Source organism: Apus apus, chromosome 4 (genome assembly GCF_020740795.1).
Source record: "Apus apus isolate bApuApu2 chromosome 4, bApuApu2.pri.cur, whole genome shotgun sequence".
Classification (NCBI taxonomy): domain Eukaryota; kingdom Metazoa; phylum Chordata; class Aves; order Apodiformes; family Apodidae; genus Apus; species Apus apus.
In genome coordinates, this window is record NC_067285.1 from 106,008,946 (window position 1) to 106,252,738 (window position 243,793).

The 243,793-nt window shown below is 39.5% G+C and overlaps 3 protein-coding genes across 11 annotated transcripts in view; 1 reads left to right on the forward strand and 2 right to left on the reverse strand.

Moving 5' to 3' along the window:
* RNF4 (ring finger protein 4) overlaps positions 1 to 652 on the reverse strand; it is a 9,618-nt gene extending 8,966 nt beyond the window's left edge. The window contains exon 1 of the mRNA XM_051618624.1: positions 570 to 652. Coding sequence (XP_051474584.1) covers positions 570 to 578 — 9 coding nt within the window. The 5' untranslated portion in view covers positions 579 to 652. The remainder of the gene's footprint in view (positions 1 to 569) is intronic.
* Positions 653 to 11,167: 10,515 nt separating this feature from the next.
* Positions 11,168 to 69,276, reverse strand: CFAP99 (cilia and flagella associated protein 99). 5 transcript variants are annotated; one of them, XM_051618713.1, is made up of 17 exons: positions 69,235 to 69,276; positions 68,843 to 68,949; positions 65,442 to 65,569; positions 53,032 to 53,176; positions 50,106 to 50,200; positions 43,057 to 43,169; positions 40,768 to 40,942; positions 36,780 to 36,860; positions 34,597 to 34,662; positions 33,566 to 33,628; positions 29,696 to 29,784; positions 27,294 to 27,498; positions 24,920 to 25,061; positions 23,615 to 23,766; positions 20,931 to 21,136; positions 13,676 to 13,975; positions 11,168 to 11,504 (listed from the first exon to the last, which is right to left on the reverse strand). In XM_051618713.1, the coding sequence occupies exons 3-17, from the start codon at positions 65,559 to 65,561 to the stop codon at positions 11,351 to 11,353; spliced, it is 2,106 nt and encodes a 701-aa protein (XP_051474673.1). In that variant the 5' UTR covers positions 65,562 to 65,569; positions 68,843 to 68,949; positions 69,235 to 69,276; the 3' UTR covers positions 11,168 to 11,350. The 5 variants fall into 5 exon arrangements, with proteins under 5 accessions (XP_051474673.1, XP_051474674.1, XP_051474672.1 ...); XM_051618714.1 differs by lacking the exon at positions 69,235 to 69,276 and having other exon boundaries at positions 13,813 to 13,975; positions 68,843 to 69,038; XM_051618712.1 differs by lacking the exon at positions 69,235 to 69,276 and having other exon boundaries at positions 68,843 to 69,038.
* A 542-nt stretch (positions 69,277 to 69,818) lies between these two features.
* Positions 69,819 to 221,326, forward strand: ZFYVE28 (zinc finger FYVE-type containing 28). Of its 5 annotated transcripts, none has more exons than XM_051619106.1 (14): positions 69,819 to 70,104; positions 142,399 to 142,539; positions 161,628 to 161,765; positions 164,559 to 164,761; positions 166,462 to 166,551; positions 167,930 to 168,019; positions 171,754 to 171,855; positions 179,158 to 180,519; positions 189,895 to 189,999; positions 204,815 to 204,969; positions 205,419 to 205,535; positions 207,126 to 207,230; positions 218,038 to 218,141; positions 219,030 to 221,326. In XM_051619106.1, the coding sequence occupies exons 1-14, from the start codon at positions 70,066 to 70,068 to the stop codon at positions 219,159 to 219,161; spliced, it is 2,883 nt and encodes a 960-aa protein (XP_051475066.1). In that variant the 5' UTR covers positions 69,819 to 70,065; the 3' UTR covers positions 219,162 to 221,326. The 5 variants fall into 5 exon arrangements, with proteins under 5 accessions (XP_051475066.1, XP_051475067.1, XP_051475069.1 ...); XM_051619107.1 differs by having other exon boundaries at positions 204,818 to 204,969; XM_051619111.1 differs by lacking the exon at positions 69,819 to 70,104 and adding an exon at positions 83,899 to 83,919.
* The last annotated feature ends 22,467 nt before the right edge of the window (positions 221,327 to 243,793 follow it).

The following is a 243,793-nucleotide window of genomic DNA, read 5'->3' on the forward strand; positions in this document are numbered from 1 at the left end:
TGGGGTCCAGTGACAAAACAAGGGGCAATGATCACAAACTTGTACACAGGAGGTTTAACCTAAATATATGAAAATATTTCTTTACTCTGAGGGTAACTGAGCACTGGAACAAGCTGCCCAGGGAGTCTGTGCAGTCTCCATCCCTGGAGACATTCAAAACCCATCTGAAGATGCTCCTGTGTAATTTGCTTTAGGGGACCCTGATCCCAGAGGTCCCTTCCAACTCCTACCATTCTGTGATCCTGTGAAAAGACATGACCCCAGATACATCTCACCAGTAGGGTCACAAAGGAAAAACATATCAGGGTGGTTTGCAAATGAGAAGACCAGCTCACAATTATGTCATATGCTTCCAGCCAACCAGTGGAGTCAGTCTGACCTACTTTTTTTTGTTCATATTCTAAACATTTCTGAACTACTGCTAGCACCTACAGAGATTAAAAAGCATGAGTATCACAGAACGTGAAGTTCTAATATGCTTATATTCCAGTGTAATTACTACAAACCCTTAAAACATTTACACAAGATGTTTTAAGAATCAGGGTTGCATTCAGTAGTAAAATACTTACGGTGCTCATGGTGTTTCTTGCTCTAGAACTACAGAAAAAGAGGTACAAATACCATAAAATTAATTGCAAGAAAGTGACAATTATCCACCCTTTATAATCCTTTAGGTAGTAAGCACTTTGTAAGTCCAGATTTCTCAGGCTCTGAGAACAATATTCTTCCAAGCCTATAAGAAAAAAAGAGAGAACATTACCCATCTGTGATGCCTCTTCTCTTAAATACATCTTCAAGATTCTCTTTCCTGAGTCACCAGTTTCTGTACAAAGCCAGAGGGGAAGCCTCAGAGTTTGAAAACAGAGCCTCAGCCACCTGCAGTTGGGCCTGAGGCCTTGGTTATTCTTACCCATTTCCTAAACTAAACACCAAAATACACTAATTTGTTAGTAAACTAGAAAAACACTAAGGAATCCCAAATAAGTGTAACTGAAAAACAACTGATTGGTATGGACAGGAACCACTGGAAATTGTATCATAAGCAGTCATCTTCAGAGAGCAAAACACTATGGTAAATACTTCCCTCCTCCAACCCATCTCCAGATTCAGAGAGGTGGGAGACAAACAGCTTGAGAGGAATATAAAACAAGTAGAGCAAAGAATTTTCTTTTTAGATATACTTGTGCATCTGTAAGAGAACACAAGTTTACAGCAGCTACTCTGTATTAGCTGGAGCTGTGCATGCCACTACTCGCCAGACAGCAAACTGCTAAGTGGGAAGAGGTGAAAAGCAAGCATAAAGGCAGTTCTGAGTAGCTGACATGGTATTGAAGTTGACATTTTAAAGCTTGCTCATGGTCCAATTATCCTGTGTTCAAAACACAATGAGGAGCTGAGGGAGAGATGGCAGAAGGACCAGGAAAAAAAACAAATACGTTAAACAAGAACTGCAGAACTGTCTTCCAGATTCTGACCTTAATCTACACTGCAAGACCAGCACACAGGCTATTGCCCTATTCTCAGGTTAAGAAACACCAAGACCATGCAGTGGATGGAATGGCACAGGTTGTCAGTCACAATTTTGAGTTAGAGGAAGCTGGACTGATTTTCCCCCCCCTTAAGCTTCCTCTAAACTTCTTCAATCACTTTCTTAAGAGATCCATTAACACTGAATTGTGACAATATTAAAACAAAACATGCTTGAGAAAAATCCTTATGCTAAAGCTGGTATTTTTACTAAGCCCACAGATCTATTTACGCATAGTTTTAAGCAATACAATACAGCAATCAATTCTCTCCCATCATTTAATTTTAAAACTGACACTGAATTGTCAAAGCTACAAAGGAAGTCAAGATGTTTGCTGGGTTTTTTGTTGTTGTTTTTTTTTTTTTTTCACTCAGACTCCCTGTTCTAAGCCAGACCTAGAGATCAGTGAGCCCACAGGCAGATTCTTGTCACAGTAAATTAAATTTTCAGAACTGTTATGCATAACTCCCTCCCCTAATAAGAATCTAATCAGTTTAGACTGCTGATTTTTTAAGATATTTCCTTTTAAGCTGCTTTTAAAAATCTAAACTTACATATATAATTTTTCAAGAGTTTCTTGCAAATGTGAGCGAATAGCCTTATGTTTTCAATAGGGATATTGAAGACTAAGGGTCACAGTATGCTCCCTATCAGAGAAGCCAGGAACTGACTTCGTCTTCTGCTTCCTCAATACAAGATTCACCTCTGCAGCCATTTTCATAACATTCTGTGTCCAGGTAATGCGAGTTCTCTTTGCACACTTCACCCCACTGCTCTTAAGGTTTAGATTTCATTTCACCCTTTAAGGAAGAAAGCTTTTCTGCCAGCTTTACCAACATTCTTGGAAAGATCCTGTTTTACTCACTTAGCTGAATTTTTTTAATAGGGGAAAAGGGAGAGAATCATCCCTAAACCTAGCACATCTGCACTTTCAGACTAGTTACTCAAATACAAGCTACCATCTTTATCTAACATCTACAACTGAAACTGAAAGTCACTTAGGCAAAGCAGGTTTTTGCACACAGCAGGAGAATGAACAAGACTAAGCAACATATGAGGTAGATTAAGAACTTAGGCCATTAGATTATCTCTAAGTTTATTTCATCAAGAAAGCCCAGAGACACTTTCCTTTGTTCCCTTCAGATACAAAATTGGAAAAAATACTTGGACTTTAAAAAGCTGCAAAATGTTGGTGAGGATTATAAAGACATAAATTTCCTATAAGCTTATTTTAAATTACAAATTGTTAGAATTGTTTTTAAATATAACCTCTTACCTGCACTGCTGAAAGCAAAAACCAAGTCTGGTGCATTCACTAGACAAGAGTTTTGGATGTAAAATGCTCAAAAAGGTTTCACAAGAATTGTTGCTTTTTGCATTTAACACTGAATACAACCAAGTGCAATGGCATGTTGACAAAGTATCTTTGGAAACTGTTAAAAAAACAGGGGGAGCAAGCAGCTGAAATTACTCCAAATATAAAATGTTGCAGATTCTCCTGGGCTACAAGTGGCGTAAGTGCTAAAGAGCAGCCGTCACAGAAGAAAAAACCCAACCAAACAGAAACAAATTAACAAAACCCATCCAGATTAAAAAAAACTTAAATTTGAATATTATGGTGAAAATAAAACCAAAGTAATACACATAAGACCACCTTACCCACATGAAACATTCACACACTTCTTTACCAAGATACCAAGGAACAGATTATTTATAGGATTACTACACTTCTTATAATCTAGTGTCAGACCTCAAAGGCAATACAAGACAGAGCGTCTGTCTCCGCACCCTTTCTATCGGAGAATTAAAAACTGTCCAATGGGGTGGAAATCTACCACTTCCCTTCAGAGACTATTCCAATGTTTGACTGACCTCATGGTGAAAAATCTCTCTTGTGTACAATTGGAATCTCCCCAGGAGCAACTTGTGCTCATTACCCCTTGTCTTTTCCATGTGACTCCTTGTAAATAGGGAGTCTCCATCTTCTTGGTAGCCACCCTTTAAGTACTGGAACATGATAACAAGGTTTCCCCAAAGCCTTCTTTTCTCAAGGCTGAACAAACCCAGTCTTCTCAGCCTTTCCTCATATGGCAGGTCCTCCAGCCCTCAAATCATCCTTATGGCCCTTCTCTGGACCCTCTCCAGCCTGTCCACATCCTTTTTGTAGAGCTGGGACCAAAACTGAATGCAGTACTCCAAGTATGGTGTGACAAGCACCAAGTAGAGTAAGATGATGACAACTTCTTTACCTCTGCTGGTGATGCCCCTGTTGATGCAGCCCAGCATCCTGGTGGCTTCTTTGCTGCTGCAGCACACTGTTCACTCACATTGTGCCTGTTATCTAGCAAGACCCTGGGTCCCTTTCAACAGGGCTGCTCTCCAGCCAGGTAGATCCCAGTCTGAACTGCGCTCTAGGGTTATGTGTTCCCAGGTGCAAGACCTTACACTTGTCTCTGCTGAACTTCATGAGGTTCCTGCTAGCCCACTCCTCCAGTCTGTCTAGGCCTATTTACATGGTTTAATTTTCAGAATCTTACAACATTGTCAGTAGGCTTTCTTTATACTTAATTCAGAGAGTATACATAAGGCACAAATGTTCTAGCTGCTAATGGCTCAAATCTTAACTTCTTCAGAAGCTTCTTCTGAAGAAGAAATTTGAGAATGGATACCCAAAGGGAAACTCACCACTGTAAAATCACCTTAAATCATTATAGATAGGTTCATCAGTATCAACACAGCCCAGCTCAGGAGAGTCGTGTTTACAAACAAAATCAGACAGCAGAAATTTATTAAAGCTATGGAAGTTTCATGATTTAGCAGCAACATTTTGTTTTTTTCTTTTAAGAACAAACCTCTTCTGTGAGGCTAGAGATTTCCACACTATTGGCTTACCGGGAAAACTTCATTGAGAGTTTACTTCCTGAACTGTAAGAATGGGTAGCAGAAACAGAGCAAAGCTTTCTTTCTTGAATACACCATAAATCACATTAGTGGTGCACAAGAATGGAGGTCAACAAAAGAGTTGTATGTTCTGCACATTCAGAGACACTCATCAATTACAATTCCTTAAAGATTTCCAAAACCTCAGGACAGCTCAATTTAATAATAAGATCTGTTATACAGGACTCGATAGCCCAAATTAGATTAGAAGGTCTATATGCTCCTCTTCCAGCAGTCACCATAAATCCAGTACCAAGACTTGCAAGACTGGATAATACAAATAGAGTTACTGTGCCAACCTCCCCCCTCAGCCATAAGCATCAAACAGCTCCAGCTGAAGCTGTTAATGAGCTGATCTATTACATCTGTAGCAGGACAGATTCAGACATCAATTTGAAATTCTAGAACGAAGATTTATTTATTTTTTTAAGACTACTTTTTTAAATGTGAAAATTTAGCAGATCAACTTAGCAAGCCAATAAACACTTTTAGCAACTTCTCACTGCATCACTGCAGGATGACACAGTACCAGAAAAAGCCACTCCCCCTTCCTCTCATACCCAGAGCTCTGCACAGGCAGTTATTGTTCCTGTCATTTAGCTCACCCAAGGGCTTTAAGTAGTGTTGTCCTTGTAGCAAAAAAAGTTCAAGGTTCATTCTAGTTAACTCACTAGCATTTTAAGGACCACATCCACCAACGTCTCTCTGTACAGGTAAATACTCTAAAAAAATAAAGGTAGTGCCATTTAAATTAGGAATGTGTACACTAGAAGTAAAAGAACACTGATTCTCATGTTCATCATTTAAGCCTGCTGTTGATTTTTTTCCTCTATTAAAACGCTAACAGTTTCACTGAGTTCAAGTTGACCTAATTTAACATTGTTTGAATTACAATTTTGAAAAATAATTGATTCTTGAGATAACACATATTGAAAACCTTTCCTAAACCATCCTGAAAACAAGTTTTGGTCTCCCACATGCATTGCATGAATTGAGGCAAATTAGCTTAAGAAAGAAGTAGCCATTTTTACCATGTCTAACTTAAAAAACCAAGACTTTACTTCATAATCATCCTAAACACTACAAACAACACTAAGGTAAGTACTTGAGAAAAGCAATAATGTCAGCCTCAATGCTTGGCACGTGCAAGGAACAGGTGACAAAACCAGCATACATTATATTTGCCAAAACACAATATGCTACACCTTTTAAGACTTTCATTCTCATTTTCAGTTATAAGACCTTTCTTTGCACTCCTAACAAAAGGAAATACAATATCAAAGATGCAGCATATATATAAAAAAAGGTATTTCTGTGGTCAGAAGATGCACCTACCAAGCACAATTTGCTAGTCTTAAAAACTTTTTATCACAGACAACAGTAATCTGCCATTTCACACTTTCAAAACCTTCTTATTACCTTCCTCCACCACCTTTAAAGATGTTCTCATTTTTTCAGGCACTCTGCACCAACTTTAGTGAAAACAGAAGCTGAGTCTATTACATTTTACCCAAATTAGGTCAAGCAGGCTCATACTACAAAAGCTTGGTGAGAAGCACTATAAAAAGAGTGAAAATGAGGGATGAACAGCTTACTATAAAAATATACTAGCCTCCTACTCTAAGCAGCTATATCTACAGGCAAATAAGTCGTGTTTATGAAAAGGCTAACAAACAAACAAAAAAACCCAATCCCACAAAACAACAACAAAACCCAAAATGAAACCAAAACAAAGAAGCTAAGAAAACACCCAGAGAACAAAAACACGCACAAAACTTACAGCTGGCCTGATGTCCTATTTCAGAAACCACAAAAAAATGATGAAGACTGGTCAGAAGAAAAGCTCCTCATTACTCTTATGTGCAGAATTTTCTCTAAGAGAGGCTACAGCTTACTTCCAAGAGACCCAAAACCAGACACAGAAAAAAAACATGAGAAGCTGAGTCGTTTCACGTCCTGTCATGGAGAGGCCGGCGACGCTGAGGCAGGAGAGAAGCATCCCCCCTGCTGTCACATGAAACGGGAGGCCAGACTCACAACTCCCCCCAGGTACACCTACTGCCACCAACCCTTCCCCCGGAGGACGGGGAAGGCCATCACCGCCTCCCGGCACTTGCTTCTCGCCGCCGCTGCGGGACACCCCCTGAACGGCCCTGGCAGCAAACGCAGCTTTAGAGCAGCGAGCACCGCAAGAGGCCGAGCAGCCTGTCTGCAAGGACCGGCTCGTCTCGCTTTCGAGGGGAGACTGGGCGGAAAAGGGCCGCAGGCCTCGCTGCCCCCGAGCCGAGCGCTGCCCGGCGCTGAGGGGAGCCAGGCGGGGGGCAAGGGCGGCCGGGACCGGCCCTGAAGGCCCCAGTGCCCCCCGGAGCCGCCGGGGGGGCCGCAGCACATCTCTGGGGGAAGCGGGACGGGCCACACAGCACCTGAGGCGAACTGCAGACAGGCCGGGGGGAGCCGAGGGGGAGCGCTCAGGGCGGCAGACCGGCTGCATCGCCGGGGGAAGGGGCCCGGGCCGCCCCCGCTCCCCTCAGCGCCGCCCGGCCCGGCCCTTCCCCGGCGCGGCCGCCTTCCCTCCCCTCACCTGTCACCCGGCGCCTCCGAAAGGCAGGGCGGGCCCGGGGACACCGCTCCCACCCCCACCGCGGGACCCCCGGCCTGCCGCACTCACCCTGTCCGCCCGGCCCGGCAGCGGGGTGAGGCAAGGCCCGCCCCCGCGCCCCGCCATTGGGGGCCCGCGGTCCCGGGAGCGCGGAATGGCGGCCGCGCGCGTCACTCGGGGCCGGGGGCGGGCGGGCCCGCCTCCCATCCGGCCCCGGGCGCTGCTGGGAGTTGCAGTTCGGACCCGGCGGCGGCTGCGCGGGGCGGGGATGCGCGGGGAGGGGCGGGGCTGCGCGGAGAGGGGCGGGGCTGCGCGGGGGCGGGGCTGCGCGGGGAGGGGCGGGGCTGCGCGGAGAGGGGCGGGGCTGCGCGGGGGCGGGGCGGGGCTGCGCGGGGCGGGGCTGCGCGGGGCGGGGCGGGGCTGCGCGGGCGGGGCGGCCCCTTGCGAACTGTCGGTCATCGAGTCCTAGAATGTCTCGGGTTGGAAGGGACCTCTCAAGGTCCTCTAGTGCAACCCCCCTGCCGCAAGCAGGGACAGCGCACACTGGAACAGGTTGCTCAGAGCCCCAGCGAGCCTGACCTGAAGGTCTCCAGCGATGGGGCCCCCACCACCTCTCTAGGCAACCTGTTCCAGTGATCCACCACCCTCAGATTGAAGAACTTTTTCCTGACGTCCAACCTAAATCTGTCCTTCTCTAACTTGAAACCACTACCCCCTGTCCTACAGTTCCTGCCCTAGTGAACAGGTCTTGCCCAGCCTTCTTACAGGCCCCCTTCAGGTACTGGAAGGCTGCTGTGAGGTCCCCCTGGAGCCTTCCCTTCTCCAGGCTGAACAGCCCCAACTCCCTCAGCCTGTCCTCATAAGAGAGCTGCTCCAGCCCTCGCATCATTTTCATGGCCCTTCTCTGGACACATTCCAACAGCTCCACATCCTTCTTGTGCTGGGGGCACCAGAGCTGGATGCAGCACTCCAGGTGAGGTGTCACCAGGGGAGAATAGAGGGGCTGAATCACCTCTCTCAGTCTGCTGGACACACTTCTTTTGATAAAGCCCAGGAGGGAGTTGGCCTTCTGGGCTGCAACTGCACATTGGTGGCTCATGTCCAGCTTTTGATCCACTGGTACCCCCAGGCCCTTTTCCACAGGGCTGCTCTCCAGCATGTCTTCCCCCAGCCTGTACTGGTATCTCTGGCTGCCCTGGCTCAGGTGCAGGACCCTGCACTTAGCCTTGTTGAACCTCATGAGATTCCCAGGGTCAGTGTGGCCCTGATGGACCCTGAAAGGGGCAGCTGAGGCAGAATTGTGCTTTTACTGTGCTTTTTAATGTTGTTGCACCAGAGACTGTGTGAATTACCTTCAAGGGTTCCCTTCTGCATCCCTCCCAGTCCTCTGGAAATGTTTCCAATGCACTGAGCAAAATTCACCAGCGCCATCAACTTGGGAGGTCTTTACCTGTTGCCTGTAGCATAAGTAGTCCAGATCCTCCGTGTAACTCGTTATACACAGTTGCAGAGGTGTTTCGCTGCCCTCACCTTGCTGTTGAAAAGGGTTTTTCCCAACTGTTTTGCCTTAACACAAGGATTGTCTGGGATTTCCTGGATCTTAGTGCCCAGTGCCCAGCCTCTGGACTGTTTGTAGATGAACTCGTAGCTTTCCTGGTGACTTTTCTTACCTTATCCCCTGGGTGAACTGTGCTTGAGATTTGTACCAGGTATTTGTTTTGCTTGGCAATCCAAGATAACCATCTCTGTGTCTTCAGTTTCGTTTAAATAATAAAATATACTCTCTAGGGCGGGTTGGATTACCTGGCCAAGCAGTCACGCAGCCCAGGCTTTGCTTTATTACCAGGGCTGATTTGGAAGAGGGAGCCAAGTGCCACCCAGCAGCAACTGTGTTACAGGAGGGTTGAGCACCCCATGCCTGATGTGCTGTGCAGGGCAGGGCTGAAACCTCTCCACCTTCCTCAGGTAGCCTGGGCCTCCTGACACCCTTAGTTGGACCTGAAGGCTTTTGTGGTCTGGCCATTTACACTGAAATGAGAGACCTCTGGAATGTGCAGCTTTCAGCACTAAAAGGGTTTCTTAATGAGTTTGTCACTAATATCAGCCAGGTGAAACCTCTGATTCTGTAAGACTGTTTTGTTCGATGATTTAAGAGTCAGCCTTGTTCACTTACACTCATCTTCTTGGCTGCAAATAGCATCACAAATGTGTAAATAAATGAATAATGAATTATTCATGCACCTGTGTTTCCATGGAGCGTGATGGGTGCAGAGGCATTGCTGACTCAATTATCTCTGTGGATTAAGCAGGTTGTGGACAGTCTGTGCCACAGATGCTGGCTGAGGCAGCAGGTGAATGCAGCTGTATTGCTTCAAAGCTCACCTAGCTCCAATGACATTACAGCAGCTTTTGTAATATAACCCTGACGAGTCCTACAAGGCCTTTGCTGGCTCTGCATCAGATCACCTCAGATTCCTGTGTACCACACTGCTGGAACAGGAACCCTGGAGAAGGTGTTCCAGGGGCAGAGTGGTCCTAGATAGGGTCTGCTGCCTCCAGTGTCAAGTTATTCACATTTGTCAGGAGGAATGTGGTATTTTTAATGATATTTTTTGTGTTTTGTTGCAAGACCTGCCATCACTGAAAAATGAATAGGCTATTTCAATATAAAAATACAGGAATATATTGAACAGGTTGCTAAGGGAAGTTGTGGAAGCCTCCGCCCTGGAATTGTTCAAGACCAGGTAGGAGGGGACTCTGAGCAACCTGATCTAGTGGGAGGTGTCCCTGTCCATGCAGGAGGGTTGGAACTAGATGATCTTTTAAGGTCCCTTCCAACGCAAAACATTCCATGATCATACTTCCTGCTTTTCCTTTGGGATGTTAGTACAGTTTTCAAAAATAGTCTTCAAAATCCTTGCTGAATTGCAATCAAGCTGATTCATGACAATCCCCTACTAGACATAGTGTCTGTGGCAATCAGAAGCTGATTAGTTCCTCTTAAACTTTTTGATGGGTCTTGCATTTTGAGAATAATTTTGAGAATTTTATTATTTTAAATAAAAATAATTTAACAAACAGGCAGATGTATTTAGGAAGGTAGTATGGAAATTTCCAAACCTCATCATACTTCCTCAGACTATGACTGTCAGCCCTGTTAATGGCTAGCTTCTGGAAGACAGGTGTTTCTGTCACCACCTGGTTTTGCTGTTCTGGAATACAATGCAACAGAGTGCTGAACAACCACAAAGGAAGATGAACTCCCTGCCACCAAGGGTTTGTCATTTTAAGCTATTACAATCCCCTACTAGACATAATGTATTAGTCTTCTCCTGCTGTCATTCCTTCTTTTCACACTCCTGTGTTCCTTAACTCTTCTTACTGAGCACGAGTCCTACGTTACTTCTGTGGACTACTGTAACATTTACTTTGTATGAGAAATAAAGGACATTTCGTCAGCTTGTGGAAGTGATCTTCACAGCTAGGTGGCAACAAAAGAATTTTATTAGGCTTCCTTCACTAAAAAGTGAGAAGTGTAATGTTGTGAGGGCATTAAAAGCAGCTGCCTGAATATAGTGTCAGCAACAGTCTCCTTCAATTTAAATATTTGCAATAGCCATAATTAAACACTTAGTAACTTCCATTGAGTTAAAATAGAAATACATTACACAGTCTTACTGTTGTGCAGATTTTAATTCTGATTAATATACTACTTGGCTTTGTGCCTAGAATAAGTCTGGTGATTTAAAGGCTGTTTTACACACTATAGGAATTGTCACAGAGGGCAAATTATCTTCTATGTGAGTAACAAAATTTTGACTTTTTCTGGAAGCAGCTCCCTAAAGTGATCAAGCAATCTTATGCTCTTCTTCCACTGTTGAAAGACTGGAGAGATTCTTATCTGCGAGTCTGGGTCACTGAATCTTGACTCTGGCTCCTGGAGGCTATAGTATCATCCACATCTTCTAAACAGTTTTTTCCTCATCCTCTAGAACTGGTGTTGAAGCTGGTGATCCTCTTACAGTTACTGTCATGTAGGAAGACATGTTAGGAACTTGGGCAGACCATATCCTCTGAAAAGATGCATATGTAAACAAATGTTGCTTGTTTTTTGCCCTCATTTTTATTGTTTTGGAAGATGAGCACAGCAAACCATGGCATAGCATACATACTAATCACACTGCAAAGGTGAAATCAAGATTAAAATTCAACCTGGTAGTAAATAGGCATGCTGGGAGTTTTCCAGCAGGCCTGAATTTGTTCCAGATGTATTTTATTTTACTTCAGAGCACAATATACAGACTGGCTCCATTTCTTGCTGCCTCAGGCAGCCATTTTCTGAGCTGTTTCTCTGGCCGTGAAGCCATGTTGAAGGATCTTGAACTGTCGTCCCCGACTCTCTTCCAGTTCTTTCCAGTGGTTCCATTGCAAAGAATCCTGCAGAAAAGACACACAGGTGGTGAGACTGCAGGGAATACAGCTGTTCTCTTTAGCGGATTACACTGAACTTCTAGTTGATAATCTGGCTGGCTGGCACCACAGTTTATTTGCTAATGTGATTGGGAAATTTGTCAACATCAAATTGGGCATGATGAACAGAAAGGTAACTTGATTGGGTTGCCCAGTTTAAGGTAAATTAAACACAGCTGCAACGCTCCACAAAATGTTAAGTCAAGATAAAACTACATCTGGACGGTGTGCTTCAATGCTGCTACCTTATGTTCTTTCTTTGCCAACAATTTATTCTTGAAACCATAAATGAGCAGTTGCAGAAATCCTATCAGATTCTACTGGTTTTCTAATTCAAAAGCTGGGCTCACAAGGGAGAGTTCCCAAAAAAAGCTCAGAACAAACAGAAAACTGCTACTTTTCCATCTGATTCTTTGCTTAATATGGTAGAAAAGTACTTTTTTCCCATTAATGGCAGTTTTTCTTAAGGTTGGTTTCCCAAAATGCAATACAAATTCTATTTTATTAAGAATGTAATAGTGATTTATAAACAAATTTTACCTTGACTTTTATCAACACAATCACATTGGGCTTAAAAGGCTGTCACAAATGTAACTGAAATCAGAATCTGGACTTGGAACTTTAATACAAGCTCTTAGTGTCACTTTTTTTCCTACTTATTGAGGAACCTAAAGGGTAGCAGTCAAAACTGAATGCCAGAAACCTACTGCATTATAACTATGGGTGGAATTTTCTCCTACAGTCACACTAACACTATTTTTAGCAATAGGCAGTTCAACTACAATACAGATGCTGCTGAGTATATCTGACCGGAATTGAGCCACTTCCCTCTGCTAACATTTGGATAGTGTCATGCAGAGCCAAACAGCACTGACAGAAGATACACCAAACCAGCTAAATAAAATGTATAGTAACCTTGCTTTTTTTCCTATTGTTTTTTTCTTATTTTTTTACAGGTATCTTAAGATTTGAGAGGTCACCACAGTGACCTCTTAAGAGACTTCCTGTGTAAAGCTAAGCTCAAGAAAAAGACAAAGTCCAACATGAAAACAGCTTTCAAACCCTGTCTTCTTGGCTCATTCTTATGATCCTGGAATACACATTCAGACTTACATCAGGTAGTAAAAAATTCTAGCTGTGAATTCATAATTTCTCTTTGTTTATTTTAAAAATGTCTCACATTTGTAATTATATGGCTGCTTTCCTTTGAAGTTTACATTTATTACTTCTATTTTATTCTGGACTCCATTCAGCAAAGTGTTTAAAAGCATGTGCTCAAAACCCCAGTTCAGAAAGCCATTCCAGTTTAGGAAATGCTTTATTCAAATAGGTCTTCCAAGTTTTCTTTGCTGAAAGGGATAGACCTCATTGTCCACATAAAAACTATTGCCTATATAAAACACCTACATGTTTTGCTTGCCTGAAATGAGGATTCTGAAGGAAGGAAAGAAACATCGATATTCTGAAAGATTGCACTATTTTGGTTTTTAAAATATAAACACTTGACAAATACAGTTTTCCTCTTCACTGAATTCAGCTTCATTTAACTTTTTCACAAAATAGGTAAAGAGCTGAGATCAAGTTGAGATAGGTAATGGAGTGGAAGATTTAGTTCTAATTTTACATTGGGCTAGTGCACCTTTTAAAGAGTGATCCCATCATGACTGTTCACTGCAGTGTTCCATATGCTGTGGTACATGTGCTGTTGCTGGTAAATGTACCACTTCTAAATGTTAGGCATGCATAGGGCAATGGCAGGGGCAGCAGCAGGAACCTTGGTTCCTCACCACTTGTCTTTAGACACTTGCCAAGGAAAAACCACCAGTGTGAATCAGCATAACGTTGTGGGGAACCAGGCTGAGGAAGGGTGAGGTAAACACCATGGGAATGATAAACTGGAACATGCCTTGGGTGCGAGGGGATGAGCATCCCAGTGAGGTGTAATGGGATGCATGTGACAGGAGGCTGAGAATGACATAAGTTAGACACAGGGGCTAAGATGCTGTTTCGAAGGGACGAGAGCACGCGGCAGTAAGAGCGTGCAGCTGGCTGTCGTATGGATGAGCCCTGCTCTGTGGTAGCAGAATGTGTGACAGGGAGGTGAGGTCAAGGCCATGGTTTGGGAAAATGATGCCTACGCAGGAAGCAGGGCACTGCTACTGCCAGTCCTGTGTGGCACCATCTGCCTCTGCCCCCTGCCAACGCTGGCAGTTGAGCAAAGGTCTGTGAACAGCAGGTCTATTGCAGAGCTTTTCTCCTTATGTAAGTCCCAGACCTTCCTTGATGGGATGCTGGTTTTCCAGGGGGTAATCTTTAGGAGTTCTGCTTGCTTTTTACGCTCCATTGTTTTTTCTACAATCTTCTTCTGCAGGTTTAAAATGCGTTCATCTTTCATAGGCCTTTCACCAAACTGGGACTTTCTTTTCTTTTCTTCTTGCCTGCAAAATAAAAAAGAAGCAGTAAGAAGGTAAAATAATACCAACCCACAGAATAAATCCATCTGAACATATTTTACCTTGAAAATAATACATTTTATCTTGCTTCTGGGAACAAGCTAGGCTCAAAACAGGTTTAAATCATATACCTCAATGAATATGGTATTCACAGCTGGCTTCTTTTTGTTTAAAGAACAGCATTACTAAACAGTATAGAATAATTTCTTCCCAAAGGATGCCATGATGACAGTATCTGAAGTATTTCAAGCTTGACATAACATTCTTAGAAAAAGCTTGCACAAAACCTGTGATAATACTGCAGCATTTTGCTTGTGAGAACTATGAACTTTCCTTATATGATCATTAGTATTCATCTCATTGCAAAATGAAAGATTATTTTCTGTGTAATCTCCGTGCCCAGATTCAGAATTTATGGAATGGTGCTGTATTAATTAAGGTTAGTGGGACTATGTGAGCATAAATTTGCTTGTGCAGCTTAAAAGTAAGGCATAAGAGAGAGGTTATCAGAGTCTTCCTTTCCCCCCCCCGCCTTTCTATTGTACCTAATTTTCTGTCCTCTGAAGTTTACATTTTATCTAGTTTTGCTTACTTCCACCCAACTGGCACAATTTACTCACAGCTTCTTAATGTAGGTTACACCACCTTGCACACTGACTCACTTAACATCCAACTTTCTCTTTCATTCAACATTGCCCTTGAATTTGGCTCAGTATGATCAAGTAGTATCAAAACTGTCAGGAGCAGCTGTGATTTTCTGGCCAAATTCAGAGCTAAAGTAGGTGTCAGATCTGCCAAAAAACATGCATAATTATAGAATTTGTAACCAGGTTAGATCTGATGCCACCTTTCAGCTGACAAGGATAACCAGATTAAGATCCTAAGTGACCAAGAACAGAATGCACTGTGCCATTGTTCAGCCAATCCTGTAACTGTTATTCTGTCAGTTGCAGGACTAATTTCACAGGCAGGTTGCCCCTTGGAAATTTTTTACAACAGAACTCTTCCCTTATCTCTTGGGTCTTACACCCCAGTGTTTTCAGTATAAGGCTCACTCAAGGAGCTGGAGGAAGGGGAAGAAGTTCCTTCTGATGCTAAAATCACCAATTTGCCTTAAAAAGTGTCTGTATCAAGACCCCAGGGATCTAAACACTTACTTCATCTTGGGAGAGATGGCTTTTGTTTGCCTCCATAACAGCAGATATTCTTCAGAGCAGTCATTCTGGACTACAGTTCCCAAAATCCTCAGGGACTGGATGAAGGAGAGATCTGACCCGTGTTACATTCTGAAATGTGACTGTCAGCTCTAAACAAGGGGCACAGTTTAGCTGGGCTTCTCATTTCCAGTTGCTTTCCTGAGGTGCTTCCTGAATGTCTCTGCTGTTTGTGTCATGCTATCTGGTTAGTATAACACTTCCTTATCCTTTTTAATACTATGACATGCTCTGCTACACTGAGATTATTTTTTAACTCTATTCTGTAAATCTAAAAAATTATGTACTATCATTTAATCTAATTGAGAACATGGATTATGTCTATCTGCATTATAACAAGGCATCACATTCCAAGGGACATGGGAGAAAATAACAAAAAAGGTTTTATGTAAACACTTGATTAAATATTGTCAGTGGGAATAAGCAACAAAACCTTTCATTACATGCAAATCCAGATTCTTGTAAATACAATTACAGGAAATACAGCAAGAAGTTTCACATCATGAAGAAGCAGCAGCTGCTTCTGCTGTGTGTACATTAACAGCAGAAAGATTTGGGCTCACAAACTTGTCATGGAGTTTGGCAGTCCACCATCTTGTTATTTACATACCCCTTGTATATTATTTAACTATCTGCCCTGCAATTTTAGCATCTGGCCAAATGGACTCTAGGCCCAGTAGGTCATCTGGCCTATAATTGAGGAAGCAGCAATTCAGCATTAAAAGTTTTCCTGTAGGAGATTTATACACTTGGAACAGTTGGATTAGGCCTTCTCAGATGTGTTTTAAAAATGTGGGATCTGAAGATTTGTACAGAGGATTCCTCCTGAAAACCACAGTTTGCTCTTCATTTACATTTTACATTACATCCTGTGCATCAAAAGTGTAAGAAGACAGAAGTATGACAGCTCTTCACTGACTCAGTGCTTGGAGGAGATGGAGTAAAAATGACGACCATTCTAGGCACCAAAATATCAACGTAAGCAGCTAGGACTGTATTTATAAATTCGCATTACAAAACAGAGTTTTGTGGAATAAACACAAATATATATTTTAGAAGCAGGAATAGGATTGCCTTATAGTGCAACTAACAATTTAAAAAAAATTTCCTCATCCTCTCACTCTCAGTGAGTTGTGCTGTCTGTACTTCAGTACCTTGCTTTTTTCCTGTCCTGCAGTATATAATTATTAGTTATTGCAGTGAGGAAAATGAAAGTATCTGTTAACAGTTCACTGTTAGGTGAGTAATTATTTTGACATTTAAAAATGCTACACTATTGGATTGATTACTGTTTTGTACTTATGTGAGGGATTTAAGCACTCAAAGTCTGACTCCCTTGCAAAACAATTAACTTATTAAGCACCTAATTTTAGGGGTGGAAGTGAGTGTTATTCATAACAGTGTTTTTCTCATTTGAAATATAGATTAGGAAGGTGTACAATCAAAGTCCATTCACAGAATCACAGAAAGTTGAGGTTGGAAAGGAGCTCTAGAGCTCATCTTGTCTTCCCCCACCTGCTCAAGCAGAGCCACCTCGAGCCAGTTGCCCAGGACTTTGTCCAGACAGCTTTTAAATATCTCCAAGGATAGAGACTGCAGAGCCTCCCTGGGCAACCAGTGCCAGTGTTCAGCCACTCTCACAGGAAAACAGTGTTTCCTGATACTCAGGCAGCCTCCTGTGCTGCCTGTTGTACCTGTTGTTCTCTCGTTGGTCACCACTGAGAAAAGCCTGGCTCTGTCTTCTTTACAGCCTTTCTTCACATACTTAAATTTCTGATCCATCATTGCTGGTAAATTTCTTCCTGTTTCAATGCTACTGAAGAACTAATTTCCAGCAGTAGGGACTGAGAAACTAAATCCTACTTCCTCATTGCAAACACATACAGAACTCCAAGTATTTATGAAATTTATGAAATTAATGAAATCACAAATATGAAGTACCAAACCAGAGTTCCTTTTCTTGCTAATTTTTGAGCTTTTTTTCCCATTATTTTAGGCTATGCTTTTGAAGATCTGAAGCAACAGTCACACAGAGGGATAGCATGGCACAAGTTCCCCTGTTAACACCTTTCCACGTCCATGTGCTGTCTGCCCCTTCCCTCATTTGTGTGCTGCCTCACAGGGTTGTGCTGGCTTTAGGGAGCTTGTTCTACTTGGAAAGGACTATCAGTCATTCATCCATAGCCCTCCGTTGATCTCTCCCTGCTTGATCTCTCTCTCCTCATAACCAGCCTTCCCCCTTGTCCTCTTGTCATGGCTGCCCTCACACTGTTTCCATCCACCTCAGTTCAGGCCAAGAGAGGTGTTACATTGGTGTGTGGCCAGTGGCCCTTGTCAAGGAGGAAAGGAGGGCTGGCAGTGGCAGGGTAAGAAAGGAGTGCTTTGCCATCTTGTCAAACAGACCAACGCTTGAAACCCAGTGCTGAGATCTCAGCATGCTGCACCATTACCAGTGTGAGATGGGGATGTGGTGAACTTTTGCACTGGTGGGAGTCTGTGCACCGTGTTCCTCAACCATTTTCTGATTCTTCTTCCTCATATACAAGTAAGTCAAGGAGGATTAGTGTCAGTTCAGAGTGTCATTCTGAAAAAGCAGCTGCTACCTTTATCTGGTTGTTGCCCTGACGTGGAGAGGGGAGGGGGCTGGGGCACCAGGCACAGTTGTGATACTTGAAAAGGAGCAAGAAAACAAACAAGGCAGGAACATGAGCAAGAACAGAATAAGGCTGGTTTCTGTGTGCCCTACATATATGCCACTGGGGGAGCATGGATGTGCTACTGTCATCTGTGAGAGACAAACAAAAGGATAGTGTGGTGTTCACTAGTCAGGCCTCAGAGGAGTCAAAAATTGAGAATGTGAAGTTTTGAGAGCATGCAGTCCCAAGATCAGACTAAATCCAAAACAAAATAAACCCCTCTAACAACAGATAGCATGGATGGAAGGAGCCTCAGCACCAACTGGTTTGATCTGTTGCTTGATTCTTAGTTCATTAAACTGCTTGCAATAATAGATGTTGCCTCAGTGGATTGAAAAGCAATTGTACCTCAAGCATACAGGCACATAACTTCAGTACTTTAGCACGTATTCAAACACTCATAAATCTTTTGGTTCTCATTTTAGAAAGCTGAGAACTCAATTGTTTGTCCCTTCACATGCCAGTCTGATTTTCAAACTGTGTGAAATTCTAGGAATTAAAGGGATGTCCTGCTTATATACAGAATTGATTCTGAAGTGTTCTGCATGCACTCACAAAGCTACTGCTGTGATGGATGTCACAGCTTGCAGTCTTTTCAAGGCTGATGTCTCTGTAATTTTTCATGTTCCATTTCCTATTTTGTTTAATATAGCTCATTATATGCTTGCTCAATGTGCTTCTTTTGTGTTGATGTATGTCTGTCTACAAATGATACTGAAAAGGACCTGCTTGGTAGGCACTGAATTAAACTCCAGCTGACACTAACTAAAGCACATTTGTTTAGCAAAGCTTAGCCACCATCCTTTAACTGATTGGCAGTAGCCTTCACCATAATGTATTTTAAGGTATAACATGTAATTTTATATTGATACATAAGGCTATCTTGTGAGGATCATTGGTAGGATTTGCCCTTCTATTCCTATAATTATTAATTCTGTAAACATAAAAATTTGCTTTTTACACCTCCTGTGCAGCATATAATAGGACCCAAGCAATTAATCACTCACACTGACTTGATAGACATTTCAGGATTTAGGATCTGTAAATCAGGTTTAACACACAAAGCCTATAGTTTGTTTAGAGATAAATAAAAGCTGCAGCATTTGTGTAGCATTTGTAAATAGGCCAGTATGTGATACTTCTATACTAACAGAAATAACACCATAGATTTGCATTCTAGATGAAAATGCATTAAATACACTCCCAAGGAACAACATTTCTGGTACACTTTGATGCTGTCTTTTTATAGCTCATGCTCCCAAGTCCTGTGCATGGATTGCCTGGGAGCCACAAAAAGAAATGTCTTTTAAAATCTATAATGAAACTTTGTAATTTCTTTATTTGGAGAGCAAACAGGGCTCCATTAAAATTACTGTATTGCTTATCATGGGTCTGACTAGAAGCTTGTAAATTCAGTGTTTAAGTTCATTTGGATTCTAACAACTTTTGCACGCTGGTCTGTTCAAAAAACATTTCAAATGTCGGGACAAAGAGTGAATCAAAGTTACCTTATCAATAAAAGCATATCTTATTTCAGGATCAGAACAGTTTTAGATCTCAATCAAGCCAAAAAGTCTGTGTTAAAGAAACCCAGCACTATTCAAAATTCACAGACTGTTATCCAGGATAACAAATGATTCTTTAAGTATTTACTAGCTAAACAGGTTTTATGCAGTATATATGCCTAGTCTGCATCTCTAATGGAAAGCACTGGCTTGAGTTGCTCCCATAGGCTTTCACAACTCTTAATGTTTAGCAATGAGAGTGTTTCCAGCTCCAAATCTATTTCAGGTTCTTTAGCCTTAAAATCTTTTCTCAATATATGCCATAGAAGACAGAGTCACTGATCCATGCAGTCAATCCACTGCAGCTGCAGTTATTGATTCATTAAACTCATTAAACTATCTTCTGAAGTACTAACATAGTAAAACTCTAGTCTTTGGAGATTAAGAGCTGGGACTAGTGAAAACTAGTCAAATGAATACATCAATACTGCCTTCTGTAATTGAGATTCAGAACTGGATGATAAATCAATAACACGCATTTAACTCTAAGAAGCCACCTTTGGTATCTGAGCAATAAACACAAATCCAAGCTATGTCTAAAGATGTGGGTTTAGCTTGATAGAAGGTCTTCAGAATGTCAGCTTGACTGTTTGCAAAATAAATACAGCAAGACAACGGCTAGCCTCTCAAACTCACAAAAGAGAAAAGGTGACAGACAACTTGCAAGGAAACAATGGTAAATAGTCAAGATGCAGTAAAAATGGCCTAAGTTCAGGAGGTGTTTTACACTTGTACACAGGCCTCCTTCCCACTCAGCTTTATTTGTAAATAGCTTTAACTGAGATTTTAATCTTTGTGGAAAGGACCTGTCTTCTGCATATGTGAGCATCTACGATGGTTATGGATCCTTTGTGATAATGAATAATAAATATTATAATGAATAATAAATATGAATAATGAATACAAAATTGGATCAGCGAGCCTGTAAGCTAAGATTTTTCTGCTATAATTTATTTAATTTATAACTTATTATTGTTATCAGAAAATCTTCCTAGAATATTTTCAGCTTCTAAAATAGGGCCTGCCTTTTAACAGAACAAATGAAGTTCAAGGGAGAAAAGTGTAGCTCTAATGTATTGGTTTAGATGAAAATGAGAAACCTCTTCAAGTGGCAAGCTAGAATGACCCTAATAACATCAACTTAGTTCTGATTAGCTGCAAAGGAAAAGAAAAAAGGCAGAATTTCTTTCTTAATATATAACATTGGCTCTGCATCCTGGGGCAATACTGTCAACAGTAGCCTACAGAGTGTCTTCAACCATAAATTGAAAATTATGAAAAAGATTTGTTAAAGCTGATGCACATTATTTTCAAGAATAAAAAGGAAATTCTAGCCCCAGTGTAATCCTTGACAAAAGTCATATTAAAGGGCAGTATTTTGCTCTCTACTTGTTTTTCTCCTAAAGGGGCTAGCAAAATATTAACAATGCAATGTCTTAAATGTCACATGCTGTTTTATACTGACTTTAAAGCAGCTGCTCGTCCAAGTTCTGCTCTGAACACAGAAATCTGGTCCAGTTTGTCTAGAAGAAGTTGTTCCTTAGCTTGTTTTTCATGAATTATCTGGTCTCTCTTCTCTTCCTCTGCTGCCTTCTGTGCTTCTCTGAGCAGAGCAAGGCGTTCACGTAGTTCTACTATCGACATTTCACAAATTAAACCATGGCCACCAGTCTGGAGAACATGAAATAAAGGTTTAAATAACACTGTAAATACCAAGGGGAGAACAAGAGTAAAACCAGGACATTTGATTGTGTTCCAAATAATGCTGAATATATTTTGATGGCCCTAGCCTATTATTTACAAGCTGTTTTTAAGGGGTAGGGCTTACCTTTCATACATGTAAAACCACAAAGCTAACAAAACATTTAATGAAAAAGCATTGAAATATACAGTAGAATAATTATAAATATGATGTATGTACTGTCCAGAAAAATTCTAGTTGACTTATATTTTAGTTTTAATAAGCCTTTTGCAGTTTCTAAATGTGTGAAATAATGTTTTTTAGTTTGTGAAACCAGAACAGACTTTAAACTAAAAAATATGCATATATTTAGTTATCTATTTCCAAATTATGGATTTGATCTATGAAGGCATTTACTGTTTTTCTCCAAAAAGACTAGGAATAAACATGCTTTGTACCCAGAAAATTCAGATCTTAGTGCCCAAAGTTAAAATATTAAAATATGAATGTTTAATGAAGGCTTTTTAAAAGCCACTTGGCAATGAGAGTGATAAAGAGCCTGATTCTGAGATGTAACGAGTCTTCTGCACCTTAGTTTCCATACAAAGACAGATAATTCCTAAACAGTTCTGTGAACCTTACTCTTGCATATACTCTTCCTTTCTCTCTGTCTGCACATATATCCTTTGCATATATGGAAAACTTGCATAACCACACAGAAAGCTTCTGTGTAGCTTTCTTTTCAAATTTAATCCATTTCACACTCATATTCTTTTATCTTAAGGCAGGGTGGGAGAGGGGGATGCAGGGGTAATAAAGCAACAAAACAGAGCAAAACAAATAATCAGGCTTGGCTCTCTGCTGCTACAACATTGGTACTTAAGAGGGATTATTATTGAGTTAGTCTGAATAATCTAATAATACAAGCTTGTCAGTAAAGGAGAATGTGTCTTGGGTGGCCATCCCTGGGACTCCTCCAAGATCTCCAAGAGTCTCTCCTGCAGTTTTGGCCCCCATAGCTTCTCTTTCTAAAACTTCAAAAGTTGAGTCAGTAAAAAGAGATCCTAACTTTTTTTCACCTGATGTTTCACTCTTCAGTTTTGACTCTGTGATTTCTGTTTCCACACCCTGCATGTGCACCAAACATGACCTAAACAAGGGTCACCAGTAGCGTCAGTAGACTGACAAAAGAAGCAGTGAAGGACCTATAGATTGGAGTATCATTTGGCGTTTTGCATACACCGTGTGGTGTACAATAATCGTTTGTGCTCTTCACCTTTTTTTCTCTGCTGTTTCCTTTGTGGTTCAGTACTATTTCTCCACAAATGGGTGAAGAGAGTCTGGCTTTTAAAAAAGAGAATTGTCTTCTTTGGCTAGAAAAGAAGTGGAGAAGTGATGGCAGCAGCCATAAAGGCAACCAAAGAGAGTAAGGGAGGATGAGACATCTGGGGCTCTGAATTTATTCTTGTTCACTTATTTCACACTTCAAGATTAAATCTATTATAAAATTTGATAAATGGGGTGGGGGGTTTATCTAGTGGTTGCAAAGATGGTAGGTAGCTATTCAAGGAATAGCTCACTTCAGAGGAGCAGGAGATAAAAACAAAGCATTGTATTGACTTTTCCAACAGCCCAGTGGATAGAAGACCTGCTCCTTCTCTATGGTTTCTGCAGACTAGCCATGGATTTATTTTTTTAATTTGTGATTTTCATTTGAATACTCATGAAAGGAAAGAAAAACCCCAAAGTCTGATAGTGCAATTTTATATCATGTTGTTATTCTTTCAGTGTGGATAAGAAAAAGGGAAGAGTATTTTCAGATACTCTGCTGAGTACCACTAGGTTTAGTGGTAAGCTAACATTTCCAGATGCTGCCTAAGTCTGGAAATTCTGCAGAAGTGGGAATTGCAAAGCCCAATATCAGATCATCTCAGTTTTGTGCATCATAATAAGCCAAAGAAGTCTGTGATACATTTACTGCAGACTTAACCACACACACACAAGTTATTTGCACAGTACATGCATAACAGCTCAGCAGGCTTTGAGTTCTCTTGACAATCTCTTTCACACTTGAATGTTAACAGTTTTGAAAGCACAGGAGATTAATTTTACTGCTTACCACTGTACATCAGTCCAAACTTTGTGTTCATTCAGTCCTTACTCAGGACTGACAAATCTGTGCATTTTTGAAGGCAGGTAGAACATTTGTCAGTCTTTTTTTGAAATATATCAGGAAACCCAGATCCTTTTGGCAAAATTCAGTGAAAGTTCAAGGAGTTTAAGATTTAACTTACCATCAGACTGTTCTTCCTGGGAAAGTTTTCATTTTATAAACATTGTGAAAGTTCCAGTTCGGATCTAACCTTTGTGTCCTGGGGTCACTGTACTTAATGGTAATTCCTCTGAATGTGTGAAATACGCACAACATACATTTATGTTAAACCAGCAGTTTTTACTTTTGAGCTTACCTCAGTTAAATCAACAAACTTGTGTCTGAGGCTTGGTAAAGACTCAATAGCTCTTATTTGTTGAATTAGTTCATATCTTTTTCTAAGCTTCTCCTCCTCTTCTTCTAAAGCTTGCCGAAGAAGTTCTCGATTTTCTTCAGCAACCTCCTGAACTGAAAGAAAAGAACTAATCTCTGTTAGCTGGCTGCATATTTTAACAAGTAGTCCATCTGGAGGAGAATTCATATGCATTTGTGAATAATGGTAATCATACTGATCTTGAGGGAACAGTCTGGCATTGGTGGGAGGAATGATTAGAGAAACAAATGAGTGCTTGCCACCTCCACTATCTTTCATTCTATTCAACACACAAACATGCTGTATACATAGATAAAGTAGACACTTTGAATTGCTGCCTTGTAATTTCTGTTCTAACTAGTGCATACTGTTCCATTATGCAATAAAAGGATATTATACAATAGCTAATATTCATAGTTTTTCAAGCTATATATGACAGAAATAATTGAGCTGCAAAGGCTGGTAGGCTTTGTTTGGCCATTTCAGAGTGGCTAACACCCTCTGCCTGCCTCACCCCTTACTGGTACTAGTATGAAGATACTTGGTCTGCTCACCAAAATATGCACAACTGCAGGTAACCTGTTCATACAGCAGATGTTAACATGGCATTGCATTGGAATATGTATAACCATGCTAGTCAGAACATCCTTCTCCCTGGACTTCATTAGTTAATGCATTAACTGAAGAATTTTCTTTAAGAATAATGAAGGATGAGTAGTATCATTTCCCTGCATCCTGATGACTGGTGTGTCTTGGAGGTGCTACATCCTTCCTCCTTCTCATACTGTCCTTCTAGGAGATATCTTTTCTGTTTTTAATGACAATCTTCTCTGGATTGTCTTCTTCGGATAAGACAATCATTTTGAGCCATGATTCTTTCCCAGTGGTTGCTAGGCAAATCCTCTCTTCATGGCATGAATCACAAGAATCTGAGCATCATACCTTGGTTTGACAAAAAGTACATTCATTCACACATGCTACTTTTAGATGGAAGTTGCAGAACATTAGTCCTGTATCTCTTCCTTCTAAGCAAAGAGGTATTCCCATGACCAGTAGCTTAGAATTTCTGAGCAATCCATTACCACTTGATTCCTGGAAATCATATTTAGGCATTCATGGAAATGTATAGGGTAGATCTTTCCCTCAACTTGCCTTTCTTTTCAGTAGAAAGTGTAATCAACCCACCAAAATAAATTAATTTGGGGACATATGGCACAATCTCTTATTTTTCTCACAATATGTAAATACCTATCTGCTGTTTGTATTTCTTGAGCTTTATTTTTGCTTGCTTTGCACTCTTGTGTCCTTCCACGACCTGCTCCACCAGCTCTCTCATTTCTTTCTGTTCTTGTAGACGTTTCTCTGCATACTGGTGCATCAGATCTGCTTTCTAAATCCCAAAACAACAGGTGAATAAAATTTCTCATAACTGGTGATATGAGTGCCTCAAATAACTGATATAGTGCAAGGACAAATGGATTACAAGTATGACATCGATCATTCAAAAAAGTAGCAAAGCACATTGGCTGGGGACAATATATAGACCAGTTTCTATATTTTATTTACCCACAACAGCCCTCCATAACATTTGCACTGTTATTTTCCATTATTCCCTCCCACATGTTTCTAAAGGCAGACAAAAAAGCCATCTCTGGATCTGCTTGTGAGATACCAAGAAGAGGAGCAATCTAATACACAGCTAGTTCTGTGCCTACAGGATCTTCTTGGGCCTAGTTTGTATCTCTGTAACCTACAGAAAGTCCACTTTTGGCTATCGTGTTCCTTTCTATGTCAGAGGAAACGAATAGGAGCAGGAAACTGGATTTTCCCAGACTAGGTTCCTTACTGTACTTTTTGTTTTGGATGGAAGACATTGGGCAATGAAAATGATCAGAGGGCTGGAGCAGCTCTCTTATGAAGACAGGCTGAGGAAGTTGGGGTTGTTCAGCCTGAAGAAGAGAAGACTCCAGGGGGACCTTATATCGGCCTTCCAAAACCTGAAAGGAGCTTGTAAGAAGGCTGGGGAAGACCTATTCACTAGAGCATGTAACAATAGGACAATGGGTAATGGTTTCAGGTTAGAGAAGGGTAGATTTAGGTTGGACATTAGGAAAACGTTTTGTCATCTGAGGGTGGTGGATCACTGGAGCAGCTTGCCTAGAGAGGTGGTGGGGGCCCCATCCCTGGAGACATTCAAGGTCAGGCTTGATGGGGCTCTGAGCAATCTGGTCTAGTGTGAGCTGTCCCTGCTAATTGTAGGGGGTTTGAACTAGATGACCTTTAGAGGTCCCTTCCAACCCAAGACATTATAGGATTCTATGATTCTATGAAGGCTAGAGTTTTAGAAGAATGAAGGTCAGTATGACAGTTGGTGAATGGAGAATTGGTGCTTAGTGCTTCTGGAGATCTCCGTATGGATGAAGTGCCCTGCTGGCATCTGTTGGCAAGCAGAGGCAACTGCCTGGAATTGGTCAGGTTAGAGCCTGAAATGCACATCCCCAAATCTATACATATTGGGTCATTTCTGTTTACAAATAAAACATCCTCTGAAAATCAGGTGAATATAGTAATTACAATAATTTTTAAACTAGTGTGTGCAATCACACTATGCTCAGTTGTAAACAGTTAAGGTTCACTTTAAGTTCTTGCTACAGTCTGTCTCAACAGACTTGAAGACTCAATGCCAAAAAAGGTTGAAAGATTTTTTTTTAAAGGACAGAGAAGGAACTCATTAAGCAAGTTCCCCTTTTGCAGCATGGTCTTTATGAAAATCTTGTACATTTGTGGTCCCATCTTAAGTTGCTGACACACTGTAGAGATATTTGTGAGAGGCGGCCAAAATAAAAGTACTGTCTGGCCTACAGGGCATAATGGAAAACAGAAGATACAAAATAGAATAGACTAATAGAAAAGCCTGTGACAGTGAGTATTAAAAAATTTAGATCTATAGTATAAGCAATTTCCTGATTGCTTATTTAGTTTATAGAAAAAGCACTGGAAAAATGTAATGCGAGTTTGGGAAAAAAATTAAAAGGTCTAGCAATGTTTTTGAGAAACTGATTTGCCAGATTGGAAACTGTGTGAGAATACTTCTTGGCAGACATATATATATATATATATATATATATACTTAGATCCAAAGAGAATTCTCTGCCTGAATTTTCCCCTAAGAGAGATATAGGCATGTCAGATAATATGAAGTAAATTGAATTATATCAGTGTAAGAAAAAAAATTTGTTCATATTTGTGGTTCACATTTTAACAAGATAATTAAATTAGTAATATATTGGGGATTTCATTGCAAATGGTGCTTAGTATCTCAGTATCTGTTCAGAAAGGATATGCACAATGACATGAATATATTGGAGAATGCTTGAAAGTTCTGTTTGATTCAATTTACTTTGTAAGTGTCATCAATCAAACAAAACACTTGTAAAAAGTACTTAAACGTATAAGCTTTGCTTTGTCTTGAAGTTACACCATTATTTTTCTATCGTTTGCAGACTCCAGTGAGCAAAGACACTCTATAGAACTTTTACACCTTCTTATAGTAGGTATCATCTGTGGTATGTTTTGCACTGGTTGAGCGTAAGCAAAATTTGAGCAGTTTTGTATGTATTACCTCTTCTCTCATTAGATCAGCTTTCCTCTTATTTTCTTGAATTACGTTCTGATGGGCTAGAAGTGCCTCTTCATAACTCAGTTTCCCTTGAAGCCTCCTACACTCTATTTCAGCCAGCTGCTCTTCCAAATCTTTTCCGCGCATCTGTTTTTGCCATTCCAAGAATTCAGATGGGTCTTTAGCCCCTTGTAGCAAACTTTCAACTCTGCAAGAGATGAGAAAGAGTATAGTATTCTAGGGGGTCTGGCTCTGCAGCACTGCCTTGATTCATAGAACATTTCTAGTAGTTTGTGTGATACAAGGTGTTTGATCTCTGCAGAGAAAAAAGGCAGTCATCACAAAGTCACTTGATAAATGTTATTTTAACTCCAGTCCAAGAGGTGTTCCTATTGTGTGGAAAGCCTGGGACAGCCAGGCTGGAAAAAGTGCATGAGGGCATGGATCTGAAAGTTTTCAGTAAAACAAAGCCCCAAGAGAGGGCAAGCTTTAGCAACATACGGATTCTCCTAAGGAGCACAGAGAATCAGATTGAAAGCATATACATTTTTTCAGAGGATTACTTTACTTAGAGCTAGAAAGAACAAACAACTTTTCACCTTGGCAAAGTTCTTGACCACTTTAACACAGAGAATGAAAAACTGTTCTTCTTCACTCTCTTTCTGTTTCAGATTTTGTCAACTAAATAATATTGCTGTAATGAGGCAAAGAAATAGCTGTTAAAGCAAAACCACATTCTTATTTTTTGTGCTCAGCTGAGAGAGAAAAGCATAGAAAAGCACTGGGGCAGACCCATCAAAATCCTGGAGCAGAGGAATTAGGGCAGAGACACAAAAATACAGTAAATTGTGCCATACTGCTGCTCCCCAATACATATAGATATGTATCTGTTGTGTGTCAAATGCAGCTGAAGATTAAAACTTATAAATAAAAAAATAGTGTAAAGTTACAGGGAAAATCTAATCCTTTGCTGAGTGGAACAAAATTCTGCCAAAGTGAACAGTATCATATATGATAAAAAGAACCTTAATATCCATACATAGCTGATAACAGAAGCTGAGTGATGCATAATACCTTACTGCTAAAATCCTGATCCATATACCAAAAGTTGCTACGTCCAAAGACCAAACCCAACCTTAGGCCATCATTCTGGGACTTAAAACACTAAAAACATTTAGGGTTAGAAATAATACTAAATCAAGATGCCATGGTATAGGCTTTATCTTTGTTAAAATTATTAGTGAAAATGTTCTGTAATCCTAGTTACAGAATGCAACCTGCAGTGGCCATTCAGGCATCACCCTCTCCCTAGTTAATGTCAGCTGAAAACCTATGCTGCTGAATAAGGATTCCTTATGCCAGAGGAATCCCTATGTCAGGATTTCTTAGAGCCCTAAGTGCACCAAAAGGACCTGCAATCTCTTATTCCCCACCCCCGCCTACGATTTAATTGCTTGTGTTCAAAGATAGCTTTGTTGCAGTGGAACCTTGTAACATTGGATCAGACTGGAGTGAGGAGAGCTGGGTGAGGGAGAGGTGTGAAAAGTCCTGTGTGTGTAGTTTCTTCCTGGGAGCCACATTAAAGCTGACATTAACAGCCTTTGCCCTGGGCTACGCTGCAGGTGTGCCTCACCCAGCCGAGCAGCTGACCCTGCCTTGCTGATGTGGCTTCCTGGCTTGACCTCAGCCCTGTCTCATCACCACGCACCATCCAGCAGTCACTGGAATGGTTGTCTGAAGGAGCTGCCTCTCACTGGGTCTGCTCTGCTGCCTTGCCAGGGCGCTGTGGAACTGAGCTGCTGTCAGTGAGGACACTGTCCCTGCTTGCCTTGCTGTCACCTTTACCTCCTGGTTCATCTTGCCTTGTGGAGCCTCACACTCTTAGTCCTCCATATCTTACTGTGATAGAAATGGACAATATTTTTATATACATATAACCAAGTTTTATATATATATAACCAATTTCAAATATCGAATTCACCATGTAGTTAACCACAAACAATTGAAGAAAACTGAGGTATATTAAATGGTTTGGATTAATCTATATGCATCTTTTCTAATGGGCACAGAAATAGATGTGGATTTGGGTCATTATTTATTCTGGAGAATTGGAATAAACATATCAAGTGATCCTTACTGGACTCTGCAAGTGGGCACTAGTCAGAGTGCTAAATCAGAACACAGGCACACACTGTGTAGTGGCCACAGTAAAACAATGACTTGAACATAGACTTTCATTTCAGTCCACTTTTCTCTTTATTTGTTAGCCATCTTCATAGAATGGCTTCCTAATGCCTTAAAACAGATCCATTTAATTTACTTGGAGTTTACTTAATTATTTTTAATGGCGTTAGTTATTCTATATCCACGGATGTTAGAAGTAATTGGAGAAACAAGCGTGATACCTCTTGAGCTCCTGTTCCATTTTCCGCTGATAGAGGGCACCCTCTCTCAAAATAGCTGCAGCGTTTAATTTAATGGGTATATTGTCAATCTGTCAGGAAAGGGAATGTATATACCATAGTTAGTAATGTAAACCATAAAACAGAGTATAAAAACATTTCAATGGGTTAAATAAATCGACCTAAGACAGCATAAATTTTGTTTAAAGCATTCATCTAGCATTAATCTGACATTCACAATGAAACTGCATGCTGCTCATAAACCACTCAAGCTGCTTAAGAAATCAGCCAAGTTCCCCAAGTGGATTATAAATTGTAATCACTCTTGGACCATGTCAAATCCCATAGAATGTGTTCACTTTCATTTTTTCATTGCTCACATACATAGTGTGCAGGGATCCCATCTGCTTTGGACAAAGGAAATAAACTGCTTCTCCCAAATATGGTAAGTGAGCCAAAACCAGACAAGTAAAACATAAGCAGTAGCTTTCATAGGAAGGTCTCAGTAGTGTTTTACAAATAATCATGACTTTAACTTCAAAATATTTCTAAGACAACTGGCATCACCAATTGCCATATCTATTTTCTAGACAGTAGAAGTGAAGTACATTCTCAGTGACTTTCAGGCCTCGTGGTGTAACTTGGACTACTCTATGGCTGCTTTGCAGTTCTTCCAAGTATTGCCTTAGGACTAACTCCTAGACAACCTCTAAATACTGAGGGAGGAAGGGAACAACCTCTGCCAGTTAAAAATGTTCCCTGCACAAATAGGCTATTCAGAAAAAAATTATCACTTTTGCAGACACATATAATAGAGCTGACCTGAACCAAGGCAATGAGTGCTGATGGGATAAGAACTGGGATAATTCCTGCACAAAATAAAGCTTAGTCATGACACATTTTGCCTAAATCCAGACAAGTGTTCAGAATCCAAACATGTATTTAAATTCCAAATTAACAACTTCATGAGTGGCTGAGAAATGGATGCAGGGAATCTGTCAAGACATACACTGCAAATATTGTGTGCACAACTGTGTACTGCAGTCTGCTGAAACACATAAGCTAACTGGGAAAAGGATGTTTTGTAATACATATTAATTAGGTAGGTTGAGGATAACAAACATGTGCTATCACCTAGAAATTCACTAAGTATAATTACACTGTTTTGCACACAGATGGCACATTTTAATGGACAAAAATTAATTACCTCTCTGTTTCTTGACAAAATGATAACTTGAAGAATTCAGGAAGAGAGCCCAAAACAATGCATTTTATTTATTTTGTTTGATTTGCTCTACTTAGTCTTCTTAATGCCCAGTGATGTCTCTCCATCCTTTTGTTCTACTTCTCAACTCTTCTCAAAGTTGTCTGCATTATGTGAATAATCCCTCCCCAGCCTGTATTTCATACCCTGTACTGGCTTAGAATTGACATTTTCTCTGACACATGTAGGTATTTTCATATTATTGGCAATTAACTGTGTATACAGATTGTATGTTCTGCATTTGCTAACTATAATTTGGATAGAGAACTAAACTAAGAAAAATGGAAATACCTTTAACTTCAGTTTTCCAGTTTATTAAACAGAAATATGACTGAAGCCATCATAGTCAAAATAACAGGGACCCCCAAGATAAATGCAGACAGGTGCTAAGTAAGATAACTGAATAGATTCTTCTATGTCGTGTGATATTGAGGAAGTTTTAAATTTTACTCATGCCTTTTCTCTTCTGAGGTATCTTCCCTTTTTTCAAGATGAGAAAATGGAAATAATTGGGAAAATTGCTGAACACTGTAATTCTTATGGAAAAAATTGAATTCACTATTTCCACCTAATGAACACACACTAGCTTACCTAAACCAGTAAATATGTTAAGAGCAAGGCCTGATATGAGCAAGAGGCAGACTGAGACAGAATGATGATGCATGTGTACTGTCTAATTCTTCCAGTGAAAAGGATGAGTAGATATTTTCTAACAGCAATGAGAAATAATTGCTGCTGCACATAACAAATGTGTTTGAAATGAAAAAAAAAAAAACATATTCTGTGGGTGTTCTAAAAAGAGGGAAGGAAAATACTAGTTTTTAACAACTTTATATCACTTCATTAATTTGATGATATTATAATCTTATTTTACATCTTGGATAAACCTTTCTCTTAGGATTTGGCTACTCACAGAGTTGCACAGGCAGGAAGGCAAGAGGAATAGAAAATATTTTAAAAGTCAGTAACAATTTGCCTATTTCAGCTTGAAAGTTATAGCAGCATTTTGAATATCACCTAACTAACCTTAAAGGAAAATGTGTTTTGACAAGATAAAACTGATGATATGCCTAGAGGGGATGCTAGCAGGTGTTAGAAGTGGCCTCGATCAATGCCACAAGATGCCAGATCCATATTTTTCTTAACACAATTTAGGCAGATGGTTTGACTCTCACTAGTCTGCACTATGGTGTTGGTATTTTAAATTATCAGAATAGGAAGCAGAATATACATAGGCTTGAACTGAGCCCACATAACTACATGTCCTGCATCTTTGGCTTAACTATGTAAATGTTTCCTGTTTTGGGCGTTTATCTCCCTCTTTTGAGTGTAGAAGGAACTGGGATTTTCCTACTTTGCTCTAAACTCGATGCTGCTGGATTGTAAGCAAGCAGACTGAGCAGGTGATACTGTTATTATAGATACCTTCGGTGTGTGATAAATGCCAGATATGCTTTAGAAATAGTTGCCAGATCCTCAGTTACCCAGTGTGGAATCAGTTTTTCCAAATGTATATGAGTGGTACGTAAATACATAGTTTAAAAGCGTAGGTACCTGCCTACAAGGTATTTGAGGTCACAATACAAGCAGAGCTTCCACATTAAATTATTCTGCATATGAACTTGAAACAAATGAAAGGTGACAGATTGAATGATGTAAGACTGAAGATTATTTGCAGCACAGTTATTGCAGAAATAACAATGTGAGTTTTCATGCATTATACTATTAAGGCTGAACAGCCCATTTTCCATGTTTACAGTTCTCTGACCCTTGGAAATCCTAGCAGAGAAGCAATCAGTACAGTGGATTTTATGACCTCAGTGTGTGCCTAAAGGAACAAGATAAACATCCAGCCTGTATCAGACAGTCATCAGCTGGAATGACTCCTCAGCCTTCTTTAGGATCTCACTTTGAAACAGTGATTTACAGATGGAAGAATTTGGAAATACTGTTAAGGCAATATGGTTACTTTGTTTACTGAATACAACTGACCTGTCAGGACCCTGAGAGAGCCAGAAGGTGTTAATTGCCCTGAGCAGCCTCACCTAGGACCTCCATGCACATTCTTCACCCACTGGGCTTAGGAGCCCCACTTAAGCTCAGCTTCAGTCCTTTCCCATTACCCTCAGGGTAATTCTGCTCCTGGTTGTCTCCCTAGTTCTGTCTCCTGATTCCGTGCGCCTGAGTTGCTGTTGTAGCCCTGTCTCCTGACTGGACCTCCTGGGTGGACCCCAAACCTGACTGGTTACCTTGCTTTGTCTAAGGACAACTATCAGCAAAACCTGTCACTACCAGCAACCTTGTCATGTTGAGATCCTGTGGTGTGGTTGTTGAGGGCACTGCCTGTGCTTCAATTACCTTTGTCTCCTGGTTTCTCTTCCCTCCTGGAGTAGCCACACTCTTGTTCTCCCTGACCACTTCTTAGTGGACTGTTAATGGTGCATAAATTTATGAGCCATAGACCAAATCCATCCCATTCTCCTGGCCACAGAACTGGGTGTAAAAACATGGATTCCAGGACAGTTTGCATCATCGCAGAATTTGCGTATGTGTTTCTCATTCCGAAGTTTTCAAGTACATCTGACAACAGCACTTTAAAGGTTACTCACCTTGCTTTGGATCTTTTGAACCTGGAATGCTGGTTTACTCTTCATACTGTCCTCTGTGTTCTGCTGTTAAAGCCAAAACCACATTCTTTCACTTCAGAGACAGATTTTCAAGTACTCAGAAAAAAATATTAGATATTTACCAAAAATCACACTTGAATATTCATCTAGAGTAAAAAAGTTATCATAGAGGATGTATTTTAGAATTGTTATAGCCACAAAAACTTGCTGTGCACACCCAACTTAGTGGGAATATTTAATATCAAATGACCATATAAAGGTAGGTGCAGATATTGGCTAAAATTTATTAACTAAAATAATGCTAAAAAAAGTAACAGTGTTGTTCTGACTTTGAAATATTGCCTATATATATATATGAATAAACCCATCTCTTAACTGAAATAGATATGGGAAAGACAAAATAGGATGCCAAAAGATACTTAATGAAGTTATTAAATAGTGCTATAATTCTAGTGATGTTTATTAATTTAATTTTATGGGGTTAGCTATAAATACTGATGTGAAACTGTCTGGTATCATGGAGGTGAACACAGGGACTAGAATATGCAGATGTGATGCTGAAATGAATATATTACATACATAGCTTGGTGACATAGTTGTGAACTGGGAATCAACCAAAGCAAGAATTCTCTATGAATGGGACCATTATTCCCTCAGCTTGGCTGCTCTGTGTCATAAAAGTTAATGGAAAAATAATATGTGGGTTTAGAGGGATATTGCCAGTGTGTAGACTTGATGGAGAAGTATCACAGGAGAGCTGCTTGTCTCAAAATTGGCAGAATAATAAAGCAGCACCAGAAGTATAAGAAAAGGGAGTTGTATCTCATGGGTGCAAAAAGGCAAATGTTAGCATATGGATGTGAAATGTCAGCACAGATATAAATGATAGCACATAATACTTAACCCCAAATAAACAAGAAATTTCAAATACTTTGAGATATTTTGAAATACTCCAGTCATTTTTCATCTTCACACTGGAGGATTTTTAGGTAATAAAATATTTTGTAGCATACCTCTCTCCTTTCAGGCTTCATGCTTGCACACCTGAACTTGTCAGTATTTGCTTTCAGGAGAAGATCCTAAAATTAAAGCAATTAGTTTAAATTCTTTAATTTTTCTTGAAAAGCCTTGCAGCCCAGCCCAGTATAAACTTACTTCCAATTAATTAAACTTTGACTTAGTATTTACATAAATGTTCATTCCTGATTAGACTTCAAGTAGAAGAGTCTTGATTTTCTATATAGTTCTCTCTGCTTGTATCCTTCAAATAGGGCATCAGGCCTTCAACAGATGTGCCCATAGGAAACGTGTTGCTCATCCAGAATTCAACTGAAAGCCTCATAATCATCTATGGCACATAGATAGTAACTGTTTCCATACAACTAACAGACAATGTCTTTGTTTTTGAGTTAAATTAGAAGACTGTGAGCAGGAGATACGAGCACCAAGGGCTGCTCCAATAGGCACACACCTACCAGTAATTCCACCTGTCATTTGAAAGAAGGAAGTAGAGGCAGCCACATTGCTAGTTTTTGGAGATTACTTTTGGTTTTAACTAGTAATCTCTATTCAAAGCTGTGAAACACAGACTAAATTTTCTGATGGCTTTCTGTACAGCAGGTGTCCATAACATCAATGCTTCCATGACTGGAGTTTGGCATCCAGATTTCTCGCTCCTTCTTACAGATGCTCAGACATGGTAGTTAATCATGACAGCTAAAGCTTCTGCAAAACCACTATCAAACAAATGGCATTTTTAATGCAGATTTCTTTTTAGGACCCAACATTTCAGCTTGTTTAGCAAACAGTCTAAGGAACTGACCTTTGTGAATACTTTGGATGCCTTTTATGACATTCCAGAGGCGACAAAAACTGCTGTTATTGCAGCTATAATTTCTGTGGTGGTTTTCCTTTGTTCTTTGTATTCTTATATTTTCTCCACTGAAGAATGTGGCTGGTAGTTAAGTGATTTTATACTTGTCATAGATTTTTTACATTATAGGCACTATGATATCTTGCTTTACCTCCCCAGTTATTCTAGGAAGATTGTACATACCAAATAAGCCAACAGACAAATAGGTGTGTGCCTTCTCCACAATATGGAAATAATTGAAGGATAAAAACACAACATTGTGCATTTCATTATAATGAAATACCAAGCAGAGGTAATGTGATGGGCCAGCAAAAGAATGAAAATTTTATCCCCCTAGAATCTATCACACATTGAAGCACTTATTCTAGAAACAGAATCCTATGTCCCTTTTGCAAGGACATGAGAGCCCAGAACAGTGATAAATGGACTTGTACTGGCTAGTGAAAGCTGGAGTAAGGCATTTTCAGAATGGGAGTGGGAGAGTGCAGATAAAAAGGAGTCAAATAACGTGCCTTTTATCAAGCTTATACTGTTATTTGACTGGGTGGGGTGACTGCAGTTGGGAGGAAGAAAGAAAGTGGAAACTGACATTTAATTAATTCCCTTCCAGGGAAGAGACGACAGCAATCTGCTTTAACTAGACAGGAGCTAACTAATCGAACAGGATTCATATCAAAGTTTGGATCAAATAACTAGATCTGTTTCTTTGTTTTTCCAGAACTCCCTCCTCCTGCTCTCTTAACACACAGATCATGTACTCTGCTTCTTTGCAAATCATGATGATTTCCCAGCCTCTCAGCATGCTGAAGAACAGTATGGAGTCTGCACAAGAAAGAAGTCAGAATCTGCTGGTATTTTAAAACTATGAGTGGTGACGTGGTTATTTATCAGTTACTACAGAAAACAAACAAAAATATCAAACATACTTTGTATTTTGAAGCCTTAATTATTAAGTGAATACTTTAAATAAATGTCTTGTAGGAGTATGAGAGACATCAAACTATTTCAGGCTTGTGAAGAGAAGAAAGTCATGTTTCTGCCACCTCACATGGCTACTTGCACATTTTTTCACTTAGTATTTGTATAGTGAATAAAAGGTGGACCTTGTCTCTGACAATGAATAATAAAATAAGGAAGACGGAAAAAGGGTGATAGGACAGAACAGAGGATACAAACTCTAGACTCTAGAGAAAAAGCTAATAGCTATGAGGTGCAAAAGCAAGTATGTTTCATGTAAAGTTCTAAGACTTGTGAAAACAGAACATTACATAAGAAAGAGTTTAGAAGAAAGGAAAAACTAGAAAAAAGAACATATACACTTACTTCTGCTTTTTGGCGATTTTTTGTTTTAATTTCCTCTAGTTGCTTTTTTTCCTTTGGAGGTTTGTAGGTGCTTGGAGGAACCTAAATGAAAAGGCAATAATCTCCACAATAGGGGGTATAAAACATTCAAAGTGACACATTCTTGCAGAAAAAAAAACCAAACACATTCCCTTTTACTGTAGAAGAGCTGCAGTTATTTTTTAAATATTGATTCTTTTCTATTACTTCCAGTCCAGAAGGTGAAGACAGATTCCAATTAGCTGGGACTACCCAGGCTTTTCAGTCCTGTCCAGTGTAATACAATCCCTGGTCAAAAGACCAGAAAGAAAGAAAAATGTAAAACTAGTACAAGAGATGCTAAAGAAATAATAAATCCTATAGGCCCTCTCAAAGGGAAAAAGAAGTTGCCAGTTTACTGGACATTTGCTTAAATATTTTTCTTGCTAAAAATGTTCTACAGTTACAGAATTAATTCAAGAATTCATGGGAAAAATCTATAATCTGTATTGTACTGGAAGTCAGTTTAGGGAACATGAGCATCCCATCTAGTTTTATTGGACTACATGAAGAGCTATGTGTTGAAGAACTCACGAATATGATGTACTTTCCACTCTTTTCTATTTGACATAATTATCTACAGGCAAAACAAATGCACAGGCAAAAGCAGCGAGTAATTCAATGCACTGCTGAGACTGCTCAAGTATTCCTGTGAGCTTTTTAACTACAGTAGACCTGAAAGTATTTCCCAGCAGTATCTAAGAATTTTTATTATACTTTTACGGATGGAGAAATTAAACCCCAGAGGATTTGCAAAGGGTTGCACAGGCAGTGAGTATCAGTTTGTGTTCTTCTTAGTCATGTGCTTTACCTGCAAAACTGTCTGCCACAGTAAGCTGAAAATCTCTCCTCAGAAACTGCTATGCTTATTCCAAGTAATTTAAGGAGGAGACTGTTCAATCAGCTCTGTTTCAAAAATGATCTTAGCTTTGTAATTTAGCCCTCAGATACCATGGTGATGAGTATCAATCAGACAGACAGACAGTACAGCAATTACCCAGTTGCCAGAAGAAGATGAATAAGTCACTGTAAGTAAATTGTAAATTCCAGCAGCAGAGTGATCAAAAAGGCCAAACTGTACCTACTTAATCCTAATGTGAAGAAAAGGGGGCTGGGAGTAAAAGACAACCTTGCTTTTCCTCTCCAGCTTTCTGGATATCCTTTTACCAGAGGTTTATTTAGAGAGTAGGTACCACATGAATAATCACATTGAGCTTTGGGACTCATCACTCTTCTATTTTTTTTTTAAAGTTACAGTTGTAAGATGGACAAAGGCAAGGTAATGCAAGGCTTTTGTATTAAGAGCTTCTATTTTTATACATAACAAGATCATAAAGAGGAATATATTGTTGAGTCTATATATTTGCAAACAAAATCCTCTGTATTGGCCAAATGAATTCACCCATGTAATTATTTTAAATAATCAAGCAATTCCACTCATAAAGCACAGCTGAAATAATAAGGAAAATATATAAATTAGATTTGGCCAAATGTTATCACAATAACACCTCAGTGTAGTCTTCTATTTTTTAAACTGTTGGTTTACAGAAAATCTAGAAATAAAATAATTGTATAATCTTACTGTTCTAGTGCAGTGGAGATATTAAAATAATGGATTTTATTTGTAGCTCAAGGCTAAGATATCCAAGGAAGTTAAGAGTCCAAATAATCGTTCATGTTATCAGTTTTAAGCACCTGTCTCCATTTGTTTCCTTTTCAAACTTTAAGCTAAAGAACTCATTTTTCTTTGTAGAGCTGTATTTATTAACGTGTGCATGCACATGTGCATGCTTGTGTGCAAAGGACAGTCGAGAGAAGAATTTACCATCTTTAGACCAAATATTTAGAGTGAAAAGTTTCCTTAGTAACTTTCAAAATGGAAGTGTTTTTCCTTTTCCCTTAGTGTCCTCCATTTCTGATGAATGTTTCTGATGATGACTGTATATCCTATCCTTCCAGGCCTATGTTATTCCCATAAAACTTTGCAAGGTCATTATAGATCATAGAATCATAAAACCATTCAGGTTGGAAAAGACCCTTGGGATCACCGAGTCCAACCATCATCCCTGCTCTACAAAGTTCTCCCCTAAACCATATCTACCAACACCACATCCAAATGACCCTTAAACACATCCAGGAATGGTGACTCAATCACCTCCCTGGGCAGCCTATTCCAGTCTCTGACCACTTTTTCTGTGAATTTTTTTCCTCATGTCCAGTCTAAACCTCCCCTGTTGCAGCTTGAAGCCATTCCCTCTTGTGTTGTCGCTAATTACCAGACGCCTCCGTATGGATTCATGCAGCTATTTCCAAGCTGAGCAGTAACTACCCCTGGAGTTACTGTGACTGCAACTGTCCCTGCTAATATGGCACATGACAAGTTCTTTGACAGACGCATGAGAGCGGTGAGAAATCATGCGTATCTCACAGAACTAACAACTTTGTGAGAAAACAGATGAGATTTCTGCAGCAGACTATGGGATGTAATCTGAAAGAGCTTTATTTCTGTGCATTCCTCTCAATTATACACAACTCTCCACCACACAGTAACCAAAACTAAGCCTTGCTCCCATTTTACTAACTCTTTCTTGCCACCTGGGCTGTCTTTTCAGTTTCTGTTCATTTCAGGATCTAAATGGTGATACAGGCAACAATATGGCAAATTAAATGAAGCTTAATTTGCTGAGATAGGTACAGAAATGAGCACAACATATGTCACTACTACACTAATGGTTTTAGGTTCACATAAGCTTTTAAATTTGCAGATTTTGCCAAATGTAACCCAAATTTAGTATAATCCTAACAACACTAATGAACTTCAGTGAATGCATCCACATTAAAGCAAATTTATTCTAAGGGGGGCTGCACAGCATTAAGGTACTAAAATGACAGCAATATGACTCATTCGTATACTGATTAAGTAGTTATTAAATGCAGTTTTTCAGAGCCTGATATTAAGCTGTTTCAATGTAAAATCCCATTAACTGTGTAACACACTACCATTAAATTGCGCTGCCATCCTACGATGAAAATGGTTTCTAAGAGCATTCAACACATGTATTATTTAAAACCTGAAGTGCTAATACAAGGTGGCAGATAATGCTCAGAACTATGACTTCCAAGTTCATTCCCTCTGCATTTAAATAGAGATTATTTGGGAGTCTTTATTAAGTTAGTCATAGCAGCTTGATCCCAAATCCTATTTGCCTTACCCCAGTGATCTAACTTAAAACCAATCCTGTGTCTCCAATTTGTAACTGAATCACAATCTTAGACAATGGATAAAATAAAAGCATAGCATTTCAAAGATAAATCTAGTCTCATTTATATGCTAGCAGTAAATTTAAAATGAAAAACCTTAAGTTTAAGATTCAACATTAGTATAAATAGAATGGAATAAAATTCCACCCTCAAGGAGGAGCTGCAAACCTAGAGTCCACCTCAGCTCCAGTGAAATTGCTTTGTCATTTCTTTTAGTGTGAGTTCATGTACAAAAAATTGAAGTTTATTAAAAAATTTTATTTGAATGCTCTTTTATTACCTGTTTCAGTGCATTATCCAAAGCAAACATTTTACAAATGCAAGGTCTACTGGAAACACTTGCATCATGGCTGTCATCAATTCATAACTATTGCATATTTTTACCTCCAAAAGTCACAAAACAGCTACAAGAATCAATCTCTTCCCTTTCCTTTGTTTGGCTTACTGTTTGCTTACACAACATTCACTGAAATGAAAATAATTGGTTTGTGGTATTTTAAAAATGTGACCTTCAATAACACAGAATATTAGAAAAATCCTCATTGATCTGTCAAATGTAGATTTTCTACAGTGATTTTGAAAGAGACTATTAACTATTAACTCCCCTACCCTGATTTTGTGCACAAGCATATATAAAACTTAGTATCTCTCAAAGAATAAAAAAACTCACAGGTAGTCTTTTTTCCAGTACTGGTATTGGCAGAGGTATGGGAGTGGCACGTGGCTTGGGTACAGTCAAATTAAATTCCTTTGGCTGAGTAACCTTCGAAGTCTTGACAGTGGGAGTACGATAATTTAATTTATCTGTGAGCTGTTGGATCAGTTGCTGTACTTTTGGCTGCCATCTTCAAATAAAAACACATTTTTCAGTTTTCTTTCATGTTTTTTTTTCCACAGAAACTTACACACAGTATGTGGGGTTGGCATCAGTGCAAATTCTGTAATGCTTTCAGCCGTTCAATTTTAATAAAATTGACCTGTGAATCTGCACTCATGATTGAGCAGGATTGGGTTACTTCACCTGTTGACAGCTGCCAGTCCATTCAGACCTACTAGTGCTGAAATAGCCACTGTTTTTACTGAATAAGCAACTATATCACCAGTTTGTTTTGCAGCAGGATCAGACTACGAATCAGAAAAGCAGCTTCCATAAGCTAAGTACACACTTTATATACTTAGATGAAGGGACTGTGAGCAGTGGTCTGACTTTTGTCACCTTTACTGAGTGACAAAGCTCATATGAACCAACCTCATAGCACAGGCAGTTCTGATAAAAAATATAAAGATGTAAGGAGTTTGCTGAATTAGCAAACAAACCCTCAGTGGACCTGTGGGGCAGTCAAGATGATTTTGGTTTCTCTATGAAGGCTCAGACTTCTTCCAAGGAGTAACAGGAAGGTGCAGAATTCAAGGTAAGACCCAAAGAAGTTAACACAGGGCTAATTACAGTGACAGCTTCATGTCAGCTACTCCTCCTCTTATATATTTTATCTCCTTAAGTATTTCACATGCAATAGAGCTTTCCAAGAACTTAAAAAGCAGCTGACATGCAGTACAGGACCTTGTTTATGTGACTGTTACCTTAACTGGTACTATCGCTGTGGGATGAGGCTTGCGAGTACCTTCTGCAAGTAATGCAGTTCCATTAAAATAAATAGGACTCTTTATATTAAACTCACTGACATTAGGAAGAGGAACACTTAAATAATTTAAACTCCTGAACCGATTAAACTGATCAATGTTTAAACTGATCAAACTGATGCATCCTCAGCCCCCTGAAGGAAGTTTCAAACCCAGTATCGTCTTTTACATTCTCGTCCAACTTACATTTACTTCTTCTAGGCAAAACCTGTGTTGGTTACATTGAATGTAACTGACTGTGAGGGACAGCTCCAATAAGCTCAGTGTTAATGAAACAAGCAATAGATTAAGTGGCTGCCTGCATGCATATGTACATATAAAAGTGTGTGGAGATGTGTGTATATATCTATGCATCTCTATCTGTCTTTTTATACTACCAGAAGCAAATGTCATTATTAGAATTACTACAGTAGAATAGATTGAGTCAAATTATCCCTGCAGTTCCTGTAGAACTGAGTGGAACATGCAGTATTGCAAGCTAAAGCTATATTATGCACTTGCTAATCTGGCAAAATCTAAACAGTATTAAAAAATGCATTCTACTGACTTTGATATGACAGAACTAGGTGCAAACACTTTTTTGCTGACATTGTTTGTAGCACATCTTTGTCAAACAGTTTTTGCCACCATATGGGTTAACCTGTACTGCAGTGAGGAGAATGTCTGATTGCAGCCATACAGGTGTACCAATGTTATCTGTTTTGGGTAAAAATGGGAGTGGAGAAGCAATACAGCAGGCTGTAGACCTACTGTTTCTCCAGTCTGGCAAGGGTAGTCATGCTACTGTATCACCCCCTAACTGGTGTGTGAACACACTTGGGAACTCAGAGAATTTAAACAGTTAAATGATGCGGCAATTGTGTAAATAAATTATTATTTTAAAAAACTTGTTTACATGCTTATCTGATTTGCTCAGAACAGATTTTATGACCATCAGCATCAACAAGTCTGTGCATAAAGCCAAACTTAGGGAAGTCAAAGACCTTTTTTCATATGCTTATTATCATACAGATGTTTAATTGACTTACGAATTTGTAAGATAATTTTGAACCTTCTATTTTTTTTTTCAGAGTATGATGTTTGGTCTGCTCAGGGGCACTGAGAAACAAATGTACAACAGGTATGAAGTGACTTCTCTAACAGAGAACCTTGCCTCTGGCTAAGTAAAAAGGATTACCATAGTTCCACAGAGACAAGGAGTGTTCTGAGTGACTTCAACAGGAGAAACACTTTAATAACAGCAAACAGATCTTTCAGGGAAACGTTTCCTCAGCTTTTAAACTTCAAGGAGGCAACAGGCTACTGAAGTACTGCTTACCTTAGCAGTGGATCAATCCAGTTCTCTTTTACATACACTGAATCGTAGAAATGACTCCATTCATCTTTTATCCATGTGTTCAAATACAAGGCATTGAAGAAGAATCTAAGAAACTAACAATAAGTGATTTCTATTAAAGACGAACACTGAAGGTATGGTATAGCTATATACAAGTACAAAAAGATAGTTGCTTTTACTACAAACACTGCAGAAGAACTTCCTTGTGTTTTATACTCTATCATCACAGGTGCTCAGTATTTCTAGGTTCTTCTTAGCTCTGTTAGGACAACCTCATGTCTTTCAGCCCTACTTTGTAAATCACAAATAGATACTAAAATATTTTTATCAGCATAAAAAATATGTAGGGGCTGCAACAGGGGGGTGTTAATGCCATCTTTAACTTGCTTTAAACAGTCTGACACAAAAGGTTGTATTAAAAATTAATTACTACTGCAATACATGGATTTTGGTATAATTATACAACAGAGTTTCAAAGTCTAATATACTCACAATCAACTTCTGATTATTTATAGCTAGATGAACTGCAGTGCCCAGAAAAAACTCAGGCCTGGTGCTGCACCCGAGTTACTTAAGTTCCTTTCAGCTCCCTGGGAAATGGGCAGGAAGGACAGCTGACAGCTATAGAAACAGCTGTACAATATGGTTTCTTCTTTTATTGAAATATAATAAATCAGCATATTCCCATTAAACTAGAAGACTGAAATTTGGCACACTTACACACTGTAGGGCTCTATATGCTGGAGAAACAGCAATGAGCATTTGAACTTTTTTCCCCCTCTGGAGTTCACCAGAAGGTCAAGAGCCTTTCTTTAAAACTTGAACTGCTCAAATGGCTTTTTGAAAGAGACTCTTGAAAAATGGCACTCAGTGTGTATCATTTACAGCAATATAAATTCCAAATTTGAATCTGACCTTTTTCATTAAAATTCTGGGAAATGAAAGTACATGCTGAAATAATCCAAATAATAGAAATAAGCTACACTAAATAATATGGACTTCATGAGCCATACTGGAAAGCAGTGTGCAGTCACTTGAGAAGCTTCAAATGGAGACTGCAGAGCTTATTATTTCACACTTGGCCCTGTCTTGGGTTGGTTTCCACAAAGCCATATAGGTCTTTGTACTGAGTTTTTAGCTCTGGAGGACTACCAAGGAGCTTCTCAATTCACCTGTGCTGCCAGACCCAAGGTGGCTCAAAACTTTGTGAACAATTCAGCTCAAAACAATTCAAATTTGACTCAAGGTGCTTGCTGCAGATGTTCAACAGGTGCAGAAAGCCTGCTACTTGAAATCTGTCGTCTTGATGTGACCATTTTCAAGGAATTCACCGGTAAAATTAGTCTTATTTTAATCTGTTGTAGTCTTGGTAGAGTCAAAAGACTGATCAACAGCTGAGGGACTGAGTATTACCCCCTCGGATTCTCATTCTTGTTTAGAAACTACTGCTCTTCCACAAAACTGCAGATGCTGGCATATCAAGACACCATCCAATAGAAGATATTTTATTCCTCAAAGCATGACTATAAACTAAGCTTTGTATTATGAAGAAGTTGGACTTTTTGGTGCTTCCAGAGTCTGGAGTTTGCTAAGTATATGCTAAAGGATGTACTTCATGCCATTGGTCTAGAAACTCACTCATTCTACTTATGGAGTCAAAAGTGCATGCACGTTGGATTACGTTTTTCACCTAACAAAGTAGTTCGTACTATACAATGTATGAATAAAATGCTAGAAGTCTAGACAGAGTTCATACTCTTCAACAGAGCTGATGCACTCTATTTGCACTGCTTCCACCAATTATTGTGAGAAAATTAGACATCCAGGTATCCCAGCTGGATATATGATTACAGGCCCAGGAAATATGTTCCCTGCCAAAGTACTCTTCTTACCTTACAAAAGGCCCTGAGTATACTTAGTATACTTAAAGTTTATTTAAAAAGTGGTTTCAAGCCCATGTAAGCAAGTGTGCATACAGGGGTAGATTGAACATAAGCTGATGTACTTAAAATGAGGCAGACCCTGAAGGGTCAAGCCAGTTTCAATTTCTAGGTGTTCAGAGAACTCCTGCAAGTTGATGTAAAAACACTGCACATGGTGATAGTAAATCCTCTAGTTATCTTTCACTAGCTTTCATTAAGCTGAACTTATCCTCCCACTCTATGTTCCCAGTATTCCCCTTTCATAGCCTAGTCCATCCTCAGAGGCTTCAATCAGTTGTCTACTACATTGCCATGTGAACCAAGCCTCTGAACTGACCTTCTCCATCTAGATCTTTTAAATATTTGTTGTAACTATCTTTTACAAAGTACTTGCCACTCAACTACCTCTTCAAGGCAGATGAAACTACAATAAAGGCACACAGTTACTGATTTCTAGCTGTTGTATTTAACTGGCTATTACTCCTCAAGGCCTTCAACTGCAATACCAGTTATGCACCGGTTGTTAACATTTCACTTTATTAAGACAAATGGGTAATTATGTCATTGATAAATGCTATGATGTGTTCCTACAAGGTACAGAGAATGGTTAACTGTGTTATCAGACATCAATACTGTGATGTATTTTTTAGTACTGTTTTAGTCACAGTCCCCAGAGAAATGCTATGACAAGGATATGCCCCAATATGCATCATGCTAGACAAGGCTTTGAATGCAGCCCTGGAACCATTATCCAAGCAAGGCAGGGATTGCAAATGGCAATGCAGGATTACCAGACATCACTTCTGACCAGAGTCTGCCTGGTCAAAAATCCACAGTCTTGGTTTAGATAATCCATATCACAGATGACAAATGTGGGCAGAATAAGACCCATGAAGTCACAGCACAATTTCTTAACAATAGAAACATTTGTGTTTTGTGAACTGAATTAGTAGGGAAAATCCCCTATATTTCTATATTCTATTTGGCCACATGTGACACAGGTGGCAACCCCAATATTAGCAGTCACTGCTTTACAGCAGCAAAATGCAGCTTGAAGTTCACACAGGTTTTTCTTTGGATGTTACCAACACCTCTGTCCTTAGAGAAGTCACTGGACAGTCACTTTGGTAACAGCCTTATTCTGCTTACTTCTGTCTTGAATGTTCCAAGAATTTCATTACTCACAGAGCATGATAACCAAGATTCATTTTGCTTCTACAAGTGGTGGAATGACACCAGAAATGAAATGTACCCATTTTTACTATATTAATGTATTCTGGCTGCAGTAGGACAAGTGTGTGTAATTAAAAACTGTTTTGTAATGCATTTTTACAGATTGAATTAATACCTTGCTTTTGAGAATTTGAACATGCCTGCTAATATTCTTAGCATATTTTTACACAGTGTGATTGTACAGATTTCTAAAAAGCAAATTAAAAAATGGGAACTTTCCTCATCTGGTACTGTCTTGACATTCACATAGTCATCTGCAGAGCTGAAATCCTTATATTCACAACATCAGCTTTTGACTCTTGAGTTAAGTAAGTCACAAAGAACAGCAGGTTCTGTTTCTCCATACAGATCAGCCACTACCTGAGGATGATATTTTATTTGAACACAACCACAGGTATGGCTGTAGTAGCAAAGGCAATCAAGGGGGTTCCTGTCCACTCCTCCCTTAATTTGCTGATTCTTTCCCTCTTATTGTAGTTTAATTCTCCAGCTATGCCACCTCAGCCACCTGTAGGATTGTACCTTTCAACTGCAACAGAAAAATGAAGAGGAAGGCAAGAAGCTGTTAAGAAGGTTTTTCTATGAAGAAATTGTAATGGGTAACTCTATTTTTTAGGGGAAAATGTCCTAACATGGTTTCGGGTCATTCTGCCATTGTCTGACTCAACTTGGACTTTTTTTGCCCCCATGTCCACCATGCGACTGATCTTGTCCTGCTATCCCCACCTCATCATAATAGCAATTACAGGTCTCAGAAGTTCTTTATAGAGGACTATACTGCTGTTAGAAGCAATCAGAACAGAAACAGAACCAAACAGGTTCTTGAATGCTAGAAAGAAAACACTAATTATTTTGCATTTTTTACAAGGCCATTATCAAATGATAAAGCTGTTTACTTCAACTTTTTATTTCAGTTGTGTGTTCTCTATCATATAAATCCTTAAATTTTACAAAAAAAATAAAAGAAAAACATGTATGAATAACAGATCAGAAAAACAGACTTGAGCTAGTAAAGCATAGTTAAGTTCTTAGAAGAACAATCACACTAAAGTTACCAATTTGGGGTTTATCCTATGGTTCTGTAATTATACAACCATAAGGAATTGTTGCATGTATTGTTAACATTACAGAAGGAGACCTTAAGGTTTTCTGTTCATGCATTATTATTCTGCCTGTGTATTCTGCCTAAATGAAAATATTTGAACATGCATCAATCATAGGGAAACACTGTGACTTGGATTTGAATGGATTCTGTCATCCAGTCCTTTAAGAGAAAGGTCTTATCACATAAATTGATCTTATTCAACTGAATAGTCCATTTAATTTTATGAACAGTACTCATTGAGTAAGGTTTATGTGCATGATTAAGAACATTCCATTCAGCCTGTGATGTGCAGAAAAAATACTTTCAATTAAAGTAAATCTTATCTAAGTAAATACGTGTGAATAATTTTTACACATCTCAGCTGAACTCAGACAAAGTAGTCATCAGGCAAAATCTACAGGTCAGTATCCTGAAGGAGAATCCCCAGTTTCTGACAACTTCTGTTGCTAAGGCTGCAGATTTGCCTTCTGCTGTTTTTGTCTCTGTTGCTGGGGGACAAAATGATGCTTCTAAATCCTCTGCTGCAGGTGCATTAATATAATCTAGCATCACTTTGAAGACAAAGAACCTCTTCTAATGCAAGAGAAGTAAAGCTAGGTATCATGGTGATGAGGATCTGACATGACAGTCAAGCAAACAAAGTTAGGTCTACAGGAAAAAAAGTAGCAGGTGCACACCATTGCATAATGCAGCATGTCTCTATCAGAAGAGTTATCCCAGACAAGGAAGCAGAAATAATCTGAAATAGAACATCAGGGCAGTGATGTTTAAGCCATATAAAGTGGGGTGAAAGGAATCAACAAGAGATATCTGGCATGAAGTGGGAATATTGTGTTGCTAGCTAAATGAGATGGAGATGCATCCAATCCAGTTGCTTGTGTCTAAAATGTTTACCAAAGGAGGGGCTGGGAGAGCATTTTAGACAGAGTGATTTGTCTGTCTACCAGATTATGATAATTCTTCCAGCTACTTCTCTTTTCTCTCTAACAATTAATGAAAGATATAATTTTTGTCTCTGAATGGAATTAATAAAAACATTCCATAGTAAGCCCATCAAAACAAAGTGAATGGAGTGCTTCTAAAAACATTGTGCAGATAACCTAACCTACTCCCTACATATGACAAAGCAACTGTTCTTATTAAAGAGACACTGGCAACCATGTGAACATTCAAAGTAATCATCAGTATAAGGATAAACCTTAGCCTTTTGAGTATTAATTACTAAATTACTCTTGAATTCCCCATTTGTTATTCAAAAGCTGGGTTTGAACTATGCTTTGAAACATCTGCACGATCAAAGTTTACATATGCTGTGTCACCAGTAATTTATTTTTTAGCCTATTAACCTAAGAAAACAGGGCTTAGGAGAAAGCATTGCCTCTCAGTTTATCTCTCTACCCCTCTTTACAACACAGCTTTTAAGATAATCAGCACTTTCAACTCTTTGGAAAGAGAACTAGAAAACATTTGTATTTCTACAAGTTTTATGAAAATTCACAAACAAGTAGTGGAGCAAAACCCACCTTTACGACCCCAGAGAGGAAAAGGCAGGCAGAACTTTGTTGTCATGTTTTCTGTTTGGTAGCAATGGTTCAGTGAATTGCACATAGGTTGTGGGGTAATTGGTACATGGTTAGCTCCAAATCAGCGATTGTTTTTTGGGAAGCAGACAAAACAATGGAAGGACAATATGCTTGATAATCAAAGTGGTAGTAGGTCATTCAAGGAAAAAAAGAACACTAATCAGAAGGAACTGCAAGTTTCAGTAGGTGAATTGAGTATGGAATCATAGAATCATAGAATCATAGAATCCTAGGGGTTGGAAGGGACCTCGAAAGATCATCTAGTCCAACTCCCCCCCCAGAGCAGGGTCACCCAGAGCACATCACACAGGAAGGCGTCCAGGCGGGTTTTGAATGTCTCCAGTGAAGGAGAATCCACAACCTCTCTGGGCAGCCTGTTCCAGTGCTCTGTCACTCTCACAGTAAAAAAAAAATTTCTGATATTCACCTTAAACCTCCTATGCTCCAATTTGTATCCATTACTCCTTGTCCTATCACTGGTCATCACTGAAAAAAGCTTAACTCCATCTACTTGACACTCACCCTTTACGTATTTGTAAACATTGATGAGGTCACCCCTCAGTCTCCTTTTCTCCAAACTAAAGAGACCCAGCTCTCTCAGCTTTTCCTCAGAAGGGAGATGTTCCACTCCCTTAATCATCTTTGTGGCTCTGCGCTGGACTCTTTCCAGGAGTTCCCTGTCCTTCCTGAACTGAGGGGCCCAGAACTGGGCACAATACTCCAGATGTGGCCTCACCAATGCAGAATAGAGGGGGAGGAGAACCTCTCTTGACCTACTAACCACACCCTTTCTAATGCACCCCAGGATGCCATTGGCCTTCTTAGCCACAAGGGCACACTGATGGCTCATGGTCATCCTCCTGCCTAAAGTAAATTAAAGAGTGAGTATGCAAGTTAGAGGGGCAACTGTAAATCACATGAAATGTATATCATGTGATTATTCTATCTTATTATATAAAATACATTTTAACTTGCTCTTTAACTGAATATGAAATAGTTGCTGTGTCAGCATAGAAATTGAAGAATTTGGTGGTAACAAAATATTAATTTAATTTCTGAATTTAAACAGAAAGTAACACTAATTCTCAATTTAAATTACCCTGAAAGTTGAGAAAAGGAATCTGATTAAACAAACACAATGAAGATATCATAAATTATTTTTTAAAAAAAGTTTTGTACTTTCATTACCTTTTGCATTTTTGCAGTGTCCAGAGATCTCACAATTCTGCTGAAGTGCTGAAAACCGAGCTCTTCTAGTTGAAAAGTAGCCAGATAACAAATAACTATCAAAAGATACATACATTTAAAATGCAGCAGGAAAGTCTAGGAAACCTATATCCTATACTTAGCATACTTTAGGATTTAGACTGTTATTTGATTCTAAATAATCTTCAAGATTGTTTATCTAACTGACCAATATAACACTTGACAATGACAAATTGTTTTATGAAGTTATAACTTTAACCCTATGTTCATTATTCGCATTGTGACTCTGTGCTATGGTTCATAGAAACTAGTTGTTGCTTTTGTGACTTGGATACAAGCTAGTGCAAATCTACAATTTTATTTATGGAAGTTCTAGTAGCTGAAAATCTGTCCACTTTCACAACAAATGTAAAACAATTGTAGCTATCTGAATTCACTCTTAGAAATAATACAACAAATATCTGCATATACCATCCATGAGATTCTGTGTTAGCCTGGCAACAAGGCAGGGAGAACAGGAGTCAGATGGCTCCTGAGAGACAGGACTGAAAAGTTTCTGACAGCATTATATTATTGGAAACAGCTCTCTTTTAGTGTAACTAAAACTTCCACTGTAAGCAAGCTTACTACGAGAAGATTTACTGTGAAGAGGTGGCACAAAAGAAAGTTTCAACGGTGAATTTTTCAACATAATATTTTAAAAATGTTTTCACAGAAACTAGCTCTTATTCTTTAGTTCCAATATCATAGTTTGTTATACATAACAGTAATGCAGATAACAAAACATTTAAACAGAAAAGATCAGGGGTTTTTTTTCTTTTTTTTTATTCTTTCTTTCTTTTTTTTCTTTTTAGGATAAAACCAAGTTTTTAAGTAATGAAATTATCTGGGAAATCCAAATCTGATTCTTGCATCCGCCTCTAGCAAGTATGCAATTCAATACAGGAAGAGACACAGTCAGTACTGTGGGATTTTTTGCCGACCTGTAAAGTTCATGAGCTCCTCTATTAGCTTTCATTTCACCATATTCACTTTGATCAATCAAGCTTCACTTGCACTGCAGTATTTTAGCTGCCACCAAACAGTAATGATAAAATCAGTAAATTCTGATCAATGTGCTGCAGGCAGCTCAGTGTATTGTTAGACTTCAGTCTTGTGCTTTAGCATAGCAACATATTTAAGCAGTCTTAGTGGAATACACATTTATCTCCTACAAGCTTTATTAAATTCAAATCTGCTCACACATAGCAACAGCCTTTATAAGCAGCTTTGATCATTTAAGTGTCATTGCAGCTTGGCAAAGGGAATCACAAGCAGCTTAAAAAAATGTAAGCCAATGACCTTAGACTCTCAACTTGTTGATAAAGGAACATTTACTGGGGCCTACTCTCTGCCTATGATTAATGGAGGCTTTTGCGTGGACCAGTTCTGACAATCCAATTATAGCAACACTCAGCTTAAAGGTATAATTTATGTGTTCCAGACACTGAAAAACATGGCTTTGGAGAAAGGGAGACAATGAAGCATTATCATTTAGAACAAACTCAATATACTATTAATTTCATCATTGACAGTTTAGGTTTCCTTTTGTTTGTGATTTCATTTCATACCTTTCCAGATTGTGACAGAAGCCATCAGAATTGCCACAAAAATTTAATAGCTTTAAAAACAGAAAATGTAGGTGTACTTACATTAGGTATGGGTTTTTTTTATTTTTCAACCACTTTGAATTAAATTGACTGGACTTTTCAAAGTACCCACAAACCTTCAGAACATACCTGACCTAGAGAACCAATGCCAGTGCATTTTGTGATTCCAGCTTATTTAGGGACTTTATAAACAAACTTCAGTATATGTGTGTTAAATACATAGCATAAAGACATTTTAAAATTACTTTTTATTGTATTTCTCAATTCCTGAAATAACTTTGGGAGCAGTAACTACTCTGATTAACTAGCTCACACTATCGGATATAGTTGTATTGTAACTGATTCCAACAAAGTAACTACTAAAAAGAAAATAATGGACCTCACTCTGGGAGACAGATGGAAGTCTATTTATGCCATTGTGATGGTCAGTAATGAAGAAATCCATGTATGGGTAGAGACAATTGTATTTCCATTCTGTGAGACATGCTGTGTACCTCAGCAGACAGAGCTTTATCATACAATTTAATATCTGAATGTCAAAGGTATTAGGTATTAGAAGAGAATAAAGGGAAATGACTGAAGAACATTTTTTAAGTGATTGTTAAACTTCCAAGATACTTCTTCAAGTCACAGATGCTCTTTCCCATCTGAATGTTACCTCATCTGCAGACATATTCTGCAGAATTTTCTTAAGGTAAACTTCCAGTTAACACCCGTGAGAGTCCAAACCTGAGGTTTAACTTGTGCTCATCACTTTTCATCACTCAGATGGATCACCAGAGAGGGTAGTGATAGGACAAGGGGTAATGGTTTTAAACTGAAAGAGGGGAGATTTAGGTTAGACATCGGCAAGAAATTCTTCACCATGAGGGCAGTAAGATACTGGAACAGGTTGCCTAGACAGGTTGTGGATGACCCTTCCCTGGAGGTGTTCAAGGCCAGGTTGGATGAGGCTTTGTGCAGCCTGGTCTAGTGTGAGGTGTCCCTGCTCATAGCAAGGAGGTTGGAACCTGATGATCTTTAAGGTACCTTCCAGCCCCAACTGGGCTTCTATGATTCCATGATGCAGGTTTTACATCATAAAGCCATTGGGAAAGGTTCTGAATTTCATACTGCATCGGGCACAATGACAATGCTTATAACATGACGTGACATGATGTAACGTAACATAATGTAACATAACATCATTAATTAAATTAGTAAAATAATAATATTGAAGTTTTGTGATAAACGTATTTGGTGCTTTAAAGAAAACTTACCTACATAGAGATTACGCTCAGAAATCAGACAGTATCTCCCATCCCGAACAAAAAAGGCATTGACTACTACATCCAATAAAGATTTATATTCTATGCATCCAGCAAGTGTATCCAACACAAATTTTGCTTCTGTCACATTAAGTGTCTACAGAGATACAAAATTAATAATGATCAGTGTATTCTGGAAAGAATAGGAAAAGAAGTACAAAAATAAGTAAAATAATTTTGAAGTAATTGGAAAACATGAATAACAAACAGCGGTGCCTTTGGTAGGGCTGAGGCTCTTCTAACGCTATCAAATCCGGGCAGTTCTAACAAATTAATGGCCTTTGTTAAGTAAAATGTAACTTTTCCCAGTGTTAAACTTCCAGTGTATCTGCTGACATATGCATTTAGTTAGAATGGAAAATGTTATTATAAAGTAAGCCTGTGCATGCCTTGATTCTTGTTAATGCAGACAGTGTTTCTTATCCGGCTGTGCTCTTGGTCGATCACAATGTTCATGCAACACCATAGAAGAGCGAAAAAGGGGGGTCAGATGCCCACTGCATGCCATTTGGATCCTACCTCATAACCCCTTTAAAAAGTCTGAATGCTCCTGAACTTAAGAGAATGTTTCATGCATAATAAATAACCTATGGAATAATCTAGTGCCAACCGCCTTTAAAACATCACAATAAAATCTGAGGCCCAGAACAGTTTCTTATTACACAAACTAAAAAAGAGCGGCCACACTATGACAAAATGACCAACAATAACGATTCTTTGACTTCAGGTTAGCCAAGAAAAAGGCTAAGTGCAAACCTCTGAAAACATATAGTCTGCATTTAATATATGATCACTCCCACAGCTCTGAGGTGTGGGAACAATTGAACTACAGAAATATATGAGAACAGAGGTTCATCTTGCCTAGCAGACTATCTGCTAGTATGTCGATCACTTAATTTCTCTAATGTGATTGTGTTCTAGTTTAAAAGTATTATTAGAGGCTGCTGGAAGGAACTATTGATTCTTCTGATGTATGACATTATAGGGCTTTGAGACTTAGCAAGCACAAGGCAAAACTTTAAAATTACAGTTCTTACTTTTAAATAGAAAAAATTATGCAGAAGCATTCCAGGTGTATTTTCTCAGGTTGTCATTCAGAATAAGCATAATTCATTTCTATTTACTCCTGCTCAAAAGCCAGATTTTGCTTTTTCCAATTTATGGATCATCACTAGGAAAAAATAGTGCCTCTGTATAATTTTCTTCATATACATACATATTTATATATGCACATGCACACACGTATGCAGGCAAAATTACACCTACATACATCCTTGTAATTTCTTTAGTGCCATTGGGATTACACTGATATATCTGACTACCTCTCTTGCAGAACTATATTACTTACAGTTAACTGTAAATAGTAACTGTATTAGACTATAGTACTAATGATTCATATACAGAAAAATAATAAAGCTCAGTTTTTCTTATTTAGGTCCTTAGGCTAGTAATAATTAAAATGATAGAATAGCTTTATTTCTATAACTAATCAGGTATGATTCTGAATATATTATGTGACCCCGATATATTATGTAAGAAGAAACAAAGTGCAACCAAACTAATAATTACATGGAAGCTTCACAAAGTCTGCTGGGCAGCACTAGAGACTGAGTGTGAATAAGCAGGATATCACCTACATTCTTACTCAAAACTCTGGAGAAAGAACCACCAGGCTGGTTTTGGGGTGGAAGAAAATGAAAGGGGAATGCATTTGGAAAAATGGAGCCAACTAGAGTGAGGTGGCAAAGAAGGGGCACAGAAAAAGGAGTGAAAAGGAAGGTAAGGGAAAACAGGAGATAAAGAAGGGCTTAGATGGAGGACGGACACAAATGGAAGAGTAGAGGGAAGAGACTGAACACATCAGAAAATATTAGAAAAATATTAATTTGCTGGGAAGCATGGACTTCATCTTGTTAAGCACTGTGAATACTTGTGAGGCACACTGGCTATTCCCAATATACCTTCTGAATATTTATGCAAGTTCTTTCATAAAACTCACAAATAAAATTCAGAAATCTAGCCCCTCACCAAATGTTCAAATACATATCCCATATTTGATATGAGATATCTGAGAATTCACCACAAAAGGCAAAAGGAAACCTAAATACCCGAAGAGCAAAGTGAGTTCTAATAAAAGTAGGATTGTGACATTTTGAATCTAAAACAGCTGCACCCCTCGAACAAATTCATTTACATATGTGAACATATGTTCATTGTTCCTGAACATACCAATCTGCAGAAAACAGTAGCTCTGATGATCAACAGAAAGTCCATAGTAAAACAAGATGAGGCTTGTGGAAACAAGTCCAACAAAAAGCTTTCACAACTACCTCTGCTAGAAAGCTAGAATATCAATTGTTTCCAAGATCTTTATTTGATAAGAATCTTAACATTCACCTTATGGGTACTTTGCTGTATCATACCTGTATAAAGTGCTACAACAAACAAGTATTTTTCAAATGTACTTTGGAGAGATGACCAAAAGTAGACAAGCAGATAACAACAAGATGACACCAGTGCCCAAATAATATTTCCTTTACAGTTCAGACAACAGTATAAAAACATAATTGCATATTTATGTTTACTTCTCTTACTATCCTGAGTTAACAAGTCAGTCAGAAGTTAGCTAGGACAAATACAGAAATAAATGCTTACTCTTGCTTATTGCTTGAACAAGAAAGTACATAAACACTTACATGGCCTCCAGCCAAGCAACAAGGTGACAGGAGGTGCAGCCTGGAGACAATTGTGCACAAGAACATTTTAACTGATTGGCAATTTTGTGGACCACAGGCCAGAAAGTCTTGTCATGAAATACTATCAATTGAATCTGCTTTAAATTGCAAATGGTACTAAGTGTTCTGTTTCTATATACGAAAATTGAGAATATTTAAGCAGCCTGCAGCTGTGACATTTGAGGAGGTGATCTTATCAGAACTCATACAAGCTTAACTAGACTGGGCAGGATCAGTATGTGGGTAAGATATCTCCAAGGTGAGGCAGTTGCTGGTTAAGCCCTGCTGATAATCTAGTAAATAAAAAACTGAGCCAGTGCTTTAAAACATAAAGGATATTCTCTCCATATAAAGTACATTATGTCCTCAACAAATGTCATCAAGGATATTTACAGTTTATCTGTAAACCAGAAATCAGAATTGCTTTGGGAAAGCAATTTGTTGGGTAGGTGTAACTTCTACCACTAACTCCCAAGTGCATTTTTTTCTGTGGGGCTTTATGTTGCATTTTATGTCAGCGGTATTTACTTCAGAAGTGGGTCAAATGATCCTGAAATAGTACAATATGATGACAGATTGCACATTTATAGAACCTTTTGTATGAGGTTCTCAGAACACTTCACTAGTATTAATTGTGCTAATGAGATTCCTTTTGGCTAATACTATTTTGCAAATGCAGGAACAACAGTAAGGAGCAGCTAAGAGGCAACATGTTAAGTTATTGGTGGCAACAAGAAAAGAATTAATAAATGCTAATTTGTGAGCCTTTGTTCTGACCCTCAGGCCATCTTCCTGCCTTTTCAAGTATAGTTTTCAAGTATACCACATGTATTTCTCTGAAAAAAACTAGCAGTTTTGTTTGCAAGTATGTTGTGTGAGTCCTTCAGCATGAGGAAGGCCAAATAATTTACAGGTGAAAGGCACACATATCATCTGCTGTTGCACCAAATTGCACTGAAATTTATCAGAAGACAAAATAGATCTTGAACAATAAGCCTACTCTATGCTCAGGAATCAATCTTTCTATGTCTAATTGTACAGCCTATTATTTTTTGTTTTGTAGTAGGAGGACACTCCATCTCCTGTTTGGGACAGTTGTGTAAAGCCTAGGAAGTTTATGGTAGATGAATCCTAGATGGACCAATATTTTTTATGTTTGGAAGCCTATACATTACTGTGTTAGCCAATGGCTTTACTGGATATAAGTAAAACACAATATATATGTATTCAGAATGTCATTCCCATACAAATATCTCAAAGTGCTCTCTCTATGGCATTGAATTTCAGTTTTTTCTGATTCCCAGGTGTTTAAGTTGTGAAAGAATGATCCTGTCTGAAATTATGCTGAATGATCCTGTGAAAAAAATGCAGCTCTTCTCTGAATATATATGCTAATTTGCATTATTTCCTCCTTTTGAGAAATCCCTTGCGCCCTCAGCCTGCTTGCACCCCTATGCCTTCATAGAATCACAGCATCGTAAAATCATAAGGGTTGGAAGGGACCTCTGAAGATCATCAAGTCCAACCCCCCTGCTGCAGCAGGAACACCTGGGGCAGATCATACAGGAACGTGTCCAGACGGGTCCTGAAAGTCTCCAGGGAAGGAGATTCCACAACCTCTCTGGGCAGCCTGTCCCAGGGCTCCATCACCCTAATCACCCTCACAGTAAAGATGTCTTGCCTCATGTTGAGGTGGAACTTCCCGTGTTGCAACTTGGTGCTGTTTCCCCTCGTCCTATCACAGGGCACCACTGAAAAGAGACTGGCCCATTCCTGATATCCACCGTTCAGATATTTATAGACATTAATAAGGTCCCCTCTTAGTCTTCTCAAGACTAAACAGCCCCAGCCTTTCCTTGCACGACAGATGTTCCAGTCCCTTAATCATCCTGGTAGCTCTCAGTTTGACTCTCTCCAGTATATCCCTGTCCCTCTTGAACTGGGAACCCAGAACTGGGCACAATACTCCAGATGTGGTCTTCTGAGGGCAGAGCAGAGGGGTAGGAGAACCTTCCTTGACCTGCTGTACACACTCTTCTTAATATATCCCAAGATACTACTGGCTCTCTTGGCCACAAGGGCACATTTCTGTCCCATGGATAACTTGCTGTCCACCAAGGTCCTTCTCCATGGGGCTGCTTTCCAGCAGGTCAACCCCTAATCTATATCGGTGCGTGGTGTTTTTTCTCCCCCAGTGCAGGACTCTACACTGATTCTTGTTGAACACCATTTTCCTTGCTCCCTGACACTTATATGTACCTGGGAACCAGTCAAGTTTCTTCAAGGAGAGAAGTGAGGTTAAAAAAAAAAAAAGAAAAAGAAAGTTTAAGCATAGGACTTTGTATGCAAAGAACTTTCACTGTGTGTTAATACAAGAAATAGCATTAATTATATGGGGAAGTATCTGCAAAAAACAAGCTTTGCCACAGTGGGTGTATGGTAATAAGGATGGCCACAGTGGTATCAGAGAGATCAGAAAAGGATGGGTAACAAGAAAAAGGAAAGCTCTTGTTTCTGGAGAAAATGAAGTCAAGGAACACCAGACATGTCCTATTTGAGACTTCTCAGGGTAAGAGATGTTCTACAAATATTGTAAAAAGAAGATAATATTTGATGAAAAGATAAAACAGCTTTCACCTCCTGAGAGAACTGTGTAATAGTGTATGCACTGAACTTGTCTGCTTCTAGGCAGAGTATGGACATTTTGCAGATGCACTCTGATTAATTGATAGTTCTTCAGATATCAGTGCTAGTCCTCTCCAAGGGTCTAATCAAAATGCTGTGGAAATGGAAGTATTTCTATTTACTTCACTGCGTTTTTAATCAGTCACCAGAACCCAGCCCTCTTTCCCTATGAAGTCAGCAAAAATGCTTCCAGTCATTTCAATGGGGTAAAAAACCCTGGGATCTTAGAGTATGAGCAGGAGAATGTCCTGATTCTACTAATTACAGTCTCTGTTGCTACCAGAAGCTAGTATTTTTGTCTTCATTTGATAATCCTGACTATCATGGAGATGTACAGTTAACATTTTTTCCCTTGTACTTAATATTAAATCACATGAGCAGGACATTGCAGAAAAAAAATAAATTCTATCCTTTCCTTAGAAAGATTCTAATCTGCATTAAGGTCAGTAACTAATAACACAAATTAAACTTGGACATTTTAGTAAGATATTTTTCACCACACGTATCAAAATAATCTTGCATCACCTTATTTCAATATTTAAAACTACATCTATGACTTTTGACATTTGGGGGTTTTTCTCTCAGTTGAGTGGGCATGTATGAGACACAGAGCTGAACCAACACAAATGAGAACACTGAAGAGTTATGCCAATTTACAGCATGTTCTTGTGAAATGGAAAGCTTATAAACAGGTTCATCTTGCTATCAACATGAGAAGAATAAAGGAGTAAAACAGTGAATTTGGGGTGGCAGTTCTGATTTTACAGAAGTAAGATTTCCAGTAGATAGGATTTATAAAGGTGAATGGGTCTGATCCTGCAACTTTAATTGAAGCAAACAATTCCACTGAAAATAAAATGAGCTGTTTGCATAGAGAAAGGCACAAACATTGCATGGTAACTTCTGTGTTAAAATCTGTCTGTTGTTATCATAGCAAAGCTTGATTCTCAGAGTCAAATGGAAGAAAAAAATGCCTGGGATGCTTCAGCTAGGTACAGAACTTAATCCTTTTTCAACATTAACAGAAGTAGTCCGTTTATACAAATGGCCTGATGAAATAAGACCCTTATATACAATATAAACAGGAGGAAGGATCACTCTGGATACGGATAAATTTTGATAGATTTAATTGAAGAATATTTAATTTAAGAATATGTAATAAAAATAAGGGAGTTCAGTACACAAGAATTAAGATATTATCTGGAGGCCATTGGCCTGAGGAAAGGCATATTAAAAAGCATTTAGGAAGATCAACAAGAAGTAATCTGGGCATTCAAAAGAAGAAGAATAGAAACAGAGTTGTAAATCTGTGAATAATAAGAATTTAAAGAACCGATATAGACTTAAAGAATTAAGATAATATGTTATTTAGGATAATAGAAATTGAATTCTCTTTTAATAGCAACCAGGTCACAACATTGAAGCAAAAACATTTATTTGCACTCACTACTTGTTTATATAAGGACATTTGAGGGGCATAACAGGATTCTTCATTATTGAAGGTGAAGGCTTGTTTGTTGCTATGTGGAATCACCCATCATGTTGCTAATGCACCTATGTTCTTATTGAAAATGTTTGCAGCGAAAAACAAGTTCAGTATTATGTTATAAATATCATAACTTACAATAAACATGAAGATTGTAAATAACTGAATTACCAGTCAAAGTGTAGATTTCTTCCTGGGAAAAAAATCTAGTTTGATCATTCACTGAGAACAACACATATAAATTATTTTTATTATGTAAAATTGACATGTTGCAGAAATAAAAGGTATGGAGTTTAACACAGAATAAGGTGTAGGCTAATTTGGATTATAACATTCTAATGAGAGGAAACAATGCTAGTTATTGCCCACTACTCAAGAATTAAAAATCTTTACTATATTTCCTTTGTTTTTTCTCTAAAAACAGGAGGCTGACAATCAGTGAGTTTCCTTAACTCCACTTATAGTGAAGTGTGAACTAGGAGTTTGAAGACAGGAACTGAATGTGGAACATGTCTTCCTGAATGTCCCTGTAGAAATTATGTTCTCTCTCGATATTCTGGTTTTAAACACTATTTACTACCTGAAACTCAGGAATTTATTTATATGTTTCCATCACAGCAAAAGAAGATTTCATCTTTATACATACAGTGGTTCAGGCAGACCTGAACTACTGTCAAAGTAATGGTTTACCTCTGTTCTTTAAAATTCCTTTTCTATTCCTTTAGTACTAATTTTCTGATTCTCTGTCTCCTGAAATACTGAGTGGTTGTAAAGTGCAGTAAGTGAAAAAGAAGAATGTATCCCAATGGTTATTGCATATGTTATCTGCCTGATCCACCTCATTTGCAAAAATGCAGGAAAAGATGGGTGCTTTTCCAAAGCTGTGTGCAGGGGCTAGATGTGAGGCTGCCATTACTGTAAATGGACTGGGTAAAGTAAGCCCCTCATGCAGCTCGAAAAACATAACTCTTGCTAATGCCACCATTTCTATATAAATAAAGATGGACAACTACTTATCTCACACTAATATATGAATAGAGTAATGGCTCTGGCTTTGGGCAGTCACTCTGGAGTATACTTGGAAGCAGATTGTACACCCAAACGTTTTCCAAACAAATTTCTATCTGAAAGCTTGAGAGAAGATTTCCTAAAATGAGAGAATATGTTCAGATGAGAACATTGGCATTGAAACAAAATGATAAAGATGCATTAAGAAATAAAACAAATTATAATCAAGGGATTGCTTCTGCTCCTGTTGAAGTTAATGGATACCTTCCCGTGCTATTCAAGAGGAAGAATATGAGAGTGACTAGCATGGTCCTGTACAAGGAACTGATATTTGACTGAAAGGTGTCAAATATTCAGGTTTTTAAATAGCTATTTGGAAATAATAAGTTATAACTCAAATGCAGGAAAACTGGTAGAGATGTATTTTACAAGTGACACACAGGGGCCAAGGGGTGCTGTACAAATTTGTCCTTTTGGTTTTCTTATCAAAGTCCCAGCACATTTTGCCAACTGAAAAAAACCTAATTTGCCCGTGTTTTGTGTGAATTCATCCTGTAGCACTAAGGTTCCCTGAAGATTCTGTGCACCCTTACTATGCCCAACCCAGGGCAAGCAGAGCTTTTGTACTATACAAGTTAAGCTGGGTCAGTCTGGGAACTCAAACTGATAGAAGAGGGTTTGCCTTGCCTGTCTTCTTTGTGACACCTCCCACTTGTGGGCTTCAGTACAAAGAGACAGAGATATTTCTGATCAATTTAAGTACAGCAGAGATTTGAACTGAATGTGTAAGAACCTTGAAGTGAGCAGAACAAAACCAAAGAGGGGAGCAGGACTAGCTGAACAGTGACAATAACATCGAATCAACAACTTGATGGATGGAACTGGGACAAGTTAAATGAAGAAACCTGGGCAAGTAAGTTTGAGAGTGAGTAAGAGAAACTACAGGGATAGAAAGACGATGGAGCTTAGAACAGAAACAAGTTTATTTTTCTCTTACATCTGCCCTGTGTTTAGTTAGCAGAGTATGCCAAACCTCTACAGTACAGACATTTCCCAACAATTGCGAACTGCCAAAATGTAAAAAATTTCTACACAGTCTTTATGAAAGAGTAAAATATATTTTTGCACACAACCATGTATTTTGAGGTTTGTTTACATTGTTTATCTACCTTTGCACAAAATCTTCTCAAGGGTTATTCCACAAGTCTCTGGCCTATGTCACCTTTGCAGCAGCACAGTGAAACCAATGGAAAGGTTGTGTTGGATTTTGAGCCCAACAACCAACAAAGATTGGTCCTATATTTAGTAAAAGATCTAATATGGAAATCTACTAGTTACTTTTCACTATCATTTGCAAAGCAAGTTATTCACAGTGGCTGGTATATTTTCACCCTATAGCTTTGATGCTTTGGATTCTATGCCTCTTTTTCTTATACACTCATATTGCAAAGTCCTTAATTTTAACATACATTTGCTTGCCTGCTTTCACTTCTTTTCCTGTGCCTTCTTCACCAGACATTCTTAGTGCTTTAATTTGCAAGGATTCCCACACAAATAGTCTTATGCCCCTGGTAGACAGTTGACAGGGGTATTTTGATCAAGACAGATTGTGCCTTCCAGACTTAATCCCTTAGGACTGAATCCAACTTCCTTTCATAACGTTCACATTTATCATGTACACAAATAAGAATCCTAAACTACAGTCTAAGATGCTGGCCTGTCTCTGTGACATTGCCTTGCTGTCAGCTTAATTTCAACAATGCTAAAGCAAAACTTCAGCTCTCTCATGCTACTCCTATCCCCAATTATTGGTACCCTGCTTGTCAGTCAAGTCTGTAACTTCAGAGGTCATTTTTCACGTAGATTGCTCCCCAGAATATCATAACCAGTCTATGTGCACATCTTCTTCACTCTTTTTGAACAGTAAGTTTCAAATTACTCCATCTAGCATCTCACAGTTGATTCCAGCACATCAAACAAAAGCTGCCCATCTTGGCTATCAAGATGCTTCACAGCTCAGTTCCACTCTGCTTGTTATCTTTTATTCTTTATTGATGTCATCCCCCACTTCTGATCAGCCAAGGATGCCCATCTCCTAATTTCATCTGTTGGATTTCCAAGCAAGTAATTTTAGTTACTTTCCTTCATTTCCTACAAACATTTATATTGGTCCTTGAAACCTTCTTCATTCTGACAGAGATTCTGCTCTGCAAAATGTGGCTTGCTATCTGCTCCTTGCAGTTCAGGTGAGAATGCGTGGCTGTCAGAGGTATTCATCTCCAGGATCTGGCACTAGGCAATACTGGCATCTGTAGCAGCTCCTGCAGCCTGGCAGAGATGCTACTGGGGTGCTGAACTCCCCTGAACCTATTCTGGAATGGCCTGTACATGCTATCTTTTTGTTTTGAGAGAAATAATCTAGCTTAAAATTCTTGGTTTCATCAGAAACAACCCCAAACAGCTGGACAAGCTAACAAGGATTTTATGCAGGTCATCAACAGGTTATTGAAGAACTAAACAAGACACCTCAGGCATCATTTATTATATGGACATAAAAACTATAAAACATGCAAATACAATAAAGATGTATAATGTGAATGAAACATACAGTGTTCCTAATGACTGGAATCTGATAGTACTTTCAGGGGATGGAAAACTATTTAACAAATTAGACAGTTCTAATAGAAAAACAGATAGTAACTTGTAGAAAAGCCAAGTCTGATATACTGCATAACTAAGTAAGTAAATAAAGAGAGCTATATCTTGCAATTATTTAGATTTGTGCGCCTGGAATCTGATCCTTCTGATTTTTGTCTGGTCAGTAGCACACAACAGTAGGTTTGCTATTTGTCATGCTACTAGCATGAAATGTACAGGCTTGAATCAAGACTGTGATTTAAAGTAATGGCATTAATCAGGATACAAACTGGAAGTTTCTGCATGGGTCAGTTAATATTGGCCAATGGGTAAGTGGCCAAGCCTGGAAATCACATGTATAAAAATACTACAATATTTTTAGGGTCAAATGTCTATTATGAAACACAAAAGCAAACTGAATTTTCCATGATGAATTACAGTCACCCATTTGGTAATGAAAGCTGAATTTTATATAAACACAGATCTTCCTTTTTACTTTCTTGGATAAAGTCATAGCAAAATATTATTTATTAAGTGGGCTGAAACTATCCCAGATAAAGACTTCTGCCTTACCTTTGGTGCCAGCTATTCTCCCTGTTCTTTCCCCTTTGAAAGGGTTTATCATGCAACTTAAGATTAATGTTTCTCTAATGGAGTTACTGCTCCTTTTGTCTTTGCATCACCTTTCCTGGGCTGAGACGACCAATGATCTGAATATTAATTTTTACAAGTATTTATTCTGGCAGCAGTGGTTGCTGAATTTACCTGTTCTCTGCCCAGTGAAAAAGTATTATTTTGAAACTGGATCAGCTCCCTGATTTAATTCAGTATATGAATGCACAAAGAGTTATGCCCATGCTACAAGGCAGGAGGGAAGTGACAGGAACTATGTGGCCTGAGTGGAAACTGTTTAAGAAAGCAAACATCCAAGAAATGTGTATGGATCCACTATCACACCTCCACAGTCTTGTATTCCTGTAGTCATTTGTGTTTCTGCAAAATCAATGTAGAAGACATTCTAATTGGAATAGCAGTTGTTTAGGCCTTATTGTCAGAAGTGAAAATGAGCAGTGGAGCTACGTGGCAGTGTAGAATCAGGCTCTGACAATGATAGCACATGCCACGCACAGACAATAGCAGTCTAAGCAATGTTACTGTCTTCCCTTACTGATTTTCTAAAGTTGGTTCAATCCAGTAGCTGCATCAGCACAAGTCAGGGTGGCACTGACGACAAAGAGATGGGAAGCAGTGACAGACTGGTCAGGAAAGGATGGGAACTGCTTCTGCCAGAATCACTACATATTGGCAAATCTTGGTCTGGTTACTTGCAGTATTAGATTAAAATTAGGTAGTTATTTTACTGTTACTTGCTTTCTATCCCACTGCTCCAATGATTACTTATGTCCTCAAAGCAAGAATAACTGATCCTGAAGTCAGCTTCTGAACTGCATTTGTATATATGATATGGGTGCTGCTGACAGAAACTTCCATTTGGAGGGAGGAAAGGAAATAGGAAACCAGAAAACAGCTTAGTCAGGAGTGGAAGAGAAGCTTTCCCTATCATTGTCATATCCATTTTAGGAAGCCATTGCTTTCCCCATCTTTTGTTTATACCCAAGCAGTTACTCAACACCCCTGATTTTTACTTCCTTGTTTTCTGGTGACAACCATAAGAAATTTGAACTTTAGTCCTGAATGAACGTTATCACTGTGAGAAAAATCTCTGAAAGTTACAATATCATGTTAGAAAACAGATAATATTTAAAATCACATGGTAAAACACACTAAGCTTTGTAAGAAACTTAATATACCTGCAACATCTTCTCTGATTCATCCAAGAAATCCTCCACGCTCTGATTTTCAGGGTTAAATTTTTTAAGCTGTTCGACTATTATTGCAATATGTTTTCCATGGCTGACCATCTTCACCATGGAGAATCCTATAAATACAGTAAATCATTAATTTTTCATGCCTTCTTCAGTTGTAGCATAATGTATGTTGATAGGCTCACAGAAGATATACTGCAGTAATGTAGAAGAGAACATTTAGGTCAAGCTTTCAAAATTACAGTGATTCAGAACAGCTGACAGGAGAAATGAGAATACAGTACAAACATAAATAAAATAGAAGGCAAAATTACATATTTCTTATTCTGCAAATGTCTCTACATTGAGATTGCATGGCAAAGTTTTGGTGGTGGGGGGCTAGAAGTTTCTCCCTATGTCCAACAGAGGCAATGCCAGCTGGCTCCAAGACAAACCAGCTGTTGGCCAAGGTCAAGCCCATCAGTAATAGTGGTGGCACCTCTGGGATAACATATTTAAGAAGGGGAAAAAAACAAAACACCTGCACAACACCAAGAGCAATTGCAGCCCGAGAGAGGAGTGACAAATCATGAGAGAAGCAACTCTGCAGACACCAGGATCAGTGAAGAAGGAAGGGGAGGGGAGATGCTCCAGGCACCAGAGCATATTTCCCTGCAGCCTGTGGTGAAGACCGTGGTGAGCCAGGCTGTTCCCCTTGCAGCCGTGATGGTTAATGGTGGAGCAGATATCCACCTACAGCCTGTGAAGGATCCCACACTGCAAAAGGTAGATGCCCAAAGGAGGCTGTGACTCCATGGGAAGCCCGTGCTGGCAGGACTTCTGGTCCCGTGGAGAGAGGAGCTCACACTGGAGCAGGTTTGCTGACAGGACTTGTGACCCTGTGGAGAAGCCAGGCTGGAGCAATCTGCTCCTGAAGGACTCTGCCCTTTGGAAGGAGCACAGGCTGGAGCAATTATAAAGAACATAGCCCATGGGAAGGGCTGACATTGGACCCAGGCTGGAGCAGGGGAAGAGTGTGAGAAGTCCTCCCCCTGATGAGGAAGGAGCAGCTGAGACAGTGTGTGATGACCTGACCTCAACCCCCTGCCGGAAAGGAGGTAGAGAAATCGGGAACGAAGTTAAACCTGGGAAGAAGGGGGGAAGGTGTTTTAAGCTTTAATTTTTATTTTTCTATTATCCTACTCTGATTTTGCTGGGTAACTAATAAATTTATTTCCCAAGCCAAATCTGTTTTGCCCATGATGGTAACTGATCAGTGATCTCTCCCTGTCCTTATCTTGACCCACAAGTTTTCCGTCTGTTTTCCCTGCCCTGTCCAGCTGAGGAGAGGAGTGACAGAGCAGCTTTGGGCACCTGGCATCCAGCCTGGGTCAACACACCACAGTCTCAAAAGAGTCTTAGGATGGTATCTCAAATGGTTTCTGTATCAGGTTATTTGATGAAATCAAAGATAAACCAAGAGAAAAACATGAATTTTTGCATGTGTGCTATGCAGGTCCTATTTAACACATTATTCTTCCTGGTGACATGCAACTGAAAGCAAAATTTTAGTCTTGCATCTTATCATATATTGTTAATAACAGCTGATTTTTGGAAACAACAGAAGAATAGGAACAGAGATGGGGAATATAAGGAAGCAATGAGACTGTTTGTTGGCAAAGTGAGCAGCAATAACAACACATCAGTAGTCCGGGCCACCATCAAGGTTTCTGAAGGCACAGCAGTAGGGTACTTCTTATGCTTCATGCTTTGTTTGTGAAATGACTGAATTATATTTATCTCCAGTATGTCTTACTCATATGCATGAGAGCTTGCAGAACTGGATACCTAGATTTTAATGTTCCCATGACAAGAACTGTTATTAATTTTTCTATACACATGCACATGTTGCTGTGTATGAAAAGCCAGTAATAGTCAGGGCTGAAGGTTATTAATGTGGTTTAGCAATGGGAAAAAATGAGCACAGAAGTGATTTTCCATGGTGAAAATCAGAATATATTTTTGAAAATCACTCTTCTATTTTATATATCATATTTTGATGTTAGAAATTAATGCTTGATCAAGATGATTCATTCCCACTGTGGTAAAGATAATTAATTTCTTGTTTTAAAAGGATATTGTAACATTTCTAAATACAGTGCTTTTGTACTCTGCCTTTCAGCACTATCATATGCAATAATAATTGCCTAGACAACACTTTTTATTACTGATCTCAAACTGCTGAAAAAAAATTAGTCTGTGATTATGTTCAATATAGGCATTTAGTTACCCAGTACAACTAAATGTCCAATTAAAACAAAAGAAATCCAGCAAAACTGGGCTGGATCATGACAAGGCAAATAAAAAAAGAGATGCTATGTCTCTGCCACAAGGGGATTGGACTGGATTGGATTCAGATTGGATATTAGGAAAAATTTCTTCACAGAAGGTCTTTTCCAACCTTGATGATCCTATGATTAGAAATAAGTTTGAGCTCCCATGCTCTGTACATGCTGATATTCACCCATCCCCTCCAAATAACAATAATTAAACCCAAGCACTGGAATATGAAAACTAAGACATACAGTATTGCCTTGAGAACTCTGGACACACGGGGGTTCTTAACAGAAAGAAATTCACCTGTAGTTGTATTTAAACAAGCTGCTATTGTTATCATCAATGCTTTAAAACATACACATCAGGAATAAAATGCTTTGTCTTATGCCATGCACCATATTTCTACACAGCCATTTAGGAGAATATTCTAATTGTTATGTATACAAATTATATAAATGTATAACACGTACAGAATGCTAGAGATCTTATTCCATTATTAGGTATAGAATTGCAGTTAACAGAGGTAAGAAGGAGCCTGTCTTAGCCTTACTTGACAATGGAGCTTGGAGATATTTTGACAGCAACTCCACAGTGTAAGACTGGCCCCAGCTGTAGAGGCTGGCTTCATTGACTTGAAAGATTCCTTCAGGTTTTATGTTTGCTCCTATGTTCCCAGCCTAGAAAGACTGTGACTGCATTTCCTCTGACGAAAGCTGTCCTTCTTAAAAAGAAGGCTGAACAAAGCCTCCCTGAAAAATTCAGCCAGATCAAGTAGCTACTGCTCAAAAAGGAACAGGTGTTTCCCTCAGCTCTGTGCCAGAAGAGCCACTGAATACAGGGCACAACTGCCCCAGGGGTTACATCCTCCCATTTTAGTTTGCTCTCAACTTTTCTGCATCGGTGACTGTTACCTGGGGGTAGCAGAGAGCAGTTCCAGGCACAGGTCCTTCTTTCAGCAGATTCCTCTCTTAGGGCAGCCAAGCATCCGGTGGAAAACACTCACCCTGAGCAGCTGCACGCTGAACCTGATGTCCACTTTTAATTGGCATATATTTCAATGCTTTGCTTACCTGACTTACTTACGCTTGGCCCAGTGCTGTGTTCGGTGGGTTGGTCGGTGTTGCTTTTCTGATCTCTTGTGGAACTTGACAACTACAGATGAATCGCACAAACCCGCCTGCCAACAAGTTGCGTGATGTTTACGAGGCAGCGAAGTCAGAGGCCCGCCCGCCTGGCGGCTCGCCCGGAACCGCAGCGGCTCAGGGAAGCTCGGGGAGCGAAGCCCACGCACCCACCCACCCACGCACCCACCCGCCCTGCCCCGGCCGCTCTCCCACGGCCAGCGCCTCACCCGGCGCCGCTGGCGGAAGGGTCACGCACGGCCGGCCCGCAGCCCCTCAGGTGAGCGCGGGGCCGCAGCGACCCCCGGCCCCGCACCCGCCCCCGCAGCCCGGGCGCTCACCCCGCTCCCCGCGCAGCCCTCGCGCCCGCCGCCGCGCGGGGGCTGCTGGGAGCTGGAGTCCTGCCGCTCGCCCGCCTCCGCCTTGCAGGGCGGCCCGGCCGGGATCAGAGAACTACCCCAACCGGGGACAAAGATGGCGGCGATTGTTTGCCGCCGTTGCCGAGCAACTGATGTCGCCCCTCCTCGCTTGTTGTGCTCCCGGGCAGCAGAAGACACCGACCGCCCGATCACCGCGCTCTCGGGCCGGGCTGCCGCCAGCAGCGGCTTGTCTTCCCCAAGCGGACACGCTCCGCACGGCCAGCGGAGAAGACTACAAATCCCGGCATGCACCGGGCCAAGGCGCTCGGCACCGCTCCTGCGGCTGCAGGGCCTGGCATGCTGGGACACGTAGTCTCCCCGCCCCCTTCCTCCCGTACGCAAATGAGCAGCCGAGTGGGCGGGGCGAGGCTCGGCGGGGCTGCCATCCGATTGGTTGGCAGGCGCTGGAGCCCGCGGGGAGGGGGCGGGTAGGCCAGCCCTGCGCATGCGCCGTGCCGGCTGGGGGCGGGGCGCTGCTGGCGGCCGCGCGATGGTTCGGGGGCTGTCAGCGCCGCGCCGAGCCCGCGCTCGCGCTGCCGCCCGCCCGGCCCTGCGCTGAGGGAGCGCGCCCCGCGGCTGCTGCCCGGGCTGCGGGGGAGGAGGAGGAGGAGGAGAGGGAGGAGGAGCCCTGCGGCCAGCGGAGCCTCTCGGCCAGGGGCAGGGCTCAGCCCGGTCCCCCGAGCGGCGGAGCCGGCAGCCCGGGTGGCAGCGTCAGGCGGCGGCGGCGGCGGCGGGGTGGCAGCGGCCGCGGGGATGATGAACAGGTTCCGAAAGTGGCTCTACAAACCCAAGGTGAGCGGTGAGGAGGCGCCGCGGGAGGCTTGTGGGGGGCTGGCGCTGCCCGGCGGCGTCTCGGCTGGCCTCGCCGCCGGGGTCACCCTCACCCCGCCGCGGGGAAGTTGGTGCGGGACGCGGAGCCGGACGCGCTGCCGCGGGGTCGGTTCGCGCTGGTGGCTCAGCCGGGGCCGGGGAGGCGGCAGGTCCGCCTGGCTCCGGACGGGTCCCGCCGGACGCGCTCGGTGGCGGCAGGAGGCGGGAGCGGCGGCGGAGCGGGCGGGCGGCGTGTGCGGGGCGGCGATCCCGGCGCGGGGGAGAGATGACGAAGCAGAGGCTGTGCCGCGGTGCTGCTTGGACCTGAGGAGAGCACGGCCCGGGGGGCTCTCCCCGGCTCCGGCGGGGCTCCCTGGGGGGGCTGCGGAGCGGCCGCTCGGAGGCGGCTCTGCCGAACCTCGGCGCTGCCGGGCTGGGCTCCCGGCTCTGCCGAACCTCGGTGCTGCCGGGCTGGGCTCCCGGCTCTGCCGAACCTCGGTGCTGCCGGGCTGGGCTCCCGGTGCTGCCGAACCTCGGTGCTGCCGAACCTCGGTGCTGCCGAACCTCGGTGCTGCCGGGCTGTGCTCCCGGCTCTGCCGAACCTCGGTGCTGCCGAACCTGCGCGCCCCGGTCCGCGCGTCGCCGGAACCCGTGGACAGACCGCGCGGGTGTCTGTCCTGCTGTCCGCGCTCTCTGCGTCCGCCCGAGAACTTTTTAAGTGCAAAAAAAAAAAAAAAAAAAGCTCTGTAGACGTATATTTTTCTGGCCCTTTTCACTTTCGAATTCTTGGAAGGAATCCAAGAATCATAGCTTGCTTTGTAATGAAATTATCTTCTGGCACGAGTAAAACAACTGCCTGGAGAGCGATCGTGTCTCGCGTGTGAGGTTCAGATCGTGTATGAAGGACATTACCGGCTTTGAACATCTGCAGCATCCTTTTCTTTTTGTCTAGGCATTACAGCTGTCAGGATAGCTACTCACTTTACCAAGTACTTCAGTTAATTTTTGTCTCTGTCTGTCACTACCGCCCCTTGGGTTGTTGTTTTTTTCCTTATGTTTTAATGTCAGTAATAGCGTTAAGCCTCATTTTGGTAATATTCCATGTACACAGTTCTTCTGAATTACAGCCGGTAGGCTGGGGCTTAGGGGGGGAAAAAAAAAGTCGAGATGATACTGCAAAATAAAAGTTCAGATTATCCTGGCTTTCTGGATTTTGTATGTAGTCGTGACCCTGGTGAGCACTGTTGAAGAGCACAAGCTCGTCTGATGTTGCTGCTAGTAACTGAAAGGAAGATAATTTATAGATTAAGTAACAAAATATAGTAAGAAATTGCAGGTAGCTCTCATTAAACTTTGTTATTTGCTTGTTTTATAGCAAGGGAAAACGAAGAAAAAAATTAATAAACAAAAAAAAATGTTGGTAATCTTAAATGCAGAATACGTAATTGTAAATAACAGCTTTCATCACTATTTTGTCTCAAAACTAACTAGATTTCTCGTTAATTTTCTTTCTAATGGCGATTTCATCTTTTTATGATTAAACGTAGTTGTTAATATGCTGCTCCTTTGCTATATGCTCTGTGTTCAGCATACAAAGTCTGTGGCAAGCAGCATATGCTTATGTTTCTGTGAGACTTTTTCTTCTGGTAAAGGAGTTTTCCAAGCCTGTTTAAAACCAGCATCATATCCGTTTTGTTGTATGTTTATACTTCCTCTGAGAATAGTTTTTGTTGTTTTGGTAGCTCACTACATAATTTTTGTCCTTTTATTCGGAATGGGCTACCTGCAAGTTGTTGGATCACGTGTTCCTTCAGAAACAGGCATTTTTTCTGACGTGCTTATTGAATTGATGTGCATAATGTAATTAAATACACGCAAGTTTGGGTAACACTTTCTGGGTAGAAGGTAAGGTGGAGGAGCTCACAATTAGCAACTGTAGCTTTCCTCCTTATACTGCTTGCTTTTGTATTTTGTCAAGGAATCCTTAGATTCCTTCACATAAGGTTATTGGCTTCCACAGTCTATCTTGAAATGGTTTTGAATGTAATATATTTTGAAGATTAATTTTTTGAATATTTTCTGGTGGGGGGTGTGACTGCTAGTGACTTAGGTTATTTAGTTGTAATCCTCTGTTAGGTACTTTGGATGCCAGGTTCATTTTATCAGTTAGATTTTGCTAGTACCACTGATCAGGAATGCTTCTTCTGAAGTATTCCAGCTCCTACTGCAGGACTTCTGCAGATTTTGATGGTACTGGGCATTTGGCCTATGTCTTTGATTGGCATTCAGAGATACTTCTGAAGGCAAGGGGGGATGACATCAGAATGCAGCAAATTCACAGTACATCCTGTTTAGCAACTTGAATGTATGGTTTAGCTTAATCCTGGGGTTCCCATTTCATAATCCTTCCTAAAAGAGACCCAGCCCCCAAATATGTAAATTAATTCAGCTTAAACTTGGTAAATAGGGGAGAGGAGGAAATGGAACAGAACAGATATTGCTTAACAAGATGGAATTACAAAACTATCAGGATAATCATCAAGTTACTGTAAGATACAGGAACCTGCATCTAGGCAGAGATATTTACTTGGCAACTCCTACATCTCTGAGCATACCAGGGATGGGAGAGAAAATGTGGGTCTAGGAAGTGGAGAGTCTTGACTAATGTCGTGAGCATGTCACGAGAACTGCACCCCTTTCCGAGATTCCTGTGAAGTCAGTACTCTTCCTGTCCAGCCCTATTCTTCAGGTATGCTGATATACCAGATTTTAATAACCCCGATAAATGCCAGTGGTAGAGGTAACCAGAGAATGAAATAAATAGCAACGATGTGATCTGTATGGCTGGTAGGAGGCAGAGTTTTAACTGTTGTATTAGAGACAGAGCAGGGATGAGATCTTGTTTCCAGCCTCAGTGCCACATTGGTTATTATTTAATTTGTCTGTAAGACGCATTTTCTTTTTGGGACTGCAGATTCAATGCGTTAAGTTTTTGGAAGGGTGCTGGTGTTTGCTTTTGATCCGGGAGAAAATTCAGAGGGGTGATTTGAAGCATTAGCGTTGTTGAATTGCAGCACACTGGTGGAGCAGCAGTTACTCTGTCTGACCTCCTCAGGTCACTGCAGGCTTTCCAGGCACTGTCACCTCTCTGAGACAAAGGATAATCCCTTCTAAAACAAACAATTTGTCTCTATGCCAGATATAATAGAAATATTTTCTGTTACTTCAGGGAATTTCTTATCTTGTACCTTCTGATGCTGGAGCATTCCACAGGTGTCAGGTCAGAACCTGCTCCCAGGCAGATCTGATATCGAAAGCATTCAAAATAGTTGGTATTAGTCTTGCTGTTTGAATCCAGAGACTAGCTTGAAAAAAAGCCTGGGTAACTAGCTCACCAGGCTAGCTCCTCTGAATTAAGCTCAAGTTGACTGATATTTTGAAAGAACCCTGTAGTGTTTGACAGGGATGAAGCCTCCCTAATGACAACTTCAAGATGACCTTAGTCTCTTTTGCATAGCAGATGGGAATGTCTTCAGTGGATGTTTTTCTTTTGTTTTTCCTTTTTTCTTTTGTTTTTCCTTTTTTCTTTTGTTTTTCCTTTTTTCTTTTGTTTTTCCTTTTTTCTTTTGTTTTTCCTTTTTTCTTTTGTTTTTCCTTTTTTCTTTTGTTTTTCCTCTTTTGTTTTTCCTCTTTTGTTTTTCCTCTTTTGTTTTTCCTCTTTTGTTTTTCCTCTTTTGTTTTTCCTCTTTTGTTTTTCCTCTTTTGTTTTTCCTCTTTTGTTTTTCCTCTTTTGTTTTTCCTCTTTTGTTTTTCCTCTTTTGTTTTTCCTCTTTTGTTTTTCCTCTTTTGTTTTTCCTCTTTTGTTTTTCCTCTTTTGTTTTTCCTCTTTTGTTTTTCCTCTTTTGTTTTTCCTCTTTTGTTTTTCCTCTTTTGTTTTTCCTCTTTTGTTTTTCCTCTTTTGTTTTTCCTCTTTTGTTTTTCCTCTTTTGTTTTTCCTCTTTTGTTTTTCCTCTTTTGTTTTTCCTCTTTTGTTTTTCCTCTTTTGTTTTTCCTCTTTTGTTTTTCCTCTTTTGTTTTTCCTCTTTTGTTTTTCCTCTTTTGTTTTTCCTCTTTTGTTTTTCCTCTTTTGTTTTTCCTCTTTTGTTTTTCCTCTTTTGTTTTTCCTCTTTTGTTTTTCCTCTTTTGTTTTTCCTCTTTTGTTTTTCCTCTTTTGTTTTTCCTCTTTTGTTTTTCCTCTTTTGTTTTTCCTCTTTTGTTTTTCCTCTTTTGTTTTTCCTCTTTTGTTTTTCCTCTTTTGTTTTTCCTCTTTTGTTTTTCCTCTTTTGTTTTTCCTCTTTTGTTTTTCCTCTTTTGTTTTTCCTCTTTTGTTTTTCCTCTTTTGTTTTTCCTCTTTTGTTTTTCCTCTTTTGTTTTTCCTCTTTTGTTTTTCCTCTTTTGTTTTTCCTCTTTTGTTTTTCCTCTTTTGTTTTTCCTCTTTTGTTTTTCCTCTTTTGTTTTTCCTCTTTTGTTTTTCCTCTTTTGTTTTTCCTCTTTTGTTTTTCCTCTTTTGTTTTTCCTCTTTTGTTTTTCCTCTTTTGTTTTTCCTCTTTTGTTTTTCCTCTTTTCTTTTGTTTTTCCTCTTTTCTTTTGTTTTTCCTCTTTTCTTTTGTTTTTCCTCTTTTCTTTTGTTTTTCCTCTTTTTCCCCCTCCTTTTTTTCCCTTTTTGTAGTCATTGGTAGTAAAGAATGCTTTTTGTGAATGCTTTCTTATAGTTAAATGATGCTCACAAGGCTGGCATAAGCATGAGGTTTTGTATGGTGGTGGTGGTTTGTTTTTTTTTTAAAACCCCTCTCCTTTTAAGGTCAACCAAGGTGCAGCTGTGCCATCAGTGTCTGTTTTAAACAAAGAACTGCAGAACTCCCAGAGGTTTATGGAAATGGCTCCAACTTTTAGCTGGGAGTGAACAGTTACCATCAAGTAGGTACACAGCAGACCTCTTTCACATGCTTCAGACATTATGCATCTTCTCCCCTTGGAGTGCTTGGAGAGCTGTTCTTCCTGTTTGGAAATACTCTTAATTGGAAGGGCTTGCTCCTCATGGAAGAGCACTAGAGCAAGTTCAGTGTTGGGGAAAAAATGTCTACTTGAATGAAGAGTGAAAGGTGAACGCTATTTGTAGCATAAAGCTTCTTTTTCACTGGTGCCACCCAGTACTTACAGTCTGGGGACAGCAGTTTATGAACAAGACTTGTTATTTAATGCAGTATTTATATTAACATTTAATGACTTTCAAAGACAGAAGAACGAGGAGTTTTTCTTAGTTGGGGAAATGGCAGTTACTGGATTTTTGGAAATCTTCATGATTTTTATGGTCAGCTCTTTGATCTCAGTTATTTGCTTAATTATTCTTGTTGCTACTGTCTGATCAGAGGCTGCAGCTATTGAACTACATGAATTATTGCTATTGATAGCAGCCCTGAGGGAGCCAACTTCTAAATCAGCATACATTATTCAATTTTAGAGTTGTGCATACTGAATTGCTTCATTTTAGAAGCACCATCTAGTGGTTTAAACACAGGAGTCAAACCACAATTTTTTGCTGTTTTATTCTAGGTCTGCAGCTGACCAAAGATAATTACGTGCAGTCATACTGTTTTTTAGCCTTGATTTTTACCTGTATCTGAAAAAGGGAAGTAGGTAACTATTGCAGTTGTCTATTAAATAATTGTTTGGCTGTTCTTAATTACTGTGATGTAAGAGAAGTACATAAACCTTGCGAAATTATTTCTGATGTGGATTGCTGTGAACATAGTCATAGTATATCAGATCAAAGGTTCATCTTGCCTTGTGTGATGCCTGGTGGTTATCTCTTTCTCCATGTCTTGTATCAGATGCCGTGGGGAAAAAAAAGATAAGATTAATAGAAACTGGTATTTCTCCATGGCTTTTTAAAAAAAAACTTAGGGTAGTCTGCAGATAGGAGTTTGCTGAGCTGCAGATTGTACCCTTAAAATTCAATACCTTGTGAACATTTTTCCTTAAAATATCTAATAATTTTTCAATTCATTTGTACTTCTGGTCTCTACAATGACTACTGGCTTTTGTGTGCTTCATGATAAATTTGATTCTAGTGAGGTAAGCATTTCCTTTACTGACTTTTTCAAGCAGCCTTTGGTATGACCTTATGTGTCCCTTGTCCTGCTTGTTTTCTGCTCTTTCTGTTCAAAACTTCCATTTGGATGTTTAGTTTCTGTTCATCTCTTCCCCCCACATGGTGGTACTTGTCAGAATTTAGAAAAAAAAACTTTTTGAAGATCACTATATATTCTTCCCAGCTTATTTAGAAGAAAGACAAAATAAAAAAAAACACCTCCCAAAAATACTCTCTAATTTGGGCTACACAATATTTTCTTACTGGAGTAACTGAAAAATAACCAGTGCAAATACTTGTGTTTCATTCAACTGCATTAATAGTTATGATGGTCTCCTTCCCTGGCAGTTGTGCTAGCAACATGCATTAAAATTAATTCAGTAAAACTATTTTTAAATAATGATGTTAAAAATAAATTAATTGAAGGCTGAGCATGTTTGTGTGGTTCATGTTTGAAGACTGACTAACCTTCATTAGTACATGTGAAAAAAGCAAGTTTCTCCAGCTTGGTCGTTTTACTGGGGGATGCTGCTAAATTGAAGTCTGACTTGTTCTCAGCTGAGTCTTTGTTTTTATCTTGAAAGTACAAAATATTCCAAGTCCTTAATGTATCTGAAATTACAAGCTGGGGATTGTTGGTTTAATGGCCATATGCCCCTGGCTTGCATTTGGGAAGTCAACTGCTGCATGCCATGCTAGCTGAAGCTGTTGAATCCCATATGGAAACTTGGCTATCCCTAAGTCAGCCAAAGCAGAGCACTTAAACTGTCTGATGGATAGCTCAGTGTAATAGAACATGCTTGTCCTTTGAGGCACTGTCAGCTGCCTACTGTTTGAAAACAGGTGAGTGACGAAAGTTGTAATGCATTTTGTAGAGGTTGTAGGAAGGAGGTCTTGGGGAGATACAATGTTTGGACAGCCTAAAGATATGGCCTTCCTTTCTCAGTATTACCTTGCTGCTATAACCGGGAGGTCTTGCTCTTACTTATGTTGATGATGTGGGTCAGACTTAAAACATCCTGTGTGCATTTCTGTTCTACCCTGGAGGCTGTCAGGTTTTTTGCCTTGTCTCCTCAGCAATCAGTGACTTACTCACGTTACTTCCTCAGGCCTCTAGCCTGGCAATTCTTCTTGATCTTTCTGATCACTGCAACAGTAGTTCTTACTCCAGTTCCTCTAAGCTCACCACCCTCTCTGCCCTTTAGTATTAATGCTTTTGATCCTGTTTAGGAATAAAATTACTTGAAAAGCTGATGAACAGGAAATAAGATTCTGCAGTAAGGCTATGGAAGTGTGTTAGCAATCTACAGCTGGGACAACTGACCTCAGACCGTCATGTAGGGGCTGCCTCTACTTTGCTCTGTCTGTGTAGGCCATAAGCTCATTGTCATTTTCTCTTGGAGGGCCTTTATTCGTACTTGGTATCTGTTCAGAATGAATCATGTGAGGGTGAGCAACATGTACACCACACTGAGTGAATTGAATGAATGAAAGAAAAGCAAATGGAGATAAAGGATGCTTAAGGGGAGCCAGGTGAAGATTGGGTGGAAGAAAATGCTTCACCTAATAATATAAGAAAAAGCAGTTTGAGGAAGGAAAAAGTGAGGATCTCCTACTCTTCTGAAATGCTTGCTCTTTATTTTCAAATGGGACACAGGTTAATTTAAATGGAGTTAGTGTTTATACTGGAATGTGTTAATTCCTGCTTTTGATGGACACTTTGATCTCTGGGAATTATAGGTGGTTGAAGCTAAACTAACCGGATGCTCAGGGTGTTCTGCATTTCTGCTTTGCATTCTTTCAATTCTCACCTTCATTTGTAAACCTTTTAATGTAGGAAATGTTTCCTGACATTCTGAAGTTCATCAGGTGTTAAAAAATCCAGTGTATTGAGGTCATTATTTCCTCCCATTAAGGGAGCTGAGCTTGAAAGGAGTCCTGCATGTTTGTCTGAAAGTGGCTTTTGGATCTGTGTTACTTAGGTATCTCCTTTAGGCCTGGTATGGGCTCTAATATCAGTGCCTCTTAATTATCTTTCTGTAAACACCTGGTGAAAATTTCACCTTTTTTTCTTAATCCAAGTTGCTGAAGTTTGTGTGCTTTTACCATAGGAATGAGAAGATATCAGCATGCTTCCTATGAAGCTCTCCAGATCCTCCCAAAGCACTGTCTGCTTTTAGTTTGTTTTGAAGATTCATATATGTAAGTGCCTGCAGTGTTGAGCATCTCATGGTTTTTGCAAGTATTTTTGATAAAACTGGACCGGTATACCTGATCCAGTAGACAGCATTACAAAAATACTTTGATGCAACTGAAGTGATAGGTGGAAGCCCTTGAGGAATAACAGAGAGTTAGCATCATGTAAGGAATAGAGAAAAATGTGAAGTGCCATCAAACACATCTCATCTTGAACACGTGACTTGTTTTGCTTTGTATTGTAAAGAATCGTGCAGGTCCTCAGTCAGGTGTAAGAGATCAGTGGAAACAGCTGGGTTTTTGTGTCCTATGATGATGACTGGTTTGTTTTCATCCTTGAACGTGGTGGTTGTGTGGTGCAGATCACTTAAGAACATGTGGTGCCATGGGTGAAGCATATTACATTCTTCCAGGTGCATGCACAGGCTCCACTGGGTGGTTGTAGAGAGATAGTAGAAAACTTTGCATGGATATTTCTGAAAGTTTGTTTTGGTTTGATATCTATGCTTCTGGTGGTGAGTTTCGCCAGTTCTGGAGGTCTGTTTTGAAGTCTGTATGAAGCAGTGGGCTCTTTCAAGGAATGAGCTTCCTGTGCACCTCATAACTGTCTTAAAATTTTTTGTATTAAAATGCGCATAAGAATGTAATGTCATGATCAGCAGCAAATAATTGGAAGAGAGCAGGTTATTTGATGTGCCTTATGTTAAAAAGTGCATATAGTTTACTGACAGGTGTTCACTAGTGTAATTGTTCATTTGACTAGTATTTTCTTTGTAGTGAAGTGATTATTGAACATTTTCTTCAAAACTGATGTGTTAATGTTGGAGAATTTGCTTCAGATATCACGGGGCTGGTCTGGAGGTGTGTTATGGAAGGGTATTGCTTATAGTTTTACTGTGTTTTAATAATTTTTTTCACAAATTGCTTTGTCTGAGCAGTTGATGGAGTATATTTGGGAAGATGTCCTCTACTTTCAATAAGACTGGTTTTGGATTTTGTAGTGTTTTGCTTGTGGTGTTTTTTTTTTTAAATTGTTACTTGTTTGGGGTGGGTTGTTTTTTCCCTCTCCCCCCCCCCCCCTTTTTTTTTGTTAGTTTTATTGTTGTTTTTTGTTTTGCTTAGCCAAACTGTGACCAAAAGTTATGTTCAATGTTTGTAATGGCTTCTGTTTCCCTAACAAAGACATTACTCTCCCCTATAATTTTTGGGGGGGTTTCATACATAATTGCAGACTTTTTTTTTTTGCCTTCCTGATTTCAGTCAGGATACTTGAGAGATACTATACCTGATAGTGGTGGTGACAGTAGAAAGACAGGTGCTGAAGTAGAAAGGCAGTAGGCTTTTTTTCTCTGCTAGTCTCACTGGAAGAGGCAAGGAAGCAAGGCTTGTTATTGAGCATTTATCTTTATCTCAGAGCATATATTCCTTTGAAACTTGAAAATTTTTGTCTAGTTATTTTTAAAGGTATGTTTTCTCAGTCAGCCACAGTATTTCCTTTGATGGTTTCTTTAAGAAAGCCTTAGGTTGTATCTATTTTTCTGTTGATTTCCTTTTCCTTTTGAACTTTGAGAGTTACTATTTGGCACTTTTGTAGTAGAAAGTGCTGTGTACAGTTGATAACAAGAAACTAGTAAGTTAGTGTTAAATAACCCATACCTCTGGATTTTAAAGTTTTTTTTACATGGGCAATTGGGATGCAACTTTTTTTAAAAAAAAGAATGCATCTTCAAAATACCCTGGCATGATTTTCAGTATTAAAAATGTAAATATTTTTTTTGCTCTGCATTAGAAATATTTTGAAATAAATCAAGAAATGTTCTTGATATAATATGTATATCAATCTATAAATATATATACACACTGATACCATGTTCTGTTGTTAATAAATAAATGTAGGTGAATTGAAGTTGCCTAGTTGCTTTTGTTTCCCACATGAAATAAAGAGAAAATCTGTGGTTTGAATTCAGCTGACTTGATCAATGCTTAATAAGCTTTTTCATTAGTTTAGAAAAAATGTGTCTGATAGATATGAATTCATGCTTGTGGAAAAAAGATAAATTATGTAAGACTGTCATAAGTAATACTTCATTAATGCTTCTGAAGAGTTAATAGGTTGCAGCCTTTCTCCTGGAAACATTAGTTTTAATGTAGGGAAGCTAAGTACAACTTTTTTTTAAGCCCAGAGTTATTTGTTATCAGGCAGGTCAAGCAATGAAATGCTGTGAGATTGATTCCAGCTCTTTGTATAGTTCTCTCTCTCATTGTATCTACATATATATTTGTGTATGCCTGCACATTGGGTGTGGTCCAGAACTAGTGTATCATCTGTGCACCTTTCAAATGTGAGAAGTCATTCCTCCGAGCTTTCAAATGGCAGAGTGAGGCATGAGAGTGAGATCAGGTTATTCAGTGCCCTAAAATGTAAGCCAATAGCCAAAGTAGCCAGATAAGCTTAATTTGGGGGGTTTCTTAACCATTTTATACCTCACTTGCCGTTTCTCCCTGCCCACTACTTTACATGAGATTATTTTTCATTTTAGGTTACCCTGCAATGACATCTTACAGCTGAAGCAGTGGACTGGATTGTATGTACTTTGCTGTTCAAAGATTGGCATGCAAGTTACTGTTGCCATATGTTAAGATTCATTGTCCAACTGTTGCTTACAAATGAGAACATATGGGAGATAGGTAATGGTGATTTTCAACTGTTAATTAGTCATGTTTAAACCAATGCCTCACTAACCATGTCTCCAGTCAGTTCTGTCTGTCTTGATCTTATCTCCCTCTTGTGGTAAAATCACTGGTGCATGTTGATATGCAAAGCTTCTGGGGTGGGGGAAAAGGTTTCCTTCTACTGAAATGCTTCTGTGATTTGGAGGGTGAAGTGTGTCTTCCAAGTCAATAGCTGTCCATGAAACCTCAGTGCAAAGTACAGAAAATCCCTTTCATTTAGATGTTGTGGGGGTTTTTTGTGTGTGTGTGGTTGTTTTTTTTTTTCTGCTTACAGGTGCTACATTTTGGTTTGTGTAGGATTAAGTTGATTATGTGATAAATGCCACATAATAAAATAAGAATCCAAAGTGCCTCTTAAATGCTGGCACCTGTGATGTACATAGATTTTAGTGTTGGAGAAGTTTTATCAGTAATGATTAAACTTAACCTTTAAACCTGTTTGCTGCTCTTCTAATAGAATATGAGTCTGTTCTATAGTTATTCCATATCACAACTCTGGTTACTTTGTTACTATATACTGCTTATAACTTCCTTGTTCTACTGCTTATAAGACAGTTTTTCTATCATAATGACCTAAATCTTCTGTAAAGTACTGTGAGATATGGTCACATGTATTATCAGAGCAAAGGGAGAAATAATAACTTTTCTCCTGTGTTCACACTGACTCACAAGAATCTTTGTGCATTGTCCTTGTGAATTTTGAGTCAACCAGAAGACAGTTACAGAAAGTGCAGAAATGCTGCTAGTGCACTGCTGGTGCTTCAGCTTATTATGGCCATGTGCTCCTGTCTTAACTCCCTGCTTTTAGTATTAGAAAATATGTGGCTGTGTTTTGCATTGGATCAGCTTTCTACCAGAGGTGGAAACTTACTTTCTGTGTTTATATAATTTTGTGGAGTTAGCTGACAGCTTAACTGGGGAGAGTGGTGGCACGAACTCCTCTTTTGATGGCAGCATCATCTTTATGTTACTTTGTACCAGCTAGGGTTACTAGTTACTTTTAGATGGCATTAAGGTGCAGACCCTGTATAAAAGGTTAGTGCAAGTAATCTTGCACTGACAAAGGCAGACACAGCATTTGCTGGAAGCAAAATTGCAGAAGTGGTGAGGCAAGACTGTAAGCTATATAAATGGCAGGGTTTTCATTCTTCAACTACTTGATGCTTTGAGCTAGCTGTTCTTTTTGTGAGGAGTTCTAAAGGTATTTGGTTAATGCTCTGTTGTGCATTTGGCTTATCTGTTCTCTGTTTGAAGTTCAAGATATGAATTGTCAGACATAGAGCTTGTTAATTTGAAACTTGAAGCCAGTAAAGTGAAGGATCAGATAATTACTCTATTTCAACATAAAAAAAAAAAAAAAATTCAAAGCCTTTAAAAGCCTTTTATTTTATTTAATTTTCACCAGCTGGCTCAGAATTAATATCTAAATGGCAGTATTGTCAGATAATGTAACATTTTTCACTGTGCAGTTACTGGAATGAGATTGAAAAAACTGTAAGAAAGGGAAGAGGTACAATTTCATATTAAATTTAACTTTAGCTAAAAGAAGATGGGATTTTTAACTGCACTTGGCTTACTTGAGAGCTAGTAAATTGAACTTCTGCAGTGCTAAACACAAAAGTAGTATCTGGGATACACAAGTACACAAGTAGAGGTACTCTTCTTTTGTGGATTCCTGCCCCCAAGAATAAAGCAGTATCTACATTAGCCTGCACTGACAGACCTTTATAGGGGTGATGAGTGGTTGCAAAAAGATCTAAAAGCTTTGCTGTTTTTGAGGAGCTACTCTAGGGAGGTTATTTGCTTGAGCAGTTTAGGAGCTTGATGAATATTACAGTATTTGTTTCTATATCTATGTGCCTTCTTTCCCCACTGCAAAGTCTACTAGATCCACATGGAGCAATTGGATATTTCATATCTTAAATGCGGGGAAAAAGACAACATTATGGAGAAGTTCTGCCCTCCTCCGTGTTATTTCTAATCAGAACAGATTGGGTAGGGGAAAAATAATTTTTTTTTGCTTTGTATCACATTTCTCTCTTGTTAAAACAAAGTGTTAGGGGAATCTTCACCTGCCTCCAATTTTTTTTTCCAAATTCTAATTACTTCTGAAAAATCAATGAGCAAAAATGCTGAAGAATGTGGGAGTTGAAGAGAAACTGTCTATAAGCAGTGTTGGAGCACCCTCTGCAGCCTCATAGTAATATTTAAATGAGCTTTGTACATTACTGGTGATGGATTAGCAACATGAATATCTAAAAAGGAAAATGAAGTATCTATGGTGCTTTAGACTGCTCTACAGGCCCATCAAAGTACAACGATAGGTCCTTAGGGAAACCAGTTAGTTAGCATGTGGTAGACCTTTTGTGTCTATTATTCTACTGTACCTCTTCTCAAAAGAAAACTCAGCAGTTGCTGTAGGTTCACAGCAGTTCAGGCTGAAAAGTAAAGAACAGCATGTCTAGTGGGAATCGCATGAGAATTAGTTCTGTTTGATAGGCAAATTATAATGCTATTTCATAAACTGGGGAGAAAACCTTACAAGTATTACCCTGTTGAATTGCCAGTTTGCTGCTTTATGATTACAGGTTTCCATGACTTGGTCACCTATGAGTCACTGGAGAACTCCATGTTCAGCAAGAGACTAATCACTGGTGTCGTGCTGGGACAGTGGTTCAGGTCAGGTTGGGAAAGCATGTGGTCAAGTATGTTTCCAGTGCTATGGACTTTTTGCAAACGTGAGTTTCTTCTAATCTGCTGTTGAACTGCTTGACCTTCCTTAATTTATGAGCCACACTAGGTAGGTTGCAGAATAATGTGTTTTAAGGCATTCAAGGCTGTGCAACTGAGCCATGAACAACTAGTGATTTGTTTTCATAGGTGAATGCTCTTCTTAACATACAACAGTAATTTAAATTTTATCTATAATGTCTTATTAAATCCATGACACTGTGTATCTACTGGGATCATTTCAAGCCTTCTATGTGTTGCTTCAATATTTTTAAATTATTTGCTCAGAATATTGCAATTATGACAAAAGACAAATGATGAAGCATATGGGAATTTTCTTTGATGTGTCTGTGTAGAATTGCCTGGCTTTGGGTGATGCTGTTATATCAGAGTTTTCTGCACATCATAGGTGGATTTGCAGCTGTGCAGAACATTCACAAAGTTATAGAAAGGGTGAGAGTGGAAGGGACCTGTGGAGACTGTCTGTTTCATCCCTATTGTTTTTTGAATAGCGTCTGTTAAGACAGTGAACTTGATGTGCTGATGTGATGCAGTTGACCCAATCTTGGTGTGCTGTGACCATTTCTCACCTTCTGCCTTGGGTCCCACTGCTTCCCCAGCTTTGACTTCGGCATTTGTTGGAGCCCTTGCTGAGCTGATTCAGACAAGAGGAAGAGTTCAGTGATGTGTAAGGAGACCTGAACTGCTCTCTTCCACCCTTCAAGGAGTAGGCTTTTGGGGTGTCTTTTGTTTATTTTCCCCCTCCAAATTCCTTGATTTAATCAGTTTGACAATGAAAGGCCAGATGAGCTGTAGTCTCATGCAAGAACTAAATAATAGCCAGCTAGATATGCAGGAATGGGGGAGGAGCATTCAGAGAAAGGGGATTACCTTTTGGCAACAGCAAGTCCTTAAAGTTCATTAGTGAAACTCAGTCAGTTTATTCAAATGTAAATTCTTTTCCTGCTTTCCAAAGCATTTTTCATGCTGCAATTCACCTATAAGTGGACTATATCCCACACTGTAGAAGTTGTATAGAACTGAGCCCATGGTAGCCCTTGAAAAATGCTCAGATTTTAACAGCAAATAGTGTATACTTTGAAGTTACACAAGAAGTTAAACAGTCTTTATCAAGACAATTTTATCTAGATTGTGTTGCTTTAGTTTGTCAATAAGAATGTCACATGGGTCAGCATGAAGAGTTTTGGTGAGGTGGAGATGATTTTTTGGTACTACTGATATGAATAGTATTTAGTTTTTACCATTCTATTTGATAGATGTGTTTATTTAAGTACCAGAGATACACCTTTTCCAGGGCTTCAGGTTTCTCAGTAAAAGTAACTTGTTAGTACTCTTCCACTGAAATATTGGAGAAATGAATATTTCCAAGCCTGTGTGTTAATGAACTTCTTATAAAGCACAATTAAAACCTTTGCATTCTTCCATATTGAATGAGTTTACCTCTGGCCAAAAGCAGAAGACATATGAAGATCTGAGAGATACCCTAATACACGTGAAGTAACCAAAGCTGCTCAATGAGGCAGTAAAATTAATGTAAAATTAATGTATTTTCTTTTTTCATTTAAAAAATGTTATAAAATGAAAAGATCTATTTTTTTTAAGCGTCCTTTATTGAGGAAGGACAGCTGTGGATTAATAATTTTTCATATTCAGTGACTGATACTTGATTATCGGAGCACAGTCTTCCTACCAGGTTTATGTGTGGGTGCATGGTGTGGGTTTGTGGTTTCTTTTTTTCTTTTTTTTTTTTTTTTGTGGTGAACATACGGAATCATCGACTTCGGTGGGGAAAATTCTAGGAAAAGAGCTGTTTTACTCGGCAACTTTGACTCTGGATACTTTGAATATAGGTGCAATTGCTGATTTAGTTTGTGGTCTGGTTTGGCTTCTGAAGTATCTATTTGTAGCATTCTGAAGAGTTTGCTTTTCATGAGAAGCTGCATAGGCTTTAGGCTATTTTTAGAAAAGTTTCTGAAGAGAAAGTTTTCCCTGAGGAGAAATTTATGCTTTCTACAATGAAAGTAGCCAAAGTCCAGAGTGGAGCTGTTTGTTCTTATGAATTATTGCAGTACAGTTTTTCAGAAGCTACCTGTAAGTTTACAAAGAAGGGATACAGGCATTCAGCCTTTTTGTAGGTAGGTCCTGTAGAGGTGTTTGCGTGCAAGTGTTGTCCGTGGTGTGCAAGAAGCTAATCCACACACAGAGTCGAGATACTAGCTTTAATATCCAGTTCTGCTCAGTAAAGGAGGCAGGGTGGTATTCCACAAAGAAAGCTCAGTTTCCTGAAATGCAAGTGCTATTTTTATTCCCAAAACATGAGAGAGAATTGTATCTCTAACATTGTTTGATCATTCTCACACATGATTGGTCAACTAATTCCTCACTTCCAGGTAAAGTGGTAATGCTCAAAGAGTAAGGGGCTTGTTGTTAGTAGGGGTCTCTCTAATGTATGGGTGGGTATTTTAGTATGCTAATAGCTGATTAATATGCTAACATAGTGATTTAAATTACTCAGTGTTGGGTTTTGTTTTGTTTTTTTTACCCAGTGCTGAAGGCTGTAACCGAGAGGGAGTTGTTGGGAGTGCTGCTTTTCATCCCTTTCATCTGTCTTGCAGGTGTCTTGCAGACCTGTCTCTAGGCTGGACTGTTGACTACTTGGGATGTTTTTTTCTTTAATTGCAATCTGGTTTTGTCTACTTCTTATTAAACAAAACTGTTGTCTGCTTTTATTCTGCAAATCCCTTTTTGTTCTCTTTTATGTGATATCTCCTCAAATGTGATATTTACCCCAAAATTTGTTTCAATTAATAACTGACATCACAAGGTGAGCCTGAGGTAGGGTTGCTGCTGTCTCTACCTGTGTGTTGCTGTCATAGAGCACACCTTGAACAGCCTTACTTTCTAAAAATTTAAAGCTTTAGAACAAAACTATATTGATGTTTTTCTGTCTTTTCCATTTGCAAGCAGTCTAAGAGCATTTGCAATTATGTAGGCTTTGCAAGAGTTGCAAGGAGGGAGGATATTGCCTTTTCCTAGAGGATGAGGTATTGCAAAAATATTCAAAGGCTAACTTTAGCCCAGTGAAGCTAGTCTGCTTCCCACCTCGAGGAAGTGAAAGACACTTCTGCAGGAGATAGTCTATAGCATCTGTAGTTATTTTGCAGTGTAACTTGCCACCTAGAAGATATCTTCTCTGCTGTTCTCCCTGCTGACTCCTAAGCAGGGTAGGTTACTTGCTTGCAAGTCTAGCTTCTGCGAATATGCCTCCTGGAGTTGCTGAAATGAGCTGAGAAATCTGCTCTCAGCATTTTGAAGTAGTATTATTTTCTCCAGAGGAGGTACTTTTGGGGTTGTGCACATAAAAAAATTATTAAATAAAAAAATTTAGAGACTTTGGATAGTAGAAATGCATCTTAGCAACCAGCAAGAGTTTGTATATGCTACATAGGATTCCTCCACTACACTCTTTTTTAAAGCTGTGTTCTTCTATAAGGAAAAATTCAAATAAGCCAGAAAGACACTAGAGGATATTCACAACCTGATATTATTTTAGTCTTTTGTTCTCTTCTCACTCTGTCATTTTATCTCATGAGAACAGCATCAACTACCCTGACTCTTTGTTTTAAAGGTATTATGGCTTCCAAGAGTAAAAAGAAAAGATTTGTTAGAAGAGCTTTTTAGTAAGATTTGCCACAACATGGTTTATGTTTGAGTACTTTCATGAAGCTTTTGTAAATGGAATTTTTATTGGTGCCAGAATGCTGCTAGTGCTAGGAACTGCCTCAAGGTGAAATCCAATTACTGTCTTAGCAAATTCACACTTTTTATGGCTTTTTTTTTTTGTTTGCGGAGAGAAAATTATTGGATTTAAAGTAACTTTTTGGTATAGTTGGAAGAAAATAACTTTCCAGGATTGGAGTATCATATTTTAAACATAAGAATTACTATGTATTTTGGAATTTAATTTTGCAGGTATTAGTTAATAGGTAGAATTTCGTTGGTAATTTTGTTATGTAAGCAGAGAAAGTTTGAGAAAGGATCATTATCTTCATTTTCTGTCTCAGTGTGTTGTTCCTCAAATGAACTACAGAATCACAGAATAGTTGAGGTTGGAAGGAACCTCTGGAGAGCATCTAATCCAATCCCTCTGCTCAAACAGGACCATGTTGAGCCAGTTGCCTGGGACCATGTCCAGATGGCATTTGAGTGTCTCCAAGGATGGAGACTCAACAGCCTGTCTGAGCAACTTGTGCTAATGCTTAAGAGTAAAAATTGTTTACTGAGGGAACTGTTCAGAGGGAACCTCCTGTGTTTCAGTTTGTGCCTGTTGCCTCTGATCCTGTCACTGGGCAGCACTTGGAAGAGCCTGGCTCTGTCTGCACCCTCCATTCAGGTATTCATATACATTGGTAAATCCAGGCTGAATAGTTTCAGCTCTCTCAGCCTTCTCTCATAGGAGAGATGCTCTAGTCCTTCGTGTTTGTGGCCCTTTGCTGGACTCTTCTGTTTTCTGTCCACGTGTGTCTGGAGAGCCCAGAACTGAATGCAGGACTCCAGAGGTGGCCTCACCAGTGCTGAGTAGAGGGGAGACAGGACCTTTCCTTGACCTTCTAGCAACATTTTGTCTAATGCAGCCCTGGCCTTTCCTGCAAGTGCACGTTGCTGTCTTATGTTATCTCATTCACCAGGGACCTCCAGGTCCTCTTCTGTGGACAGCACAACCTCCTGGTATCAGCCACTCCTTGCAGTTTTGTGTCAACAGCAAACTTCTGAGGGTAAGCTCTGCCTCACTATCCAGGTCATTGTTTAACAGGACTGGAAGCAATGTTGACTCCTGGGGTACACAGCTAGCTACTGGCTGCTCAGCCTGTTTTCAATCCATCTTTGCTCATCCAGGCTGTACATTGATAGCTTGTTTATGAGGATCCACTGGGAGACAGTGTCAAAGGCCTTACTCAAGTCTAGGTAAACAATATCCACTGTTCTCCCCTTGTCTTTCCTTGTCAATCTGGCCATTCATTTTCTTGCAGAACTTCATGAAGTTGGTCAAGCATGAGTTCCCCTTGGTGAATCTATGCTGACTACTCTTGGTGATTTTCTTGGTGTTCATTTGCCTGGAAATGGTTTTCAGGATTAGCTGCTCCTTCATTAAATTAAAAAGATGTGTGGCAGATTTTTCTTAATACTGGGAATTAAACAAAATAATTTTCTTTTCATTTTGCAGAGCTGTCGGCACAGGAAGGGAATCATTATAGTATAGTTTACATAATAGCATGAATGTTGAGTTAATGTGGATTAAAATGGTCATCAGGATTTTGCTGGGCTTCTCCTGGGATTTCTAGTCCTCGGTATCTTAATTTCTATTGCCTGTGCCAGCTAGCAAGGGTCTGCCAATCTATTGCATTTATCCTTTGATCATCTGTGCAAATAAATGTCACATAAAAGGCACCTTTTGACATGGCTAGCTCAAGACTCCTGCACAACTTAGACCTTTTCTTAAAAAACAAAGTGACCTGAAATTTTCTTAACTTCATTATTTTACAGTAGTTTGCACTCATACATTTAACTTGCATACCTTGAAAGGAACCACTCTGGGGGAACAGCTGAAATTATGCAAAGTGTCTGGATTAGCCCCTGTTGTATTAACACTGTCTTGCTCTTCTGAACATCAGCAAGGTTTAACTGATGTTTCTAGCAGCTTTTTCTAAAGAATCGGTGAGCCCAAGCCAAAAGTCATTTTAGAGTGGGACACAAAGTTTGTGTTACAGCTGGAGTTAACAGTATGGTAAGGCAGAGCCCTTAATTTGTCACATGAAAATTGCAGAAGTTTGTCTCTTAGATCTCAAACTGATTATAGAGTGCTAATCCCGAATTTCCATACCTGTGGGTGCTGCTTCGCTTTTGTTTTTCCCTTCAACAAATCCAGGGTAAAATGCAGTTTGATTTTTTGCTTTAGGTATGCCTTTTATCTACCTTGTTCACAACTTGAGATTTCTCCTGAACTGCTTTAAGATGTTCAGATCAGCCCTTTTTAATACATTCAGTTTCTTTAGGAATCATCACCTGTTCCTTTATTCCAACAAGTTTAGATTTGAAAAAATACCTATTTATTCAGAGTGATGTCCTGGTCCACTTGAAAGTCAGAGGGAACTCTGTCATTCATTTCACTGGAGGTAAAACTTCATACCTGGCTCTTGTAAGGTATTACCTGGGCTAAGACTTTGAGACACAGATTTTTAGTTCATTGGGGTTTTTTTGTTTTGTTTTCTTGTGGGTTGTTTTTTTTTTTAAATTTTATTATTATTTCCTGACCAAATTTTCTCCAATGCGACTAGGAAAAGATCAGTAATGGAACATAATATCTGGAAATGTAATAAAAGCAGTAACTTACCTTTTCCTACATTTGGGCAGGGGCAGAGGTATGCCTAGTTCATGTTTTCCTTCCTTAAAAAAAAAAAAAAAAAGTGAGCTACCTGCCCTGTGACTGAGCTTTTGGTAGCTCTTCTGTCCCTTACGTGACAGCTGGTAGGAGATTTGATGCAGCCAATCAAAGCATTTAGCAATTTATAGCATCAGCTAGGTTTCCTGTGGTGTGCAGAAAACAGGTTCTTGAAACTGTGTCAGTGAGATCGAACACCTTCACTTATTCTCAGAGGTGTTTTCTGGTAATTGCCCATGTAAATCCCCTTAGGTAATGAGTCTCTGATAGAGCAATTAATTTATAAAATCACTTAGTATGCAAACTGAATGCAAATTTTAAGTGGAGGTGACTATGTGTTGAGTACTCGACATAAAATAATTCTGAAGTATTTTAGGAAGGAAAAACACTGTTAATCAAATATTCTAATTATTTACTTACCTGTAGTATGTAGTTACTAGCTGAAAAGCACTGTTGCTCATCACCAGTTGTCTGAAAAAAATTCTCTACAAAAAAACTTTCATAACTTGTAAAACTAGAACACTTGAATGTCTAACAAGTTTATTTATATGATTGGCATGTTCTGTTTCTTAATATATAAATTGCAAAAATGCTTTCTGGTTGCAACATGTCAGTTTTAAAATGGATTTACATTTATTAGAATTATTGAAATAAATTAGATATATGCAAACATGCATTTTAGTGCAAGGGAACCAGATACCTTTTGGGAACATATCTGAAAGTGTAATCTTAATATACATCTTCCAATATTAAGATGTAGCATTTTAAGTGCAGATTTTAGTAGGCTTTAGGAATGTATTTTAATGCAAGTATAATACAACTGGAACTGGAATGTTGTGTTAGTGTTTTAGCAGGAGCCGTCTGTTACTAGGCATTTTAAATCAACATAAAAGTTTTAAAACAATAACCTCACTGAAAGTCAGTTAAATGTGTTGGGGGGGGTGTTTGTTGTGTTTGTTTTCTTTGAAATGTTTTCCAGCAACTTGATAAGTGAATCTCTGCATGAAGTTACTTTTGCAGGGAATTAGTTCAGGTAACAAGGACTGCAGGGAATTAGATAAAAGTTTCTTTTGCTGCCTTTGAGGCAGCAGGTTTACCTATTTGCCAGGTTTATTGTGTTTATCTTTGTATGTTTTAATAATCTTCATCCCCAGGCATAGAGATGGTTGTGGTGAGAACTGAATAAGCAGTGTAACCTAGCACATTATAATCTGTATACTGCATTGCTTAAACAATGCACACAAGAATTGGGTAAATTAAGATTTGTAAATGTCTAAGTTTATAACAAAATTGATTTCTACTGATCTTTCCTTGAATTCTTTCTCTCTGAACTGTTAAGCTGAGCAGCAGATGGAGGTAAAGAGTACTATTGAAGACAAATTGTATCTTCTAGTATTTTTCTGTCTGCATAAATAAACAGCACATTTTTTATAGCTGGTTATGATCGAAAACCTGCTACGTGAGCAGTGGTAAAGGCCAGCTGTTGACAAGGTCAGGCTGGGTACAATGTGGTTTTGTGTAAAATGTGTTTTGAGATATATGGGCACACATTTTTTTCATCCTTTATGACTTGGTTCTTTTTGATATTCTCTGTCCTTTCTAAATTAGTTAATTAATTAGATGGTTGATGTACAAAAAAACCCAACAATCTTTATTGCTAAATTAGAACCCCTGAAAATGTTCACAGCATTATCAAAGCCATTTTTCTTTGAGTTGGTTGAATTTCAGGTTAGGCATTTGTTTTGGTGGGCCAAAACCACTTGCAGTCTATTCAAAGGCATGTCTACTTCCAGTAGTAAAGAAAATAATTATTATATTCTCATTCTTTCTTCCATGTTCCTCTGGATTTAAGGTCAGATTATCCTTCTGTGCTTTGTGGAGTACATTCAGATGATGATAATTAGTTGTAACTTAGTAATGGACTATGTTTTTGGCACAGTATACCGAAGCTGTGTAGGCCACATGAAACAGCTTGTTGCAATTTGCATTTCAAAGCACCTAATGGAGCTCCTGTTTGAGCCTGTGCTTAGCAGAACTGCTTCATATGTGATTGACCAACATTTCTAGAAGAGTTTCAGATGTGTTAAAGACTTACCAGATCATTACTTAGGATATATCCAAGTGAATATTTTAGTTAAAATGCACATTTTCCTTCTTAACTTTGATTTTAATCTGGAAAGTTGCTTTTTACTTTAAAATAGGAAAGTTTTTGAGAGGGGGATAAATGTAGAAATTATATTGGCAAAAGAATGAGAAATGTGAAAGTTTTTTTCTATATTTACTAAGTTATTGTATGCTTTCAAAGGAGGGATTATCCCAATGAAATTGAGGGGAGGAGTAAAATAAAGCAATCAGGCAAATTCAGACTATTATAGCTATTTGGGAAGTGGAAGCAAGTAGCTATGAAACGTGTATTTTTTTTTTTTTTCTAGTGTTATGAACGATTTTCTTCTTAAATCCTGAAGGGTGCTGGATATTGCATTTTTTGAAACATTTGAATTTTTTTAATTTATAGTAAAATGCTAGAGCTTTTTGATGCAACTTAAATTCTTTACTGTTCTAGTTTGTGTCTCCTTGATGAAACTACTATGGTTAAATCATGGACCATCTAGTACAAAGTTACAAAGGACCAGAGTGCAAAGTGCTTTACAAAGTAAGCCATGGGCTAATTTGGATCTTAGATTTCTATGAACAGTTTCAAATATTACATTTAATATGGACTCTAATGTAATTAATCAAAGACTTTGTAACGTCTTACATGACAACTTTTTCAATGTGTTGGCATGTTTTCCTGTCCAGAAATAGGCAAATGGATTTAGTTGCTACACTGTATAATTCAGCTTTGCATAATCATCTTTAGTTTTTCAGAAGGAATTTTTTGTATGTTAAGTGTGATATTTTAATGGCAAGAAATCTACGTTTGAATTGTACTAGTAGAAATAACACTGTTGGATACAGTGTCTGAAACTACAGGGAGGAATTCAGTATGAAAATTCTAATTTACCTTTTCTTGCCCATCTTATACTCTTCTGGCATACTTTGTAAAACCTTAATTATATTTCAGTTGCCTTGCAGTGATACTTTCAGTGTGGAAGAGGTGAAAGAACAAATACTGTCTTTGATCAGGAGAAGACCAAATCCTCTGTGATGTAAGGGGGTACTGATCTGTAACAGGGTCTGCTTTTTTCTTGAAGTCTTAAATATGCCTTTTAATCTGTTTGTGGAGGAACAGAAACTGGGCTATGTTTCAAAACAAGAAAGAGTAAGATTTGTAGTGATTATGAGATAAATGGTTCTCTTGGTTATTTAAAAAACAAAATAACTTTGTTAAAATATAAACCTGACTGCTGTCATGCTTTGTGGCTCAAAGGTGCGTTTTGTAAATTCTGTTTTAGGTGAAGCTTTTGAAATGGGCTAAATAGGAAGGTTGTCATAACTAGTACAGTTACGTTTGTGTGAATAATGTTATCTTGCTTGCGCATAGTTTCTTGTATTTACAGTGTATCAATTAAACAAACAAACAACCATGGGTGAGCTTTTGTCTTATTGTCTGTGGTAGAATGTAGTTGCTAACTATTTATAGTCTAACCACAGTTGAAAAGAAAGCCTCAATGTGGAGTTTGTGCCTCATTTGACACTGGCAAATAGTATCATGAAAGTAAGTGAGGAAATTAAACTGGATCGAGCTCTGTGTGCCGTTCACACGTCAAGGTGTGCGGGTGCTGCACAGCCCTCTCTTGGAGGGTTCCCAGTCCTGCAGGTCAGTCGGTTCATAAAACTGAATCAACGAAGGATTCTTTAAATGAACAGTATTTGCAAAAGATTACTTGAACTAACTGCTGGGAATCTGCATTCTGTGTGGACAACACTAGTCCTAATTTTCTGCTGTTGTCAGTGGCACTGCAAACCAGCACATAATGCAACCGAAAGATTAAACCCAACCTTGTGGGAAGAGACAGTAATTCCTTTACAACAACTATTACCTACCTTTTTCACATTGTGAAGATAATATTTTGCTTTGTTCAGAAGTAGCTTAAAGGCTTTAAGTAATTTCTTTTTAGTTCTGAAATGTCACTATGTTAGATGTTTTCTTGCAAAGGTTTTGAACCTTCTGTTTTTTTTTTCTACTACTGTATGTTCTGTGCTTTCAGTATTTGACAAATTTGACAGACTTGCTCTGAAACAGAAGCCTTGGAATGAGCAGAACAGGAATAGACCCATTATATGCCTGGTGAAAGGTAACATATATAATGACGTTTTCAAGGGTAGCTTAAGAGAATTCTGCCATTCTGAGTTTTGCATGCAGAGATCACATAAGAGAGCAAGGAGTAGCATGAGATTGGTATATTTTTTCTTTACAGATAGACTAGGTAACTAATAAATACTTTATTTCTCATTTTTGTCCTTAAAAATGTCATCACTGAATTAACTTTGTTAAACTTCATTTGTTCTTGTTTATTAAAGCATGTGGCTAATGTACCAGCTGATTCTGTGTGATTTGAAGTACCCCAAAGCATAAGACAAAATAACTGCAGTGCTGCCTGCAACTTATTGGTATCTATTATTTGAAGTTCACTCAGCTCTGTACTTCAAATGTTGGGATAACAAGCACCTCAGTGTACCTTCATTTGATTGTTTTCCGTCAGCTGTATTAGAATTTTAATTTCTTAAAAATGTGTGATATGTTTCAAATATATGAAGGGATGGGTGTGACATCTCGCTGCAATTATGTTCTCTGCTTAAAGATGGTGTAGAACTGTCAGGGATACACTTATTTTGAAACCACTGAGAGTTGGCTTATTAAGGCTGAGAGTGCCAAGAAACCATGTTATCCTTAGGCAAGCTGTAGTTTTGATGTATTAATACTGAATCAAGTAGTCTAGGAGATGATAAGCCTTCTGTACTAGTTAAAGAAAAATATCATAATTCTGCTGCCCAAAGGGAAATAAATGAGTCTAGGTAGTTTTATAAAATTTAAACCTATGAATACTCAGAGGCCGTGTTTAAACTTGTTTTTAAATCTTTTTTTTTTGTTAGAAATGTATATCATATGGTGCACTGAAACATTGTCTTTTATCAGTTGTTCATCTGCATTTTTGCACTGTTGGAAAGGGTGTGGGGTGGAGGCTTCTAGAATGAAAGCTGTAATTCTTGAATAATGTGTAACAAAAGCCAGCATCATGCTTGCAGGTGTTTGAGGAGGATGATGCCTTATACCTTACAGAAGTATTAATGCTGTTTTCCTTGAAGGAAACAAGTTCTGAAGCTTTTGCTCTCTCAGATCTTGTATTTTTGTATCTTCTACAGTTTTGCCAATTATTAGGATGTTTTTTGAGACGTTGGTGCTCACATTATTCTTTTATGGTATGTCAAAGGGATTGCCCATCCAGTCACATTGAGAAGAGTTGGTACAGTTAAGAGAAATTAGTGCCCGTACATTTTAACACATTATGCCCATTTGCAGAGGAGAAGATGGCCTTTGTTTGATTTTCCAGGTTGATCTTTCTGAAGGGAATGTCCTTGCAAGAGTTTAATGTGCTTTAGTTTGTGTGCTGATGTAATGCCTTTGGCTAACTTGTTGTCTTTCTCTTCACTCTCCCTGATCAGGTGATCTGTTAGACATGTTCTCTCAAGGCCAAACTCAGAAAAATAACTCTTGTCACTAGCCAAGAAGGAATTATCATTTCCTGAGCAAGAATAGCTTTGGAGTTTTTTTCTGTTCAAGTAAGGCATTTACCCTTCTGATTTTTTCAGAGCCAAGTAATACCAACATGATCAGATGTTTAGTAATTCTGGCAACAGTCAATAGCGAAACTGTCTTCTATTGAATGAATTCTTACGTCTAATTGCCCAGCATTTGCTGCTGGTGAGGAGCATGTACAGCAGTCACCATAAGCCAGGTGACAGTTACTGACTTGTGTTCCTAAAGTTTCAGATGGTCAAACTCTCTCCTTCACCTACACGCCCCCCCGCCCCGTGCCTTCTGATACAGATCATGGAACTATGCCACAAATTCACTGTAAAAAACCATGAAAAACAAATTAAGTTAAAATATTAGCATTTCAGTGGTAACTTTTTCTCTAGCCTTTTTTTAAAAAAACAACAACTTAAAAAATAACAAGTCTGGGAAATAATTGCATTTTGAGTTAAAAAGGATATATGTATTCTTTAGAGGCTTTCATTTCTGCTTATAGAGCTTATTTTCTCCTGATAGACAAAGTTACAATTTGCTGTTAAGAACACAGGATTTTTTCTTAGAAGCAAGACAAGAGAAACCACTTTGGGGTTTATTCACGACTTAAAAGACTGTGGCCTGTGTGGTATGTTGGAGGCTTTGAATGGTGACTCATATTATGCATCACCAGTATCAGGGAAGAGTGCTTTATATAACATTGATTTTTGTATCTTGGCTGAAAATTTCAGACAAGCAGACTACATTTAGAAACAGTGAATTTGATGTTTGAAGAAGCACCAAGTTGCAAGCTTGAATGATGCACATTACAAAGAACTTTAGCAAGCAGCTTTGCAGCAAGAGGAATGGGAATTTCATGTACTTATTCCAGCTTTGATATTCTAAGTAACATGTACTTTCATTATTGCTACCTCTTTGGAATGGCTGAAGTGCAAAACAGTGGTCTACAAGATTATTTGTTATGTCAGATTCTGTATTGGATTTATCATGATTATTACAGTGACCATCACTAGCTTAACTTTCTCTTTAGCCTGAATAGCATAAAGCTTCATCAGCTGGAGGTGTTTTCAGAAAAACATGCTCTGCAAGACAGACAGAAGATAAAATGTTTTAATTGTGGAGTCGCCTCCAGTGAAACTCTGACATAGCCCCTAGTATACTGTACATTTGGTTATCATCAGAAAATTTTTTCTTTCATTCTCACTTTTGCTCTTAATATGCTTTGTGTTTTAAACATTAAGAAACAACATAGCTATGACAAAAAAAACCCCACAAAACGGAAGCAGCCAACCCCAAACAAAACAAAAAACCCAAACAAAACAAAAAACCCAAGCAAAAATCTTCCCTGGAAAAATTTACGAAGTTGGCTAATGCATTAGTGCTGCAAAAAAGTGCAACACAACAGATTGAATAAAAATAACATTTTAGAATCCTGAAGCTGTATGTGTTCAGCAAGTTCATAAAGAAACTTGTCCAGTCTCAAGCAGTGTAGGAGGGTAGTGCAGGAGTTGTATAGCCTGAAAGGGAATCCACATGCAGTGGTGTAGTGTTTATATCTGTACTTTTTGTTTCATTCATGTGCAGTTAATTTAATTGTTAGTAAAGACGTCCAGGAACAGCTTCTAAAATAAAAATGACTTGCATTATAGTTGTAACAGTATTTAAACTTTGATCAAAAATCACGTTCTTTGTGAGTATTTCCTGTGGTTTGAGTATTTTTCTGACCTTTCACCATTACTCTCTTATGAGAATTTAAACTCTTGATACTCAGGAGAAGATCGTGCAAGGTATCATCTTATGTTTTTCCTTGCATTTTAGATCTTGGGACAGTCAGGAGTGGTTCAGTGCCAGTTACACCTTCCTCTGGGTCTTGTTCTGGTTTTGTGTTAAGGATTCAGAGAATTTAAAAATTCTGATTATTGTTATAAGCTCTTAATAATCTTTTTTTTTTAAAGGAAAAGCTCTCTTTTTCCAGAGGATATATAAAACTCCCAGTTTTGAAGATGAACCTGTGGTAGAAGTAAGCAGGTATATAAGCTACATGAAGTTGATTTGGTTTTTTCAGGATTGATGTTAGCGTACTGACTTAATTGGTTTTATGCATGCTTGAAGTAACAATGAAGTAGTTCTTTATTCTTCTCTTTCTCTAGTGGTCTGATTTAGTAGGTCTGCTTGTTAGGTGAGAAATCAGCAGTCTTTTATAAAATTCTATTTTGTGTATTGAGACTTGAGTTTGGAGTACAAATGCATGCAATTAGATTTCAAGAACTGAATCCTCTTTCTTGTGCTTTCCTAATGTACTTTGGAGGAATTAGGTTTTAAATTGCATCTTATTTATTAAAACCTATGCAGTATGTCTCCTCTCAAAAGCTTTCATATCTATAGGTGAAGATAAACCTAATCTCCAGTGGAAAATTGAAATGGAGGGTAAAAGACTTGGAGGTTGTGGGGTCTCCTTCGCTGGAGACATTCAAAACCCACCTGGACACGTTCCTGTGTGATGTGCTCTGGGTGACCCTGCTATGGCAGGAGGGTTGGACTAGATGATCTTTTGAGGTCCCTTCCAACCCCTAAGATTCTGTGATTCTGTGTGTAAAGGTTCAGCTGAGACTGTAACCTGCTCCTCTTAACTCAGTCTTGCTCAGTAGTTACTCTTCTAAATTGACTAGCAATCTGGACTCTTCCTCTGTGGGCTGACTGATGGAAGAACTTTCTCTGGCTAAAGTTTTGTGTGTTGCTTGATAAGAAGCAGCTCTTTGGTAAGAAAAGCTCTTTGCCTTGGAATTAAATGTTTGTGTCTTGCAATGAATTCTATGAGCAACGTTAAGGAATATAACAACATTTGTGGAATATAGATATTGAAATTAGTTGGAGCAATCTCTTTACAATACCATTGCACTGTATGATATTTTTCTTTACATCTGAGACTGTTTTTAATGTGTGCAGTGTTTTGAGGTAAGCACAAAAAATTGTCCCTTATTTTATCAAGCAAGCTAGTAAAAGTTGGCAGACTCAAAGTATTTTAAAAGTCCCTGACATTACTATGATCTCAGGAAAAGAAGACAGAATTATTATTCCATTGTGAGTCTTTAATAAAGTAGTATTTAGAATAATTCTAAGACAATATACTGAATAACTTGAGAGTCTTTTTTTATCTCTTGTCCTTTGAAAACTGGCTATGGTAACTTATATCAGGAAATGAGAAAATTTTTGAATGTTTGGTTTTATTTTTGCTTTTGTTTTAAGTAGCTGTGTGAGTGTCTGGTAAATGAAACATTCAGTGCAGTGAATAAAGAGGGAGATTACAAAGGACTTTGAAAACTTGGGTATACATGTATTACATGTCTGACTTTCTCTTAAAAATATTCTGTTCTCTAGATGTAAGTGTTCATCTAGATTTGAAATAAAATCCTATTAAAGACAACAAAAGTCGACCATCCAAAAATATAGGTTTTCCAATTCCCCTCTTCTGAAAACATTCGCTCAATATGATAAGGCTTCCACTTTTCATTCCATCATCAATTAGAAGTAGTTCTGTACAGAATTCAGGAGTTCATTCTCATTCTGATATATATTGATTTTTGTTATGTGACAAAATAACCTGTGCTAGTTATTGCTTAAAGCGTTTGAATTTCATAGAAATATATGTGTAAGGAAGCAGGAAACTGTAATCTTTAACAGCAACAATATCCTAGATGTAAATCTTGAAATGTGGTGGTTTTGGTGAAGTCCAAATGCCAGACAGGTTTTCCCTTGGCAGGTGCAATGTTACTATGAAAGTTGCAAAATACGATAAATACTACTGTAAAATCAAGCTCAGCTTCACAGTGGCTCTGCTTTGTGCTTTATAAAAGCATACAGTTACAGTAAGTTGTCATAAGAATCATCATAGCTAGCAATAAGCTAGAGATGTTTGTGGAGCAATTTACTTGTCTTTTGGCTTTCCCAGAGGTGGATATTAACGTGCCAGACTTCATCTCTGATTTCAGAATTATTACTTCTGGAACTGCTTGTAATTGTTTTACATTTCAAGAATTATTTTTCTTTGTGAGAAAAGGTTCTTTTTTTCTTTCTTACTGGAATTAACATAACTAAACTCCTTCTGTTTTAAACATTTTATTTTTGGAGGAAGGGCAAGATTGCTGACTGTGAGAGATGCTGTGTGAAAAATATTGATTTGCAGGCTTGCTCTGGAGAGTTGTGATAAATTGAAAACATTGGTATTGTAATGGAATATTCCTGAAATTCCCTTATTACTAGTAAATAGTGTGGTAGGAACTCTCTAGTGTATGGTAGGGTCAGTCTTTTTTGAACAGTCAATTTCTCTACCAATATAAAATAATTTTATCTTTTGTGATTTTCCATGTGTGGCTCCCAATATTATGTAGCTGCTTATATGCACCTTTAAGGAAACTAGTGGTATTGTCACCTGCAAATCTCTATTTTCTGAAGTTTAGCCCTGAAGGCATTTAAAAAATAAGCTTGGCATACTACTCCTAGCTATAAGGAGGAAACTGCACTGTATTAAAAAAAAAAAACAACAAACCAACAAACTCTTGTCTTACAGCTTTTTTTTTTTCCTTTTTACCCGTGTATTTATTTAACAGCTCAGTTCACTGAAAAATGCAGTCAAATTGCATCATACTTGATCGTAGGCAAAATGCTGAGGAGAGCCTGTTCAGAATGAGAACTTGATGCACGTGTGCCTGCCCCCATGCCTGCCCCCTGAGCTCTGAGCTGCTGGGAGAGGTGGCAGAGGAGGCAGCCAGCCCCTTCCTATTCCAGACCTTTGGCTGGCCCAGGGAGGTTGATGGAACATCCCCCCCTGCTGTCTCCTGGTAGTTTTTTTGCAGGTGTTAACAGTTAATGAAGAGGTGACATAGGCAGCTGTGCCACTTTGGGAATGATCCAGAGCTCAGATTAAGGAGATGTGTCTGGAAGCCATTGCGTTGTGTAGCTGCAAGAAGGTGATAACATGCAGAATGTGAATGCTAGAAATGACCTAGAAATAAAGAGGATGTCCTTGCTCTAGTTGTCTGTAGGTTTTTCTGTCCTGGAAAGAGGATAAGGGAGCAAACTCGCTGTGCTGAAAAAAGTTTCTTTAGCATTTCAGTTCAAGATTTGTTCTGTACCTCAGTGTTTTTCTGAAAGTAGCTCTTGCTTACCATGTTTCTTGGTATTTTTTGGGTAGTTCCACCATGCTGACTTCTTCCCTTGATTCTCTCTGCTGTGCCATTTCAGACTCTTGAGCAGACTTCATCTGTAGTCTGTCTCTTCCTTGCAGATGCTTTTGGCATTGCATCAGCATGACACAGCCTTCATCTACATCCATGTATATAACATTGTGAGCAGACTCCTGTCACATTTTTCTCTTAAATTAGTACTTTCATTGACTGTACCAAATAAATTATTTTCCCTTTGCATTTAGACTCATATGGTCACACAAGGCAATCAGTAATTGTTTTACTGTGACCATGCATACTTACTGAGCACTGTTTTCCACTACCTCCCTCTTCCCTGTTGTAACAGACATGTAAGTTATTTCCTTAATTTTCATTGTTTTCCTGCCTGAACCACATAGCTCACCTAACTCCAGCATACGTGGAAGGTTTTATTTAATATTGAAAGGTCAGCTCTCTGCAGTTGGACAGTAATAATATCCAGCTTGTGTTGTTTGCTGTCTTCTCTGCTGCTCCCTGATGGGAACTCCTGGTTGTTTTTTTTTCTCCTGCTAGGTAATAATAAATTTGGCGGTTGCTAACCTGCTCATAGGCTTAATTAGCATGGTAGGCATATCTTGTTTCCTTATTTATGAGTGAAAATCCTAAAGCTCTTTCTCTCTTCAAATATTCAGGAACTTCAGAGCAATGTACAGCGGCTCTGAGGTGGACAGTAGGTTGGGAGAGAAAAGGACATCCTGGAGAGGTGAAAGATGAGCACAAGCAGTGAGATGAGACAAATACTCTTAGCTGGGAGAGGGAATTCTTTCTGTTTTCATGACCTGAGAAAAGAAACATCACCTGAGTGATGTCCAGGGCAAAGGGGATGCTGCAGTTGCTGGCACATGTTTTATGTAAAAGAGGCCTTGCTTGTTTTATTTCTTTTTTCCTTAAATAAACACAAAACTCTTGTGAAACTCGTGTGTCTCTGTAGGAACTCAGAATCATAGAATCATTTAGGTTGGAAAAGACCTTGTGCATCAAAGTCCAACTGTTAACCCAGCACTGCCAATTCCACCACTAAACTGTATCCTGCAGCACCACATTACGTGTGTCTTAAATATTTCCAGGGATGGTGACTCAACCACTTCCTTGGGCAGCCTGTTCCAATGCTTGATAACCCTTTCAGTGAAGAAATATTTCCTAATATCCTATCCAGACCTCCCCTGGCACAACTTGAGGCCATTTCCTCTTGTTGTATCTCTTGTACCTTGGAGAAGAGACCAACAACCACCTTGCTACAGCCTCCTTTCAGGTAATTGTAGAGAGCAATAAGGTCTCCACTCAACCTCCTTTTCTCCAGGCTAAACAACCCCATTTCCCACAGCTGCTCCCCATAATACTGGTTTTCTTGATTTTTCACCAGCTCCATTCTCTGCTTTGGACATGCTCCAGCACCTCATTGTCCTTCTCGTAGTGAGTGAGGGACCCAAATCTGAGCACAGTACTTGAGGTGCAGCCTCAGCAGTGCCAAATACATGGTGGTGATCACTTCTGTAATCCTGCTGGCCACACTATTTCTCATAAAATCCAGGATGCCATTGGTCATCTTGGCCACCTGGGCACACTGCTGGCTCATGTTCATCAGGCTGTCAACCAGCACCTCCCCCCCGATCCTTTTCTGCTGGGCAGCTTTCCAGCTACTCTTCCCCAAGCCTGTAGCATTCCAAGTGGCTGTTGTGTCTTTGGACTAGATGATCTTTCGAGGTCCTTTCCAACCCCTAAGATTCTGTGTCCTGAGTGCAGGACCTGCCCCTTGGCCTTATTGAGTCTCATACAGCTGGCCTTGGCTCATCAACCCAGCATTTCCAGGTCCTGCTGTAGTGTTCTCCTGCCCTCAGGCAGATCAACACTCCTGCCCAGCTTGGTGACATCTGCAAACTTACTGAGGGTGCACTGGATCCTCTCCTCCAGATCACTGATAAAGGTATTAAACAGAACTGGCCCCAACACTGAGTGCTGGGGAACACCATCTGTGATGGGCTGCCAACTGGATTTAAGTCTTTGCCACAATTCTCTGGGCCTGGCCAGACAGCCAGTACCCAGCAAGGAGTACACCTGTCCAAGCCATGAGCAGCCAGTGCCTCCAGGAGGATGCTGTGGGAAGCAGTATCAAAGGCTTCATCTGAGCCCATCTCATCTCCCCTAGTCTACCTACAAATATTTGTGAAGTTTTGAGCTTTGGTTTCTTTCTCTTTGAAACAGTAAGATTCTGTAGCATCTTGTAATGTGCTAGTAATACTGATATTAAGATATTACCATTATGGTAGTTCCTAGAAGCCATACACACTGTCCAAGTCATTTTGTTTAATGCCTTTTAAGAAAACAACAAGCAAACTCCTTTGCATAATTACCAATGTTTATTGATTTGTACCAGGTTTTGGAGGCTGGGAGGTGATTATATTTGGTGATAGTTGTGATTCATAATGTTTTATATAAATATAAGAATTTAGGTCTTGCAATGGGTAAATCCACAAGTCTTAATCTCATCAGCTTTTTGCTCATCATGTCTAAACATACAAAAAGGTAGCAGAAAAGGTGTCTGTGCCTAAGCTCTTTGTGTACATTGCAGATTGTTTCTTCTGAATATACTTATCCCTAATTATTCTGTGTGGCACACCTGTATGTTTTTAACTGAAAAAAATTGTCTTCCAAATATTCTACTTGCACCTCAGCCACTCCTAGCACCAGTCCCTCTAACCTAATATATAATTTCTAAAATAAGCAACATTATGGTTTGTAGGAAGTGAGTCCCCTTTTCTAATCTTGGATGAGTTGCTATTTGTGGTAGTTACTAGTTTAGTGGAGTTTAATACTCTAGTTAGTTGATGTTGTTGCTTTTTAACCCTCCCTATCAACTTCTAAAGATATATTTAACTTACAAAGATTTATTTTAGTCAGATGTGGAACAGAAATAAAGCCATGACTTTATTCATTACACATTCAGGTGAAGTATCATATTACAGGTGGCTGTCATTATGGTATATTTTTTCCATTTAAATCTTATTTTGTCAAAAGAAGCTTGTGGTATGAATTCTGGTTTCTTGTCATTCTGTCTTTAAGATGATGATAACTTGCATTTTCTCTGGCTTAAATGATGTTTCTCAGTGTCAGTATAGGCTAGTTGTCTTAGACCAAAGAAAGATACAAAATAGAATCAGTGCAAACCTGTGAAGATTAATGGACAAAATTACTTTGTCAGTATCTGCTATATTAGGGCAAAAGCTCTGGATGCTATTTTTATTTTTACCGTGGCATTCCAAGGCTGTATTGTTTCCAATGGCATTCCAGCTGAAATGATTTGTCTTGAAGGTAAATAACATTCAAGAGAATATTGTGCAGTTCCTTGCATGGCAGCCACTATTAAATTAGATGATCCTTATTTTTATTGTGAAATCACCAATTCTCTCCCATCACTCCTGTGTATCTCTGGTAAACTAGCAGTTCTGCTTTCTTCCAAGCAGTAATCATCTTAGATAAACCTTTCCTTTTATACTTTAAATTGACACTATCTAAATTTTATTTATACCATTTACTTGCTAATATAGTCCAGCTGCAAACACCAAGGGTGAGTCCAGATTCTGCTTAACATCTGGAAATCCTGGAATAGTTTAGCTCCAGCTTTGCCTCTTCCACCTTCATTGCCACTACCTACACCTGTCAAATGGTCCAAGTAGTACTGGTAGAGTTTGCAGTGAAGAGGTGTCATTCGAACTTCTAGAACGTACTCATATTTTGGCGGGAGGAACTTTGTTAATGCTGTGTAATCTTTCCTCTGAACACATCCAGCTAACATCTCATAGAGAATATGTGCACGCTTCTTCATCACTCTGACATCTACCAGAGTGGAGTCTGCACACTGACCGTTCTGAATTGGGTTTATAAATCTATTTCAGAATTCCTTAATTGAACCAAGCAAATTCTTCTTAATAAAGTTAACCATGCAGTGATATTCTATAAGATTATTCTGCAGTGGTGTTCCTGTGAGAATTATTCTTCTCCTAGATCGAATAGAATTCATTGCCTTAGAAACAGCAGATGCTTCATTTTTCAGTATGTGCCCTTCATCACAAACAACAAAGTCAGGGCCTGGATCAACTAAAGCTTTATTAAATATTTCCTTAAGTTTCCTACTCTTCACATTCCTGCCTTGCGCCAGGTTACGATACATCTCGTAGCCTATTATCATCACACCTCCTTCGTCCTGCCAGCACTGGAGCATGTAGCTTCTCTCTTGAGGACGTTTCACAGTTGCTAGTTCATAGACTTCTAGCCTCTCCTCATCTTCTAAACCTTCTTGCCATTTTTCAAACTCATTCAACCAGTTCAGGTCCTCATGGGAGATTTTAACTGCCCCGATATCTGCTGGAAGACTTACACAGCCAGCCTTTCACAGTCTAGGAGGTTCCTCCAGTGCATTGATGACAACTTCTTAATGCAAATGGTGGACAAGCCGACTACAAGAGGAGCGCTGCTGGATCTTGTGCTCACCAACAAGGAGGGCCTTGTTGAAGCAGTGGTGGTCAATGGCAGCCTTGGCTGCAGTGACCACGAGATGGTGGAGTTCAGGATCCTGTGTGGGAGGAACAGAATAACCAGCAGGACCAGAACCCTGGACTTCCACAGAGCAAACTTCGGCCTCCTCAATCAATTGTTAAGGGAAGTCCCATGGGACAGAGTGCTAGAAGGTAAAGGGGCTCAAGATAGCTGGTCAACATTCAAGGACCACTTCTTGCAAGCACAGGATCAGTGTGTCCCAATGGGTAGAAAATCTAGTAAGGGAGCTAGGAGACAAGCGTGGTTAAAAAAGAAACTGCTGGGCAAACTCAAGTGGAAAAGGAAAATCTATAGATCATGGAAGGAGGGGCTGGTCACTTGGGAGGAATATAGGAATGTTGTCAGAGAATGTAGGGAGGCAACTAGGAAAGCTAAGGCCTCCTTGGAACTTAACCTTGCAAGTCAGGTTAAGGACAATAGAAAGGGCTTTTTCAAATACATAGCCAACAAAACTAATGCCAGAGGCAATATAGGCCCACTGCTGAATGAGGCGGGTGCCCTGGTGACAGAGGATTTAAAGAAGGCAGAGGTGCTGAATGCCTTCTTTGCCTCTGTCTTTACTCCTGCAGGCTTCCCCCATGAGCACCAGTTTCATATAGCCCCAGAAGAAGTCAAGATAAAGGAGTAGTTTGCCCAGGTAGATGAGGATTGGGTTAGGGATCAGTTGCGTAATCTGGACATCCATAAATCGATGGGTCCGGATGAAATGCACCCAAGGGTGCTGAGGGAGCTGGTGGAGGTCATTGCTAGGCCACTCTCCATCATCTTTGGTAAGTCATGGGTAACAGGAGAGGTGCCTGAGGACTGGAGGATAGCAAATGGTCACTCCAGTCTACAAGAAGGGCGAGAAGGAGGACCCGGGTAACTATAGACCGGTCAGCCTCACCTCCATCCCTGGAAAGATGATGGAACAACATGTCCTTGGCACTATCTCTAGACATATCAAGGAGATAGGGGTCATCAAGAGCAGTCAACATGGTTTTACCAAGGGTAAGTCATGTTTGACTAACCTCATAGCCTTCTATGAGAAAATTAGTAGGTGGATAGATGATGGTAGAGCGGTGGATGTGGTCTATCTTCATTTCAGTAAAGCATTTGACACCGTTTCCCACAGCATCCTTGTAGATAAGTTGATCAAGTATGGGTTTGATGATCAGGCAGTGAGGTGGATCAAGAACTGGTTGAAAGGAAGAAGTCAGAGAGTTGTAGTCAATGGGGCAGAATCTAGTTGGAGGCCTGTGACTAGTGGAGTCCCTCAGGAGTCGGTACTGGGACCGGTGTTGTTCAACATCTTCATCAACGACCTGGATGAGGGTACAGAATGTACACCAAGCTGGGAGGAGTGGCTGACACACCAGAAGGCTGTGCTGCCATTCAGAGAGACCTAGACAGGCTGGAGAGTTGGGTGGGGAAAAACCTGATGAAATTCAACAAGGGCGAGTGTAGAGTTTTGCATTTGGGGAAGAACAACCCCATGTACCAGTACAGGTTGGGGGCTGACCTGCTGGAGAGCAGTGTAGGAGAGAGGGACCTGGGGGTCCTGGTGGACAGGAGGATGACCATGAGCCAGCAGTGTGCCCTTGTGGCTAAGAAGGCCAATGGCATCCTGGGGTGTATTAGAAAGGGTGTGGTTAGTAGGTCAAGAGAGGTTCTCCTCCCGCTCTGTTCTGCCTTGGTGAGGCTGCATCTGGAGTATTGTGTCCAGTTCTGGGCCCCTCAGTTCAGGAAGGACAGGGAACTGCTGGAAAGAGTCCAGCGCAGAGCCACAAAGATGATTAAGGGAGTGGAACATCTCCCTTCTGAGGAAAGGCTGAGGGAGCTGGGTCTCTTTAGTTTGGAGAAAAGGAGACTGAGGGGTGACCTCATCAATGTTTACAAATACGTAAAGGGTGAGTGTCAAGAAGATGGAGTTAAGCTTTTTTCAGTGATGACCAGTGATAGGACAAGGAGTAATGGATACAAATTGGAGCATAGGAGGTTTAAGGTGAATATCAGAAAAATTTTTTTTACTGTGAGAGTGACAGAGCACTGGAACAGGCTGCCCAGAGAGGTTGTGGAGTCTCCTTCTCTGGAGACATTCAAAACCCGCCTGGACGCCTTCCTGTGTGATGTGCTCTAGGTGACCCTGCTCTGGCGGGGGGGTTGGACTAGATGATCTTTCGAGGTCCCTTCCAACCCCTAGGATTCTATGATTCTATGATTCTATGATACTTAGTACCAAGACAAGTATATATGATATTTTGAATAACAAACTGTCCTTTTCATGACCAAAATAAACCAAGAAAGGGTATTCAAAACAACAGATACCTTAAATACCACCCGTTCTTAAAAAATAAAATATAACAGTGTCAAAAAAGAATAAAAAAAAAAAAAGTTTGTGCGCTTGTACAGTTTTTGCAAGATTATGCTTGACTTGTTTTAGATTGACAGGGAAGATAATTACTGTGTGCAGGTTCCTTCTGAGCATGTTGCCTGTCACTAGGTATTTGTATTTTGGAAGTTCCAATTTGAACACCTCACTTCACCCTGTTACTGTAGCATGATGCAAGAGCAGTAGCAGCCTCCTGCAGTGATGGGTCAGGGCTCTGCCAGTGCTTTGAAAGCATCAGGCAATAAATAGGAAGTCAGGATGCCTAAATGAAAACTACCTTATTACATGGTTCTTATAATTAATTTTGCCAGACCTGTTCAACTGCACTTACCCACAGCCCCGCCTTGCAAGGTTCTTCAGTTCCACCATCAGCTCTTACCATTTATCTCATGGCTCTGAGCTTCTTCCACAGTCAGGTTTGTATGCTTTTCAGACTTCCTGTGTCACAGAATCCTAGATGGTTAGGAGTTGGAAGGCACCTTAAAGATCACCTAGTTCCAACCCCTCTGCATGGGCAGGGACACCTCCCATTAGATCAGGCTGCTTAGAGCCCCATCCAACCTGCCCTTGAACACTTCCAGGGACGGGGCCTCCACAGCTTCCCTGGGCAGCCTGTTCCAGTGTCTCACCAACCTCACATTGAAGAATTTCCTCCTGATCTCTATGTCATGTGCTTTGAATGTCAGGTTCACATAAATGGCTTCAGCACTGCACTCCCATTTGGCTGGGCTGCAGTATCTGTTCCTCCTCCAAACCTTGTATGATGCCAAGCAATGCATCTGACAGTGCAGGGGAGAGTCAGTTGCACTGTGGCACCTCCCCAGGTAGCCCAGAGGTTTACTTGGGATCTTTCCCATGTATCCTCCTTTGACTGTCGTGCAGCCTGATGTATGACATCACACATTAAAAGGGAAGGCAATAGTGTGATTTCCCCCCTCCCCCCCCCCCCCCACACCCTGACTTTGATCTTGCGTGATTTGGCAGCATTCTGGCAGAAGCCAGAAAGAAAAATGGTAAAAATATATATATATAATGTTTATATATATTAAAATGTTAAAAATATATAGAAGATCAAGTCTGATGAAGACTGGAAATACTGAAAACATGGGCTGTGCATGTTTAGGTAAAATTCTGCTCAAGGTTTATTTCATAGCTTAAGAATTCATGCTTTGAGACTTATTTTTTAATGCAACATGTTCAAAACCACTTTATTTGTCCTCCTTATTGCTAAGAAAAGCCTTCTGAGTTTTTTTTCTTTATATTGAAAGAGGTGATACTTTCATTCCCTTCTTGAAACACTGTTGCTTTTTTAAGTAATAAAACTTGGTTATTTTTATTCTTTGTTCATTTTTTTTCTTCTGCTTTCACCAAGAGATTAATTCTAAAAGGAAATTCTTAAATATTTCACTTCCATAATTCCTTTACCTTTCACATCCCTGCCCCTCTGCTTATCTTGGTTTGACCTTGTAAGCCTCTTTCACTCTGTTCTGTACTTTTCATTGTTGTAATACAATTTTTATTCTGGTTTCTTTAGAGTCAAATAAACCTCAAAAGACAGTTGAAATCTCTGGGAAGGCTCTAGATGTGAACCTAATGGATAAAAGCCTCCTGAAATCTAACTTGTGTTGCCTTTTTTTTCTTCTACCAGTTTGCTATCTAGTTTTTCTCCTATCAATTTGCATAGTAAAATCCTCAGAGGAGGATCAGTTTAGTTTTGCAGAGTGATGAAGCCCTCCCCATATTTTAAATCTAATGTAATTTTAAAAGATACAAATATATCTTAACCAATAAAATAGTAATTAGCTATAATATGTTGGTATGGACTAGCTAAGTTGTGCCTCTCATTCCTTTGGTGAACTTCAAGGAGCATCTGCTATATGCTTATCAGAAGCTTTTCTATTTCTTTGATTTAACATTTAAAGCAGTTCTTGCTTTATTGTTTACAGCTGTTAAGGATCGTCTTTTTTTGCTGGGCTGGAACTTTGGGGAGTGCTTGGCTTGCTGCCTGGCTTTCAGCAGCTTGTCATGGACAGATGTTGGGCTGTCTCCTTCTGAGTATTTTAAAGCTGCTCAAGTGAATTCTTCAGACAGCACTTATAAATCCACATGCAAGCTTTTGAAGGCTAATAATTTAAATTGTAAGGCTAAAAATTCAAAATCTCAAATGGCATACTTGACATGCTGTTGTTCAGTGAGAGCACACACCGAAAAATCAGTGTCATTCTTTGTTAGCTTAAAAATATACTTAGAAAAAAAAATTCTAATGAACTCTACTATATAAGTTTATGAAACGAGAATATATAACTCTTTAGTGAGAGGGGCATATTGCTCTACTTTGCAATGTGTCCGTAAGATGTTTAATATTCACATTTACAACGTGCAAGTGATTGTCACAGATACACTATGCCTAGTTCATGTCATTCCAGATTCATGTATATAACTGAAAAAGCAGAATGCCTTGTATGTCTGTAACTACTAGGAGAAATTTGGAATATAAATCAAGTCTGATTGCCATGTTAATCATAAAAGCTGTCAGCATTTAATGTCATGATAACTTTGGAAATACAAGTCTAGAGTGTGTATTTTTAAAAATTGCTCAAATCTACTGTTTTAAACCATACACATAAGGATAATTTCAAGCCAGTAGTAAGAACTCTTGTTACTACTGGGCTAAAAGAAATTCCAAATAGGACCAACAAACGTTGTTCATTAGTTTTTAATTTTATATCTAAAACTTTCTGAAGACATTAAGTTGAGCACAGATACGCATGCTACTCAGTTTTTTCTTAACCTGTGTATTCTGCTCATCTAGAGGAATTGTGTGAGAGAAGGGGTAAGATGTATAAGGTCACTTAGGGAATGGAAAATTTCACTTAGCCAATTTTGGTACTAAATTGTTTAGAAATATTTTCCTCTTCCATCTCTTTTACCCTGCTATTTTACTTTAAAGGCATTTACTACCTTGATATGTTTGTTTCATTCTGGAGGTGTTTTGCAGCTGCATGTCAGCTACTAAAAGAATGTTCTTGTCAAGCTGTAGATTGAAAAGTCTGGACCGTTTAAATCTGTGTAAGTGCAAAGGCTCCAAGAGAACAGAAAATACTTTCATTAGAAGTTACAGCTTCTTTTATTTTTCTTCCCTCAGTATGCTACTTGGATGCATCTTATTTTCTGTAGTTGCCTTATATTTTTTTCCATTATAGGAGTTACAGGGATATTCTGTAAGTGTCCAGTGCAGGCCACAGGAAAAGAAGACGGAAGTGATCCCTGCCACCCTTTATTTAGCTTTTTCCCTATGAATAGACATTAAGGATGATCCTCAAGCTGAACTAAGCTGTGTAATAAGCATTTGTATTGTGTGTGGTCCCTTAAGGTGTTTTGTTTTCTAAAGTGCATTTATCCTCACAGCAGTCTTGTTAGTGGGCTTGTATTGCTAGTAAAAGCACCACAGTGTTTCAGCTTGCCTCTTTGCAGGTTTTACCTCAGCCTGTTTAATTGCAAGGTTAATCTTTGTGCGTTTGGAAAAGGGCGGATCCAGAAGTTCAGCAACAACTTCAGCAGAGACCACAGTGTACAGTAACCTGCAAATGAAACAAGCTATTAGTCACATATTTACAATGAATTAGTGCTTGTTTCATTCTGCCTAAGACTTAGGTCAGTATTCTCAAGTACTGAATACTTGATGGCTTAGAAATGACATATAGATGCTTTATTATTGAAAATGGGTAACAAGTGCTGTTGATGCATGAAGTGGAAGAACGTCCTGCTTCTTATCCATAACTATTGTTTTCCAATTTCTATAACAGCAAAGAATAACTTTTCAGTTGACGTGTTCCTTGCAGATATGTCTGTGTCCTTGTAGATAAGCTGATAAAGTATGGGCTTGGTGATCAGGTAGTGAGGTGGATAAACTGGTTGAAGGGAAGAAGTCAGAGAGTTGTAGTCAATGGGACAGAATCTAGTTGGGAGGTCTGTGACTTGTGGAGTCCCTCAGGGGTCGGTACTGGGACCGGTGTTGTTCAACATCTTCATCAATGACCTGGGTGAGGGAACAGAGTGTGCCCTCAGCAAGTTTGCTGATGACACCAAGCTGGGAGGAGTGGCTGACACACCAGAAGGCTGTGCTGCCATTCAGAGAGACCTAGACAGGCTGGAGAGTTGGGCAGGGAGAAATTTGATGAAATTTAACAAGGGCGAGTGTAGAGTTTTGCATTTGGGGAAGAACAACCCCATGTACCAGTACAGGTTGAGGGCTGACCTGCTGGAGAGCAGTGTAGGAGAGAGGGACCTGGGGGTCCTGGTGGACAGGAGGATGACCATGAGCCAGCAGTGTGCCCTTGTGGCTAAGAAGGCCAATGGCATCCTGGGGTGTATTAGAAAGGGTGTGGTTAGTAGGTCAAGAGAGGTTCTCCTCCCGCTCTGTTCTGCCTTGGTGAGGCCGCATCTGGAGTATTGTGTCCAGTTCTGGGCCCCTCAGTTCAGGAAGGACAGGGAACTGCTGGAAAGAGTCCAGCGCAGAGCCACAAAGATGATTAAGGGAGTGGAACATCTCCCTTCTGAGGAAAGGCTGAGGGAGCTGGGTCTCTTTAGTCTGGAGAAAAGGAGACTGAGGGGTGACCTCATCCATGTTTACAAATACATAAAGGGTGAGTGTCAGGACGATGGAGCCAGGCTTTTTTCAGTGGTGTCCAGTGACAGGACAAGGGGCATTGGATGCAAACTGGAACATAGGAGGTTCCATGTGAATATCAGGAAGAACTTCTTTCCTGTGAGAGTGACAGAGCACTGGAACAAGCTGCCCAGAGAGGTTGTGGAGTCTTCTTCACTGGAGACGTTCAAAACCTGCCTGGTCACGTTCCTGTGTGGTGTGCTCTGGGTGATCCTGCTCTGGCAGGGGGTTGGACTAGATGATTTTTCCAGGTCCTTTCCAACCCCTAAGATTCTGTGATTCTGTGATTTGCCCATAAATCTATACATGGAGCTGAGGAGGGAGACATGACATTTTTCATCAGTTTGGTTGGTTTTTTTGTTTGTTTAAATGTACACAATATGCTTGAAAGGAGTCGCAGGATATGGAGGGGGGATGAAGGGAAGCGTAATGTTGCTTCTGCCCCAGAGCTGGATGAAATTGGATGGAGGGAACTCAGCCTTCTATGGTGATGATAGGACAATATGTTCAAGAAATCTACCTTGTTCGCTTAATACTTTCTTTGTTTTTTTCTATAGTACTTGTTTTGGAATTTACAGAGCTTTTGTCTTCCAATATACAAACTTGGTTCTGGGGCTGTGCTATTGGTTATGCAAAGATTTGTTTCTTCTATACAGCTTGTAACCCTAACAGTACTTCTTGAGTTTGTAAATAGGCACTGTTAGCTAGGATAGGGACCTGTTGTTACAGTCTAAATGTGTATCTTGGTATCTTAAACATTTTTGAGCAGATAAATTACATTTTAATTCTCTGTTTTAATATATACACAACAAAAAAATGTACAAAACTGAGTTCAGCAGTTTGAGTCATCCTCTACTAATTTCCTGATTTCCCCTAAGAAATCCCTTTCCCTTACATACTTCTTTCTGCCTTCAAACTTGTACAATTCCAAATGACATTTGACACTCAATGAGGTGTATTAATGCAGCAGTGCATTCTCCTTTGAAAGTGTAATCCAGGTAGAATAATGAAAAGCACAGCCTGATCTCATTTGTGATATGTGGTGTTAGCAAGAGATCATTCCTTTTCCTGTCCTTGATGAAAATTAGGCTGTCAAAGATATTAGCGGTCCATGTGTTAGCAGATGGGCTTCCTTGGCTCTAAATGTCACCAAATTTCATTATGGTAATGGCTGAAAGAAGAGATTGTGGAGAATAGGTTGTTATTAGCTAAGAAGAATTTAACAATGAAAAAGTGTCCTGACAAAGTTTATTTAAAAAGATGTCCTGTCATCTTATAGTTTGTCATCTTTAGGGTTTCACGGTTCTGTGAAAGAAAACAAAAGGTACAAAGATGCATTTCAAAAAGTAAAAGCTCCCCCTTATACTTAGTCTTTGAAGTCCATTATATTATAAGGAAAGTTGCCTGAAGCTGGTTAGTTTTAGCAGATAATTGATAGTTTTGATTAAAGAATTCTCTTCCAGGTCATTTAATTAAAAATCCTGGGAATTAGCAAAATTGTTAATAGAATTGTTGTGGTTTAACTTGAATACTGGCAATAAACAGTGTGGTTCACCTTGAATATGTGACAGATTCAAATTTAGAGTTAAATGTTCATTAATTCTGATCGCAGATGGTTCATGAAGCCTCCCAAGTTTTGTGGGTGTTGCATTAACTTAGGAAAATAGTCACAATAAGGCGACTCTTTAAAATGTTTGCAGAACTCTGTAACTGAATGTTACAGGTGGTTGAGTATCTCCACAGTCTTCCAATCATGGAGTATGCATGAATACATGACTTTAGTATTCAATACAAGTTTTTAGTATCTTCTTCTGAGCAAGTTGTTGGAGACAGAGACTGCACACAGAGGAAATGAATGTGAGTAACAAGATGTTTTGAGAACAACCTGTGCTTTAACCAAGTAAGACAGAATGTGTGCATTGGACACTGTGGGATGTACACCTCCTCCAGCTCATGAATGCCTCTGCAGACATTGTTCAGCATTTTGGAAGCAGCATTGATGAGCACCTTAACTGGCAAGGAGAGTGATACACATGTGCTAGCCAGAGAAGGAGCATTAACATTAAAAAAGTGTCTCCAACTTCGTAACTGTAGAAAATAATGGGACAGTAGTATGAAATACAAACTGTATCTTTAAAGTTGTCTGAACTGACTTGCACGAATGTGGTAGGACTGGAAAGAAATGAACAATGAAAACTTCAGTTAGAGCATCTTGCATTCCTGTTACTTTCTGCCTAAGTATCTTGTGATGGATTTGCTTTGTAGGGTTTTTTAACCAGACAACAATTTCTATGTGAAACATACACATTGCAAATTGTATGTTACTGCTCTGAGCCTCCTTTTTCTCTCAAGCTTTCCTCTGCCATTCATGGTCCTGTGGACATGAAGTGACTTCAAGAAACTTCACTGACTTTTAGCTAAGGAAGTTATGCACAATTAATGTGTTAAATTTCTGAAAATGCCTGTTTAAAGATGGAGAGACCCTTTTAAAGGTTCTCATCCCCAGCTTCCGTTTTTCAGGATGCCCGTGCAAAGTAAAGTTGTAGTCTGGATCCTGGGACTGAAGAAACAAGTCTTACACTGTTTTTTGGGACCTTGGAGTCATCTTGTAATAACTATACTGGGTCTGGCTGGGATGCAGTTAAGTTAATTTTTTGGATGGCAGCCCACGTGGTGCTGTGCTTTGCATAGGTGGCTAAAACACTGCTGGCAGCATAGCAAAAAAAGCAAGTAGTCTGGGGGTGGGCAAGAAGCTGGGAAGGGGCCAAAGGGTGGAGATTTACCAAGAGAACTGCAAGGTCAAGGATGCTTAAGCATCTTTAAGGGGTTTGTTTGGCTAGTTAGGATGCTAATGATAGAAAACAGTGTGTGTGATAGCTTGTTCTGTGCTCTCCAGCCACAAGTCCTGATCAGGCTGGTGGTGCTAATAGCACAGAATGGGCTTTTAAACTAAGTTCAGGACTTCTCTGGAAAAAAACAACAACAAAGAAAACAAGCACCATGGACAGACTGAGGTTGTGGGTATTTATTTTAGAGCAACTTTGGAAATGGACTGCTGATTCTAGTGGTATCTACTGTTGCTTTTTAGAAAGGGTTTGTGTAATGAGCTGGTACCACTCTTTGACTGTCAGACTGTTCTTGTACTCATCTGAATGGATAAGCTATTGGAGAGATTGTTTGAGGATTTGGAAATTTGTGTCTTTGGCATATTGTATCTGTGTCACCTGTACTTACAGCATGAGAGTTACAGAATTAAATAATTCTGTATTAGTATTATTAATTACAGAGTATCTGTCATGAGCAAAATGTGTGTAACTGTGTGTAACAAAAAATCTGTGTAACTTTTTCTGCATGGGTAAGCAAATGCATTAAACTGAACAGAGATGAATCAGGGCTTCTACTTGAAAACAGGAAAAATTAAAAGTTAAAGTTGGTGAGCAGGTTCAACATAAAGTTAGCAGACGACCGGATAAATGTTTATTTCAGAATGCACATCAGCTTCATCACTCAGTATCTTAACACCTCCTGAGATAAATGGTATGCTTGATGCATTTTAGTGCTCTGTTCATATTCCCTTTAAAATGAACCAGATGTGGCTTTATCAGTTTTTGCTTGAGAGAGTTGTGGTACCATATTGCTACGTATCTGCATAATTAGAGATGTACAGTCATTGAAGTTAAATTTGTACATTTACAGACGTAGATATGCAGTTCTATAGTTGTGAAGTCCAGGAATTAAACAGCTGAATTAATCTGGCTGAAGAGAGTCAAGAGCCAGAAAAGGAAGCCTGTAGTATGTTTTCTTTATTGCTTTAGTTTTATGCTGTCTTGGCAAACAGAGTGAAAGGCTCTGATTAGCCATTGGCAGTGCTGAGAGTTACAGTGAACAGATTTGCTCAACAAATGAGTCCATAATAGCTAAACAATAGCATAAACCTTTTTCTTGCATTTCTGCAGTTTGCTGTCAATACCTTTTATGTATTGATGAAGAAAGTCACTTTGCAATCTGTAATCTCTGGTAGGTTTATAACACTGTAATTTTCTTTTTTTAAGGTGTGTGTAGTGAGAGCACCTTAGGATCCTGGGTTGAATGTTAATAGTCAGCCCTGACAAAATATCCACTGTCAAGTGCACTGTTCAAAATACAATGCATATTTTATGGACACGAATGATGAGTTGACATTTTTTAGTCACAATTAACTCATGTAGCTAAGAAAAAAAATCTTACTTAGATGCTGCGGTAAAAGGACTTCAGCATAGTCCCAAATGAATCTTGTGACATGTTTACTCAGACTTGGACTGTTTTGGCTATCCTACTAGTCCACAGAATTTAGATGTATACTGTGAATTAGGAAGATTGTCTCACCTGTTCTTGATCCTTCTCTTTCCACATGTTATTTATTCCGTCAGTCAGCATTAGTTCTCTCTCTCTCAAAGGGTTCTGCATGGTGACCTGCTTGAGAGACTGTCTTCAGATTTATATTTCAGTTCAGAACTAGTTTTGAGAAATGTTGTGTCATTGGGCTTGGATGCTTTATTCTAAGTTAAAAGCCTTTGAAATGCACAGTAAATACCTAAACCCTGTTTGACACCTTAGGAAGATACTAACAGCAAGAATCATCAACTGACATAAAGAAGATTTAGTTTGCTTGTATAATTACAGTGGGAGAAAAATCACAGAAGGTATAAGAATTAAGGTGATGTGGAAAGCACTTGCAAAAGTGTCTGAAACTTTTTAGCCTTAAAACAGTCCATCCCAACAAGGGGTAAGGAAAGCTCTACATTTAGTGATGGATGTGTGCACAGGGCTCCTCTTCTTGAAATGCAGCAGTTGGATTTCTCCTCTTCCTGCTTTTTCTTCTTCTCTCAGAAGTATTATTTCAGCTTATTGGGAAAAGAGTATTTCTGTAAACTTCATGCCTTTTGTCTTAAAAATGCTTTATTAGTTTTTATGGTTTATTATAAACAGGTCAAAGTAATAAGATGCTTTTTGTGGCATGTTTGTGAAGGTTTTAAAAGGTGGCGTGTGTGTGCCATACGGCCGAATTCCTAGTTACGTAATGGGTTCTAGTTTCTAATTATAGACTGGTTTTATAGATGCTTTGCAAAGATACAAGACGATAGCAAGAAGGCACTGGTCTTGACAGTGCAGTTTGAGACTTGGAGCTACATTTTATCTTATATTCACCTTTGTTTTACACAACTCCCAGAAGCTTCAGATGCATTGTGAGCTCTCAGTATTCCCCTGTTGTACCTAATAATTGGGCTGTTTGACCATGAGCAGGATGCCAAGTGTTTCTGTGCTGTTATTTGTCTGAAGTTGATAGCTCTGTTTTTTCTTTAAATTGAGACCTGTAGATAAAGAATGCAAAATGTTTTTTTTTTCAAGCTTGCATTATTCAGATGCTCTTCATTTTCTCAGTTGTTTGTTTTTTTTTGTTGTTTTTTTTTTTTTTTTTTAGAACCTTAAAGTCATTAACCAATTACAACAGAGTTTGTTACAGCTTGGCTCATTTTCCATGTTCCCAAGGAAAAAAAAAAAAAAGCAGATGGCTGCTCATGCATTCAGCTGTAGTTGAGTGTGCATTAAACTCTACCTCACCCCCTGGATGCTATTCCCAGCTTCTGTGTGCAAACTCAAGCTGAGCTCAGCCAGGTGTACCAGCAATGCCATCCTGTCCCAGGGATGCTGGCTGCAGTGGGATGAAATCATGCACCTTGCTATTTTAACAAACATCAGAAAAAAACTTCTGAAGAGTCTGGGGAGAGTTTCAGGGGGAGAGTTGTGCTGGCACAGACAGCATATAGCCTTCAGTCTGGCTAATAGAAACACGGCAAAGAACATTTTGGCCAATATAACTTGCATTTTTATTACAGGAATTAGCAAAGGCTGAAATACAAACTTTGTGTTGGAGTTACTGTTTGTGAATCACTTCTGACTCCACTTCAAGCCAAGAGCCCTACTGGCAGGTGTTGTGATGCCACAGCCACAATTTAGGAGCTTTCTTCTACAAGGGTGGCAGAGACTGGTGGTTGAACTGTGCTATTTAGTTGGCTTCAGTCTTGCAGCAATTGAGCAAGATGTGCTCATAGACACAGGAAAGCCCACTTCGAATGTTAAATTAATTATTTGAATCTAGGGATACGAGTTCATTACAGAATGGTTTCCCAGTTTTCTGGAATACTCTGATGGTGGCTGTAGGTTTGTATGACTTGAATATGAGGTTTTGTTCTTAACAGCATTTGGCTGAAGTTCTTTAGCTGGGAATTGTTTTTATTTGCTGAGCGTTTCATCTATGAGCTTTCAGAAATAATACACCATTTGATTTACTGAATTATCTTCAACTCAGGTATTTAGATCAAATACTTTCTAGTACTCCATTTATCTGTTTATGACTATATAGTATTTATAGGTAAAAGAAAGCAACAAGTGATTAGTCATGTCATAGGAGCCAAATAAATGTATTTCCACAGCATGTTCTGTTATAAATGTATTTTGTTGTTCAGCGTCTAATAAAATTAATTTGTTTTTCTAGAAGTTCTCAATTGTATACCTAGTTGTTAGCATTCTGTACATGTGTTCTATTTCCATGTTTCTAAATATATGTAGCACTTAAATGTGTAAATATTCTGAGTTTAAGGCAGTTTGACACTAGTTAAAGCTAAACTAGTGAGTTGGTCTTTAAGATATAATACAATTAAACATTTTTAGCAAGTCTGGTGCTTTTCTGAAAAGTACAATGAGACACTAATATTTGAAAAACATACTTGAATCATGACTGAAGGGGTAACATTAATTAATATGACACCCAAATAGATGCCATTTGGGGTAGATAATCATGTACTGTGCATCCTTTGTTACAGCATTATGTAGTTCAGATATTGTAAATCCTGTTTGTACTTGAGAAAAAGATATTTTAAGAGTAAATGCAAACAAAAAAATTGTAAATTCCTTGTTCTTTAGCCAGGATTCCTCTCGAGCAGGGGTAGCTTGGGGAGGGGAAACTAATGCTCTGTGATTTTAGTGAGGCCCAGTGAATGTCCAGCTGAAGTGATAAACAGTAAAAAACAAGAGGGAAACGAGCCTTTTGATTTGCTGCACAAGGAATATATGTTCTGACTAGTTGAGATTGTAGCACTGAAAAGCTGGTGTCTCTTTACCATCACTGTGGGTGTGTTTCAGGAAAATGCAAAACTGCAAGTTGCTGCCAGCAGTTTAAGTGCATTGGGATTGTGTCATGTTTCTGACAAAAGCTTTGCTGTGCAACCACATGACTGCAGCATCCAGAAATAATCACATAATCTCGCTGCAAGAGGGCCTGCATTAGACTCACAGCAGAACTCTGTATTTAGAGCCTAGCTGATCTTTTCTTTTATGTATTTTTTTTTTAGCTGAAGAAGTTAGGAACTTTCTTAATGCACCAGGTCTCTTTTATTACTTGTCTGGTTTTATCTGCCAGAGACTGTAGAAAGTGAGTTTGTCGTACATGTACACATAATTGTAATTGTAAAAAATGCATAATAATTCTTAAGTGGATTTTTGCTTTAGAGGGAGCATCTTAAATTTAACATAATTGCAGGTTATTGCTTGTGAAAAATAAGGTATCTGGGAAAAGTTGCAGATAATTGAATTTGCATTTTGTTCCTACGGCTGTTTTTACTTCTGGTGGCTTTTGTGAAAATCTCAGTAATTCTCTTATGCAACCACTGGCAGCAATAATATGCTCTGAAAAAGCCCAGTCAAGGCTAGGACAGAATTTAATGCTTTAAATAGGAAAATCTATTGCGCACCCTGATCTAGCGAGAGATGCCCCTGCCCACAGTGGAGGGTTGGACAAGATGTCCTTTAAAGTTCCTTTCCAACCCAACCTATTCTCTGATTCTGTGTAACGTTAATATGTTTGAGATTTTACCTTTTTTTTTAGAACAATTGCTTTACTACTTGTCTTTCCTATTTAGATGGCAAAAAGGTGATGTTATTTGTAAGATCTACAATAGTTTTACCTGAGGTATTTTACTGGTTTGGGTTTTTTTCAGCATCTAAATGTTAGGTTATGTAATTGTAACAGACTTTTATGTTGGTTTGGTTTATTTCGTTGTTTTATTTTAGTTCTGTGTTCTGCATGCCAACTTAATTTCCCTGTTGTATGCAACCTTCAGAAGATTATTGGGAAGGGATGCTTTGGCTTTTTTCAGGGTTGATTTCTCTTGTCAAGACAGATTATAAAGGCAGACATTTCTCTTGTTTTGGGTAACCAAAAAAAGGAGGCAGGGACTGTGGCTGCCCAGAGCTTGGCTGTGTAAAAGCTGAAGGTTGCTCTGCAAGTCTTGCATGTTCAGCTGGGGGAGGGAAGTAGTTAAAGTGCAAAGCTGGTTAGAATTCCTGTAGTTTTATGTGTTCTGGTCCTACTAGCTGACTTATGTAAGTAAGTGTCTTCTGTCTTGGGTGGATTTTCCAATTTTTGCCTTGCCCATGTCAAACATATTTATGAACACTTGGAACCACCCAGCCACTCCTGAAGGATGCTTCACAACCTATTATCCAATGCTGTTTACTGTACCTGGGGTGACGTGTAGCCCATCGCTCCCTAGGTATTGTATTATAATTTTGCCAGCTTGTTGCTCTGGCTTTGATCTTGCAGGGGAAGTGTGGAAGATCATCTTACTTCCCTGTTCATTTCTGGAGTTGTCTGTAATGTCTTCACCAAACTGATTGCTGAAGCTTTTCTATTTCAGACATCTCTTTTGATGATAGAGGCAACTTAGGGGTTTGATGCTATCTAAGTATGCAATAGCTGATGTGTGTGACTCTCACTGTTAAGATTATCACTGCCCTCCCCATATTCAGTAATACCAAAGGTCTCATTTTAAACAGAGTTGTAGTCTTTTTAGGAGAAAAGTTAATATATATATGGATAATTGCACAATAAATTCTTAACGTCAGTGCATTCTTATAGCCATTCTTCTTTCAGTATGGAGACTATTAGAGTATGTTTGTAGAGTCTCAGATGTAGTGGGCTTTAAAATGTGAAATACAGCTCTTCTGTTGTGTGAAATGATTGCTGTGTACATTACCATTTATTTTAGCAAAGCTTGCTGGACTTTTTTAACTTGGCTGACAAGTAATAAATAAACAGATGATAAAAATCTTGTGAACAAGTGTTCAGAATTTTTTAATTGAATGTCTCAGCAGCCTTTCTTAGTGCTTAGTCATGATAATTTTTACTGCAAATATTGATTGTTTAAAATTATAAAAAGTTATAGTAGCAATACTTTTTCAGCTCACTGAAGGGTTGCTCTATTGATTCCTGACCTAAGTGAGGCTGAAAGTTTCAGATTTAGTGTTTCTCAGCCTTAGTTAAATAAGAAAGTTGAATTTGTTTAGCTGCAGTGGTTTCAGATTTGTACCTTCAGGCAGGTACCCATGAAAGTGGAGAGTGTTGTTGCGGTGGTGCTGAGTGTGGGGTAACGAGCTCTGTTAGGGAAGGATGCAAAAGGCCTCCCACTACTTTAGAGTAATTTAATTTTTAATAAAAACACTTTATCCAAGAATCTCCAAGTGTTTTTGTAAGTACTCATGGCTTCATTCTCACAATATTCTTCCATATTGCGATGCTTTGCAATCAGGGAGTGCTAAGAGATTGAAATGTTACCTTAATTTTCCACATGTGAGATGGGTGTATTATGGGTCTAGTGCAACAAATGTTCCTGATGACTTCTCATGTGAGTCACAGGGTACACCACAGTTTAATAAAACTTAATCATACAGTTGCAGGCTAAAATTAAAGGCCGTAATCATATTGTAAAGGCTTAGAACTGTACCATGGTCACAGAAGGATTTAGTGCTAATGTCAGTAGCAGATATTCATACAGCAGTTAGCAGGGTTGCCAGGCCCAAAGCTGATAGTTTTCTCGTAAAATGATGAGACATGCAAGACATGAAAGTTAAAATAGAATTAAGATCAGAAAGGTCCATTCCTTATTGAATTTATTTGTTGTCTCATTCCACTTTCTTGTCTTGTTTTGATTTTTTTATACTATTTTGTACCGTTTTCAAGTAATGAAAAAGTTTGCAAAATAGCTTTTCAAGAGCTACACTGCTCAATCACTTGAAGAGAAATTAGAAAACTGAACAGAACACAGTAGGAGGAAAAACACTAATTCAATAAGGCTACAAATCTCAGCTACAAGAGTTAAGAGGATGCAAGTTCTGCTTGGGGGCCTCGTCATTTGTCTTTCTATTTTCTTTTTTTTTTTTTTTTTTTCCCTCCCACATCTTATTTAATTAATACAGTTTTTTAGATTAGTGCTTCTTCATATCATGGTTCCTTATCAAAATGTCACCAGCCTAGCAGTGCTTCAGGTTACAGTCTGTATCACAGCAGCCGCCTAAAACCGTAGCTCAGAGTTATTTGGTTTTGCTCATACCTCCATTTAGTAACAGATTTGTGAAAAGCAGACAAGTTAATATGGCAACATTTAATGTGTTTTAATGATCCCTCCCCCTAAAACTGGATAAGCTTTGATGCAAAGACAATTTTATTTAAATAAAAAAATCATTATGAGTAAGTTTCTTGGAGACAGTTTCAGCAAATGGGAGGTCATGTGTAGTAAAGCTGACAACTGTGAACTGCAGTAATTTAAAAGCAAGCTGTTATGAAAGAGATAAAGAATAAGTAAGCTTCCTATCAGGTATTCTTGATTGGAAAGTTCTGCTTTTCCTTAGAGTGCACATGAACACTTTGATACAAACGGGGAAAGCCAATACAAATGCAAGGTTTCTTGTTTGGATATCTTATTTGTTGTGTTGCTGGTGTTTTCTCTAGTCTCCATGCTGCATCAAGTTGTGTGAAGATCTGTAAAGGTGGTGCTAGGGAAGAATTTGGGAAAGGGAAAGGACATGCCAAACCTGCCAGACGTCACACATTTTTGAGGATCCAGTGGAGGTTCCATGTGGTCTTAAGTAGCCTGGGTTATTATCACTTTATAAATAGGAAAAAGTTACTTGTGAAATTGGAGTTTATCTATGTTGCCAGTATAGTTGGTATACCAGGGTTTTTTTACTTTTTATGAGTAAATTTTATGTAGCATGTTGTAAAGACAAATTGTGACTTTCATTGGTTCCACGCTTACGCTTTGGCTGGATAGTTACAACTTTAGATGAATGTTAAAAAAAAGTTTCATAACATGGCAAAAAACAGCTTAATAAAAAGTTCAGCAAAACCATGTCTGGGTTATAACTTCCTTTTCCAGGTCTGGAATTTGGCTTTTCTTCTGCCTTTAAACCTTATTTTTCACCTGTGTATGCAGACTTCTCTTACTCTTTATTCTCAAAGCATTTTCTTGTTCTTAATTCCTCATGTATAGTCACATTCCTCAAACAAGTTAAAGCTATTTTTTATTTTATTTTATTTTTGCCTAAGGTGAGGAAAATAGCGTTTTCCAATTCACAGTTCCATTGGTTTCTGTGCAAAAAAAGCAAATTTATTAGAATATTGGTTGTCTTGAAGATTCATTTAAATTCAGGTATGTGATTATGAACCAAGATTACTGTGCATTAAATTACCATACATTAACTGTAAGTCCACTTCTTACCTTGTTTTCCTGAGTCATAGTTTTTATTTTGTGCTTTGATGCATATAACAAAGGCTACTGCAAGGCACTCAGTGGGATTGCTAATAAATTGTGTGTTACTCAACTCCAGGGGTAAAATAACCAAGGTGCTAGGTTTACAGTGGTGCTTTCTGGTGGTTCATGCAGGCCTTGCCAGGCCTTTCTATGGGATAGCAGTCCAGCTGTGCCTGCTCTGATGGCTCCAGTGAAGTCAGGCTGAATGAGCACTATTTCTTTGCTAAGGTGCTCAGACTTGTCCCTGCTTAAACAAGGTTTGTGCATTGTGTGCCTTTGACACGATGCATGTGATGGTCCTTTGAGTCATGAAGTTTGTCTTATATGTAGGTAAAAAATTCTTAATGGGTTCTATAGTTTGTGTAGTACAGTCTGTTGTCTTGATTCCTTGTTTTTCTTAGTCTGCAAGGAAAAACGATGCTTGCCAGATTCCAGCTGTCCACAAGGTCTTTGGGTATCTGCTATGCTCCACAGCTGAAAATGGGACCCTGGACTAGATAGACACTTGTTCCATCATTGGTCCTTGTGGAATTGAGGCTTGTCCATAGTATTTGGAATTGGAACACACTTTGGTTTTCATTTACAATGAAAATTGTAATATTTTTTTTTTAACTTACAAGTATGAGTGAATCTGTAAGAAGATGCTCAGTTTCTCTGCAGAGTTCTTCTGGTGAAAATTCTCAGCTGTTAGTTGCAGTTGATGGTACTTCATGGGTATAAAGGGGTACTGTAGAGGCAGCCTGTTAGTGGATATTTTCTACTCTTGCTGAATGAGTTATGTGGTTGTGCTGTAACTTGCTTATTGTTGTTGAACCTCTGAAGCCCACATCAAACATGCTAAAAGCAACAGGAATACAATACTATGTTTTTTTGTTTGTTTTCTGGAGAAGTCTGAGTAAAAGCAGAAGTGATTAACTCTATATTGCCTTTTTTTTTGCTTGTTCTGCTTTGCTGTTGAATGTTGAAAGAACAATATGCGTATAGCCACTTAACATGAAAGTCAAATGCAAATAATTACTTGTTGCTCTGCAACAAATTGTTGTGAAGAGTAAATACGCAAGTGGAAGCCAGCTCCTGAAAATAACCTCTTATTAGCTCTCAAAGTATGCTCTCACACCTTACATTTATGTCATACAGGAAAAAAAGGTATTTCTGAAAAGGAGATGAATAAGAACAGAACTGAACAGCTGAGCAAGTAGAGGACTTCAACCAGTGTAACAGAGAGGCCCAAGAAGAAAAGCAGTGTAGGGCTGATGCCCCGTGCTTGCCTTCTGGTTGCTGAGATTCTTCCTGCTGTTTTTTTCTTTAAATGTTGCTGTGAAGTTCAAGTGTTGAGTCTGAAGGTGGCTTCTCGGGACGATTTGGGAACACTGCAGCATAACTGGATCATGATGAGTGAGTTTAGAACTATGGCAATATAAATATTAAGGTTTGTTATTTAACTTTAGAAAGGGACGCAGCAGGTTTTTGAAAACTGTAATTACTTAAGCTATTGCCAAGCTAAAATTAAGCGAGTTCTTTTGCTAATAACCAAAAGATGAAAGAATGGAACTATGAAAGGTGGCATCAAACCTGTGAACACCCACTTCTTTGCTATTAAGAATTTGTTGGCATGTCCACCTTAAAAACAATTCTCTCAACACATTTATTGTTGCCAGTAACTCTTTGTCATTCAAGATGCCACTGGAAAACTAGATGTTGCAAAGCAATTGTTTTATGTGTATGAGATAAACAGGGTAAGCAAAATCTCAGAAAAAGTTTTATTTCTACTTCATAAGAAGATGCATTCTGTTTTATCAGTTCATTATCAGCAACCAGTTCAATCTGTCAGCTTGGTGCTTTGTGTGAACTTTTCCAATAGCAACCAGCAAAGATTTTTTTCCCCCCTTTGTATATAAATCTTTAAATCTGTCAAAGTCTGCCTTCAGTCTGACTGTTCATCCATATGCTGCAGAATGCTGAAAGAACAGGAATGCAGCTATTTCTTACAGACAGAAGTGTTTTATTGTGCTCTGGAATGCTGCATATGGAAGCTAATTAGCTTATTTTTCTCTGTAGTTTATTATTACTCAGTGCAAAATTTCATCTGACTATATGAAAACAAGTTGATATTTGTCTTAGCAAGGTAATGTGATGTCTGAATGGCAATGGCTAACAATAAAAAAAGTGAGATGCAAACCCAAGATTTTCTAGCATCTTGCAGAAAGTTTCTCTAAGCAGTTTTGACTTCTTCTGTTGTCCCAGACAGGATGGATGACAGACAATGTGTATATGCAGTGATCAAGATTTATTCCATACAACATTGGGGGTTTTAATAATTCTGGATGAGAGGCATGAGCACAGTAAAAATGTGGGGAAATTGGGAGATAAGAACAGAAGTGCAGTTAGGATGCAAAGGGTGTATTAGCAGTGAATTTTAGGGAATTTTACTACTTATAATTTAATCAAACAATGAAGATTAATCACTAAAATGCTGGCAACTTACTTGTTATAACTAAAACATTATAAAAGGGAACTGAGGGAGGTATATTGAGAGATGGAGCACCCTGCTACATCTGTAAAGTGAACAGTCACTGGGGAACCTGATGTATAATTCTACATTATAATAGGTTGTTACATATAAACCAACTTAAACATTTTTTTTTTTTTAGTTTGCTGCAGTAATTCAATAGTTTGTTTTTGAACTGAGCCAAAATAACCATATCAGCTCTTCTTGTGTGTGTGTGTATGAAAAACCCAGATGTCAAAATGCTCAGAAAGGTATAGATGCGCTAATACTAGTATTTGAAATTCTACCGGTGCAGATGTGAACTGTGTAGAAAAAGAGGGTCATCTACTTTTCTAAAATTATTTTGCAGCTATCATATTAGAAATCAATATGTTCAAATATTTCTGCTTTTTATGGCCATGTATATTGTGATAAGAATCTACTAAGATACTGGTTTTAAAGACAAAAACTTTTGACCGTCAAAAAGACTGATCCTCATGTTATGTGAAAACTTTCTTCCCTGTTAAACAGAACTTGTGCATTTTTCCTTCTTTGCAGTGCTCTGAATTTGCTGCAGTGTAACTTCTGCCATCATGCCCAGGAGTCTTGGTGATTTGAAGACATGATGAAAAATAAATCCATTAGTGTATACACTCAAATGAACACATCCTGCAATGTGTTACCACTAAAGCTACTTGCGCTTAGTACAAATAATTAGTCTACTGACTAGATTATTTTCTCTTCTGGATGGAAAGTGTCCCTTTCAATTTTCTCTTCTGACTTTCTGGTATTCAAAGCAACAGATGTTTGTAATTGCTGTTTTTTTGATGAAGCCATAGTAATAATCATGACCTGTGTTCTTGAATGAGAGATATCTCAAACACACAGGGAAGGATTAGGTTTTTGGAAATGCATTTAGTATATTCAATGGATCTGTATTACAGGTAGAATGGAGATTGAATCCAAGGTTTTCCCATCAATCATAAAAAGAAAGATAATTCTTGCCTCACCCTGTTTTCAAGCTTAAAACCACTACCCCTTGTCTTGTCATTACATGCCCTTGTGGACAGCCTTCTTATAAGCCCCCTTCAGTTATTAGAAGGTCCCTTTAAGGTTCCCTCAGTGTCTTCTCTTCTTCAGGCTAAACAACTCCATCTCCCTCAGCCTGTCTTCACAAGAGAGGGTCTCCTCTCCTATCCCTTCTGAACAGCTTTTAACCATCAACAGCCACACTCCAGGCACAGGATTAAGCCCACCAAGTTTTTGTAGTTGCCTCTATGTCGTAGCTTTCCTGTAGCTTGGTAGCTTCCAGCTCCTTCTGTTTGTTGCCTATGCTGTGTGCATTGGTGTAGAGGCACTTCAGCTGGGCTGCTGGCTGTGTCACCTTCTTAGAGGGACACCCCTTTGTTCCCCCAAGGTGTTTCATGGATGCTACCCTGCTGTCTCCTGTTACCTCAGGAGCCCCTTTTTAAAGTCTCGGGATATGACACTTTAAAACTAGACCAGATCCCTAATACTCGGTTCTCAGAGGAATGTGGCATGATTTGACCATATCAAACTTAGTTTTCCTTTGGACTGCTTGGTGTTAATGCTTTTTCATCTCTATTCCTTGGGGCGCTGTGACTGTTTATGCCTTAGTGAGACTTTTCTTGGCACAAGCTGACAGATGAACCTAAAAAAATCGTATGAAAAAACTGCCTCTTCTGAATCTCTTCCCAGCTAGGAAGGAACTGCACTGGTTTTATGAATGGGGGCAGAAATCCTCAGAGCACGTTGTCCCAGTCTAGGTGACATTTTTGGTTCAGCTGGGTAAGGTTCTAGAAGCCTTTGTGTGAACTCAGTAAGGCAGGTGGGAATGTGAAGCAATAAATTACCAGCTTAGTCAGGAGACTCAGATTTAATTTCTCACTACTGAGTATGTATATTCATATCTCTTCAAAGGATATAGAAGTATATTAATAACTGGAATGGTAAATTTTTGATTATTTGTGATCATGAACTAGAACACTGAATCCAGACTTTCTTTTGGCTTAAGGAAAAGGGGCACCCATGTTCTTTACAACCAAAGTATTGATACTAAAATTTTAACATTACACTGCCCACTGTTCTCTGTATGTCAGTGATGCTTTGACACTTGGAATATCTCTCCCAACGAACATTTATTATTTTGTGTACAAGACATGTACTCAGTAAAAGGCCACTTTTTTGACTATGTAACTTTCTGATTATTTTATGGGATTGTGCAAGCTGCTGTCTCTGTTTAAGGTTGTGTCTCCCTTGAGTATCAGTTCCTATCTTGTTTGCTTGCTTGCTTCTTTTGAGCCTTTCTAGTAATTTTGAGATAACTGTAGGGAATAATATGAAGCCAGATAAAACCATATGTAGTGATGTGATGAAAAATGAAGAGAACTATACTGATTTTTTGGGGGGCAAACTACTGAGTTTCATCCAGCTAAAATGCTGCTGGGGCCTTAGGCAATGTCTTGCAGCTGTGATCTTACTATGATACCAGACTTGGATGTCTTTGCTGAATAAGAGATTTGAACTTGGTGCATGCGTTTGCTGTAGGATTTCCAGCTCCCAGCTGTGGGCTGGCAAGGAGATTATCCTTAATATGGAAATACCTTATGCATGAAGACATTTCTTAGTCGGATACAGCGAATACATAGCACGTTTCATTATGGTTTAATTCCTTAACTTTTCCTTCAGATAAATATAACTTATTTATTTCTAGGCTAGACATGCTAGCAACAAAACAGCCTTCGGGATAGTAGCAGGCTTTGGGGTGAATATCCTAAACTTGGCTAGATTACCATGCATACAGAACATCAGTCTTGAGTACCGTTCTGGGTTTGGCCTGATTTTACAAATAGATGCAGAGAAAGTACATGTTTGAAATTAATACTGGTGTAAAGTGCTTTAACTGTTTGGTTTGTTTTATTCCCTCTGAAAGAAATATCATGTTCTGGGTCCCATTCTCAGTTGGCATGTTGCTTTTCATGAACTGTGGCTCTCAATTTAAGTACTGTTTTTCAGGAAGTAATTTTAAATAGCTTACCTCCAACTAAAAATCTCACTGGAATATCCATCTGTATACCACTTTGTCAATTCCTTTCTGCCACAGATGTCTTGGCCCTTTGATGAGGAGCAACGTGCTTTGTATTGGCAGGGTGAAGAAGGTGGGAAAATGGAAGAGTGACATAAAAAGACTTGGAGGTGCAATGCAGGCAGATGTGCTTTGTACATGTAAAGAGAGATGGATCAGTGAGTGAGGAAGACCAGTCTGCCAAAACAAATTCATATGCTGCAGCTGCATATAGTCTAGTTGCATCTGGCTTGTAGCAGCCTGGGGGAGACTTTGGCTGTTCCAGAGAATGAGTGAAAAGCTTTGTATAGTTTCACCTGTTTTGCTCTAGTGTTACTGTTAAGCAGTAAGTTTTTACAATTACCATGTTCTGGCTCCAGTATTTTTTTTTGAAGCTGACATGATTGAATGGGTTTGGTAAGAATGTATTTTTCCAAATTTTAATCTCCTATATTGAGTGATGCTTGTAGTGAGGTACTCTGAGGCAAGACTTCATGGCAGCATCATCCATTGCAAGTCAGAATGAATTCCTCAGTATGCAAAATGAAATATATGAGAAACTTCTACAGTTCATTGCTGAAGTGTGTGATGCTGAGCTGCTGGAGAGTTATTCCATTTCTTGAAGAGGATGATGTGTGAGTGGGAATCAGAGCCGGCCTGGGCAGAATGAAGAAAAAAACCACAAACTTTTCTCTTTAAAGTCTGTTTTTTCTTTTTCAAATTTCTTCATGCAGTGTATCTTGCTCTCTGTGCTGTAGGACAAGTTTTTGTGTAACAGTATGTCCAGAGAGAAAGTAAGTGTATAAGAGGAGGTTCTCCCATTTGTTCTCTCTTGGCTTTGTTGAGCCACCTGGAATAATTGGCTGAGGGCTGGGCAGTAATATAGAGCTACACATATACTACACAAGAACAATTGACTCCCTGATAATGGTGGGGTGGCAGACCATGGCCTCGTTAGGTTCCTGTGTAGAAATTTGGGTGTGTAAGACAGGTTCTATATGTACACATTTGTGTTTCACAAGTGGTAACAGCTTTGTGGTAAGAAACATATATAATCGTTAGGAGGTTTAGCAACCTCCTCTAGCAGTCTAGCCTGTTTTTTCATGTTGTGTTAAATTATTCCCTGGGAAATGAGTATGTTTGTAATGGCTCTTCTGGTAATTTGGCAAGTCGCACTTCACAGGTAATGTAGTTTTTACTATATAAAATAAAATAACTTGCATAGCTTTCTTGAAATCGTCTTTTACAAAGACAACTATACATACACACACACACAAAGAGCTGTTAATGTAATTTTTATAATCAAGTTGCTTTATTTACTTTAGGATTTATCTTGTTAGGAGGTCTGCATTTGTCATAGCTTTAGAAGTTAGGTTTGGGATTTGATGTTCACGAGTTACCACTGAAGAGAAGGGCTGGGTTTTCTATGTAAGATACTGAAGATGCTTTTCAGATAGGTGAGGTTTGTGTTGGGCTTATAAATCCATCTTTTCAATTACAGCTATGTTTCCTATATCAGTTCTGTTCTCAACACTAGTACTGGGTCTTTAAGTCTGTTTTAGTCTGGGTGCTTTTGTTTGTGCTTTCCTGTATCCTGTACTTCAGATTTTTATTGCCTCCCTTGTTGCAGTCCTTAAGCATTCAGTGACATGCTAAACAATTACTACTATATTTCATATGTGGGTCTGTGTAATTTAAATGCAGATATTGCTTGTCTCAGACTTTTTTTCTGAAATTATCTGCATTCATATAGCTCCTGGAAATTATTTTTTGCCATATTTTTATCATATTTTTTGCTATATATGGAATAAATGTATAAATGTATATCCTTTGAAATAAGTAATTGTGTTCTAATCAGTCAGTAATTTTACTGTCTTGCTACAGTTTCACAGACACCCTCCCCTGTGGTTAATGCCCTTCCCTTTTTCTTGGATTGTATTGGGACCTGACTAGTCCTTAGGCTGTTGTAGGTAATAACATGAACAATCGAGCTGTAGCTACTTGGAGAGCAGAAGTATAATGCCAGCTTGATTTACATTGCTATGGTATCAGTCCATTTCAAAAACATAATTGTGTTTTACTGAATATAAATAATATTTGATACACCTCCAAAATTCCATGCATATCCTCAAACTTAATCAGATCCAGCCTATATTATTCTGCCTGTTAACTCTAGTTGGGAAATTCTGGATTTGCTTTTTCTCACAAATAAACAAAAAAGTAAATGAATAAAAATTGTTTCTCAACACATACTGTAATTATGGATGTTAGTCATGATCTTGAATGGTGTTTGTGTTCACAGCTCAATTTTGGGATGCAACAGCATCGTTCTCTTAATGTGTCCTTCTCAACAGAGCCTTTAATTTGGTATATTCTATGTTAATCTAACTTGTAATTATTTTCTCAGTATATTGTTGATAATTACAAATAATATAAAAATCTTATAAAGGAAAGCAAATAGCAGGTACAAGAAATTAGTTACATTATATCATTATGTGTATTTGGAGTTTTAAAAAATCCTCATCAGTCTCCGAAATGTTTAAAAGGGAATGCTTTTATTTCACCTGCATTTTTATAAGGAAAAGCAGTGTAGCTTTAGAAGTTGTAAAATATTCAGTACATCAGGAAACTGTTGCCTGACTAGATAAGCTAACTGCTTGGAGGAATAACCTAAAGCATTTTACTAGGAGACTTTTTAATTAATTGCTTAGCAAACCAAGTGCAAAATATGATTCTCCTTTACGTAATTTTCTGCAGTTGCTTAGGTCTTATATATTAAAAGCAAGTTTTTTGTTCAGTAATGCCTTGAGATTTTTTTAGATCACCAGTAGCCACTGATGTTCTGCAGGCATTTGCAGCCTACAGACTTGTCCACTTTGTATATACTGAGTGCTGAAAATTAAAGCAGAGCTGTGGTTCAGATCTGGTGCAACAGTAAGTGCTACTGGAAGGAGCAAAACTGCAAAGGCTGTGGGTACTAGAGCTAAGTTCAGCTGTAGGTAAGCTTGTCTTTAAGGTAGTAAGTAAGGGCAAAAGAAGAGGTTTTTAGTTCAATAGGTTTGAGCAGCTATGGTCAGAAGGAAATTATACCACCATGATTGTGGCAAATCTGGAAGGGTTGTTCTGCAGCTCTCATCCTTGAACCTCAGAATGGGATAACAAAGTTTTGATTGGGCTGGAAGGAAACTTGTCTGGTTCAAGCAAAGACCACAGTGGGAAAGTACTTCCAAGTTCTGACCTCCACTTTGCATGTTACACAAAACAGAAAAGCTTGAGCCAGAAAAAACTGAGGAGTAGGAGATGACAACTGTTATTTTTGCCTGTGTTGCAGCAAATGCCTATGTTTAAGGCAAGTAGTGTGTGACTGTAGGCTGGACAGCTGTTGTGTAAGTCAGGCTGGATGCAGCAATTACAGTGTATTTTCAGAGTAGTCTTGAAGTTACTGGGAAGAATTAAGAACTTTGATTACAGAAATGTCAGGAAACTTTTGACACTTTGGTTTTTAAGTTGATTATTTTCTTCTTAGAAAAATATTCACTGTTTCTCAGCTGAAAAGCAATGAATAGCTTTGATCCAGGAGTGCATGTACACTGAACCTTTTGAGAAATGCAGTGTGCATAGTAAAAACAATTGAACTTTTTAACCTGTTATGCCACTGAAATGTAAGCTGTAGCTACTCTTACAGGTGTTCTTCCTTAAGGCTTTGGAAGCACTGGAATTCTTTGCCCCATTATATGCAAGAAAGGTCATTTGTCTGCCTCTGATTTTGGTATGGACCCTTCTTAACATTCATTTTGGAGTCTGCCTGGGGTGTGGAGCCTGTGTGGAGCAGTGGTGGTAGAAAAGGGAAGTTCAGCTATGGTGGAAGATAAAGGTTACTACTGTCTTCTGATAAAGGCCTTCAGTAGGTGCCTACGTTGAAATTGAAGCAAATTGTACACGTATGAGTTAATACTTTTTGTATTACTTAAGCATGCTTCAGTTTTCAAATATGAGATTTCTCTTTCTTTTTTTCAGTGTCTCCAATGTAGCATTGTTTTTTGGTGCTATTATGAAATACAAAGGAAAACTAGTTTGAATCATATTCTAGCCAAAGCATTGCAATTATTGTAGTAAGCACTACTGGTCATGCATTTCCTTGCTTTTAACAGCAGTTCTGCAATTAATGCCTGTGTCTCTTCTGTCATTGAGCATACTGGAGAAAATACTGGGCAAACAAGTTTGCAGAATGCATTTGGGGAGAACCTGGATGTGTATAACTGTGAAAATGATGTGGTTGATCAATAAAGAGAAACAGGCAATAGGCTGCATGTATTACAGCTTTTCTGACAGCTGTTTTGGGGAATGTGGAAAAAGAAGAATCTCTTTATTAAATGGGTAGTACCATAATTTTGTTGGTTTTTTACATTTATCTAAACAGGCAGCAAACAGGTCTGAGAAACTGAATATTGCCACAAGAGACAGTATGTAATATTTAAATCTTTGTATGACTCACTAATATTTAGTGACTAGAGGGTTTGGGGTTTTGTTTTGTTTAGTATTTCCTCTCAATAAATGAATATAGAACTGTGCATCTTAGGAAAACATGTAACAAGAAACCATTCTGGTTTGTATTTCACTTCTGCTTAGTTTTTGTGCATTCCATGTCTTGATTTAAAAGGAACGGGGCTTGGGGGGATGGAGAGAATAGCTGAAGACTGATACAGCTTATCCGACATACATGCTGATGAGAAATAGAAATGGTCAAACTGAAACTGTATGCTGAGCTAGCACAGAAAACAGGGTAGCTGTACAAACCCATTCGTTTCCTGGGAGAGATTTTCTGCATGACCAGGAGACCAAGGACAGACCTTGAGGATGTTGTCTGAAAAAACTCAGGAGTGCCTAATTGAGCAAAAAGATTCAGTTCTGCAGTGTGTGGGAGCAGGGACCCAGGTGGGCCTTCTCCCTTGCACTGTCATCCAGTTAATTTACTGTCTTCCAGCAAATACGTGCTTCTTTGTGTACTTGAGTATTTGTTGTTGTTGATTACAGACTGTTTCAAAAGTTGTTAGTGTGGTTTAAAGTCCTCTGTGGTCCTGCTAATGGTCTGGTCTGTCTGATGCTTTTCTCATCTGTCTCTTCTTGCCCAGCTTCTGGTAATTTTCAAACCCACTATTTGTGTTTAAGCGTGCTTGGGAAAAGGCTACAAATCTCAGTATCAAGTCCTTAAAAGCAGTGAAGTTCCTAAAAGTTCCCTAAAACTTTATGTAGGTTTCTAAAGCCTCTATCTAAAAGGCAGTGGGGACTTTTCTGCAAAGTGTGATGGTGATAAATGCTCCAGCTGAACGGCTGTGTCTTGAGTGCATTCACTATTAGACATGGATAAATCTCCACAGATAGGTGCTCTAGGTGAGCACAGGACAAACATCAACTGAATCTTGCTGTTCTCTTGAAAACAGAATATGAGACCCAGTTTGACTGATGATGGCACTCAGAAAGCTACTTGTTTATAAGATTTAGCTGAAACAGTGGAAACAAGATCAAAACGCAGACATTCATTTGAAGTTATTGTCAGATGGCAGAAGCTGGGAAAAGTTTCTGTGCTGAGGACTGTAGGAGCAGTTTCTTTCATCATTGAGCAGATGCATTTTGGAACAAAGTTCTGATGAAATCTTTTTTTGCAGTGATTGATTGTGCTAGTGATATGGTGCCAAGGTAGTTAACTCCTGAATATCTGGCAGGGTTTTCAACCTGAGGTTGTTGAAAGACTCCTACAACGCAAATGAGGTTATGTATGAGCAACTTTACACAGATGACTGTGCTTTTATTAAAATATGTTATGGAGCACCTCAGTCTCATCATAAGCAAGTTTGCTGAGGCAAAGAAAAATTAAGATGCATTTTCAATATCAAGAAAACTAAGGAATGTGCTATGCTGGTTCCTACTTGAGGAAGACTATGAAGTGTTTTATAGTCAGCAGGCTTGAACTCATTGCTGGGTCAGACTTCCCTCTCCCATCGAGGGTCGTCTATGCCCTGATTAAGACATTTATTTCATGATCCAGAACTAAAATGCTTTGTATGGCAGATTGTTCAGAACAGGTTGGTACTGAACAGCAAGGCAAAACTGGCATTTTACCAGATCTGCTAAGTGTGAGCCAAATGCTGGAACTCTACAGACCTGGGAGGAAGACAAAATCCTATTAGGATATGTGCATGCTAAAACAAGATGGAGCTGAAAAGATGCTGCAAAGCAATCCTTCAAAGGCACAAAGTGGTTTTCTGAGGTTTTTGTTAGTTTTTTTTTCTTGTTGTTGGTTGCATCTGGTTTTTATTTTGGAATAAAAGTCTGATTCTGAAAGGAAAAAAGAGTATAACAAACTAATAATTAGGAAGACATTGAGGACATGTCCAAGAAGAGAGCATTGTCTGCTTCAATGTTTAGGAATTGTTATAAATATCTAGACACATCCAGAAAACATGTTATAACTTATAGCAGGTTAAAAAGTTCTCTAATGCAGAAAATTGTGAAGATGTGCAGAATAGCAAAGTAGAGGGTTTGCATTATTGGAGGAAAAATAGTTGGGTGCTTCATCCAAGTGTCACACCACTCCTTTGTGTGAAGGAGGGCTGTAGATCTGGAATTGAATATCATCACTCAACAAGCACAGGGAGCTAAATTGGTTATTTTCCTCTTGATAGGTAACAAATCACTAAAAAGACTACAGAATGTATTTTGTTTGAAGAGCTACTTAGTGTAATCTTTGAGTTTAAATACAAAAATCTAGACAAATGTAAAGCAAGCTGTATAAAACATTTAAAGAGTGATTTGTTAATTTCAAAATATGTCAACAAGCTGAATTTGCAGTTTCTAATCAAATATTTGTATTTAAACTTGATGTTGTTGAAGCAGCTGAGAATGAAATGTGATTGTCTTAAGGTCAAACTCGGGGAGATTAGCTGCTGGAGGAGGCTTTTGTCAGTGTTTTACAAGTTCAGTGTGGTGGGTTGACCTTGGCTGGTCACCAGGTACTCACCCAGCCACACTCTCTTTCTTAACAGGCCAGTCCCCACCTGACTACAACCTCCCTTCAGGTAGTTGAAGAGAGTGATAAGGTCCCCCCCCCCCCGAGTCTCCTCTTCTCCAGGCTAAACAACTCCAGCTCCCTCAGCCTAAAGCCTCAGTCTTTGTACTGACTGGAGTGACAGTCCATGTATTACCACACAAATCTGTGCAATAAGCTGTGATCCACGTATGAAGTGATTATTCCAAAACTGTGGAGGATGTGCTCCAGGGGTGTGGTAAATTATCCACTGTCAATATAGCTATGCAAAATAACCTGGACCATTTGGTGGATGGAATCCTTCCAAATGTAAGGAAAGGTAAGCAGGAGTGTAGGGTCTGCACTCCTACCTGGATAGCTCACACTCAGGAGGGTGTGGGATGTTAATAGATTTAAAACAAAAACAATACCATCACACACAAACTCCTCCCAAAACCAACCAAACAAAAATTCCACACCAAAACCCTCAAACTATATGTGCAAACTACAATGGTGAGATGGTAAGAAGGGTGACTGTACTCTGGATAGTAGTACTTCCCCCAAAGAGGGGAAGTAACACATGTACTCAGTACTTTAGTGGAAAAAGGCCTAACATGAGCAGTAGCTAGAAGCTGAAGTCCAGCAAATCGAAACAAGGGATTAGATGCATTAATTTGATGGTAAATGTTACTAATTCCTGCAACAAGCTACCAGGATAAGTGGTAGGTTCTCTGTCGGGTGCTTTCAAATGAAGTTTTTATTTTAATTTGAGCAGCTGAGGATGGGGATTACTGGCTTGTATTCTGCCAAAGAGTATGTAATTCAGATGGAATTATTTGAACTGTATTTTTCATCAACAGAAAGTAAAAATTGGCATGGAACGTGTTGCTGTCTTTTATTTTCTGATACCAAATGGAACAAATTTAATTTAGAAGGTTGTGGTTATTGGCTTTAAACAGCCCCCTGCTAAGGGTTTAGAGTTTCATGCAGCTTTGGCTTGCCAGGGACCACATATGATTGACACAATTAATCAAAGATCACACTACTAATCTTCACCAAACATAACACAGTTGAGAAAACTCAATTAAAACTTTTGTTCCTCCAATTTAAAAGATCAGCCACATGGGAGCTAAATATCTCAGCCTTTCTTGTTTTGTTTGATACCAGTCTTAATAAAATTGCCATATTTTTCTTCTGCAGTGCAATTTAGATGCTTATAAAGCAGCAGTCATGGTTTGCCACAATTTCACATGTGAACTGCTGCATCTTTCATGAACAACTTTGTCTGCAAAGTTTTAATGAATGTAGATAAATGCTGAAGGAAAATGTAAAAAACCAGAAATAATAATAATTGGGTGGGCGAAGTGCTGAAAGAAATTATTTACTAATCTTTACTTTGTAAATGCAAAACATTAAAACTAAATTTAGTAGTTTAGTTATAAACTCTTATTATTATAATTGATTTTTGAACTTTGTTTCCCTCTCTGCGTATTGCAAGCTTTATCCTTCTCCCTAAGCATCTTTATATCAAGGCTATAGTAAAGACAATATTCAAGACTGTTAATTTCTGACAGCATACACTTAGAGTACTAAAACTGTTTAATAAAAGACCACATTGAAAGGAGTAAGAGGAATCATAGAATCATCCACACCCTTAAGGTCATCTAGTCCAACCATTAACCCCTCCTCTACCAAGTGCAGCAGTAAACCATATCCCCAAGCACCACATATAGATGACTTTTAGGGATGATGACTCAACCACCTCCCTGAGCAACATGTTCCAGTGTCTGACAACCCTTTCAGTGAACAAGTTCTTCCTAATATCTAGTCCAAACCTCCCCTGGCACAGCTTGAGGCCATTTCCTCTGGTTCTGTCACCAGTTACATGTGAGAAGAGACCAGCACTGACCTCTTTACAACGTCCTTTCAGGCAGTTGTAGAGGGCAATGGGGTCTCCCCTCAGCCTTCTTTGCTGCAGACTAAATAGCCCCAGTTCCCTAAGCTGCTCTTCCTAAGACTTGTTCTCAAGGCCCTTCACCAGCTTCATTGCCCTTCTTTGGACACACTCCAGGACCTCCGTGTCCTTCTTGTACTGAGGTGCCCAAAACCAGACACAGTATTTGAGGTGTGACCTCACCAATGCTGAGTATAGAGGGATGATCACCTCCCTGGTCCTGCTAGCCATACTATTTCTAATACAAGCTAAGATGCCATTGGCCTTCTTGGCCACCTGGGCACACTGCTGGCTCATATTCAGAACACGTAGCTCCCTTTCTGCTGGACATCTTTCTAGCCACTCCTCTCCAAGCCTGTAGCTTTGCATGGGGCTTTTAGGGCCCAAGTGCAGGACCCAGCACTTGGCTTTGTTGAAAGGAAGAAGCTTATGATTGGAAAGGCCCTCTTATTTTCTAAAAAGTGGCTATTTAAAGAAGAAAAAAAAACCTTAGCACTTTAATTACTGCATTTAAACTGCCTGAAAAAGAAATGTAATTTCTGATGTGCCTCAGAATTTGAATGGTGTGACCTGGTGATGTAGAAGCTGCTGGGCATTATGATGGCTCACAGCAATGCTAAAGATTGCCTGAAATTCATTATATTAATTCTCAAATAAAACATGTAGGTGATGGCTATAGAACATCCTTTATTAGATTTAATAAAATATATTAAGACAGACCAGCTAGACTTGCTGCCCAACATTATGCATGTGTCGGAGAAGGGATTCATCAAAGGACATCTCAGAATGCCCCCCCCCCAAAGAGGAAGACCATGGAAGACGCCCACCTGAGAACTTTAAAGTGCATGGATAAGGAAAAAGCAAATACTACAATGAATTCCAGGAAATTTGATGCATATGTATCTAGTAGGACAATATAAGTCTTGTCTGCTGTCACTTCAGGCATGCAGGACTTTGAGAACTGTCTCTCATGCATCCAGTGCTGCATTAAAAAATGCCTGCCTTCTAAAACTTAAAGACAAGTGTTAAAGGGTTCTTGCAGCAACCAAATTTTATGGTAACAGAGGGACAGGAGTCAGTGCCTCTGTATTCAGGGAGAATTGTTGTTGTCTCATTAAATTTCTGAGAACCAATTCAGCACGTAACACTGAGGACATATTTAGAAAAAAATCTTATTCTGTGAGTCTTGCAGCAATAAAAATACTTGCAGTAAACTCCTTGATCCTGTCAAGTGTGGAGGATGTTGTATATCATTCTCTTCAGAAGATGTTAATATTCTGTTCTTCTTTTCAGGGCCTGTACAGCTTTGCAGGTTTTAATGTTGTGTTGTGAAGGCCTAAAAGGATTTTTCTGCAGGATATAAATCTTGTGGAGACTAAAATAGAGACTTGAACAGTATGTTGTGGTACCCCGTGTTGAATGACTTTTTGGAACTATGAAGCAAAAATAACTGCTTTTTATCAAGTATTCCTGATGGGCGTTTGCTGGGCTCTCACCACTTTTGAATCTGTGTTGCTGTTGGCAGAAGTTTGCTGCTCACCTTTCTTAGCGATCGCAAGCGGCTCGTGTCTTCTGGACTAGGTGCATGTCAAGCATTAGGTTCAGCTCTCCCAGTACACCTTTATCAACTCTATTGGTGCTTTAAACTTGTGATTTGCTAACAGCAGCCCTTCTGATCCTGCTGCCTCCATATGCCCATCCCTCAAGAAACTTAGTATTTGATCCTTCTATAATAGTGGAACTGGTTTGTATTTCAGATAGAAAATGTTACGATTCACAACGTATACTTCCTTAGTATATCCTCAGTGTTTTTGTCTTTTGCCACTTGTTGCATTTGTTGGTAATGATGTCTTTCAAAGTGATGTTATCTTCTGTTTTGCTGTTGACTGTACTATGTCATTTCTGTACTGTAATACACTTGTTCCTGTTGCTACTCATTTTGCTCTGATGTATTTATCTTGTTCATTATTTTAAATGTGTTGCTTCCTGATAATTTTTATGCTTTTGCTATTGTTTTAGTTTATAAAAGCAATATTTTCCTTTTACACTTTTTTTTTTTTACCTAGATGTGTTGCCTGGGTTGTTCTTCCCCCACACCCCCAATGTTTGAGTCTTTAAATTGCTTCCATGCAACTTTATATTTATTTTTACTGGCTGTGTATATACCCTGGCCCTTCTAAAAGTATTTTTGCGTGGTTTCATTCTTCAGTGCATTAAGAATCCATTTCAGATACTTTTTGTTTGCTTGTTTTCTGTAGTATCAGGTGTTTTTTCTTTCATCTAGTGACAACTAATTCTGATTCCCAGTCTACATTTGGTATATTCTTAATGTTTCTTACACTGTGATTAAACCCAACTTTTTTCATTTTGTACACATCTCCTGCAAATCTGTGTGTGTTTTACTGACTAATTTAGAATAATATGAGGTTGTGCTTAACTCAGCCCGTGAATTTTTCACCAAGTTACTGGCACCTACAAAAAGCTACTCCTTCCCTCCTCCCACAGTCCAAATTCTTATCTCCTACCTCTCCATAACCACCCCCTGATTTCTGTTATTTTCCAATACTTTGATGAAAGCGTTTGCTAGGATCAGAATTTCCAGTTCTTAATAATAAAAAAACCCAAACAAACCCTTTTATGGGGTAAAACTTTATTATTAATAATTCTCAATAGTTTTGATGATGCATTCCTTTATTCTTTTCTTTTAATTGCTATTTTGTTTTAATGGGGTCAAAAATACCCTGTGATAATTCTATTCGTTGTTACTTGGAAGACTTGTGGCACAACTTTCTCCCTGTAGTGCCTTGCTTGGTGGAGTCTTTACCTCTGTTTGGCCCTGACAATGTATCTTTTAGATTCAGTATCTTTCCCTTCAGTGACTTGTTTCTTGTGATCCTCAAAGTGAATATGGTGACCTTATAGTACTGTGCATCATGTTGCAGGGACTGCACATGCTTGATAGACTTGGGGGTTATGTTTTTTTATTTAACTTGGAAAGCAACTTTGTCTTGTTTTGCCTAGAACTGAAGGTAGTTTTGCTTAATAAACAGAATTTGTGATTCAGTTGTTTGCTCTGCCAGTTAATTATGCCACAAGTAGTGAGAACACTGGGATGGTTTTGGAGATAATGGTAGCTGAGTAACGCTCCAAGTTTGCTATGTGAGAGGTATTTTTTTTCTTCAAGGTAGAAAAAATTTGCAGGTGTGTGTAAATATCTTGAGATCATTCTTTTCCATGCTGCCACACTACTTATTTGGCTTATATGTAGAAAGTATAAGCTGAAGTGTGTTTTTATTTACAAAAACAATGTAATATTTTATATGTCTTTGTCTTAAATACAGAGAACAGACCCTCAGCTTCTTGCTCAGTTTTACTATGCTGATGAGGAACTAAATCAAGTTGCAGCTGAACTGGACAGTTTGGATGGAAGAAAAGACCCACAGAGATGTACACTGCTAGTCAACCAGTTTCGCTCTTGTCAGGTAATCAAAATGGCACCTTCCTTATTTCATTTACATTTTTGTGTACATCAAACATATTCCATCATCAATTATTGTATTAATTAATTTTTATTGTAGAATCTCTAAGGTAGATCTGGTAGGTATATGCCTTTCCTTAGTCTACAGGGTATATTTTTGAAAACACTATTCATAAATTAAATCGACTACATCTCATTTAAGAGTGTTGATGCTTTCCCTTAAATAAGAACATACATTAAAGACTTTGTTTCCTTTATCTAAAGTCAGCATACAGAGCTTACTAGAACATGAGAAATATTCCAATGTTTCAGGCAGTATAAAGTAGCCCTATCTTTTGTAGTTGCTCAGCTTTCATACTTCATGATTCTGATAGCTTATCTTTAGCAAATGAATTATATGAAGATATCTTTGTTGATTCTTTGGATATATTAACTGCTTCATGTAATTAGACTTGAAGATAAGAGAAACTATTACTGAGTAACCAAGCAAAAGAGAGTTTTTACCAGTGCATTATTTCAAAACTATGAATTTGTCTCTGAAGTTCCTCTTGTATAATGTCACCTAAAAAAAAGGTTCCTGAGAGTATTTGCTGAAACTGTGGCTATAGTTTGGGTGAGACTTGAAGGGGGAAGAACCAGAGACTGCAAAGACCAATTCAGCAAAGTCTAGCTCTCTAACTTGAATGGTTTTGTGGTTTGATTTAATAAGAAAAACAATTCAGAAATTAAAGAACAATTCAGAAAATATAATATATAATATAATTTTCCCTGTCATGCTCTATGCCATTCTACATCAAGGTTTTCAATAATAAAATTCAAATTTATAGAGAGAGAAACTAGTTTTGTGATATACTTCGTGCTTGCACAAATGCTTTTGATACTTCCTCTCACAGTCACACCCGAGAACAAGTCCAGCATACACCATGCTCAGGTGGCAGGAGGATTTCTGTATGAAATATAAAAATATATTGTCAACTCAGGATGATTCTAAGTAGAAAAATGATAATAATAAACATTCATTCACATCTCCACCAAGTAAAAAATGGCATTTAAGTGTAAGGGATTGTATTGCTACTAATAAAATCTACCAGACTTCATTATGTGGAAAAATTTCGTCACTAACCAAATTAAGATGAGTTTGAAGAGCAGTGCCCTGATCATTGTAGCAAATATTCACATCAAGTTAGCTGACTCTGCTAAAAAGAAAAAAAGTCAGGTAATATGTGCTTGCTTGCAAAAAAAATTCAAAAAGTGCATGGTTTGGGTTTTTTTAGTAGCACTTACAGAGAAAGCGTTGAGATTCAATGTATTGTTATGTCAGAAACAATTTTAATATTTACATCTACTTTTAATATTTTCAGTTTTCTACTATACTGTCCTACAGGAAAATGTGGAGTTCAAGGGTTTACCAAACTGGAAACTGTTAGTTTAGTAACAGTCAAAACTCAGTGACTTGGAGGGGAAAAAAACCAGGGGTGAGAGTTATCTTGAAAGGTCGTAGACTTTAGTGGTCTGTGTGATGAATCAGTTGTACCTTAATCACTCTTCACAAATATTTATTTGGCTTGGTCTTAGAAACCTCTAGTAATGGGCATTCCAAAGACTTTCTAGGCAAATTCTTTCCAGACTGCTTTTCTAGGAACGGTTTTCTTATAATAAAGAGTGGATGAACAATATCCTGCTGCAAGATAATCTCCTAGTTTGTTGTTTTATCCCTGGAGATGACCTCTTGTTCCCTGTTACCCTGCAGGTGCACAGGCTTTCCAATTTGGTTTATGTAGTATAGGCAGACCTGAGGAGCTGTTCTATTGTAAACCTTGCTTCTCTGAAGGTTTCACCTGTAGGAATGCAAGAAATAAAGACTTCCTTAAATCCTTGGTCAGTTTGCTTGGTTTGCTGGATAGTGACTCACCACCTTGTGACTCTTAATACCTTCTGATGCCTGGTAATTTCTTCTTTTCATTTGCTAAACAGATTGCTGTTACTAAAACAATCTGTTGCTACAGCTGAAAGAAAAGATGGGGATGGTTTTATTTTTTCATGTAGCTATTTTTGTAATTTCTAATTTTCAGAATTGTGCAGAATAGGCCAAATGTCATGTCAAAAATGCCTTTGCTAATTACGAGTTAGATTACTTTTTAGTACTTTGTAAAAACAATGGGTTTTTTGGTTGTTCCTTTTAAGAATTTGTCCTGTAAATGCCAAACGAGGAGCAGTATTTTAGTAAGGATTCAGAATGTTTGTATTTGCTAATGAAATATTGCATGGCAAGGGGAAAAATCTATTTTAGTCTAAGGTGTTGTGGAGTTTGGAGAACCAGCAGCCAGTCATGGAGTCAGAATGATTGTAACAGAAAGCTGTGCATGTGAAAGCAGGATGGCAGCTGCATTGTGTGATAACTCTGTGGTATCTGCAACAGCAATCATGTGATTCTGAGGCTTTTTATTTAGAAAAGTGCTCTTTCTGACTCTTCAATACTTTTGAAAAAGAACTTGTGACCACAGAACATAGTTAACCAGACTTCCGTATTTGCATGACATTTTTACTATTTTTTCTTTGTTTTTCCAAGTGCTATTAAGGTTTCCAGATTATTCCAAATATTTACCTCCATGAAGTTTGAGAGGCATAGTCTTTGTCAGATTTTTTTACTTTCTGGGGGCAAACATTTCTAAAATCCCTTGAATTCCTGCCTTCTCATCTGCTTTGGAAATTAATTCATAGTTCCTGGGTTGCTCACTATCAGTAAATAAAGTGAAAATGTCTGCTTGATTAGCAGATCTGTTCTGAAGTGTTACTGTCAACTAGAGAAATAAATCAGTGTGATTTTGTAAAGTATAACAAGTCTTTTAAACTGTGATTCTTTTAGAGAGAGGTTATATCCTCCTGGATCATAACCATATCTGAAGAGAGAAGTTTTATGTTTTTGTCTATATTTTCAATTTTTGTTACTATTGTTAATGGAGCTTCAAGTTTATTATAGTGTGTGAACAAATTCAGACAGAGCACAAGGACTCTGCCTAAAGGATGTAGTGCTTTTTAGTAGACCTACTTAATGTTGTCTGTCTTAACCTGGCAGTAGTAGCCAAGGCAAGTTGAAGCAAAGGCTTTAAACTTAGAAGAGGGGAGATTTAGCTTAGACATTAGGAAGAAATTCTTTTCTGTGAGGGTGATGAGACAGTGAAACAGGCTGCCCAGGGAGATTGTGGATGCCCCTTCCCTGGCAGTGTTCAAGTCCAGGTTGGATGGGGCTTGAAGCCCCTGGTCTCGTGGGAGGTGTCCCTGCCCATGGCAGGGAGGTTGGAACTAGATGATCTTTAAGGTCCTTTCCAACCCAAACGATTGTATGAATCTATCATTGTGGTGTTCCCATGAATACGCAGAGAGCTTTAGTCTTCTAGACTATTGATGCTCCATTAGTAAAGAACTGCAGCTCTGAATGTTGTCTTACACTGTTTTGCCTTAGCACAATTTGATTATAAAAATCACACTTTTTGCAGTAAATTCACTGTTCAAAACTTCTAAAGATCCTGGCCCTTGGATTTCAAATGCTATCAGTTGACTGTACAGCATGATGCTGTATAGCATGTATCTGAGTAAGAATCAAGGTAATGTTTTTTTTAAGCTTTATTTTTCATTTTCACATTAATGTGATAATACTTATGCTAATAGTTATGGTAGCCTGTTACAAAAATGACATCCCTCATTTTGCTTTGCCATTTCCATGTCAGTGGTAGAATATTATAAGAACATCTCTGTTAATACAGTATCTTTCATTTATTCTGTGGATAATACCTATCCAACAGAATAAAACACTTCTTCTACTGGTTTCTGTTAAAATTAACAGTAACTTTAGTGTGCAGACATTTGTGATGAAAAGCAGTGTAAGATTTTCTGAGATGAAAAAAGGAGCAGGTAGGATGTCATACCTTCAGTCTGTTGAACTTGATTGATGGTGAAGTATTTTTCCTTAAGAAAAACATGATTGGATCAGTGTTGGTTCATCTCAGTTGTTTTTTTTTTCCCTGCAACACAAATAGTTAATGGAAATATTTCTATATTATTGGTATAATAAGGTGTCCTTTTTTATGCTGCTCCCAAAATCACACGGTATTTAATTTCATAAGAAGATACTTTGTGTACAGTTTCAATTAATCACTCATGCATTTGCTATCAGTCTTTAATTTGCCTTGCCATTTTCCCATTGATTGAAGTCTTGAGTTGGTAATCTGGTTTAAAACAATTTGTAAAGTATTTAAATGGGATTAGGGTTATTGTTACATATCGCAGAACATGGGTTTGATTTGAGAGTAAAGAGTAAAAAAACCTTTTGTATCTAACCTGGAGATTTTGTTAGGACTTTGCAAGTAAACAGTGAACCTGTGCATAAGTACTTTACATTGTGAAAATATTTTCCGCATCCTGGTATTTGCTTGCTGTTTCAGTATGCTGAGAATTAATTCTGTGTACAGTAACAAGCTCTCAGAATAGCATATGAGTCAGTTCCCAGCATGGTTTTATCAAAATTATTCTTTGAACTGCAGATTGTGTCTCAGCAATGTGTAATTTGATCTGCTAATGTACACTTGGAAGGAATTTGCCCCTGTCAGGGTACAAAACAGAGCAAAACGGAGACTTCACTGGCTGTGTTGCCTCTTGCCCTGAGCCACAAAATAGTACTGTGGGGGATTTATCATCTTTGTGAAACATGACTGTGGCACACTAGTGGGAGTAACTGGCACTGCGTTGACTGGTAGCATATTCACTGTTCTCCTGATATTTGTCTGCTTGGGAAGCACCTCTTGAATTACTGCAATTAGCAGTCTAGCATTTTCAAGTCAGCCATCAGCAGTTTGTTTGCTGTAACATTAGGCTTTAAAATGTAGCCTTTGGTGGGCTGCTTTGTGCATAGGTTACTCCTCCATATAGTTGGTGAAAGGCAGACACCTGTGCATCTGGACCTCATTATCTGTGACACTCTAAGTTAACATTGCTGAGGAATGGGAGCCCTTAGAGAAAGCCAAAGTGTATTTCAGTGTTGCGTTGTTACCACTTGTCTGTCTCAATTTCTGTAGCAATATAAAATACACAGTGAATGATATAAAAATGCTGTGTTTCAGGCAGACTTATCTCCATATTTCTTCCTGCTCAATATAACAACTGAAAGCATCAGGGTGAGTTGAGATTCAAGTGTCAATGTAAACACAGCTTTCCCTTATTGTAAAGGAATATGTTACGGAGTGGTTCAAACCTGGAGGCTGAAGGAGCTTATTGTAGAGTGTGGAAAGTGTAAAAATGGGTGTAGGAAACAACGACTACAGGATAAACTGCTGCTGGGAGGCCATCTGGGGAATCTCCTTTGTCATGCATGTTTCAATTACAGAATCCTAGAACAGTTTGGATTGGAAGGGACCTTAAAGATCAACTAGTTCCAACCCCTCTGCCCTGGGCAGGTACACCTCTCACTAGATCAGGCTGCTCAGAGCCCCATTCACCCTGGCCTTTGAACCCTTCTAGGGGGGGGCATCCACAATTTCTCTGGGCAACCTGTTCCACAGTAAAACCTTTTCTCCTAGTATCTAATCTATATCTAAATCTCTTTCTGTTTGAAACCTGCATATGCCCTTGTAAAAAGCCCCTCCCCAGCTTTCCTGTAACCCCTTCAGATACTGGAAGGCTGCTGTAAAAGCCTTATCTTCTCCAGACTGAACAATCCCAACTCTCTTAGGTTCTCACTGTATGGGAGGTGCTCCATCCTTCTGATCACCTTCACGGCCCTCTGCTGACCTCGCTCCAACAGGCCCATGTCACTCCTGTGCTGAGGACTCCAGAACTGAAAACAGTACTTAAGGTGGGGTCTCAACAGAGTGGAATAGAGAGGCAGAATTGCCTCTCTCAACCTGCTGGGCACACTTTTTTTGATATGGTTGGCTTTCTAGGCTGTGGTCACACTGCCGGCTCATGGTGGGCTTTTCATCCACAAGTAGCCCCGAGTCCTTCTCTGCAGGGTTGCTCTCAATCTGCTCATCCTTCAGCCTGACACAGGTGACCGTGCACTTGGCCTCGTTGAATCAAAATAAAAAAATAATTTAAAATTGTACTCTTCATCTTTGAAATGTGCTTTGTGTACATCTTAAAAGGTTAAAAAACATTGATTTAAGGAAACAAAAGAGGCAAAAAACAAAAGACACCACCACATAAAACACTGGAGTTGTTGCAGGATTTGCAAAATGCCTAGTAAAATATCCAGAGTGGAGGAGAACCACGACTAAGGTGCAGTGAACTCTGTCAGAGCATGCATGGATTTCTCTGTAGTGGGAAATGGGAAGGCTCTTCAGACTGCGACTTTTGAAATTTTTATATATATATTAAAAGAAATAAAAGTTGGTATAGTATGGAATGACGAGTGGCAATCAATAATGCACAAGGGTGAAACTGAAATGAGATTGACAAGTTGCTAAAAAATGAAAAAGCAATTTATCTTTGTATATGAAATAATTACTTTTTTATCAGTCAAAACAGGGATGTGGTTATTTTATATTCAACAGTGCATGCTGGGGAAGCCATAGGTTGTTACTGAAGGAATTGTGATGAGAGGTTATACTGCACCATCTGCTCACAGGGACTGCAATTATTACGTGCAAACTCCTATGGAAAAACTCTGTCTGTAGTGGAAGATGAGGTAATCATCCACTTAAAACATGAGGTGGTAACAGGAGGTCGAGATGAATATTTTACCTGAGCTTCAATGACAACAGAATTTTTCTTATGCCCAGATGTTGCAAGTTTTGTTCATGTTAAAAAATATTATATTTTCCTCTTAGTGAAAGAGAACTTCGCTAGAGAAGCATCTTAATTTCTGAGGTTATTAAGTCTTCAGACATTCTATTTAAAAATATAAGATGATTATTCATTTCTTAATGCCTGATTATCTGCCCTAGGTCATACTTCTTTATATTAAGAGAAATTGCCATGTTGGTATCTTGATTGAGTATTGATATAGTGGACATGAGACATGTCAGTATAATTCTGAGAACGTTTGAAGGCTAAATGGGACCAGTGGAGCCAAGTCATTTCAAAACTGACTTATCTCAACATTTGTGAAGTATGAGACTGTACTGAGTCCAGTTCTGTAGGAATTAATGTAATGTGTCTGACTGTCAGGGGCTTTATAGTTCTTCCACATTCTTCAGCAGTACCATCAGAGGGTTGCTATCAGCACAGATAGCTTCATGCACAGAAGGACAAATTGTAGTATCACTAGAACTCTAGTTCACTTAACTGTTTACGTAGTCTTATGACTTAGATATGCTGCAGTTTACCTTCTTTCTTCCACGTGTACATGGTAGCACCATGTTAGCAAGGTTAACAATGCATGCAAGGTATTTGGTGATATTTCTGTACTTGGGGATTAAGTCTGTTTGCTAATGCTAAAATAGCCTTTAGATGCTTGTCTACAAATGTTACATATATCTAGACATACATTACGCTTTACACACAGCAAGGACTTCCACATAGTAGAAGGAGGGATTAAAAACATTTTTTAATTTGAGAGAATGGATTAATTCCAGACTGCCCTATTGTTAATGTTAGTGTATAATTTAACATCACACTACTAGTTGAGTGGCTGGAGTTCAAGGTGATGGGAAGGAAAATTGTTACCCATTGGGGTAGCTTGATCAGTCATTGTAACTTTATAATTACACAGAGAGAAGGAGAAGCTTAAGTAGTTCAGTCAATATTCCAAGTTCCTTTTGTGGTGTAAAGATACAGCAACTGTCTGCTGCCTCAAACTTCAGCCTTGGAAGGAACTAGTGTTAGCTCGTTGTAGTACAACTTTCTTGGGGGAAAAATGCTGAGTTTAAGACAGTAGTTTTAAAAAATGCTTTCAAAAAATGAAAAATTAAACATATTGCCAAGTTAGAATTGCTTCAAAGAAGTTTGACATGGTCAATGTGAAGACAGCTTGTGATAAGGAAAATGTCAATGTCAGCAGGTATCAGATGGTAAGCTTTTGCACAACTTGCACACGGAAAGACCCCATTTTAAAGGTTTTGGGAAATAAATGTGTGAAATAAATTATGCCACAAGTGTGCTGTGTTGGTTAAGAATGCTTGCCTTTGTGCTTATGCCATCTACTCTTCTGCTGGATTTTCAGTTTTTACAGAGCGGTGTGATTTTTCTCAACACTTTTTTAAAAGTAGTGTTGAGGTGAACAACAGCAGCATTACCCCAAGTACATGGATCTTTCTGCTGTGAAGCAAATTAAGCTAACTTCTTTTATATGTCAATACTACTCCTTGTTCCGTCGTTCAGAAAAAAAGCCCAGAATTTAATTTAAAAAATGCAGTGCTCTTGATACTACCATATGATGTATGCAATGTAAGTTCATGGGTTTGCCCTGGGAATACATTTTCAGTGCTCAAGGTTTCTGTGTATGAAAATCACTTAAGCAAATAACAAGAAATGGATATTTGTATTTTTTGATTTCTCAGGTGCCCCAGGGGATTTGTAGCTACTACTAAAGTTTTTGTTGATTCACTTCATAGTGCTCATACTAAAATGACATAGTAGTTTGTCTAGAAGCAGAAGTGATCATCTTTAGGCTGCAGATCTTGTTGAATTGATTTGTGCAACTGTGAGACACTGAGACAAACTGTCTTACTGATGTAAGCTCTTGCAATTTTTGCTTTAGAATTGTTCTGGTACTATGAGAAGGTGTGGGGATTTGTTTATTTTGGTTTTTTTGGGTTGTATTGGTTTTTTTTTCCTGGTTCCATCTAATAAGTCATAAAAATGAAAGGATGGCAGAGTCATGTTACTTTTGACTTGCATGATAACTGGGATTACAAAATTTTCCATTTCCACATATTTCTGCAAACCTCTAGCCTCAGTGTCACCACTATTTATTATTTTTACTGTTGTTCTCCATAAGATTTTGCAAATTTGACTGGAAAATGATTTAACACTGTGGCTGGAATGTGAAGAGTTCTCTCAGTATCTCTAATTAACATATTTATGGTTATCAGACTTACTCTGCAATGCAAATAAGAGTCTAAAAGTACATTATGTTGTAACTGCAGAAAGAAAATTTGGAGGGCATTCCTTAAGGAAGGCAGCATTATCTTTATGTAAATTTTTGGGAAATCCTTAAAACACTAATTTAAAATATACAGTGAAGAGAAGTTATTCTAGGCCGGACCACTTATGTTAGAATAGAGGTCTCCAAAGATTTGGGATCTGCAGTTTTGAGTTGAACTATTGTTGAATATAACTCTCTATTATTGGTATAATACCACATTGGCCTGTCTTTGTCTTTTGTCTGCAGCTGCAGAACTTCAGCCTGTCTCAATTAACTTTGTTTTCAGCAAAATCAAATTTTCTATTGGTTTTTAAGGCAAAGTCTGTTCTTTCTCTCCTAGCAGGTAAGGCTTTTAAATTTAGTAGCGCCATGGATTAACACTGGTGGTTTTATAACTCTATTAATAAAAATGCACACAGTGATTTTGGAAAAAAATATGTAAATTTGTTTGGTTTTGGTCAGAGTCCCGTGATAAATTTAGCAGCTGTACCTCTCAATTGCCCAGTCTTTGATTCAAGCTAACCTTTGGGCAAATGGTAGAAAAGTTATAAACAGTTGAGTTTCGGTACATCTCTTAGTTTTATTGCTTGGATATGTACTTGAGTATGGGCAAAAAAGATAAATAAACTTTGATTTTATAAAAAAAATCTGCACAAACATGTATTTCTGTTTTATCACACAGAGTTCCTTAGGTATAATTCCATGGTCCATTGGCAGTGTCACTTTAAAGTTTTTGCATTCCAAATTTACACTTTTCTTGTTCTTATCCTCACACTTCAGCATGGCATCCCCTAAACACACAGCTTCCCAGTAGCTTAAACTGATTTGAGACTGTGCTATCATCAAAAGAGGCAGCCTTGTCTGTCCTTCCTTCCAGCACCAGTCTGTGTGCTACAGGAACCCGCTTTGTGTTCCAGCAGTGAGTGAACAGCCAGAGTGGGTGGGATCACCTGGAAACCTGGTTGTAGAGGAGGCTTTTGTGGGATCACACCCTCAGCCAAATGGTCATGTGGATTCACTGTGCATGTGGATGCACAGAATCACAGAACTGTCATAGCTGGAAGGGACCTCTAGACATCATCTAGTCCCACTCTAGTGGGATCATCTAGTTCCCCACTAAAGCAGGATCCCCTGGAGGACGTTACTCAGGACTGCATCCAGGTGGGTGCACGATGGCATGAAAGTGCTGACATACAGCTGGAGAAGTGTCTGCAAACAGAAGAGGGGAGAGAGTAGTGGGTGTATAGATCCTTATCCATAGCCACTTTAAGCCGTGGTCAGCTTTATACCTCAAGGAAACTACATCTTCAGCTGTACTGACACAGGTGTTTGCAGAGTCATTCTGTGAACTTTTACTGCAGAATGACTTGAGTTACTGTGGATCAGTGCACTGAAACTATTCACATATGTCCCCTGTGCAAGTAAGCTGCAAGTGCTGGTGAGACAGCCTGGAGATGGGAAGCTGCAAAATAGGTGAGATAAGGGGCTGACTTCCCAAGTTGCTGCCTAACACTTACACTGCAAAATGGCCTCTTTATTTTAAGTGTAAAAGAAACTTATCTGAACATGTCTCCTCTTATCTGATAAACTTAAGTGGTATGAGAAGAAGAAATTTTTAGGGAAAAAAAAGCTCTTTTATTCTTTGGTTTGTCTGAATTGTACCCATGCTGAAGGGAAAGCAGTTTTTAAGAAAGTCAGCATTAATGAGCATCACTTGATCAAGAAGGTATCTGTGAAGAGCTGTTAAATAACTCACAGGACAATTGTGGTGTCATAGTGGATTGGCAGTGAGTTATGTAAGAAATACTAATTGTATTCATTAACGTTCTTGATGAGAGCAAATGGGGAGTATGTACCATAATCACTGTGAACACTGAGGCAGTTCAGAGGTGCAACATTTTTGTTTGATTGCATCTGTCGATTGAAGAACACTTTACTGTAGAATTAGGCAGAAATAGATCTCATTAAATGAGACAAGTTAGACTAAAGCTGTAAGAAACTCCCTGCTGGATTCTGAAACCTGCTGGTTGGCTAGAAGTTGGCAAGAATCTATTGGTGATGTTATTTAGCTAATTGATACAAAGGTTAAACAGTGTGGATTGAGCTGGGAGTACTTTTAGCTGAAGTAATGTCCAAGTCTTTCTAGCCTGCTTAATTTGCAACCCTTAGGACATTGCATTAATTATATTATTGTAGGTCAGTGATGGAGACAGCAGGGTAATTCTTGAGACCCGGGGAAGAGGCCTTTATGTTCCTTTATGTTCCCAAAGTTTAGAAACTGCAGTAGGCAAAGATAATTTTTTTTTACAATAGAGGGAAGAATTAAGAACGAAAAGCAGATTCTCTCCAGCCCATTCGGTTGTATCAGAACACTTGGGGATTACTCAGTGAGCATGATGAGGAGGGACTTGTGCTCGTTTTCTGAATTGTACCTGTTTGTGAGGCTTTTTCTAAAAGATAAAGAGTTCCTGGGCTTTAGAGAAATTCTCATAAGGTCTGTATTGAAGGACTTGATGTAGATGTAGGAAAGCCAGAAATTTGTGCTAGAAGGATTGGGCAGTTGATGGATGAGCTAAGCCTTGTTCAAAGAAAATTATTCTCTTTTATGCATTCTCTTTAGGTGGGGACAGTGCTAATTTAGAAAAGAAGCTGAGAAGAAAAGCATTTTCTGTTTAACTGATGATGGCAAGATTAACCTTAAATTCCAGACAATCCATGTTTCTTCTATACTGTTAATCTATGATGAAAGAGCTTGTAAGGTATTTTTCCCATAGAGTTTCATCTCTAGTTCAGTTGTTTTATAATTGATTACAACATTTCATTACTCCTAGCATGATTACTTGTGTGGGTTGCATTGCTCCAACAGATGTATTCTCTGTGCTGCCTGACATCTTCAAACAGTTGATGTCAGGAACCTGCTTGCTGTTTGGATGTGCCACTGAGGGAAAGCTTGTAATGTTCCTTTTGAAAATGCACAGGCTTGTCAACCCTTTCATATGCTTTTACTGTACTTGAAAGCACTGTGAATGAAGAAAAAAACCTTTACGACAATTGTGCTAAATACACTAAATAGTCTGGTAGTATCAGAAAAGTTCATTTTTCTTCTTTTGGAACTCAGGCTACGACTGTAAAATTTTAAATTTACTTTTTGTCCCAGAAGTTTTAAATGATCAATGGAATACTATAGCTAAATAGAAAATAAATTTGTAGAAATAAACATTTTTAATTAGTAAAGAAAATCCGTCTGCTGAACAGCTTTTCTGTATCGTTGTTGGGAAACTTTGGTCACTTGTATTATTTTTCATTATAGAACGATTAACATGATGGCTAGAAAAGATAACATGCTTGGCCATAATTTGGGCCACAGTGAATGCTATCAACTAACCAAGAATTTGATTTTCTTTCTGAGTTTTGATTAATATTTGATCTTAATTTTGATTAATATTCTGATTAATATTGTAAGATATTTTTTATTTTTTAAAAAAAGGATTGTAATAGCATGTAGTACTGTAGTCTTCAATTGTAGCTTTCCATGTTAACAAGCTTTTTGATGTGTTTCCACTTGTTCATAAGGATCAAATGGGTCATTTGGAGAAACTGCCTGTTATCTAAGACTGTGGGCAGAGTGAATTGAAAGTGCTGTGCACTGCAGGTCAGGGAATTAATTTGCAGCAGAGAACCATAGCGAGGAAAGTTGGTTCCATGCCAGCTCAGCATTGAATGTGTCAGGGGTGCGGGATGCTTTTCACTCTGCGGCAGGGGAAGACCAAGCAGAAGTGGCAGTAAGTCATGATTCCATCTCCTCCCTTCTGCTCCTGGACTTGGCTGTGAAGCAGCTTTGGGGTGATACAAAGGAGGTGCTGCCAGTTCCATGCCAGGCTGAAATTCTTTTGTGCTTGGGAAATCTTGAAGTACATTTTAGGGTAGTTTTGGGGTCACTGTACAATGGTCGGAAGGCAGTTGCCTTGTACTGGTGGAGAAGAAAACCCATTTTATGTTTATTGTAGCAGAGTCCAGTGTTCAAAGCAAATGTTTCTTACTCTTTTGTTGCTATGAAACTATGTAAAAGTGGATGTTAGTGTACCAGGTTCCTTACAGGGTTATTTTAAAATATGTTTTAATATAAAAAGACAAACATTTTAGAGTCTTTCTAGCAAAGGCTTAAGTATGTTTACACTGTTGTAAGAGCTTGTCTGTATCCACAGTGTTTGTCTAGTAATATTTTGTCACTGTGGACAAAGTTCTTAAGTTATGTCTTATAGATAAAGGGAAGCTTGGCTGAAAAGCTCTGCACTGATAAGTCTTTCAGTACAAGTTTTGGTATAGTTCATTTCAGTAAAGATAGACATATGTAATAGTAGTTAATGGCTTTTTGATGTGGGCGAGTAAAACAGATTTTTTTTTCTTATGGTAGCACCACGAACACTTAGATTTTGGAGATTTGAAAACATTCTTTTCAGCAGAAAGAGGATGATGCCCTTAAGGATGCTGTACTCAATGTAGTCTCTCAATTTGGTGTTATAAACAGACTTACTGTAAATGGGGATTCCTCTTTTATTTACTGAGAGCTATATTTGGGCAGGTAGGAAGAACAGAGGGAAATGGCATTCCATGAGTAGATCTTTCTGTTAGAGACAGAGACACTCAGAACAGATAGATGTTAAATTTAAATATAATTTGTCAAAGGAGTGTCTAGTAGCTTAGTGAAAAATGTCATTTTAACCAGTAAATATATACTACATCTGTGCTGAAGAACCGTTTTTATTGGAAGATGTTCTCAAAGTATCTGTAACCTCTTTTGATTGAAAATTGGTGTGGCAGTGTTCACCACTTCATATGTAAAGATCACTTGACTTGGGAGATGTAATTATTCTGTGTATGCATAATTAATTTTGAATATATGCAGACAGTAAGATCAAAATTTCCATTAAGAAATCTGTGATGTTTGAAGTGTTTATTGCCCTCATGAGGGTACACTGGCAAGTCAGTTCAGGAAGAGAGAAGCTTTGATAATGACAGTTCAACACAAACTGCAACAACCATTGTTGCTGGGTTGGGGCAATATAGCATTTAAATTGCTAGAGATCCAAGTTGCCTTTAATTCATGATGGTGCCGCTCTGAAGTGGGCCACGTTAAACTAGGAGCTACTGCTCAGAGTTCATCCACAGAAAAAAGTGGAGCATCTAGAACTTGGCAGTGGGAAATGGTCAAATAGCTGATCAGGCAAGAAAGAGAGACTGCAAGCTCAGCCTTTGGGATCTGTGCAGGATGGGTTGGAGAGAAAGCAGTGGCAGAACTTGGTGCTGTCTGGAGGAAGACTTTGGATCTCTGATGGATGAAGCAGACATCTGTAGAGACTGAAGACAGGACTTTTGGGTGTCCTTTGAAATCCTGTTACTTAACTTCAAAGAGTACGTCACCTAATTATCAGTTTCCTATGTTAATTAAAATAAGCCATAAAAACCTGACTAGCTAGCTAATTGCTTAAATTACAACATCTTCCTTTATGTGTGGCCTTAATTTTTGTTCATCAGTTGCTTCTGTTTGTCATAAATGTGATGCTGGAAGAGGTCTGCAACTTAACATTAAACCAGAAAAAGAAAAATGTAAAGGATATATTTAAACAGAGGCTGAATTACCATGTATTAAGCATGTGTTAATATCAGAGACTCTGTTGCCTTGGCTAGATTTTACTAATTATTCAAAAAATGGATATTAAAGAGTTACTGAAGAACATGGGAAGTTATCTTCCTCAGAAGAAATCTCACCAAAGACTTCAAGAAGGTCATCTTAAATATAATAGCATGGAAGAGAAGAATAGGTTTTATTAAGGATTTACAAAAGTGTAGATAAGTCTACCTTTTGTTGATCTAAACATATGTTTAAGAGCACAAATAAGATGAAGTTGTTTGTTTTTCTTTTTGTACCTGTTCAGAAAGATAATGTGGTAATTGCTGTTAGCTTTATGAAACAGATAATTGGGTTTATGGCAAATTACTGCTCAGCCAAAAATAAACCAACTTTTTGTCCTCTACATACATTGTCTCACTGCCACTTACTACCTTTCTTACCAAAATAAAATATAAGTGCTCTGTCATGAAACACTGAGCTGTTTTCCAGGAAGTGAGGTACTTGGAATAAATCCCGAAGCAGAATCTCTGCAGCAGCTGCTTGTGCTGCTGGAGAGCCTAAACAGAGCAGTTCAAACAAACCTGTGCTCATCCTGGTGTGCATATGAACCAAAAGATAACAGATAAAGCCACCAGGGGTACATTAAAATCTGGAGGCTTTTACATAGAAAGATGGATCAGGTGAAAGATTTATTATTTCCATTCAAACGAATTGATTTCTCTTGCTTAAATTAGAGCAAAACCTCCATGCTACCATGTATTTCAACCCATTTGTTCTTAGCTTACAAATCAGAATGCTGTAATTAACTAAATTGAATGTTTCTTGAAGCTCTTTTAAATAAAAGACTAATTTGCTCACAATGCATTGGATAGCCTGTCTAAATTGGCTGGCATCCTTCCAGTTTCAAAGCAGCTGAAATTCGAAATAATTATGGGAACAAGTATTCCAGATTTCCTATTTAGATTCCTCTGCTCTGGATGTCATAGGAAGGAGGAATGGAAGACCAAAGGAAAATGACGGAAAATAGGTTTTTTTTCTGTAGCAGGGCAAGATAAACCCTGTAGAATATCAGAGAATTATGGAAGTTGCACATCTTGAAATGGCAAAATAAATTCGCTTTGTAGAATTCTTTCAGCATTTATACACTAAATGGCAAAGTTCCATCAACTATTATTTCCTTAATCTTCCGGTAGCACCAACAGAGTGTGCAGGAAAAGCTGCTCATCTTTTCAATTGACTTTTTCACTTTGCTGTTCGACAGAATGACCAGCTGCCTATGTGAAACCTGTGAACTCTTTACAAACAACTGCTAGTAGTAGAGAATGAGCTATTGTGGTTAATTTCCATTGGAAAGTGTATTCTACTTACCTATGGTTTAACTACCTAGTATTGCATGAATTGCAAATTACTTTCTTTTTTAAACTAACACAGGTGGTTTGGCATAGATGGAGATGTGTTCATAGATCTTGGTTGCTCTGGAGCAGAAGCACCCGGAGATGATAAGAATATAGAAGAAATGAGGAAGAATATTACATGTAATTTAGGTGGTAAACAAATTATATACTGAAAAATTAGTTTCATTATCTTCATTATAGCCTATTGCCTTCATTTGCAATATTTGATTTAAGTGCATAAAGGTACAACATTTCATGATGTTTATAGATGTTTATAACAATAATCTCCTGAGATGATTTAGGCAGAATCTTAGTCGTATTTTAACAGCAAAAATTATTAGAAAAACAGAATGAAAATACATAACAGTTGCTTAGCTAGATATGATGGTGTTGCTTTACTCTGGATAAAACTTCGATATATCAGGATTTTTGAGTGTGTATGTAGGTGATTATAAAAGGGGAATTCAATCTGTCGTGTAGCTGCTGTAGAACATTCTACAAGATTGCATTTGAAAATTAAAGCTAAAAAAATAATTAGGGAGGAAAGTTTTTCAATATGGGTCTCATCCTGTTCAGTGTAGCTCCTTAGGAAAAAAGGGCAAGAGACTGAAAATTCCAATTTCCCGTAATAAAGTTTGGTGATAAGTAACATAAATTGGAATATCATGTTCTAAAATAAAATGAAATTGTATTATTTAAAATCCAATATAGTCAGATTAAAATGTAATTCTTCTCAAGAGTTCCCTGCCTTAATATTTCTGTGTATTTCATGCAGCTTATGTATAATTTAACTACTAGGATTACTTTTTAGCACCCTGTCTTTCTAATGCTAAAAAACCTTTGCAAACCTTAAAACAGGAATCTGACTTTTTTTATCATAATGTGCCAACCTCTGTTGCCCTGGTGGTAAAGTGGGAGCTATAGGCAAAGCACCTAGTCTCAAAATAGTTCAGTAATAACTGATTTAAAATACACCATCAGTGACCTGTGCCCCTCTACAGTTCAAATGTTTAAATGCAGTGTTATTCTTTGGTCTTTAACTTTGGGTGGGAAGTGATTTAGGAGTTGGTTTCTTTGTGGGACCTACTTCCAAAATATTTTGGTTCCCTAGCTAGATCTAGCTAAATAATGCTGTGAGAAGTAGGAGAAATTAAGGATGGAAAGCAGGAAACCCTGCTGTCAGTCTGCTTTTTCTCACCCTGAAGTGTCATACTGTTTTGCACATGATTCCTTGACTGTCTCCACTTAGTCCTGGAGAGTGGAGCTGGTGGCAATCTGGCTTGTTCTTCAGCCAGTGTTTCAGGATGCTGGTGCTGAAACAGCACATAGGCATCTTTGATCTGTTCTGTCTTCTGGATTTTACTGAAGTTCCCCTTGTAGTTACAGTGGGGAATGTTATGTGGTTGTTTTTTCTACAGTTTCTACAATGGGCGTTTATTTGGATTCCTAGGAATTCACGTGCCTGACTAATCCTGGCAGAGTGTTATACCCAGCAGAGTGAAGGGTGCATATCTAAAATTAAGTATTTTTAATGTTGATGCATCTAACTTTGTTTTCTTCTTTCTTCGCATACCTGCTGGCCCTGGTCTGTGTTGAGATGCCACAGAGGAGCTACAGAGCAGTTGGTTTTCAGATTAGTTTCTAGACAAGATGGTTGAATATGATCTGTGCCAGTGTGTTTTAAATATATGGGGGTGTGTTTCTTTGTTTTAACATCTTTATTGACATGAAATATGTTACCTCATGACAGACCTGCAAAAAATACATTTATGTAAAAATGTTTTAATTATTAGCACATAAAGTACCTTGTACCAATATGTAATTAAATATTGCCAATGGTTTGTGTATTTATTTATTTTGGATTAAGCCAACTGTGATTACGGCATTGATGTTAAGATTATTTTGTAGCAACAGCAATTCCAGCATTTTGCACTGAAATTACAAAAAATGTGAAAATTTTGTACCTAAAGTAGGTCTTGTCTTTCTCAGTGGGGAACATACTACAGGGGCACTTCTCTATTTTTTAAATGTAGGGCACAATACAACAGTAAAGTGAAGACTTACAGCAGTTCTGTCTTTAACTGTTAAACAGTTCTGTACAGACAAATTTGGTTTTATTTCTTTGAATAATATTTTAAATAGAACATGAATTCTGTAAATAGTGGAAGAAGCACGAGTCAGACAAAACATCTTTAATGAAAGCACTCAGCCTCTTTCATGCTCTGACTCTACCTTTATTATGTTAATCAAATTCCATGCAGTTCCCAGCAGGGGTATGTGAAAATTATTCATAAATGAATAGAGATTATTTACTGCATATCAAGAAGCTGGTTTATAGGTCTTTGATCTTTGTCCTGGTATAGACATAGATCAGAGTAGTCATTAAGACTCTCTAATTTGTGTGGTGTCCCCTTACCTTGCTTGGATGTCTAGGAAGTGTCCTGACAGGCAGGTGTGCCAGCCCTTGCCCACTGGGCACTCAAGTACAGGAACTATCTGCTTTCTGTTCCCAGGATGCATTTAAGTCTCTTCAACCCCAGTGTTCCCAATATAACTCAATTGCTGATGTCTCCAGGGTACTACGTCAGGCTTTCTTTTGGGGAGGAATGAAGTGCGTATCATTGGGGCTGGTGAGAGGAAATGAGAGAAGTCTAATTTATTTCTAGTTTAATTACTGATCTATTACAGATAGCTGGAGGTAACAAGCTCTTTAAATCATGCCTCCTTATCAGAAGCCACACTAAAGCAGTCCAAGTAAAATGCAGTGGAGAAACAGTGTCTTGGAAAACTAGAAAAAGTGATGTTTGCCACTCTTCTTTCTCTGCAACACCCTCCTCTGTGTGTTCTCTGTCTGTGAGATGACCATAAAAGTTAAATACTGTGTTTTTCTATCTTAATTAGTTGATATTTCACAAACCAAAGTTAGAAAAAATAATTATGAGATATCTGTGGGAACAGTATACATGCTATCCTCTATTTTGCTTCAGGATAATGTTTTGAACATCATAAATCAAATAATGGATGAGTGCATTCCCCATGAACGGGCCAACCGAGACTTTTGTGTTAAGTTTCCAGAGGAAATACGCCATGACAACCTTGCAGGACAGCTTTGGTTTGGAGCAGAAGTAAGTCTCTCATGTTTGTGTTACTTAGGGTGAATGGACAACTTTTTTAATGGCATACAGCCAGTAGTTTAAAGTACATCATAAGACTTTTCTGAAAATGGTGTGTATAATTACAGAGCAATGTAAGCATTTTTGAGAACTTGCTCTGGATGCTAAGTGAAGGGGATTCCTTAGCTATTGTTATGGTATTGGTTGGGCTGATAACATACTGGTTTATTTTCAGAATTGTCTGCTGTCATTATGACCACCTCTTAAACACTATTCTTTTGTGACTTACCATCTGATTAATATTCTTGATTAGTTTTTTTTTTATCCTGATGAGCCATCTTGCATCTCATGCTTTGAAAATCTTAGAAAGAAATAAAGATATGTAAGGGAATTTTATCAGGAGAAAAGCTTATCTCCAAGAAATTTAAATGCCTGCTGTCATTTTAATGGCTATGTTGTGCTAGAACTCATATTAAATATACATAACTTTTTTGAGCTGTCATTTGTTGCACATAGTTCAGCTCTTTTGTGTGTATGCTAAAAATAGAATGGTTTCTGTGCAAAACATTGAAGTCCACTTTTCTTCTTTTGCCTGGTTTATCTCAGAGACCTGCTTCTGCAGCAGCCTGTAGGAACTAGAGGGTTTTGTAGTGATAAGCTTTAATTATTTTAACCAGGGGGGCATTAAGTATCAGAAAAACCAAGAGAAACATTAAGTGTCAGAATAAAAGGATGTGATATGCAAGATACTTATTCATGACTACTAATGCCTGTTGGCTAAACAAAATGATAAAATCATTGTGGCATCTTTAGTGATAAACATGTCTTCAGGTCTACTGTCTTGGGGGTGACATTAAGCACCCTGGATTTCCTGAAGGCAGGGGGCAGGAGTGGGAAATACTCTAGACATCCCACTGCATGGCAGCATATTGTGTAGTTTTCAGCTTTGCCTCTTTTGTCTTTGAAGCAATCCTTTAACTCCTGTTATTCACCACTCTTTTCTCCATCAGTTCCTCCTTTCTTTTTAGAGTTCATGCTCTCCATCAATAGTTTCCATCTTGTTCAATCCAAAACACCTCCATATGTTCTGTTTCTGAAACTCTGACAGTTGTTAATTGCAGGCTCCTCTGAGTCAGGGGAGTCCCGTGTAGAGTTTACAAAATCAATTTGGTTTGTCAGTGCTTTATAATCCTGTCCTCAGCAAAAACAGCAGGAGTTTTTTCTTCTCATTATCATATGACTGTCACCGCCATCATCCAGGTGACACCGTGCTCTCTGGTGCTTCCTCAGTAGTTAGGTAGGAGAAGATGGGGTAATTCTTTCTGCAACCATCCATAATTAATCCCTGTGAATCCCAGCATCCTTTCTTAGTCTAAGGGGCTAACAAACTGCTACTACAGCCATAAACAGACAGGAAACGTTTCAGGGGGTTACTGAGAAAGCTGTGTCTTCTAGGAGAAAAAAAAAATCTCCCTTTATTCACTGTTTGTGTTAAAAAAATAATGTTTTTTACTGTTTCCAAATTTGCTGGCTCCCAGTCAAACCAATAGCATAGAGAGACCTGTTGGTTTCAGAGAAAATAACCTGTGTGATGAAGTAATGCTGACTCATACTGGTGTGGACATGGTCCTGTACATTCATGTAGTAAGGAAGATGGTACAGACAGTCATGAATATGCACTTATGTGTCCTTGTCAGTGCAATCACTGAGTTCTCAGACTGAGTATCTATCAAGAGGTAAAACTTGCATTTTCCACGCTTTCCCATTATTGCTGCTTTGGCTGACGAGAAGTAACAACATGATCTTCTCTGAGTGCCCTTAAAACGCAGGTCAGTGCATCAGACAGCTGAGCAAGAGCTGGGATTGCAAGTCCCCCATACAGAGCTACAGAAATGCCTCCTGTCCAGGAGAATGCAGGGGAGAGGGGAGTGACACAGAGCTGCAAATGGAGATTAAAAAAAAAAAAGAAAAAAAGAGAATTTTTGAGACTAGAACAACCTTGTATATTTTCAGCTAATACGGTATTTCCATGAATACAGCAACTATTATTCGTATAAGTGCTTGTTTTCCAAATGTGTCCATGAAATAATGAAGCCAGCAGCAGAAATTATTAATTGGCTTATTTTTAATAGCAAGACTTCAAATAAGTTTTATTAATGTTCAACAGTGAAAATATACTTTTAATGCCTTTATGAGCTGATTACAGGAAGTCAATGTATAAACCTTAGAGCAAGGAGTGTCAGAAACTGAAAGGGAAGAATCACTCTGTGACCAGGTTTTTATGTTCTTTCCTATAAAATACATGCACAATTTCTCTGGGTGACAGGACACTGGTCTAGCTGGATTCCTGGTCTTACAGCCAGTGTGACCAGTTTCGCTGCAAAAGGCATAATGGACGCACAATTTCTGATCTTTTTATAAGGAATAGATGTAGTCTACAGAATAAAGCAGTCCAGTCTGAATCCAAACATTGCATTTATTGTACTTTCTCTGGATTCACATCCCTCTTATGCGTGCAATCCTTGTGTACATAGAGTATATACCCTACCAGTAGTTATTGCCTAAGAGCTTTTTAAGGTTCTTTTAGTTCATCCCCCCATTCTCATTTATCCCAGACTGAGCTGCTCACAAACCTTTTATGTGAGGGTTTATGACTAGACATATCAGGTTTAAATGTTTTGCTTGTTTAATAATTTCCAACAAATTGGGGCTAAGTATTGCCCTTGTTCAAAGGCATCTTGTGGGTTTTTTACACATAAAAGTAGCATTGTAAAAATTAATATTTTCTTTCAATTTATTTCATAGTGTTTGGCTGCTGGTTCAATTATTATGAATCGTGAAATTGAGAGTATGGCCATGAGGCCGCTGGCCAAGGATCTGACCCGAAGCCTAGAAGAAGTTAGAAATATCATTCGTGACCAGGCCTTAAGGGATTTGAACCTCTACACAGAAAAAATGAAAGATTCACTCAAGCATTTTGATGTCCTTTTTGCTGAATTTGAATTAAGGTAAAAGATCTAAAGGAAAAGCATTGGGAGTATTGGTTTAGCTACGACAGCTGTTGTGTGGCTTGTTGGTTTTTGGAAGTTGGCCATTTTGTTCTGTTTTCTTTTTGTGGAAAAAAGTATGTCATTTTTTTATCATGGTATTTGAATCCTCCAGTAATTTGTTGTATTGTTAGATTTTGTTCCCTTCTAGTGTAGCAATAATGAAAAGAAAATGAAATAGCTTTTTAGCAGGCAACTGAACTATAATCTTCCATTTGCATACTGGCATATGGCATTTGAAAAAGTTTTTCCAAGACACAAAAGGAAGCCATAAATCTCTTCTCTTAATGTTTTCTTTGTCAGAGGAAAGGCGACAAAGAAGAGACATTAAAAAAAATATGATAACAAATAGTCCAGAGATTATGATGTTTTGTTCTCTTGGGCTCAGAGTTAAAAGCAAGATGCACCCAGTGAATTCAAGAAAGCAAATTGAAATCTGATTAAGGAAATGCTTTTACACAAGCCATAATTAACTGCAGGAACTCACTGGTTTAAAATCTTATGATTGAAAAATGGCTTGGAGGTTTATAGGAAAAATAAAAATAACTGCTGGGGTGAGAAAAGTAACTGCTTATTGCATCAAAGGTCACATTGATAGACTCTTGTGTTGTGCTTCAGAATTTAAGCCAGATTTCTGCATATCTGTTGTATGTTTGTGGTGCTGGACATAGTTACAGACAGGATGCAGGAAAAGGTTATCTATAGATCCAATATAATAAAGTAATTCCTACCTCTAACAGAACAAGTTTCTTAGAATTTAATAGTGTTAATTTTTTCTTGGGAATAATCCACAGACTGTCTTGTCTCCCATTACTGTTTGCCCTTCCTCAGTATCCATATGCTCTTACTATTTTACTCAGGTAAGCAAAAACTCAGGTTTCAAAAACCCAGGATTTTACTGTTATATTGAAGAAGGTTTTAACTGAAAACATTGGCTAAAAACATTTTTACCTGTGGCTTTGAGTGGAGACACCAGTGTCAGTCAGTAGCTAGTTCTTGATAGTACCTGTGCACGTTTTCCGACCTGTCCATAGCAACTCTATGTGCAACATTTTCCAGTGCCATTGTTTTGCAAAGAACTTTGTCCCATCCTGTGTTACCTGTAGTCTACAAATGACTGATTAAGTAATAAGGTGGCAAGAAACCACTTTTACTGACCTTTCTTGCCTTGTGAATTAGTGCTTTTGTGTGTAATTCCACCTAGAAACTAGGCCAATTTTTAAGTCTCCTAAATTGTCTCTGCTGCCCAGCTGAATTTCACCTATACAATTTCAGGTAGAACCTTTCTAGATAAAAAGTGCATTTTAGTCAGTTGTTTTTTTCTCTTAAGGAAATGCAGAATAGCCTTTGCTATCTTCAGGATGCAGCAGTAAAGATCCTTCTAGGACCTATCTCCCTGTGCCACACAATGTGGAGTTCTGGTTGCTAAATATGTCTAATTGTACTTAGGAACTACTGAGTTCCTCTGCCTCCAATCTGCAATCAGCTGCATTTCTCACAGATTCTTATAGTGGACAATTTGTTTATTGACGACTGTCAAAATAAATACAAAATGGTACAGGAAGGGTTATGTTTCTAAAATTATTTATCCTAGGTTTGTTTTTATTTATTATCTGATCTGTTAAAGAGTGTAAACCAGTAATATTTTATAATCTCTGTAGTTACGTGTCAGCCATGGTACCTGTGAAGTCTCCGAAAGAATATTACGTGCAGCAAGAGGTAATCGTACTTTTCTGTGAAACTGTGGAGAGGTAAGCATTTTAGTTAAGTACTAGAATTTCTTTCCTGTGCTTACTTTCAGTCTGAGCTTTTGTAGAAATGCTTTAATTGTAGTCTTTAACAAGTATCATGAAACACCAGGTATTTTGCTTTTCCCGTGAGTATCCATGTACAAAGTTAAAAAACGTTAAACATGCTTGCCAGGCACAGGCCTATGCTACTTTGCTTTCTAGACAAAAAAACCCCACCCAAATGTTAATGATCCAACAATAACAATATTGTTGGTGTGCCTAGCAGTAGATGTGTAAATAAGTACTGAGCACTTTAAGTAGCTACATCTGTTTCAGGCATCAAGACTTAATGACATTTCATGCAAGAATACATATAGATGATTCAAATCAGCTGTGAACCTCTAGTGATCATGATAAAGAACTTGGAAAGACTCTTTAAAATCTTAATAGGACTGGAGCTTGACTCTGTATGTAGAAGAGATCATGTTAAAGAAAAAACAGCCTAGAGATTCATAAGCAGCTTTGTCATTTGCAGCTTTGGATAATCTGGCAGTGGAAAGAGGAGGGAGTGAGAGTGGGCCACACACTGATGAGTTCATCCTACTGTTAGTACAAAGCAGTGCTTGCTTTGTGGTGGTTTTGCTGTCCACGGACAGCAGTAATGGCAGGACAAGTACTGACAAGGAATAAGAAAAAGTTACTTACATTCTTTTCAGGACCAGTCAGATCTCAGCAGGACTAGTGTGCAGTTTTTGAGTGTTATCTCATGCACTGATGTGGACAAATTGGAGAATCTGAGTTTGAAGAAGTTAAAAAACTTAGGAGGAAATAAAGTTATGAAGAAGCTTGGAAAATATAGCCAAGTGAAAAGCCTAAGCAAACCAAGTTGTAGTCTAAAAGGGGCTAAAGATATTTGAATAATTAGAGGAAGTGTCCTCCAAATAGTACATCTTCAGATAAGTCAATATTATGTCAACATTATGTCAGTAATATCTGCTGTATAAAACTGGGTTGTTTCTTTCAGTTTGTTTTCTTTCTTTGAAGGGGGTTGACCTAGAAGATTTTAGAAAATTTTATTTGAAAATGAAACCAAATAGTTTTCCTCTGTTACCTTAAAAATGTGCTTTTCTTTTACTTGAAAAACTCTTAATCCACCGGTGTTTTCAGTTAACAACTTGAAGCTGGACATAGTGGCACAAAAATTATTTTGATTAATATTTTTTAAAGCAGAGACTACAGCAGTCAGTTATATGCATAGTGTTTCAGATTGTACCAAAATAGTCCATGAGTTAAATACTAATTTGGTTTGGCTTGGAACAGCTTTTTCCTATTTTTTCCTATTGAAATATATTCTTCTCGAGTTTGATCTCTTACTAAATAATTTTATTCTTCTGCTTAGAGCCTTAAGGCTTGGATACCTCACTCAAGATATGATAGATGACTATGAACCGGCTTTAATGTTTACAATTCCAAGATTAGCCATTGTATGGTAAGTAATTTTTTTAAACTACTCTCCACTCTGCCTCTGAAAAAATACTGAAGATTTCAAAAGCTTTCTTCCAAATTTCAGCAAATTTTCTTTCACATCAGTTTGCTTGTACTTTCTTTATTTTTATTTTTTTTAAGAGGAGTATGTTTTGGTTTGTGTTGAGAGGTTTTTTTTATCATTACCAGTTTCATGTGTAATTTTAAGAGAAAAAAAGAAAAGGTAGAGCTCTAAATATGGAACCATTGATCAGTCAACCTCCATAAATAAATAAATTAATTAAGAACATCAATCTGTAGAGTGTCAGAAATACTTTTTGAATACAGTTTTTTTGTGTGTCTCAAAAACAATATGACTTAAGGAACCTAAGGATACACGCCTTGAAAATAATTTTCAATGCTAATTGTATATTCTTCTTAATGACTCTAGGTTCAAAAGGAATTGTAATGAAAAACTGTATTGTAACCATGGAGTTAGGCTTAAATCTTTTTCAAGGAGAAGTAGTAACATGTATAACTTATGTATAGGTGTGTACTGTGTATTAACCACTCAAGACAACTGAATTAAAGCAGGCATTTTTGCTTCATGCAGTTTTTGCAATATTAAACAAATCAGATGCACTTTTCCTAATGAGTCTTCAGGATTTAATAAGACAACAGTTTATCTGGAGTAAAGCCAGCATATTTTTATTATTTTACGATTGTGAATGTTTTAAAGTTAGCTAATATATGTACTATAATTGGGGGAAATAAGAAACCTCAATTTCTGAGTGTAATACACTTCTCCTCAGGAAATCCCTGTGGCCCATTGTTCCTGTTAAATAGGATATTGTCTGTAACTGTCATTCTAAAATTAATAACAGCAATAATCTGATTATCAAAAGACAACAGGAATATGATAACTCAGTTTGAAGCTTCTAGAAGACACAATGAAGAAGAATAAATCATTACTAACTGGAAAGCCAAGGGCTCTCAGGAAAACAAGCCATATCAATGCCAAATTATGAAGGATGGAGAAGGAGAAGAGAAAAAAAATTAACTGCTCCAGAGTATTTGGTGGTTTAAAAATAAGGCACTGACATGTGAAGTTCCCCAGAAAAACTACACTATCCAGATACAGTGTTGTCTGGAAAAAATGCAAGCCTTTTATTTAGACTGTGAAAGGAGAAGCCGTGAAACACACAACAGGCGCAGCTCTTAAGTTGCTGTTCCTCTTTTGTGTCTTAAGGAGAAGGTTGGGTCTGGAACAAGAAGTGCTGAATCTCCTCAGACTTCTAATAGCAAAGTCTTAAGGAATACTCTTCAGAGTACTTTTTGTCTAAGGTTTCCTTTCAGACTTTAGTTTACTGGGCACATTATAGGGTGTTACAGTGTCTTAGCAGGTGTTAGTGAACTTTGAACCTAGTAGGTCATTTTAAGACACACATTTTTTCAGTTTTTAATTCTTTCCATGTTACAACTATATTTAGACTTTGGTTCAGAACTCTTTCAAAGGTCACAGGCCGTTCCATACTCTTTTCCTGTAGCTCTCTATCCCTCTTTTATTTTTAAATATATTCTACAAGTTAAGCTCTATGGGAAGTGAACTGTACCTGAAAATTGCTAAGAGAACAGTGATTTTTCATCAGTTACCAGTTTGGTGAGAGGAAGGAAGTAACACTTTTTAAGGCAGAATATTAGTATGTGAGTCAGCAATAACAAATTTGCTTCGTGGCAACCTGCTTGTTGAAGCTCAGAAGGCTTAAGAAAAATAAAAGTATGTGGTCTTGGTAACAGGATAATTTGTCTTAAGCCACAAAAAAAAAGATAAGATGCAAGTTTTTCTTTCTCTCCACTTCTCCCCTTTCTCTGCTCCTGCTCTGAAAACCCCAGTCTCCAAGGCAGTGTTGATCAAATTTAGTAGTCAGATTTCTTGGACCCTCAGTTGTCTTGAGAATTCTGAACTTTCTGATGGGCATCTTCCAACCTGATAGGAGACAACAGTACTGTCCTGGTAGTAGGCATGAACCAGACTCTGGGTTTATAAACAGTTCTGGGCCCCTCAGTTCAGGAAGGACAGGGAACTGCTGGAAAGAGTCCAGCGCAGAGCCACAAAGATGATGAAGGGAGTGGAGCATCTCCCTTATGAGGAAAGGCTGAGAGAGCTGGGTGTCTTTAGCTTGGAGAAAAGGAGACTGAGGGGTGACCTCATCAATGTTTACAAATACGTAAAGGGTGAGTGTCAAGAAGATGGAGTTAAGTTTTTTTCAGTGATGACCAGTGATAGGACAAGGGGTAATGGATACAAATTGGAGCATAGGAGGTTTAAGGTGAATATCAGAAAACATTTTTTTACTGTGAGAGTGACAGAGCACTGGAACAGGCTGCCCAGAGAGGTTGTGGAGTCTTCTTCACTGGAGACATTCAAAACCCGCCTGGACGCCTTCCTGTGTGATGTGCTCTGGGTGACCCTGCTCTGGCGGGGGGGTTGGACTAGATGATCTTTCGAGGTCCCTTCCAACCCCTAGGATTCTATGATTCTATGAAAAAGAGCAGTATTTCCCAGATGGTAAACAGAGTGTAAGTGGTCCTTTTTTTTTATTTTTAATACTTCAGTGGGATTCATGTAACTTGGAATACTCAGCTTTGCTGCTGTCTGGGAGAGCCTTTGGTGGTCATGCAGGGTGCTTACTAGTGAACGGCTGGTGAGCAAAAGCCATCAACAGTCTTGTCAGCCAAGGGTTCCCATTACTCTGGATGATTTGGATGCAGAGTAGCTACAATGCTCTGAAGCAACGTGTAATTTGAGTGTAAGAAGAGGAACATAGCTTTGAGATACAGGCAGCTCTCAGTTACTCAAGGTAAGGGCAGGCAGGTGATAAAGATCTGGCTAAAAGATGTAATTTCAAGTGTGAGAACACATGATCCATTTGCCTTTGAGAAACACATTATTTTTGCAGTGGGCAGAGGATTAACAGAATGGTGCCTGATGTGGGTGGAAGCCACTCTAACTGTGCAGTGTGATGCATCAGATAATGGTGAAGAAGGTGAATGTTGTTTAATCCCTGACACATGGAGAGGTTTGGACAGTAGTTACTTGGTCTAGAGGGACTGTTGAGATATCTGTAGTGAAGTACATGAAGGCTTCTAGGATCACGAACTAACCTTTTTCCAGGAAAATTTCTACAAGTGCTGAGTTGATTTATAAGTGTGGTATTATTTAAAAAAACAAAAACAAACAAACAAAAAAAAAACCAAACAACTTTTATGTGTTTTAGCAAACGTGTTTTCTTCTCTACCACATGTTAACACCAGGTTGTATTTATTTTGGAGATGGAAAAATAGGAGCTCAAGTCAACTGCCTTACCTAGAAATTATTTAGACTGGAAATAAAAAGCCATTTGCAGTCTCTCTCAAGACAGTGGACTTTTTCCAGCTTACTTGATATTCATTTTTTTTGTTTGTTTGTTTGTTTTAATGGGTCAGCCACAGTGATGAAGTAAATGTATGTTCTTCCTCTTATGGTTCCATTGCTTGTTCTCCCGTGCTTTAGGAGTGGTGGACAGGGGCAGAGGATCTTTTTCCTGTCACTTTAATTCTAACTGTGGGTGAATAAGACAAAAATAAGGTAACAGGAGGAAACTTGGGTGTAGGTCTGATGTTTCTAAACAGTTGCTTTTCTGACTCCTTATTCAGTAGTTGCTCTCTGTAATGAAATTTTCATTTTTGTGTGTGCTTGTGGATTTCTTTGAACAACAGTGGCCTTGTCGTCTACTCTGAGGGACCCTTAAACTTGGACCATAAACCAGAAGATATGTCTGAACTCTTCAGACCTTTTCAGACTCTGCTAAGAAAAATAAGGCAAGTAATAAGATGGTTGTAACTGGTTCTCTTCTGAAGTGAAAATTGGAGGTACAAACCCACAAATGCCTAGAAAAGGATTTGTTTGCTATGTTAACCATATACTGCATTTTCCTCTCACCTGCCCTGATACACCCATGAACTAACTAAATGCAGTTTTTCATTTCAGAAGAGTTTTCTGAACTTTTCATGTCTTAGTGATAGCTTCTTTTTTTCTGATTTTATTAAATGTCATGTTTCCCTTAGGATTGGATGATGCCTGAAATACTAAAGTTGTAGTTTATTTTTGGGAGATCCTGTTTCTAATTAGCATCAATGTTTCTGTTTAACTGGACTTATTACATTTTCTCAGTATGTTATGATGCAATACTAAGGTAATTCTTAATCTAATAGAAATTACTATTAGTTTTTCATATTGTCATCATTACATCATTAGAGATGTAGGCTTTAACTCAACTTAAATATAAAGGACATTAAAATACTTAGATGTTGAGAAGTTTAGAAGACTGATCTATTACAATGGAGAAATCAAGCTCTATCTTTAAAGGATCTATATTCAGTTTTTATATTCACCCTTGAAGTATCTTATCTGGGTGTTAAAAAAAACTGTCTTCTGAGTCCATAAGTCCTACTGTTTTCTTAAAATTGAAATGTGTGTATTAGCTGCAAATTTTGTTCCTAGCAGTCTCTACAGACAGTTTAGCAGAAATTTTTCTTTCCAGTGTCCAATTTTCACCAGTTTATTGCTTTACCTCTCTGTCATTATGACTGTTTGAGGTAAGAATGGTTTTCACATAGGTAAGTTTATCCAGAGTATTCTCCTCTCACTGGTTAGAGGTGAAGCACCTCCTGAGGGAAAGTGCAAGCTCTGTCAGGGATGGGTCAGACAGGAGCCTATTTCTCAACTTAGTTTGTGGATATCCCGACCACATCCTTCTGTGCCCCTTTAAGGTTTCCTAGTATTTCTGTCTAGAAATGATAGAGTTTTATTTTTAGGTACATCACTAATTGAAATCTCAGAATTGACAAATTAATGCGTTTGTGGCTTTGGGGGTTTTTTTTTGAGTGATAATGGTTTTATGAAACACTGAGTAGAGGACAACTACATGAGTTGACCAACATTTAAGTTGGGAGAGGAGGGGGTAATTTTCATGCTTCTGGATCTTAGAAAGTCCATGAAGTTTACATGAAAATATCTTATTCGTGAAATCTGGCCATCATAGACATTTTCACCAGCATTCCACTAGCTGGCTAAAGCCAAAATAACATTTTAAAGGTAATAGACTTCTCATAATCTGTACTTTCTGCTTACTCCTTACATTTCATAACAGAGAGAATGAAAATCAATGTAGTCAGTGTATTGCTTAGTCCATTTAATTTTCAGTTACTCTAAACTTTATGCTTGGTTTGAGACAGTATAAGTAAAATTCTTGTTTGTTCAATAATCACAATTTTCAATGCAAACTTCAAAAAATGGGAAGAATCAGATTACTTTTTGGAAAAAGTTCTGATATACTTTAAAATTCACGTCATATTTATTCTTTCAAGCAACCAATGAATGCTATTTCAGTTGTCTAGCAAAGCTTGCAAAGTTTTCTTAGTGAGATCACCTATCAGAGCAAAAATTTAAGCAAGACACAATGTCAGATTTTACTTCTGACAGTCTCTGAATTGAAGGAATGTCAAGGAACTTGGCTGAAAAAGACCCTTTAGTAATATTATTGCATGAAATGTACCTGGAATGAAAGTACCAATGAGTTACAAATAAGTGTACAGTTCATGTGGGATAATTAAAGTAATTTTTAAAGTACCTAAGTGAGATTTTATGAGATTTTTTGTTAATGCAGGTTTTTTTTAGCTCATCAGACTGCAATTCCTACTCAGTGAGAATTTTCTCAGAAATCTGTAAGGGAAGATAAAATGAGATATTTGAGCTCCTCCCCATCAAAAAGGGAGCTTTTTTCCAGCATGAAAATAGATTGAAGTGGTCTTCTGCTAAAGTACTGCATCTTGTGTTGCAGTTGTGCCTGTTGTAAGAATGTGGAACATCATCTTGTTGCAGAATGTTGTCACATCCATGTAAATTTCTCCATAAAGTACTAGAACTTTTTAGCCAACTAAATACTTTAAGTCTTGGAGTAACACCCAATATAGAGCTGTTTATTTTGTATGATTACAGTAATTGAAAAACTGTATTATCCTAAAAGTTTTCTCCTGGTAAAGGCAGTGATCAAAGTTAATTCAGAGCTAACAGAGAAAAATATCTATTGGCTAGGAAAATTTCTGAAATCCTATTGGTGGCTGACAACTTGGAAAACCAATAGTGTGGTGTCCCTGCTCATATTACAAGGGTTGGAACCTGTTGATCTTTAAGGTCCCTTCCAATATTAACCACTCTGTGATTCTATAATGATTGTAGAGATTGCGGAGAGCAAAAGCAGTAAAGGTTCTCTTTTAGGTTTTAATAAGGCTGAGCAGCAAACTATTACTTTAAATGTTTTAATACCGAAGCAAGGGAGTTGTGTTGTTTTTTATTTTAGATACAAAACATCAGCATTGGTGTTTTATACATCTACCAATGAATAATATAGTGCTATCTTTGATCCTTTTAAGCTAAAACTTTTGAACAATTTCTGCCAAACGACTGTAATCTGCCTAGTAAGTATACAAAGCATATAATCTAGTATGTGCATAGATACTGGGGGTTGGACTAGATGATCTTCAGAGATCCCTTCCAATCTGGACCACTCTGTGATTCTGTGATATTCAGATGCCTGTGACAGTGAATATTCTGGTGATAAAATACTACCTATACTATATATACAGTTGAGGCTGCAATCTGGAGATTTTCAGAGGTGACCAAACCTGGGATTTGTCAGCATTCCTTAATTCTGCCCTTTTTAGAGCCCTCTGATAGCCTGGTGCTTTTCTCTGGACCATTACAATTGATGGCAGGGTCCCTATGGACTTTGGTGGTGCAGAGTTAAGTAGATTGCTGGTCAAACAGTGCAGAATCAGAGGATCACACCATTTTAAGTACCCTGCAACCTTTTTGTATCATTGACTAGCAACCAAGTGCAGTATGCCTGTACCCGCTGTCAGTGTGTAAAAGAATGTGGGAGGACTAGTGAAACTTGTGTACTTTTGAAGTGTGCAGGGTGACTGGGGGAAAACTGGTTATGTTTTCCAAGATGAGTGTCTCTAAAACTTTGAGTTGGTTTAACACTTCTGCAGTAAAGGAGTAGCAGTGTTATTTGTTACACATCAGTGCTTCTTTCTCAGTGTTGGTTTGTTGGGGCAGTGGACTCTGGTGTGCTGAACTCAGCCAAGCACTGTGGAAGCAGGAGGATGCCAATTGCCGTCCTGTACCTGCATCAGGTTGTTGCAGTGGCACCTCCATAAAGACAGCTGCTTATGCTCTGTTTGGAGCATGAGCTGAAGCACAGACTGGCAATAACAAAAATGCTCATCTCTGTAAACAACTTAAAATGCTAGTCAGAATAGGAGAAAAGTTAATGAAAGAGGCTTGGAGAATGTGCTAGATCAGTCCACCCAGGGCTTTGTGACCCTGTCCTCTCTTTGATCGAATTTGTCTTTAAATGGGCATTTGGCCTTATGTCGTTGAAGAAGTAATTTCTGCACCCTGGATATTGGCAGTAGAGTAAAAATATGTTTATTGGTTTTGCAATAGGCAGAATAAATTTCTACTACTGCTTGTAGCAAGCGGAGCACATCTTAAGAACTTACGTTGTTTTTCTGCCAGTAGCTGTGGCTGTAGCCACTGGCAGAAAAATGTTCCTTGTCTTTTCAAGGCTAGATTGCCTTCCTGTGATACTGTGCCAAAAAGAGTAAAAGCAGGTGAAACCCCACCATGCCCCTTTTTTAGATTCAGTGTTTTCTAAAGCCTTTGTGAGAAGGAAGCTCACGGCTGCTGTCAGGGTGGATTGCAGAAGCATTCTTCATCCACAGCTTCAGAATAATAAAAGTAGAGGAAGAAATTCTTTTTTCCATCCAAGCACAGCACTTGCTTGGATCCATTGATGAGTTACAGATGCTTCAGCAGAAAGGAAACGAACTGTGCATGTAACTGCAGCTTAATTAAACCTTCTGGTTTCATAATGATGCCTGATGTCTAGTTTTAAACTTCCAGTAGTGAGATTTAACATTTCTTTCCATACACTGGTTGATACTCATTTTATTCTCAGTATCTACACAGGCATTTTAAAACATGCCATGTTCCTCATGTTGGCATGAATCTTGTATAATTTCATATACAGTGTACCAAAACCATAACTGTTGATCAAACATTTGTCACCTTGCAACAACCTTATATTTAAAAAGTCCCAGTGAGTCTATTTCTTTTTGTTTTGTTTTTTTATACAGAGAAGTGAAAGTAATTGTCCAAACCTCTTTCAGAAAAAGCTGCATTTGTTAATAGCTAAATTCCTGCTGTCTCAATTGGGGAAAATGAACATATTTCTTTTGAATTTAAAGCAGGATTATTTCTCTGTTGAAATGGCAGAGTTGGTGGGCTACCACATGTAATCCAACTGATTATATGTAGCAGCTCTTGCAAGACAGTATGAATTCAATTTACCTAAAAAGATACAGAGACTGTCAGCTTATTTCCTTTATTTTTTTCTTAATCAAGCTTTATGTGCTTATACTCAAAACTGCACACAATTGTTTTTAAATTTTGAGGTGGTATTGTTGGCAAAAACAAATAATTCATTACTCAAGTCAATTAAGCTAGCCAGCATAAAGTAAATATGTATTTCCAGCACTTACTTGCAGCGAATGTGTGAAACCTGTGTCAGATAGCTCTGTGCAGTCAGACTCTTCTCTGTGTCTTCAGAAAGGAAGCGGGGCAGCTCTGGGCACCCAGGAATCCAGGATGCAGAGATGAGATGTTCTAGAGACTGAATAAAATCCCAGACTATATGCTGAAAGTCAAAAGCTTAAAGATTAGATTTTCCCTGGGCCCATTTCATTTCCAGTTAGACTAATGGACTTGGATGGAAAGCAAATTCCTTTGAATGTTGCTACTATAGTTATAGTTAATATTTGTAGTATTGCTAATTCTTACCTCGTGTTTTGAGAAGAGGGTGTAACTAGTGCATGGCGAAGCACAGCTCATGTTGACCGATCAGTTCCTGGTACATTCATTTTCATCCATACAAGAAAAGGTCACTGAGGATTATTGAACACCTTGGCTCAGAAATCCCTGAGCTACAGGGCACTGAAAGTCAGTAGGATACACTCAGCTGAGTTCATTGTGTGCTTGTCCCCTTCTCATGCTCTTCCTTAGAGTCTATTATCAGGGACAGGCTTCTCTACTTGATAGACTGTGGTCTGCACCAGAAGTAAGTTTTTAATATCTTTGTGTAGGTTAAACCTGTTTCCAGGGATGGAGTCTCCACAACCTCTCTGGGCACCCTGTTCCAAGTGCTCTGTTACCCTTACAGTAAAGAAGTTTTTCCTTATATTTAAGTTGAGCCTCATGTGTTCCAATTTATGACCATTGCCCCTTGTCCTGCCACTGGACATCACTGAAAACAGTCTCGTCCCATCCTCCTGACACCTGCATTTTAGATACATGTTCAGCATGTTCTAGTTCTAGTGTGACAGATAGTTATAGCAATGTTAGGTAAGTGGCTCTAAAAAATATCAGCCATTCCCCTTTTTTACTCATTTATGACTGAAAAAATTGACAAACTTTGGAATCAAATATTCATATGGAGCTATTTAAAGAAATACTGACTTCTCTAATAGAGATTGTGGAAACAAGTGGAAAGAGGATACAGCGTTGCTCTTGTAGTTCTTGTTGTTCTTATTAGCTACTTTCCCCATAAGCTTAGAATGTTTTTCAGGGTCATTTAACTCCTACATAAAAGCATAATTCTTTTTAAAAATGAAGATTCTAATTGTATGCAATGTAGAAAACAACAAAAATGTGTAATCTGTATTTATTCTGACTTAAGTATGCTTATCCAAATGGTTACCTTTTAAAAAAATTGTCAGGTAGCTGATATACAAGTCAGATATTAGTGAAATATTTCTTAGGCAATTTGATCTTTTAGTGATGGTGCTTGGAAAAATATTTGGTCTCCAAGTTATCAAGTTAAGAATACAAGCCATTGACTGGAAATCAAGATATGAGATGTGCTGAATGTTTCTTTGGAGGTTTTTTAGTCCTCTTGTTTAGACTGAAGTTACTCCGTTATGGGAGTTATTTTAATATGTATTATTACTATTAGTGTTGTTGTTATTATTGCTGTTATTACCATCATACCAGCTGTGTGCTACTTGCTAGCCAATGATTTCTGAATACATAAGGAATAACAGGCTTCTAAACTCTTTTAAACAGAAGATCTTGCTGTTCCCATCCCTTCATTTTTGCTAAAATATACTTGTTAGTCTTTAAAAATGTTGACAGGAGTTCTTGTCAGAGGATGTTTATATATGTGGTTTCCCATTGAGAAGCATCATGTAAATCAAATTCAGACCTAAAATTAAGAGCTGTTGTGTCTGTGGATTTGTTTAAAGTTTTAAAGCACTTGAACATAACAGCCTCAAATAACACTTTATTTTTAGGTGCTCGTAGTTCTAAATTTCAGTACTGATGACATGTGATAACATAATATATGCTGCATGTGTCTAGAAAACATAGTTTAGTAAATATCTAAATGTTTGCTTTTAGGCCTGCCTGATTCTTAGCATCATGCAAAAGCTTAACTCCCTAATGACTGAGTTGTGTGTTTGAGGCAGGAGAGAGCCAACTTCCAATCCCTGTTTCAGTGAGCAGGCTTCCAAGACATCAGTGTTGCATAAGCAATATTACTGGTTTTAATTAATTAATTTATCCGAGAATATGTGAAAATTGTAGTACTGTTGCAGAATAATTTTCAGAATTTAGTACAAAGGATGGCAAATTGGTTTCCTAGTCAAAATAAAATTTGTGAATTAAAAATTAAACCAACAAAATATATGTAAATGTGGATCACTCTAAGTAGATGGGGGGTAAGATCCTTTTTTTGGATGTGTTTTGATTTATTCTGGGGCTTCATTGCAAGGACGTAAATAAATTGGTAGCCTGTATTTGCACAAGCAATCTCAAATTCAGACATCAGCAATCCCATGCATTCTGAATATGAATGCCAAATGCACTTGGAGTTACACAGCTGAAAGTATCTGTGCCCCAAATTTCTGGATTTCTGTGCTAACACTAAAAGCTTTTTTAAAATCTGCAACATCAGTGCCTCCTATAAATGCAAAGTGTTGTGTATATTTCTTCATTTTCAGGGATCTACTTCAGACATTAACTGAGGATGAACTGCACACGCTGGAGCGTAACCTCTGCATCTCTCAAGATGTGGATTTTCCTGTCAGATCAGATCCTGAAGTACCCTCTGTCATTGCACCAGGTGTAACTGCAACTTTGCCTGCTCAGGAGCTTTCAGCAAAAGCTGAAAACACAGAGGCTGAGCTGGCTTGTTCTATGCAGTATGATGAACAGGAGCTGGAACAGCTGAACAGGATGGTACACAGAGTTGGAGATGAAATGTCTTCTCTGCTTTCCCCTCCAAGCATCTGTCAGTCTCCGGCTCACAGACCTACCCTGAGAAATAGTTCTAGCACAGAAGCTTCACCAATAAGACACCATCTTGACAATTTAAGTGATGAAGAGGACAGAGTGTTTTTTATGGATGACCTAGATGGAGCAGGAGAAGCTCTTGCTGGGTTGGATTCAGTAAGTGACACATTTGCTTGGGTGAATAACCCTTGCCATGATTCAAAACAGAACCTGCAATACAGAGACGCTTTGCTGTACGAGAATGACCATGAGACAGAGGAAACTTTGCTTTTAAAAGATGCTGCAAGTGACTTAAGCAATAATAACAATATTGAAGATAGCAGACAAATGTCTGGCATTTCAGTTCAGAATTCATGCAGCTGTCTAGAAGGTCCAGACTCACAGTTATACCTCAATGGCTGGGATGCATATGCTGATGATGCAGAAATGGCAGAAGTGATAGCTCACAGGACTGGGGGAATGAAAATATCTGCTACTGTAATATTCAATCCTAAATCTCCCTCTAGCTCAGAATCCCCAGTAACAACTCCAGAAGCAGCGATTAGTTGTGTCCCTGGATCTGCTAATCCATTAACAAATGAGGAGGAGGATGAATCCCATAAACTCAGTATAGCTGCCACAAACTGTCTAATTAATTCCTGTGTGTGTTGTGGCAGCTGTGAAGACAGCAGGGAGGATAGTGTTGGAGGTCTAAAGACTAAACATTCTGCAGGAGGTGTTGTAAATGCTTCATACACATTAGTAAAATCTAAGGAAATGGACCATGTAGATAACTTGGACAATTCAGTCCCTACACAGGAAGCATTAAAACCCGAAACTTCTGCTTTGTTAGCAGAAAGAGACTTTGGCAGAGAAGAGCAAAAACTGCCAGTCTCCTCTAAGTGCCTGGCACATTCCTCAGGTTCTCAGGTAGGAGCAGAAAATTACTCACAAGGAGAAGCAGAAAGCATCTCAAATGAGCAGAAGTGGGAAAAGAGAAAACAACAATGTGAGAAAAAACTGGACAACAGCGAAGATGCTACTAGTGAAAGAACAGCAAAGGAAGATGTAAAGTCAAGATCTAGCTCAAGGTAAGAGCAACTTGATGTTCTGGTGGTAATTTGCATGTAAATAAATTCCTATATTATTGTACTTTAGTGATTGGTGTATAATTAATGTTGATTTTAAAGAAAATACTGTGTAGCATGATAAAGGAGGTTTTCAATATGCATATTTAATGCAAATGGCTTTTTATTGTACTTCATCAGCTTTTTTGGAAAACAGCTGGAGAACACGTGGATTTGAATTGCATAATGTGTCTATATCACTGAAATAAAGTATACTAATCTTACCAGTTCAATGTAAAAAAGAGTGCAGTACTGCTGAACAGTACCTGGGTCATTGCCTCTGTAATCAGCTGTTTTGCAGTGTGTCTGGCAGATACTAAAAAGTTAACTTATGCATCAATGCATGGGATTAAATTGCACATCTTAACCTTAGCTTCATTTGAGAGATCTGATCATGTTGCCTGTGGGCACAACTGCATTTGTGAATGTACTGAAGGAGCCTAATGGAGTGCAGAAGCAGCTTTTAAACCTATTGGACGATGTCAACCAAAGTGGATAGAGGAATAAAGTTTATGGATTAAGGGTCTACATACTTAATGACAGTAAGGACATAACAGAGAGACACCATAATAATAGTTGTGTTAAAGAAAATGCCATGCTTCAGCTCAACTTTGATTATACACTGGGGATCCTACACACATCAGTAGGAAACCAGACTTCATTTTGGTTTACTATTTAGAAGGTAACCTGTTTAGTGGTAAGTAATGTCCTCAGTTTCCATGAAGTATTCATATCAAAGCAGAGGGAAGACATTAAATAGAAGTAATTTTTGTTTTCTGTATTCCTATGACAGATGTCTTCCCTTGTGCCTTACTGTGTCAGTACTGTGGGGATTGTATGTGTCATGCTGAATGTCCCTTGTTATGTCTGTCTAGAGTTCAGGATAACACTTGGAGTTAGCTTGAACCATGAAGCATTACCACAGTATAAATGCTCCAGAAATAAATGTTTGTTTAATAAGCTAACAATTGAATTGTGAAATATTTCTGAAATGTTTTACTGGTTGTGAAAATAGAATCAAGACTTCTTTGTGCCGGAGTTAATTCCTCTTACAGGTAAAACACAACTTAGTGTGTGCAAAACTTGACTTTTGAGGTGGCTATTTTATCTTCCACATTATTCTGAGTATTTGCAATCTTGGGCTTGTAAGTATGATCAGATTCAAGGCCTTACATTAGAGTTTCTGAATGGACTTTTAAGAAGCAGTTCACAAATGACTTTCATGCTGAAAAGTAATTAGTGTGTGTTTAATTAGTGTGCTGATAAATCATACATCGTTTACAAAGCTCAGACAATTTGCCTACTAATTTTTGCATTGGGTGTGGGATATTAAGTGCAATTTGTGAGAACTAGTCTACAAAATATAATACTATATGTTTCTTTTCCAGCCTTCCATAGTTTGTACCTGTAATAACCTCTTCTGCACATCTTTGTCTAGCCTCCATTGATAATGTGTAAAAACTGTATGAGTATTGTCCTTTTACAGAGTTCTGTAGGTCTGTGTTCTTCTGTCTTTGTTTACTCTAGACCTAGATCTGAAGAGCTTCATTGAATAGCTCCTAGTTCCTGCCTGACCTCTCCACACTGGCTGTGATTTTGTAGACCTCAGTCACACTTGGCCTACGTGGTTACTTGTTGTGGTTGGAAAAGTTGCAGCCTACTCGATCAGAAGTTGTCCATAGCTTTGATAATTCCTTTTGTCTTGCTCTAAACCTTTTTCAGTTATACTGTTTCCTCTTAGTAAAGTGAGTCAGAACTACTCAAGATTTGAGCAAACCATGGATTTGTAGGCTGGCATTGTCATCTTCTGTTGTTTTTCCAATGGTTCTCAATAACTGACTTTTCAGTATTGGCCAAGTGGTCAGCTGATGTGTTTTTGAAGTGTTCTGCCAAAGCCCTAAGACCCTGCTTGTGAGCTCAGAGGCTGTCATTCTACATCTGATGCTAAGGTGGTTCTCCTTGTGTTTACGTGTTGAATCTCATCTTGCCATTTTGTTCCCTGCTACTCAGACTTTAAGATCCTGTGCAGTTCTTCAGTCTGCTCTTGTTATTACCCTAAATAATTTTGTAACATTTCAGACTTCATTGTTCTTCCCATTTTTGCAGATCATATGTGAAAATAAAACCTGCAGAGTCTTAAAGACCTTCAGTGGTGACATCCCACTCTTCTGAGAAGTGGTCGTTTAGCAGCTCCTCCTTATTTATAGTTTACAAATTATTTATCCATTTGTAGCCCCTTCCTTTTATGCTGTAGTGCCTTAGTTTTATTACAAGCCTTCATTTGAGGTGTTTTGGCAGAACGTATTCGGAAATCCAGATGTTGCCAGCTGAATCGTGATTCTTCATAAGCTTCTGGACTCCTTCATAGACCTCTCAAGAGGTTCCCTCCATAGCAGCCATGTTACTTCTTCCTAGCCAGATTTTCACATTATTGTCTGCCTACAGGAACTTTGGGTATATCCTGGGATGTTGCTTGGCATGAAGAACAGGCTTGCAGAACTAGTTGTTTGAATCCCCTTGGGGTCCATTTTATTTTTAGAGAGCTCCAGGCATCAGGGAAGTTTTAAACAAGAGGTTGTTAATTCATCTGGTTCATTCTTGTGTTCTCCTAAAACTCTTGGGCAAATATTTTTTAATATTTACTTAACAAGCTAGTGAGTTTTGTCTGTTTGCACCATAGCCTCTGCCACAGTTCCTTTGTTGATTGCATCTGATTCTCCCTATTCATTATTAAGACTACCATGCATCTGTTATTAATTGGCAGATTTCTGTCTTTGCAGAAGTGGAGAAATAGGGATGGAAGTATTTTGTTACTGGATTGTTGTGCCTTTAAATGGAAATTTCTGTTACTAACTCCTTTGGTATATTCTATGAGATGGAGATGCTGGGAATTTACTGAGCACTAGATTAAAAAATTTTGTGTAGATCCTTAGTTTCTCATATTTATATCTATTTATAGATTTGGTTCTTGCTTCTGAGTCACTAGTCATGTTATTAGTAAAAGAGAGAATTTGGTTACAAAACAGAGCTTTGTGGACCTGTTCTTACTCATGCTGCCTGAGTGGTGACTAATCACTGCTTTTCAATGGTGTTTTAAAATTGGAAGATCATACTAGGCTTCTGCGCCTGCTCCCCATTACATGCTTTTGAATGCCAGCTTAACCACAGGGAAGGTGTTGGAGACAGTTGATTATTTTCAGAATGATGGACCCATTAGCCAGAACAATAAGCAATCTAATATACATGAAATAGCTGCAGAATATGCTCATTCATCAAACTGATAAACGTATTTACTTTCTAGTTACTGCAAGTCACCAACTAGGAGAAGAAAATTTTCTGTCTGAATCAGGCAGCTGTCAAATGTGTACATTATGACACAAATTGTTTCTTTTAGTACATCAGTTTTTCTACAATGTAGTGTGACATTGTTTATAGGTATAATTTTCGTGATCCAGTCAGGTTTACTATAATTAATCTGTTAAGTCTGGAATACTTGGTATTTCAGGCTTCTCTATCTAGCCTCAGTATTCAGTGGAGTTTAAGATACGGCTTAATTACTCTTCCACTTAAGATTTGGGTAATGATACGTGCTCATGAATTTGGTTTTTAAGTCATAGCTGATGTTATGTCATTCTCAGTTATTTGCTTATAAGTATCTTAAAGGCGTAAAACACAAAGGGCACTGAGAATCTTGGGCAGCAGCATTAATGAGATGCAAATACAAGAAAAGTGCTAGCAAAGATGTAGTTGGTATCTGGTCTATTGCAAGGACAATGTGTTAAGTAAAGGCTGTCATGTAGCAGAACAAATTGTTAAAGGGGGGGAAATAATGTAAGAAAAGCATAGAAGGTGATAGAGCTATGCAAAGTAGCATTTGGTATAGTTTTGTGCCTGCTTTTTCCAAGGGGAAAGAAAAGTGCAAAGAGTGTGAAGATCCTGTTTATTCTGTTATTTTGGAAATACTTGGCTTTCTCTTCTTTCCAGAGTTGAAGAGTCCTTGTGAAACTGTTCATTCTTGTACATGTTTCATGAAGTTTGGCATCTTGCTTCATATTCTCATGCAATGCAGGATTTTTTGTGTTCTAAATACTGGGTTCTGTTGTGTGTTTATCTACATACTGACCTTACAACACTTCTCATGGTAAACTACTCTTAAGCTTAGTGTCTCTCCTTTCCCTTGCAGGTCTAGCTTAAATTATACCCTTTTTTTTTTTTTTGCCATTTTCCTTGAACTTAGTTTATTTGGTGAGTGTTCCTTGATGAAGCCTCTTACAGTGCACCTGAGAGTTGGCAAAACTAGCTGAAATGTGTGGCAAGGAGATCTTGTCTTCATACATCTTGCAAGCTCTAGCTGTGTCCTTCAGCTGTTAGATGCACCGTCATATTTGTTTGAGGGGGCTGAAAAAATAGAATGTTTTGCCATGTACTCCTGCTGTGTAAGTAGGACGAATGTCTTGCTATTTGAAAGAACATGTTTTGCTGTTTGTTGATCTGTGTTGCAATTTTAGAATAAGATGAAAAATGTATTTTTCTCCAGCTTGGTATTCAAGTTGTCCCGTTTCTTAGTGTTGCGCTTCTGTAGTCTAAAATAGTGTATATTGTAATATAAAGTAAAAAATAAATACAAAATAATTTTCCTTGGCATATTCAAATGGCTTTGTAAGAAGATGAACACCTGTTTTATACAGTTGGTTTCTAATTTTGATTTTTCTACCTGTATTTTTTTCACTTCTTAGCATCATGTGACATGTGTATGTGTTTTCAGTACAGCAACTTTAAGATAAGCATGGAAAAGAAGCATTTGTATTTTGGGGATGGCTAGGATTTACATTTAAAAAACCAAAACCAAACCCACACAAATTACCTTTCTAGCTTGTCTTTTACCTTAGGGCATTTGATTCTGTAAGTGCTGTTTTACCAAAACTAGATAAATTGATAATTCAGTGCAAATTAACTTGATTAAAGGTCTTAAATTCATGCTCTGCCTATAATTTGCCCAGTAAGATTTAAGAAAATTTTTTGTCTTTACATGACAAAGTTGCCTTTTCCATAAAAATTAGTAGACAGCTGTGCACGTTCATATAAACAAAAAAAATGTCTGCTTAGTGTCTATATCAATTAGTCTTTTAACTACCTATTCAGGAGTAAGAACACTTCTCATCTGCAAGGAAGAAACAGTAGTTGATTGGGAACAAAGTATTAGCCTTTCAACTGCAAAACTTCCCTTATGCTATCCTTTGACTGTTGATATAAATTCTTCTGGTATTGTTTCTTTGCTTTGTGTAACTGGCTAGATTCAGATTAAGTATAAATTAATTTTTTCAGACCCTCCCCCTCTTCTTTTTAACAATACAAGTCTCAAGTGAAAAGTGCCAGTGTTTGACCTTGTCTGTTGAATGCTAGTTTTTTTCTCCAATTATGTGACTGCTGACATGAAGCCTTAGTGTACAGATAAAATACATCAGTCCTTTGTACCAGCTCCCTTTTTACTTGGTCCATATATCAAATGCAGCAACAGTGAACTGTATCAACTCTCAACATACAGATTCCTGAAATGAGGATAGTAGGTGAAACGGTTTTAAAGCCACTTGCTTGAGTGGATTTGGTGTAGCTGACAGATAAGGCTTTAGAGTTAGCTCTCATGTAGTGTGAGGTAGAGAAGATCTGTGCCAATTAACTAATGTAACATGAAATGTAACTAACTCCAGTAATAAAATTTATGAAGAAACCATCTCCTGAAACAATGAGAGGTTTAATTAAATGTAAGATGCTGGAAATACTCCAGTATAAAAGAGCACACAAACCAGGATGAAGGTGGTTCTCAATTTGGGGTTTGTTTTCTTTGTGGTTTTTTGGTGTTGTTTTTTTTACTTAGAGTAGTTGCAAAAAATGGCTAAAAGCTCTAAGTAAATGGTTCATTAGTTCAATCTGCCAATATTCCATTGAAAGAGGCAGCCATATCACCCCATCTCGCTTTGGTCTGTTGCCTTAAATCTTTATATTTTTTTCAGAAACACTGAGGAATTCTACCTTGATAAGCATGGATGGTGGTTTTATCCCATGCTAGAATGTAATTTTTAAAACAGCACTGTAGGCGTTTTAAGACCTCGCAAATGGAACTTTTGCCGCTTTACACAGTTTAAACAATCCTGTGAATCCAAAACCAACATGGTATTAGTTTCAAATAAGCATGAGGTGCAGTGAAGTTCAGGTTGCCTCTGGGCTGATGTGGGAAGAAAGTGTTAGCTGCTGTCAGCTTCAGAGTGTGTCTGTGCCTGTGCCATCTCTTCTATGCTTGTGCTAATGAACACGTGCACTGAGCTACCATCAGCTGATAACAGGAATCATGAGTTGGGAAAGCAGGTCAGTTCACCTCAGGATCTACCAGCACCTTAGAAAAGCAGAGTGAAACTTCAGGCAGACACTAATGAGAAGAAAATTCTACTAATTGGTCTCCTGAATCTGTGTGCACCGAGAGAGAATGCAGTGAGTATGTCAGGAGTCTTTTTTTCCTTGTTGCTGTTTTTTGGGGAAAAAAAAAAGCTATTTACTACAACACTGAGAAGGTGTAAAGCAGAGTTATCATTATTGGATATCCCATTTCTTGGCACTAAATAAACACAGAATTTCTTAGCTGAAGAGTTACAGCCTGAGTATGAACCAGAAATAAATGTCATAAATAATAAATATTATTTCTGATACAAAAATGTAATCTGTACTGGTACTCAGGAGTGAGATAAATATTTACATGTAGTTGTCAAAACTGTACATCCTTCACTACAACAAAATAACCTCTGTGAGTGTGGTTTGTCTGAACTGTGTCCAAGCAGGTTCCATTGCCAAATAATGACTGACCAGATGGATATCTAATCCTGAAATCAGTGGATGCCTCAGCATGGCCAGGTTTGCACACCAAGTAAAAGATGGAGTACTGGAAAATGAAGGCATTTATGCAGCATTCTAGAATGGCAAACGGTGTTCAGACAAGGCTTAAAAAGACAGAGCTGATGAGAGAAAGTTATGCTAATAGGGAATGGCTAGATGTGAGAGAGGATTTAAATGAGGTGGGAAGAATAAGCCTGGAGGAGAGGTATGAGATGAGGCTTATTAGCTGATCAGAGAAACATCCGTGAAAATGTAATAACAGTAGCATTGAGGTCTTTGATAATCTGGTAAACTGGTCATGCACCATTATATTCTGAGGTTACTCATCAGGTTTGCTTATTATCAAGGTCTAACCCGTTGTGCCTTCTCTATCACTTTGCCTTCTGCTTTGGGCTGTCAACTCCACAATGTTAGCTCAGGATAGAAAGTGATTCTGTTACCTGGGACATTGTTGACAATAAAAATGATCCATTCTTAAGAGAGGTAATTTGCCTTGATTTCAAATGCATCAAGCAGAGCTCCATAGAAAGCACTGCAGGACAGCAAACCTGACATCCTTTAGAAGTGTTACTACCTGTGTCAGCTGGCAGGATTTGGAAAAATAACTGGAAAAATCTGGAAATGCCCAGGAAGGGAGCAAGAAAAAAAGTGTGCTGAGTTTGCTAGTTGCTCTTGTTTCCTGATTCTGCTGCTCAAGGATTGTTTAATTCCGAACAATACATTTCATCTTTGTAAGACAGCTTCTCTTGCTCAATCATGCTGTGAAATCACATGCTAATGGTTTTTTAATATCATTTAGCTGTCATAAAACAGGTAGTAAAAGTACATTTTAGTAGCATGACCATATTGTAAGATTGGATGGGTAAAGGTGATGAGCTATAAAAGACTAAGCTTTTGTTTAAATGCATATATCTCTTCATAATGAGCAGAAATAGCAAGGGAAATTATATAAAATGCATGAAAGTTAAATAGATTTTTGTTCAAGTCTGATAAAATTATTTTCTAGCTGTGACAGCTCTCCTTTCAACTAAAGCATAGTACACTTGGGATTTATTTTCAAATTGGCAATCAGAAACAAGGAACATGAACGGGTACATTTTCTAAGCCATTAGTGGGGAGGTATGCAAACAAATCCTATTATTTCTTAGTGGGATTAGAGCACATATCTTTTGTACACTACTTTGAAGAATTCCTCTCAAGTATTCTTCTAGATGTTTAGCTGCAAAAATAGCTACAATACTAAATTTGGTAAAATAAAAGAATTTGGAACATACCTGGCTTGAATATGTACCCCGCATAGGCTTACAAATCCAAAGAGCATTAAAAAACCTGCTAGTAATTGTGGAGAACTAAGGTAACATAATCCTGACCTATATAATTACATCTCTTTTAACTAAAGATATTTCTTAAGTTTCTCTCTGCATTGTCCAAAGATTTCTGTGGACTCAATATTTGAGTTCAGCAAACTCAAAGGATTCTTTTGCAGTGCCTAGAGCTGATACAGCTTTGATACGTCTGGTCAAGATTACATATTTTCTTATCTAGTATACTTTTTTTTTTTTTTGAGCTTGTGCAATTTTCAGTAGCTGAGCAGTAAGTTATTACTGAAACAAAAAATTGGTCTTTCCAAGATAGTTCTATAGTGCTTATGAAACTATTTTTTATCTTCTAATCCTAGGTTGTTGATAATGTAAAATCTAAAACGAAGTTACTTTTAAAGGCTTTTTATTAGCCCAGGGATGCCAGAGACAAGTTGTGTACTGTTCATTTAAATTATTCATATCCTTTTACTTAATAGCTGGTGGATTTCCTCTAATGAAGTGTCAGTGGTTTGCTGTGGGACTGCTCCCCCCTGCTCCTTTGCTTGTTTTAAAGCACAGAATCTGAGGTACACATATGGCAGTTATAGGGACTGAGCAAATTTAGAGATAGGGGTATTATCTTCATCTGCCTCACTGAAGTGTCAGCCTTCTGCTTTCTCACAGACTTTTTCCTTCCCATTGGAAGGAAAATCAGATCAGACTTACCGTGCTATTTCAGAAGTTCTTGATGCTTACTGTTCAGGTTATCTTGGCCTGAAACATGCAGTGACTTCATGAACTTTTCAGTTTTGTTGTGTCTTTGCTATAACATTAAGTCACAGCGAGCAGCATGGGCAGGCTATTCCCTCTGTATCATATGAAAATGTAAGGTCCTTGATTCTTTCCTGAATGTCTTAACCATATGACATGAATTAAATTGGAGATTTTTATAAAATGTGTGCCTGCTGACTTTGCCAAATTCTCTGTCCTTTAGGAAAGAACATAGAATAGGTTGGTATCATTTTCTGAAGAGCAAAAAACCCGCCAGTTTACTCTCATTTCTGTAAAATCCTTGGCAAGCCATGAGTTATCACAGTGCTGTTTTTTGCTTTTGTTTGCTTCAGCAGTTCATTTTGTTTCCATGTTTTTTCAGTTCTCAGGATGGCTTACGTGATTCCCCCCTCAGCTCCATCTCCAGCAGTGACTATGAGAGTGTTTCTGTCACTACATGTAGTCTCTCCAGCGTATACGCTCTGAGGTAATAACATCATTTCACAGTCAGATTTGACAAATGGTATTTGGATTATGCTTTGTTAAAAAATTTCATTGAATTAACAATCAAGTGACAGCAACACTTGTGAGTATTCTTCCTTTTGAACAGCAGGTGCATTTTTATTTCTAGCAGTTTTCTCCAGTACTGTGGAAATTGAGAGGCAACTATTTACATAAAAGTTTTCATACATACAGCAATGAATTATATATGTCCATGATCTCCCTTCAGTTTGTCTACACAGCATTTTTTAAGAGACTGCAGTTTTTAGCTTGAACAGTACCAGAAGTTTGTCTTGGCTAGATCTTGGCTTTCTAGAAAATATGTTTTTTCTGTTTTGTTATTTTACTTTGTAAAATGAAGGGGAGTGTTCCAGTGAGCAGTAATTTTAAGTTCCACAGTGCTGTTGGCCAAAATTTCGTAAGAATACTAGTTTATATTCTCTTCTTCTGAAATTGCATTTGAGTTTTAACTTTGAATAGTTTTATTCAGAGCACTCAATGACAATAGAGGAATGAAGTTTAGGGCAGAAAAATGTTACTAAAGCAGAAAATTGGGTTATTTGCTTTTTTTAGGGTATGCATAACATACATGTATGTGATCTATTGCATACATTGTGTGCAATAACATTATTACTCTGGTACAGGCAGATTGAAATACCACTCTTTCTGCTGAGGTAGATAATCTTCCTCTACTTCTTGTCCTCTTGTTTATCTCTATCCAGCACTACATGTGAACATCAGGAATTCCCAATTTTGTCTAGCTTTGGGGATAGAAAGAGACAATTAAAAGATCTCTTCTAGCAGTGATAGAGGAAATAATTCATATAATAATAGTATTTTTTTAGAATGTACACATCTTCAGATTAAATATTTGTAGGGTTTGAAAATAAGGACAGAAAGATGCATCTAGAACTATTTTTCATGGGTTTAGTTTTGAAATACATTTCTGGCTGCTCTTCAAACAAAATCCAATTTACCTGCATGCAACACTTGCCCTCTTTCAAATACTGTATACACCAGTAAGACTGTTTCACACGGGGCTGTTTGAACAGACAATAGAAGTAATCTCCATTATTATTCAAGAATAGCTGGAGCAGTGAGAATAAGTCTTCATTAGGTGCCTTTTCAAGGCCTTACTGCAGTACCTTTGTATTTTAGTATTGTAGTTGCTACTGTACTGATGCTTAGATAAATTACATCTGTCTTTTCCCTTTTGTCCAATTTTGTTTTGCTTGAAGTTTGATTTATAAGGCAATATTTGTACATGTACATTGTGCTTTTTTTCCACTGAACTGTAGCCTTGTGTCTCTTGTGTTTCTGCATCTGCTTGATCTTACAAGAGATCTAGCTTTTGGTAGTTGATGGTCCAATAAAAAAAAACAAACAACTGTCTGCTTGATGATACTGGTATGAATTCCTCTTTTGAAATATTTAGTTTGAAAAAAATTAAACTTATTTTAACAACTTAATAAAAGAAGAAAAAAACTTAAAAGATTTAAATTTAGAAGAGTTTTAAAAGTTTAAAAACTTAGAACAGCTTAGAACTGCTTCACAGCAGTGTGTTCCTAGACCTCTGTGCATAGAAATGTAATATTCAGTGCATCTATTTCATAATACTTTAATAATGTTATTTTTAAGGGGCTTCCCTCTTCTTTTATCTTGTATTATGTAAAGAGTTTTGCTTGGCTACTAAACTACTTTTGTAGAGTTGTAGCATTTGTTTACTACAACGAGCATGCTCCTTGCTAAGACAATCTCTACAAAGTGTTTTCTGAAATAACTAAGTTCTCCCTAATATCAGTGTGCATATCCCAAATCATGCTTAAGTTGTTCTCTTGATTTTTTTCTCTCTGAAATAAGAGAGAAATACTGAATTTCTTACTATTTTTGCTTAAGAACAATTAGAAATTTAAACATAACATTTGCAGTTTTTTTCTGAAAAATAATTAGCTAAACATAGAATTCTTGAAATGCCTTTTTTTTTTTTTTGTCCTTTCAGCCTCCTATGAATCATAAACAATTCCTTTATGCTGTTAGGTAACCAATACTGAGGATGATAGTCACGTCAAATTGCAGTGTGTTTTGGTGCTTTCAAACAATTCTGCCCTGGTAGCAAAACCAGCTTAGCTAGAATAGCACAGAGTGTTGAATTAACTACTGGTGCATTAAATAGCATAGGCTGAATGGATTTGAAACAATTAAGTACTGTATGTATGGAATTCTACATATGTGTAAATGTATTGTTTTCCAAATGGAGAACTATGGAGAAAGATCCCACTTCTTGGATCCCAGAACACCATTCAACCCATGGGTCATTGTGTTTTTTGGATATTTTTGGGGAGGAAAAAGCTGTTAGGAGCCAATTATGACCTGCTAAAGAAGGCTGCTTCAAATCAGCCTGTAATTTACTGCCTTGGACTTTTTCTGTCATCAACCAGTGCTGTGTAATTTTTTGAGCTATATTAATTCCACATAATTTTAGCCACCAAACTGGTATACTTAAATTAGGAGTTTTGCTGTTATAGGTTCCCCATTTAGTCAATGGGGAAAAGTGGAAACTTAGGTTAAGTGTGTGATTTGTTGTAATCTGGGCCAAAGGTTTTCAGTCTTAAATCAGGACTATGATTGCATACTTTCCTTACTGACTGTGCTCACAGAGTAATTTGAAAACCATTTAAAACCTTACTTGAGGTTTCTAGAGCACAAATCTGGAAACAAAAAAAAAGGTACAGAGGGCTTCTCAAATGGTTTTGCTAAGGAAAGGTTGATTATTTCATTGGCTCCTGATCTGTGTAGAAGCTTCCTCCGTCTCAGAGGTGTGATGGTCAAGAAGTTAAATGTTCAGCCCAGCTCAGATGATTTGTTGCAAAATGTTCATGAAGCATTATCTAGCCTTGAGGTGCCCTTATCAGCAGTTGACTTTCTCAGCAAAGAGTAAGTGTATTCCATGTGTTTCAGAAGGTTTCAGAGAAACTGTGGTTTTATGCAGCCTCGCAAGAGTACAGAGAATTTTTTTGTTACATCCTTGTGACTGTGGAATAATACTGCTGACTTCAGTGAAAAGGAGATGTTTAAAACTACAGCAGAAGTGGCTGTTGGTCGGTTGTTAGTGTTAGCTCCAGGAAACAATCCATTCAGTTTTTCCTTTTTAATGTTTGGGGGTTTTTTATTTCATAAATGTAATTTTTGGGACTATTTTTAGTATAACTATAACTTACTGAATTGCAAATAGACAGTTAATAAAATACACTGCTGGGACCTTACCCATTTCAGTGTTGGAAGTTGTAAAATCCGTATTTTTAAAAAATAATCTGCAGGAATTGATTAGCTTTCAACATGTAGTAGAATTATTGGGCAAATCCTGATACAGCCATGAAGGTGAGTGGAAACTGAAATAAAGGCTTTGCTAGCAAGAAAAGTGTTGTTTTGGGAGTTACGAGAAAAAATAAGTGAGACAACAGAAGGACAAGGTAGTTACAATTAGTTAATTTCAGGCCTCATTGGAGCTTTTGGTGTAAGGCAGTACAAGGGAGGAAGAAATACTGGTGAATTTGTATTCAAGGGTTTGCCTGCCTAGAGCACATGTTAAAGGCTACTTCATTTTACAGTTATAATGAGCCAAGGAATGCAACTTTAAATAGAAATAATAGGTTTTTAAACTAACATTAATGATACAATTGATGCTGGGTCAGCAGTTACTTGATTATTTAGATATGTCATTATGGCTGAAATATTGGTGTTTTCTGATATATTTTTATACAGTTTTAGAGATTTACGAAGTTTGGTGCTAAAGTATTAGCCTCTGTTATTTACAGTCTGGCAAAGGAGATATCTGAAATGTATTGTGACTCAAATCTAGGCCAAACCAGCAAGAGACTGCCAGCAGTTAGAGTGCAATATTTATCTGGCTATTTCTGTTAGAATATCTGTATTTATGTACATGTGGGCAGTGCCCGTGGTCATTGGCCTGCTGGATATAGTTGAAGGATATGTCTTAGTTGATTGCATGTCTTGAGTACATCTCTGCTAGTACAAGCATACACATGAAATAAAGCAAGGAAAGTTATCTTCATTTTTAAATGAGGTGGAATTTTGATTACCTGCTTCAGAGATAGAGGATGTTTTGCAGGAGGCTGTTTGAAGCTACCTTACCAGTCAGTTCATAGAATCATAGAGTAGCCCAGGTTAGAAGGGACTTCAAAACCTCATCTGGCCCAACCTGTTGTGGGAAAGGGAGCCTAGATGAGATTTTCTAGCACCCTGTCCAACTGGACCTTGAAAACCTCCAACGATGGGGACTGTACCATGTCCCTGGGGAGGTTGTTCCAGTGATTGATGGTTCTTAGTCTAAAATACGTCTTTCTTACATCAAGATGAAACCTCTCCTGCTGCAACTAGTCTTCTTCATATGGCTCCTTATGTAGAGAGAGCTTCTATCCTTTCTGTAGCCACCCTTTACACATTGTAATCCTGTGTTGAGGTCCCTCCTGAGCCTTCTGCTCTCCAGGGAGAAAAGACTTAACTCTTTCAGTCTCTTCTTGTAGGACATGTTCTCCATCCTCTTCATGGCCCTTCTTTGGACCTTCTCCATTTTATCTGTCTTTCTGAAATTGTGGAGACCAGAACTGGCCACAATGCTCCAGGTGTGGCCTGACAAGTGCTTGGAAAGCTGGGATGATGGTTATCTCTGCCAATAATGCTCCTGTGGATCCACCCAGGATCTGTTTTGCCTTTGTTGCTGTGGCAGCACACTGCAGAGTTCTGTTTAGCTCATTGTCCACCAGCACCCCAAGTTCTTTTCATCCCCAGCCTGCACTGGGCTCTTTGGTTGTGTTGCCCCAGCTGCAGGACCTGGCACTTGTCTCTGTTAAACTCCATAATGTTCTTGCTAGCTCACTCTTCCTGCCTGTTCTGGTCTGTCTGTAAGATGGTTTTCCCCTCTGACACGTCCACCTCACCACCCATTTTGGTGTAATGCACAAACTTGGTGATGGTGCTCTCAATCCCATTGTCCAGATCATTTAGGAAGCTGTTGAATGGTGTGAGGTGCAGTGTTGATCCCTGGGGGTTCCCACTTGTGACACCCTACCAACCTGAGTGAAAACCATCAGCCATTTTCTTGTCTGTCTTGCAGATCAAGCAAGTCCTTGTGGGTGGACAATTGTTCACAAAACCAGGTTTTATACTGTGCTTTTTCACCAGTAGAACTCAGTGCCTCAAAGAGGATGCAAGAAGGAAAAATAACCTGATCATTGAGCAGGACTGTGAATTGTACCAGGAGAACTTAGTTCTTCCATCCCACGGTCCAGAGCTGTGCATTCATCTTTGCTATCAAAGCTGCAGTGCAAGTTACATACTTAAAAGTTCTAGTAAAGAGGTCGTGACTACTCTGGGTATCCTGCAGATGGTAGGAGATGGTAGGTAGAAGGACAACAAGCTAACAATGTATTTTAACTGATGTGTCACAGTCTGCCTGAGCAACTGTGTCTCCAGATCTCCTCTCTTGCAGTTTTACCTAGATAGCCTGGTCAGGTTATATGTGTTTCAGCTATGCAAAATGACAGATGAATTCTGCATTGGTGTTTGGTACTGCTATTTTATTTTTTTATCAGTATATTTTTCACCCTGTTTTTCTGTAAAGCTCTTCATGGGAAAACTGCTCATAGCTAGAGAAAGGCTGGTGGTAACAGCTGTACATGTACTTTACTGGAATCATGGAAATAAAGAGCTCAGTGAGAAGAGTTGTGGAAAGAGAAAGGGTTGTATATACCCTGTAAAAATCAAAATTACTTCTGGAATACCTGCTATTCCTGCCTAATGATTTTAAACTTCAAACTCGGTGTGTTTTTATGCACTGGGAGCTTATGCTGTTTTGTGTCGCTCTGCACTCAAGCAGTGAGGGCAATTAATATGCACATTAATAGAGCCATGAACAGGCTGCTGCCTACAACCTTCTTGCTTTGCTGCTAAATCCCTTGCCCCAACAACCAGCTGAGCAGTACCAGCAAAACAAAAGTCAGCCTTGATGAGGTCTGTCAGCTTTTGCTCTTTATTTTAGTGAGCAAGACATATGTGACTGAAGCAGATGTCTGTAGTTTCTCACTGCCAGGATTCTTCTTGATATGTTTCATGCCTATCTTGTTCTTCACCCTGCAAGGCAGAAAAAATAAAATAAATCCTATCTCCAAATGGTGCAGCATTTCTAAGCTATAGTGTTCACTTTTAGGAATTTCCACAGGTATTTTGGGGTAGATTATACTTGTACCTTTGTCTTCAGTAGCAACTGATGCAGATTTTTTTTTTTTCTCAAGGAATAACCCAGGCAGCTTGTGTGAACTATGTGTTAACAAGTGCTTGTTAGAGTGGGAAGGTAAAAATTCAGTTGTTTGAAGTTTTTTGGTCTTTTCCTATTGAAACGATAAACTTCATATTTTAGTGATGCTAAAATATCCAATATGAGTGAAGTAAACGAAATATAAAATGTTCCTCTCTGTGTAAATCAAGTTAAATAAGGTAGTATTTTAAGCTAGCTGGCATCAGTGGCAGAGGCACAAAGTCTGTTCTAGCAAAACTGGTAGACACCCCAAAATTTGCCATTTGGGGGGTTGTATTCCAGGTGGAATATCTTCTGGGTGGATTACTACAAAACTGATTATAATGGGTTTGTGTTCTTTTTTCTACATAGCTCACTCCGTCATTTTCATTTTTAGTAGTTTGTGCACATTTATAATGATGTTGGTTTTAATGATGTGTAAAAATCTGTTGTTGAATGTCACTTAGTGTTCCCTGTGCTACTAACAGAACAGAAATTACTGGCTTTCAGAAATTAGACTTTATTTTACGTAATTTTTTAAAAAAGCTAAACAACCCAACCCTTAGAATAGCATGTTTGGGAGTTTTGAGATTATGTGTAATTAGCTAAAATCACTATAGTAACTGCAGTTTTTGCAGTTTTTGGCAATGCCTAAAACCAAGATACACTGTAAACCCACAATTATACTGGAGAAAAAAAGAGAATTTCCTCCTACTTACTGTGGCATTGAATGTGAAATATGAAGAGAAAACTTCCTTTTCTAATTAAAAATGTAAGGCTCCACCTAATACTTTAATTAGCTTTTCTCAGCTTTGAGTCCCATGGCTAGATAGCAAATTCCTGCTGGATTCTCCTAGATCCTAGGATGCTTTAATGCTTCATCTGCTTGTTCTGTGTTATTTTTTGAGGGAACTGATGGAGGTGATATGAAAATGTTGTGCTAATAAGTTTCCCTTTCCCTTAGAGTTCCTCTTACTGGGAAACATTTTTCTGTGCTGCCTCTCCATCTCCATTTCTGTCAGACACAGGAGTTGCAACTCAATGAGTATCTGTTGGAATCGGTTGCTAAATTAATTCACTTTATTATGCCATACAGAATAGTTGCTTGTGTATCACAGAGGACATTGCTGCATCACTATATTAAATGATTCTTTGCCTTTGGAACTATTTGTATCCAGCATCAGGTTCTGCCTGTCCTGTGTCAAGTTCTGGAGAAGGTGTAAAAGCTGAGACTGATGCGTTTCCATCCCTGTATCAGATACCAGAGCTGACAGTACATACCATTGCTTCAGAAGTGCTACACTCTTTTTCACTTTCAGTGTTTCCAGTCCAGGATTATTTTTGAAGTTTAAATATTTCTATGCTCTAATCTCAGATGTCCTTTTGCAGTGTGAGTGAACTTCAGAGAGCTTTAAATGGATGGTCAACTATAAGGAAGTGTTAAAAAAAAAAGTGGTGATGGAATGGAGAAAATCTTAGCAGAACCTAAGTAATATTCTAATTTGTTGTGTTTTCAGATCTATTTTTTTCTTGAATTTTACTTATCCATATCTTGCAGGTTTTATCCCTTTTTGGCTCAAATTAAAAAAGCAAAATAAAACAGTAAATGTAGCACCCTGCAAGTATGTAGCATTAAATTTGGTTGGCAAGCAGCATTGTTGATTATTAATGGTCTAAGTTATTTTTTCATAACCACTCTTATAAAAGGTTTATCTATAATGAATAAAAAGAGCTGTTTATGAGAGCTGATAAATGCTGTCCTGGTTTAAGTTTATTTTTTAATGTTGCTGTGTTTAGTTTAATTTTCATTGGAATAATGGGAAATAAATATGATAAATCTTTGCATTCTTCTGAAAACTTGGGCCAGAGTGGTGATGAGTTTAAGTCTGATGTCTAGGTGGAGTTTCTTATGGTGCATCTATTTCAGCAGCTGTTGTTTTAGAAAAGTTCAACATGGTAAGTACAACGAAAATGTTCTGCAGTTTGAGGTTTGAAGAGCTGAGGAAGGATTCCAGAAGATGTTCTTCCAGCCAAGTAGGCAGCTGCAGAAATTGCTGGAGTGTGGAGCAGAAGTTGTTGCTGTTGGTTTCAAATTCAATGCTCAGGAATTTTCCCTGATTGAAGGTACCATGTATGGCTAATCCTGTTAGTCACATTACTTATTTTAATCAGCTGACCTCAGATTGCCCACCTCTGCCAGGGCAAAAGATGCTAAGAGGGGACTTCTGCAAATCATGCAGTGCATGAAAAATAATTCCCCTACTGTAGAATTAAAAAGGTTGAGAGCAGATGGGGCTTCTAGCGCATGTCCTGCCCTGGTGGTCAATGGAGTCAAATCCAGCTGGGGCCAGTCACAAGTGGTGTTCCTCAGGGCTCAGTGTTGGGGCTGTTTCTGTTTAACATCTTTATTGATGATCTTGATAAGGACATAGAGTGTATCATCAGTAAGTTTGCAGATGACACCAAGATAGGTAGGAGTGTTGATCTGCATGAGCATAAGGAGGCTCTGCAGAGAGACTTGGAGAGATTAGATCACTGGGGTAATGTCAATGGTCTGGGCTTCAACAAGGCCAAGTGCCAGGTCCTGCACTTGGGCCACAACAACCCCAGGCAACGCTCCAGGTTTGGGGAAGTGTGGCTGGAAAGTGTCTGGCAGAAAAGGACTTGGGGGTTCTAATTGACAGGCGGCTGAATATGAGCCAGCAGTGTGCCCAGGTGGCCAAGAAAGCCAATGGCATCCTGGCTTGGATTAGAAATAGTGTGACCAGCAGAAGTAGAGAGGTGATTGTCCCCCTGTACTCAGTCCTGGTGAGGCCACACCTGGGGTATTGTGTCCAGTTTTGGGCACCTCAGTTCAAGAGACATATCAAGGTGCTGGAGTGAGTACAGAGGAGGGCAACAGAGCTGGTGAAGGGCCTAGAGAATCAATCTTATGAAGAAGGCTTGAAGGAGCTGGGAATGTTTAGTTTGAGAAAGAGGAGGCTGAGGGGAGACCTCGTCAGGCTCTACAACTACCTGAAAGGTCATTGTAGAGAGGTTGGTGCTGGTCTCTTCTCACAGGTAATCAGTGATAGAACAAGAGGGAATGGCTTCAAGCTGCAACAGGGGAGGTTTAGACTGGACATGAGGAAAAAATTTTCACAGAGTGGTCAGACACTGGAATAGGCTGCCCAGGGAGGTGGTTGGGTCACCATCCCTGGATGTGTTTAAGGGTTGTTTGGATGTGGTGTTGGTGGATATGGTTTAGGGGAGAACTTTGTAGAGTAGGGATGATGGTTGGACTCGGTGATCCCAAGGGTCTTTTCCAACCTGAATGGTCCTGTGATGCTATGGATGGAGCTGGGCATTGCCAATGCATCTGAAGATATCATGGTGTAGTCAAGTCCACTTCTGATGGAGATTGTTCCTGATAGTTTTGCATGCAGTTGTATTATTTGTGTCTCACAACAAAGTTTTGCAGCCTTGGGAAAATCTTATAGGTTGTTTGGGTTATTTTTCCCCTCTCTTTAGCCTTTTTACACATAAGGGATTGCATACAAAAATTCTCTTGACTTGTTAGGGTTAAGAAGTCAAGAAATAAAGTTGTGAATTAAAGCTTTTTAAAATTTGCTTTAAATGTAGCTTCTTGGGTAATTCCTTAACATATAGTCCTTAGCTAAAGAATTGAATGCTGTTACCCATATTATAAGACATGTTCTGGTTTTGGTTTAAATTACTCTAAAATTGAGTGTGTAGCCCCCTCCAGTTAACAGTAAGATGCCATTCATTTCATAGTTTCCCTTCTGACTGTATGAAAGCTAGGTCATGTTAAGAAGCCAAAAGGTTTTAACCTGGTGTTTATTGTGTATCTTGTGAAACAATTAAAAATGAAATGCCAGAGGTACTGAAAAAAGCAGAACAGGAAGTAGTAATTATGATTTTTACTGATGGGGAGTCATGTTTCTCTTTACCAAACCCTTGTCAGTTTTCTCTTCTCATTCCTCATCTGTACAACCTCTGGCTTTCCTGAACTGGATGTTCTGTGGAGCAGTTGTTTGTTTGTTTTTTGTTTTCAAATTGGAACCCAGAGCGGAGAAGAGACTTATGAAGTATAAAAGTAAGAGTAAGCTTGGGAAAGACATCTTGACAAGTTATTGATGATGTTTCCAGTTACAGCCTACACAAGCATCAGTGGGATGGATGTACCAGTTGCTGAATTAGTTTTAGAAATTGTGTACAGACAATAACATAGATTTGCTTGCGAAAGTTTTGAAGTTTGTTTGTTTGTTTTTATTTCCTGAAAGTATGAAAAAATTCAGATGGGGGAGAATAGAGCCTTAAATATCACAGGTTGGATAAAAAGTTTGTTATTGATACTGTACACAGAGCATAAGGTGGCCTTTGTCCTAAATTCATACGGAGAAAAATGAAAGCCAGGGAGCTCATTATAATGTTTTTTGAGAAATAAAAAACCTAGAATATTCAAAATATATGTATCTATAAATGAAAATTCATGTACATGATACAGATGTACATGTATATATAGTTATCTTAGTTATTCAAAACGTGGCTTTTTGAGTAATGGACATGAGAGATTTGTTAAGGATGATAACTGCAAATTAATTTATGTCATTTAAGTCCAAGAAACTGCACTGGTTATCATTTTCAGGCAGTCTGTCATAATTTTTTTAACAAACTGTGATTGATATTTAAGAATCAGACTTCTGTTCCTTTGAAAAGCTTTCTGCATGGTTCATAGTTGCAGTGTCCTTTTGTGTGCTTTGAAGTCCTGAAAGACCTTGCTGCTTTTCTAACATGACAAATGGGGAGGAGTTTTGAAAGTCTAGTCAAATTAGGTAAAAAGCTAATCCATTGTTGCTGGCAGAGGGTATCTGTTCCTTTTTAACATATAAGCAGGTTTACTGTTTGAAATCAGCCTTTTACATAATGTTTAATTTCTTCATATTTGCCTTCAGACATCTTAACTTTGTAATGTTTTTACAATATGAAAAATAAATTTAAAAATGAGCATTGTTTATATTATAAAGATTTCCCAAGGGATATATTCCATGGTTATTTTGGCTCCTACCTTTTCTTAACCTAATTCTTTGTGTAATGCAGGGTTCCCTTCAACCAAGAAGTTGAGAAAATAGGACTTGTCTCTCGTTACTAACTATGGCTATTTATGTTCTGCAGTGATAGTTGATTCTGCAGATATCAGTGGTGAAACATTCCAGATCTTTGTGTAGTCTGATGTTAATGAAATGCTTCCTACATATTTGTCATCAGCTGAGAATCTGGAGCCCTGTTATTCGTTAGATAAGTCAAGTAGGAATCGTATTCCTTAGAGAATTAAAAAAATAACTTGTTTAAAATAATAATTTGCAGAAAAATTAGGCTGAACTCTGTAAATCAAAATTCAGGTTTATTTCCTCTAATGCCAATTTAAAAAGAGAATCTTTAATGTTTGCATAGATGGAATCACTGCTGTTTGAGATACCCTGTTATAAGCAAAGCTGTGTCTTTTGCTATTTATCTGAAACAACTGTTGTGTTTCTCTTCGTACAGTATTTCTGACTGCCTCTGCAGTATTAATTTTCTGGCTACATTTTTCAACAGTAAGATATATTTTAAAGTAAAGAACAGATGGTCATTAGTCATTCTTTGAGAGTCATTTTCATCTAAATCTGACTTGATCCTGTTGGTAACAGTGGAGTAATTGTTTTTAACTGTAGTGATTCTTAAGTCCAGTTTAAATTATTGTAGAACATTCACTTTTCTCTTTCCCATGGCACAAGCAATCCTGAATAGAAAGTATCCTCTTTTCTGATACTCTTGTATATGGATATTGTAGTTTACATGTCACTGTGCGTATGAAGTATGTTATGCATGGGAGTGTGCATACATGCTGACCTTCATCCCACAGTGCTCAAGCAACTCATATGTGCTCTGTGCTAGGGACATTTAGGACAAAAAAGTTCCAGGCAGGCTTGTGGTGGGACATGACCAGTCTTAGTGACACACCACAAAATCTGACACAAAATAGCCTGGAACAGAAGTAGGTAAAACCATATTTCTTGGATTAATTAGGAAGTAGGTAAAACTGCCTTCCTCCCAGTTGGAGAAGACTTTGAAAGGCAAACCTTATTACTAAAATTGATCGGAGTTGGTCAGAATTGTGGAATGAACCCTTCCTCCTTTCTGCAAAATGGGAAAGGACTAAGTAGTTCATATTCTCAAAGAGCACTCTTCACAGCTCTCTACCCACTTAACACCTTACTTTGAAATATTTCTTCAACTGTGATCTGGAGGGAAGAGTCATCCTTGAATCAGCATCCTTGCTTTCTCCTGCACTGAGGTTTTTGCTTATTGGGAGTTTCAGGGAGACCATTGCACTGGGATCATAAAATTACATCCAGACTGCATCTGTCTCTGTCATGAGGTCCATGCTTGCCTTGGCAAGCAGTGTATAGTGCTAATGTGTGTATCACTGTAAGGTCAAATATTTTAAAAACAAGAAAAAAATAGTAGACCTTATTCAGCCATGTTAACGAGGCAGACAAACTCCTTTATCTGTTATGTGAGCATTTGTGCACATAGGCAGCCATGTGCTGCGTGCCACTGTGAATCAGGGATTGCTCCCTGGGTCTTTACTCCTTCGCGAGCCACCTTCTTACCTGACCTTTTCATTGTCTTGAACACAGACCTTTCCACACTGACAGGCTTGCTATCTGTGTATTTATAGATACACAATAGAAAATATCCCCTATGGGAAAGCAAGGGAAAAATTGAGAGAGAATTCTCACTCCATTCTCAGTATCTTTAATAAACCACCTAGTCAGTCATGGTGCTGAGGGAGCTGTAAACATAGAACTAACATCTGTTGACAAAGATTTGCTTTTATTGATGGCAATAGATAACACGAACAAAATGAGTCTTTTGCAGGCCTGCTTTTTACTCTTTGAAAGAGGTCAGTTAAGCTACTCATGCTACACATTTTCCATTTATATTTCTGTCAACAACTAATCTCCAGGTGTTACTTTTTCAATTCTGTTTTTACTAGGACTTTTAAGATCGTATGGCCTAATAAATTATTTTTTATATTTTAAAGGATTACCTGTGTAGCCTACAGGTAGAATTTCAAAACTACATCCCACCAAATTTTTCCATAAATAATTATGAATGTTACCTTTGTGTCTTATCCTGCAGTAACTGTTCATGCATGTTGCCACAGGGATGGGATCTGCAAGGTGGTGAATGCTGCAGCACCCCTAATAAAAACAGATTAAACTTGCATTTTGTTAGAAACTCTTTCCTTCATTTTGCATGCTATTTAAGTAGTTAGTGACTGTAACCTGTAACTTTTTTTTTTTTAACATGGTAGTTGTCTGCCTAGTTGAGAGTGCTGGAGTTTTGGACAGCCTAAGTATGATTATAAGTAAAATACTCTATTTTTTATTTTAATGGTTGGCAAGGTTAACTTCTTTCCAATACACAGGGAAAATGGTTTAGTGTTCCTATGTCTCTAAATGCAGTAGAGTAAGAAGGCACATCTCCTTTGGTCAACACTGAATTGTGAGCACTTCAGTGCAATTACATCCAGCATTCTACTCCCAATGAGGGGTTTTTCCATTGGCAAAGTTCTGCATTCTCCCTAAATACTTCCTTTAAAAACAAACAAACAAAACAAACAAAAAACATCTTGATTTACAAATAGTTTAGATAATTCCTGATACTTGCAGAAACTGGATTCCCTCCAAAGCTTCCTTGCAGTCTCAGTTTGTTCAGCCTTCCTCTCCATAAAGGAGGGTGGGGGTGGAAATGGCTGGCAAGTGTGCCTCTGGTTTTTAAAAGCAAATTTAAATCTCACATTTTAAACCCTTTAGAGTTCAAAAGCCATTCTGTTACAGTAGTTTGACATTTCAGCAATTTCTACAGTTAGGTATATAAGGGGACTAATCTACCTCTGTACTGTGTAAATTATAATCTCTCATCCTTCTTTTCATTTTTTTCTGTACTGTTATATTTAGATTCTATTCTCACTATTTTAAGGTAATGTAAGTAATAAATTTATTTATTTTTTTTTTTCAAATTAGCTTCCCCATTAATAAATTTCTAAGTTGACATCAGAACTGACCTTCTTATTTTTAGGTTGATAGTCCCCTTTTGGATTTTTCATGGAGTTATGGTCTCAGGGCTGAGCTTTTAGGAGAAGTTAATGTTGAAAAATGGCTCACCACTTTGTAATAGCTAAGGAAAATGCAATAAAATACAGACAGATGATTTTCTGTTTAAGTTTTTTGCAGCTATGCTGCAGAGTGAAAATCAAAGATACTGGTGATTGATTGCATGTTGATTAACTTCAACAAGAATTTACAGCAATTAGTTCTGATTTGCTATAGAGTCTTGCCTGAGTCATAAATCCTTTAGGATTTGCTGAACATCCTGAACAACTGAGTGAAGATTTACATTACTTTTCTTTACCTTTTTTTTTTTTTTCCTCAAACAGCAGTTTAATGACGAGTTCTTGTTCATCTGATGACATTGATCAGGAAGAGATCCAGCTCGCTTTGCAGGCTGCTAAAATTGCCACCCGAGAAAAGATCAGATCCAGATTTCATGGCAGTAATGATCTTATTCACCGCCTTTTTGTCTGTATCTCAGGTATGAGAGTAGCCTTTTCTTCTCAATGTAAAAACTATTAATTTTTTTTTTCTCATATTTGGTGTGCATAAAGTTAGATGATCAAAAGTTTGAGCGTACAACAGGTTTTACCCAAAAGTGCTTCCTTTTTCTTGGTGATGCTCCATGCCCTCAAGGGAAGAAATTGGTTGCAGATGTATTTTGATGCAAAAGGAATCTCTTGCTGTTTCCTGCCAAAGGACAAGGAAAATATGTTTCAAATTGCAGGTAGCATAGAGGCCAGAATGTGACTTGGCTATTATAGAAAATACGTCTGTTTAAATTTTCAAATTTTATTACTAACATGAGAAAGTGATCCCCTCAAAAATAAATATGAGGCCATTCCTAGTAGCAACAGACAAATTTAAATACTATTTTTAAGGGTGGTGTAATAGTCTAGCAGTTGTTTACCCATTTTCTCAAATGCCTAGGTGTTGCTGACCAACTGCAGACAAACTATGCCAGCGATCTGAGAAGTATCTTAAAGACCTTGTTTGAAGTTATGGCAACCAAACCTGAAACAGAAGACAAGGAAAAGCACAAGAAAGGTAAGATATTTAGCTGTTAGTTTTCTATAGTGAATTTCTGCTGGTGGCCCCATGGGGATCCATGAAGCATTTGACAAGAGTTTCCGTAACATTTTGTTAACTTTTTGGCAGAGCTTTGTACAGTGATTTGGCTTAAGTTTTAAAAAAGGCATGGAAACAGACTGTAAACTGGATGAAGTCACTGGATATATTGGTACAATGAGTATGTCTTGAGGCAAATGTTGAAAGAGTTCGGGCTTTCTGAGTGCATCTGTTCCCTTCCATATTCCTATGTACAACAAACAGTGCTTGTAGCCCGTGTGGTCATAACATAATGTATGCAGGGCTTGGACTTGCTAGATCATCTTTTTTCCCAATGGACACATTTTAATTTACCCAGACACATACCATGGATTATGAAGTTTAAATAGCTATGCAAAAGGAGCTGACTAAAAGATAAGAATGCTCAGAAAAATGCTGAAATCTGATCTGTCTTGTAGAAACTGCAGAATGCTGAATTTGGCTTCAATATAGAAAAATATCCACTTGTAGATAAGTAGATAATATTCTTGATAATTAAGATAATGAAACCAGAACTAGATAATGAGCAAGATTTTATATTCTCTGACACCATTTTGATTATTTCTTTTTCAAAGAGGCAAGTCTGCTAACCTATCTAAGAATAACAATGTCATCCCAGCAAGACTGCAATTACCTTTGCCCTTTGTTATGATCAGAACTATCAGCACCTGAAGGTGATCGGAGTTCTTTTGGTTTTCCCTCCCTTTCCTCATGATAGAAATATTTGCTTTCCCTTTCTCCCAGTTTCATGAGGATTTTACATGAAACACTAAGTTGGAAGCTGGTTAAATTTAGCAGAATATCCTCCAATCCAACACGTATCTGCAGTGAGATAATGCACAACATGCATTACAGTCCTCTACTACTTGTGGTCCACACTTCCACAATGTTTCTATGGTGGCAGCATGTCATGACATGACAAGAGACTGTTTTTTCATTAGCAAGAGAAAAAGGGGTTAGAGAGAATTGCTGAGGATCAAAGCACTCCTGAGCCTGCAAATAAAAATAATAAATAAAATGGAGCTGTAAAGAATTATCACTAGGATAGATATGGTAGTCAACAGTACTTGGTTGGAAAACTTCCTAATCAATAAACAATTACATTAGGAAAAAGTCGTTGACAAAAGTAAGCATAAACAAAATTAGCAAATAGTAGTCAGGAACTTTGGGATAAAGTTTTGCTTTGAGGTATGTGATTTGATGTTTGATTCACCTAGGGAATCTCTGGTTGTTCTCACAATCTAATTTGTAAAGCATCCTTGTTAAGAACTGGGAAATAAAATACAAGATGCAGCTAAACTGCTAGAAGTAAGATGACTGTGTGTCCAGTAGTAACAGCATCTTTTATTTCAGTTGTCATTCCAAAGAATAGAGGAAACTTTTAAATCACTGTATTAGGGTGAAGAAAAAACAAAACATATAAGAAGGTACATATAGATGCTACTGTAAACTAATCCTGAACATCCTAAAATGAATATTTTAAGTGAAAATTGGAAAAATATTAATTCAGCTTATTGGTTTGTTTTACAGTTAATCAGGGTTTAAGGAATGCAGCATTGGAAGACTGTGCTTTATGTCAAGAAAGTATATCATCCTCAGAACTTGCAGCCAAAGCCAGAGATGGGGACTTTGAAGGTACTCTTTTTTTCTGAGAATTCAAATGAGACAACATTGATGTGTATAAATGTAATCATTAAAATGAAAAGAAAACTCTTCTGAAGCTTGGGTCTGGGAAGTGACTATAAAATGTTGTCATATTGTGATTTAGAGACTAAGTCAGATGATAAATTGAGCATATATCTTCCAGATTTTTTTCTAACAGCCTCATGGTACTGTGATCTACGAATTGTCATACCTAGCATGAATTCCTTTCTATTGGTAGAGGAAGGTCCTGTATAGTAAAGGCTTTAATATGGCAAATGACATTACATGTGATAAGTTTCAGAGGGCTGTGAAAGGTACAAAGCTGTAAGTAATGTCTTCTCAGCCAAATGTGAAGAGATGTTTTACATCATTTGCTATATGTGAAGGGGCTACTTTTTTTCCTAGTAGAAGTACCTTTCATATTTTCTTCACTTCTGTCTTTGAGGAACGTGATCAAGTATTTTTTATTATTCTTATATTCTTCACCATGTTACTTCAGGGAAAAAGCTAGTTTTAGGTAAGCCTGCTGAGGTTTCTGAGATCTCGCTGAGTACATGGTAAGAGTGAGAAAAAGTGCATCTGCAAGTCAGAGTTTGGGTCGGGATTCAAGCATCCTGAGAGCTCAAAAGTTTGGGTTGTTAATTTGGGTTTTTTTGTTTCTCCTTTTTTAACCTGAACCACTGTGGAAGTGCGTAAGAGTCAGTTATGGACTGTAGCACTCACATGGTAAACGTGGTAGAAAAAATGAAATGAAAGATGTCAGAGCACTTGCAGGCAGAGGATAAGAAAAGGGAAAGCAGATGTATGCAATGGGGTAAACAAGAAAGCCATCAGCTTTGATCGTTAGGGCTAAGTGGTGGTTTCAGCACACAGGGAGCCCAATTATCAGGGCGGTGGTGTCTCTGTGGTCAAGGGAGAAGTACAAGACAGCCATCAACTGTGAAACTGTCTGAGCTTCCCAGAAATTCAAGTGTGCAGTAATTTCCCCATGCTTTAAAACTGTGATCTGTTGTTGTCTATTTGTCCACACAGTCCCACTGCAGTTCTTCCAGTGAGAGATTCTGAGTGCAGGCTGGCTGATGGCTGAGGGATAAGCAGTGTGGGTATCTGCTCGTGTGCAGGGGGGAGAGACCAACAGCAATGTTAGTTCATGTCATTTGCAATAAAGATCAGAAATCACAGGGGGAATGTGGAGTGTGGAGAATCTCTTAAATATTAGGTTTTAGAGTAATGCTACATATTTACCAGTTATTTTGTGCTTATAAAAACCCCGTGGTTTGCCTTCTTACCCTTGTGAAGCTGCAGGCTTCAGATCTCAAATCTGATCTATTTAGAACAGCAGAGCTAATTCATGTATAACACAGTGCAGAAATATTATCTCTTCTGGAGGAAGATTATTTGGTGGCAGATAAAGGACTATTCAGTAGTCATTTTAATTGATTTTTCTATTGAGGCATAATTCAGTCTGTCACAGAAGGTGCAGTAAAGAGGAAATCTTTAAGCAAAATCTTTACCATGTATATGCTATATTGGAAAAGAATGTAAGAGATTTTTCATGCTCTACCATTTCAGTTCATATTATTTTGTTTTGAATTGATGCCTGATACTGTCAGTGAATTTGACTTACAGAACTTGAAAGCAAGCTAGTCTGAACTGCAGGATGCTGAATAATCTTCTCACAGTGGATGTACATTTTGTCATGGCACAGTCAGTTCACTTCCCTGGCATGTTATTCAGATTTTAAGGATCTTCAGCTTTTCGTGGCATATTCTATTGGCACAGGGAAGGTTTTATGTTTGGAGAAGGGCAGCCTATGGCTTGGAATGTTATTTCTTGAAATAGAGGACAGCAGTCTGGACATTTAAGTGATGTTATGGCTGTGTAGGAGTGCAGTAAGGGGAGATCTTTGCTGTTTCATGCACCCAGGCAGCGTGAATCAGTTCCATCCCTGCCCTAAGCAAATGGTAGAACCCAACCTGTAATATTAATACCATAGGCAGATGACTACAGCAAAAACAGCCTTTTGCCTGCACCTTTGTTCCAAACTAGCAGGTGTTTCACATAAGCCTGTGTGATGGAAAGTGGAGCCTTGCGTGGTAACCAAGGCCTTTTTGAATAAGTAGATTTGGATGCCAGAATGAGCTCGGCTGCCTTGGCACACTTGTTTTTGCATGCTAACACATCCTCTAAACAGAGCCAGTCAGCCAGTGCTCCTGCAGGTACTCTCCTTTGATACCCATGCTCGCTGATTGCAGAGGGCTTGGGTATATCTGAATCAATCTCCTTGTAGACTTTTTCTGAAGGTCTTACGTGGCTTGTGTGTAAGTGGTTATTCTGTAAAGCCCTACTTGTACAAATGGGTACTGCTCCTTTGTGTAAATTAACTAGGGGAGTGTGCTATGCCAGCTTTCAGACTTGATGATGGGCAGAAACTTTCTGTAACACAGAGAGAATGAGGATGCTGAGGACCATGGAGGTGAGCTTCACCTTCCAAACCAGAACAAACCATAAAAGGTTTAGAAAAAGGGGCATCTAAAAGGGATCAATACGTTGGATTTGTGTGAACTGTAGAAACACCCATTCTGTCTCTCCCTCCTCCAATACAGCAAGCCTGATGGGTTTATCCTCCAAGCCAAATCTGGGCCCCAGGCCACCAATGTGTACAGTGCAGTTATCACTGTAAATGGATTCAACACAAAGTCTGAGAGCATTGCACCGATCTGTTGTCAGCATTGCACCAACCTTAATTATATCCTTTTCCTACATCATTTCAGGTCACTCTTAATCATTTCAACTGAAAGTGAAAGCAATTTAACACAAATGAGTGGATCAGTAGCTCCTCCTTTCTGCCATCACAGCAGAACATCAGCATGTATCAAATTGAGAAAGTCTAGCAAGCTACCTGCCAGGAAAGCTTTTTCCAACTATGAAATAAATCCCTCTTACTGAAAGTACTGAATGTTCAAGATTGCATCTAATCAATGGTAATAAAAAATAATAATAAACAAGCCCAGCAACCTAAACAAATACAGGAATAGTTTTAAGATTCTACTGAAGGTTCCAGCCTTTACTCAGATTATGAAGATGAATCATTTGTTTTCGTCAGATTTCTCATTCTTACTGTATATAAACCCGACCAGCTGGTCTGGGTCATAAAACAAATATGAATGTTTATTATGAGCCAGCTGACATTGGCAAGGGTATAGGAGGTAAAGCCTGTGACCTGCTGGAGGTCAAAATAAAATAAACTACAGATTGTCATGCCAAAACAAAAGCCTTTTCAAAAGTACAGATGAGGCTATGGTGTACAGGTTCATCTTGCTGTCCTAGTGCTCTAGGACTGTTTTCTGAGGAAGAATATGTATTTATACTTCATAGAGTATAAAAAGCATTATATTTCATAGGGGAATAATGTCAACGAAAAACATTTATGTTTTCCTAGAATGTAAGATTAATATAGACCGTATTCCGTAAATTAGTTTTAAATATAGTAAAATTTCATGCCCTGGTTGCATGATGGAGAAGGTGGCCAGTGGGAACAAAGTTCTTTGTATGAACTCTAAGCAAATTTTAGTGGCAGCTGCTCAGAAACAAATAGGTTGGGCTCTTTGCTACCGGTGGTGCTTGCTTCAAATTGCAGTAACAGCAGGAGCCTGTGTCCTGGGACCTGCTGTGTTTCTGATTCTGTCTTTCCCTCTGGGTCCTGGCAAGCTCCCAGCCAGCAAAAGAAGAGGGTTATTGGAAATTCCCCAAGCTCCAGCTTGGGACAAACCACTGTTGGATAATAAGCTGACCAAGAAGTTTGCATGGGACTGAGAGTGGGCAGTATGGGTCACACACTAATTAAAGCAAACCTCCACATTTGAAAATATAAGGATATTACTCTCAGTTAACCTGGTATAAATATATCCCTGCTGGGACAGGCCTGGGTCATTTTTAACATGTATTATAGCTTTAAAAAAACAAACATCAGGGAAGTAGAAGTTTGTCTTTCTGCTGTTTATGTGTTTGGGATCTTGTTTCCAGCCCTAACATAAAACTTGCTTTCCAGGCCTAACACAGTAGCCAACAGTTTCCCATACACACACACAGAGTAATTTTTTTTTGTCTTGATAAGGATTTTTATGTATTCATTTCTCTATTAGTCTGTGTGATCAAGGATGAGTCCCTGCTCACCATAGCTGGGAGCATTATTTTTATCCTTGTGAGCTTGTTGATTTTAAATACTGACTTCTGGCAAATCTGAGTTTTGACCATACATGTAATTTGGGGTAATTTATTACTTAAGAAGAACAATCTGTTGCAATTGAGGGGAGGTGTTTTCAATTGTCCATGTCATGAAGTTACAGGCTGGCTTAAGAAGTGAGTTACGCTTCTTATCCAGGACTAAGCATGAGACATCTAGAAATCAGAAGATTTTCTCAAGGAGAAACAGGAAGTATTATGAAACTGTTGATGCTCCATGAGAATATTTGCTGTAGCATCTCCACACTCTCTGCAGTCACATATTCGTTGTCACTGCTTGTTATTCTAGCATCTGTACAGAGCTGCCTTGCTCGCTGCCACCCAGTTACAATTCCAGCCATAATGGATTAGCTGTGGCTGCCAGTGCAAATAACTGTTTGTGCCAAATGGTGTTAGCATCTGCTTGCTCCACAACAGCATGCTATTTCTCCTTTATCCCTTTCCACCTCTTAATATTCCAGCCCACCCACTTTTGTCTAGTCACAAGTCCTCACTGCCCTCCAACCAGCAGCACCAGCACAGTTTAGTAATTTATGGTCCCAAGGCTTGAGCTCTTGCTCTTGTTGCTATAGGAAGTCACAAGGTCAGTAAAACCCACCCATGCTACTGTATGTGCAGAATCTAATCATCCTAAGTCTAGAATTAGCTGTCAGCTCTAGCTGAATGCTTCAGTTTTTCTTTTGTTCTCTAGTGCCAATGGCTACTCTGTTATTCAGAATGATGACCAGCAACACTTTCCTAATGAAAGAAGTTAAACTGTTGCACAGTTCAGTGGCCAAACATACTCAGTTCACATAACTTTTTAATTTCCCTTATTCAGCATCTCTGCTTACACTGTGTGAGAGAAGAATCTAACATCAAGTTTTCCATATTGAGGCAATATTTTATAATCAACTGAGCATATTTATTGATGCATGTAAAATTACAGGATTTTGTACAGTTTTTGTGTTGCAATACTTTAATAACTTGTTTGGAGCTTTTTACCTTTTCAAACACTATCCCTCTCTGTCAGCACAGTGGGAACGTGTTGAGACTTCACTGAGAAAACATCCTGTAAGTACTGTAAAGCACAGGCTTATTGAGACCCACAGTGACATAACTGGGATTTTGATTAGATACAAAATTTTGTGTCCTAAAAATACACACATTGAGTGTTTTTTGGCCTGTAGTGTATAGATCTACATTGTCAACTTGCCCCTAGTTTGTAATTGTTAGTGGTTCTTACAGAACTCCTAGTAATGGTTATATTGAAGACCCAAGTCTCTGGTCCATCTGATTTAAAGTGAAGACTTGAACCATATCCAGTCAATGTTTTCTACCAGTGTTGTTCCATTTTATGTAAATAATTATTTTGCCCAAAGCATGAGTTACTGATGGGGTACCTATACAGAATGGACATCATTCAAGGTTGTGTGGAATTAGGCAGAGCAGAGGCTTGAGCCCAAGTCTGCAAAGCTCCATGCTTTGGTGAAAGCTTTCTGGATTTGCAAAGATACTCCATCCTGAGAAAGCTTTTTGACAAGAGCTGTCCCCGAAGCTAATGAGTCTGTACCTCTTTTCTCCCTCGCCTTTGAATTTTTCATTAAATAATACTGTTGAAGCAGAAAATATATTTTTATTGAAAATTTTCATGCCAGCTGTAATCAATACTGAATCTATTCAGCAAAGGTAAAGATGACTTTGGTGCAGCTCCCTGCTAGGAATCTTATGTAAAGGTCAGAGGCGACCCAGAATGACATGGGGAAAATTGTGTGTTAAGGGTCAAAAGGTTTATCTTACTGTGGCAGTTGAAGTGAGGAGTAAAGTCATGTCATCCTAGTTCTCTACTTTCCATACTTAAAACTGTGAGAATTTACAATTTCTGCTTTCATCAGAAGAGATACAGCAAGCCCACCTGACCTTTTTTGCAGCTCTGAAGATAATGCACTTGGACAGCTGCAGCAGTGTAAGTTCCACAGGCTGCTGTAGAAACAGCCCCTCTCAGGATTAGTTTGGTAAAAGTATAATCAGGGGTTATGCATGATATGCTCTAAAGTCTAATACACATCAATGCAGGAGGAACTTCCAGTTTGAGTTCTGTGTTAGGAATATTTGATGAAAACAGAAGATGCGAAAGCCTGCCTATGATGCAAACACCACCACAAGCTTGGAGTTTAGCAGCTGCTGTTCAACAGGGAGTCATGGTGTTCATTCTCTCTGATTTGTTTTCCACCAGAATACAGATTTGCTAAATTAGGCCTTCTGTAAGCTCCAGCATCTTGGGGGATTATTTCCCTCCCCTACCCTCCAATAGTCTCCTGTGTGTCTATACCACTGAATTAACTTGTTGGTCTAAACTGTTTGTATCAACAGTGGATGGATCCAGGTCCAGGTTCTCTTCTCCTTGTGTTCTGAGATGCTCTCCTTGTTTTTGTAAGATTAGATGGGACTGCTATAGATGTACTGCACATACTTAGGCAAAATTAATTTGCATGTGCTTTTTTATGTTGTTTACAGTGCCTATGGTTTTTATCATTACTGTGGCCCCACCATCTTGGATTTATGTGAGATTTTTAACTTTTATCAAACAGAAAACCTTTTTAGCTCGTGAAGTTGCAGAGACATGGAAAGTTGAATTCTAAAAGCTACAGCATAAAAAAACCAAACAAACAAACTTATAAAATGCCATTATTTATGGGAGATTGTAAAGCAATATATTTGAATAGTTAAGAGTTAGAAATACTGTTTCTCCTTTTAAAATATCTTTTTCTTCTGTCTACACACTAATTTTTATCTAGTGCCTTTTCCTTTCTCTAAACTTGTTTATTATTCATTTAAATACTTGTTTCTGTTCCTTTCTCTGCCTTTTTCTCTTACATGCTTTTAATGTTTTCTTCTAAAATGTATTTCTGTAGTTGCTCTGTCTCGTGAATCCCTTCCCTCCTTTCCTCCTCCTCTTTGATGTTTCTGCTGTGGTCTTCATCTGTTTCCCAACAGACTTAACTCTTGTAGCATAATAAAGTAGTGGGCCAGTTAGCTCAGGAACAAGTTTTTCCCTCCATTCCTTGTACAGATCCCTGAAGCACAGGCAGATAGAGCTTTAGAGACTGGATGTTTCCATTTGCTGCTGCGTGCAGAGCTAATGGAGCGGAGCAGAGCAGCCCAGAGAAGGACTCTTAACATCAGAAGCCTAGGGTTGCAGTGATGCTGCCCTGCTTCCAGCACCTCTTCAGGCTGATGCTAGGGGTTTCATTAGTATAGCTCACTCTGCTCCTCATCACAAAGCTTCATCCCCTCATGAAACTGCTCTTTAGAGAACATTTAAAAAACCTGTGCTATAAAAAGCCTGATGACTCAATTGGCAGTATGTGTAAGTCAGAAAGGCTGCTCCCAAGGCTGAGCAAGATGAGGCTTCCAAAGGGGGGGATCCCATCTCCTGGAGCTTGCATGGGCTCAGAGAGAGTCATTCAGGGCTTCATCCTTCCTGACAGTATGAGCACTTTGGCTCCAATCCAGGATTATGTTTAATTTCTCAGCAAGTGGATACTCTTAAAATGAAGCCTCTGTTTTCTACTCAGTGTAGGGACTTGAGCAGCCAAAACTGGAAGCAAAGGCATAGGGCTAATGGCCCAAAGTTTCTTGTTTTTAATGTTATTTCAGGACTGCACCATGGAGCAAGGCATTTCCTTCCTGATTTCTCCACTCACAGACCTTCTGACTGTAGCTGGGTGATGAGGATTAAAGCAATTAATGTTTGTACAGCATTTTGAATGTTAAAAGCCCTTACATAACCAAGTGTTACTATTTGGGGGTGTGCTGCAGTGCAGCTGAGCACAGGGTAAGCAGTTGGGATGTTTGGAGGGCACTGCAGCCCAGAAACAAGGGGGCACGGGGCTGGCCACAAAGCCCTCTTGAAGGGAGTCACTGGGTGGGTGAAAATGTTCCTTTAGCTCACTCTGCTGATGCCTTGATTTAGTGAGTCAGCTGATGTGACACCAACATGGAGGTAAAGAGAGTCTCTCTAATGTGGGAGAATGTTCTGTAGAGAGGGTTATACTGTTTCTATACATTGAGTACCACTGAGATGTGATTTTATTTTTTTTTAATGCAATTATAAAAACAAAGTTTGTAGATTAATTCATTTGGCAGTCAAGTAATTCTGTAACCCTGAACTATGGATTATATGACTATTATGAGTTTATAAGGTCGTTATTTATCAAAATGAATTTGCTGTTTCTCATGGAGTTTCTTTTTGCATTTTTTTTTTTTTACTTAGTACTGGAGACAAATGCATATGAGATCAATTTAAAAATAACTTGTGTAACTTTGCACTTCAAGGGCAGCAATAGAAGAAACAAAACAAAGCAAAACCCTCACAGTAAACACCTGATAGGGACACTGCTTTCTGCCAGTGAGCTCTGGAGTCATTGTGGTGGGGTTGCATTAGCTTATAATGTGTGTGGACTAATCATGATTCAAAGGAAGGAGTGATTATGCTGCAGAACTTGTAGTTCATATTGCAGTTTGTACAAAAATGCCTGTGTTTTGTGGCTTTTCTGTGAATATAAAAACTAGTAACTACCTCAACATAGTGAAGAAGGCATCTTACCAAACCTGCTTTCAGCTGGAAAGGAGACCTGGTAGCACAGAGCTTCTATAACTTCCTAAATTTTGCTGTCTTTAAAATTAGTGAAAATCAATGGGGTGATCAAGTCCTTGGAAAAAAATAATCTAGGCTAGGTAGTCTAGTGGCAAGTCTTAAACTAGAATATTGTTATTGGCTCAGTTATTTTGTCTGGAATTTATGTGATAACTTGAGAGACCTCCTGGATGGAGAACATGGAGATGCTCCAGGGTCTGCAGGTTTGCCATGATTTCAGACCAGAGATTCCTGTGAAAGTGATACAATATTTTCAAAATCAATACTACATTAGAAGTAAGTTTCAGTGGGCAACTTCCATGTAGTAGGTAGGGAGGTTGCAGAGAAGGAAAATAATTGGAAAGGAAAATCCCTTGGTTTCATTGCTGTTAATGCTTCAACTTAAGCTGGCAGTCCTGCATCTTCCTCCTGCCATTGGAAAGCTTGCTCTTTAAGAGGGATTTTGTAGCCTTGTGTCCTCACAGAACATTTTCTGGTGAACTGTTCCCAGGGATGAGGTGAAGGCTCCTATGTATGTACCATCTTCTCTTTTTTTACCATTTCTCTGCACAGAGGCTTTGGTTTTGGTTGCTGTCCCTATAGTTGTGACTTCTATTAGACCAGTTTGTTCATTAAATGAAAGATTGCTTCCTTAAACTAGTATAACTTCCAAAATAATTTAGAGGAGCCCATAAAAGTTCTCTTTGGTTTTATTAATCTGCTTTTTGAACATGTTCTGCATTGAATGCTATATCCTTTTTACTTTTATTTTGACAAATGTTGCAATTTGACAAACATGAAAACTGGTCATGGTTATGTTTGAGGAATACAGAGGATTTTTCATTTGATTATCTTCTTTGTGCCTTTAGCTGTAGCCCTCTTGACCTCTGTATTAACTGCACTGTAAATTTTGGCATTTGATAATGTGTTCCTTGAGGCAGGGATCTAGCTTGTCAGGTTTATAAATCAGCAATTGCATGGGTTGCATACTGTAAATAATACTGTGAGAGAAGCTGCATCCAGGGAATTTGGGTAAATATGTCCAGCAGCTCACGTTCACTGTGTCCATGGATTCTTTCTGGACAGAACTTGCTTTGCCCTTCATTAGATTTTTACCAACTTAATTAAGCAATCAGCTACATCATTTCTACGCCTGTCTACGCCTTAGACTCTCTGAGGGTCATGTCAGCCTGTCTCCAGCAGAAGCAGCTCAACAGAAGTGAGCCTAATACCTTCTGCTTTGCCAAAACCAAATAATTTCCCTGCTTCGCTTTTATGAGAAGCTAGAGAGCTGGCAGGGGAAATAGACTGAAACATGCAGTTAGGGATAATGGTTGAATTCTTTCTCTGCTAAGTCTTGTGCATTTGATTTTGTAGTTTTGTTGTAGTTACTGGTGACTTGCAGTAAAAGTCCTAATAGCTTAGCAGGCAGTAATCAGGCTCCAAGTTTATTACCTGTAGAGCTGGTTGCCTCATTGCAGAAAAGCAGTCAGCCTTTCTGTCAGGAGGGCTGGAGAGGCAGGGAATGATCTCAGCTCTCACCTTGTTTTGATGGCTGGTTGCAGTGACAAAAACACCTATGATCCATCTCTGCTTTAATGGTCTCTTGTCTTCATACTTTATTTTGCTAATCTCCTTTTCCCTGCCACTTTCACTTGAATAGGACATATTTCATTTTGAGTCCAGAGCTGCTGTGTGCTGTTCCAGTGCCTGCTGTGCTGTGCCCAAAGGTGCCTGGGAGAGAAGGGGGAGTTGAGCCCTCTTGGGCATCCAAAACTCACCCAGCTGCCTGTTCGCAAAGCACCTTGAGAAACTCAGATGAAAGCAGCTGCTGTTACATTTTATTCTCCCTACTCCCTTGAGGACCTGGTAATTGCATGTTTGTTTTTATTCCCTTCTGATTTATGTTCCCTTTTGTTCCTGTGTTTCTGACAGATCCTCCTGACTGGGTTCCAGATGAAGTCTGCAGCTACTGCACTGCGTGCAAGGCTCCTTTCACAGTCATTCGCAGGAAGCACCACTGCCGGAGCTGTGGCAAGGTAATGACTCAGTCCAACGTCTGAGAAACTATGTGCCAAACAGCAGATTTGTGTGGACCACAGAAGCTCATCTGCACAGCAAAATGCATGAGCCTGGCTGGAGTTTTCAAGTCAACAGTGGTTTTGTATGTCTTGGCTATCAACTGCTCAGCTTGCATTTAGAAAGTGGGGGGAAGGGGTCTGACTTTTATACAGCTGTAAGCATTTGTCTGCTGAAAAAGCAGAACTCCCTGTTGAGATCCTGAAACAAGCACCCCAAATCCAGAGGCACTCTGGACTACTGCTTTAAGCTACTGCAACAGCCTGTGTTGTGAGGGGGTGATGCACAGCTCAGCTGCAGGGATAGCATGTCCTTTTGCTTGCTTTCTAATCCTTGGCAGGAGAACTGCAGTGTGTAGGGCTGCTGCTTTGCAAGTTTGTGGGGGAGGAAGAGTGAGCGAGGGAGGAAAAAGCACTCACGGACCTTGGAAAACCAGAAATCTGCAGTCCCATTTCACTTGCTGCTGTACAAGTTAAAAAGGAAGAGGGTAGAAAAGCTGTTTTTGTTAACTTCATAGTGGACTTGAGCTTTGGTGTTATTCACCAATTTTCCCCATGTCTTTCTTCAAAGCCATGCTTCTTTTCATCTCTGGTGGAGCTGCCTTCCCCTGTGACCTTGGCTCGTGTCAGTGCTTGGGCACCCTCCTCAGGGGCTGGGGGCAGTCAGACTGACTGGCCATCGGGCTATGACTTGCCTGCAGAGGCTTCTCGCTGCCATGCTGAGGAGGGTGGTGTTTCTGATACACAGGAGCCTGGCACGTGTGGTGATCTCTTCCCTCTCTTGAAATCAGTTTTGTGCCATCCAGTTCTTCAGAGGAACTAAAGTGAAATCTCCCTCTTGTTTTTCAGATCTTCTGTTCCCGCTGCTCTTCTCACTCTGCTCCATTACCTCGTTATGGTCAGATGAAGCCTGTCCGTGTTTGCACTCACTGTTACATGTTCCATGTCACTCCTTTCTATAGTGACAAAGCTGGCATCTGACTTATTAAACTACTGGTATGTCTTCTGGAGTCTTACACGGACTGATATATTTGACCCAAGCCAAGAATTAACTTGCAAGAGGCACCCTGTGAGGGCACGTAGGCTTTGACATCCATTATTATAAATTTTGTACAGACAGTTTTTATTGCATTTTACTAAGCTGCTAAAGGGAAGGATGAAGTGTCTGTAGTCCTAAGGCTACAGTCCAGTCTTCCATAAATTTATAACATGAACGTTACGATGCCATATGCAGAACAAATGCACTGTGTGGAAGGAAATAGGGCTCAAAGAATTGAACAAGCATTGCTGCTTAACTCGCACGCTAGGAGCAGGTTAACTAGTCCATCCCAGTAAATCAGTCCCAAAGCTCAGACACTTCTGTGCTCACTAGAATACCAGCATGGCTGTGGATGTCAGCGCTCTCCCTCCTGCTGTGGTTCAACTTTCCCAGTACTAGATCTTTGCTACCTTGGATTAATTAAAGCAAAACTCTTTCCAATCCTTATTCAATATTTACAAAAGCAAAATTTTCTGTGCATCACATAGGAAGTAATGAGGGTCCTGAAGCAGTATATTTCTGTTCCTTTCATTTACCAAGAAGAGCAATAACTCCAAATTGTCTTTTAAAAACTAAGTTTTAAAACTTCCAATTCCATATTTTTGAGTTTTGGAAGTATTTATACTCTACATCATTTACGCTAAATTCTGTTAATAAAAGTATAATGCAGAGCTTTCTTTTCTATATCAGCATTTAAAACCTAACAAACTTCAGAGGAAATGGTTACCAAATGAAAGAATTAATACTAAAATACATACTTTTGAAAGAGTTAGCAGCAAAATTCAGTAAATGTGACAAATTATTTCTCCCATACTGAGTTTGAAAATGGTTTTTAAAAGGCAAATACCTAATGATATATATATTCAAGAGGTCCTACAGAATGGTCAACACATTGTTGTCCACATTTGGCAGAGTAACTGTGTAAAGTACTGCATACCATTACTTCACTCATGCTAACAACTCAGAAGACATTTGTATTTATTTGAAACACCAGGGATTAATTTTATCTTCACTTGGGGAGGAAAGAAATAAGACTCACATGGATTCATGCTATGATCTTGCACAAACTCTCTGCAGTAAGAGCTCACTGAGCACTGAGGTTTCAAAGGCATTTGGACGTGCTTTGAGTTAGCCACATGAAAAGCAGGAGGGTGTGTGCTGTGGTTACAGGGGAAAGGAGATCAAGAGCTCTTTGCTGTATCCCCTTTCCTGACTCGGAGTGTTACACTCTGTGTTTCAAAGGGATAAATACAAAAAAGGATGAGGAAGTTGTTTGCGGTATCTTACTCAAGAAAGGTTGTCACTCAGAATGCTAAAGCAAAACTGGCCAGTGTTGGGGGGGGTTTATTAAATTTATTTTGGAGGTGACATCCCATTTAAATGGTTTAATACTCAGTGTTAATGAGCCGTGTAAGGGTACAGCAGTTGGGCACTGCTGTCGTTTTGAATCGGGTGAAACAGCTTCACTTTGTTTATGTGTAATTCACAAGCCTTATGATGCTGTTTATAGACAATGTCAGCTATGATGTGTTATCCTCACCTTATTTATATTATTATTTCCATTTAGTTCTTCAGTTGGGGTGTCAGCATTCACCAGAGTTTGGAAAGGCACGGGATTGGGTGACTGGTAGGAGATGGATAATGTGGTGCAAGCAATGATACTTATTCAGGCTTAAATCTCAGGCTTCACATTGCAATGATTATTGCAGTTTTATTTTTAGAAGAAAAAAAAACCCAACAAATTAAATGCTTCTTTTATAGGATAAAAAAAAAATACAACAAACTTCAATTGTGAAATAAATATGCACAAAAAGTTGCTTCTGTGAAAAAAAAAAACAAAACACAAAAAACAAAACCAACGTATTTAATGGACTGAATATTTATTCAAGCTTGTTTTTATTTTGTAAATGCTGTAATTCAGAATCATTTCCATAAATATGATATTTAAAGATCTCAGACACTATAGTTTCTTATGTAAATACAGACTCCTATTTCTCTTACTGAAAAGCACAATGACTATATCAATATTAATATACATTTGCCTCAAGGAAGACTTTCATCTTGTAATCTCTTCAGATAATTAAAGTGTCAGGACTTTCTACTTCCATGTGCTGGATTGCTCATTCATTTCGTGTTCTGTTGACATGGAGTGACAGCTGCCATCCTCTCAAACAAACTGGCCTTACATCTTTCTCACTTTGCAAATTACATGAAAGAAATCAGTTTAAATTTGAAAAGGGAAGTTGTCCGTGCAGTAGTAAATGAAAGCTGGAGGACTGTTCTGTCACTTAACGCTGCCTTGTGCTATCTCATGCCACTAGCTGCAAATCTCCCTTCCCAAAATATCTCATGTCAATGGCCACTTCACACGAGGCTTATTTGATCTGCCTGTGTCAAATCCAAATAACCTTTTCTGCAGGGGATACAAATCTGCAATGAAAATAGTGCTCCTTGGATCTACCTGCACAATTACTCATATGAAGCATAAGTGCCCCATGTTGGTTTTTTTCTGCTTCTTTTATGAAATGTAACTGTGGTAGGTTTTATGAGAATTTATTTTATTTTCCAGAGGACTTAATGTATGACTGGGATGCCATTTCACTGAAGGAAAACTGTTACAGCTCTGTGACATCAGGATCATTGTTTCAATGGTGCAGCAACAGAAAAAAATTATGGAAAGTCTGCGCACGAGTTTAAAATTGCATTTGAGTTAGCATACATAATATTTATGGGCAAGTAGAAAATGAGCAGTAGACATATATCCTAGAGAGACTTTCAAAATGAAATTTACATTGCTTAAGGGTTTTGAGAGAAAAAGGGGATCTCTCTTCTCCAAACCACGAGGTGTTCCACAGCAATTTTCCTGTTGGGGGGACCACAATGGGAGCGATACAGGAGAATAAGGTAAGAGCAACATTGCCAAAGGGGACAGCAATTCACCTGGTGTTGGACTTCCCTGTGTGGCAGGTTCCCTCTGAATCAAAGCTGTTTACAGAAAAAAAATATATATAAAAATTACAGTAAACTCTGAAGAGATCCTTTCTAGTGCTCTTCCTGTTCCTGCCAAGTTTGTGAAGAGAGGTGGTATATCAGGGATCCATCTGCAGTGAAAGGAACTTCAATTAAATAGCCACTCTGCTTTCAGAGAATACTCCTGTCTAAGAAACTCAAAAATACTTAATAGCCACCACACAGCAGCTCAGCTGGAGGGAAGTGATGGGTGAGGAAATTACCTTTGTGTGTTGTCTAGGCTGGGAGGAAGGAGGAGGAGAACTGGGGAGAACATGCATGTGAGGTTGTGTCCATACACAGTGGGGTCAAGTGAACGGTCGACTGTGGAAGTGGTGGAATTAGGAGACCAGAATGTAGGGGAGCTTCAAAACAGCCCCATCACAATCCTGCCTGGGAGCTGGAGGAAACCACCAGTGTTCTCAGTGTCTTGTCCCCAGCTGAACTTGCTGTCAGTTTGTGCAGAGTCAAAGCTGCTGGGTCTGCATCCTCCAATTTCCGTGGCAACCCCTGATAGCATCTCTCCACCCAGTGCCAAGACTGCAGCACAGGTGGGCACAGAGGCTTCTGATTTCTGCTTCATCAGCGGGATTGTGATTGCTCAAACATCATTATTTGTAATGAAGATTTATGCTGCAGAGTCAGATGCTTCCTGTGAACTCCGTTTTCTGACAGTAACATTTTACTTGAATTATGCTTTATTTCTGTTGCTTGTCTGAAAGGATGCCCTTCTTTTGAGGGTTCTTCAGCTATTTTCCACTCCCCTCATTCACTCTTTACCCCAGCCCATCATCCAGCCTTCAGTTTCTGCTGTGTATAAACTAGATGTCTCGTGTAGCCTCCTTGGGTGTCTTCCAGACACTGAAATAATAGAGGCAGTATTAGACAATTCAAGGAGCTTTCAACCCTTTTGCTTCCTGATCTCGCCTTTCAGCTTCCCTGGCACAGGCTCATTTCAAACCCTCATTTGGTGTCTTTGTACCTGCAAGAGCATCCTGCAACACGGGTCCTTCCTGACTGCCTGAGCTGCCATGATTCTTGCAGCAAAGTGTTTAAAATCCTGCAGTGTTCCTTTACGTTGTGGAAGGAAAAGGATGGATCCTAAATACCAGGTTTTAATAGCTGTTAGTAAATTACAGGTGCTGTCAAGACTCATTTTTTCGTTTGGCTCGTTTCTTTGCTCTTAAACCAAAAAATGGCAAAAAAAATAGGCTAGAAGGTTGAAGAAGAAGACTTGTTACAGCAAATCTGGAGGTGTGAAGGTGATGTTTTAATGCAATAATTGGTCTCTTTGAAAACAAGCTGTAACTGCATAAGCTAGGAATGCTGGGGCTCATGCATAAAACAAACTGGGCAATTAGTCTTTCATGAACTCATTTCTTGTTTTCACTAAACATGAAGGTTCTGAAGTGTAAAGTTTTATTCCCCCCCCCATGTTTCACTCAAAGCTATGAAGTTGATTTGTCTTCTGATTAGTTCTTCTCTGCAAACAACCACCAGCCTGTTAGGTCTGTGACTGAGCTTGTCTGCAGAAGAGAAAATTCCTCTGGCTCCAAAGTGATGTATCCAAGAGCAGGGCCTCCCTCCAGGCCTCCTGCTGCTGCCTCAGCCCCTCGGCTGGGTGGGTGCACCCCTGGGCTTGGGGCAGCTGCACAGGGGGCTGTCACTTGTGTCCAGTTGCTGAGTTATGCTGCCATCTGCTCTTCCTCATGAGCGTGAGGTGCCTGACACAGCCTGGGATGCAAGGGATGGCTGTGCCTGCCAACAGCAGTCAGCCAGCCTTCAGCTGTAACTATTTCAGATACTACAGAGATCTGATTTTTGGAAAATAGCTGCATGCCAGGCACTCACTCCACTCAGACAAGCACTAAATGTGTCTTACTCTAGAATGTCATATATGCATATTTCTGCATAGTTCATCCTTACATAGTTCTTCACAGGGCAATAAAATGTTGTTACCACCATCACTTACTTGCTGAGTTAATAGAATAAAACTTCATCAGGGAGGGTGTTTGAGGTGACTGCTTTCTAGGTAAAATTTCAGCAGTCGTGCCTTTAGTTTTTTAGCTGGAATTTGGCTGTGGTACCCATGGGCCTGTTAGTACAGGGGAAGATGCTGAGAAGAGGTCATTCTGAATAGCATTTGTACTGATAACTTCTCTGATGATGTCCTGTAAAACATGCTGAAAATGTCCATAGTTTTGAAAAGATGTGTCTGAAAATTACACTGGCATTGGAGAAAGTCATCCTTCATCCTTTAGGTGCTGGGACAGTGGCTCCACCTTGGGCTGTCCCAGAGAGAGATACTTTGTGGAGCCTCTGAGATCAAATTTTGAAGCAATTGATTGACAATTAATTTTTCTGACCATTTGTGATTGTTGCTTCATTAGCTTTTCTATTTATTATGCAGCAGGCTGGTTTGAGCTTGGTTTGGTTTTTTTTAAAATTAATTTAACTTTCTTTAGCTTCTCTGCAGAAAGCTGGAAATTAATAATTGAAGATATAAACAGGAGAAGAATCACTTCTGCAAGTTCATAAATGTATTTATGTGATCCCTTCATTCAAACACTGGGAGATAGTGCAGAAAAAAAGTGAAGCCCAAATAGTTCAAAAGTCCTGGCTGCTGGTGTCTGAACTGTCTGCTTCTGTCTCAGAGGAGGCTTCTTGTAGGTACTGAAAAGGTAACTTGCACGGCTAGTTTCTGATGGTCTCTTTAGTGGGGAACAAAAGTGAAAGGTTTTAGCTGGTGATTGTAAATAATCTGTATAAGATTACCTTTTTTTTTTTTTTTTTTTTTTAAAGAAGGAACTCTGCGACAGTCCTCATGTTAAGAAGCTCCATTCAAATAAGAAAATGCAACTAATTTGCTCCAAGCATGTTGGAACAGGATATGAAGAGTTGCCACACATGCAGTTTGGTCACCAATTGTATAGCTTCTGATTCCCATGTTATGGGGAGTTTGTTTCAGGACAGGACATGGGCCTTGCTTGGAGAACAAAGTGGGCAAACCTTGCCCAGCTGTACTCCTTGAAAGGTTTTCTCCATCCTGTTTGCTCCTCAAATTCTAACTGCTGCCTTTTCTCTTCTTTCTCTTTAGAGGAATAATACTGGAGTTAGACTCTAAACTCAGGGAAAATATCTCCTCCAGATTTCTTTTCCTTAGGCAGTGTTTGAAACATGGCTGTTTTTTTTACTTCCAGACAGACAACTGTGACCAGTGTCTGCCTCAAAAACCTACATTGTGACAAGCTGAGGGTTTGGATGTGAACTTCTATTTAGTTACTGCTTCTATTCAACTTACACTGGACAAGAACCAAGCAGTTGCTGCAGTAAAAAAAAACAACAAACAAGTCAAGGCTGATGTGAAGTGAGGAGGCTTTAGGTCTTCTTAGGAAAATACTCTTGATTGTGCTTACTAAAAATACCCAAATGGAGAACCAGCCTTGGTCACTGAAAGGCACCAGGGGGACCTGGGACCTGACCGAGCAGCAGGAGCAGCTGCGACCTGGCCCTGCTGCAGGGAGAAGCCCAGGACTGACCAGCTCAAGGGACACAGCCTGAGGGGAATTTTTTCCCATTGTTTTGCTAAAATCAAATTCCAAAAGGAATGTGGTGTGTTGTCTTACCTGCTGCATGGAGGGTATTTTCAAGTAGCTTGGAGAAAAATCCACTCAAGTGCACTGGGCGTGCTGCTCCTATAGCCCCATGTTAACAGAACTAGTCCTTGCCAGGTGGGGGGGGGGGGAGGGCAGAGAGGCTATTGTCTTTTTGCTTGTTGATATTTTTAATTTTATTTTCTGCTTGCTTGCTGCAGTAAGAAAGGGGGCAGAAAGAAAAAAATGTATTGCTCACCTTTTAAAAAATCTCAAATTCCCGTTATGCAACAGATGATCCTCATAGTGTAATCTAATCGCACAGTGCAAATGAATTCCAATCCTTAAATAATATTAGTCTGGTTTTAAACAGAAAACATAATGAATCCCAAATCAAGCAATTATGAAAGTGCTTCCTCTGAGTACAAACAGCGCAGAAGCCGTGGAACATACCAGCTCGGTGTGATCAAGCCCTCTCTGCCTGGCATGCTGCTCCTGGAGGCTTTCCAGTGCCTCCCAAGGTTCCGATGTTGTCACGGCATTCGCTGCCCGAGGAAATCGGTTCTTGCCAAATGGTACCTGTATTGCTGCCCCATGAGCTGATGGGCTGCAGTGCTGGTGGCTTTGTGAGCCTCTGCAGGGTTCCTTCTGTTTGTGACATTTATAAAATGGCTTAAGCACCTGGCAAGAAGAAAGATGTAGCTAAAAAGGGGGATTTGTTGAGCCAGCGAACACTTCTGGTGGGTTCTGCTGTGAGGGAAAAGCTATGGGAGTGACTAAGGGCTTGGAAATCTTCAGGGTTGCAATCTGTTGAATGTATCAAAGAGAAGACTAATTGCAGTTGACTACCCTGTAAATGCCTACACTGGGTGCAAAAATCTGGTAAGCACGGCTCCTCCACCCAGCTGGCAAGTGTCTAATGGGAACCAATGGCCAAAAGTTGAGCCAACTTGAACAAATCCACGTGAGAAAGAGGCTAATTCTCCTGTGGATAGTCAGCTGCTGAAAGAGTGAACTGCTAGTTGTGGTGAACTCTCTACTTATGATCACTAGGATTTTTAACATGTCAGGGGCTTCCTACAGACACAGCGGTGCAGCTGCCTGTACTGAAACTACAGCAGATGTGAACACTCTGTGGCTGCTGTAGGTATGTTATCTCCATCCTACAGAAGAATTTATTAAAAGACCTGGAAACAAAAGATCAGATCATCCTGTCCTGCTATCTCAAACAATCATGAATAATCCCTTCCATAAATCATGTGTACCTCATCATGGAGGTAAGTGCAGTTTCCTTTACTTAATCTTCTCAGTGGACTGAATGTCTTTGAGATGATGAAGTCTCCAGCTCTGATGTTTTAGTGGCTCTTTGGAGCTTAACCTTGGATCTCAGGGTCAGTCCTCTGTTCCTTCTGCATGTCAAGGGACCTTTTGTTCTCTGCCTGTCACCTGGACCCTTATGTAGGGATGTGTCTGGTGGGAAGAAGAGAGCTTGTGGGAAATGCCTATCTGCTCCAAAAGAAGGGTGTTGTGCCATGTAAATTGAGGCCTGTGGTGGCTCTCTGTGCCAGCTAAAAAATGTCAACTCCTGGTCCTCTAAAAGTGATTGGTGTGCCATAGGTTCCCTTCCCCTTTGGCAGGCTGCTGTCATCCTAAAAGGAGCCTCTGGCCTTGTTTGGCTTGTTAAAATTTTCCAGACCTGCTGAACACATCAAGGACACTGGTGGTCAAGGTGGACCTCTTAAGACAATTTGGCTTTCATGTCCGTCACTTCCATCTGGGTCTACAGGAGCAGCTCCATCGCAGCAGGTATTTGCTGACATGAGGGGTGGTTCAGCACATGAGGATGCTGAGTGCTGGCTGGATTGGTGTGGGGTCAGCACCCCTGAAACAGCAGAAGACATCTAAAATCTGCACCCAGGGAGTAGCTGGCGGGGAGAGCCACAGGGGCCAGGCTGGAGGGTGTGGGTCATGGCTGCAGTCTGGAGGATGATGTTTGTGTCTTATGTTAATCTCTCCCCTTGTTAAACACAGCAGAGGCTGCTTGGTTTGTTTTGCTTATATGGTAACAAGGCAGTTAATTGCATTTGGGAATGGCTGGCTCTGCCTGTCTGCTCAGGGAAGCATCTTAGAGGCTTGCCCTGCAGATCCCAGGCTGTGTAAGCACGTCCCAGCCATCTCATGCTTCCTGGGCCACTCAGCTTTCCCAGCTCCCTTCTTGGCTTGCTTCCCTTTTTCCAAACGTTTTAACTCCTCATCTTGCCAGCCTCCATGCTATATGTTGACTAGACCAATTAGCAGCTTGAGAAGTGCCTGTGCTAGCACGGGCTCCTCCTGGGGATGCCAGAGCACCAGAGCTGCTGGCTCCGGGCATGCTGCTGCCAGCAGATTATTGCTGTGGTGTGTGACTCCAACTCTGGCTCCTCGCTGTCCTCAGGTGTTTTGGGTGTGTGGAGGCTCTGCACTGCTCTCGTGGATCTTCATGAGCTCTTCCAAATCTGCCACATGCTAAAACATTTCTCCTCCTTCCCACCTCCACCATGGGATGCCCCCTGTGCCCCCATCCTGCTGGGGCATCCCTGGCTGCTCACATCACGTCCAACAGGCACCAGGCTTTGTCTTTTGTAGCTTCTCTACTGGGGCCCTTGAGTATTTTTAAGGCCTGGCGTCTCAAAGTTGTATTTCAACAAAACAAACATATTTAAAAGGCAGAAAATCTGTTCTAAGTCATCTTGCCAAATCACAGTTTCTCCTCCTCCAGCGGCTCAGTGGCTGGGGGTGAGGAGAAGGCAGTGCTTTCACAAACGACCCTGCTGCCCCAGCACCAGGGCTTGGAAGTGTGGAGTCAATTACACTTCAGACCAAGCACTCAGCTGCATGGAAGCTGGGTGCATTGAGGGGGACACCGAGTCCTTCCCCTCTGTGCCTCACTTGCACGTGTTCGAGCCTCGGCGCGCCAGCGCGAAGCACAACGTTCGGGTCGAGTGCACGTCGTTCAGCCCGGAAAGCTCCCGCACCTCGCACTGCCTGGGAGGTGACCCGTGGCTGCAGGGCTTGGCACAAGCGCCTCGGAGGCCTCTGCTCCCCGCACGGGGCCACCGAAGGAAGCCCCAGCTCAGCCTGGCTTTGCTGCGCTGCTGCTGCTGCTGAGAACTTCACTAGGAGTTTTAATGCTCGCGAACCCGTCGGAGGCGGCGAGATGCAGCGCGAAGCCACAGAGCCCTTTGGGGAAAGGAGCAGCATCCCTGGGCGGGATGAAAATCAGACTGGCAGCTTTTATTTCTAACCCTTTTGGCACAAAACGCGGCCAGCGGCTCGTACCCTCCGCCCAGCCTTTGCCTCAGCCTCGCCCCGCTCCCCGGCTGCCTCACACCGGCCCGGGCCTGTGTGCCCGGAGCGGGAGACGCTGCTTTGTGGCTGCCGAGAGCGGCTGCCGGCGGCCCGAGCGGCTGAGGGCGGGCAGGAGAGCGGGTGGGCAGCAGGTGAGGGCAAGAGAGCGGGCAGGAGAGCGGGCCGGCAGGAGAGCGGGCAGGCAGGACAGCAGGCAGGAGAGAGGGCAGGCAGGAGAACGGGCAGGCAGGACGGCAGGCAGGCAGGAGAGCGGGCAGGCAGGACAGCAGGCAGGAGAGAGGGCAGACAGGAGAACGGGCAGGCAGGACAGCAGGCAGGAGAGCAGGCTGGCAGGAGAGCAGGCAGGCAGGAGAGTGGGCAGGAGTGCGGGCAGGCAGGACGGCGGGCAGGAGTGCGGGCAGGCAGGACGGCAGGCAGAAGAGCAGGCAGGGAGGAGAGCAGGCAGGGAGGAGAGCAGGCAGGCAGGAGGACGGGCAGGAGAGCAGGCAGGCAGGAGGACGGGCAGGCAGCAGCTGAGGGTGGACAGGAGAGTGGGCAGGCAGCAGCAGCGGCAGCCCAGGGCAGGCGGCAGCAGCAGCAGCAGCGGCAGCCCAGGCAGGCAGCATCAGGAGCCGAGGGCAGGAGGGCAAGCGGCAGCAGCGGCAGCCCAGGGCAGGCAGCGGCAGCAGCGGCAGCAGCAGCAGCCCAGGGCAGGCAGCGGCAGCAGCGGCAGCAGCGGCAGCCGCAGCCCAGGGCAGCCGGTCTCGGTGTGACACCGCGCGGCCGCCCGGCGCAGCGGCGGTGCCGGGGCTGCTCTCTCGGGGAGGCGGCCGAGGGTGACGTTTGGGAAATGCTGCAGCTGCCAGCCCGTTACAGCCCAATTAACCTCCTGTCTTAGAGTAAAAAAAACAAACCAAAACAAACAAAAAAAAACAACAACAAAACCGACGAAACGAAGCACCCGCCGACTCCTCTTCTTGTCACGTCAGTCAGGGCGCCGGGAGCGGGTCGGTGTCCCCCGAGCGCGGCAGCAGCGGTGAGGGGCGGGAAGCAGCAGCGAGCCCCGTAAGCAGCCAGGCCTCCAGATCCCCTTGGGATTGCTGCTGGAGAAGAGGGGTGTTTTGGTGTGTGGCCAGTCTCAGGAAAGCCTGGACGTGGAGCTGGGTTTGAGGTGGCTCAGGCTCAGCGCCTGAGGCGACGGCCGGTCCCGGGGCCCGGCTGCGCCCCAAGACAGCAGCACCAGGGGCTGCCTCATCTCCTCGCTGGCTGCATGAGGACGAGGGCCGGATTTCTGTGCTTCACCCTCCTAAAGGTGATGGCCTTGCCGGCCCGGGCTGATGCGGGAGCCTGCTGGAGGCTTCGTGCTGGAAAACCAGACCCTGGGCCGCTGAGAGGCCCCGAGCGGCCGGCCAGCAGCCGCTCCAGCAGCAGCGGGTACGAGGCAGGCCTTGGAAGCGTGTGGGGCAGCGCAGCCTGGGCCACTGCTGCTCCTGCCGACCCGTGAACAGACACCAGTTCTGGCCGTCTCTCAGTTCGGGTCCCTGAGGCTGAAGGTGGAACCTGGAGAACACAGTACAGGTGAGTGTCTGCTGAGCTCTCCTGGCCAGGCCTGCTGTTTAATGTCCTCCCTTGGGGTGGGGGGAAGGCCAAGGGTGTCATCTTGTGCTGCCTTGCCACAAATACTTGGTCTAGGCCGTTTTACTTTCCAGTTCTCTACCTGTTTCTCTTACTGCATTTGTCAGTGGTCTGCATTGTGGCTTTTGTTAGTAGGTTTAGGGAGTAATAGGGCAAGACATTCCTCCTGGAGGGCTTCCCTGGCCTGGCCAGGAACAGTAGCTATGCAGAACTGGCCATCCCTGTGCGTGACACTCGTGACCATCCTTGTGTGGCTTCTGCTGAAACTCGGCGTGATGTTTTACACCCACCCCATGCAAAGATCACCTCATGGCTGGGTGATAGCAGGTGGAACTATAAGGATGGGACTTCCGGGAAGAATGACATTTCAAGGCTTCTCATGCTGCTTGTTTGTTAATTTATGCTGATGAGTATTTACAAAAGTTTCCACACATCCAGCCCAGAACATCCTGCTGTCTCCACTGTGCCATACGGCGCGGTGCTCCAGAAGCGTCTGTGCCACTGGGCACAACACATGGGACCAAGACATTGACCGTGAAAACCTGGTGAGCAGCTGACGTGGCAGAGCAGAGCCAGGCTGCTCCACAGGGCTCCTGCTCCCACACGCTGCTGATTAAATACCTCAGCTCTTCCTTCCCCTCTGCTTGGAAATCTCAATGCTAACTTAAGGCCTCCCTGTGGGTTTGCAAACTTGGAGAATTTTTTTTCTTTCAGAGATGAGTTCTCCTTGCCAAGAAGGTTTTAATAACTCACGATTAAATTTATGGCGTTTAAATTTAAACCACACGTGGGAAAGTGGAGCTGTAACAGTTTAATCCAATTTAACCTTGAGCGATCCGTTCCTCAGTGCACAAGCAGACAGTTCACACCACAAGTAGAATTCCTCTGCAGGGTGGCAGACGGTGGCTCCCTCATCATGTCTGTGTCTTTTCTGAGACACAGGATACCAGGGTTGGCCATCTATGTTTCTTTGACCAGACCCTTTCATCCTGCTGCTGGTCTCTCCCTGTGACGTAGCAAGATGGAGCTTGGAGCTGAGCATAACCCTCAGAGGAGGGTGAGATAAGCCTTCTTCTAGCTGTTGTGATTTCCTTCTTATGTTAAAGAATATTCTTTTCACATCCAAGTTGCATGCCTCCTCCTTTCCTTGTCCCATCACAAGAGGAAGCCACATTTCACAAGTGACCATGCACCTCTCTGGGGAAGCCATCTCCTGGGGATCTCTATGATACCCTCCAAGGAGAAAAGGTGGGAAAGTCTCATTGCCAAGTAAATGCTATGGATCGTAAAAAAAACAAACTGAGCTTCATTACAGCATGAGGAAAAGTGTTGGGCTGCTTCTGAGCAGTGTTAATGATGTTTAAAGAGTTGTTCAAGTGTCCCTTAGCTGCCAGCACAGCAGGCAAGCCTGTGTCACTGGTGAGGCAAAGAAATACATGCTAAGCAGCTTGGACCTGCACAGCATAATTGTGTCTTCAAATAAATGATCCCTTGATCCTGGCAGGGACTGTGGTAGGGCTATGGAGCTCACTATAGCCAATGGTGCTGGAAACTTTACCATGGCATAACACGTAGATGATGCCTTATAGCAATTGTTTTCTTCTGAGTGCAATGCCCAGGAGACCACCACAACTCCTGCTGGGATCTCCAGAATAACATAGCATTAAATTTTACAGCCTTTGGCTCTGCAGCCATCCCACAATCAGGAAGAGTCAGTTGTATCATGGTTCCCAGCTGGTTCTGCCACTGGATGGTCCGATGTGGTGTTGCTGAGCCAAGCTGGGAGAGCCCTGATATGTTGAGCTCCCCTGCCTCTCAGGGTTTTATCAGCTTACTTGTATGCTTTGGTGCTCAGCTCTGCTTAGATAACCAGAAGCTCGTGTACTATGGAGATGGACACTTGCTGTTGTGTCTCAAGGAAACCAAGGCAACAGTTTTGCTGATGGGCTGCTCTCCTCTTCAAAGCACCAAGGTCATATCACTTGGTTCACAGAAATGCAACGATTACAAATCATTATTAGCATGCATTTGACAGCTAAATGTTGAAAGTTTTATTTCCATGGACCTGTTTTGTCTTTGTAGCAAGGTCAGTTTTATATTAATACCATTCAAGTGAGGAGACCTGAAAGACCAAATGTACATCTGGAGCACAAGTGGGACACAGAATTGGCAAAAGCATGTTGAGTGGAGATATGAAGTGGCTGCTGATGTGTGGATGCTCCAGCCTTGGGGAGGATGCACTGACTGTATACAGAGGTGAGTTGATGCTTTAAACCTGGGAAGGCTGATGTTCCTTGGTGGTGTCTAGCTAAGGCATGGGAATTCAACAAGTAAGCACAGACAGTTTGAAGACACTTTTGCATGTTGCATACATGCAAAGAAGTTGTGGTTGTTCTAGTGACAAGAACTGTGCTGCTCAGCTTTCCATTGCAGGCTATGCCTGTTGGAAATGGACAGACCTGATAATTTTCTGGAGTGGCCAGGGGGAGAATAGAAATCCAGGCTAGGCCTGTCATGGCTGACTTAAAGCTTGGAAGAACTGTGTGAGTGGCAAAGCTGTTTCTGATCTACCTGAACCAACTGTGTTTGGTGTGTTTCTGCACAACTGTCCCTGCTGCTCGTCTGTCTTGGAGACAGCCCAGCAAAAAATCGATTATAGTTAATTCACTTTTAAATCTTTTTTTCCTTTCCCTTGGGCTTGTGCAGTTAACAGAAGATCATCAAATATCTGGCTTTGGTGAGCTTTGCGTTTTTTCTAGAGAGAGGGTACTCATCAGCCACATATTCTTTAGACATGTTAGATGAGAGATGGTGAGACCAGAAACGGGTTTTGTGTTGTGTTCCCTGCTGGGCAGTTTCCCAGCGAGGCTGTCTGCTGCCTGTGTAGCTCAAGTTGGAAACTTTGGGGTGGAGGAAAAAAAAAAAATCCCCAAACCGGCTTCCCTTCCCGCTTGCCAGGTGTGCCAGGCGCCTCGGCTGACTCACCAAGGCGGAGGTTTCCAGAATGGCTAACAATCAAGCAGGCATTGATTTCTGCCTGTCTGATGGAACATGTCTTACAAAGTCTCCCCATTTCCAGACTGGGTGGGGTGCTTGCCCTTTGAAAATCAGATCCATGTATTGTGTATTGAGTTGGCTGCCCCAAAAATAAGCTGTAACCTTGAGATCAGGTAAGTGTGTCAGCAGGAGGCTCCAGGCTGCCAACCGTCATGCAAGGTGCTGAGGCAGCTACCAAAGCTGTCCTCATGTGCTCCCATGCTTCATTCACATGAGCTGGGTCTGAATTACAAACTAGACTTTCCAAAGCCTCCTGTCCTCATGTGAAAGGTTAGTACACTCCCTAAAATGGAGTTTCCTTCTTTTCCCCCCCCCTGCCTTGTAAGGGTAATATTTATTCTCCTATCACTGCCTTACTACTCCTGATGACTGCATAACATTTGTACACTCTAAGGCCTGGTCATTCAGTGAGGCTTGAAGTTGTTCTTGATCAGTATCTCCATTTCAGCTCCACAGCAGACTAGAGGAGACCCTAAGGCTATTGTGAAAGCAAGAGCATTGCAAAATTACATCTTATTTCTCAGCATGGCTGTGACTGTTGATTCCTGAATCAGTGTCACAGAAGAAATAGAGAAGTTAGTTAGACATTTTCTGACACACAACTCACTGTTGAGCACCTGGTTGACAGGAGTGGCTTCATACCTGATCCAGGCTGAGGTATTCAACTGATGCCCAGGTCTGGCTCTTAAATCTGCTAAGCAAATCTGCTGCTCTACTCAGTTATCTCCCCTAAAGAGCACCCACTACGTGTGAGGAGATGTGGGTTTGTGTTATTTTTGGCCTTTCTTGTATTCTGCTTCATTAGTCTTGGAAATTGATCACATGACACCACGTGCATGTGTTTTCCCTGCTCTTTGGTGACAGACATTGGCACAGATGCAGCATATCATCCCTGCTTGCCACTGTTTCAGAAGCGCAACAGTGGAGGAGGGGGGTTTTCTAGCCCCATCTGGGGACATGTGTCCTATTTCTGAGGAAAGTTTGGGGCACCAGCTCTTGGTTTAACCCTCCTTGGGGCATCCAGGAGCAGCTTCTTGCCCCCAAAACATGGGACTGTCTCCCTGTGGATAAGAAATGGGGGCTGCTACCATAGTCCAAGAAAAGGTCTTTCCACTCCTCTTCTGGACTTGCAGTCACCCCTGCAACTGACTGTATGCTGGACTGCAGGGTCAGGTGTTTTATGGGTGTTGTAAGGCTAATTTTGCCCAGGTAGAGGCAGCAGGGAGAGTTGGGCACAGTAACCATTGACTGATGATATCAAAGGCATCCAAGGAGCCTTGATAAATACGACCATGATCAAACCAAGCAGTGTTTTGTGATCTGTGTGCAATGCTGGCTACACACACACCACTCATCAAGCTCACCTTTCCCTAGGAATAAAACTCCAGTCTCAGGCAATGGAGGAGGGAGGGAGCATTATGCTTTTAAGAAGCAGACTTCAGAGACTGCAGCCTCAAATTTTCTACCATTTAAAATGTTTCCCTAAAGTTTTACCACACGTAAATGAAATTATAATTACAATATTTTAATCCAGTTAGCTCCCTTCGTGATCTGGCAGGTGCAAATTGGAGATGGATCAAACTTCTTGCTGTGGATTATGCCTGGAGCCTCCTTAAAGCTGCCGTCTGGCCCTGTGTGTACACGCTGTGTTATGGGGGGAACTGCAGAGAGGTCCTAAATTATGTATAGAGTATGAATTATTGCTGAAATGCATCACTAAGACTTCACTCAACAAATGCTTCCAGCTCCATGTGAGCAGTATGGAAAAAGCAAAGAATTTGCCTGTGGTGTGGGCAAGGTTTTCATTTGCGTGGATTTAAATAGTGTGTGTCACTGGCAGAGTTACAGGTCACCCGGAGTTAACTTAATACATGCCCCTACATCTTGAAGGAAATGTATTTTGCAAGCTTCCATCTGATTAGCATGGAAATTACACTGGGACCTCTCTTTAAAATGGGGACAGAGTTGAAAAAAAATAATAATCTTGATGTGTTATTTAAAAAGAGAAAAGTCTTTGAAGGCCGGTGCAGCTGCCCTTCCTCAGGCAAATCTCCAGCTCACATCTGGTAGAGCATCCTCTCTTCCTCCCTCCCATCAAATCCTGGAGCAGCAAGCTCACCCTCTGCCAGGACACTGTGAGAGGGGTGACTCTGCAGCCAGAGCAACGAATGTGGCCTAAGCTGGCAGTGTCCTATGGAGGACAGTGTCACCCTTCTTTTCCTAACACCTGAGGGTATGGCTAAGCTAAGAACAGTGGAAAAGTGCCTGCTCAAACCCTAGCTCCAGGCAGTGTGTCTGCCTAGCAGCAGGGTTGTCATCTCACAGCGCTGTCCTGATGTGACCCTGCTGCCCCAGGGGGAAGATACTGTCTCTTGGCAAAAGCCATATGTGACAAAACCCAGTGGGACTGTTTTGAGAGTGTTACATCACCCATCCTCAACCTGGGGCAGGAGTAAAATGACAGCCATTCTTTTACTTATTTTATATTTTATGTTTATATTTTATATTTTATTTTATAGAAGTGTCTACATTTGCTGAGAAGTGACTAAACCTCCATATCAGCCCAGTTAAATGGCACAGCTGTCCCTTGAACGTACAGGTCTGTACTGGCTGGGCACCCACCTATACTCCATGGATGCAATGAAGGGTAACTTTCTTATCTTTGGCCTATTTTGAGGGGAAAAATAGTATTTGTTTTGCCATTTATGTTCTGATTTCCCCTCGGAGGACTGCTGCCAGTCTGTGCTGAGTGAAAGCTCTTAAGGGATGGGAAATCTTCACTCCCTTTAGAAGAAGGACTCAGTAAAGATATTTCAGAATGAAGTTTCTTTCGATAATTTGGTTTTCGAATCCCTGCAGGCTGCCTGTGTTACACCCCTTTATGTTTCTGTACCTCCATAATGTCCATCTTCAGAACAGGTGGAAAGGGAATTTAAAACTGCATCTCCTTTAGCACTAGCAACAAGACCCTGGCTGCTTGCTAGTGAAGGGAGAGGAACCAGCCCCAGTGAGATGGGGAGCTGGAGCTGAGTTGTGACGAGTGAGCCACAAATCAAATGAAATAATAACAAAAAAATTGTAAAGGCACTGAATATTTTCAAACAAACTGGAGAAAATGTTTTTTGCAGATTAACAGTCTGTGGGCATAAGGTGGTAAAATCCTGCTGGCAATGGTTTACTCAGCTGTCAAGTGTAGAGATACAGCTTGGTCTGAGAGGGACGGCGATGGCCTTGAGGTGAGCAAGGAAGAGGTGTGTGTTTGGACAAGAGCTCCACCATTAGCAGGAGCAGGGCAAATGCTGCATAAACCCTGGCACAGATGGGAAGAACTGTGTCTTAAAGATTATTGCTCAGCAGAACAGTGCATGTAGGAATGCGTATTAAGAGGGTGAGGAAGCACCAGCTGGAAAGGAAGCAGAGGGTACAGTTGCTAAGCCTCTGTCCATCATATTTGAGAGGTCCTGACAGTTTGGTGAGGTTTTCACTGACTAGAAAAAAGGGAACATAGACCCTGTTTTTAAAAAAAGGGGGAAAAGGAAGACCTGGGGAACTACAGGCCAGTCAGTCTCACCTCTGTGCCCAGCAAGATCATGGAACAGATCCTCCTGGAAAATCTGCTAAGCACATGGAAGATAAGGAGGTGGTTGGTGACAGCCAACATGGCTTCACTGAGGGCAAGACATGCCTGACCAATCTGGTGGCCTTCTATGACAAGGCTACAGAGATGGTGGATGGTGGCAGAGCAACTGACATCATCTACCTGGATTTGTGCAAGGCATTTGACACTGTCCCACATGACATCCTGGTCTCCAGACTGACAAGACATGGGTTGGACAGATGGACCACTTGCTGGATAAGTAATTGGCTGGATGGCCACACCCAGAGAGTGGTGGTCAATGGTTCAGTGTCCCGGTGGAGGCAAATGACGAGTGGTGTTCCTCAGAGGTCAGTATTAGAACCAGTGCTGTTCAACATCTTTGTTGGAGACATGGACAGTGGGATTGAGTGTATCCTCAGCAAATCTGCTGACAATACCAACGTGTGTGGTGTGGTTGACACCCTAGAGGGAAGGGACGCCATCCAGAGGGACCTTGACAGGCTGGAGAGGTGGGCCAGTGCCAACCTCATGAAGTTCAACAAGGCCAAGTGCAGGGTCCTGCACCTGGGTCAGCACAACCCCAGGCACAAATACAGGCTGGGGGAGAATGGCTGGAGAGCAGTGCTGAGGAGAAGGACTTGGGGGTGGTAGTTGATGAGAAGCTTGACATGAGCCACCAGTGCTGGAGCCCAGAGAACCAGTTGTGTCCTGGGCTGCATCAAGAGAAGTGTGGCCAGCAGGGCCAGGGAGGTGATTCTGCCCCTCTACTCTGCTCTGGTGAGACCCCACCTGGAATACTGTGTACAGTTCTCAGCACAGGAAAAACATGGAGCTGTTGGAGAGGGTCCAGAGAAGAGCCATGAAGATCATCAAAGGCCTGGAGCACCTCTGCTATGAAGACAGGCTGAGAGAGTTGAGGCTGTTCAGCCTGGAGAAGAGAAGGCTCCAGGGAGACCTTATAGCACCTTCCAGTACCTGAAGGGCCTACAGGAAAGCTGGGAAGGGGCTTTTCATCAGAGAAGACATTGATAGGACAAGGGGTAGTGGTTTTAAACTGAAAGAGGGGAGATTTAGGTTAGACATCAGGAAGAAATTCTTCACCATGAGGGTAGTAAGGTACTGAAATAGGTTGCCCAGGGAGGTTGTGGAAGCCCCCTCCCTGGAGGTGTTCAAGGCCAGGTTGGATGAAGTTTTGGGCAGCGTGGTCTGGTGTGAGGTGTCCCTGCTCATAGCAGGGATGTTGGAATCTGATGATCTTTAAGGTCCCTTCCAACCGTTCTATGATTTCGGTATGCTCTTTAATGCTCTGTGGTGAAATATGGTTCTACATTTTGTTTCCAGGAGATGGAGAAATGCTGTCAACTTGAGCCAAGATGGAGATGGGGTTAGTCTGTTACCTGGTTTGACCTCGTGATGTGCCATCCTTTGCAAGTTCACCTGTTTAATGAGGGGATCAGACTGACCCCTGCTCTGAGCCCTCACAGCTGAGGTGCAAAATGAGGATGTCAGAAAGGTCTTTGCTTCTGTGGGAAGACATGCAGTGGTGAATGTTCAAATGAAGATTTGGGTTTGGTGTCCTCAACCACCCCATAAGGTTGATTGATTTGAGTTCAGCTCTGTATCACCACATGAATGTTTTAGCACAACATCACAGAGCACAAGCAGCAGAAACTGTGGCAAACTAATGAAACCCACTTGGGGACAGAGGAAAAATTTCCCATCATTGGGGAAACTGGAGCTAACAGAAAAATCGGGGCAAGACAAGGAGCAGGGGAGATGAAAGGTAAGATTTACTTTAGATAAGGCAAGTAAAATAGTGAGATTTGAGTCCCATAACCAGTGAATTTACTTGACCACTGCTTAAAAATTCACGTCCTTCATAATTTTTACTGAAAAATAAAAATGAGGTAGGTTTGGGCTCTTTTTTTTTTTTTTCCCTCCGTTTTTGCTAACATCATGATCATCTACCTCAGGCCTCTGCTGAGGGGCCTTCCTATGGCCAGACTATGAAGAGATGGGTTAAAGCAGCCTCTTCTCTGGGATTACGTCCCTGTCGAGTCATGCTGTGAGGTCTTTTACTCTTCTAGTATTTTGGGGAGGGAGAATAAATCTGTTCTTTGGGCAAAGAAGCAGCTGCTTATTTGTTTGCCAGGTGGTGGCTTGCAACACCTCAGCTCATTTGGAGCATCTCCTTACAGACAGTGCCCAAAATGTCACGTGTGGAGTAAAGCTCAAAGCGTGTGAAGGTATCAGGGTCTGTCTTCCCCATGTTGCATATGAAACAGAAATGGATGCCAAAATGGTGTTATTTCTATGAACCCTGGAAATCCCACAGTCATGCTTGCATTTTCTGTATTTTAGGAAAAGAAAATAAACTCTTTGAGCCATGTTTCTGTGGGAACAGCCCTTTGCTAGAGCAGCTGTGCAGGGTGCATTTTCCAGTGATGCCCTCTAAACAGCAGACACTGGTGGTGACTTTCTGTTGGGACGTGAACATTTGAAGGGTTTCTTGTTCCTGTCACACACCTTCTGTGTTCTCCTGAGAAGCTCCCTCCTTTCCTTGTCCCTTCTCTTTACTCCTACTGACCTGCCCTTCCAGGTACTGCAAAAGGACCAGGATACAGCTGTGTTCACAGGGGTGGACAAACACCCCTGGCCACCACAGGAGGTGAGGGGGCAGGCGCAGTAAGCCCCACCACAACTCCCCTCCCCCTCCTTGCTCAGCTACTTTGCTGCCCAGAACCTCGTGCAAAAGAAGAGCTGCTCTGTGCAGGGCAAACTAATCATCCCCCAGCCCAGGCAGGCGAGAGGTGGTGGGCTGATGGCAGCTGTGTGCTGACAGGGTGAATTTCTGGGTGCTCAGTTGCGTCTTTCATTTCTGCTTCACCACTTGACTTCTCGAGAAATCCGCAGCGGTTCAGTGTTCCCGAGGCTGCTTCCTCTTGCTTGAGCTGCCTGACGTTGCCCGGGGTGGGCTCTGACGCAGCCTGTGGTGCCACAAGCCCTGTCGCAACCCGGCCGTGCTCGTTGCTGGTCCTGGGGGAACTGGTGCCCCTGGGTAATGCCTGGACTTCTGCAAGACTCACACTGAAAAGGAAACCAGCGTCTGGTACTGACCAGAGAAAAGTCAGTTAAGGGTGAGGGTGTTTGAGTTTGCCTGGGGTCACTGGGGAAGATGGAAGTGCTTTAGGTCCTTGTCTATTTAACAGTGTTACATCAGCTAGGGTTGGAGTTAGGGTCCTACATGGACCTTGGAGAGAAAGCCCCTGAGAGAACTCTGGCTGAGTCTGGGGGGCACATAACCACCCTAATTAACCCCAGAGCGGCCTCTAATGTAGAGCCTCTGCTTAATGGAGGTGCCAAAATTGCCCCCTCCTTAGCTGCAGAACTTGGCTGCGAGAATGTCCTACGTGCCCAGTCAGACATCTCTGGAGCCTGCAGTCTCGTATCAACACTTCCTTCTCTGTAGGAAAACTGGGGTGCCTCCAGGTGGCAGCCCTGTCTAGTCGAAAGAGGGGTTTGTTTTTCCCTTGAGATGATATGGAGATATTGTTAGTGGAATTTACTTGGAATTCAGTCCACCGTAGCAGCACAGTGGTTGGATGATGCTGTATGTGCTAGTGGTGATACTCCCTGTTTTCATACAATGGGCAGGACTCGTCCCAAACCAGAAGATGTGAGCTCTGCCAGACCATGGACAGTGTTGGAGGACTGCAGGACTGACCCTGCAGCATCCACAGCAGCCTTGGTCCTGCTGGCAAGAATGCTGGGGGCAGGACAAGTGTAAAACCAAGCACAGACCTTGCAGCATTCAGTTGACTGGTTGCAGATAGGAAGCTGGAAATATAACATTAAAATGTAATTAGATTTAAAAAAACAACCAAACAAAACAAAAACAACAACAACCAAACAACAAACACCAAGAAGTACAGACTGGAGTCCTACATGGAAGTAACTACCACCAGCAGCAAGGAGCCTTCTTCTGGCACTGTGTGGTAAAGTCACCCTTTTGTGCTTGGGGCATACCTGACAGCTCTTGGGAAGAGAAATGGAAAGCTCAGGCTCCAGCCAGCTCAGCACTGTCAGGATTTAGATGGTCAGACACCCACAGGCACGTTCTTGGGAAGAAGTCAGAAATCTGTGGGTAGCAGTTGAGAGGCTCTTTGCAAAACCTGAGCTTGATCCCTTTTTGGATCCAGTCAATAACACCTTGAAGGACTTACATAGGAGTTTAAAATAGCAATAAACCATTTACATATTGACAACAGTAATAAAATTTGGGTGTTCCCAAAATTTGCAGCTCAGTTTCTGTTCTCAAAAGAAGGATCAATATCAAAATGTTTTAGGCATCTAGCTAGCTCATTGCTCACAGCTGCATTCTGGTATTCAGGAAAATGGCCTGTTTTCTGATCAGGAGACTGATCATGCAGAATTTGGAGCTTTGCTTTAATGCAGTGAAAAAGCAGTGCCAAAGAGCTGGTGTCTGAATTCTGGTTAGTCTTAAGGATAGAAATCTCTTTATACTCTTAATTAAGGATGAGTTTTTGTTTCTGTCACAATGCACAGAATTATTTCTACATCATATTTGAGACTTGCAGCAAAAGAGGTTAACTAATACTGTGAACTCATCCACCCAGGGGAGCTCTGAATTAATGTGGTATTTAAGTGGGGAGATCAAAGCACTGATACCAAATGAAATGCTATTAGCAGTTTTGCACAAGCAACAATCTTCAAGAAATTTCAGTGCAAGATGCTGGAACTAAGAGAGCTGTGGATGGGGAAAAAGGTACCTCCATTCCAGTACTGACTATGTTTGATGGGTCAGAGCAGGGGCTGAAGATAGCAGATCATTCACTGATAGTTGTGGATGTATTGGCCATGGTCAAGGATGTAATGCAGGACCTGAGAAGCTGCAAGGCAGAGGCAGCACTCAGCTAACCTGTACCCTCTTCTCTCAGGTTTTCTGATGAGGACAAATGCTGAGGTGTGTTGCTGTAGTTCAGATGTTTCAGCTTCCCAGCTTGTACTGTGAGCCTCCTGCTTCTTTTCCTACATTGTATCCCACTAAGTACTTCAGGAAGCTGCTCTCCTGAGTGGCTTTTTCTTTTTTCCTCATATTAATTAGAAACCAGCTCAATTCCCAGTATTCCCATCCAGATGGCTGTTGTGCTGTTGGTAGTAGAAGTCAAATTCTTTAATTCTTTGAATAAGCCAGAATTTGGTTGGCATCTGTTCACCTCTCGTTGCTTTGCTTTAAAAAAATAATAGAATAAAATAAAAATTGCAGAGACACTGCAGTTTTCAAAGCCTGCATATTTATCACATTTATCTTACAGCAATATTTTCCTAACTCCACAACTGTGATCAAGTCAACAACTTAAAAGGGCAGGGTTAGGCCACTAATTAAGCAAGAAAAGATTTAAGTGGGATCTACAGCGTTGACTTGTCCTTTTTCAAATGCCAAGTTTATATACGTGACTGTGCATTTCAAGTGAGTCAAGAGAGCTTAGTTGTAAGTACCCAACACATTGCTGTGAATTAATATTTAATCAAATATACAACATAGGGCTGAATATTAAAGCATATCTTTGATTTTGATTTCCATTATTTTCTTGGGTTTCTAAACCCCTCTGAAAACACTTTGGTATTTCATCATAGTGTTACTCATACGATATGTTTCTTAGCTGTGATTAAAGCTGGTGAGAATGTAGACCTACAAAGGGAAATCTAAGCATGACCTCATCAGCATAAAGTATGTGGGAGACTAATTTAGTTACATCCCTATTAGTAATGACAAATCAAATTGTTCCTCCTGTTAATTCAGCAAGGTTTTGCAACTCAGCACATAACATGCACGATAAATCGGTTCAGCCTGCACACAAATACCAAGGCCTGCTTTAAATCTGGGTTGATTTCAAATTCCAAACTACTTCAGTTCAGCCACCCTAGTTCCCTTAATACCTGGAAAGAAAAGAAAACATAAAATCAAGTTAATCTCTGCTCCCAGGTACCGTATATTAAGCCCTCAACTTTCCCAACCCTGCAGCGGATTGCTTAGCAACGCCCTGGGCAGGAGCGGCTCACCTGGTGCGTTATCGGGCGCTCCTCTGTTGCAGAGGGAGAGGAGGGATGAAATGAGGTCAGGCAGCATCAGCTTATCCCGTGCTTAGTGGCATTCCCTCTGCTCCATAATGAAATTAATCAAGGCCATTAATTTTGATCCTATTTTCTTGTTATAATTTGAAGCTATCATTTGAGGTGGCTCAAAGAGGCACAGTCTTATCTGTAATTATACCTTTCTAATTACATTTATATTTTAAAGTAAACAATTTCATGTGTTGCTGTAAATAGGCTA

Bases quoted from the DNA above. Each gene is read 5' to 3' on its own strand.
- ZFYVE28 (XM_051619106.1), top strand. From the start codon at position 70,066: ATGATGAACAGGTTCCGAAAGTGGCTCTACAAACCCAAG. The intron at 164,762-166,461 runs GTAAAAGATCTA...TAATCTCTGTAG, and splicing joins TTTGCTGAATTTGAATTAAG to TTACGTGTCAGCCATGGTAC. The intron at 190,000-204,814 runs GTAATAACATCA...TTCCTCAAACAG, and splicing joins TCCAGCGTATACGCTCTGAG to CAGTTTAATGACGAGTTCTT.
- CFAP99 (XM_051618713.1), bottom strand. From the start codon at position 65,561: ATGGTGAAGATGGTCAGCCATGGAAAACATATTGCAATAATAGTCGAA. The intron at 34,663-36,779 runs GTAAGTGTATAT...CTTTAATTTTAG, and splicing joins AAAATCGCCAAAAAGCAGAA to GATCTTCTCCTGAAAGCAAA. The intron at 25,062-27,293 runs GTAATACATACA...TTTGGGATTTAG, and splicing joins CTGATCTAATGAGAGAAGAG to AAAGCAGATCTGATGCACCA.